The 221,805-nt window shown below is 46.5% G+C and overlaps 5 protein-coding genes and 3 long non-coding RNA genes across 19 annotated transcripts; 3 read left to right on the top strand and 5 right to left on the bottom strand.

Annotated features, from left to right (window-relative positions):
* The first annotated feature begins 1,536 nt into the window (after positions 1-1,536).
* On the top strand, positions 1,537-90,560 carry Znrf1 (zinc and ring finger 1). Of its 3 annotated transcripts, none has more exons than XM_048437226.3 (5): positions 1,537-2,578; positions 80,399-80,494; positions 86,668-86,773; positions 89,041-89,132; positions 90,259-90,560. In XM_048437226.3, exons 1-4 carry the CDS (start codon positions 2,155-2,157, stop codon positions 89,096-89,098), a joined length of 684 nt encoding a protein of 227 aa, XP_048293183.1. In that variant the 5' UTR covers positions 1,537-2,154; the 3' UTR covers positions 89,099-89,132; positions 90,259-90,560. The 3 variants fall into 3 exon arrangements, with proteins under 3 accessions (XP_048293183.1, XP_048293181.1, XP_048293182.1); XM_048437225.3 differs by having other exon boundaries at positions 1,538-2,578; positions 89,934-90,560; XM_048437224.3 differs by having other exon boundaries at positions 89,041-90,560.
* LOC125402452 (uncharacterized) lies at positions 40,740-44,206 on the bottom strand. The gene is made up of 3 exons (XR_007232623.3): positions 44,114-44,206; positions 43,955-43,995; positions 40,740-40,853 (listed from the first exon to the last, which is right to left on the bottom strand). It is a non-coding gene; the product is annotated as an uncharacterized LOC125402452 (long non-coding RNA).
* A 2,536-nt stretch (positions 90,561-93,096) lies between the features above and the next one.
* Positions 93,097-97,965, bottom strand: Ldhd (lactate dehydrogenase D). The gene is made up of 11 exons (XM_048437223.3): positions 97,807-97,965; positions 97,514-97,626; positions 97,159-97,300; positions 96,880-97,021; positions 96,587-96,746; positions 96,177-96,376; positions 95,953-96,081; positions 95,747-95,874; positions 95,070-95,160; positions 94,861-94,972; positions 93,097-94,773 (listed from the first exon to the last, which is right to left on the bottom strand). Exons 1-11 carry the CDS (start codon positions 97,876-97,878, stop codon positions 94,608-94,610), a joined length of 1,455 nt encoding a protein of 484 aa, XP_048293180.1. The 5' UTR covers positions 97,879-97,965; the 3' UTR covers positions 93,097-94,607.
* Positions 97,966-98,098: 133 nt separating this feature from the next.
* LOC146890150 (uncharacterized) lies at positions 98,099-101,330 on the top strand. Its single transcript, XR_014999027.2, has 3 exons — positions 98,099-98,259; positions 99,891-99,996; positions 100,801-101,330. It is a non-coding gene; the product is annotated as an uncharacterized LOC146890150 (long non-coding RNA).
* A 4,254-nt stretch (positions 101,331-105,584) lies between these two features.
* On the top strand, positions 105,585-138,704 carry Zfp1 (ZFP1 zinc finger protein). 8 transcript variants are annotated; one of them, XM_087900338.1, is made up of 5 exons: positions 105,585-105,850; positions 127,061-127,258; positions 127,913-127,967; positions 131,833-131,917; positions 134,946-138,704. In XM_087900338.1, exons 3-5 carry the CDS (start codon positions 127,953-127,955, stop codon positions 136,010-136,012), a joined length of 1,167 nt encoding a protein of 388 aa, XP_087756464.1. In that variant the 5' UTR covers positions 105,585-105,850; positions 127,061-127,258; positions 127,913-127,952; the 3' UTR covers positions 136,013-138,704. The 8 variants fall into 8 exon arrangements, with proteins under 8 accessions (XP_087756464.1, XP_085537838.1, XP_048293179.2 ...); XM_085681712.2 differs by having other exon boundaries at positions 131,791-131,917; XM_048437222.3 differs by lacking the exon at positions 127,061-127,258.
* A 14,890-nt stretch (positions 138,705-153,594) lies between these two features.
* LOC125402447 (chymotrypsinogen B) lies at positions 153,595-158,359 on the bottom strand. Its single transcript, XM_048437216.3, has 7 exons — positions 158,204-158,359; positions 155,746-155,849; positions 155,580-155,659; positions 155,408-155,486; positions 154,991-155,171; positions 154,158-154,291; positions 153,595-153,812 (listed from the first exon to the last, which is right to left on the bottom strand). The coding sequence occupies exons 1-7, from the start codon at positions 158,253-158,255 to the stop codon at positions 153,651-153,653; spliced, it is 792 nt and encodes a 263-aa protein (XP_048293173.1). The 5' UTR covers positions 158,256-158,359; the 3' UTR covers positions 153,595-153,650.
* Positions 158,360-177,262: 18,903 nt separating this feature from the next.
* Bcar1 (BCAR1 scaffold protein, Cas family member) lies at positions 177,263-214,259 on the bottom strand. Of its 3 annotated transcripts, none has more exons than XM_048437214.3 (7): positions 214,095-214,259; positions 188,918-189,550; positions 182,661-182,822; positions 182,363-182,476; positions 180,024-181,121; positions 179,246-179,335; positions 177,263-178,192 (listed from the first exon to the last, which is right to left on the bottom strand). In XM_048437214.3, the coding sequence occupies exons 1-7, from the start codon at positions 214,242-214,244 to the stop codon at positions 177,680-177,682; spliced, it is 2,760 nt and encodes a 919-aa protein (XP_048293171.3). In that variant the 5' UTR covers positions 214,245-214,259; the 3' UTR covers positions 177,263-177,679. The 3 variants fall into 3 exon arrangements, with proteins under 3 accessions (XP_048293171.3, XP_085537836.2, XP_048293172.2); XM_085681710.2 differs by lacking the exon at positions 214,095-214,259 and adding an exon at positions 211,573-211,727; XM_048437215.3 differs by lacking the exon at positions 214,095-214,259 and adding an exon at positions 199,826-199,942.
* A 2,007-nt stretch (positions 214,260-216,266) lies between these two features.
* LOC125402445 (uncharacterized) lies at positions 216,267-221,037 on the bottom strand. Its single transcript, XR_007232621.3, has 2 exons — positions 219,533-221,037; positions 216,267-216,610 (listed from the first exon to the last, which is right to left on the bottom strand). It is a non-coding gene; the product is annotated as an uncharacterized LOC125402445 (long non-coding RNA).
* Positions 221,038-221,805: the final 768 nt, after the last annotated feature.

The raw sequence follows: 221,805 nt of genomic DNA, 5'->3' as shown, positions 1-221,805 counted from the left end.
TTGTCCTATATTTACATTTTATGAAGTTTTAGATTTACCTGCTTTTTGTGTATGACTGCCTTGCCTGCATGCAGGTAGGTGCATCATGAGCATGCTTTTTGGGTACCCTGGATCTGGGGTTACGAATGGTTGTGAATCACCACATAGGTGCTAAGAATGAACCCGGGGCTTCTGCAAGAGCAACAAATGCTCTTAACCCCTAAGTCATCTCTCTAGCCCAGACACAGATACCCACATTGGTTTTTCAAAACAGGGTTTCCCTGTGTAGCCCTGGCTGTCCTGGAACTTGCTTTGTAGACCAGGCTGGCTTCAAATTCAGAGATCCCCCTGCCTCTGCCTCTTGAGTGCTGGCATTAAAGGTGTGTGGCACAGCCTCGGTATTTCTTGCATTAGTTTTTCTTACAAAACTCTCAAAATTCTTTGTTCAGGGCTTTTTGCTTATCCCCAGATAACGCTATGCTTGCAAATAGACATCTTCTTGTGGCCTTCCAGGCTAGCCACACCGGAAGAGACAGGTCTCTCCAACTCTACCCTCCACACTCCATTTCTGGAAGCACCTGGCACACTTGACAAAGACACAGAGAAGCTAGGGACTGGGTGATGCTCACATCCAGCGCTGAGCACTTGGAAAATTACTTGCCCAATAAATAAGGTAACGTGGATATATGAGAAAGACTGGGTCTGAATTGGGAAGGTGATTGTTGCAAAATGAAGTTTGGACAACAAATATTTATTGAGTGCTCACTGTGTCCTTGCCTTGTGGCTCTATTTCAAAATACATGGTAAACAAAAACAGGAGTCAGCCTTGGACAAGGAGTTTCAAAAACCACTTCTTAGCTGCATCGTTCTATTTCCATGCTTTTTATCCACCTATTGATTTTTGAGGATTACATTCTAGCCTAAGGAATTGACTGGTTTCCTTAGACCCAAAGAGTTGGTTCTGATTTGTCAGCAAAACCCTGATTCCTATATGTCCCCAGGGCACTGTTGTATCTCCTAACAGCTAACCCTAAATGTTAAGACTCCCGATGTTTGGTTCCAAGCTAACTGCCCCCCAAATGCTAAAACTTCCTAATGTTGGTTGGGGTCCTAGGATGGGAACCTCCAAACGTACGCACAGCATATCCACCAGAGGGTGCTGTGAGGGCAGATTTGTGGCGGAGGGGGCTCACCCAATGACCCTCAAATCCAGGTGTTAGTTGGTTTTCTTTTTTTCTTGTTTTCTTCCCACCCACTAGAACCGACACCGCCCCTCCCCCACGCAAGGATTCTTCTTGTACGTAGTGTCTCGACTTTCTCGGTGACTCTAGCCGTGCTTGGTTCCGGAAGAAGTCTGGGCTTCTGTCGCATACGCCCCGCGGCTGGAGCTTGCCGGTTCCCGGACCGCCAGGGGCGCAGGCGGCGGGTGGGTGGGGACCTCCAGGACCGCAGCGGTCCGCCGAGCCGCAGGGGCCGCGAAAGGGTTAACCCGGCGGGGGGGGGGGGGGGAGGAGGACGCGGGCCGCGCGTGCGCTCTGCCGCCCTCCATTGTCTCCACGGCGGCGAGGAGCGCCGGCGAGCGCAGCCCGGGACCGAGCGGGCGGTGCGGCTGGCTGGCGGGGCCGGCGGCGGCTGGAGCCGGAGCGCGACGCCACGCGACCGCGGCTTCCAGAGCTCCGCCTGGCTGCCCCACCGCCGCGAGCCCTCCCGAGGCCTGAAGGAGTCCGGGCCGTCAGCCCCGGTCGTCGAGTCCTGAGACCGGGGACGCGCGCGGCTCCCTGAGCCTCCGCCGCTTCCTGCTGCGGGCGGGCGGGCGGGCGGGCGGCCTCCTCCGGCGCCTCCCTCCCTTCGCTGCGGCTCCTCAGGCTCTCGAACCCGGGGGCGGCCTGTGGCGCGCGGCGCCCGCTCCGGACCGCGCGTCTTCGGACCTTAAGGAGAACATGCATTCGGCTTGGACTGTTTGAAATTCTTAGTTTGGGGTCCCCGCTCGCTTGCTTTTTCCGCCCCGCGGATCTTCTGAGGTTTTTTTTTTTTTCTCTTTTTCATTTTCTCCCTTCGGGGCTCTTTTGTAACCCCCCCCCCCTCCTTTATGTTCGCCCAGCCTTCCACCCGCTTCTGAGTAGTGGGGGAGGGTTTCGGCCTCGAGGTTCCCGCCCCACCGGGGCCCGGGCGAACATGGGGGGCAAGCAGAGCACGGCGGCTCGCTCTCGGGGCCCTTTCCCGGGGGTCTCTACCGATGACAGCGCCGTGCCGCCGCCGGGAGGAGCGCCCCACTTTGGGCACTACCGGACGGGCGGCGGGGCTATGGGGCTGCGCAGCCGCTCGGTCAGCTCGGTGGCGGGCATGGGCATGGACCCCAGCACGGCCGGAGGAGTGCCCTTTGGCCTCTACACCCCCGCTTCCCGCGGGACCGGCGACTCAGAGAGGGCGCCGGGCGGCGGAGGGTCCACGTCGGACTCCACCTATGCTCACGGCAATGGTTACCAGGAGACAGGCGGCGGTCACCATAGAGACGGGATGCTGTACCTGGGCTCCCGAGCCTCGCTGGCGGATGCTCTACCTCTGCACATCGCACCCAGGTGGTTCAGCTCGCACAGTGGTGAGTCCGCGGGTGACGGAGGCCTTTGAGGGTGGAGTGCCAAGGCAGGGCGCGCCGGGGCTCCCCAAACCTCTCAGTGTGCTAAGCTATGGGTATAAAGCTAACTCCTGCCTTTCCCTTGGTTCCTTCTCTACCAGAGGATAAATAGGATCAAGTGGGGTAACTACTACCTAGGGAAGACGCTGTCTACCAGGCTGCGGAGTCGGGTGTTGTAGGACTGCAGGCATGTGTTCACTTGTGGATGGCAGAGTGAAACCTGCCCATTGAAGTCTCTTTTATTAGCATCACGATCCTCAGAGAAGAGGTCTTCTTGGCTGGCTTGTATACTTCATTTCTGTCACTGCAGCATGGTGCCTACCTGTCTGGTTAGGGAGGTAGTGTCTTCTAAGCAAAGAGTGAGAAAAGAAATAAAACTAGGGACAAGTGGTTCCTTAGCCTTGCTAGCTTTTCCACCCAGCTGGGTAACTGTACAAATCGTTTAAAATGGAGCAGGAGGCCGGCTTAGACAGGTGTGGTCTGCAATATGGAAAGCCTCCCTCCCTGGGTTCTGGTCTCTGATGCTGCATTCAGCAGACTTGGCTCAGTGACTCTCACATCCCTCCATCTTTTTTCTCCTGCTCCTTACTAAGTGCTTGCTCTCCCAGTGAATCTGCATTTTCTTGGGGTTTTTTGTTTGTTTGTTTTGTTTTAGACAAAGCACCGACAAGGTGGGGCATTACTGCCTGGCAGTTGGTACATGACCGGGAAGAGGAAGGTTGAGAGACTCTGGATGGATTCATTCTGTGTGTGCATTTCTGGTGACAGGCCAGGAAAAGGCTGGAGGGGGATTTCCCAGGCTCTGGCTGGTAGGACAGAAAAGGCCTGGCAGGCACTTCTAGAGGAAAACAGGTCTGCCTGCATGGCTGTCCTGAGAAGGCAGGGCAGGCTTCTGGAAAATTGGTCTTAAGGGGTGTGGGACCGCTGTGTGCTTATTAGCAGTTGAAGTGAAGAAGTTACATATTCAGACTCCTTTGGGTGAAAATTTAGATACTGTGTAGGAGAAAGCTTTCTCAGTCCTTAGGGTCCATCATGGAAGATTCACCTGTGGGTTTACTCTTGTAGCTATTTCAAAACAGAATAGGGTTTTTGGGTCTCTCTTATTTTTCTCTTTCTTTTGGTCAATTCCATAATTTTAAATTTTTGAAGAAAACTTTGGTGGGGTATAGTGGCTGGTTTGGATCCCCTTAGACTGCCTTCGGCAACCTCTAAGCATTCAGCCTGCAATAGGCATCTTGGAGTTAATAATCTTCCTTAAGTAGTTGAGTTCAGAAGGAGTCGACTGTATTTGCAAGACTGTCGTGATTACGTTTGTAAATAAGCTGTCACCGGTCTGCTTTTAAAACTGAAAACAGTATAAATCAGCTCTCTAAAGTCACAGAATTTTATGAGGGCTTGTACGGAGGAGTGAGAAGAGGAATTACCTTTTGGGTGAGATTTCTTAAGTCTGTCTCTTGCTAGAAACTTCTTTATCCTTGTTCCACTGCCAGGTTCCCTGATAAAGTTAGGAGCTTACCACTGAATTCTAGATTTTCACATTCTTCAGCTGTGAAACCTTGTCCCCCCCCACCCCCATTCAGGCCTACGATTAGGGAGCACTACTGAACAAGGAAAGTTGGAGATGTTAACCTTTTCAGTGTCTCTAATGTATGGGAGGCTCTTATTAACGTTATAGGTAGTACATTTATTTATTTTTATTATATAGGACCATTCTGTCATTTTGCAAGACTTTGAACCTATTGAATACCCAGGGCTTCCTGCAGTTCACCTCAAACTGCCTCCACGAATTCCCAGATGCCTTTTCCTGGGGTGGGTGTCCCAGCCTGACTGAGAACTGCTGTTTAAAGGGATTTGTTCTTTTGTACAGATAGAGTAATTAGCTTTTCCTGTGCTGTTCACTTGAGGTGAGTGCTCATTTGCATCAGTGGGTCTGTCTCCTGGAGCAGGCCATGGGATTTTCTGGGGCATCCTTTGCTCTCTCATTCATGGCTGCAAGAAGAGAAGCCGTTTCCACTTTGGAGCTGTTGAGTTCAGTCTGAGCTGCTTTTGCTCTTGTGTGGTAAGATTCCAAAGGTGGGGCTTTCAGTGCTTGATTGACCGGATGCCTGGAAGCCGATGCACTGTTATTACTTGGGTTTTCAAGGTGTTTCAGGGACTCCTCACAACGCAGGAAGTAGAATACTGAGGGGTTCCAGCCTTAGGTCTTCTTCTGAGTAGCTTTGACCTTGGACAAGACACAGCACCTTTCTCTAGGCTCATCTTTGTAATTTTAAAAATAGATGTGGTAATCCTCAGTGGTTGCAGCTTGTAATGGTTGTTCTCCAAAACGCTGTGAGAGGGCATACTGCGATCGCGTTTGTCTTCCGTGTTCCTGGGCCTTCCTCATGCTGTGACCCTTGCACATCTTGCGTTCTTTATGACAGAAATGTTTGTTCGTCCATTCTTCACATAGATAGCTCCTATGGACCCCTTAGGGCTCAACAGAAATTTCTCCTCAGAGGCCACCCTTAACATCTGGCCCTTGCTGTGACTGTTTTCAATCATTTGTGGTAATCTTAAATTTTTTTAGCATGTTTTATAAGTATTTATTTATCTGTTTACTTATTTTTCTTGTAGTTTGACTAAAGTCTCAGCCCTGTGAGACCAGATCTGTCTCTTGATCACTGCTGTAAATCTTAAACTGTGCCTGGCAAATGAAGAAATGTGAATGGTTTATGTCCATCATCCCTTTCGTCATTGTAACTCTACTCCCCATTTGCAGGGGAGGTAAGGACCCCAGACAGCTAGCTGATAGGTAGCAGAGATGGGACCAGAGTGCTTGCCTGACAGTTCCAGAACCCTGACTCTTTTCATTTAGTATTTTGTTTATTTGATTATTTATTATTTGCTTGTTTTGAGACAGGGTCTTAATATGTGGACCCTGACTGGCCTCAAACTTGTATATAATACAGATTGGTTGGCTTTGAACTCTTAGTCCTTTTGCCTTCTTCTTCTGAGTTGTTTCAGTTGTAGTCATGTGGCCTTTGTCCAGCTGTCCCCTAAGACATCACTATGGCCTCTCTCATCTGTAACCTAAGGAAGTAGTATCCTGGAAACTTACTAGCCAGTCAGTGGGAAGGCTAGGCTCAGGGTAAAGCGCTGGACTTATAACCTTGAGCAGACGAGTCATATAAGTCCCTGGTTTATTATATGTTCATCTGTAGATGTCTGTCCTGCAGTCATTGAGGGTCATATGTGACAGTATACAAAAAAACAAAACCAAAGGAAATCCAAATGGAACGTGGTGGTGTCTTGGCGACAGTGCTATTGTCTGTGCCTTCTCTGTCTCCTTAGAACTTGATGGGCAGAGAGGGCTACAAGTGTGGGAACATAGATAGGCCCCAGATGGAGGCTGGTGCTGCCTGAGTCTGACCTACATCCACTTCCCCCATAACTACTGCTGAGGAAAACTAACTTCGAGAAGCAGTTGAATTACTGCTCAACTGCTGGTTTTGTTCTGAGGTGAGGCTGTAGCTTTGGTTTCCTGATGGCACTCTGGAGGTCATTCTTTTGTAGTAGTTCTGCTAACCTTGGAATAGGCATTCCAGATGTGGAGAGAAAATGTGAAGGACCCACCATGTTAGGAGATGTTGCTGTAAAATGGCTGGCTATTGAGGGCTTTGGTCTGGCTTCTTAGTCATGCATGTGTATATATGTGTATGTTAAAAAAAAATCCAATTTTTTTTTCTGTATTTTCACCAAACCATCAGCTGAGGTTGAGATGTAGTGACTTTGCTAAGTGTCTGAATATGCTAGCAGGGTATCTTCTGAGTTCTGTTTGCTGTCACACTAACATTTTCAAAAGGTTTGATTTTTTTTTTCCTGTTCTTAATAATGAGGGACAGTTACCAACTCTTTTGGAGTGGACCAGAAAGCCTCTTTGTGTCTCACTATAGGTATGCTGGAGGTAATGGGCCTTTGTGAGCTCTCTGAAGAAGGAAAAGCATTCAGTGGTCCCTAAAGAGCTAGATCTATTCCCTGCCTAGCTTTGCAAGAACGTTCTAGCCTTAGTGAAGATTTTGTTTTTATTGTAGGATTTTTTAGCTTTCTGTTACCATGAGGAGCTTATTTTCTATGCTTCCTTCCGGCAAAGATAATTTCCTAAGAATCTTAGTTAACTATTCCTCATGAGACCTGAAAGGCATTGCAAGCAAAAGTGGTTAAATTCTTAACATGGTTGCTTTATGGATGTGTGTATTTTTATATTAAACAGACTCATCGCCAACTATGTCACAAGGAATCTTGTGAGCCAGGGCATCTTTAACCAAAGTGCTAGCTCCATTCTTGGGAAGGAACATGCTGTGTTTTTTACAAATGTGATGATAATCCATCCAAGCTCAATGGGCACTGAACTCAAGTTTTAAAATAGCCAGTTATAGCCAGCAAGGTGGCTTAGCAGATAAGGGCACCTGCCACCAAGCTGATGATCTGAGTTCAGTCCCCAGGACCTACATGGTGGAAGGAAAGAATCAACTCCTTTAAGTTGCCCTCTGACATGTCCATATACTTGTCCATATACACATGCACACACTTACATTCACACAAATAAAGTAAAACTTGTGATACATCCAAATTTGACAGGGAACCAGTCAAATTTGATAGGGAACCAGTGTTGACTTAAATGGGATATTGGTTCTGCTCTTATTTAGCCTTAAGTTAGGTTAACCAACCATAATAGGTCTCTGAGATTGTGGTACTTGGATCTTGAAGTTAGTCCCAAACTTGAATCCTAACCTTAGTCTCTAGATTGATAGATTAATGTAGATTTTTATTCATCTTCCTGCACCACATCTTTGCTGTGGCCCAGTCTAAATCAAATGGTTGGTTCTTAGCAACCCCTTCCTGCCCTTTTGGTTTCTCAAAACAAGGTTTCACTGTGTAGCCCTGGCTGTCTTGGAACTCATTCTGTAGACCAGGCTGGCCTTGAATTTAGAGATCTTTCTTACTCTGCCTCTCCCGTGCTAGGATTAAAGTGTGCACCACCACCTGACTGGTTCTTAGCTTCTTAACATTATAGGTTTAAGTACTAGAAGGGGCTTATCAGAGACCTAGTAGTTTGTACTTCTCAATCTTATGTTCGCCTAGCACCAGGTGGCTGTGTGGACTCACACCTTTAATCCCAGCACTCAGGAGGCAGAGGCAGGTGGATCTGTGAGTTCGAGGGTAGCCTGGTTTACAAAGTGAGTTCCATGACAGCCAAGGCTGCACAGAGAAACCCTGTCTCAAACAACCAAGGAGGAAAAAAAAGAGAGAGAACCCGGTTTCTCTTTGCATTCAGAATTGAGTTCTTGTCTCTGGTGTGTTGTTTGGATAAGGAGTGAAGACCAGTGATGGAGTTAATAAGGAGTCAAGTTTCATCTTAAGTCAGCAGCCAGGACAGTTTCTGGACTGATGGCAGTTTACCTTGAGAGCTCCCTAGCTTTGTCAGTCTTGGAAGGCACGTGGGAGAGTGAAGGCGCAATAACCTGGTGAGGGGAGGCATGATAAGAATTTATAGTGCACTCTTGGACATATAACAGGAACAAAACGGATACAAACAAGAGCTCTCCTGGTAACTGTGAATGGCTCCAGAATAGTTTTATATTTGACTGCCTGGTATTCTCTCGGGAGCTGTCTAACAATGCAGATGACTGGACCCCAATCCCAGAATTTGGTAAAGTGAAGGAGAATTTGTAACAGATTCTGGGAGTGTAGTTAGTGTAGCATCTACTCAGCTCTGTCATGGATTTAATTTTTTCTTCTGAAACTGAAGGAACTTGGTGGTATTTTTGGTGCATTCATTAGCATTGTTTTCTGATACTTCTAAACTGGTTAGATATTTTCTTAGACAGGATCTGTACAAGTGTTTTTCACCAAGAGCATTCTTTTTTTTCACATGGAACTAAGCATTTGTCTCCTACATAAAGGCCTAGGCCAATCTGCCATGGTCTTGGGAACTGAGTGGCTCAGAACAGACAATAACTGTAGCAGTGTCCCCTTCTGTGCATGCCTTCCCCCGATTGTTCATATAAGGCCCAGCTGCCTGTAGTGTTGGTACCACTGAAGGGCCTACTGAGTTGTGGCCTCGCACATGCATGCCCAGCCAGGAGTCACAGAGGTCAAGATCTAGGATAAATCATGACACTAAAGTGGATACATTACCTAGCTTCCAGGTTTCCCTCACTGTCTCAAAGCAGGAGACTCCTGCCTGTGTAGAAACTGATTGCACTAAGACATTCATTTAGTCCATTGATATTTATTGAGTACCTGCTACATACCAGGAACTTTTGTAGGTGCCGGGAACATCTTAAAGATTAACATTCTTTTCAAGAATCTTTGCTCTTCTTAAGAATCTGGCTGTAGATTTTATCTTCTTTATCAGTTCTATGTTGCATAACCACACTCAGGTATGTGTGAGGCTGCTGCAAAGGTGTTTCTCTGAACTCTTCCGTGACTTCGTTTTTGACTAAGCCCTGTTTCTGGACTAGGCAGGTGATCTTTGTGTTTCTAGCAGACAAAGCAATGTCTCGTGTGACCTAGTATAAGGGGGCTCTCTGTCTTCCCAATGAGAATGTCTAAAGAAGGGCTACTTTACAAGATTGTGAAGTTTATCCTTGGACTTCAGTATCTTTGTTATCCCTTTGTTTTCTGGTCATTGAATATTGTTTTTCTAGAAGCATGATTCACCACTTTTTAAATCTGTCTTTGTTAAGGCAATTTCCCCCTTGGTTTGGTAAGTGTAAGTTTCTGAGCTCCGCAGTGTTGATACTTCAGTATGCCCCTCCCATTGCTTTTTACTGTGGTAAAATATGTGTAATAAAATTTACCAGTACCCTTTTTTGTTTTTCAAGACAGGGTTTTTCTGAGTAGCCCTAGTGTCCTGGAACTCACTGTGTAGACCAGACTGGTCTCTAATTTACAGAGAGCCACCTGCCTCTGTCTCCCAGTTCTGGGACTAAAGGTGTGTGCTACCACCGCCTGGCTCATCTCACCATTGTTTTGTTTTGTTTCGTTTTGTTTTTCAAGATAGGGTTTCTCTGTAGCTTTGGAGTCTGTCCTGGAACTAGCTCTTGTAGACCAGGCTGGCCTCGAACTCACAGAGATCTGCCTGCCTCTGCCTCCCTAGTGCTGGGATTAAAGGCATGGAATTGCCGTATCTGGCCTTGTTTGTTTGTTTGTTTGTTTTGTTTTTTTGATAATAGCTAACCTAATAAGTGTGATGTTGTAGTTTACATTTCTGTCATATGATAAATGTTTTTTTCCTAGCCATTTATTTTTTTTATTTTTTTTTAAATATTTATTTATTTATTACGTATACAATATTCTGTCTGTGTGTATGCCTGCAGGCCAGAAGAGGGCACCAGACCCCATTACAGATGGTTGTGAGCCACCATGTGGTTGCTGGGAATTGAACTCAGGACCTTGGGAAGAGCAGGCAATGCTCTTAACCTCTGAACCATCTCTCCAGCCCCTTCCTAGCCATTTATGTATCTTTGTAAAAATATGTGTTCATGTCATTTGCTTAGTTAACCTTTTTTTTTTTAATTATTATTTCATGTGTATGGGTGTTTTGTACCACATTTGTGCTTGCTACCCTTTTATTTCAGTCTCCCAGAACTGGAGTTACAGAAGGTTGTGAACCACTGTGTGGGTTCTGGGAATTGAATCTGGGTCCCCTGCAAGAGTAGCAAGTGCTCTTAACTGCTGAATCTTCTCTCCAGCCCCTCCTCTGTCTATTTTTGAATCAGGTTGGGCTTTTTTTGTTGTTGTTGTTGTTCCTTTTTATTTTATTCCTGGCTTTAATGCTGTTTTCAGTCATTTACTAAAGCCCTGTGTGATAACCAACACCAGTAACTATCATTCTCCAAGAATAACTAATAAACCTTTGTTACAAAGGGTACTTATTGCTCAAAATGAAGAATTTTAAAGGTTCGTGTTAAGACAGCTTTTTCTTTTTGTTTTATTGAGGAACTATGACAACTGACAGATAATGCCTTGATTTCTGAAAGGTGCTTGTGCAGTGTTGGTGTGTGCACACATGTGTGTTTGTTTGTGTGTGCGTGTACTTTGCCATCATGGTCTTGGGGAATTAGACTCATAACATGGCCCCAGACTACTTCTGTGTAGTACCCTTTCCTCTATAAAATACGTTTATTTTAAAAGTACTCACTTTCATATTGTGTGTTATACAATATCTTCTAAGGTCAAAGGTAACTTCTTAGCATGTGGGAGAAGCGGAGTTACTTAGATGACTTGGGACAGAACTAGAAAATCCCAAGACCCCAAGCCTGTGTGGTCATTTTGCCCACATTTCTGGGCTCTTTGGAGACACGTTCATTTGTTTCCATCTCCAGTAACCCTTTTTCCTTAGAGAAGAGCTGGTTAGGATTTGTTTATCTTAAGACTCCTTCATCGACTGGCAGTTCTACAGGAACTTAAAGGAACCCTTGGGATTCCACACTAACAAATTAGTTTTGTGAAATATTGTTTAATGTGTTTATCTGCACCCTCAAAAATATAATGCCATTTAAGCTAGATAGAAAGTTTTCTAAAACAGTCACTACTGTCAAACTGTCCCCAAATACCAGTGTAAACCATCGGTTATTGGGTGTACTCAACCCTGCTTAGATACTTTTGAAACTTCTTTTTTGAGACAAGGTTTCTCTGTGCCTTTAGAGCCTGTCCTGGAACCAGGCTGGCCTCGAACTCACAGAGATCCACCTGCTTCTGCCTCCCGAGTGCTAGGATTAAAGGCATGTGCCACCACTGCCCAGCTGAAACTACTTCTTTTTTTATTGATATTTATTGAGCTCTACATTTTTCTCTTCTCCCCTCTCCCCTTCAACCTTCCCCCAAGGTCCCCATGCTCCTAATTTACTCAGGAGATCTTGTCTTTTTATACTTTTTCCCATGTAGATTATATCTATGTAAGTCTCTCTTAGTGTCTGCATTGTTGTCTAAGTTCTCTGGGAAGCTTTCTTTGCTTTATGTTTAAAAACCACCTATGAGTACATGTGATAATTGTCCTTTTGTGTCTGGGTTACCTCACTCAAAATAATGTTTTCTAGTTCCATCCATTTTCCTGCAAAATTCAATTATTTTTTTCTGCTGTGTAGTACTCCATTGTGTAGATGTACCACATTGTCCTTATTCATTCTTCGGTCAAGGGGCATTTAGGTTGTTTCCAGGTTCTGGCTATGACAAACAAAGCTGCTATGAACATAGTTGAGTACATGTCCTTGTAGCATGATTGAGCATCCTTTGGATATATACCCAAAAGTGGTATTACTGGGTCTTGAGAAAGCTTGTTTCCTAATTTTCTGAGAAATCGCCACACTGACATCCAAAGGGATTGTACCAGCTTGCATTCCCACCAGCAATGCAGAAGTGTTCACTTTTCCCCCCAACCTCTCCAGCTTAAGTTGTCATCAGTGTTTTTGATTTTGACCTTTCTTTCAGGTGTAAGATGGAATCTCAGAGTTGTTTTGATTTGTGTTTCTCTGATGACTAAGGATATTGAACATTTCCTTAAGTGTCTTTCAGCCATTTTAGATTCCTCTGTTGAGAGTTCTCTGTTTAGGTCTGTACTTCATTTTTTTAATTGAATTATGTGATCTTTTGGTGTCTAATTTCTTGAGTTCTTTGTATATTTTGGAGATCAGACCTCTATCTGATGTGGGGTTAGTGAAGATCTTTTCCCATTCTATAGGCTGCCGTTTTGTCTGGTTGACCGTGTCCTTTGCTTTACAGAAGCTTTTCAGTTTCAGGAGGTCCCATTTATTAATTGTTTCTCTCAGTGTCTGTGCTGCTGGGGTTATGTTTAGGAAGTGGTTCCCTGTGCCAATGCGTTCAAGTGTACTTCTCACTTTCTCTTCTATAAGATTCAGTGTGACTGGCTTTATGTTGAGGTCTTTGATCCATCTGGACTTGAGTTTTGTGCATGATGATAGATATAGGTCTATTTTCATTCTTCTACATGCTGATATCCAGTTATGCCAGCACCACTTATTAAATAGGATTTAACAAGTTAAATATTTCTTTTTTTTTATTTGATATTTTTTGCTTCCTTGTCAAAGATCAGGTGTTCGAAGATGTGTGGATTGATACTCGGGTCTTCTATTCGGTTCCATTGGTTCTCCTGTCTGTTCTTATGCCAATCCCAGGCTGTTTTCAGTACTGTAGTTCTGTAGTAGAGTTTGAAGTCAGGGATTGTTATCCCAGAAGTTCTTTTATTGTTCATGATTGTTTTCATTATCCTGGGTTTTTTGCTTTTCCATATGAAATTGAGTACCGTTCTTTTGAGGTCTTTAAAGAATTTTGCGGGGATTTTGATGGACATTGCGTTGAATCTATCTGTTGAAACTCCTGTACCATTGTAACCAGATGCCCTGGAGAGCTGTAGGTAAGACCTGCGGTTACAAGCTCGCTGCCTCATAATCTCTGACAAATCCAGTTATTTTTGCTGAGTTTAATCACTCAGTTTCTTACCTCTTCTCTCAACCTGAAGGCCAAATGCAACACAAAAAGCTAAGTGAACATAAACATCTCCTGTGTTTGGTATGGGGATCTCTGGTGAAGCGGCGGACCTATGAACAATACTATTATGAGCTGTTCTATTTTACTGTGGCTTTGGAAAACCTTTGAATTTCTTTACTGAAATTTGTTTGGGGGAAAAATCTTTTTAATGAAACAGTGTGAGTCACAAAACAGCCACCCCTTCTTATAATAGCATTTCTCACCAGGGGAGTTTTTGGTAGCTGGTGGGGGAGGGATGTGAGTAGGTTGTGGATGATACATCCCTTGGTAGAACACAGCCAAAGGCTGCTGCATGACAGCTCTGGTGCTTTCCTTGCTGACACCAAGCTCTGAATTCAAAATGCAGGACAGAGGAACAGAGCAGAGAAACATGGGCTAGTGAATGGATAACAGCTGCATGAACGGTGAGATTGGAGCCTCAACACTTTAAATCCGTTCAAATCCCATTGCAGTGTAAAAGCATCATGAAAGGGGTTGAGGCCAGAGCACTGGAAGCCATATAGAGGCAGAATATCTGCTTTCTGGGTTATGAGATGGCAATGATGCCCTTTTGAGGATCACAAGTAGTGAGTGTCTTTGCTGTCTGCCTATCTCCAGATTGAATTTGTGATTCAAAGAGTGGATTTGTAGAGCTTCTTTGCCCTTAAAACTTTTGGTTCAAAATGGGTTCGTATTAAATTAAAATGCTTCTGCATAGTAAGAAAAGTGATTGCCAGACCAGCCTGCTCCTCAGAGTGAGTTCTGGGACAGCCAGGAGAACACAGAGAAGCCCTGTGTTGAAAAAAAAAAGATAGCTTGTAGAATGAGAGAAATCTGCCAGCTATTGATCCAACACGAGATTAATATCCATAATATATAGTCACAAAGCAAACAAACAAAAAACACTTAGCCAGGTGGTGGTGGTGGTGGTTGTCCATACCTTTAATCCCAGCACTCAGATGGCAAGGGGCAGAGGCAGGCAGATCTCTGAGTTGGGAACCTGCCTGGTCTACAAAGCAAGTTCTTGGACAGCCAGGAGTACACAGAAAAACCCTGTCTCAAAGAAAAAAAAAACCAAAAAAACCAACCAAACAAAACAGAAAAAAAATTAGAGTAGGGCTGGAAAGGTATCTCAATAGTCAGGAGCATTTTCTGCTCTTCTAGAGGACCCAGGTTCTGTTCTTAGCATTCACATTGTCACTGTTGTGTGTAAATCTGGCTCCATGGTGTTCCAGTGCCTCTTCTGGCCTCTGTGAGTGCTGCATGCATATGCTGCACAGACATACATAAAAGCAAAACTCACATTAAGAAGGAAATTAATTTAGAATAAGTCAAGATACTAGTATTCAAAAACATTTGCCCAAAACCTTTCTTCAAACCTAAGATTAAGTTTGAAAGTTTTGGGAGGTTATGTTTGCTTTGATCTAGGGTCTCATGTGTTCCAGTCTAGCCTGTATCTCCCTGTATATGTAGCTGCACTTGACTTTGAACTTCTGATCCTCCTGCCTCTGCCTGCCTACTGCTGGGATAGCAGGCATGAGTAACTTCCTGGTTATATGGCTCTGGGAATTGAATTTAAGGTTTCATGCATGCTGGCAAGCATTCTGTCAACTGAGCTTAACCCTCCCCCCCATCACTTTCTTAGAGACAATAAGGTCTTGCTTATATTGACCTATAACTTTGTAACCCATGCTGGCCTCAAACTAACAATCCTCCTGCCTCAGCTCCTTGTGTTGTGTTTATAGGTATGAACCACCACAGCCATCTCCCTCTGAGTTTTAATTGTCATCATCTTCAGTGATTCACAGTTCCACAGGACTCATTTCTGAACCACTGCCTTATGTAAGGTGTAGACACAAGAAAATCTGAGAAGTTTTACAACTGTTAAGATTCCAAAAGTTGGCTGGGCACTCAGGAAGCAGAGGTAGGCAGATCTCTGTGAGTTCATAGGACAGCCTGGTCTACAGAACAAGTGCCAGGACAGGCTCCACAGAGAAATCCTGTCTCAAAAGAAAAAGAAAGAAAAAAAAAGATTCGAAAAGTCATGGCTGACTCTTTTGTGTTTTCCTGACTTTGTACCTTTTTTTCCCCTCAAAGCCTCATACCAGTTCCAAGTTTCCAGTTTTCTAAAGGGAGAAACAGGAAGTCTGCTTTTGATGCATGAGAGCCAGCAACAACTAATAGAGAAAGGGGCACCAGTACTTGGAGGGAGAGTTCTGGGCCCTGGGGTGACCTATACCAATTCCTATACAACTTAGATTGTGTAGCAGAAGCTCAACTTTTCTATGATGGCATCGTTATATTATAAAGTGTCTTTTGTTTAAGGAGCAGAACACTCAAGGAAAACGTGTATTTTATTTAGCAGTAGGAGTCATTCTTCTTATTTTTCTTCCTTGGAGGTTGCTGGATGCTTATCTTAGGATCCCAGCTGCAGCCTGAAGCCCCTTCCTCTTTCCTTTCCTTTACTCTTAGTAATAAACTCGGAAGGTTATGCCTTGTGTTTAGTGAATGGGTAAGTCAAATGGTCAGTGCTGTTTCTTTTTTAAAGTTTGTTTGTTTCATGTGAACGTTTCAGGAAATCAGATAGTGGCCTGACTAGGAGCTCTTTGGTGCCTTATGATGTTTTCACACTAGGAGGTGATATACTTAATAGGTAAATGATAATTAAAATATGATAGACATAATTGTGTATGTCCTTTGCATTGTCATTTTCTCCATTTCCTCAACAATAACCACTTCACTGACTCTGCTGTTATTCCTGATATGTGTGTGTAATATATAATCTTGTACATATATGCCATATATTATTTTTGCTGCTTACATTTGTCCAGAACTGTATTTATTGTACCTGTTAATTTTCTATACTTTGCGTAGCCTGCATCCTAGTTTCTAAATACGTGTGTTTTGTATATATGCACAGATCTGCAATGTGTAAATTGGTTTCAGACTTGCTACCACAGCAATCCATTGTCATCTTTGCGTTAACATCTGTTGTTCCCTTTTTAATAAATATGCATGAAAGTTACTTCCACTTGCTTCAAGAATGTTTTCATGTTTCCTTATACACTTTTTTTTTTAAAAAAAAAACAACAGTTATGCAGCCCAGGCAGTCCTTGAACTCATTTTATATGGCTGGAGATGCTCTTGATCTCCTGATCCTTCTTGCTACCTCTCCCAAATGCTAGGATTAAAACATGCTGCCACCACACCTGGCCTCCTTACACCCTAATGAGTTTTTCTAGGGCACAACCTTAGACATGAATAGCTGGGTCATAGAGGTGTGTATGTGTATATCTTTAGCTCTTAGTTAAATTGTACTCAATACATAGCCAGTGTGCTTGTCACCCATTTGTGCTCTCAAGATAGCTTATTTTCCTTGCTTCTTGTTTTTGTCTAAAAGCATAATAGGATTGGACCTGTGGTGGGTGTGAATGGCATATCATTATTTGTTACTGTACTTGCTATTTATACATTTGATAAATGTATTTACATATCTGTTAATATTGTATATTTAAGCATCGTTTTTCAACTGTGAAGTACTTGCTCATTCACTCATGTTACTATTAGGTGGCTCATCCTTTAGCATCTTTCCCTCCTTTGTTTATAACATATATATGCTCATGTTTTTGTGCCATAGTTTTTGTATGGTTTTCAGAGGACAGCTAGGGTTTCTGGGATTGAACTCAGGTTGTCAGACTTCGCACCAAGCACTGTTATTCTTGAGCCATCTCTCTGGACTGTTTCTTCTTTGGTTTTGCTTTGCTGTCATTTGTAATATAGAAGTATCCTCTATTTGAGTTTATTTCTTTATTCTCTGATTTCATGTGGTTCACTCAATTTTAATATGACTGACTAGTCATATTTTCTTTCATGGTGTATGCATTTTGTGTGATAAATATTTTTCTTTCCCTGAAATTTTAAAAATACTATTTTATATTTTTGTCTAAAAGTTTAAAATTTTTGACTTTTTTATTTAAAAGATTAATATATGGAGAATTAATTTTTCTTGTTTTCTCAGAGTTGTTTTTTTTTTTTCTTTTCCCGAGACAGGGTTTTTTGGTAGCTTTGGAGCCTGCCCTGGAACTAGCTCTTGTAGACCAGGCTGGCCTTGAACTCCCAGAGATCTTCCTGCCTCTGCCTCCTGAGTGCTGGGATTAAAAGCATGTGCCACCACCACCCAGCGTTTTCTCAGAGTTTTATATAGTCCTGGCAATACTCAAAATTTGCTACATAGCCAAGAACTGGTACTATAGTGGTACACCACGACTCCCAGTTTTGAGAATTACATTTTTTTAAATAGGTTTTTCTTTTTTCATATGAATAACCAGCTCTCTCAACGTCCTGCTAGCAATAATCGAGTCTTTACCCTCTGGTTTGTAGAGCCATCTATCCTATCAAGTCTTTGCAGGCATATTTCTTACTGGCCTGTTTGTTCTGCTCCATGGGTCAATTTGTCTGTCATTGTGCTGATGCTGTCCTGATCACTGTGTTGTTTGTTTTTGAGACAGTCTCTCTCTGTTGTGTAGCTCTGGATATCGTGGGACTCGCTATGTAAACCAGGCTGATCTCAGACTCAACAGAGATCCCGAGTGCTGGGATTAGAGGTGTGTGCCCCCCCACTCCTAGCTATGTGGGAAGGGCAAATCCTTTCACCTTACTAAATTATTTTTCAGGAGGACTGTTGGTTAAGTGAAACTTTGTAAGGTTACAGTAAGAGATCAAGATCGGAGTAACAAAGCCAAGTACAGAGTTCCACGAATTGCTGTTTATAGCTGGGATTCTTAAAGACAGGATATCTGGTGTGCCGCCCTAGTGGGCAGTTTCACATTTTCCTCTGGTGTGTTGTACAAATAACAACATTCCCTGTGTCTTTGCATCATAAGGAGCAGTTTTGAGTGTTTCAGACAACAATAAAAACAAAAACTGTCTATTTTGGGCTCTTTTTGTTTCCAGATAAATTTTAGGATCTGCTTTGTTAATATCAAAGAGAAAAAAAGAACTGAGCTCTTGAGATTTTCATCCTGATCACAGACTCATTTGCCGTGTTTTTGTTTTTGTTGTTGTTAATTTTTCACTAACTTGTTTGTCTGTTTTTTGAGTTCCAGGTTTCCTGGACATTATAGCAATCCTTTTGCCTTAGCCTCCTAAGTACTGAGAATACATGTGTGTGCCCCATGTCCACCTCAGTTGCTATCTTTATAAATGGATGTGATGTGATTGGATTTACAGATGTAAGAACTGGTTGTTGTTTTTTTTTTTTTTTTTTTTTTTTTGTATGTGTGTGTGTGTTTAAAGAGTTACTTATTTTGCTGGACCACGGTGGCGCATACCTTTAATCCCAGCACTCAGGAAGCAGAGGCAAGTGGATCTCTGTGAGTTTGAGGCCAACCCAGTATACAGAACAAGTTCCAGGATAGGCTCCAAAGCTACAATAAAAAAAAAGAAAGAGAGAAAGGAAAAAAGAAAGGAAGAAAGAAAGAAAGAAAGAAAGGAAGAAAGGAAAAGAAAAGAAAAGAAAAGAAAAAAGATTTTCTTATTTTATTGTATGAGTATGGGTGTTTTATTTGCGTGTATGTTGGGTATGTCTGTATACTACATATATGCCTGGTGCCCATGTAGGCCAAAAGAGGGTGTTAGATTCCTTGGAACTGGAGTATACACGGTTGTTAGCCACCAATGGATGCTGGGAATTGAACCTAGGTCATCTGAAAGAGCAGACAATGTTCTTAACTGCTGAGCCATTTCTCCGGCCCCAAGAATATAATTTTTTATTTAAAAAAATCATCTATTTTTAACTTCTGAAATTATTTTCAGAACTTTTACAAATAGATATCATAAACTTACAGCTTTAAAACTCCTCAAATATTACCAGAAATACAAATAATTGACAAGCATTAAGTTCTTGGTTTTGTAAAGGAGCTTAACGTCTTAATAAACTAGAATTGGCAAATCTAAAAAGTCCACATTGGCCTGCTCCTGGGAGTGGGAGTACCATCTGATCTTAAAAGTGGCACAGGTCTGAAGGGGTGTTAGGCCTAATACCAAGACCTACTTTAATCAGAAATCCTTGTGTGAACCAAAATAGACATAGCCTCTGCTCCTCGTGGTGGGGCTTTCATCCAGGCTATGAAAAGGAGGCTTTAGGAAGCCTTTTATTGGACGGCGAGATGCTCAGCAGTGAAGAGTGCTTGGCTGCTCTTGCAGAGACTTGGGTCCCCATACCTACATGGTGGCTCACAAGTCTGTCGCTATAGTTGCAGGGGATCCAGTGTTCTCTTCTGGCCTCTGAGGGCAGCAGGCATGCGTGTGGTGCATAGACGTACACAGGCAAAACAGCTATACACAAAAGTAATTTTAAAACTTTTTAAAAAATGATTTATTTTTATTTTTCCCTGCACTGGTGTTTTGTCTGTATGTCTGTGTGAAAGTGCCACATCTCCTGGGGTTGGAATTACAGACAGTGGTGTCATAGCCCCATGTGGGTGCTGGGAATTGAACCTGAGCCCTCTGGAAGAGCAGCTGTGCTCTTAACCACTGAGCTGTCTCTCCAGCCCCTTTAATATTTTTTTAAATATAATTTACTTTATATGCGTTGGTGTTTTGCCTGCATTCATGTCTGTGTGTGAGTGTCAGATCTTAGTTACAGACAGCTGTGAGCTGCCTTGTGGGTGCTGGGAATTGAACCTGGGTTCTCTAGGAAATCAACACTCAATGCTCCTAACCATGAGTGCTCCTAACTGCTGAGACATCTCTCCTTAAATTTTTTCTCAAAAGACAACTTTTTATTATTACTTTGTTGTTGTTTAGATGGGATGTCACTTTGTAGCTCTGTCTAGGCCTTGAACTCAGATCCAACTGCCTCTGCCTCTTGAATGTAGGGGTTAAAGGTGCCCACCATCAAACCCAGCTTGGCCATATATTTTGTTTCATATCTTCCGTTAGATAAGTTTGGGTTGTCTTTATCCCATACTTCCATACCTTTCTCCATTCCCTACCATCTGGATGCTTTTGGTTCTTTTTAGTTGTTCCTCTTAAATTTTTGGTCTGCATATTTCAACGAAATCTAAAGTTAAATCGTTATTGTTATGCCCAAATCCACAATCGTGGCTGGCTCCTTCAATTATCTCTACTCTCTTCCTAAGTAAGAGCCCACAGTTTGTGTTACACATTGCTTTGGTTCCGTATTATAATCCACTTTGTTTTCATACCCTAGAATAAGTTATTGCTATTCTTATTTGATAACGTCTGCTCACTTGGATTCACCCACCTGCTCACCTTTCTCTGCCTCCTGTTCTTTCTTCCATCTTTCTTCATCCTGAGCTGTACTCCCTGCAGTCATAGGTGGACTATATAGGTTTGTCAATCTACTACTAAACTTTTTTGTTTTCTTTGTTTTTGTTTTTTGCTTGCTAAATACATTTTTATTTATTATGACCATTGGCTAATTAAACTGGATTAAAAAAAGCTCTCTGGGTTTGTAGGTTTGTGAGTTTTTTGTTTGTTTGTTTTCCCTCTCAGTAGTTAGTTTTACCGCTGTATTTTGTTTAGTTCTGAAGTTGCAGTGGCGAGGTCTGCTTCTAAACTCTTATTGCTAGTCTTTTGTCTGCTGCTCTGTTCTCTTTGTTCTGGTCTTAGTTTACTATAATGTGATCCTCTCTTCTTGATTTACTTTTTTTTTTTAAATATTTATTTATTTACTATGTATACAATATTCTGTCTGTATGTCTGCAGGCCAGAAGAGGGCACCAGACCTCATTACAGGTGGTTGTGAGCCACCATGTGGTTGCCGGGAATTGAACTCAGTACCTTTGGAAGAGCAGGCAATGCTCTTAACCACTGAGCCATCTCTCCAGCCCCTCTTCTTGATTTACTTATATGTCCTGCTCGTTGTTTGTACTTGACTGTAAGATTTCATGTCCTTCGAAACACTTAGAAAGTGCCTTGCATTTATACTTACATTTTTTTTTTTGAAAGCAGGTTTTCTCTGTATAGCCCTGATTGTCCTGAAACTCACTCTATAGACCAGGCTGGCCTTGAACTCAGAGACCCAGACGCCTCTACCTCCCAAGTGCTGGAATTAAAGGCATTTTGCTGCCACCATCACCCAGCTATATCTACAATTTTACTTTTTTCTTTTTTTTTTTTAAATCCTCTTGGAGTTCTCCTTTGAGAAATCCTTGGCATCATACACTGGTCCTTTTGTATTCTTAGACATTCCTTTTCTAATTCTTGTCCTGTACTTTGGTTAATTTTTTTGAGAGTGGGGGTTCTCAAAACAAGGTTTCTCTGTGTAGCCCTGGCTGTCCTGGAACTCACTCTGTAGACCAGGCTGGACTCAAATTTAGAGATCTGCCTGCCTCTGTATGCCACCACCACCCAGATGATTAACTTCTTATCTCTGCCTTCTGATAACACAGATTGTTCCTTCACCTACTTTTAATTTACAGCTTTGTATTTCATTGAACTACAGTTTAGGTTCCTTGCAGTAATAAAGTGGTATTACTTCTTGCCTTCAGTTGTATAAAAACAAACAAAAATGAGCAAGTCACCTTAGTTATGCTTTTCTTGTTTTTCCTCTTTGGGAAAGTAAATGGGGTTAGCTAGGTGCTTTCTTTTACATTTTCTTCCTGCTCAAGAATTCCAAATTCCATGAAGCCTTATCACTCTGGTATCATGCTGTTGAGCAAACAAGCACTATGAACATGGGGGCCGGCAGGAAGCTAGAGCCCAGCATGGCTTTGAGCTCCACTCCCAGAGGAAGAACAGCTCCTGAGTCATGTGGGGAAACCTTACTGCATTTGTACCTCTGGGGGCTCACAGCTGTGGCAGGAATCTGTTTCTATAGCAACAGAAGGCTTAACTCTTCCTCTGTTCTCAGAATATGCAGAGGTGACATGATAAACTTTGAGAGCGTTCTGTGCTCTAGGCAGGCTAGATTCATTTTCTTGCTTCTAGACCTATTGTCCAGCCTGGTAGCCACTAGCTATGGTTGGTTGTTTAAATTACTACTAATTAAATTTAAAATTCTCTTTCGTGATTTTTAGTTTGTTTTTATTTTTGAGATAATATCTTAAGAAAGTGCTTTATTAAGCCGGAAGATGGTGGTGCACACCTTTAATTCCAGCACTCAGGAGGCAGAGGCAGGCGAATCTCTGAGTTGGAGGCCAACCTGGTCTACAAGAGCTAGTTCCAGGACAGGTTCCAAAGCTACAGAAAAACCCTGTCTCGAAAAAAATCAAATTAATTAATTAATTAATTAAAGAAAGTGCTTTACTAGCCCAGACTGTGCTGTACTATACCACATCAGATAGTCTAGCTTGGCCTTGAACACAAGGCAGTCCCCTGCCATACCCTCCCAAGTGCTGGGATTATTGTACACCACTGTACCAGCTTAAAATCCCATCGCTGAGTCACATGAGCTACATTTCCAGGACGTTTAGCACCCACAGTTGGCTAGGGAGTGTCACAGTTGGGTGGCACACACAGAACAGTTCCGTAATTGTGGTAAGTTCTGTAGATGGTACTGTAATAAACTGCCACAGCAGTCTCACAGTCTACTCCTTTGTTAAATGTGCGATTTCCCTGGTCCTCCTGGTGTGCAGAGTCTGGAAAGCTCTCTTTTGAGTTACTAGCTTTTTGCACCATCTGTATTTTAAGACAGTTCAGAGAGAGAGGATATTGGGTTCTAATAATGGCTTGTGGGTCATTGGTGATCCCAAGCCTGCTTCTTGTAGTTTGGTATGATGTAAAGATGAGAAACCAGATAAATACAAAGGTCACATTAAGTAAGCTTTGGGGAGAGTGAAGACTAACTTCTGTATTGATTTATTGGTTTTATGCAACTGTGATTAAGCTGAGATGGAGAAGGCATAAATCATCTTAGTGAAAAGTTTATATATATATGAAGGTATAATGGAACAAATTATTGTACATGCTGCTAAAATACACTTTTTTTTGAGACAGAGTGTCTTACTCTGTAGCGTAGCTGGCACAGACTGCACTGTGTAAACTAAGCTGACCTTGAATTAATAGAAATATGGCTGCTTAAAGGTGTGAACTACCACACCTTGCCTAACAATTACAAGGGGCTGGAGGAATGGCTTAGAGGTTAAGAGCCTTGCACATTGCTCTTGCACAGGACCAGAGTCATTTCCCAGCACCACAACTACTCGAAACTCCAGCTCCAGGGAACCCCGTACCGTCTTCTCTCTTTGCCAGGCACTACAGTCATGTACATAGTACCCTTCCGCACACGTATATACGTAATTAAAATAAGATCTTAAAACACTTGGGAGATGGCTCAGTGTTTAAGGTACTTGCTGCATGTCATAGTTAGCTTTAGTTGTCAACTTGACACACTTGGGAAGAGGGAACCTCAATTGTTGAATTGCTTCTATCAGCTTAATCTGTGGACCTACCTGCCTATGGGCATTTTCTTAATTAATTACAGGCACAGAAGGGCCCAGCATATAATGGGCAGAGCCACCCTAGGTGGGTGGTCCTGGGCTATATAAGAAAACAAGCTGAACAAGCCAAAGAGCGAAAGTCAGTAGTAAGATCTTACTGAAATTTGACTCAGGTTGGAAGTTCCTTATAATGAAGTCATCTTTCTCTTCATCCTTTGGAGTTCTCCTTTGAGTTGCTATAGAATGGTTTAAAACCATTTAAAATGGTTTAAAATGGTTTATGCATAAGTGTGTGCAAGTGTGTGTGTGCACATGTGCACAGCACACACACAACACACACACACGCCAAATTTCATTCCCCATTCACATATAACAGCATTCTATTCGCTGAAGTTCAGGTTAGACCAAAGTTAAGAATAGTGTGGGGTACACTAGCTCTAGGCCAGACAGTGAACAAAGTGAAGAGCCATCCTCATTTTTGCTCATGACAGACAGTGCCAAAGTTTACTTCACTGTTATGGAGCTCTACTGGAGGAAGACTCAGAATCCTTCCTGACACAGTGTTCCAGGTGCTTGCCATCCATACCAACCCATGGCATTGCCATATCCTTTGTTGCTGTCCTTTGCTAGGAATTTGATTCTTGGGGTTTGTATCCAGAGATTGTGGATACTGGTAATGTAAGCCAGATACATTAGATAAGAGGTTTTTGTTGTTTTGTTTTGTTCTTCTAGACAGGGTTTCTCTGTGTAGCTCTGGTTGTCCTGGAACTTGCTTTGTAGACCAGGCTGTCCTCGAATTCAGATAGCCACCTACCTGCCTCTGCCTCTCCAGTGCTGGGCTTCACGGTGTATCCCACCATGCCCGGCTAGCTAAGAGTTTTAAGATCATGGCCCAAAGCACAGGATAGGTACCTAAGTGAAGACGAAGCTGAGAAGAGCATGATTTGTGATGTGCTTAGTCCATTCTGAAGGTTTTGTGGGCTTGGCAAAGGTGGTTTGGGGTTGACTTTTCTGGAAAAAAAATAATCTGGACAAAAAGACAGTTTGTAAACTGAAAGGGAGGAATCCAGAAAGAATTGAGGCAGCATTTGTAAAGAGAAGTCATAAAAGAAAAACAAAATATCCTTCAGATGATGAACTAATTACTGCTCTGTGGAAACAAAAGTTAATCGAACTTGCTAGATTCTAAACGAGGGATTTTTTTATTTCTTTGATAAATCTGGACCAAAAGTTCCTCCATTTTTTTATCACAAAAATCACTAGAATTTTCATTATAAAGTTTTCAAGCATTAGTATAGAAAGTTTAAGTCTTCCTTCCAAATCCCTTAAGTGTTCTCCAGATGTTTGCCTCTGCAAATGGATGCTTGTGTATAAAATACTTGATGCTTAGCTTTACCATGTCTGGATTTGTCTACTTCAGTGTCCTCTTCATCGTTCCATGTAATTCAATGCTTTTGTGAATTGTATTTTTTATTATTGTTTCTGTTATAGTGTATAGAAATTTTTCATCTCTGTAAGTTACACTATTTTTTTATATTCATTTATTTATTATGTATACAGTTTTCTGTCTGTGTGTATGTCTGCAGGCCAGAAAAGGGCACCAGACCTCATTACAGATGATTGTGAGCCACCATGTGGTTGCGGGAATTGAACTCAGGACCTTTGGAAGAGCAGGCAGAGCTCTTAACCACTGAGCCATCTCTCCAGACCCAAGTTACACTATTTATAGGGAATCTGTCTCTGACTGTCCAGCCATCGTGCCTGTTTGGGTAGAGTCATAATACAGTGACTTGTATTTGCTGGAGAGATCATATCTACTATCTCCATAAGTTGTCCAAAGAACCCACAGGGGAAGATTACATAGCATACCCTCTAAGCTTAGCTTGTTCTTAGGGCACATTGAGTTATAAACTAGAAAGTATTCAGTGCTGGGGCTAGAGAGATGGCTCAGTGGTTACTGCTCTTTCAAAAGACCTGAGTTCAGTGTCCAGTGTCCACAAAGTCATCCACAGCCTCCTGCGCTTCCTGCCTGGGGGGCTCTGAAACCTCTGACTTTGGAGTGCACATGCACTCAGCTGCTCATACCTCCTACCTCTCCACACTCATACACATAATTAAGAATAAAATAAATATAATTTTTTTTGAGACAGCATTTGTGTAGTTCTGGCTGTCCTGGAACTCACTCTGTAGACCAGGCTGGCCTCAAACTCACAGAGATCCACCTGCCTCTTCCTACTGAGTGCTGGGATTAGAGGTCTGTGTTGCCACCACCACCAGGTTTAAAACATTTCTTTTTAAAGTCTAGAGCTGGGCACCAACTGCAGGGAATATGTGGTAAATAAATAATGCCAGCTGTGGACTCAAAGAGCCTTTATCTCGCCGCACTCAGTTCTGGGCTTGACTTGCAATTGCTTCTTTCCATTTCTCTATCTAGTGGGATGATTGCTTCTGCCAGTGACTAGATTAGAATATGAAGTTTTTATTTGTTTGTTTATTTTTATTTGTTTTTTAAGCCTTGGATTCACAATCTGAACAACTCTAAAAGAAAACACTTTGCACTGGGGTGTGTTTCATGTTAGGCTGTGGAAGAGTGAGCTTCGCTAGGGACTTTTGCTTCCTTGGGGTGCTACACCCTGAAACTGTCAAATGAGCAGCATTCTAGTAGGGCCTGCAGTCATCTGCTGGGGCCAGGGTTGTGACTGAAACTGGTATTGGAGCACACAGGGGGTCTGAAGTGAGGTAGATCCACAGCCCCAAAGGCTGGGCAGCTGTTGGGTATCAGGCTGGCAAGTGTCCTGAGGAGTCCCAGTCTCCTAGTAACCTGTGGAATAGTGAAATACTGATAACTCAGCATTTTATTTGAATTATAAAAGACCTCTGATCTGTGTTGAGGTGGACATGGGAATTATTCCTAAGTAAAAAAAAGCTCCCTTTCTAAGTGTTAGGTTTTTATTCGGTGCTAGGGATTGACCCAGGGCCTTACACATATCAGGTAGATGTTCTGCCAGAGTCTATTTATGTATAGCTTAAACTGGCTTCAATTGCCCACCCTCCTGTCTCAGCCTACCAAGTACTGGAGTTATAGATATCTACTATTTGGTAATACATTAGGTTTATTTTTGTTGTTGTTTTTAATATTTTTTAAAAAATGAGAGGGGATTGAAGAGATGGTTAAGAGTATTGGCTGCTCTTCCAGAGGCCCCGGGCTCAGTTCCCAGCACTCACATGGCCGCTCACTCACAACTGTCTGTAACTTCTGTTCCAGGGGTTCTGATGCCCTTTTATACAGACGTACCTGAAGGCAAAACACCAGTGTACATAAAATAAAAATAAATAAAATTTAAAAAATAAAATAAAAATATAAAAATGAGAGCATATATGCATACATTTCACAAGTATGCAGAGGGTGATTTTTTTATATGTTACTGAGGCCAATCGTAGGACAAGAGTTAAGGTATTACACCCTAGAACCTGGAAATAGGGCTTAGAATGAAGCTGAACCCATTGCCCAACAGCAGGACTGTTGTTTACTGAATTCCAGTAGATGACACGTGTCATTTCCTCCCTGTCCCAGAGAAAGTCGGGAAGCGAGCAGATTAGGAAAAGTACTTGGGAAAATTCTGTAATGATTTGAGCTTGAGCCAGGTTTAACACTTGAATACGTGAACTTTTCCCTACTGTGACTCTTGCTTTTCTAACAGTCTGGGTTTTGTTAAGTAATGCATCTTTTTAAAGTAGACAAGTGGAATTGTAATAAATAGTAGCACGTGATAGCAATATTTCTGACAGCAGACGTTTATTTAATTAATGCTTACAAAGAGCCTGCCGCTGTTTAAATGTGTTCAGTATGTTCACTCTGTCTTTGCCCTGCAACATATTTGGCAGATGCAGGAACTAAGCTCCAGCACTTAGGAACTTGCCTAAATGTCACATAGCAGGAAAGTGGTGTGGCAGTAAGAGTGGCATCTCATACTGTTACTAAGTGGCCATTCAGAAATGCAGTTATCTGGATCCTTTTTTAGCCCTAGTGGTCTTTCCTTCTTTTTATAAACCTTTGTAGTTCTGTAAAATGATGGAGAAATAAAAGACATTTTCTTACTTGTATCTGCTATAAGGGTTGCATTCTTTTTTTCCTCGTTATGCCCTGAACCACCTTTGACTCCGCCGTGACCTACAATCCATTGACCCTGTTTTCTTCACCCTCTCCTACCTGTCTTTTCCCCTTTATAGCTTAAACTCCTCAGTCAATGATAGTAAGTCACTCTTAATGCCCTTCCCCCCTTTTCTGCCTTGTTTCAACTTGGCTAAGCCACAACCTTGGTTAAATCAAGTCTGCCTGCTGTGTGGGTGTAGTCCTGGGAGGGAAGAAATGCAGAACACCTCCCCTTCCCCACTTTCTGTTCCTGATCACATTTAAATGTGACCTGGGAATTCTGACTCATTTTTATAGTGCATTCATTCCAACTTCTTAGAGGTTTATCCCTTACCTTCTCAAAACTATTTCCCTTCTTAGCTGGCTGTGACAGCACACACCTGCAGACTCAATGCTTGAGAGGCAAAGGCAGAATTGCCAGTTCTGGCCAATCTAATGAGATTGTAATGAGATCCTTTGTAAGTCCCTCTCACCCATCTTAGCCTTTGGTGAAGACCTTACTTTCTTTTTCATCGAGAAAACAGTAAACCGCCCTATCTATCCTTCACCCTCTTGTAGACATCTCTGCTATTCTTGTCTTTCCTGTAACAGTATGAGCTATCCATGTTCTTTGCCAAGGCTGACCCCTCTCCTTGTAAATTAGACTTCAGCCGTTTTCCAGAAGTAAGTATGAAATCCTCAGCATTGATCTCCAGGCTTTCTCTGCTCTCCCCTAAACGTGACTTCTCTAGCACATTTCTATCAGCACTGGTACAAACTGCGGGCGTTTCTCCCACATGGAAATAGCAATGGCAGAGTATATCCTACTTTCTTTTCACTACTTCTGATGAAAGCAAAACTCCTTGAGACTTCGCATTCTGAAACTGGAGAGTTGTAGCAGTTAAGAGTATTTATTGCCTTTGTAGAAGACCATGGTTTCTAGCTTCTTGTTTTAGGACCCAGAGTGTATGGTAGATTAGTGAATGTTCCATACATGTTTGAAGAGAGAATATTTTCTGCTATCGGAGGATTGTTCTGTCATTGTTGTTGGGTCAGTTTGGTTGTTGAGTTTGTTTGTTTCTTTGGTTATTTTTGTTTTGTTTTGTTTTGTTTTTGTGTTTATTTCTTTGGGTTTTTTTTGTTTTGTTTTTGTTTATTTTTGTTTTTTTTGAAACAGGGTTTCTCTGTGTAGCCCTGGCTGTCCTGGAGCTTGCTCTGTAACCAGGCTGGCCTCCAGCTCACAGAGATCCACCTGTCACTGCCTCCCATGTGTTGGGATTAAAAGCTTGGACCACCATCGCCCTTGGTTGTTTTCAGTTCTTCCAGAATTATACTGATTTTCTGTTTACTTGCTTAAGTAATTGCACAGGGAAGTGTTAAAAAGCCACACCAGCTTCCATTAATGAGCATTTGTAAGGTTATTTTTTTATGTCTTTGTCTTCTGACTTTTGCCTTTGTCTTTTTTCGTTTTCTTTTTCCCTCCCTCCCTCCCTCCCTCCCTCCCTCCCTCCCTCCCTCCCTCCCTCTTTTCCTTTCCTTTCCTTTTCCCTTCCCTTGTCTTCCCTTCCCCTCCCCTCCCCTCCCTTCCCCTTCCCTTCCCTTTTTCCTTTCTTTTTTCCTTTCCTTTCCTTTCCTCTTTCCTTTCCTTTCCTTTCCTTTTTCCTTTTTCCTTTCCTTCCCTCCCCTCCCCTCCCATCCCCTCCCCTTCCCTCCCCTCCCCTTCTCTTCCCTTTTCCTTTCCTTTTTCCTTTCCTTTTTCCTTTCCTTTCCTTTTCCTTTCCTTTCCTTTTTCCTTTCCTTTCCTTTTTCCTTTCCTCCCCTCCCCTCCCCTCTCCTTCCCTTTCCTTCCCTTCCCTCCCCTTCTCTTCCCTTTTTCCTTTCCTTTTCTTTCCTTTTTCCTTCCCTTCCCTTCCCTTCCCTGCCCTGCCCTGCCCTCCCCTCCCCTTCCCTTTCCTTCTCTTCCCTCCCCTCCCCTCCCCTTCCCTTTTCTTCCCTTCCCTCCCCTTCTCTTCCCTTTTTCCTTTCCTTTTTCCTTTCCTTTCCTTTCCTTTTTCCTTCCCTTTCCTTCCCTTCCCTTCCCTGCCCTGCCCTCCCCTCCCCTCCCTTCCCCTTCTCTTCCCTTTTTCCTTTCCTTTCCTTTTTTCTTTCCTTCCCTTCTCTTCCCTTCCCTTCCCTTCCCTTCCCTTCCCTTTCCTTTCCTTTCCTTTTTCCTTTCCTTCCCTTCCCTTCCCTCCCCTCCCCTCCCCTCCCCTCCCCTTCTCTTCCCTTTTTCCTTTCCTTCCCTTTTTCCTTTCCTTTTCTGTGTGTATGTGGTGGCCTCATTATGCATCCCTGGTTGGCCTGAAACTCGGGCCTCTTTCTGCCTCCCAAGTTCTGGGAGCATGCTCAATGCTCCACCTCTATCTGTATCTATTTATAGAGATTTTCTCGTAGAAAATGTATGGTTTGGCATATTGCTTTTTTTAAAATTTAGACTAATATTTTTTTTTCTTTAAATGGGAGCCTCGTGTTCAGTGCAATTTTCTATCGTCTCTCTCATTTGTTTCTCCTTCTCTAGTCCTTATTTGAATTAAAAGTTTACTTCAGCTTATTAATTTTTTTTGTTAACTTTTAGAAGGAAGGCAATGCTCTAAGTTTTATAATATAGATTTATTTTTACTTGTTACAATGTATCTTTAGTTAGTGTTTTGTTTTTGAAACATGTAGACTAGGCTAGCCTCAAATTCACTTTGTAGCTAGAGATGACCTTGAATTTAAAAAAGGAAAGTTAATCTGTGAGAGTGTGGGTGTGTCGCTGGAGGGTGTGCAGAAGCCAAAGGAAGACACTGGATGTCCTGCTCCATCACTTTCTACCTTCTTTCTTCCTTTTACAAAGGGGTTTCATACTAAACCTGAAACCAGCGAGTGCCATCAGTCCTCTTGTCTCCTCCCACAGTGTTGGGGTTACAGCCCAGGTGCATATGCAGCCACAACCAGCTTTTTAGGTAGTTGCTGGAGATTTGAACTCAGGTCTTCAAAACGCTTGCCCACCGAGCTATATCCACAGCCCTGACCTTGAACTTCTGATCCTCTTTCCTGTACCTCCCCAGGGTTCCCTGCAGACTGAGGTAGCTCTCCATCAGCTGAGCTACATCCCTAACCCTTTCAGTTAGTATTTATACCACTTAAATGTAGGAACAATATGAGTCTCAAGATGATATTCTTCTGTTCGCTTCCTCCAGTGATCTCAGTGATTGTCATATATTTTACATGTGCGCGCGCACATACACACACTCACACCACCTCACAATACGTTGTTTGGTAGTTATTATTTTTGCTAGGTGGTTAATTACCTTTTAAAGAAATGTGATTTTTAAATGTATTCATAAATACACACTCATAAGCCTTAAGCAGGCCCCAAAATATTCACCCCATCTCAATTATGCCTGAGAGGAAGGTAAATGAGTAGGCACTAAGAGTAAAACCCAGAGTTTGCAGTTCACAAAACAGATATGTGAAGTAAGTGGGTAGTGAAACTCTAGCCAGGGGAAGAAAACATCTGTAAGGCACAAATAACCTCATTTTTCTGGTTCTCTGTTCAAGTGGCTTCAAGAGTGAGGGAAATTTTAACCTAACAGACAGATGAAGGCTGGGCTATAATTAGTAAGAGGCTGCTATTATCAGTTTAATGCAGTGCAGGTCCCACTTACGTAAGAATGCAGAGGGATCATAGCGAAGTTTGGGCTTCTAAATTCAGAAAAACTCAGCTCCTTGCTGCTAGCACTCCTGAGAGTGAGAACCAGCTACCCTATTTCACGGAAGCCTTCCTCTTGCCCTGGTGGGAAATCCAAGGACCTGTTGCTTCAGGGTCACTGTTGACTAGCCAGTCAGGAAAGGGATCACTAAAACTTGCTTAACTGCTATGAACTCCTGACTCATCTTAGGTTCTCCTTTTAAGGACCCAACTCTGGCAGCCAAGTTATCTGCTTCCTTGTCCTGAAAGCTTTGGGCAGCCTACCAAAAATGGAGAATCAACTTAATTTCTTGAGTTACCGAAATCTTTAACATTTACAGAGGATTGCTGGTACTTTAATGGTATTTGGGCAAGTAAGATTTGTGCAGTAATGATATATATTTATATGACTGCATATGTTTAATGAATAAAGCTATGCGTGATTCGGTTTCTTCAATGGGTTAGAGAAACCTTTGGACTGTGTGACACTTAGGAAGCACCAGCCTCACTGATAGAAGGTGGAAGAATGCAATCATGAACTTGACATTTTTGAGTGCCTAACCTGTGCCAGACACAGGGACAGGACATAGATTCTCTTTTCCTTTATAATGATCCCAAACATAGAAGGAAATTTCTCCCATCATATAATGGGAAATTACAGCATCAGAGTTTCTACCCGACATCCGCATTGTATTTTGCAACCTTTAGGATGGGCAGCATTTAAATGTGATTGTTTGTTCTCTTTCCTGTTGCACAACTGACAGGAAATATTGCTCTGCAGGGGAAGAGCAGTGACGATATTGCTGAGATCTACAGCTTTGGAGTCTTCTACTTGTCCTGTTTCAGCAAACTCTTAAGAATGGGACCCCCATGATAGGTTAATGTATGTGATGTCAGTTTCATTGTTCTTCATATTTTAATCCTAGTTTCCCTTTCCAATTCCTAAATTCCTCTTTTTTTTTTTTTTTTTTTTTTTTCTTGACAAGGACTAACTTTGTAGCTCAGGCTGGATCTGGAATTCATAATGCAGACAACCAAGCTGGTTTTGAAGAGACCCATCTGCCTCTGCCTCCTGACTACTGGGATAATTTTCTTTTTAATGTATAAATTGAGAAGCCACAAGACCTTTTGCTGATAGATATGGAAGAGTCTATGATAAGGAAATTAATTGGAATCGGCTCATGAACCCCTCTTTCTTTCCACTTGACAGTTGGGTTTCTGGCTCCAAGTCCCTAGGATTTTGAGAGCTGATTCAAAACCCATTTTTAAAAATAAGTAATTTTTTATTTTATGTTATGTCTGTGTGTATGACTGTGTAAGGGTGTTAGAAGCCTTGGAAATGGAGTTGTAGACAGGCGTAAGCTGTCATATGGGTGCTGAGAATTGAACCCCAGGTCCTCTGGAAGAGAAACTAGTGCTCTTAACCGCTGAACCGTTTCTCCAGCACCTCAAAACCTATTTTTGTTGTCTGTTGTTAGGCAATAAAATGTGTCTTATGACTTGTTGAATTGGGGTGATAACTCATTCAATAAAGTTATTGTTCTACAAACTTGAGGACCTGAGTTCAATCCCTAGAACCCCTGGAAAAATCTAGGCATGCTGTGTGCTTGTAGTCATAGTCTTGGAGAGGTAGAGACAAGTGGATCCCTTGGCCAGTCAGTCAGATTGACTTGCTGACCAATTAGTCAACCTAGTGGACTTGGCAAATTCCTTTCCTCTGAGAGACCCTGTCTCCAAAAGAAAAAAAATTGTTGAACAGCAGCTGAGTCAGGATACCCGAGGCCATCCTCGGCCTCTGCACACATGTGCACCTGCACCCACAGAAATACAAAGCTTCACATATGTGTACACACACAACTTAATGGCTTACATAGTAATTCTGTGACCCAGGAACTTGGGCAGGATTCATCTGGGTTGCTCTTTGTGTAGCAACAGCTGGGATAGTTGTATTCAGACAGCAGCTGGAGCTGAAATGTCTAAAATAACTGTTAGAGTCTCTGCAGCCTCGACTGGCATGATTAGGAGACAGGAGCCCCTCTCTCCATATGGCTCTGTTTTTGACTGGCTTGGATTTTATTAATGGCAGTTAGACTCCAGGGGAAAAGCATTCTAAGCGACTGCGGCAAAGATGTATTTTTTTTTATTTTTAAAAGTTATTTTAATTATTGTGTACATGTGAGCAGTATGTGCACGTGAATGCAAGTGCCCACAGAGGTCAGAGATCCCCCTGGAGCTGGGGTTGTAGGTAGTTGTAAGCCACCTGATGTGGGTGCTGAGAATTGAACTCAGGTCCTCAGGAAGAGCAGTATGTGCTCTTAACCACTGAGCCATCTCAAATCCCAAGAAGTTATAATTCCTGTAGGGCCTGGCTTCAGAAGCTTTATCTCTGTAGTCTGGTCCATTGACAAGGAGATGTCGGGAGAGGGGAACCTATGTGTGAGATAGAAACGTAATCTATCCTTCTGTGAAGGGCTTGAACCTCTCTTCAGGTCAGTTAAGTCAGAATTTCTAAAGAAACAGGAACTCGTAGGAAAATTGGCTGTATACACTTAGAAGCATACTCTACTGAGGTGTGGGAGTCAGATTCTGCATGTGACAATGAAAGCCCTCACTCCTTTAAGTTATGCTGATAAAATAAATTGAATATAATTTTAAGTGCTGCTAACATTTTTTAGCTAACATTTTTGTCACAATCCCATTTTTAACATCTATGAAAACTCCTCAACTAGGACTGGAGTAGTTCATTAGGAAAATGCTTAGTAGCATGATGAAGGCCAAGGTCTGCTCCCCAGCCCCAAACAAAGTAGCAAAGTAGAACCCCTTCACTCTGCTCCAGGACACACTGGTTCCCCTGCTCTGAGTGATGGGCAGTTTTGAGAGTGATTGCCTTATCAGGATTTTTTTGTCTGTTATTGCCTAAATGGCTACCACATTGTCACCCTGGGCAGATGTGCGAGGAAGCTCACACTGCACACTAGTGCTTCTTCCCTCAGGCTTACTTTGCAGAATGTTTCGTCGTATTCTAAGTTGACTGTCTTTTCATGCTCCAGATATATATGTCTTTAGACAGGCTGCCTTCCAAAACTGAGGCTTTTGTTTTGTTTTGTTTTGGGGTTTGTGTTTGTTTGAACTAGCTCTGTAGATGCAGACTGGCTTTGAACTCAGAGATTTGCCTGCCTCTGCCACCTGCCTCCTGCCTCCCTGGTGCTTTAGAATTAAAGGTGTGTGTGTACTACCACCTCCCTGCCAAAACTGAGTTTTTAATCTTTCTTCTTCACCAGGCCTTTCTATGTTCAATTCGTTTAACTAATATTTATTGAGAATTTAAACAGACAGGAACCGTTTTAGGTTTTACTAAATGTGTAGGAATGATTAATTACGGCTCTTGTTGGTATGGGACTTTACAGTTTAGTAAAAGTTACCAAGTTAAAGTACACAAGTGTAAAAGGCAGCATGTGGGAGTTGGGTGGAAACCGGCTTTCAGAGCCTGACGGGCTTGCAGGAGCTTCCCTTTGCACTTTCAAGCAGTAAGACCTTGGCTCTCAGTGTTAAACTCTGGATGTCTTGCAGTGGTGTAGCCATCACCTTTCAGCATCTGTGACTCACTTTCCTTAAGACTGTAGGCTAGAAATGTGGCAGTCTTCCTGTCTCAGCTTCTTGAGCCTTGTGATTATAGGCATGGACTTCGCCATGTATAACTTCCTGGGCTGCTGCTTCTCCTTTTTATTTTTCAAGACACAGTTTCTTTGTGTAGTCTTGGATGTCCAGCAACTCCCTCTGTAGACCAGGCCTGGCCTCCAATTCAGAGATGCAGCTGCTTCTGCCTCCCCAGTGCTAAGCCACTACACCTGGACTGATTGTTTGGCCGTGCCTTGCCTATACAGCCATGACTGTCCTGGAGCTCATTATGTAGCCCAGGCTGGTACTCACTATCCTGTTTCAAGAATTCTTTTCTCCATCATTGCCTAAAACTTTGACAGAAGATGGAGGTGGTAGAGTATCTAAAATAGTGATTATTTTAGCTGCTACCTCTTCCCTTTCCATTCTGTAAACAAAGAAGCTTCATTTCTTGCAAAATATCATGGCAGGTGCCTTAGTTGGATTAATAGGGTGGTGCTTGTCTGGTGGCCTCAAGAACCTGGCTTCGGTACATGTTTTTTAAGCATTCGGTGTGAGTGTGTTTTAATTTTGCCCACACTCGTGCAATCCACAATTCCTGTGCCAATACCAGAATAACCCTGGCCAGGGATCAAGAAAAGCCTGGTAACTGACCTAAAATTAAATGCTTAAACTCTGTTTGCCCTTTGTATTACATTTTGTTGTTGTTAGGAAGTCCTGAGTCTTTTTTCACCACTCGGGGCAAGGCTGGGAAGACACTTGGAGTCATTATCCTAGATGTAGTAAGGGACTGGGTAAGCAGGAAAGTCATTGTTAATAAGCGCAGTTAGAACCAGTGTAAATTTTCTGGGTTTAAGATAGTTTTAACCCAGCAATAGGATGCTATGACATTATCAGTCACTGGCTTGACTATGAGTGTGAACGATACGGAACCAGGCCTGTGCCTGTGCTCTTCCAGCTCAGCTATGCTGCTCTTCAGTGAGCTCACCAAGTAGACCCCAGTGAAGATTTGTTATATTTACCCATGACACCTCTCAGATTACAGGAAATCGTTCAAAACCCAAGAAAGAGGCTCTTTCCTAAGATTAGCTCATGTCCTGACTACAAAATAGTTTTTATTGCTGTTTTTATCTCCCTTTATGTACATTTGCTGCTGGTATAATAGAATAGTGGTAGTGAGCTTTGTGTCCCCTGAAGAAACCTTTGAGAATAGGTAGTGGGGAGCAGAGTGGAACATATTTAAGTATAACCCTTTAGAGTTAGTATTTAGGATTATGTAATGTTCAAGTCACTTTTTAAAAATGTAGCATTTCAGGCAGGTGAGGTGGCTCATTGGATAAAGGTGCTTGCCACCAATCTGATAGCCTGAGTTTTAACTACAACACACACACATATGTACATATGCACACTTATAACCAAGATAAAATATCTGTATATTTTTTATGGGACTTTATACTGTATTGGATTTTGTTTTGTTTTGTTTGAGACAGGATCTGACTCTGAAACCAGGCTAGCCTGGAACTCAGTATATAGTTTATGATTACTTCAAGCACATGGCAGTCCTTCTGCTCAGCTTTTCACATACTGAGATCAGAGATGTGAGCTGGTAGAACCAGCTTGGATTTCTCTATATTTATGCCATTTTAGTGACTCCGCATAGTTTTGTGTGTGTTAATATCAATAGGTCTAGGGATGTAGGTTCAATCCCTAGTACTGAAAGAAAAAAGGAAAAAAAGTTTGCTTCTTGAGATTTCCTTTTAAAATTCAGTACTGTGTTGTGTTTTTGAGATGTTCCATGCATATCCATCATGAAACTCTTCTTATTACTTTGTATGCACAGGGAGCAGTTAATTTGAACACATTTTAGCTGTTAGAGTCACAGTGAACACTTTTGTACCTATTTGATTCTAACCATTTGCATGGGTGGTGCTGTGGGCTTTGCATGTGCAGGTCTCCTGTTTTCCCCAGTGCAGATAGATGGTCCTATCATAGCTGGGTCCTTTATGCCGTTTCTCTCATGCTTAGGGCCGCTGTAAGGAAGTGTTCCAGGTGAGTGCTCTGTTCCAGGTGAGTGCTCTGTTCCAGGTGCTTACAGTCTATCATCAAGGTGGCAACATGGTGTTGTCTTTGGAGGCTTCTGTCCTTGGCTGGCAGACCTCCTTCTCCTTGTGATTCCACATGGTCTTCCATTTGTGTCTGTGTTCTAATCTCTTATAAGAATACCAGTCTTAGTCTATTAGGGCTCACTCTAAAATCTCCATTTTAAGATGCTGATTTGACTTCAATACACAATTGAATTAAAACAAGTAAAGTGAACCCCCTTGCTTTGCTCCTTTACAAGGAAAATGCTCTTGGAGCCTTGCCACTTGTGGTGACAGTTACAGTGAGCCTATGGACATTGTTCATTAGGTCAGAGAAGGTTCTTTGTGCCCTCTTTGCTTTTAAGAATGGAGAGCATAAGCCCTGCCTCAAGTTAGAGATCAGAAAACTTAGATGCCTTCCTCACAGAGGTTCAGAAAGATAGCATGAACTGTCTTCAAGGCTGATCTGGAAGACAGAAGCTTCAGACAGAGCACCTGTCAGCATAAAAGCAAATGGTGTTTGGCAGGCCAGTCACAGGCACTAGAGCCCTTATTAGTCCCATGGATGGTGTCCCTCTGTTGCTCTGCTGCCCCTCAGTGTTCCTGTCAGCAACCCAGCGTCTTTCAGCTGCCTTCTTTCTGCCCAGTCACTAGTGGTTTTCTTTGGTCTAGTCATTGTCTCCTCCTTGGTGTACTCTGGGCCTCCTCCTCGGCTTTGCGATGGATGCTCTGATTTCCCGTTGTTAGGTCCTAGCATATGCATTTTCCTAACTCGACTGCCATGCAGTTTCTATATAAACCGCCCACTGAAGGTACGCCCTAGCAGATGTTAGCATGCTCACAGGGTTGTGCCACCATCTCTTCAGTCAGCTTTAGGACATGACCATTATCTCCTAGTGTAAATTTCCCATACCTTTTAAAAAAAATACTTAGTTTTGAAAATTATATTTCTGTGCATGTGCATGTGAGCACGCTTGCCATGGCACAGTGAAGGTCAGGGGACAGCCTGCAGGTATCAGTTCTCTCTTTCCCCATGTTGGTCCGTGCCTTTATTTCTTGAGCCACCCAGTCGGAGTATCCCATTCCATTTTAAAAATTTTGTTGGGAAAGGGATTGTTTGTTTGAGACAAAATCTTGTCCTTGTCCCAGAGTGACCTGAAACTTGTTGTGTAACCCCTGCTGACTTTGAACTTGTTGTAGCCCTGCTACCTCAGCACCCACATCCTAAGAGTTTGTGCGTCCCTGTGTGTTCATCACTCATGCCCATTCTCCTCATACTCTTGTAGTCCAGTGCAGTTTACCTTCTGTCTGTATACATTTATATTTTTTCTTCTAGAATTTACTTTTAAATTTTTCCTGGGTTCTCCTTTAAATGTATCCTATAAACTTCTTTTTGTTGTTTTGAGACTGGTCCTGTGTAACCCAAGCTAGCCTCAAACTTAACATGTAAGTAAGTATAATTTGAATTCTTGATTCTTCTCCCTTCACCCTTCTCAAGTACCTGCGACTACAGGCTTAGCTTCCCACAGACTGTTTAATCATAAAATTTTTAGGAGGGGGTGAGGGTAGGGGCAAGATCACACAGTGTAGCCCAGGCTGGACTGGAAGCTATTTATGTAAACTAGGCTGGTCTCAAACTCAAAATATTCTTCCTGCCTCATCTTCTCCAGTGCTGGAATTATAGGTATGATGCCTGACTTGTGGAATAATTCTATCCTGTTTGTATTGTTTCTTTCTAAGAATTACTTTGATATTAACATAAGAAGTCTTATGCTAATTTAGTATTCAGGATTCATAGTTATAGAATATATAGTGAAATTATTCTTAGATCTTTTGATGAAGTTGGCAATTACATTTTCTTGGATGATCCAATACGAATGCATACTATTTGCTGTTTTAGGAATTATGGAATCCAGATTGCATGAATTAAACTAATTCTCAGATGAACTACATGGGGCTTCCATATATATCTGTAAGTTTCTTGGATGAAAACCACACTAAATCATTGATCCAGATATAGTGGTATATACAGTAATCTCAGACCAGTTCAAGGAAGATGAGCCTTGGCTACATAGTGAAGTTGAAGCCAGCCTGTGCTAAATGAACCTGTCTCAGATGACAACAATAAACATAAAGCAAAGCAAAAGTGGGCAAAAATGTTCAATCAAGGATCATGTTTTATATGTAGTTGTCATGTATTCTTAGTTCTATTTATTCTAAAACACTCTCTCCTCTCTTCATGGGATTGACATTTCTGAAGAACAAAGACCAGAAATGTTCTATATTTTGTGTTTGTCAAATTGTTTCTTTTAGATTTAGATTCAGGTTAAATTTTCTTGGCAGAAAAAGAACTGTGCAGATGATGGGTGTTCTTCTGTATCAGATTATTTTGTTCCATGAGTTAATTAAAGTAGTGTCTGGTAGGTAGTAGTAGAGATGATCTGTGGTTGCTAAGTCTGAAATGGTTTTAGGATCATTAATAATCACCTCTACTCCTGAACTACATTCCCAGCTCTTTTCTCTTCAAGAGTATTTCTTTTATTATTGCTATCATTATTTTATTTTATTTTATTTTATTTTTTGAGACAGAGTCTCACTATGCAGTCCAGGCTGGCCTGGAACTCTCTTAAGTAGACCAGACTGTCTGTCCTACAGAGTTCTACCTGCTTCTGCCTCCTCAGTGCCAACCCTGGCTTTCAGTGGCATTTTCGTCTCTAGGATTTTGAGTCTGTCTTTTCTGCCGTCAACCTTAAGCGTAGTTACTTGCTCTGTCAGATTGTACCGTTTTCTGTTCCTTGCCCTTGTTGGATTGCTTTGTAACTTTTGACTGTGAGTTCATCTTAGGCAGAAACTAGATCCTGGCTAGTGGCTGCAGATTGTAGGAAGGGAAGCCTTTTTGCACAGGCAGAAATGTCCTTTTCTTTTTCTGCCCATTTCAGTTGTCTCTTGGTTTCCATCAGTATAAGGTATTTGAATCCTTAGGGTTTTCTGGTTATCTAGGTGTGTGTTTGTATTACTGTAACTGGAAGTTCCCAGGGTTTTTATTTTCACAATTGAGATTGGATACTTCAAATGGTTTTTAAAAACTTTAATTTATTCCGTTCTATGATCTTTCAGAAGTAACTATAGTTGATATCTTTCTCATCATTTAGAAAGTTGTAGGATCTTGACTCTCAAATTATTATTAACCCTGATTACAGAGATCTGACTGGAAATTGTAGAAGGGACGGGATAGTGGCACGTAGTAAGGAGAGTGAAATTGTAAGTCGTAGCTTAGAGTGTCTCTTCCCGCTTAATCTTTAGTTCTCAAGGGCATCAGCATATCAGCATTTTAAATGTGAGATGCATGGCTTTCTTTTCAGTGTGATTAAACCTGAGAAAATTATTCCGTTTTAAAATGAAAGGCCTCATGTTTCACTCCTTTGAGGCTCTAGTGTCTAGAGTCTGTGATCTTTTAATACATGTATTATAGAAGCCAGTGTCTTATTCACAGCAACAGTGGAAAGAGCTGTGTGTTGAGCATGCTCCCTTGTCTAAGTTTACTAGCAAGTCATACCCAAGATTGACATGTTATTCTGCTTTCTGTTACTTTAACAAAATAACTTGAATAATACACTTAAAAAGAAGAAAAGTTTGCTTTTGGCTTAAGTTTTATTTTAGTTCATGGTTATTTTGCCCCCATTGCCTTTGGGCCTGTGGTAACACAGTGACTTATGGAAGAAGTGTGTAGTATAGAAAGCTGCTCCTTTCATGGAAGCTGGAACACAAAAACACACAAAAAAGAAGGGTAAGAGGAAACCAATGAACCGGTATTCCTTCCTTTAAAAAAATATTATTATTGTATATGTGTGTGGTGTGGGGAGAAGAGCACTTGCTCCACTGTGCATTTGGGGGTCAGAGGACAACTTTCAGAGCTGATCTCTCCTTCCACCTGTATTTCGGTCCTGGGATTAAACCTATGTCTTCAGACCTGCACAGCAGGTACTGTTACCCACTGGGGCATTTCTCTGGCCCCCAAAATCCCTTTCAAGGGTATGCCCTCATATAATTGGAAAATTTGTAACCAGACCCTGCCTCTTAAAGGTTCTACAACTTTCTTATTAGTCCCAAGTTTACTCGAAAGTTTACTTGGCTGGGATCATTTTTTTTTTTTTAACAGCACATGGACTTTTTAAAGGATGTTTATTCAAGCCATGGCAACTGGATATAATAGATGTGAAATACTCAGTTCAAAAAACAAAAAACCAATCTCTGTGAGTTTGAGGCCAACCTGGTCTACAAGAGCTAGTTACAGGACAGGCTCCAAAGCCACAGAGAAACCCTGTTTCCAAAAACAAAAACAAAAACAAACAAACAAAAAAACAGCCACATGGTAGTGGTACACACTTTAATCCCAGCATTTTTGAGGCAGAGGCAGGTAAATCTCTGTTAGGTTGAGGCTAACCTGGTCTACAGAGCAAGTTCTAGGGCTATTACACAGAGAAACCCTGTCTCAAAAAAACAAACAAAAGCAAAAAACAACAACAAACTGGGGTAGCGATGATTACCTATATCATCCTGGCACTTGGGAGGCTGAGCTAAAGGATTGTCTTAATTTGAAGCCAGCACGGGCTACATAGTGAATTCCAGGCCAGCCTGACTAGGAAACAAGACCCTGTCTCAAAACAAATGAAAATCTATCTTTGCTTTACAGTTCAAATTGCAGCCGCCTCAATATACTAGAAAAGGCCTGTATTTTTCTTTCGGCTCCTTCAGCTGCCTTTACACCATCATGAGTTTGACTTGTCGAGTGCTGATGTTTTGAGGGCACAAAGCTTTTGTGTTGCCAGTCTTACTGTCTAAAAGAAGGAAGAGATAATATTTATTCACAAATGGCTCAAAAGTAGCAGTGGACATTTCTGGCAATTAACTCCTTTGGTTTTAGAAATTGAATAGATAAATTTTTATGGTTGAGATCCGTTGATGGGCTTTGGACTTCTCTGCAGTAACTGATTAGGTAGAGGGGTGTGTGTGTGTGTGTGCACGCACAGGCTGTGTAAATCAGGCTAACCTCATTCACAGCCACCTGCCTCTACTTTTCAAATGCTGGCATTAAAGGTGTGTGCCACCATGCCTATCTACATTGGTACTTCTTAACCACAGGTGTTTTACAATTATTTAAGGAACATTTGTTCAATTCTTACTTTGAAATTATTATAGATGTATCCAAAGTTGTAAAAACAGTAGGTGAGTTCTTGACTGTTTTCCCATAAGGATTTATTTCATAAAATTATGGTTTCTCAAAATGAGAAAATGGACCTTGGAGCCACTGGTACAATTTACAGGTTCAGGTTTGTGGTTTTTTGAGGGTTTTTTGTTTGTTTGCTTGCTTTTTGATACAGGGTTTCTCTGTAGCTTTGGAGCCTGCCCTGGAACTAGCTCTTGTAGACCAGACTGGTCTCGAACTCACAGAGATTCACCTGCCTCTGCCTCCCAAGTTCTGGGATTAAAGGCATGTGCCACCGCCGCCCGGCCCAATTTACAGCTTTTATTCCAAGTTCCCAGTGTAATGGTCTATCTTGTCCCTTTAAGAAACAAACCCTGCCCACTCCCTCTGGAGGCAGGCAGATCTTCCTTCCTGTCTGCAGCCTGAGGCCTTTCTCTGGAGGAGGTAGCTGTTGCTATAGCTCCTCTTCCCCCTCTTTACCTCCCCCCATCTCTCAGTCTGCCTCTCTCTGCTCTTTCCTCTTCTCCCTTTCTCCCCTTCCCCTTCCATAACCCACTAAACAAATACCCATCTTGGTCTCTCATCTGCTGACCCTCATGACCCACGGGCCACTCACCACTCATAGACTTCCTGCCTGGGACCCGGCTGCCTTCATGTCAACAACAAAAACCCACTAATACAGGCATTGTGAGTGCATACCTGTAATCACATAGGAAGTAGAGGCTAGAGGATCATGATTTCTAGGTCAGCCTGGGCTACATGGTACATGGTAAGATCTTTTTTTTTTCTTTCCTTTTTTTTAATCTTTGTTTTTGTGAGATGGGGTTTCTCTGTGTAGCTCTGGCTTCCTGGAACACCCTCTGTAGACTAGGATGACCTCAAACTTACAGATATGCCTGCCTCTGCCTTCCAAGTGCTGGTATTAAATGCTTGTGCCACTACTGCTCAGTAGTATCTCAAAACAAAACAAACACTCAGTGCTACAGTGCTTTACCAACAGACGGAAGCCCTTCCTTCAACTCTAGCACCTAAAAAACAAAAAAGAAACAAAAAACACCTGTCTTGCAAGACTCAGCCATATTACTATACAGCTACCCACCCGCCCCATGTCTTTATTATGCTTGTTATTACACATTTATTTGTCCTATTCTTCTGTCCAACCATCAACCTATTTTGATTCATTTCAAAATAAACTGTATACTTCTCTGTGCATGTTTTGATGCGGTGTTCAATGTTGACTTTGGTACTTTTTTCTGTGTAACGTTTACGTATAATACACACACTAAGTATATGTTCACTGAGTTTTGCTATCAGCCCAACCTGAATCCCTCTCCAGACAGAGAATTTCACATTCCCCACCCATCTTTTCTTGTTTGTTTGTTTGTTTTTTTGAGACAGGGTTTCTCTGTAGCTTTTGGAGCCTGTCCTGGAACTAGCTCTTGTAGACCAGGCTGGCCTCAAACTCACAGAGATCCGCCTGCCTCTGCTCCCAAGTGCTGGGATTAAAGGCGTGCGCCACCACCGCCCAGCCTCCCCACCCATCTTATAGACCACAGGGAACCCTAGCATGCATTGTCTGTCCCGGGTGTCTGATTTTGATGTCTAGCCTGTCAGGAATGCTTGCTGCTTGTTTCTCAGACGCGAGGGCTGACCTTGTTCCTGCAGAGCAGCTTCCATCCTGTAGCAGACAGGCCTGCAGAAGAGTAAAAGTGAGAAGCAGCCACTCAGCGCCCTCCTCCCCGCCTGTGTTTTCCCACACCTGCTTCTTCACAAACTGCTCATCTGCGCCTCCCTTCCGTCCTCCATCTTACTCTTAATGATTTTGCCAAATGCAGACTTTATCTGTACACGCTGTCCTCAATGTTTCTGCTCCTGTGGAGTACAGACTTACACTGAAAGCAGAGCTGCTGGCCCCTGTGAAAAGGAGTCTCTGAGCCTGCAGACAATAGAAGCTTTCTCATTGGCTGTCACACGGATGACGTGTGTATACATCCTCTGGTTTAGCCCTGTGAGGTGCCTAGATTAGACCTGAGGGAGGAACCTCCTGAGGAAACGGACTCTGGAAGTCCTGCCTAAGGTGGGCTCATTGCCTTCCTGAGGCTCTATTTATAAATCTCAGGGAATCTAAGGGATTTTATATCACCTCCCACCCTACCTTATAAAATTAGTTCAGGTGGGTGGCTAGAACCATGAAGTTAAACACCAATTATCTAAATATACATACGAGGTGGGAACAGAGGGTCAGAAAAGAACCCGTGTTCTCTAACTTGAGGATTCCAACTGCAGAGATAAAAATGGCAGATGCCTCCTAATGTCTGCACTGCTAGGGGCTACTTGAGCCCAACAGCTCTCCTCTCTGTGATCCACAAATCCTGCTGTAAGTGTGCTTCATGCTGGAAAACAGCGCGAGGATTATTAGTGGTTTTTGTTGTTTGGTTTTGAGACAACGTTCTTTTTTGGTTTTTTGAGACAAGGTTTTTCTTTGTAACAGTACTGTCTGTTCTAGAACTCAGTTTGTAGACCAGGCTGGCCTCAAACTCACTTTAGATCCACCTGCCTCTGCCTCCCGAGTGCTGGGAGTTAAGCTGTGCGCCACCGTCCCGGCTTGAGACAAAGTCCTTATTATGTAGTGCAGCTGACCTCTAACTAGGATCCTCCTGCTTCACATCCCAGTGCTGGGATTGCAGGTGTGTGCCATTGAACCTGGCTACAATTCATATATTAAATAAGCAAAATTTACTCTCTCAACTAGAGTTTTCCTCATAAGCTTCCATCATATCTCAGCTTGTACTTTGGCATATCCTATCACATTTTAAAAGAAAATGTGGCTTTAGAGAGAAGCATTAGCATATTTCTGGGTTGTTTCTGGGCTCCTATTTGGGCGGTCCCTTTTGTTGTATCTGTAGGCTGGGTTCTGCTCATCCTGTCATAGCAATTCAAGGTCTTCTAGTGTATGTTTCTTTTGTTGGTCAGTCTTCCTGCACCCGGTCAGAACTTTGTTTTTATTGAATTCATTATCTACTCCTTCTGTTAATGTGGTGTTATATTTTAAATTATTTGTTTACTCCTTTTTGGCAGTTGGCTTTATGCTTTCACTTCCTCCAGCATGGCCCCTTAGTTTCCCATGATTTTCTCTTGGTAAAGGCAGAGGTCCTTGTGGAAATAATTAAGCTAGTGGTTTTATCTATGCATTGTCTTCAAGAGTGTAAGGAACCGTCAACATTTGATTCATAAATGTTGTTTCTGACTTTCGCAGTTTGGGTTTGAAGAAGAAAACTAAAATCCAATAACTGTTGTCAGGGGGGCTGGACTCTTCTCAGAGCTCTGATTCTGGAGATTAGGGTGAGAAGAGGGATGGCCTTGTGGGAGAAACTGACGTGGACTGGCTTTGCTGGAAGTCTGTCTGTTCTGTCTTCCTGATCTCTGTCTCTAGGAGCAAGCTAGGCCCCAGCTCTGAGATTCTGGGTATGTTCCCCATCAGGTCCATGGGACAAAAGGTAGAAATACTCATGTCATAGAGGAAATTGTGTAAGATTATTGGTCCTCTTGCTGGGTTTTTGGCATTTATTCTGATCTCTGAGTAAGATCTCTAGTTAAAAGTTGAAGAAGATTTTAATCACTTAGCAGTTGATAACAGTAGTTTCTTCTTGTCTTCAAGGGATAGTTTCTAAGATCCTCAGTGGGACTCTGGAATCACAAACTCCAAATTGTTTCTCTATATACCCTACAGTTAATTGGAGTCAGTCTAGCCTTCTGTGTCTTTTGCTCTGGTATTTCCTTTGCATTGTTGCATTTGAGATTTGAAACTATTAAGTAAAGCAGTCATTTTCTTAACACTGTTGATATGATAACTGACCCTTCACAATTGAGGAGTATATACAGCATGGCTATACTGGCAGGTGGTTGATAGCTCAAGCAGGATGAAGCATGGTGGAGCAAAACTTCCTCATACTACTCAGAAAAGTATGCTGATTAACGTTTCTGATTTAGAGCCTGGAGAGGTGGCTTAGAGGTTAAAAGCACTTGCTGCTCTTGCAGAAGACTGGAGTTCAGTGCCCAGTACCCACATCAAGCCGTTCACAATCGCCAGCTTCAAGATTTCCAACACTCTCTTCTGCCTCTGCAGGCACATCATTTAGACTGACTCTCTTTCTTCCCATCTCAGTGCTTTTTAAAAACTCATCTGGTTTAAATAGACTTACATAAAATAAATCTTAAGCTTACAATGCTCGCTTAGTGGAATTTAAAGTCCATAGTGTTGTAATCTGATGGCCTGCTCTGGCACCTGGGTACCCTGTTTCTTCAAGAGACAAGCTCCGCCCACTCCCAACCCAACACTTCCACTGATCCACCAAGGCTAGCGCAACCAAGGCAAGGCTAGCAAATCTCCCACCTCCTCTCCAGTCCTGTCTCAGCTTCTGCCTCCCTGCCTTCCCCTCCCTCCCTCCCTCCCTCCCTTCTTCCCTTCCTTTCCTTTCCTTCCTCTCCATAACCCACTTAATGAACTCTATATCCTTGCTCTCTCTGCATGGTGTATCTGTCTATTTCCCAGTGGAGGCCTCAGGTGACCTGCCACCTCTTTATAAATGATAACACTTAGTGCATGTCTCCTGTCTAGTTAGGATTTCTATTGCTGTGATAGAAACACCGTGACCAAAAGTTGTTTGGGGAGAAAAGGAGCTGTAAATTCCACATTCCAGTTCATCACTAAGGAAAGTTAGGGCAGGAACATGGAGGCATGAGCTGAAACAGAGACCATGGAGGGCCGGGAGGTGGTGGCACATGCCTTTAATCTCAGCACTCGGAGAGGTAGAGGCAGGCAGATCTCTGTGAGTTCAAGGCCAGCCTGGTCTACAAAGTGAGTTGCAGGACAGCCAGGGTTGTTATACAGAGAAACTCCATCTGAAAGAAAAAGGAAGGAAGGAGGGAGGGAAGAAGAAAGGAAGGAGGGAAGGAAGGAAGGAAACCCAGAGAGACCATGGAGGAGTCCTGCTTACTGCTTGTGCCTCATGACTTGCACAACCCACTTTCTTGGAGGCAGACAGGACTCTGAGGTCTCCTTCCACCTGCTTTCTTAAAGCACCCAGGACCACCAGCCCCAGGAGTAGTATCACCTACAATGGACCCTCCTATATCAATCATTAATTGAGACAATACTCTGTGGACTTGCCTGGCAAATCTTATGGAGGCATTTTCTCAATCGTAATTCCCTCTTCTCAGATAACTCTAGCTTGTATCAAGTTGTCATAAAACTAGCCAACACATATCCATTCTTATTTTCCTACCTGTTCCTTCATTACTATCACATACATGACTTAGGTGTTATCTTCTTGAAGTAGAGTTAGGGTCCTGTCTTGAGGACCTGGGTAGCCCTTCTGAAGAACTTGATGATCCAGTACTTTAAATGCTACTAATCTAGGCAGAAGTTCTCTCCTCAGACCATGAGGTCTTTCTTCTCTGATAGACTCTGGACTGGAAGCAGACACTGATTTTACCCTTGGGAGAGACTTTTCTTTGTTCTATAGGAACCCAGAAAACATATTTTCAAGTACAGTGCTTCCCCACCCCTCCACCCACCAACACTTCAAACTGAAAAGCTCAGAAAGAAACAAATTCAAGGAGGAACTTTGTCTAGGGTCGCCTGTCTGAAGATGTTCGCTGAGTAGACATGAGATTATCAAAGGCTCCCTCCTTGGAGTCTGAGTAAACAAAGATTAACTCACAGGAGAGGGAGCCCAGAGTCTGGCACCTCACCCTAAGAGGCTTTAGCACTGGCACCGGCTGTTCTGCTGAGTCTTTCCCTTGTTCACAGTGCATTTATTCTACCCGCCTTCCTGTGGCCTCTCTGTCCACTGCAGACATCCTAGGCTCTGTCCCTCACTGTTATCCCTTAGACACTCCAAACCCCTGCTTTTCTCTGTAGCTCAGAATGCTACATAAGCTCAACCATGTGGCTCTTTTTAGTTTCATGCTTTGTTTGATTCTGTGTACTTTTGTGTTAGTAAACTGTTCTTTTTCCCTGTTTGCCCACTTCCAGTTCATTCCTCAGAATTGAGCACCGCCCCTCTCTACAGAAAAGAGAAGCTCATAAAACAGAGGCATTGTGGGCACACAAGCTGCCCACCTAGATGAAGACATTCCCTCCAGGCCTTCCCAGTGGAGTGCAAAGACTCAGTTCTGCTGTAAGAGGGCTGTCTCTTGACCTCAGGACCTAAGTAGCAGCTCTCCAAGTGAGCTTACTCACGAAATGACTGATTTAATAGACTGCAAACACATGCATGCAGTCTTGTGAACTAATTATTGGTTTTCTGACTTAAAAATAGCTTCTGTCATTGAAGGAGTAAGGGTCTTCCCTCAGACTGTTAGCTTCAAAGAAAGCTGGCATGCTTTTGCTCTCCAGCTCCTGTGTGACAGTGCAGAGGCAGCCTCGGGGTGTTTAGAATTTACAATCAGTCTCTCTGCTGAGCAAGCAGGTTATATTTTTATGTATTAAGGTAAATTCTGGAGCTTGTCCTCATTTTAGCTGTGTATAGGTGAGGGTTAATTCTTCAGGTCTTTCTTCCCAGGTCTCCTTAGACCTCCTTTTTATGTATGTTTTAAACTGAATACCCATAAAGATAAATTGAGAACCTCCTTTAGAAGCAAGGTCTTAAGGAAGTTGATCTTATGAATGAATTCGCCCTATTTCCTAGAGCCCAACCTGCAAGCCAAATGGCTTTATGTCTGTCACACTTTCATCAGACATCTCTGTCCAAAGGTTCTGGAAGGGCTCAGGTTGAATCAAGATGCCATCATTTTTATGACAATACTCATAAAGCTTGGTTGACTCCAGGAGAGTTGTTTCACATGCTGTGGTCGCTTTCCTTCTCTCCTTTAAGTAAACTGGTCTCATTGATCACAATATGACTTTACCTTCTTTGGCACTTAGTTGAGAGGGTTCGGCCATGTTGGTTTTCCTCAGGCTGTTTCTGAACTGTACCAAGTTCTTCTGACAAGAGGCTGCACCTTTTAGGCTTTTCATGCAGAAAGGTGAAAGACCAGATTCTGCCCTTAATCCTGCCACTCTGTAAGCAGTAAAGGAAACATTCAAAGTGAGCTAGGTTAGGTTTGGGTCTAGAGAGCTGACTCAGTGGTTAAGAGTGCTGGATGCTCTTCTAGAGGATACATGTTCAAATCCCAGCACCCACGTAACACCTAGCAACTGTGATAATTCTAGTTTGAGAGGATCCAATGCCCTCTTCTGGCCTCGGTGAGCAATGTGTACACATGGAATACAGACATACATGCAGGCAAAATACTCATACACATATAATAAAAATAAAACTTTTTAAAATATGTTAACAGGTTTGCTAGTTATAGTAAGAGCCATAAGAATAGCCTGCTGTCAGAGCTGATTCAGAGTAAGCATTGGGACTCCTTAAAGATAATTGCTGCTACCCTTCCCTATTGTAGCCTTGGCACCGAGAGTCTGCAAGATTTCACAAAGAGCAGCATAATAAATCTCAAATATGGTGTTAGTATCAGAGAGGACTACGGCCTTTTTATTTTTGTTTGTGGTAAAGTGGCTCAGATCTCCTAGGAACCAGTTTTTTGCCATCAAAAGACTTCATTCTCTTGAAGTTTGTTTTTGGGTCTTATTTGATCCTTCCATTTCTAGATGTAAATAAAGAAATGTTTTGAACCAAAAGTCTGAGGGTTTTCTTCTACTAGAAGTAGTGCTTGGAAATTGCATAAATCGATTTCAAAGTGGACATAGATTTTAAACAGATAGATTTGGCTCCTCCTTGTTCTCTAGGCTGACTTTGTTTCCTTTGATCTCTGGATTTCATATTCTTTGTATTCCTTCATGCCATTTCTCCTTTCACTCCTTTGTGCTTATAGGGTGAAGGATTATATGCCCAGGCATCCTGGTGTGATTATTTGGTTCAGTCCAGCAATATGAGATGCCTTTCATCAATTGAAAAACAGAAACAAACAAAATAAAACAGCAGCAACCAAAAAACCACAGACACACTTGCATTTAACCCAAGTCAACCCAAGGTGAAATGGCAGTTCTCAGCACTGTGTCAGGGGTGGGGTTGTATCTGTCTGTACATAATAGCACCAGGACCGTGAAATCCACTCTGGTGTACTGAGCATTGGAAATCTTGAAGTTAGAGTGAGGGTTTAAGGTTTAAAAAAAAAATCTAAATTTTATTTTTGGCTAATATCCTTAATTTTGAGGTAAGACCTCTGAGGTCATCTCTCCATTTCTTCTCTGTGTTAAGAGGTTACTAGAATTCCTTCCTTGTATGGAGGGAGGTGCTAAGAAAAGAAGGGAAAGCCTACATGAGGCTGCCCATGATGATGTCATTTGAGGGATGCTGATGAAGTCAGACTTCGTAATGGAGATCTGACATTCTTGTCAGCCTTGTTGTGATTTGGTGTTTTGTATGTACAAGATGGCTTAGTCAGAAGTCACCAAAGGAAAAAAACCTTACAAGTATGAGACTCGACATGGCTATCTATATCCCAATGTAATTATCCTTCCACCTTTTCCCCCCATAGAATGATGTACTAAATTAAAGAGTTAATCTAGCTGGGCGTGATGGCACACAACCTTTAATCCCAGCACCTTGGAGGCAGAGACAGGTGGGTCTCTTGTGAGTTTGAGGCCAGCCAGGTTTACATAGTGAACCCCTGTTTCTTTTGGAGGGGAGTTGTTATTTTGTTTTGTTTAAATCTACTGCATGAGCCTGCTTCTGTGTGTTAGTTTCTGACCTGGCTAAGCCTGCTGCTGAGATGTGAGGAGCTGCTGACTTCTGTTGTACTTCTCTTCAATTAATCTGTAAGAGAAACATAAAATTGGGTTACACTCTTGACAAAAAGTGAGCGAGAAATGCCCTTGTTCTTGCTGTGACGATAGATATAAAACATCTTGCACACATAGCCGTTCAGTGACTTCAAAAGACTTGAAACAGTTTTAAAAACTGGCTTTGACAGACTGTTCCAGCTCATTTGTAATAACAAGCTTAGAACCTTACATGTTTAAAGGCATTTTACAAGGGCGATACCTTGAAGTATCTCACTGAAACAACACTAAGTCCATCCCTGGGAGGTTAGGCTGTCAGGCTGACACCTTACACAGCGCTGATCTCGAGGCATCTCTGAAGGCAGCCGAAGAATTTCTACCATCAGTGGCTCATGGTCAGTGCACTGACCTGCTAAAGTTGAGAGTTGCTGAAGGGAGCTTTATCAATTGAAAGGGTGAGTGAAACGGTGTGAACATGGATGTGTCTTTACCTTTCCATAGAAGCCTTTTCCTCATGCGCTTGAATTCTTTCTGTCATCTGTTCATAGAACAGTGGGCACAGGGCCAGAGTCACCATGAGAAGCTCTTGGTACCTCTGGCAACATGCTAGTCAGTCACTGTTGTCATCCTCAGACCATCCCCATGAGAAAGTCTGTGTTTCAGGAGACTGTAGGTGATAGAACTAGAAGGCATGGAACAGTTCATCCAGTAGAGCATTCTGGGAGAGAAGTCCCAGAGCCCTGGCTCTACAGGGGAGGAATGAGGAACAATCATTGAGGTTAATCATTCCCGTGTTGATAAAAAAGAATAATTCTATATTGTCCTAAATTTAATTACAAAGCTCAGAGAGGAATAGATAAGGGAAGCAAATCAGTTCAACTGTTACCTGCCAAACCAGTAGAACTGAATGTGTGTTGAAACCTTGCTTTAAACCCCCTGGTAAATGGTCCCAGTTACTACAGCATATAACTTTCCACACTGCTCACTTCAGCTGGCTCAGAAGCAACGAGTGCTTCTGCCCTCCGTGCCCAAGCTTTCCATGTTGCCCTGTCCTCTTCTCCGTAGCTAGTATAGTTTAATGTAAAAAACTTATGCTTTCTTTCCCCAAATTTTTACTGTAGATGTGCTTTTGATTCTCTATATCTCCAACTGTTTTCTATCCTTGCTGCTGGTGGTTACAGAAGTTTGTGTCAAGACCTTGGCCCATGGGGCTGGAGAGTTGGACTCTAGCTCAGCAGTAGCAGCACACGTTCCTAGTATGGGCAAGGTCTCAGCTATGTCAGGCTTCTCACACGCACCCCCAGTACTGTGCAAAATAATAATAATAGATGAAGGTCGAGAGCGCACTGGCAGTTCTGAGAGTGGATGATGCATTTTATGAAATCACTCAGAGAGCTGTGTGAATCTTGTGTGTCTAGTGACAGTTGGCACCTTGTGCCCACAGATATCAGGAGAAGTGAGCACTTGTGAGCACACTAAACCTGTCTTGCTTCTTGGTTAGCCTACTCCCTGAGAAGGAAAAAGTCCAGTAGAGAGGAAGGTGAGGTATCTTTTGTTCTAGGGGTGTATATGCCTTCTTCTTCTGAATGGGACCAAGGAAAGAAGTTGAGATTTTTTGTTAAAATATCATCTCTGTTCTTTGTTTCTTTTAGTTCTTCTTAAATATTTCTCTATCACACAAGTAATAGTATTCCTTTAAAGTTCTTTTACACATGTCTCCAAATAACCAACCTTTGAGATAAGAGCCTGATTTTTAAACAAAATTGTTGTATTGTCCATGTTTTAAAAAATAGTCTGAATTTTGTTTTGTTCTGTGCCCACCCTCCAGCACCACCACCAGGCTGTAGGCATTTTCTTCCATGTTACTTGGGGATCAGTCTGTATACTGGGGTCCGGTCATTCATAGCTAACCTGTCCTCACTTCCCTGTACCTTGATTCCCTAACTGTAAGATAGCAGTAACAGTGAGTCAGAGCGTGCCCAGAGCCTCAAGAGATTAAATGCAGTAGTGAAGGCGAACACTCAGAACTGGGCTGGCACGTGGGAACTGCACAGAGATGTGGCCGCTGCTCGTGTTTGTTTTCCCACTACTGTATTTCCCTCCTCCCACCCTTCTCCTGGGTAGATGGAAAGCTGAATGAGCAGCAGGCTCAGAGTGGCTGTGGAAAAGGAATGGAGATGTTTTCTGGCTACTCTTGGCTATTCTTGAAGTACTAGTACTTGGCACCCAGTGTGTCTTGTATTAGTGAGAGCCAACAGTCTTTTCCAAAGGACTGACTGCCCAGCCTGTCCAAGCTCGGTGTGTTCCTGGCTGTATTCCTGACAGGGCCCTGCAATATGTATGGGCACTAGATGGAAGATCAGGTTGTAGACAGGCAGCATTCACATAACTCAGGATTGTTGAAATACAGGTCTGAGATGGGGGACAGGGGTCTTAAACACTTGAACAGGTCATGTTCCTGTGGCTGCTGCTATGAGGCCCTGTGCTTTCATAAGGAAAGGGGGAGTAATATGTGTTCATTAAATGAGAAATTATACAAATCCTATTGCCTTAGAAATGTGATAATGCAGGAACCCAGAGATGAAAACAGAGAAAGAAGGTAAGAAAGGAAGGAAAAGAAAGAAAGAAAAAAATAGATATGCTGAGAGCCTAGGGGAAGCTGCTCAGTTCTCTTTCTAGTATAGTTTCTATAAGATAAGGCACTGGCTGCTCTTGCAGCCATGGAGTGGATGTGTTAACTTGTTTAGATATGGGGATGACTGCTCTGCCATACTACACCTGGGGTTCTTCTGCTAGAGCAATGGCCTGAGACCATTTATATATAAGTAACAGTCTACACCAGTCTGGCTTAGCTTAGACCTCAGTCATCCCATAGATAACTGGGGTGGGGAAATTTAATTTTTAAAAATTTTAATGATGTAATTGAGTTTCTTATCATAAAAAGCAATTAGTACATCTAAAATAAAAGGTTACATCCCTTCCACACCTCTACCTGCTCATGAGTGGCCAGGTAGTCAGTTGTGCAGCATGAGTTCAGAAACGTGTCCTTGCTTGTACCTTCTGGGTGATAAGTACATGCCTGTAATCTCAAAGAGGCAGGAGGATCAGTTTGAGGTTAGCCTGGGCTGCATAAGACCCTGTCTCAAAAACAACAAATCTCAACAGCAAAGTAGTGGTGATGCCACCAACAGCCCCCTTGAGCTGTGCTCACCCTTGCTCTTCCCTGTGGAAGTACGTGTGAGTTTGTTTTCTAAAGGAGTCACGTTCTTCATATTCTGCAATTTTTAAAAATTCATTTTGTGGTTAAATTGTGAGTAGAAGTTTCACTAGTTTTTGTTGATGTTGTTTATATAATTAGTTCTGAATTTATGTCACTGTGAAGATTATCATCTTTATAATAATCAGATCTTATACAAGAATATATAATGCCTCTCCATTTATTAGATGTCTCAGGAGTTCTGCGCATTCTTGTTTAAGGAACTTCCTACTAGAAACATGGTTTCTTCTGCTGTTAGTTGTTTATAGTTAATTATTGCTGATGTGGAAAAACATAATTTGATAAATATATCTTGTAGTTTGCATGAAACAAAAAAGCAAGTATTGTCTCTTCCTTTCTGATGCCTATATTTAGATTTCCCCTCCTTAACCTGTGGATCAGTACCTTCACTGTTAATGGTTTTTTTCATTGAATATAAGTTTGCTGTAATTTGTGGTAAAGATATTTATATTTTTTCAATTAAGTATTTTCTTTTCTGTTTTATTGAGAATTGTAAACATAATGTAGTAATAAACTCTTCCAATTTATTTTCTCTATCAACTGAAAGAATCATTTTCTCTTCCTCAGTCTATTGGCATGGTAAGGTTTCCTTGTGTACTGGCTAGTTTTAATGTCAATTGGACACAAGCTAAAGTCATTGAGAGGAGGGAACCTCAATTCAGAAAATGCTTCCATAAGATGAGCTGTAGGCAAGCCTGTATGGCATTTTCTGAATTAGTAATGACAGGGGAGAGCCAAGTCCATTGTAAGGTGGTGCCATTTGTGGGATGATGGTCCTGGGTTCAGTAAGAAAGCAGGCTGAGCAAGTAAGTCATATGGAGTAAGCAGCAACTATCCATGGCTTCTGCATCAGCTCCTGCTTCCAGGTTCTTACTCTGCATGAGCTCCTGTCCTGACTTCCTTCAATGATGAACAGTGATACAGAAGTCAAAGAAACCCTTTCCTTTCCACCTTGCTTTTTTTGGTCATAGCGTTTCATCACAGCAATAGAAGACACGTTTTATTTTGGGAAAAAATGCACTTTCTTTGGCTTATGTATCCTCAGTACTGCTGTCAATTACCTACTATTTATTTGGGTTTGTGTAATAGATGTGCCAGGAACTTTTCCATTTGTAATTAGATGTTAGTATCCACAAGTCTTTTCTCTGTAGTGTTTAGTTTCAAAGAAAATCCAAATTCTAGTCTCTACCCTGAGACAGCAGATAGGGATGCTCATGTGGCCATTCTGCCTCTGGTTCTGCACTTCCTTCTAACTCCGTACTTAGCCAAGTCTATAGAGTTGGTTCTCCTAAGATAAGACTTCCACAGGTAAAGGACAGTGTCACTAATAAATTATGGCATAGCTATTCCATAACAAAAGACTCAAAACTTAATGGTTTAAGCCAACAGCAATCATTATCTCTCAGTATTTATAAGCCAGAAACTTCGGAGTTGCCCAATGAGGCATGGGGGTTTAGAGCTTCTATGAGACTGCAGTTGGATAGTGACTGTCTGAAAGGGTTTTTTTTCTCACATGCCTAGATACCAGTCCAGAGAAACGCAGGAATGACTAGGGGTCTTAGCATCTCTGTTTCTGTGTAAGTGTTTCATGGGACCTGCCTTGCCTCAAAGTCCTCTCTGGGTAACTATATATATTGTATATTAACTTGGCTAGGACCACCATTATAAAAGACCCAGGTGGGAGCCAAATTATTTTTGATTAGTTAATTTATTTTGAGACAGGATCTCATTATGTCTCTGTGACTGGCTTGGAATTCACTATAGACTAGACGGACCTGGAATCCAGAGATCTGCTCAAATATCTGACTCTGGGTTTTTATTATTTGTGCTACACTCAGGAGTCCTAGTATCACATCTGTCTTAGAGAAACAGCAGCCTGCTACAAGGTACAGTCCTATTCAAATCCTGTTTTAAATTAAGCTTTTTAAAAAAATAATTTGTTTTAATTTTATTGTTGTTTGTCTGCATGTATATCTGTGTGAGGGTATCAGATCTTGGAGTTATAGATATGTTATAAGTGGCCATGTGCACAGGTGCTGGGAATTGAATCCTGTCCTCTAATGCTGAACCATTTCTCCAGATCCTTAATTTAAGCTTTTTGGTTTTTGTTTTTTTGGGACAGGGTTTCTCTGTAGCTTTGAAGCCTGTCCTGGAACTAGGTCTTGTAGACCAGGCTGGCCTCAAACTTACAAAGATCCGCCTGCCTCTGCCTCTTGAGTGCTGGGATTAAGGGTGTGAGCCACCACCGCCCAGCTAATTTAAGCTTGTATAATGTGTATTTCAGGCTGGCCTGGAGCACATAATTCTCCTACCTCAACCTGTCTAGTTGTTGGGAGTTACATATATCAGCGCACCAGCTTCAGAATTCTAATTGGACTGGTGTTTTTTTGTTGAGTGTATCTGGATAAGCTAACCTTTAGAGATAAAGGGCCATTTCATAGAGGTGTGTGCCTGTAATTCCATGTACTTGGGAGGCTAAAGCAGGGGGATAACAAATTTGAGGCGAGGCTGAGCAATTTAACAAAACCCTGTTTGGAGATAAAATTAAGGCCACAGATATGGTTCACTGACAGAGCATTCATCTGTCATGTATAAAACCTGAGATTAATCTCCATCACAAAAATATCAAAATTAAAAGGGAATAGGAAATAGATAACTCAGAAATTTAGAGCATGTCACACAGCATATATTAGGCCCTGGGCTCAGTTCTCAACCGTAGACAAAAGGGGAGATTCTTGCCCCAGTGTGTTGGAATTTATAAGCCGTTAAACCGTGTCCAAAGCAGTGTCTGCAAGAACAGGTGATGGAAAAGGAAATTGAATGCGGATCTCAGAGGCAGACGCATCTACAAGGAAGCTTAGCATGATATAAACGGGGCACCACAAATCTATGAAAAAGGGGTGTGTCGCTTAGTAGATAATGTTGAGAGAATTGACCAAGTAGATGGAGAAACATAAACTGGGTCCTCATAGAAAACCACACATGACGGTAGACTGTAGATGGGCTGAAAATCTAATGAAAATTGTTCATACTGTAAAACTAACTCACTCAGCCATTCCTCACGCACAAATCTGAAATCTGGACACTCTAAAATCAGACGCTTACTCTTAAATCACCTGGCTTGAAAACTTGAACTGAGGTGAGACTGTTTTTAGGCTTCTTCGTCTTGTTTGATAAGAATGTCTGTTCCACCGCAGCTTTTTTTATTATTTAATTTTAATTTTTTTTGTGATTTAGCTTTTTTTGAGATAGGGTCTTACGAAGAGCTTAGGCTGACCTCAAACTTGATGTATAGCTCAGGATGGTTTTGAACTTCTTTACCCCCTGCCTCCATATTATGCTGGCATTACAGACATGTGCCACCATACATGACATTACAGCAATGCTATAATACCATCTTAGATCCACACTACATTAAGATTCCCTCATTTATACTCAAAATGTTTTCCCCACTCAACACATATTTATTGAACATCATTATTACTCATTGAGCAGTAATACATAGTGAACATTATTAGACTTGTTACTATAATTCACACTGTTATAAATGTAATACAAGCAGAAACAAAGCTATGTGAGGATGTGAACAATGATGCTTTTGGAAGGAGATCTCCTATTACAGCATGTTGTGGGGATGAGATACTCCTAAGTCATAGGAACCCTGTATTCTAACCCTGTTCCCTCTATGTAGACCTTAGACCAGTGCTTCTCAGCCTTCCTGATGCTGTGATCACTGATACAGTTCTTCATATTGTGGTGACCCTCAGCCATAAAATTATTTTCTTTATAAGCATAATTTTGGTACTGTTAAAAACCCTAATGTAAATATTTTTGTAGATGGAGATCTGCCAAAGGGGTCACAACCCATAGCTTGAGAATTATTGCCTTAGATTCTAGTCTAAAGGGTATTCAACTTTGGAGGGAACAAAAGTTTCTCTCTTTTGACGGTTTTATTGAACCAAGATCTGGTCAGAGTTTATATATTTGGTTGTCATGTTTTTTCTTTTTCTTTCTTTTTTTAAAATCTAGAACATCCTACCGTGTGTGCATGCACTTGTATGGAGTGTGTGTGGTGTGTATTGTATGTGTGTAGTGTGGGTGGTGTAGAGGGTGTGTGTGTGGTGTGTATTGTGGGTATGTGTGGGTGGTGTGGATGGTGGGGTGGGTATTGTGGAAGTGAGTAGGGGTGTGTGCTGTGTATTGTGTGTTAACTAGGATTTGAAGCTAGGGCCTTATGTGTAATGGAAAGACTCTGCTGCTGAGCTACACCTCCACCCTGACAGTGGCTTTCTGCAAAGACAGAATCAGTTGATTTCTAGAATGGCCTTCATTCTCGATTATGTTAAGTCTCTTCGGGGTTGTTATTCAACCTATTCCTTTAGCCCTTTGATTTCTTTAATAGACTAGAAATTAAATACTTAGTTGCAGTTCAAGTACTTGAGAAAAACTAAAGTGTTGTTGACATGCACTTCATAGGTACCATGTGATGGAGCAGGTATCAAACTCCAGTTTTCCATCATTTGCTCTTGTGAACTGATCATTTGGTTAAGGTGCTGACTGTAAGCCAGTCACTTTTACAGACTGTTAATTGGTGGCTTGCAGACATCCTCTTCTGCCCCTGCCAAATGACTGGTGATGATCTAATGATAAAACTCCATGTTCTTCCGAGGCAGCAGTTTCCTTAGTAGCTCAGTCAGCAGTAAGTGTGGTGCTATCCAGGATGATACACGAATGCTGTGCAATAACACTGGTCCCAGGCCTATGGAGAAGAGACCATAAAGGAGGCAGCTTTGTTAGGTAAGCGATGAAAGGCTTGTAAAAGCACACACAGTCAGAAACACAGGTACCACTCAGAGCCTAGACAGAAAGAAAGAGAGAGAGAGAGAGAGAGAGAGAGAGAGAGAGAGAATAGAAAATAAAGCCAAGAAACCCTGACCAGTTTTAAGCGGTTAGAGGCTGTGAATATAGTTCAGTGGTGGAATGCTCTAAAGTGTCAGTTTCTTAACTAATTTTACTTTATGAAATTTACACAAGGGATGAAACAGAATTAAGTACCCAAAGTACCAAGTGACTATTGTTTCTATTACTAAAAAATGGGGAAGTTATATGTTTATAAAATAGAGTACTATATAGCTGTTTTTCTTTTTCTCTCCTCCCTGCCCCCAAACAAGATTTTTCTGTGTAGCCCTGACAGTTCTGGAACTTGCTGTGTAGACCAGGCTGGCATAGAACTCAGAGAACTAGCCTGTCTCTGCCTCCCAAGTACTGGGATTAAAGATGTGTACCACCTCTGGCAAACAATATGAATCTCCGTCTTAAGTTTGAGCCTTAGCAATGTTCAAACCACCTATAGTGGCACAAAACTGTAGGGGTAGAAGAGGAGATCCAAAATTGAAGGTGATTCTTGGCTACATAGCAAGTTTGAGAACAGTCTGGGCTGCCCGAGATCCTGTCAGGAGGAAGAGCAGGAGAGGAGGAGAGAGTCCTTTTCCAGGAGACTAAAGTGTGTTCTGTTCTACACCACTTCCTGTTCCTGTTATGTACGGATTAGTTTTGCCCATTGAAGCCACACTCAAATAATTGTTAACCCAAACACAGACCTCGTGGTCCTGTTGTCTTGTCATCTTTGGGTGTGTTTGCCACCAGCTGCTATAGGTCTGGGATGGTCTGTATCTGTGCAGCAGACTCTCACATTGCTTCTGTAGCTATAGCCTACATCCCACCAGGGTACAGAATGTAACACTCCAGTTTAACACGCAGGCTTGGCCTCTTGACTAAAGCCAAAGCTTTCCTTGTTATGCTATGCTCTCGCTCCCTGTTTACTAGGCCTTTTCCTCTTTGGAAAAGTGTGTGTACTGGGGCTCTTCTCTGGCCCTCTTCCTCCCCCTACCTTCATTCAGCAAATGGATGAAATCAAGCTGATACCTTGAAGAGAATCAGTGGACTCTGAGATATCCAGAAAAAAATGATGTTTGCTGCTCTCTTGACAGAGGTGTGAACAGTGTTATTTGAGCACCCTCTTCAAGATTTAACTTAAGTTGAATCAATGCTGGGGATGGAGGACAGGGAAAGACCACTCAGTACTGTGAATGGCTCCCTTGGCTGCTCAGACTGGGGTTCCTTGATCTATCCTGTTCTGCCCATCGCACTACCACTTCACTCCAGCTGTTTGGCTTCGTTACTTAGCCTAATTCATAACTGCAGCCCACATCTTCCCTCCCTGCTTCTTCCCCTTAACAATTACACCAGCTATGTTTTTTCCTTTGTCAGATTCCCCAAATTTGGCATGTCTAAAACAGAATCACCATCTTCTTTTGCCCTCTTTCCAGCAACCCATTCCTCTAGGATTCCATCTTCATGAAAACCACCAGATGTTTTTTTTTTCCTTGGCCTACTAATAAATGGGAATACACCTGCTAATTCTGTCTCAACGTCTCTTATGTCTGGCTGTATAGCCTTGGCTAGCCTCAAACTTGTGATCCTCCTGCCTCAATCTTCCAAGTGAGTAGTGTTGTTACAGGCTACCACACCTTGCAGTGTCTAAGCTAACCTGTGTACTTTGCTACTGTAGCCTAGCACAAGTTATTAGTGGATGCCAAAAAGCACAATAATCAGGATAAATAATTGTTCAGAGTCAAGTCAACCAGATGTCCCTTCTGGATTCTGAATCCACCAGATGGCCCATTGGGCACCGGGCCAAGTCCCAATAGCATAGGAGACCTTGATGTTTACCAAGGGTTGGCAGGGCAGTGAGGCCTGGTTCTCTCCATTCACACCACCAATAGCATAAATAGCAGCTACTCCTTAACTGTTCTATAAGCTTTCAGGGTCTCCCAGACTGCACTGATGCCAGAGTGGTTGATCTGTCTTCCGTCTGACAGTCTTTCTGTCTACCTGCACGTCCCACCCCTCATTCTCTCTCTCGGGGTGTGTCGGAGAGAGTCTTTCTCAATTGCTCTTCACTTTAATTTTTGAGACCTGGCCTCTTGCTGAACTTGGAGCTAGACTTGACAGACCAGCAAGCTCTGGACATTCTGCTGTTTTCCACTTCTCTGTCCCCTCCCAGTGCTGAGGTGACAGGTGCATGCCCCCACATATTACATGAGTGTTGGGGATCCCAACTCAGAATCATGTTTGTACACCTTTAATGCCAGCAGATGCAAGTGGATCTCTCTGAGTTCAAGGTCAACCTAATCTACATAGTAAGTTCTATGCCAACCAAAGCTACAGAACAAGTTTGTATCAAAACAAACCAACAAACTAAGTATTTAATAGTTTATTAGTACTTAATAGAACATCATAAGTATATGTCTTTCTATGTATAGTGTGGGTCTGTACATGTTAGTGTATGTGCACCTCTATGTATATGGAGATCATGTATTGTTATCAAGTGCCTTCCTTAATTCCTCTTATCTGATTATTGAGACAGAATCTCTCACTGAATTTGGAGTTCGCCAATTCTGCTGATTCGAGTGAGCTAGACAGTGTCTTCTAGGGTTCCTCCCGTCTTCACTTCTCCAGAATTTACTACTGCTCCAGCATTTTATATGGGTATTAGGAATCCAGTCTTGGGGCCACTTCATGGACTGAGCAGTCTCTCCAGCCTATACATGTGTATCTTGATAGCTTCACAAACTGAGCACTTCTGTATGAATATGACCCATGACCTAGGACACTGCCTCATGCCCTTTCTTCCCAGGGGGTATTGCCCTCCTGCCTTTGAACAGATTTGCCTGACTTATTTTTGTACTTAAATAAAAATCAAACAGCATGTGCTTATAAGTTTGCCTCCTTCCCTGAGCATTGTTTGAGAGTAGTGCCGAAGACCTTTAATTAGCCTTGCTGTAATAGTTTCCATTATGTGAATGAACATTTTATCCTTACACTGCAGCTGCACGACAAAATGCCCCAAACTTCATGGTGCACAACAGCTGTTCATTATGTGGACATGGTAGGAGCAGCTTGTCTCTGCTTCATGATACCTGAAGTCTCATGTGAAAATCTGGAGGCAGTAGCTTTGGATGGTGTGGTAGTTTGAATGACAGTGTCCCATTCCCCATAGATTCATAGATTTGAATACTTGGTCCCCAGTTTTTGGATCTGTTTGGATTGATTAGGAAGTGTAGCCTTGTTGAAGATGCACCTTCACTTCAACCTTGTTGAAGGTCCACTGCAGGTGGACTTTAAGGTGCAAAAACCCAAACGTTGCCATTTAGTTGCCTCTGCTTCTTGCTTATGGATCAAGTTGTAAGCCCTCAGCTACTGCCCCAGCACCATGCCTACCTGCCTCCTGCCATGTCCCCTGCCATTATGACCATGGGCTCCCATCCTCTGAAACTGTAAACCCAAAACAAATTCTTCTATAAGTTTCCTTGATCATGGTATCTATCACAGCAGCAGAAAAGTAATTAAGATGGACGGATGGTTCATTCACTCACACACCTGACTCCCAGCAGAGACCTCTGCAAGGGTTGTCAGCATGGTGGCTAGTTGTGAGGGCAGGGTCCTAAAACTGCTAAGCAACAGCCATACCCTGAGTATGTCCCCGCTTTTGCTATACTCTTGGCCTCAATAATTCCAAGTTTACTCGAGTAACGGAAATAGACTCCAGCACTAAATGAGAGGTGGCAGGAGTTCTTGGGTGGCACTGAGAGTGAAAACAGTACTGAGGGAATTACGCATAGTATTATATGATGACATCATTCCTTTTTGAGGAAGCCACATTAGAACTCATCTAGTTCACTGGTCACCTCAGGACCTGGCTGGCTTTCCTCATCCTTTAGTCACAGCTTGGACATCTCCTGACGTTACTGCCTCCTGGCCTCAAGCGTTTCAGTGTAGTTCCCACTCCGTGTTCTGGGGCCTGTCGTAGCCCTTACACAGTGTGCAGACTATGAGGCCTGCTCTTGCCTATTTAATTGTCCTTGTCCCCGGTCAGAGTTGAGGCCCCATAAAGCAGCTCTTCCTTCCGTGTGTGTTGTTCTTTCCCAGAGTGTGGCATGTAGTAAGCTACAGTGAAATAGAGAAAATGGATCCAGCCTTTAGTGTCTGCTTTTTAGAGACACAATGTAACACACATCGGAATTAGCCATATTTTAAGATATCAAACACAGGGGGCTGGAGAGAGGGCTCAGCGGTTAAGAGCATTGCCTGTTCTTCCAAAGGTCCTGAGTTCAGTTCCCAGCAACCACATGGTGGCTCACAACTATCTGAAATGAGGTCTGCTGCCCTCTTCTGGCCTGCAAGCATACACATAGACAGAATATTGTATACATAATAAATAAATTTAAAAAAAAAGATACCAAACACATACCACCCTTCTGCAGCCAATCAAGTGTTAGAACAGGAAGGCATTTTAGATAGTCTTTTCTCCTCTGTAGGTTAAAAATGTAAACATAATAGAATCCTTTAAGTAGAAGTAGATGACCCAGTTAGCAGCAATCCTAGGCCCCCATTGTAATAAGAGGTGTTCCCATGAAGAGGCTGAGGGGGTTGAAGGAACTCTATTTGAGCCCCTCTACCTTTGCTCTGAGATGCAGAAATTATGTACATTCAGTGATGGACACATAAGCTACTAGTCATACTATTCCCATGTGTGAACTATAAGAAGGCCACCTTTCTGTGACTTGTAGGAAGAGTTAAGGTGTCTTTTTTCAGCTCTTCTGCTCACCTCCCAGCCCTCAAGTCCTGGATAATTTTGCAAACCAGTTTTCTAGTTGGGTAAAAGAAAGCATTTTTAAAAGGGGAGGAAGCTGGGGAGATGGCTAAGTGGCCTATAAAAGCCAAAAGAAGCTATCGGGTTCCTGGAACTGGAGTTACAGATGGCTGTGAGATGCTGTGTGGGTGCTGGGAATCAAAATCAAACCCAGGTCCTCAGGGAGAGCAGCAGTGCTCTTAGCCCTGTGCCATCTCTCCAGTCCCCACCCCAGGACTTTAAATAGTTTTGTGTATGTATATCATGGTGCTGCCAGTTCTTTTTGTTTCCTCTGTGTGTGTGTGTGTGTGTGTGTGTGTGTGTGTAGTGCTTCTCTAAACCTTCTATGTTTTTAAGATCTGCCACTGTATGTGTTTAGTCCATTGCTTGTGCCTGCTTGTTGATGGATGTGGCTAATCTACTATACTCTCTCATGGTATATGTGTTCTCTGTTGGTCCTGCCCATCTCCCATGGGGCTGTTCTGGGCTGTCTGACACTATGATGTGGCAGATATCCTCTGTGACTGAGAAGTAGCCCAGAAGTGGGATTGCTAGGTCCTAGAGCAGTGAACTTCCTAGGATCTCATCTAAGGACCCTGATGTAACTGTGACCCATTCCCCGTTTGCCTGAGTGGAAAAGGTAGGTTGCTTCAGATGTCTCCCCTTCACCGGGTCTGGAATTTTGCAGTGATAGCCTCCAGAGAGTAGAGAAAAAGGTTGGGCTTTTATTCTCCTGTAGGTTGAACTGTTCAAATGTCCATTGTTCCCTCTGTCTTGAGTTTATGCCTGGTTTCTGGACCCTTTAGAGGCAGTAAGGGACAGTGGAACACGCTGACCTGAGCGCGTGTTTGACTTCTCTGTGTGTGCCCGGCCACCAGGCCGTAGGATGGATGTCAGGAGTCCACTTGCCAGCAATGAATTGAGTTTGCCCATCTCTATCCTTCCTGCTGGAAGACAAGAAAAGTCACAACACATTTATGGTGGACTTATGTCTGGAATTTCCTTCAAAATAATCTGGAGAAGGGGAACTGAGTACAATAAAGATCAAATGACTCTAAATTTTGTCATCCAAATGCAGACACATCTGAGATTAAAAGAGAGAGCTATTAATTACACTAGGATCACAAGCTAAGATCAGGATTGCTCTAGCAAACCAAGACATTGTACCCCAAGGAAAAAGGAGATGGAACTGACCCTGAGTTGACCATTGTTGCAACTGGGCAACTTGCACCTTGAAGCTCATTCTATTGTTTGTTCGTTTGAAAATTACCTTAATAAAAAAGATCTTTAGGAGGATGCTTATTAGACTGGCAAAGCATTCAGAAGTCTCCATTGTCAGTCAAGCTGGCAATTTAGCCCAGTGGAAGAGCGTTTGATACCCTTCTCCTCCCCCAACCCCCAATTTTCCTTAACTGTTTAGCCCTTTTTGCCCAGGAATTTGGGACCCTTGCCAGTCTGTTAAGAGTAGTAAGCTTAGGTTGTCTGCTGCCTGCATTCAGGGCACCCAGGTGGAGGTGAAGTTGAGCAGAGTTGATAGAAGAGCCCCACCTGCTCTTGTTGACAGGCAGAATGAGAAGCTGTAAGTTGTTCTAGTCTAATGGGACTTGACTCGGCTTGCCCAGGGACCAATCGCAGCAGGTCCTTCACGTACACACCACAGCCTGGTAGTAGTCTGTACATCAGCACATGCGATCACTATCTGTGGCAGGAAGCAGCCTACAGACAGTGGGTTTTTAACCGACATTCGGTGGCACACATACTTCCCTGTCCTACTTAACCTTCGCCCTAGTTTTAGCAGTTGCTGGAACTGAGGTGTAGAAGGTAGAAGTTTACTCCTCTGCTGGGAATAAACTCCAACCACAGGCTCATGTACCCACAATTGGTTATCTCTTTCCAGTAGTACGTGGTCCTTCTTGACACGGTTCCATGAAACATAATTCATTCAGTCAATGGATATTTATTTGTTCATTTATTTATTATGTACACACTGTTCTGTCTGCATTCCAGAAGAGGGCACCGGATCTCATTACAGATGATTGTGAGCCACCATGTGGTTGCTGGGAATTGAACTCAGGTCCTCTAGGAAGAGCAGCCAGTGCTCTTAATCTCTGAGCCATCTTTCCAGCCCCATTCAATGGATATTTTAAGAACCTCTCGTATGCCAGGCTTAGGGGATACAGTAGTAGAAGAAAGGCTACCTCCAAGGAACTTGCTGTCGAGGAGGTCACTGACATCAGATGCAACAGTAGTGACTGCTAAAAAAAAAAGTAAAGTTGGTGGGTGGAGTTTTGAGGCTGTCTAAGAGGGTGTCAGAGGGACTGAAAAGCAGGTCCAGCAAGGTGGGGTAGGAAAGGAGGGCCTCTCTCACATGCTGCTGAGTGGTCAAGATCACCTTTAGGATACTGTCATGTAGGGGCCATTGGTGACCTTAGTAAGTTTGGGATAGGTACAAAAAGGACGGGAAGGAGAGAGGTGAAGACACTCAGTGCAAGCAGCTCTTTCTCTGTGCCTGAGATCCGCCTGCCTCTGCTGGGGTTAAAGGGTGTGCCACCACAGACTCCTTAAATTATCAGAAGAGATAGAAACACCAGCGCTCTCTACCATGTGAGGACACAAGAAGGCTATTGCCTGCAAGCCAGGAAACAGGCTCTCACCACATACATCTACTTAGCACCTTGGATCTTGCAATTCTAAATCAATAGGACTGTGAGAAATAAATATTGGCTCTTTAAGCCACCCAGTCCACAGTATTTAGTTATAGCAACCCAAACTGACTAAAGACATCCCATATAATAGATTGTAGCAGGACCCACTGGGCAGTGGTGGCGCACACCTTGAATCTCAGCACTCGGGAGGCGGGGGCAGATGGACCTCTGGGAATTCAAGGCCACCCTGGTCTACAGAGAAAGTTCCAGGACAGGCCTCAAAGCTACAGAGAAACGCTGTCTCTAGAGGGAAAAAAAAAAAGGTAGCAGAACCAAGGAATCCCAATTACTGTTTTGCTTTCTTTTCTGAGACAGGATCTCACTATGTAACCCTGTTTGGCTTGAAATTCACGGAATTCCATCTGCCTCTGCCTCCAGAGTACTAGAATTATAGGTGTACACCACCATGTCCAGTAAATTCTTTTTTAGATGGGATCTCTCTGGCCCCTGGCTGTCAGGTACTCACCTCACAGACCAGGCTGACCTTGGACTCACTAAGACCCTCCTACCTCTCTGCCTCCTGAGATTACAGACATGCGCCACCACCCAGACTCTTAACTCTACTTTTAAAATATGGTATTCTGGGCCAGGTGTGGTGGTGCACACTTCGGATCCCAGAATTTGGAAGGCAAAGGCAAGCAGGTCTCTGTGAGTTCAAGGTTAGCCTGGTCTACATAGTGAGCTCTAGGACAGCCAGGGCTGTGTAGAGAGATCCTCTCTCAAACAAAACAAAACAAGAATGGGTTCCCCCTGGACACACCCTAGGAGAAAATCCATTCCCTGCTTTGCAGTTTCTGGTGCTCATCTACTTTTCCTATTGTGACCCCTTCTTCCATCTCTGATGCTTCAGTGTAAATAGTCTTCAGATACTTTCCCAACTGCTTCCCATCGTTGTATTTCTTCCTCTGGCTTTCTGCTGCCTCCATCCTTCCCTCCCTTCTTCATAAGGATGCATGGAATTCTGTAGGACACCCCCCACCAGCCAATCCCATCCTATTGTAAGACACTTCATTTATCACAACTCTGTAATCTGTTTTTCTATGTAAGGTAACATTCACAACATGTTTTGTGGATGTTTTTGTAGGGCCATTATTCTGCCCACCACACATTGTATAAATGTGTACACATATGTTATAATTTAATGGTTAGGTTAGTAAAAGGACCCTTGATTTATAGCTGAGGTAGTTCAGTCAGTAAAATGCTTGCCTAGCGGACCTAAATTGAGTCTCCAAAACATACATAAAAAAGATTGGGCTTAGTGGTGCATACTTTTAATACCAGGGCTGGGGAAGCAGTAAATAGACAGATCCCTGGGAATCACTGGCTAGCCAGCCTAGCACACTTGGCAAGTTTTAGGCCAGTGAGAGGCACTGTCTCAAAAAAATAAAAGGTTGTCAGTGCCTGAGAAATGATACCTGAGACTTCCCTCTGACCCTCACATGCACACACGGCACACACACACACACACACACACACACACACACACACACACACCTGAGACTTCCCTCTGGCCCCCGTGTGCACACAACACACACACATACCTGAGACTTCCCTCTGGCCCCCGTGTGCACACAACACACACACATACCTGAGACTTCCCTCTGGCTCCCATGTGCACACACCGCTTACACACACACCTGAGACTTTCCTCTGGCCCCCACGTGCACACATGGCACACACACATACGCACCACTGCAGACAGTTTGGGAGGTGAAGTGCCCTGATGTTGACTTCATTTCTCTTGAGTAGAAGAGAAAGCATAAGAATTCTAAAGTGCTGAATCTAGATCTCTTTTTTTCTGTTCTGTTTTCTGAATACTTGCTTTTTAATTCTTTCCACACATTTCAATAAAAGCAGTATTTGTCAATATTTATGTTCTTGAAGCCAATCTTCTGGGAAATTGATGTGCTGACTGGAAATGAGGAAATGTTAAAACCAATATAAAAATAGTCTTCAAGGCAAAATGTCAAAGTGAAGAAGGAATTTGCAGTTCTGTGGTCCTCTCATTTTGTAAGCATTTGTGAGTGAAAGGTCCGGTACACAGGCAGCATACTGACATAGTATTAATGTCCACTGACTTGTGCTGACTGTGACGTGACATTCTGCTACAGACCTTTTGCTTGCCAGACAGATTTGTTATCATTAGGAGGTCCTTAACTTTCTTAACCTTGGCTCTGTTGTCACAGTAAAGATTTATGAGATATCCTCCTGTTCCTGCTACCATGTTGGAGTCTTTTCTTCCAGCCTCTTTGTTCCCACCCTTGACTTCCTCATTCTTATTCACCAGAGTCAAGGAATCTGAGCCAGAGAAGAAAAAAAAAAAACAAAACAATAGAATACTATGCTTTGCACAGCTCAGTAGAGATACATACTATTTTAGGGATCTTAGAATTGGAGGTCCTTTTTATTTGTGCTGTGTCCAGAGACTCTCTAGGAAATTCCTTTGACCCTTTAGTCAGTACCTCATAGTACTCTAGGATCTTTCTTTCTAGCTGTGGTGGACAGAAAAGCAAAAAGACTTTTCAGACACTGACACTCCCTTTGGTAGAGCTGAATGCTGCCCCTCTGCCTTCAGAAAAACTCCATTCTACTCTTCTGGCATCTTTCTCTTTAGGCGCCATTTCAAAACACAGTGTGGCCCTTGGAACTATGTCCTAGTATCTGCCTCCATGTTCTCTAGTGTATAAATACAACTGAGAAGGGGCCGGGGCTAAATCCAAGCAAGACTCCAAATCTTCACTGTTACTGTGTGCCAGGGCCCAAGCTTGAGCTGATAGTTTTTGAGACATGAATGTAACCAACATATATTTTACAATCTGGGATTATAATAAGTACCTCAGAAGAACCTTCTAGTGGACTTCCAGTGATGTGAAGGCCAGGACCACTGATATTAGCAGACATCAAGTTGCACAATGCAAATAAATATTTTTATTCTATATGAGCGGTTACATAGCATGGCCATTTGCCAGTAAGTTATACTAATCATAATTGGTAATATATATAGTCAAGCATTTTTTTCTCTTGTCATTGAAAAATTCCAATCAGGTCATGGGCTGGGCAATGCCTTTAGAAATCCAGAAATAGGTGCAGTCTGGATTCTTGGTATCATTCTTCCCCTTTGTCCTTTTCTCTTTCTTCACTGATTTTTTTCTTCTCCAAATGCTGTCATACTCATTCTCTTCCTCCCTCCCACCCTCCCTCCCTCTTTACCCTCCTTTCCTTTTTTTTAAAAAAAAATTTACTTATTATGTATACAATATTCTCTCTGTATGCCTGCAGGCCAGAAGAGGGCACCAGACCCCATTATAGATGGTTGTGAGCCCCCATGTGGTTGCTGGGAATTGAACTCAGGACCTTTGGAAGAGCAGACAGTGCTCTTAACCTCTGAGCCATCTCTCCAGCCCCCTCCTTTCCTTTTTAAAAGAAAGGAAAACTGGGAGCGGGAGAGATGGTTCAGAGGTTAAGAGTACCAACTCCTCTTCTAGAAGACCTGAGTTTGATTCCCAGCACCCACATGGTAACCCATAACTGTCTGTAATTCCTACATGTGATACTCAGATATATATTCAGACAAAACGCCCATACACATATGATAAATGAGTCAAGAACCAAAACAAAATTTGGATCTCTGGGGGGGTGGAGTGGTGAGGAAAGTTAATTGAATATTAGGACTTTAGCTATATCAATAAAGAGCCTGAGGACTTAGAACCCAGTCTCTAGTTGGTGGAGAAGAAAGCCTGCCGCAGGGCAGTCCCAAGGCCAGCCCTATTTCCTTTGGAGGTTTTCTGAGGATTGTTGCTACAGTGAGGCTCAGTTTCCGCCACCAGTGCCTGGCCCTGCAGTGTCCCTGGACACTCCTTTCTGTTATGATATAGAGACGACCCACAAGTGTTTGGTACTGATAATTGCCCTGTTTACTTAGACACCAGTTTTTCTTCTTTCCTCATTTGGTTTTATTTTTGTTTGTAGATAGGGTATGCTAGTTTGAATGTAATTGGCCCCCATAAGCTCATAGGGAGTGGCACTGTTAGGAGGTGTGGCTTTGTTGGAGTAGGTGTGGCCTTGTTGGAGGAAGTGTGTCACTGTGGGGGTGGGCTTTGAAGTTTCCTATGTTCAGGAAGCACCATCACCACCACCACCACCCAACCCCATGAGTCAGTCCACTTCCTGTGCTTTTTTGACTGAACCGTTTTCCCAGCCCCTCTTGTTCTTTTGAAACATCCACATCTGCTCAGTTGTCACTTCTCTCCTGAAAGTCTGCTTCATCTAAATTCACCATTCATCTTCCTCTACATATCATATAGCCTGGCCCCTTATCTACTCTTTCATCATGAAAAACTGCTTACAGCAAATCTGAGAGATGTTTAGTCCATCAGCTACCATTGTGTACTTCATTTTCATGTAGCCACCTGAACTTCCAAGTGTCAGCAACATGTCGTCTACTGCAGTTTAGCCCTTTGGGGGGCGGGGCAGAGTCTCGTATAGCACAGACTGGCTTCAAACTTACTGTGTGTCTTAAGATGACCTTTAAATTTTTGATCCTTCTGCCTCCACTTCCTAAGTGCCATCACCACACGTAGTACAAGTTTTTGTAATTCAGGTAAAATTATGAAATAATGAAATCTCAAATCTAAAGTTTATATTTGATAAATTTGACAGATTCTACTCACAATCCATTAGCTTTGTTGTTCTAAAATTTATTCTAATTAGTCATACTGTGTGTCCTAATAACCTTCACTGAACATGTTTTTAATGTCCACTCACTTGCATGCATCATTCGCTGTTATTAGCTGTTACTGTGGAGTGATTTTCCCTTTGTGATCTGCACATGTATCTCAGTGTTTTTATCCATTCTGTTAACGGACAGTTAGGCTGTCTCCAGTTGTGTTGGTGGTGGTGGTGGTGGTGGGGTGGTGTTTGTGTTTTTTCAAGACAGGGTTTCTTTGTAGCTTTGGGAACCTGTCCTGGAACTAGCTCTTATAGACCAGGCTGACCTCGAACTCACAGAGATCCTCCTGCCTCTGCCTCTCAAGTGCTGGGATCATAGGCTGGGGGTGTGTTTTGTAAGAAACAAACCTACCTCTTTCCAAATAGCTGTCATCCAGTATTTCATGTTAGAGCTGTTCCAAATCCTCACTGACATTTGGTTGATGTCAGTTTTATTATTTGACATTTTTAATGGACACAAATTTATTATGGTTCTGCAAGGAAATAGAAACTGTGCACACACGTACATACATATGTGTGTATGTGGAGAGATTTTTTTTTAAAATAGGAATTGGTATAACTTGTGAAGCTGAGGGATCCTATAGTCAGTTGTCTGCAAAGTGGAAGTCAGGAAAGCCGGTCAGTGGTGTTTCTTTGTTTTGTTTTGTTTTGTTTTTTCTTTTCTGACCAGTGGTGTTTGCAGGAAGGGCAGTAGTGTCAGTCTTGGTCCAGGGCAGCAGTCCGTGTCCCATGGAGCGGTCAGACAGACTGAGAATGGAGATCTCACTTCTTCTTTCACCTTTGTATTGTGTTCAGGCCCTCAGCAGATTGTATGAGACTTACCTGCACTGGGAGGGCAGTCTGCTCTGCAGTCTGCCCAGCCTGGTGGCAGTGTTTCTGCAGACACACCACCAGAAACACCGATGATATCTTAGCCAAATATCTGGGAACCCCACCACCCAATTATGTACACACACACACACACACACACACACACACACACACACACACACACGTTGGGCTTCCCCTTGACTCTGGAAGAGAACTGCAGAGGCCATGTCCAGAAGAGAGTTAATGAAAGAGAAAGGAATTAGAACTTCTGGGCCTTTTTGTGCTCCGAATACTCTTCGGGAGGCATAACGCGTACTTCATTCATTCCATCAGTTGATATATTGTGCATTGGGTTTTTGAAGAGGAAAAGTATGGAGAGAAAATATATATCTATATGTCTTTGTACTTGAAGAATGTAGAGCCTATGGTATAGAAGTGTTTGGAGTGGCCGGGTGGTAGTGGTGCACATCTTTAATCCCACCACTCAGGAGGCAGAGAGACAGACAGATCTCTGAGTTCAAGGCCAGCTTGATCTACTGGGTGAGTTCCATCCAGGACAGCCAGAGCCACATAGACAAACCCTGTCTCAAAAAATCAAAAAAGAAAAAAAAAGAGAAATGTTTGGAGTGTCTCCCATATGGTATCTTTGTCACCTGTTTATAATACATCCCACTTAGTCAGCTTCTGTAGCCAAGTCCTATTTTATTGTCAGTAAGCATCACAGGATGTGGCATGACGATGGCATCTGGGACTGCCTGGTAGAACAGAATTGGGGTGGTACCCTCAGAACTCCCAGCTGAGCACTGCCACATCATTCTACTTTGTACAGATAGGAGGCCCCTCTCGGGTATGCAGCTCCCTTCACCCTGGTTGCTTCTTTTGATTACTCCACCTTTAGGTGATCCCAAAGACAGGCAGAACTGGGGCAGCCATTAAAATAGCGCATCGGCATCAGGAGGGTGGGGAGAGAAACTGGAGCAACAAGCAGCCAGCTCTTGGTCCTGCCTAGGAAATCAGGTCTTAAAGGAGAAGGTTACAGTTGGGAAAATAAGAAGTACATCTGTGCCCAGAGCATGTTTTTTGTTTTTGTTTTGTTTTGTTTTTCGAGACAGGGTTTCCCTATGTATCAGCCCTAACTGTCTAGCTGTCCTGGAACTTGCACTGGTAGATCAAGCTGGTCTTGAACTCACAGAGATCTGCCTACCTCTTCCTCCTAAGTGCTGGGATTAAAAGCGTGCACTACCCGGGCACTACTGCTGCCCGGCTAGCGTGGAGATTCTTCAAATTTACATTGTAGAATATTTGGGAAGTGGGTTGGGAATGCTCTGGAACCAGTTACTTAGTCTGATGCTGTTGTCAGACTGAAAAGCCAGGTTAGCCTGCCCCAGGAAGAAGCTTTTTAATTCACGTTACTCTGTGATCTTTCTTGTGGTCACTCTTGGATCACCTGCCAGTGGTACTAACCTGACATTGTGAGTGGGCTGACCTGGCACAGTACAGATTTACCTTCTCTTGGCTTGAGTCTCTGATAGGTTACTGATGGGGATTCCGCCTTAAACAGGGTACTCGTAGAAAGGAAGCAGCTGGGCTCTGGAGGATCAGTTCCCTTTGCTTTTCTGGCTGAGAAAGGAGAGAAATTGGATCTTCATTATGTCTTCTGTTGGTTACTCTTGATTGGATCTTGTAGCAATATTTGCATGATAGAGTCACCAAGCACAGAATCAGACCAGTGCACATTAATGTACTCCTTCCTCATCTGACACATTAGCGGAACAGGTCACAGCCTCTGCTCAGTGCACTGACAGGAGACAAGTTACTTAGTCAACAAGCTTAACTAGTGTTAGTAGCAAAGGTGGCACCCATGCATGTGGAAGACGGGGTGGCAGAAGCTCTAGGAGTGCTGCCCTTACCTCCAGGTGTGCTGCCCTTACCTCCAGGTGTGCTGCCCTTACCTCCAGGTGTGCTGCCCTTACCTCCAGGTGTGCGAGGTGACTGCTTCAGGAGCACTTGGGGAGCATCTTGAAGAGACCACCAGTGATTTTCTCTGGAAGGAAAGTAAAGCTTTTAGCCACTCTGACGCACTGCTGAGACCTCTGAGGAGTTCTGAGACAGTGGTGTGGCTTGGCCACCTCTGCAGACCTTTGATTTATCTTGGTTTGCCAGGCTGACTTTCATTCGGTGTGGACTTCCTTCCAAAATGGGGAAAAGATTTTCAAGAAATTCCACCCTTCAGATAGTTCATAAATATCAGTATTTGTCGTTCCATAGGACGTTGGTGCTGAACCAGGAGTGAACAGATACAAGAAAAGATTGGGGCAGTAAAGTGGTAGAATCCATCTTGATCATCGGATGACCTTTCAGGAAAGAAGGTGGGGACATTAGCTTTTCCCCCTTAGCTCCCCATTTTCTTCTTCCCACCCCCTTACCTTTTGCCCTTCATTTTTATTGGAAAGGTAATATGCAAACCCAGTGCTCTACAACTTATACTGCAGGCTCTGTGCCAAGTAGAGTGCTGGATTCTGGGATGCTAACCTACATTGACAGAATTCTAGAAACATTATTATCTATGTTTAGGGATCATCTAGAAACTTGGCTGTGGGGCATTGCAAAAAGTTTGATGTGATTTGAAGACCTATGTCTATGTTGGGTTCGCTGCTAAACCGTTTGGTACAGCAGGGTGCTGACTTGTGGCCAGACTTGCTGGCTGTCAGCTCTCCCTTTCTGGCTCTGTTAATGTAAGTTACTTGAGTCTTTGAACTTCCCTATGAAATAGAGTTAATATAGTACCTACCTGCTGGTAGTACTTACACTGTGTGATAAATAAGAAGCTGTGTAAAGCACAGTGGCCGTCCTTAGCAATGACTCGGTAAGTGCAGAATATCATTTACCTATTATATTGCATGGGGAGACTCGTTCCCATGTTGGAAGGATGGAAAGTACCAGTGGTGGAACCCAACAGAATCTGTGCGGCTGTGCCCTTCTTTTCTGTGAGTGCATCTACTTAGTCTTGGTCTGACTAGCCCTCTCTTCTTTCCTCATCATTTATTGCTCTAGGCCTGATGTTGATGTTACCTCGTTCAGTCTTTGCAAACATGAGATGAATTCCTCCATTTTTTCCCACTAATAAAACTGAGGGCCAGTGAGAGATATATTACTTGCTAAGGTCTTGAGTCTAGAAAACCTTTGTCATTTTGTCATTCTCTACTTGCATAAAAATAGTCCCTAATTACTTCATGGAGCTTATAAAATAAAATAAGAACCCTGAGAGGCACAGACTCTGCTTTAGTTAAGACACAATTCTCCCTTCCACACTACTCTTCATCTACCAGAGATAATGGTTCCCAGCTTACCTCTTTCTCAAAATCCCATGGTCAGTTTTTCTTCCCTCATGGAAAGAACTTTGGACCTAAGAAGATCCAGTGTAATCTCAGCTCTACTGTGAGCTCACACTGCTTGCTCCAAGGCCTTTCTGGGGCCTGCTCCCTCTTCAGTATAATGAAGAGATTGCTTTAAACCCAAGAGTCTCAGCCTTTCATCTGTTGCTGAGTGACATGCTTGCCAGTATCTCAGTGATAACTTTACCCCTTCTCCTTCACTCAGGTCTCACTCTCAAATACAGGACTGGTGTGATGCTGTTTCAGGCATCACCTGATTCTTCTCAGAAATGCTGGGGGAATACGGCATGAAAAGTGTAAACTTTTTCTAGTAACAGATCACTTGCATACCTCTGTGTCTGCACCCAGGCTGCAGTTGGGAAGCCGCTCTGGAGCACCTCCTTCATTGCCACTATAGCCCCATCCCTCAGCCTGCACACTGCACCCAGTAGTAACAGGGAGTGCAGCAAATAAGTATTCTCTGGACCATTTGAATTCTAAAGAAACCTTGCTCTTTTGAGTTGGAAGCATCAGAAAATCTTTTTTAAACACACAAGAACTTAGGTTGGCAATGAAGTGTCTTTCTTCTGAGTCTCAGGTTTATTCCTCATCTCTCCATTGCGTATGTGACACTGGATCTGCACATTTCTAATCCGGTTTGAAAAATAAGCAGCCTGATGCCGGGCGGTGGTGGCACATGTCCTAGCACCTGGAAGGCAGAGGCAGGCGGTTCTCATTGTGTTTGAGGCCAGCCTGGTCTACACAGCGAGTTCCAGGACAGCCAGGGCTGTTAGACAGAGAAACCCTGTCTCGGGGGGGTTGGGGGGGGAGCAGCCTACTTCTGCTAGAAAAACTAGGAGTAGCGCACTCCTGTCTCAAGCTTATAATGATCTTCTGGTTTTTGTTACTTATGGACTTATGACTATGCAGAGGTCAGATATTGTACTATTTCTAAGACCTCAGGTGAAGTGTTTAGATGCTGAGAATTTTTAGGGAAATAGGGCCTATGCCATGGAATCCACATCGGCTGTAGTTAGCTGAGTGCCTCGTCTTCTGTTTAGTCCTATAGCATTGTCACTACTGCCTGTGATGGCACATGGCTTTTTTTTTTCTTTTTTGGGGAAGGGGAGTAGAGACAGGGTTTCTCTCTAGTCCTGGAACTTGCTCTGTAGACCAGGCTGACTTCTTTGTTCAAAGAGATCCACCTGCCTCTGCCTCCTCAGTGTTGTGATTAAAGGTATGTGTGCCACCACTCCCTGACTTTTTGCATTATCACTGAGGAAAATATTTGAAGATTTTAAGTAAGTACCTATATGACTTGCTTCCTGTTTCCGTGCCACTTTACCCTTTCCATAGAGATTTAGCAAGGCATCATGTGAGGGACACTGGAGAAGGTGTGAACTCCTCTATCTTTGGATTCACGGCTGTGTATTTAAATGCTTTGCTTTTTAGCTGTTTCTTTAAAAATGTTTCAGGGGAGGCAGAGGCAGGCAGATCTGTGAGTTCAAGGCCAGCCTGGTCTACAAAGCAGGTTCCAGATGAGCCAGGACTACAGTGAGGCCCTGTCTCAAGAAAAAAAAAAACAAGATGTTGGGAGTAGGCTTAGTGGTTTAATAGCACTGGCTGCTCTTGCAGAAGACCATGTTTGATTCCCAGAACCCATATGGTAGCTCACAACCATCTGTAACTACAGTTCCAGGGAATCAGATGCCCTCTTCTGACCTCTGTGGACCAAGCATACATGTTCTGTGCATACATATATACAAGCAAAACACACACAAAATTTAAAAAGTAAATATTGTAGATGGTCTTTATCAACATCAAATCATGATAATTCTAACTGAAAACTAATGGAAGAATGAAATCTGCAACAAGTAATTAGATATATTATGTTGTGTTAGCAACTTCAGACCTGGTAAGAGTCATTGTTACAGCCAGGCAGAGGTAGGACACACTGTTAATCCCAGCACTGGGGGCACAGAGATGGGTGGATCTCTCTGAGTTCAAGGCCAGCCTGGTTTATAGAGCTACACAGAGAAACCATGGCTCGAAAAACAAAACAACAAAAAAAAAAAGTCATTGTTACCAAAGAAAGAAGCTTTAATAGTGTAAGATATTTGTGATATATACAAATGGATGCAGACAAATCAATAACTTTTCAAAGTTGGTGGTTCTGTGGTAGAATTTTGCATGCAAGAAAAAAAGATCTCTTTGAAATTGTTCAATAATAGAAAATAGAAAATATTGATATAATAACAGTTCATCTATCTTATTACTGGGCATGTTCATCAGTGCATTAACATGCTGGAGGCGGGGAATAAACCGTGGATGTGGGGGGGGGGGTGAGCTTTGCTTAATTGTCGTTTATCTCAGAAGATTCTCTTATATTTTTGGTTGTGAACCTAGCTTTTAGCGACTGGGCCATCCCTCCAGCCCACTGAGAAGATTCTCAACCAGAATTTACTGATACTTTTAGAGTGTTGAGGAAACCCTTTGGTGTATAACAGTGCAGATTGCCCTAGGGATAAAATAGCAGATTATAGTGCCCTGTGTTTATCTGGCATTGAAAGCAGCTGCTTTATTTAGTAGTGTTTAGGACCATGTTGAAGAGCTGTACCCCTCTTCCCCCCCCCCCCCCCGCTCAGATATTGGTAAAGGACATAGCTGCCTTCGTTTCAAGGGAGGCCAAGGACTCTTCAGTGAGGGGTGAAGATGCTCATCAAGGGTGGGTGACCGGAGGAATGGAGGTGCAGGCGGCAGCAGTGACAACGGCAGGGTGGGAAGCTCTCTTATTTAAGGATTATTCAGCGGCCTTCGTTGGCTGCCTGCCTGGCCTTGTCTGCTAGGCCCCATTGGAAAGAGTCTAAAGGAACATCAAACTCAAGTCAGCAAGCTCTGCTGAATGCTGTGTGGTAGAGAAAGAACCCTAGTGAAAGTTGAAGGCTATGAGGAAAGGTAAAATCTCAGGGACTACAGATTCAACACAACGCCCATCAAAATCCTAGCAAAATTCTTCAAAGACCTCGAAAGAATGGTACTCAGCTTCATATGGAAAAGCAAAAAACTCAGGATAGCCAAAACAGTCTTGTACAATAAAAGAACTTCTGGAGGCATCACAATCCTTGACTTCAAACTCTACTATAGAGCTACAGTACTGAAAACAGCCTGGTATTGGCATAAGAACAGACAGGACCAATGGAACCAAAGAGAAGACCCGGATATCAATCTATACATCTTCGAGCACCTGATCTTTGTTAAAGAAGCAAAAAATATCAAATGGAAAAAAGAAAGCATATTTAACAAGTGGTGCTGGCATAACTGGATATCAACATGTAGAAGAATGAAAATAGACCCATATCTATCACCATGCACAGAACTCAAGTCCAAATGGATCAAAGACCTCTCAGCATAAAGCCAGCTACACTGAATCTTATAGAAGAGAAAGTGGGAAGTACACTTGAACGCATTGGCACAGGGAACCACTTCCTAAATATAACCCCAGCAGCACAGACACTGAGAGAAACAATTAATAAATGGGACCTCCTGAAACTGAAAAGCTTCTGTAAAGCAAAGGACACGGTCAACAAGATAAAACGGCAGCCTACAGAATGGAAAAAGATCTTCACCAACCCCACATCAGGCAGAGGTCTGATCTCCAAAATATACAAAGAACTCAAGAAATTGGACACCAAAAGATCACATAATTCAATTAAAAATGGAGTACAGACCTAAACAGAGAACTCTCAACAGAGGAATCTAAAATGACTGAAAAACACTTAAGGAAATGTTCAACATCCTTAGTCATCAGAGAAATGCAAATCAAAACAACTCTGAGATTCCATCTTACACCTGTAAGAATGGCCAAGATCAAAGACACTGATGACAACTTATGCTGGAGATGTTATGGGGAAAAGGGAACACTTCTGCATTGCTGGTGGGAATGTAAGCTGTTACAACCCCTTTGGATGTCAGTGTGGCGATTTCTCAGAAAATTAGGAAACAACCTTCCTCAAGACCCAGTAATACCACGTTTGGGTATATATCCAAAGAATGCTCAATCATGCCACAAGGACATGTGCTCAACTATGTTCATAGCATCTTTGTTTGCCATAGCCAGAACCTGGAAACAACCTAAATACCCTTGACCAAAGAATGGATAAGGAAAATGTGGTACATTTATACAATGGAGTACTACATAGCAGAAAAATATAGCAACATCTTGAATTTTGCAGGCAAATGGATGGAACTAGAAAACATTATTTTGAGTGACACAAAAAGACAATTATCACAGGTACTCACTCATAGGTGGTTTTTAAACATAAAACAAAGAAAGCCAGCCTACAAACCACAATCCCAGAGAACTTAGACAACAATGTGGACACTAACAGAGACTTGCATAGATCTAATCTACATGGGAAGTAGAAAATATAAAAAGACAAGATCTCCTGAGTAAATTGGGAACATGGGGACCTTGGAGGAGGGTTGAAGGGGAGAGGAGAGGCAAAGAGGGGAGCAGAGAAAAATGTAGAGCTCATTAAATATCAATAAAATTTTAAAAAAGGAAAAATATCTCAGGAATTAGTGAAGGAAAAACTGGTTTGGCTCTGTCCACATTGTCTCTGTCCAACCCTACACAGTTGCTGAGGTTGAGCATGTCCACACGGACTGGATATCTGGATTTGGAGAAGATACTTCATATTGTTTTCCTCTCTTTCAGGTTTCAAGTGCCCCATTTGCTCCAAGTCTGTGGCTTCTGATGAGATGGAAATGCACTTTATAATGTGTCTGAGCAAGCCTCGCCTCTCCTACAATGGTAAGGGCTGTCTATCTAGTCTGCTTCCTGATGTCAAGATAAGTTGGACACTGTCGGGGGGCTTAGCCTCCAAGTGAGGGGACTCTATAGTTTTCTTTCAGCACGGATATCTATGTAGTAGTGGGGAACCTGCTATTTCAGGAGCCTTGGTTATAAGTTGGGGTGCTGAGGAGTTGCCCAGGAAGCCAGGTCCCTCGGGGCTATAGTGGTGAGAAGGTAGATGTAGCATGAATAATAAAAACCCAGAGACAGATATTGGGGTTCAAGCTAAAGAACAGGAAAGCAGAGCGGCCAGCCACTGGCTCTTACCTCTACCTCAGACTGAAATGGGCGATCCTGCCTCCATGAATCTTCAGAATGAGACTGAGTGTAAGAGCTGGTTCCTCCCATTTCATATTCCTCTCTTGTGCTGGGATTAAAGGCGTGCACCACCACCGCCCAGTTTCTGTGACTATCTATTGTGGCTGCTGGGATTAAAGGTGTGTGCCACTACTGCCAGGCCTGTATGACTGGCTAGTGTAGCTGCTTTGCATTCTGATCTTCAGGTAAGCTCTATTTATTAAAACACAAAAAATATGCTATATTATATATTATAATATATAATATAGAATGCTCTCAGCATTTTTTGAGGATTGTGTTTCTCCTCAAAAAATGTTAAGGACTGGAGCTATAGCTCAGTGGTAGAATGGTTGCCAGGCATGAACAAGGCCCTGGGTTCATGGGGTTTTAGCACTCCCACCCCATTATAGTTTGTCAATTTTAGATTTTTCAACAAGATTTTGTTCTTATAAGAACTTGCTGGCCAAAGGATGGCACGTTATATGTCTTGGTACATGCAGCCTGAAGACCTCTGGATATTCCAGAAGGTCAGCTCCAAGGCAGGCTGTGGCCCTGTGTTTCTCTGTGACAGCCCTGTTCCTGGGTCTGTTTCTTTAACCTTCCCCTGCTCAAGCTCAGCTTTGTCCCTGTTACCCATCTCCGCCTGGGACCATGGAGGGAGAGGACCTTCCCCCCATATCTCATAGTGTGCTGCAGTCATGGCCTCAAGGACTGTATTCACTTCTGTCCTACATGTGTCGAGACCTTATGAAGACTATTTTGTCCTGTGACAAAAAAAAAAAATGAGATCTCTCTGTAGACACTGCCTTTGCTGTCATAGGACAAAGAAGCTTCACAGGGGTGTTGGCCTGAGGGAACTTGGCTTTTAGAGTCATTGAGAACTTTGTAATAAAGTCTGTGGCAGACAAAGTGCTGTAAGGACTACATAAAACAAACTCACCTCACATACTCATGTGGTCTCCAGATTACTTCCCAGAGTACCCAGCTCTTTCTGTACCATCACTGAGTGACTGGTGCTGCTGGTCTGTCCTCACCAGCAGCCGAGGAAGCCCCTTAGAGCAGTGGTTTTCAACCTTCCTAGTGTTGCCATATTTTTGTTTCTACCTTATAACTGTGATTTTGATACTGTTAAGAATCATAATGTAAATGTCTGATATGTAGGATATCTGCTATGTGAAAGGGTCTTTGGGCCCATGTGTTGAAAACCATTGCCTTAGAGGAACGGAAGAATGGCCATCTGAGACAGAGCCACTGTGGTTCTCCCTCTGATCCTTGGTTTTCCTTTATCCTTTACATGAAAAGCCACGTCCCCCTGTCTGTAAGATACAGGCAGTTCAGGGTTGTCTCGTAGGAGCCAGTCTTTTCCCACCAGAGACAGGGCGGACGGACACTCCAGCCTGTGAGTAGAGTTTATCCTGTGCACAGGACGGATGGAGAAAGGAGGCTGTGGCAGCGTGAGCATGTCACGTTCAGTCATCATTTTTGTTCATTTTAGTCTTCATTTTGTTCATGTAAGAGAACAGTGTTTGGGGCTGGGTGTGGTGGCTCTCACCTTTAATCCCAGCACTCTGGAGGCAGATGCAGGCGGATCTCTGGGTTCCAGGACAGTCAAGGATACACAAATAAGCAGTTGGGCGCTTGGGGGGCAGTGTTTGCTACCTGGGTTTGTGTATGACTGGAACCCCTAGTAAATGTTTTGCATTCAGACAAAACATGAATTCTTGGGTCCTTAGACCAAAGCTTCCAAGGCAAGGACTCTGGATTGATTTTACTGGTAACATATTCTACCTAGTTTTTCATCACCCCGCTCTCACATACTTTACCTTATCTACTTTAACCAAAAAAAAAAAAAAAAAAAAAAAAAGTGGGTCCAAAAAGATGGTTCAGCAGTTAGGAGCTTGGCTGCTTTTCCAGGGGACCTGAATTCAATTCCCAGGACTCATGTGCCCACTCATAGACATCTGTAACTCCAGCTCCAGAGGATCTAATGGCTTCTCATTCCCACAAGCACCAGGAACACCTGTGGTACATAGATGTACATACAGGTAAAACACCTATATACTTGATTAAATCTTTAGGATACAAGTTCTAAGAAAAAAAAGGAGGGAATCTGTGGCTGTAAGCCATGAGCTTGTGCTCTCTCTGGAAAGGGGCAATGTGAAGCTTTCTTCAGTGCTGGTGAAGTTGTTTTCTCATCTGCAGTGACTGGAGGGACTGCAGAGCTAGCTTAGTGGTTAAGAGCACTTGTTCTTGGCAAAGGACCAGGCTTGCTTCTCAGCATTCACGTGGAGGTTCACCACTTCCTTGGACACCAGGCACACATGTGGTGCATAGACATACATGCTCGTAAAACACTTACACAAAATAATAAAATAAATATTTTTTAAAAAATGTTAGTAACTAGAGGGCTGAGAATGCAGCTCAGGGGTAGAGTGCATGCCTGTGGTGTGTGAGGCTCTGTGTTTCATTTTCAGAAGTAAGAAAGGCAGAGTGGGGAGACAGAGAGGGAGAGTAAGCACCGTGAACTGGAAAGCAAGCCCTGGAGTCTCCTGGTCACTGCCCTAGAGACCAAAAATACATAGACATTCACTCACACCTTCCACTGTTGCAGGCACAATTGAGGAAATTTCTATAAAATTTATGATAGTTATGGAAGATGAAATTTAGTTAACTACCAAAGAAAAAGAGTAGAGCCTCCTAAATGAGGCAGATAGAAAGTAGTATTTTTCTTATTATGAGGTTTGGCCCAAGTGGAGGGTTGGAAGGCCTCCAGTAGTTGCCTGACAGATTATTTTTTAAAATTTAGGGAAAGCAAGACCAGTTTTACTGGTCCAACCAGTGCTCAGAGAAAAAGAAAACTGGCACCTAGTGCTGCTAGGGCAAGGACTCAGCCGGGGAGTCCCTGCTGGGGGGACAAGGGGGCCAAATCGCAAGCAGCAACCATCAGTATTCTTACCCTTCCGGGTCTTCCTGGGGCAGCCCTGGAACCTAGGACTCCTAGAAGCTGAGGGAGTTACAGAGAAGAGAGGAAGGCGGTGAGGAGTCTCTAGGTAAACTTGATTGCCTTCAATACCTAGGTCTTTCCTTTCCTAAACTCTCTGGCCGTCATACTGCCCAGATAGCAATACAGAAGCTCCTGAGTTGGAGGTATGACTTTTCTTTAGCAGAAGATCATTGTGGTGGAGGCGCACACCTTTAATCCCAGCACTCAGGAGGCAGAGGCAGGCAGATCCTAAGTTTGAAGTCAGCCTGGTCTATAGAGTGAGTTCCAGAACAGCCAGGGCTGCACAGAGAAACCCTTGTCTTGACAAACCAAACAAACACAGATTAGAAAGAAAATGAAAGAAGGATGAAAAGGAAAGGAAGGAAGAACAAAGGAAGACAGAAGAAGGGATATTCTGGTGAGACAGGTGTTTTGCTACAGTGTCATGGTCATGACAACCAGTATGCTGCTTCGGTAGACCCCCGTAGTGCAGGCCCATGCTTGGCTTCTTGCTTTATGATGTTCTCCTCCTTCTTTACCAAGAGGTATTACCCTATCTTCAGAACTCTGAAAATGCTTTTGTGTGAGCTCACTTTCTTTCGGCCTTCCTCCTTTCCTTTCTGTGTCCTGTGTGTCCATGCTCACATGTGGGAGGATACTGTTGCATTCAAGTGGAGGCCAGAAGACAACATAGTGGGGACTTTTTTTAGATTACTTTTTTAATTTTATGTGTATGGATGTTTTACCTGCATGTGTGTATGTACACCATACATGCCTCTGTGCCTTTAGAGGTCAGAATAAGGTATCCTATCCCCTGGAACTGGAGTTATGGGTGTTGTGAACCTCTAGGTGGGTACTGGGAACTGAACCCAGGTCTTCTGCATTAGCAGCAAGTGCACTTAACTGCTGAGCCCTCTCTCCAGTCCTCTCTTCTTATTCTTTGAGATGAGGTCTCTTGCTGAACCTGGAGCTCACGGATTTGGCTAGGCTGACAGGCTAGTGAACTCTAGGGATCCTGTCTCTGCCTTTTCGGTGCTAGAATTAGAGACACATGCCAACATGTTAGGTTTTTAGATAGGTGCTGGTAATTTGAACACATATTGTGCCTGAGTGGAGGGTACTTTACCAACTGAGTCATCTCCCCAGCCCACGGAAGCTCTGAGAGGCTAGAGGAGAGGACACTGCATGGAGAAGCTGAAAACTGCTCTGTGACTATGAAACATCTTGGGCCTTTGCTTTATTTAGTTGGCTTTATCCCTCTGGGTATCCTCATTGCAGCCAAATTTGTCAAAACATTAGATTGCACCTCATAAAATCCAAGGGCATTGGGACAGGGCACTTCTGCTGTTAGGAGACACTCTGCTTAAGATCTGTGTCTGGAGAGTAGGACACTCCAGCGTTACTAGGAAAGGAGTCTGAGATACCGTGTCCTGTCTGCCAACCCACTGGGCCAGCGGCAGCTCTGTACTCGCCAAAGATGCTGTAAGACCAGACACTCATCTGTGCCTAAGCTACACCTTCTACTAGGAGTTTTCCCTTTGGCTTCCATCCTCCTGACTGACATGCCACAGGGGCACCTATAGATGCACGCCCTTGCAATTAGCCAACTCTGAGCTTCACCTCAGCCTTCTGTCCCAAGCCCCATGCCACCAAGAGTTCTGGAGCCCCTTGGTGAGTGCCTTGCCAGAATACTCCATGGGTCAGCTAAGTCCTGCCCTATCCATTGTGAATACCTGGGGACCCCCATACACCTCACAGAAAACTTTAGCTCCCTGTGAGATGGGTAGTGTTTTTAAGCCACAAGGGAATTTTCTTGTGTGGCCTGAATCTATCTATCTTTATCTATCTATCTATCTATCTATCTATCTATCTATCTATCTATCTATCTATTTATCTATGTGATTTTTTTTGTTTGTTTGATTGGTTTTTTGAGACAGGGTTTCTCTGTAGCTTTGGAGCCTGTTCTGGAACTAGCTTTGGTTCCAGGCTGGTCTATGTCGTGGGAAGTGATCTCAGCCCGTCTTCTTTAACAGCAGTAACCTGCTCACTTAGTCTTTTATTGTGGTCTGGGGGACTTCCACGTCACCTCTTCATTACCAGACCTGACTATGGGTTTATTAAACTTTCTCCTTGGACAGTCTCTTTAGTCTCTTCTCTGTATATTTTGCCCCACATCTATTCTGAACCCTGTATCTAGACAAAGCAAACTTCTGGGAATCTCCATTGGTATGTCCCTGTGGAGATACTCAGTAGACATCTTGATTCGACTCTCTCTAACCTTGTCTTTTTCCTGTGGCATCTCTTACAGACATGTGCATGCTATTGCCCTACCTTTGTTAACACGTGTGCTGTTGCTGCGTGTTCAGCGTTGGCTCCAGAATGCGATCCCTATCTCCACCTCTGCTGCCTCTTGGCTAAGCAAAGGAGACTGAGGTTCCACAGCACAGCACGACTCTGCCTTTGGGACTTGGTTTCACCCCTGCCTGTGACTCCCTGAGTCTCTTTGTAACCTGTCTTAGCAGACTTCCTGAAGTTCCCAGGTGTCTGACACTGTTTCCTTTTCCTGAAATCTAATCCCTCCCATCCCAGACCACGTGACTTCTCCAAAGCTGTCCTTGAACAGTCTGAGTAAGCACTTTTCTTCCCTGCTCCTACTGCCTGACTCAGAAGACTGGTCAGAAGGCTCTTACAGTTACTGCAAATTTCTCCCATTGCTGTGTCCCCTGCACACGAAGCATAGAGGTTCAGCTCATGCAAGTAGTTGCTGGAACTGTGTTTGCTCTGTGCCACCCTGTGCCACCCTCCTGCTGGTGACTAACCCTGTTGGTCTCCCTGTCTGTCTATCTTGCAGATGACGTGCTGACTAAAGATGCGGGTGAGTGTGTGATCTGCCTGGAGGAGCTGCTTCAGGGGGACACGATAGCCAGGCTGCCTTGCCTGTGCATCTATCACAAAAGGTACAAGGGCTTGGCAAGAACAACTCTGACAAATCCCACATCCAAGGGGTAGATCGCCTTCACCAGCCATCCAGTCCTCTTTGCTTATAGGATGGTTTGTACCCTTTGCTATCTGAAAGGGGTCAGGCATCTACTGTAGTGACGGAGGGCTCAGTCATTGCAAGGGCAGGGCAGAGGTGAATTGCTCAGGGTTCAGCTCTGCTTCAGCAGTTCAGATGGTAGGAGCTGTGGGCAGACCTGGCTTGGAGGTATACAGGATCCCACCTGGAGCTTGGCTCCCTTCCCTCTGAACCCTGCCCTGCAGAGAAAGATAGCAAGGGTAGAACAGCTGTCCTTGCTGGCCTGTGCGGCACCCTCCTCCTGCAGGGGAGGCAGGAAAAGGCACTACCTGTAAGTCCTGAGCCCTGCTATAATTAGCCAGGCCAAAGTTTGTCCTCTGCCTTCAGCAGTTGCCTTTGTTGCTGGTTTTTCCCTAACTGGAAAGGAGACACCTCCTTGCCCAGGACAGGACAGGAGCACACCCTGTGTTCCTGTGGCCACCACCTGCTCTCTGCTCCTCCGGCCCACACTGGCACTGGGGCTTTTCTAAGCCCAGCCCAGGACTACTGGTCTTCAGTTTCACGGCTGTGCCTGGTGTGTGATTGGCCTGAGAGAACTGTGGTTCTTTTTTTTTTTTTTAAATAAAATCTTTTTTTGGTTTTGGTTTTTCAAGATAAGGTTTATATATATACAGATTTTTTTATTTATTAAGTATACAGTGGTCTGCCTGCATATGTTCCTGCAGGCCAGAAGAGGGCAGCATATGTCATTACAGATGATTGTGAGCAACCATGTGGTTGCTGGGAATTGAACTCAGGACCTCTGGAAGAGCAGCCAAGGACCTCTGGAAGAGCAGCCAGTGCTCTTAACCTCTGAACCATCTCTCCAGCCCAGAACTGTGGTTCTTGATGTGGTTTCCACCACACACCCTCCAGAGAGGTGCTAATCAGAGCCAGTAAAGAAAACCCTTGGCCCTAAGCAAATTACCTGTTTGGTTACTCTCTTTGAAAATGCTGAGATGTGGGTTTACAAATCAGGACAGTGTCTTGGGGCACTTGTTTCTTCTTTGATGCAGACAGCCCTCTATAAACACTGGAAGTTGAGGCCTTACTTAACCCCTTCCCAGGCTCACTTAGCAATGTCAGAGAGCCCAAGGGTCTAGCTTCCCTTCCTACTGTTGTAGCCAAGCTCCTGAGAGGGCTGCCCTCATCATTCCCGGTCTGGTCATGCTTATCACTGGCCAGCCTCTCATATGGTCCCACTTCCTGCCCCGCCTTTGAGCCAGTTAACCTGCTGCTCTATGTAGTCCGCCTGCACTCACCTTAGTGTTAACTGTTGCTGTCCTGGGCTTCTTGTACTTTGACTTTGGGCCTCTCTTGCCCTTTCTGCAAAACCAGATGGACCAGAGTCTATACTTGCTCTGCTGCCTCTGCTGAGCCAGGAGCATTTTTTTTTCCCCAAAGATTTATTTGATTTATCGAGACAGGGTCTCACTGTGTAGCTTCAGCTATCCTGGAGCTTACTCTACACTAGACTGTCCTTGAACTTAGAGATCGCCTGCTTTTGCCTCCCAAATGCTAGGATTACAATTGTGCACCACCACCACACCCAGCTTATTTTATTATTTGATGTGCATGGATATTTTGCTTGCATGTATTTATATGATGTATGTGCCTGGTGCCCACTGAGATCAGAAGAGAATATTGAATCCCTATTAGCTGGAGTTAAAGATGTTTGTGAGCCACTATGTGAATGCTAGGAACCAAACCTGGCTCTTTTGAAAGAGCAGCAAGGTCTCTTACCCACTGAGCCATTTCCCCAACCTCCAGGATCGTGTGTGTGTGTGTGTGTGTGTGTGTGTGTTAACTTTAAATTGTGTATTGTCTGTGCATCTATGTGTATGTGCATCTGAGTGCAGGGGCCTACCAAGGCCAGAGGGATCAGATCCCCTGGGGCTGCACTTATGGGGCGAGTGTGAACCAAAGACAAGGGTGCTGTCTAGCAGAGCAGCGTGCACTCTCAGCTACTGCCCTCTGCCTCTGTGTCCTCAGATCATTCTTGATAGTCTTCCTGCTTCCGGGAGGTGGAGGGGGGCATAATCATTTCTCCCTGGGGTCCCTTCAGGAAAGATTTGGAAAGCCCTTCCCGAGAGTCCAGCCCCTTGACAGCCCCCTTGGCAGGAGCAGTGTTGCCAGCAGCTGACGTGTCTCCCTTTTTACCTGCTCCAGCTGCATAGACTCCTGGTTTGAAGTCAACAGATCTTGTCCAGAGCACCCTGCTGACTGACCCTGCTGGGCTGGCTTGCTGACTCCTCTCAAAGGTGAGCCCACACTCGGTGGGGGCTCTGGGCTTACAGAGTAAAGTTTCTGGGCACTGGGGAGAGGGGCCAGGCTGCCTGATATACACCCCTCCAAGAAGAACGCAGTGAGCAGTTCCCAGGATGTGGAGGGATTGATTTTCCTGGGGAAACATAAGAGAGGGATCGTAACCCGCTCATGAAGAACTCAGTGCAAAGGTAGAATCCACTCCTTTCCCTGAGGAAAGGCAGAAGGATCCCCTGCAGAGCGCGTGGGCTGAAGCAAGGGAGCCCAGTTGGGCTCTGCAGCTGTCTCCTTACAGCAGCTGTCTCCTCCTTGCTCGCCGCTTGCCTCTCGGAGGCTCCCGAGGCTCTGTTTCTTTAGAAATGGGAGAATCACTAAACAGAGGGGCTGTGGAACGTACACTGTCCACTGCCCAGTGCTTCTCTGAGATCTGTTCACTGCTGTTCTTCCACCTGAGGGCTCCAGGCCACTCTCAGCCCTTCCGTCCACTGCACAGTGTCACAGTAGCAGCGGCCAGCATGACAGCCCCTCCCACACATGCATATGTGTCTCCAACGCAACTGCTCATTTCCTCCCCAGGGAACCTTGTTTAACTGCTGACCCCTCTCCAGTCCCCCACCATGTGCTTTCTGAGGTCTATGCTGGCATATTGTCTCTCTCTCTTTCTCCCCCCGCCCTTGGCAATCAGAACATAAGTCCCAGAAAAACCAATAGCCCATTTCTACTTCATCTCACATCCAAAGATTTGGGGGGGATTGCCTTTCTTCTCTTTCTCTCCTTGTTCTGTTTTCTTTTGTTAGGTTTATTTTATTTATTCCAAGTAAATGCCCAGACCAGCTGACGGTGTCAGGCAAATCAGGGACATTTGCTCTTTTTACCTTCACCTCAAAATCTGATGACAAGGGGAGAAGACAAAGCAAGGGTGAGAGTGAGGCAGGGGACTGGACCCTGGCTTCAAAATGCAGGTCCAAATGGCCCGCATGATGTTTGGCTTCTGGGGCCTTCCTGGACTGAACCAGACGCCCCAGCCGACCAGCCTGCCCTCAGAGGGACACGCTGCTGCCACCGTGAGATGGAGCAGCCGCTCTGACGAGACGGAGCACGACTGGCTTCTTCCGACCACAGGACAGACGGCCCTGTTCCTGGGAGGAGCTCCTCGGACACTGGGCAGAGCTGAGCTTGGGACACCAGAGGGAACAGGGCATCCCTTCTGCACTGACTTCCTGAAAATGGTCCTCCCTCCTCCCTGAGGACACCAACTGGATGAGAGCGAGTCTGAGAGAAGAATGAATTGACCTCTATCCTTCCCCTCACCGTCAACCCAGGAGGGAAAGGGCATTTTCTTTTTCACCTTTGAAAGGCGTTGTGGGTCTGTCTTTAAAGTGTTTACAACAACAAAAAAATTATATAAAAAAAAGTCTAGTGTCGACTGGTGTTTTCCTCGTGATGTTTACAGATTGCTGTTTGCTGCCCAGCTAAAACCCGCTCAGTGACAGAACCAAGCATAGCCATGTCTTCACCACTAGCACTCTGAGAGCGGGCGGGCACTCGGTCACTTCCTTTGCCCAACACCCCACTTGACTCTCTGCGTCACCAACCTTTCTACTTTGGGGGATTTGTTTTGTTGTTTTTCTGTCCCATCTTTCTGGCTTCGTTTTGCACTTTTCTCCTCTTAGTACCCTGGTACCTTGATTTCCTTGCCAAAAAAAGAAAAGGAAGATGAAGAAGAGCCCATCAAGGACGCTTCCCCTTCCATCCCCATGTTTTTCCTGCCTTTCGTCCTGGATCTGGTCCAATCAGAGGATTTAACAATCACAAATACACTGAAAAAAAGCCTGGACATTTTTCTTAGGCCCTTGTGGTTTTGTTTTGTTTTCCCTTGAGAAAACATAAGACTTATTAAAGGAACATGTACTGCTCCCCGTTTTCAGGCACACTGAGAACATTTTAGCCATTGATATTCACACGTGGCATCAGCCCATGCAGGATAGGTTTCTGTGTTTATATATTAAAATACAAAAAAAAACTTATAAAATATTTTAAGAATGTTCAAAGCTCGGGAGAAAAGCTTTTCATCAGTCAAGGTGTTTTGATATGGTATTAAAATAATATCTATAAAAGATACACTGTGTGATCTTATTTTAATGAAGTGTTGTTACACAGTCAAGGAGTAGAGGTCAGAGACCAGTTCCCTCTGTCCACCTTCCCAGCCCAGCACTCCCTTAGCACCTGGAGTGGCTCTTAGCCGCACCTGGGCCGAGGCTGGGCGATGGAGGTTCAGGTATGGCTTTCAAGTTAATGAATTCTTAAGTAACTTTCAGTCTAATATCATTGCTGATTGTGAGGGGATGTTTCTGGAAAGATATTCAGGGGCCAAGGTCTTGCAGTCATCAGGTGCTGCAAGGATGTGGGCACCTCCAGGTGCCAACCCTGCCCACCCTTCACAGCCTCTGCTCCCCATCCTGTATTCTGCTTGCCTGATGCTCCATCCACAGCTCAGTGCTGACTCATGGGCATGCTTCACTGAGGCCCAGAAAGAGGCCTTGGTTTGGAGCTGTGCCAGCTCACAGTGTCTAAGCCAGAACCAGCCACTCAGCCTCATAAACGTTGGCAAATTGCAGGCTGGGCAGGGAACTCAGGGCAGAGGCAGCAGTGCAAAATACCTGCCCCGTCTCCTAGCCAGGTTCTAGGAGTTGCATTTCAGGGCCTCCTTCAGAGCCAGCTAAGGAAAGCTCTGGAGGGAGGTGGCTACTTATCTGTGCCATGGCCATTTTCAGACCTGCCCTTCGTACTGCTGCCTCAGGGCCCAGTTCCAACAGGCCCTCAAGTTTGGACTATGCTACCATTCTTGTTCTGAGGTCACCTTGCCTCAGATGCTTCCTGAAGTACCTACTCTGTGCGGACATTTGTCGGCCAGTGGGCATATGTGAGCCCGGCAGGCAGGCAGGCAGGCAGGCAGGCAGGCAGGCTCAGAGAACTGAATGCTTTAGAGTCTGAGTGTTGAGAGCTCGGGCCCTGAGCTGTGAGCACTGTTAATACTAGAAACTGCAGTGTCTGTGCTGGGGGCATTTTACTTCTTGGCAGAATGGTGAGGCAGTAACTTCATCTGAACTTGATTCCTTGCATGTGAAGTGGGGACACAGTGATGCAGCTCAGTCGAGTGAGGGTCAGGGATCTGCCCCAAAGGCCTGGCACATACGCAGCAGGCTTCCTTGTAGCTTTGTCACTGCAAAGGGCACTGTTCTATCCCCAGCACCTTCAGCTTCTGCCTGGCTACTGTGTCTCCCTGTTCTATATATAATCCTACCAGCAGAACTGGCAGGGCAGGGCCCAGCTCTGAAAGCGATCTCCTTGCCTGACCCCTGGGCCTGGAGACAGGCTTCATGTGCCCACCTTGGCTGTGTGAGCCCGGCTGCTTTGGCGGAGCTGTGGCTGAGTCCGGTGGTTGAGTTGGTTGGGGCAGCGCTGGGCCCCACTCCGGGTGCTATTCTAGGCTCTCTAGGCGGTGCTCATCTCATCCCCAGTGACTTCCGCCCCCACCCGGCACACCAAAGCCCTCTGTTGGCTGTCACGTCCTCTGGATTTGGACCCAGATTGCCGGTGCCTGGTGTGAGGGTGGAATAGGCTTGTCTGGGCTTCCCAGGTGGCACTTGTGTTTGTCACCTGCCATCCAGACCACTCTCTAGAATCCTATGTTGCTCCTGCTCTGCCTTTCTGAGAGGGAAGAAAATATGGAAGAGCCAAGAGATGGGTTCTTCCCCTTTGCGCCAGGAGCCCAGAAAGCTTTCTGAGAGCTCCGGGAACCCCTTTTGGAAACCACCCATCTAATAGCCATTTAATAGTATTGAAGCTCATAGGAGAATGTCCTTCTTAGGAGATAGATGCTGAGCTATATAGCTGAGTGATTTCAAGCAATGTATAATCTAACTCCAAATGGTTCCCCCCAAAAATACTCAAAGCAAATAAGGCAAAAATGTCCATTGTTGAATCTTCAACGACTGATATTTCAGTGAATAGTGTACTTGTTCTTTCAATTTTTCTGTATGTTTGGAATTTTCTTTAATAAAAGAAATTGTGGGGAAACGACTGTTTATTGAGTGTCTGCTAGTTGCTTGTTACTGGAGGGTGTGTCTAGAAGCTCTGCCCAACGGAACTCAATTTGGGAGGGCTTATGGGAGAGGCACACAATCTTTCTGGGGCAGCTTCACTAGAGCCTTCTCGTTCTCTGGTGATTGAGCAACTGATGTTTGGATTTCTACATCCTGAAGTGGTTTGGGAGAGAACCATGAGATGGACATCACAGAAAGGGGGTTCTTGTTACTGAAGTTGGACTGAAAAAGTAACAGGGTGGCGGCCTCTTCCCGGAGCATGGTGGGAGAAAAGTGGTTAGAGCGAGGGGTTGAGAGGCTGCTACTTCCCCTGTCCGTGGCTCCTTCCTGTTTTGTTTTTCCAACCCAAAAATCTAGGAGTAGGGGAGATGGTACTACAGTTGACTGGGACCCACAGGGGTAAAAGGTCTTGAGACTGGCCACCTGACCCTGGAAGGTAGGAACTACAAGATGCTATTTTTCAGATTTGTGGTGTCACCGCGCCCCCTTGTGGACTTTTGAGGAACAACTCCCACGTACCTCCAGACAGGCGCTCTGATCTGGGAATCTCAAAATTACCAGGCCCCCAAATAGGCAGTATGCTGATTTTGAAGGTAAAAGCTGGTGTTGCTGATTTTGAAGGTAAAAGTTGGTGGATGGTGCATTACACCATGGAGACGGGTGGTACATAGAGGATCAGCTCACCTCCATTTCTAACGGCCTACGTGGCAGCAGCTTGAAGAGAGTGTTCCAGTCTAAACCTGGTGGGGAAGCTGTCCTAAGTGACCTCCTGCACAGGTGGGTCTTCTGCCTCCGTATGCAAATGCAGGAGGGTTGGGACAGGCTTTCTTCCAGAGCCTGAACTTGAGCCACTTCCCCAGGCTACTATCGGTCCAAGAGGACAGGCCCAAGACAAATGGCTCATTAGTCCAAGGTCAGAGACCAAAGGGTACAGGATACAGCTGCAAATAGGGTTCACATTCATGGGCACTGGCAGACAAGGAGAAGGGCTAACAGTGTGGAATGAAGGCTCCTTCCCTATGTATAGGAGTGATCCTGTCCCTGTGTCGAGGATGAGCCGTGATGATGCTGGACACTAGCGGGAGAGGCCTCCACAGAGGGATCTGATCTTACTCTGGGAGGAGACCCACACCATCTCTGCCAGCCAGGAAGAAACTCCGCTGGAGCAAAAGGCTAAGGGCGGCAAGGAAAGTAGTTCCCTGTAAGTCCATCCTCTTGACCTTCACCTTGAGAGTCAGCTACACAGAGACACCTGGCAGGCACAGATAGCATCAGTCATTCTGTCTTGTAAAGCCAGCTGCATGAAGGGAAGGTCGCAAATGGGCTCTGCATTCTGGGGATTGTAGGCCGATGGTTTCAAGTTCCTCACAGCACTTTGCCTGGGTTCATGAGACCTCTGGGATCCAGTGTGTCTTTGAGCTGCCGCATAGTCGCCATGCCCACAGTGCCCACTTCCTCTTGCAGCAGCTGTCTCTTGCCCAGCCCGATGCCATGCTCTCCCGTGCATGTCCCATGGAGTGCCAGGGCACGCCTAGGAGGCCAAATGGAATCCTCAGCAATCCCTTCTCGGCTGCCCCTACCCTCCCCAACACCCACCCCTCCCTGACTCGGCCCTTACCTGCCCAGATTTTCTGCAAAGGCCTTGAGCCTGCTCTGCTCTTCCACATCATCTGGGTTGACCAGTATGATGCAGTGAAAATTGCCATCACCCACGTGCCCAACAATGGCTCCTGGGGACCCAGAGAACAAAGCTGTCACCTCTGACCTCCTTGCCCAGACACTAGCCAACCCCAATGCCTCCCAAACAGGAATTTCGTAGAACAGAACCTGTGAGTTTTGAGGCCTTAAGCTCCTCCTTGGTCTCTACCAAGATCTCCGGCAACCGGGAGATGGGCACACACACATCCGTAGAATAGGCCTGAATCAGAAGGCGAGCTTAAGTGGTTCTCCCTGTTGCCCACTGCCTACCTAAAGGTAAGGGACCACTGTGACTCGGGCTTTGGACCAGTCCAGGGAATCTTGATGCCATTGAATGAAACATCTGTCCTCCAGCCCACTAGCCTTGGTGTGTTTATTAGCTCAGGTCTCCACTACTCCCCTGGATTCAAGCCTGGACCACATGCAGGTTCCCAGCACCCCACACTATTGAACTTCTGTGTATTCTGCCCAGAGCCCAGCTTTCTCTTCTGGGTAGACTACCTCCTTGCTCTCCATTTTTTCCCGGAGGCTGTTCCTCCATGTTTAAAATTCCTAAGCACTCAGTCCTGCACCTGGAGCTGGCTCACATCAAGAATTCCCAAATTTTCGGCATGACATTATTCTCCCTCTCGGCTGGTCAGGGGTGCAAGGTGCAGTCCTAGGTGCGATGGTCTACAGTCCTAGTCCTCATGACCACCCAGCTAGCCCTTGGGGAGCCTCAGCCTTCTCTGTGCTGGATCATGGGTTGAGGAAAGGGGTTATGACCTGAACTATCGATCCCACCTCCACCCCGGCCCCCAGCTCACCTTCCGTCCAGGAGACAGGGCCAAGACTGCATACCAAGCATTGTGCCGTGCCGCCCAAAGCTCACTGCGCTTTTCAGCCTCCTTGGCCCAGGAGAAGTGAGAGCCCCCGTTATCCTGAGTGATGGCCTCTGTAGGAACAGAAAGGCTGACCCTTAGTCCTGCACTAGGACAGCCCAGGCCCCACTGCGCTCCCCTCCCCAGCGCACCTGTGCGTTGCACCTGTTCTGCTAATGCCTGCTGGGAGCCATGGAACTCCAAGAAGAGGGTGGGTGCCACAGGGCAGTTCAGTTTGCTGTGTCGGTTGCAGGCGTCCATCATGACGTCATCCAGGAACTCTGGAACCAGGGAGAGGGCTACTTCGGTGAGGCCTGACCTTCTCTGGGGGCCTTTTCTATAGAACCCACCCCAGCTGACTCAGTTTCTTGCTCACCAATGCGAGCCACAGGCACTGCAGACTGAAGGATCTGAACGGTGCTGTCCACAGCGGCTTGAACACTGGGGAATGCACAGGTGGCTGCCACTGTGGCCTCAGGAGCAGGATGCAGGCGCAGGGTGGCAGAAGTAATGATGCCCAGAGTCCCCTCTGAGCCCACGAAGAGTCCTGTGAGATTGTAGCCAGCCGAGCTCTTCCTGGACCCAGGGACACATAAGGTAGGTGAGTGCCCAGGACATGTGATTCTGTCTAGAAGCATAAAGCTATGAGACAGACTTGGACTGATCTCCTACAGCCCCAATTATCATCACAGTGCTTGTGATTTAATGACCTGGCTTGGCCTTGCACAGGGAGAGTCAGTGTCTCTGGCCCTCCAGGGTTCCAGGGCCCTCCTAAGTATCCCTCACCTGTAATGGCGTCCTCGGCCTGCAGTATGAAGCAGCCTGCCATCAGGCAGCACCACGTCCAGGTTGATCACGTTGTGCCGCATGGTTCCATAGCGCACAGCATTGGTGCCTGAGGCCCCAGTGGCTGCCATGCCACACAGAGAAGCATCTGCACCTGGGTCTAAAGGATAAAGTGCTGGAGAGGGCAACTTGGGAAGCTCTTTCCCTGTAGGAAAGATGGGGTCCTCTGAAATCCCCCAAACAGCCCCTCCAACACCTCAGGACCCTGAGGAACTGGTTAGTCCCGGGCCTACCAACAGGAAACCAAAGGCCGCTGTCACGCAGGTGGGTATTGAGAGCTTTTCGGGTGACACCAGGCTCCACCACCACGGAGAAATCTTCTGTATTCAGCTCAGTGATTCGGTTCATATGGGTCAGGTTAATGCACACTCCACCCTGGTAGCAGGGAAGCCAAGAAAGCTGCCCAACTCGGTCTCCAGGCCAGGAGCAGCCCCTAGGACCCCATTTTGTGGCTGAGGCCCCCAGCAGTCATGCCAGAGCTCTAGGATGACAGGTGGAGCACCCCATTATACCTGTACAGCACAGACTCCCCCCTCAACACCGGTGCCAGTGCCAAACGGGATGATGGGAACACCTTGGTTGTAGCACAGGGTTGCCAGGCGGCTGACTTGGTCCACATTCTGAGGCCACACCACAACATCGGGAGGTTGGCACCTAGAAGCAGGCAGGCCTCAGAAGTTTCGAAAGGCGTTCCAGCCCCTAGCCTCTCATTTCCAGGAACCTGGAGTTTTCCAAGGACCTGAGGACAGGGCCTCAGCGGATTGGAACAGAGAACCCCTCTCTAAAGAGAACGCCAGCACATTCCAAACAGGTGGCAAGAGACCAGGACAGCCCAGGACCCTCAGTCCCAGCAGAAGCTTCTGATACCTATGCATCGACTCGTCATGCCCGTGATGCTCTCTGACGGCAGAAGCAGTGGACACGTGGGGGCTCCCTACAACTGCCTTCAGAGTTTCCACAAAGTCCTGACTGAGTCCACCCTGCCAGGAAGAAGCAGTGTGCGAGTGTCATAGGAAAGATAACAGAAGTTACAGCCCTACCCTGTGGCAGGAGGGGAGAACAGGAGCCGGTCAGAGTGCAAGAGATGACGTCACAGACCCTCGAGCACTTCGCACCAGGCTCCCCACCCTCCAGGACCCCATCCACACATAGACATATACCTGTGACCCCCTGGAGCAGTAGCCCCTCCAGGGAGACAGCCTCTGGGTTGCCACCCGAAGAAACATGGCCATAACCAAACCGCAGCTAAGGTGAGAGTACTGGGAAGGGGAGGAGGCAGTGCCAACCAGCCGCTAGCTGGGTCCAATGGCCGCACTGGGTGGAGCCTGCTTAAGGTGGAGCCAGCTTAAGGTGGCTCCTGCAGATCTGGAAACAAGGACAGCAGCCACTTGCGTGCCCTAAAAGTCAGCTGCTTCCGGTAGCCCTTAACACAAACTCCGCACGGGTAGGCTTTGGAAGTTCCACTGACCCCTCGGACTCTCCCGTCTACACTTCCCACCTCCTCCTTGACCTCTAGGCTCTAGTTTCCCTTTTCTTTTCAGAGCTCAGGCCAGGCTCATGACCTTGGCACATTCACTAGGCCCTGAGGTATACTACACACGCCTGTGTCTGAGGTAAGTATCACAGACAGAATATCAGTCATTTCTCCGCTTGGTGCATGAGTTCAATCCTCGGGACCCACAAGGGGGAAAGAGAGAACGAGCTCCAGCAAGTTGTCCTCTGACCTTCATACAAGTGCTATATAGTACACGTGTGTGTGTGTGTGTGTGTGTGTGTGTGTATGTATGATGCACACATACACTCAAATTTTTTTGCCTCAGTTCCCAGAATTAACATTTTTAAATATTTTTTTTAAAAAATTATTTATTATGTATACAGTGTTCTAGGGGGTGTGAGTCATCATGTGGTTGCTGGGAATTGAACTCAGGGCCTCCTGAAGAACAATCAGTGCTTGATACCTCTGAGGCATGCCTCCAGTGCCAGAGCTAATGTTTGAAAGCACCAAGTTCCAACAGTCTACCAGGAAGCAAGCTCACTTTAACATTTCATTAAAACCATAGCTAGACCTGACTATGTAAAAGTTCTGTATGACTGTTTGTTTCCATTCTCAAATTCTCCTGTTGACTAGAAAAATTCCTACATTTTAACTAATCTTGTTTTCAAAGGAATAGAGGAAAAAGTATAGACAGGACAACAGCCACTATATATTGACACAATCCAAACATTGTCCCCCAAATACAGTCATACAAACGTACAGTTTAAATTAGACAAGATGAGACTAATAATTTTAGCACAGATAATTTGAAAACAGAAATGCAAAACTGAGTGCTGGGAAGCCAGCTCAGCAGGTAAGAGCGCCTGCTGTTCTTTCTCAAGACCCAAATTTATTTCCCAGCACCCATTTAATGGTTCACAAGCAGCTCCAACTCCAGTTCCGGAGGACACAGCACCCTCTTCTGGCCTCCACAGGCACAAACATACATGCAAGCAAAACATTCATACACAGAAAATAAAAATATATCTTAAAAAAAAAAAAGAAATGCAAGATGAAGTGGCCAGAGGTTTATCAGGAACAGCTTAAGTCATGGCTCCCATGCCTTAAAATCATCTGAGCCAGCCAAGCACATGGTGGTGCACACCTTTAATCCCAGCACTTCAGAGGCAGAGGCAGAGGCAGAGGCAGGCAGATCTCTGAGTTCGAGGCCAGCCTGCTCGACAGAGCGAGAGCTCCAGGACAGCCAGGACTACATGGACAAACCCTGTCCAGAAAACAAAACAAAACAAAACAACATGAACATACAAAACACTGACCAGAAATCTTCCTGAGGGCACCAAGATAGTAAAAAATGTAACATTCTTTATGGTTACATAAATCACAGGGACAATTTCTTTAATAGCCTCATTTCTCTGTCTCAAGTGATTGAACAGAACCCCAATTGGCTCAGCAGAGGCCCCCCCCCCCCCAATTTCCAGTTTGACAAGGCCTGTCATACAGTGGCAAAATATCCCAAATGGTCCAACAGAGCTCAAACAGTTGAGATTGCTAAAAGACAAAGCCAGTCACCAAATACTAGTTACCAGGATGGTTCAAAACAAACCTAACTATCTTAAAGGAGCCCCAAACCAACAAGAAGACAAACCCTGGGGTACACTGACTGGGAAGAAACTCACTAAGGGTCAATTTTTTTATTTTTTAGAAATCCAAAACAAACCCAAATACTTATTTCTCTGCTTTATCCGATAGAACTAAAAAGCAGCTGATGCCCCGGAAATGGGAAGAAAGGGAAAGTCCCTGGAATCAAGTGACTCCGGGAGCTGTGGGGCCCTTCCATTTTCCTTATTTATCTGAGGTCAGTTTGTTCCAGTGGCCACCACCGGGGGGGGGGGGGCGGGGGGGGCGGGGGGAGTATCTTCCTGGTTATGTCACTGAAATTGTGACTTGGCGTTGTTAGGGCCAATGCCAATGCCTGAGCCCTGGCAGCGCCTAACAAGCCAGGCTTAGCCGCCCACTGCCAACAGCCCTGCTTACAAAGAAATAATACTGAAAAGCAGGGTGAGATTTATTAGATGTGACCACACTAGGAAGAGAAGCCAGGAGGTTCGGCGGCTCACCCACCTCCAAGCCATCTTTGGCGTCCTAGCATGAGGTTTAAACAGGGGAAGAGAATCAATCAGCTAATCCATCCTAGCTGAGGGGTGTCATTGTCTTGGTCTCTCCTGCAAAGTGGGCTGACCAGTTGTCAGCATTGTATGAAATCTCTTTCTGGAAGACCAGCTCTGCCTCTGGTGGGCACTAAAAGCCCAGTTTTTTGCTCTTTCCGGCTTGAGGTCCATTGTCTCAATATCCTGATAGCCTGAGGGAGGAACACAGTATCTGTTTATAATAGCTTCATTCCTGTAAGGATGGTTACACAAGCACATCACTTTTAAATAATTAATTCCACTCTTCTGGTCCCTAAAGGTCCTTGTTCATCTCATAATGCAAAGTTCATTTAGCCCATCTTTAAAGTTCCCAAAGTCTTAACAGTTCCAACACTGTTCAAGAGCCCCAACAGCTTCGCTAAAGTCACGGCAGTCTCTTAACTGAGAGTTTGTATAAAATAAAACAAGCTACGTACTTCCAATAAACAATGACATGGAATAAACTTTTCCAGTCCAGAATGAAAGAACGGAATGGTAGTAAGAAAATGTTTATTGAAGCAAGATCAAAACCCAACAGGGGAAAACACCAAACCCTGCAACTCCACATCTGGCATCTGGGACTCAAATTGGGACCATCTGGACACGAACAGCTCTGGACAGCTCTGCCCATCCAGCTCCATTGCCTGAAGTTCACGTTCCCTCTGTCTTGGGCAGGCTCCACTCCCATGTCTGCAGATTTTTCTCATCAGATCTGGCGTATCCAACATCCTGGAGCCTCCGCTCCAGTGTTCGGCTTTACCTTCAGACCTTTGCGTGATGATCTGTATGGCCTTCCTACAAAGAGTCAGACTCTGCCACATATCGAATGGCTTAGACAGCTTTCTGGAACTTTGGCACAAACTCTATGACCCCCTCCCCCTTACTCTTGCATCTTTCTTATCTTCAAAACCAGTACTATACAGAAGACATAGTCAAGTTCTGTTTGCAAGCTGAGATGTATCTTGTGCCCTGACCCAATAAAAACACTTTCTTTTTTTTTAAACTTTATTTATTTATTATGTATACAGCATTGTGCCTGCATGTATGCCTGCACACCAGAAGAGGGCACCAGATTTCATCATAGATGGTTGTGAGCCACCATGTGGTTGCTGGGAATTGAACTCAGGACCTCTGGAAGAACAGGCAGTGCTCTTAACTTCTGAGCCATCTCTCCAGCCCTAAAAACACTTTCCTAGTCAGCCATTGTGGAGCAGAGAATCCCCCGGTGGTAGCATTCTCAATTTCGGCTCTCCATTTTCACAACTTGGAGCCTTAGATGGGTGGGTCTTGCCTTCTGGGCACCTTACCTGTTATCCCAGTGCAGAGCAAGAGGCTCACCTTGAATGGCATTAATGTCTTCAGCAATTCCAGATGCTTTGTCTACATCTTCCTTGTTTGTGCCTTTAAATTTGCTCTCACCCCTTCCTCACTAGACCAAACATTTCCCCCGTCTTTCTGTCTCTCGCTATGTATCTGAGTAAAAGCAGTGAGCAGTAACCATATCACAGTCTGAATGCTGCCATGCCTTAAATTTTCTCCACCAGGGCTGGAGAGATGGCTCAGCGGTTAAGAGAATTGTCTGCTCTTCCAAAGGTCCTGAGTTCAATTCCCAGCAAGCACATGGTGGCTCACAACCATCTCTAATGGAGTCTGGTGCCCTCTTCTGGCCTGCAGGCAGACAGACAGACAGAATATTGTATACATAATAAATAAATATATAAAAAAAATTTTAAAAAAATTTCTCTACCAAACAAATGAGTCCTTTACTGTAAAATTGTTTCACTCAAGTTCTCAGTACATGGACAGAATGCAGCCTTACTCTTTGTGAGAATAGAATCCAGAAGGCTTCAGTCCAGTTCTTGACAAGGTCTTTGTTTGCTATGAAAGCCCATGAGGTCTCCACTAGCCACATTTCCTTTGGGATTCTAGTCTTCTGAATTCCCATCAGAATGGCCTAAGTAAGTTCTGCTTACTGCATTCCAGTTGCTTTTCTATGCAACTTCCATATTCCTCCCGAAAACCAGTTCCAAAGGACCACATGGTCAGATTTATTACAGCAATAACCTCACTGCTGGGTACCAAGTTTCAGCATTACTTAATTTTCTTCTCCTTATGGCAAAGACAAACTTAAGGAAGGAAAGGTTTCTTTCTGCTCACAGTTTGAGGTCATCATGGCAGGGAAGGTGTGAAGGCAAGAGCACGAGACAGCTGATAACATTACATCTACATTCAGGAAGCAGAGAGATGGATGCTCTACTTTTCTTATAGAACGCAGTGTGTATGTACATTCATGTGTCTGTGTGGGTACATTTACGTGTGCATGTGTGTGCATCAAGTGTGTGTTTGAGTGTCTTAGGCACTGTTCTATTGATGTGAAGACACAACCAAGGCAACAACCGTAAGAAAAAGCATTTAGTTGGGGACTTGCTTACAGTTTCAGAGGTTTAGTCTGTTATCGGCATGGCAGGAAGAATGTAGGCATGCAAGCAGATGCTGGAGCACACACACACACACACACACACACACACAGAGAGAGAGAGAGAGAGAGAGAGAGAGAGAGAGAGAGAGTGAGAGAGTGAGAGAGAGAGAGAGAGAGAGAGAGACTGACAACTCTGGGCTTGGCTTGGGCTTTTCAAACTTCAAAGTCCACCCCCAGTGACATTCTTCCTCCATCAAAGGGTTCTACTGCCTGGTGACAAAGCATTCAAATAGATGAGTCTGTGGGGGGCCATTTCTACTCAAACCACCACAGTGAGCATTCATGTGTCTGCATTCACACATGTTAGCGTGGGCGTGTACTTGCTCTAGCAAGCATATACAGGTCGGAAGGACTGCTTGGGTGCTGGTCCTCAGCACTTGTTGAGGTAGGGTCTCTCCATATACCAGGCTTGCTATCCCAGAAGCTTTTGGGGTTCTTGTTTCTCCACCTCCCATCTCACTGTGGGAACCCTGGGGTTATAAATATGCCCAATGTCCAGGATTCCATGGGTTCTGGGGTTCAAACTCATCACCTCATGCTTACACAGTAAGTGCTTTTTACTCATTGAGCCATCCCCGTAACCCGGGAACACCATTCTGACTTGAAGAATGACCAGAGAGGAAACAATGGCTATGCTGTGCTTTTGATGACGTTGTTTTTTAATTAAATGAAGGGAACTGTCACTTCCAGGAAAACTGCTGATTATATTTGTTGCTCAATGATAAAATGAGCTTTTATGTTAAACAGAATTTGGACAAAAGCTCATCCTGTTGCCCCATGCTTAACCAGTGTTGATGAGAAAGCTGGTGGGATTAATACGGTGCTTGATACCGTGTAATAAAGTTTGTCCTCATAGCTGGGCGGTGGTGGCGCATGCTTTTAATCCCACACTCGGGAGGCAGAGGCAGGCAGATCTCTGTGAGTTTCAGGCCAGCCTGGTCTACAAGAGCTAGTTTTAGGTCAGCTAGGGCTACACAGAGAAATCTGTCTTGAGAAAAAAAAATCAGCATGTAGAAGTATGTGATTTAATGAGTCATTTTTCAAATGCTCAAGTAATGATGGCATAAATTCACAACTGGATAAAAGACTCAGTCAAAATGCAAGAGCAAGGACTTTAAATAAACATTTAATTTTAAAACATTTTATTAATGAATATTTAAGATGTGTGTGCGTGTGTTTTGCCTTAATGTATGTCTGTGCACCAAGTGCATGCAATGCCCAAGGATGCCAGGGGGCGGTGTCAGATCCTCTGGAACTGGAATTACAGATAGTTATTAGGGATCAAGTAGGAACTGGGAACTGAACTCAGGTCCTCTGGGTTCTCTGCAAAAATCAACAACTGCTCTTAACTGTTAAGCCATCTCTCCAGCACCAATAGATTTAATCATTTCTGTATCTGTATGTCTGTGTGTATGTGCACATGAATGCAGATACCCATGGGTGTCAGAAGTGGGCGCCAAATACCCTGGAGCTGGAGTTCCAGGTCAGTTAGTTGTAAGCCATCCAACGCTAGTGTGAGCTCCTCTGCAGGAGCAGCACATGAGCTCAACTGCCTAGAAATACAACTAGTCCAAAAACAAGGAGTCTAAGTACAGTGAGAAGGCTCATTGCTATGGTGCAGTTTTGTTTGGTTGTTTTGTTTTTGAGGCAGGGTCTCACTATGTAGCTCTGGATGGCTTGGAACTCACAGAGATCCACCTGCCTCTGCCTTCTGAGCACTGGGGTTAAAGGCATGCGCCAGCACACCTGGGGCTGTGATAGTCTTCAGAGATGTGATTGTGTCACAAGATGATGACACTTGAGCACGTAAATAGAAATTAGACTTTTGTCACTGTTCCATGAAAAACCCACAGTATTGTTGATGTCTTGGGATATATACTCCACTTTCAGCTGCCACTGTTATTACAATTAAAAAGTCCGCCCATGCAGTGCCCCCGTCACTATGTACATCCAAGCGCATTACAAAGTAGCAGGTGAGTGGATGTGTGGGTTTAAGTGGCATATTGCAGCATACTGAGAAGGAGACCAAGCAACCAACAGTGTCCAGGGGAGGTAATTGACAAAGGCGCGCCAAAAGTTTAATGGGAAGTAAATGAAGTTAAAAATGGTATTTCCGGCAGTGGATGTAGTTCAGTTGGTAGTGTGCTCACACAGAGTAATGTGCTCACACACAGCCCCATGTTCTACCCTCAGCACCACATAAATAGGCATGATGGTGCAGTCCTTCCAAGAGGTTAAGAAAAATGGTGGTTTTGTTTTGTTTGTTGCTGTGTGTGTGTAGTGGGGAGTTGGTTGGTTCTAAAACAAGGTCTCACTATGTAGCCCTAGCTGGCCTGAAACTCTCTGTTCTCAAACTCCCAAAGATCTGCCTGCTTCTACCTCCTGACTTGCTCGGATTAAAAGGTGCACTTCCACGCTCAAAAAGACGTGTATTCTTGGTTGAGATTAAAGTTGATATTTGCTTTAATGTATGTTTTGTAGTTGAAAAAGAGTTTTGAGTCGGGCGGTGGTGGTGCACACCTTTAATCCCAGCACTCAGCAGGCAGAGGCAGGAGGATCTCTGTGAGTTCGAGGCCAGCCTGGTCTACAAGAGGACGGGACAGGTTCCAAAGCTACAGAGATACCCTGCCACGAAAAACCAAAAAAGAAAAAGAAAGAAAAGAAAAAGAGTTTAAGCCGATTACTCGTGACATTTCTAAAACCCAGTTTTTTAATAGCACACAAGGAGGAAAGAGACAGTACTGTCTCTGAGAGCAGAACATAATCCGCAGTCAGTTAACTTGTAAAGCGGTCTCCACCCTACCATTCGCAGACTTCCCAGAGTGCCTAGCAGCGTGACTCGGAGGCTTACGGGAATTGTAGTCCTGAGACTCGCGTCACTACTCCGAGGACTCTGGGTACCGCCGCTCGCTCTACAGTCTGCGCGCCTGCGCGAACACACCGGCGGTCGCCCTTCCCCCACCTGCCGTCGCGAGTGGGTAACAGGGCCCCCTTTCCACGCGCTTCGTGACCCGGAACCGCGGGTGGAGACTAAACCCCTCTAGGTATGTCTGCAAGGTCTGGGATGCGCGGGCCCGAGAGATGGGTCGTGTCCGCGTCAGGGTGGAAACCTCGCGGGCCGTGGCGACCCCGGTGCATAGGTTCGGGCCTCGAGCCCCTCTCTGAGTTGATCCCTGTAGGCTGCTCCCGGCGGACGCGTGGAGGAGAACGAGCAGGTGCTGTGCTCCAGCCTTCCTTTGTCAGGAGACACGCCTCTGCCGAGCATCGCGGGTCTCAGGCCGCGCGGGAGTCCGGAAGCCCGGCGGGCGCGCGCGTGACCCTCCACTGGGGTGTGGAGGCGGGGCCCACCCCGCTGGCCACGCCCCCGTGCTACCTTAGTGGGCTCCGGGAGCCTCCAATTCCCTCGCGATGCCTGGTGTTTCCAGTTATATCGTCACGGAATTATCGCGTCTACTCCGTTACTTCCGGTTTGAGCCACAGAATGAACAGAATTTTCTTTTTTTTTCTGAAATTGACTTTTCTGGGTAGTTGGGTTAGCCTGCAGCTTGCCGTGTAAGCTGGTGCTGGCCTCGAACTCTGTAAGCCTGTACAAGCCCAGCTTCACCTCTATTTTCTTGATTAGAGTTATGCCTTTTACTTATTTTTTTATAAAGTTTTCACACAGGTATATATGGTATATTAAGCATACCCCCATATCTCTTATTGGCTTTTTAAATTCTTCCCACCTGTTCCCTTTTCCCCATAGTTTCATTTCTGTACATGATTTTATGCATCTCTATAAACATCTAGGAACCGCGAGTCAGAGAAAACGTGATGTTTCTCTGAGAGTAATTTGCTTCATATGATTATATCCAGTTGCTTCCATTTTCCTGCAAATGACATAAACTTCGTTCTTTATGGTTGGAAAAATTCTATTGTGGGGTTAGTGAGAGGGCTCGGTGGGTAAGGACAGCTCCTGCCAGTGCTGAAAATCTTGAGTTTGAGCCCTGGACCCCATATGGTAGGAGAGAACTGGAGAACTGAACGTTGGTCTCTGACCTCCCCATGCACATGTGTGCAGGAACACACGCTCAGGTGAAAAAGTGTAAGAGTCCCACTATGTATGCCTGTCATATCCACTCCTCTGGTGTTGACCACCTGTGCTGACTCATGATCACTGTTTGTAAATAATGCTGGAAAACCCACTGATGTGCAGCTGGCTCCGTGATACAGGAGTTTTTAGTAAAAACCTAGAAGTGGTATAGCTGAGCTATATGGAAGAGCTACCATTAGTTTCTGGAGAAACCTCTTTACTGGTTTCTATAGAGACTGGACATTCAGTCCGACGGGCAATGTATAAAGGTTCCGCTTGTCCACAGTCTTGCCAGCATTTCTTGGTTTTGTTTGTTTGTTTTTAATGACTGATATTTTGACTAGGATAAAATGGAATCTCATTGTAGTTTTGATTTGTGTATTATGGCTGGTGGGTTTGAACACTTTTCGTTGACTATTTGTATTTTACCTTATTTTTTTATGTTTGAGTGTTCTAGCTGCATGTAGAACTCTATGCCAGACGAGGTCATCAGGTTCCACTATGAATGATTGCTGGACCCCTGAAAGAGCAGCCAGTGCTCTTAACCACTGAGCCATCTCTCCAGCCCCATATTTTATATTTTAAGAATCACTTATGTTGATCAAAGTTGTGGGAGGTGGAGATCTTTTCTTCTCAAAGACTGGGCTATTGTGACCGCCAGTATTTTATCTGGTTCAGCTGTCCAGGTTTCCCACTTGGTGGCTTTCTCTGCCAAGTATTTCCTTTGCTTGTGAAAGAGTTGTCTTTTTAAGCCAGGTGGTGATGATGCACACCTTTAATCCCAGCATTTGGGAGGCAGAGGCAAGTGGATCTCTGTGAGTTCAAGGCCAGCCTGGTCTACAGAGGGAGTTCCAGGACAGGCTCCAAAGCTACAAAGAAACATTGTCTTGAAAAACAAAACAAAACGAAAAGAGTTGTCTTTTTAATCCTTACAAGTGAGTAATGGCTGCATTTGAGGTAGCATCAGTGCTGCTAGCAAGATGACGTCAGTTCCTTCGTTTCTTAGGGAGCTTTTGACCATTAATTAATCCTTTATTCCCAAATGGTCACATGGGCCTGTAGTACCAAAGACGCACACGTAGAGTCAGCCTAAATATTTACTGGCTGTCCTGGAACTCACTTTGTAGACCAGGCTGGCCTCGAATTACCTGCCTCTGCCTCCTGAAGGCTGGGTTTAAAGGTGTGTGCCACCACTGCCCAATACTTTGGCAGGTTTTTAAGGTGAGGTCAGGAGTGTCATAGCTGGGTGTGATGCTGTGTTAATCTTTAGTTGTTTAGCCAGTGGCGAATCTTTGTTTTCTTATTTTTGTTTGTTGGTTTTGGTTTTTTTGTAGTAGTTGTTTGTTTTACTTAAGACAGGATTTCTCTGTGTAGTCCCAACTGCCCTGTAACTCACTCTGTATACCAGTACCTTTATCTTTGGGGACTGTCCTTGTTGGGTCTGGGAGTCACACAGAAGCAAGCTTTATTCCAGAAAAAGAAAGAAAAAAATCACTGCGGGGCACACAAAGCTTCTCAGCTATAGCTCTGACCCCAGCAGAGATCGGGCTTCTGAACTGTGGCAGTGGGGGCTTGTCCCACGCTATCCTCGCCAGCAAGAACCATGCGGAACACTAGGATCCTTCTGCAGGAATGGCTTTAATACCCCTTGGGAGAGCGAGCATCAGCCAACATGGCCGGGGACCCAGAAATGAAGGAAGCCATCCCTTATATATGAAACAGACCCTGCTTCGGGATGTGTCACTCTTGGATTGGTCAATTGTCCATAATCCCAGGTGAATGCCTTGGGAGTAGGCGGGGACAGTAGTGGAAAATTACCAACACGTGTGCGTTCACCTGGCGGTGAAGCCGGATGTCAGCGCCATCTTGTGATGGAGAATGTGGCTGTGGCCCTCTACATCTCCCCCTAATTTTACTTCTTTGCAGAAAGGCAACTCCCTCAGAAGGTAAAGATAGAGGTCGCACTTCCCAAAATGGAAACATTAAAATGGGCTTACACGGAATCTGCCCCTAGGCTCATGACACCTGGAACTTATCCGGCCTGCCCTCTGCCATTTTTCTGGGAAAGGGAACATATGGCAGGAAACCCTTATGCAGGACGACTTATCTCTCAGAGAGGGCCATTCTCTGTGCGATGCTTTTCAGCTCCACAACCTTCAGGGCTAGCTAAGCCAAGCACTCCACCCTGTGCCATGGACCACAGTCCTAGGGGTGCAGGAGCTGGTTGGCTTAAACCTTACTGCTTTAACATAGATAGCCACATATCAGTAGAGGCCCCTGTTCCAGGGCAGCCAGCGCTTGTGCAATAACCACTTTGTCCCTAAGACTTTGGGATTTGAGTCAGCAGACCATCCAGAGGAGAAACACTATTCCATAGCAGGACCGTTCCAAAACATTTCCACCCCCACCCATTCTTTGTAGTAGGGGATGAAGGACACGACCCAGGACTGGAATCCTATGGCCAAGCTTGTAAATCATCTCTAGGACGGTAGGGGGGGCCCAGAGTCTTATTGGTTGTAAAAAATCGAGGAAACACCGCCATCCTATGGCTGACTGGTAACAGCTTCGGGAAAGCTGAGAGTGTCCTCCATCGGTGCTCTGTCATCCGTCCGCAAAATGGCAGGAGGAACAGCAGCCAGGTCCTCAGGCGAATCCGTGTGTTGTGGATCACTCTTCACTGTTCGGGTCAATCGCTCTGGCAGCCAGAATGGGCTTTCTTGATCCTGTGGGAAGACACAAACAGCTCCCCTGGATCTCAATAAAATGGGATCCGGGCCTTTCCATTCATTAGAAAGCACGTCCTTCCACTTAACCAAGTCTTTGGGCCGCTGCGGATCCGAACAATGTCGTGTTGCAGCATTTTGGCCATTATCATCCAGATTTAAAAAATTTATGGTGAACAGAGCCATGGCAATGGCCACCCTTGGCGTCAGGGGCAGCTCTGTCAATATTCCCCCTTTCTGTTTAAGTAGATAAGATTTGAGTGTGCGATGCGCCCGCTCTACGATACTTTGTCCCTGGGGGTTATAAGGCAGGCCTGTAATGTGGGTGACCTGCATCTGTGCACAGAATTGCTTAAACTTTTGAGAAGTATAGGCAGGCTCATTATCCGTTTTTAAAGATGTGGGCTTGCCCCAAGCACTCCATGCCTCAAGGCAATGTTGAATGACATAAGAGGTTTTTTCTCCTGTAAGTGGTGTGGCATGAATAATGCCAGAGCATGTGTCAATCGACACATGCACATACTGAAGTTTTCCAAAGGCAGTGATATGAGTTACATCCATCTGCCATATTTGCAAAGGCGTAATCCCTCTGGGGTTCACGCCAGTGTGTCTGATAGGAAGAAACTGGCAACAGCTGTGACATTGGGTTACAATATCGCGAGCCTCTTTTCTGGTAAGTGAAAAACGTTTGCGCAGGGTTTCAGCTGTAACATGAAAATTATCATGAAAAGTTTTAGCGGTCTGCAACGGGGAGGCAAGAGCTACCGCAGCAAGCTGCATAGCGCGATCAGCCAGGTCATTGCCCAAACTCATTGGGCCTAGAAGCCCCGAATGTGCTCTTATGTGTGTGATAAAAAATGGAGCTCTCCTATTTAGTAAGCAATCCTGTATCCTCTGGAAAAGAGCTGCCACTGTACTAGTAGGTTTTAACAGCGTTAACCACATAGGCAGAATCAGAAACAATATTAAGGGGACAAGGAAATCTTTGAAGAACCTCTAAAACCACCATACATTTCACCACCTGGGGCGAGGTGGCAGAAAAGTTCTTTGTATATATTTTAGAACCTACAACATAAGCTCCCACACCATTCTTGGAGCCATCTGTATAAACTGTCATCCCGTCTTTTAGCGGGGCAGAAGACGTAACTCGGGGAAACACAATGGGATGACATGCAGCAAACTGCAGCAGAGGGTGTTTAGGATAATGATTATCAATTTTCCCTGAAAAGGTGGTAACCAAAATGGCCCAATCGTCAGAGGCGGCGGCCAAGGTTTGTACCTGAGAGGAGGTATAGGGAATTATCATAACCTCTGGATGCTTACCAAAATGACTAACAGACATTTTAAGGCCTTTAAGGGCAATTTGAGCTATAGCGGTGGGATACCAATTAATACTTTTGTTAGGAGAAGCATGCGGATGGATCCACAGTAACGGTCCATCCTGCCATAACACAGCGGTGGGTAGCTTTCTTGTTTTAAACACACATAGAGCAAATGGTTGAGTTTCATCAATACGGCACAGCTGTGCCTCCTTAATGGATTCTTCCACGAGCAACAGGGCTGCTTCTGCTGCTGGCGTCAAGGCCTGAGGGGAGGTAATATGAGTATCCCCTTCCAAGATATCAAACAATGGCTTTAACTCCGCGGAGGGGATTTTTAAGAATGGTCGCAGCCAATTAATATCTCCTAACAACTTTTGGAAATCATTTAACGTTCGCAAATCATCCCTATAAATTTTTATTTTTTGAGGCAGAATCTTTTCAGGAAGAATAACAGAACCTAAAAATTGGCCAGTATCTGCAATCTGGACCTTCTCAGCGGCTATTTGAAGACCCCATAGCTGTAAGCTTTTAACGAGCAGCGGGTAGGCTTCCTTTAGGACCTGTAAGTCCTCATGACACATAAGTATATCATCCGTGTAATGAACCACGAGCAAACATGTAAACCGTTCACGAAGTGGTTTAAGAGCCTCCTGCACAAACATCTGACAAATGGTCGGACTGAGGCACATACCCTGAGGTAAGGTTTTTCCATTGAAAACGTTTATCAGGCTCTATATGATTAATTGAAGGAACAGTAAAAGCAAAGCGAGGCCTATCAGCAGGATTCAATGGAATAGAAAAAAACAATCCTTAATATCTATTATTACCAGACTCCAATTTTTGGGCAAAGCTGAAAGCACTGGGAGTCCTCGCTGCACAGGCCCAAAGAGGTGCATTTGTTCATTAACGGCTCTCAAATCATGCAGCAAGCGCCATCTTCCGGATTTCTTTCTAATGACAAAAATGGGTGTATTCCACGGAGAGGTGGATGGTTCTATGTGTCCCAGAGCCAACTGCTCATTAACTAGCTGATTTACTGCTTCCAGTTTTTCAGAAGTAAGTGGCCACTGGGGAACCCATACGGGGGTCTCTGTTTTCCACGGTGTGGGCCGTGCTGCCCCAGTGGCGCCTAGGAAAAACCCAGGCCCTGTTTGCTGATATTAGGTTTAGGATTTATTGGCTCCCGTATTCCCTGCTGGGAGCGACCCAAGCCCTTTCCTGGCCTATGACCCATTCTGATCATTATATCTTGGGCCTGAGATGAATATGCATTAGATAAGGTCAATCCCATGCCCTGCATCATGTCTCTTCCCTATAAGTTGATCGGCAGGGGGAGGACATACGGTGTAAAATATCCTGACTGCCCTTCATCTGTTTCCCAGGATAATCTGGTGGAGCTAATGGTGGGGTTTGCACTGTAGCCCAAGCCCTGTAGGGTGTGAGACGACTCAGTAACGGGCCAGGACTGTGGCCATCAGCGCAATGAGATAACACTTTTGTCCGCGCCAGTGTCCAAAATGCCTTCAAAGCATTTACCATTGACCCAAAGGGGCAGTTTGGGTCGATCTTGAAGGCTAACAACCAAGTAGGCTGAATCCTGTCCTGTTGACCCCATTAATTTATTCTCCGGCCTCTGGGGGATGTCTGCCGGGAGAAGCAGTAGTTGAGCTATCCTGTCTCCTTTACTGATGGAAAAAACTCCACTAGGGCAAGAGCATAGGGCTTGTATCTCAGCAGTGTGCTGACTATCAACGAGACCTGGGTGGACGATTAATCCCTGTAGGGTAAGCGAGCCACGTCCTAAAAGCAGGCCCATGCTTCCAGGGGGTAGGGGCTCAGGCAGCTGCACAGGGACGGGCTGTACCCCCATTTGAGGCATCAATAAGAAGTCGGTGGAGGCACACAAGTCCATTCTTGTTCTGCCTCCGAGGGTCCCTCGGTCGTTGCCCTGACGAACTTGTTCCCATATTTTTGGGGGCCCTGGGACCGAGGGCCCGTCATCCCGTTTTTTGGATCATCAGTCTGTGGGTTTCCTAATGGTGGGAGGATCTTACCATGGGCGTCCCTAACAGAGCGGCAGAGCTCCGCCCTATGATAACCTTTACCACAGCGTGAGCAAAGCGTAGGGGGCGCTCTCTCCTTTTCTGATGACCTACAGTCCCTTTTTAAGTGTCCTGGCTTCCCGCATTTAAAGCAAACTCTTGTGTCTGGCCCTTTAAAAGGGCGTTGTTGTGACCGCATGATGGCTGCAGCCAAACCTGCATTCGTCAGGGGTGGTCCTAGTTCTCTACAGACCCTGAGCCAGTCCTGTAGCCCTTTATTTTTCCTAGGGGCTATGGCGGCACGGCACTCCTGCGTGGCTTGCTCAAAGACGAGCTGCTCAATGAGGGGCGTGGCCATATCAGTATCTCCAAAAATGCGTCCTGCTGCCTCAGACATTCTTGCCACGAAATCTGAAAAAGGCTCCTGAGTCCCTTGTATAATCTTGGTGAGCGGAGTGCTCCCTTCTCCCTTTTTTGACAAGGCTTTCCATGCTCTTACAGCTGTATCGGCTATCTGGCGGTAGGCGCCGTAAGGGTAGTTTGTCTGGGCAGCGGCATAGTGCCCTCGCCCAGTCAGGAGGTCAAATGTCCATTGCTGTTGTTCTGGAGTTAAGGCCTGAGCATTAGCTCTGGCTTGTTCCTGGGCTGCCTCGTGCCACAGCGCTTTCCATTCCAAATATTGACCCATGCTGATAAGGGATGCTTTTGCAACTGCTTCCCAGTCCGCCGGAGTCATGGCAGACGAGGCCAATCTGTCCAACTGGGCTAAGGTAAAATTAGCAGTCACTCCATACTTTCTGACTGACTCTGCTAACTCTTTGATTTGGTTGTACTCCACAGGCGCATGCACCCGCCCGTTTTCCCCTTCATAAACGGGGAAGGCCAAGTGTAGCTTTCTCTTGACCTTGTCAGGGATAAATGAAAAGGTCTTTGGCCCAAGGCGTTCCTCATAAGGAGGCGCCGAAGGGGCAATTGGGGGAGGGCGTAACCTATAAGGAGGCGGATGGGCCGTTTGGGATGACCTCATGGCCCTGCCGCTGGCTAATTCTGCCTCCTCCTCTGTATCCAGTTCTCCTATCTCTTCTCCTGAACCAGAACTTTCGTGCTCACTTTCACGGTCACTTTCAATTTGCAGAGTTTCGAGCCCCTGCAGAGGATATAAACTACTGTTCTTTCCTTTTTTTTTATTATTGATATCAGAAAGCTTTTGGCCTTGTGGGCCAATGTTCTCTCCCATTTTTACTTTCTTAGAATCACTGGGGGGTCCTCTTTCCTTAATTTCTTTCCTCACGCGCGCGTCTAACCTCCCACTGCATTCAGTTTCTGATATTCTGTCCTGGATTTCCTCCGCTTTTGCAACAATCGCTTGGCAAGATTCATCTTTTAAGCAATTTCTGGCGGAAAATAAGAGAATTGCTAAGATAAGTATCAAGGCCTGTATGAAACCTTCCCAATGCGGAAACAAGTCAAGCTCAAAACCGAAAAATCCAGGAGCAGACATTACCTCTCTGATTATGCAGACCCACAGTTCTGAATCCTTCCTGAATCCAAGGTGAATCCAAGAGATCCCCATCGGTGCAGTGGTCAGGATTCCTCGGCGTCTCGGGTTTCGGCACCAGATGTCCCAGCTATCCTCGCCAGCAAGAACCACGCGGAATACTAGGATCCTTCTGCAGGAATGGCTTTAATACCCCTTGGGAGAGCGAGCATCAGCCAACATGGCCGGGGACCCAGAAATGAAGGAAGCCATCCCTTATATATGAAACAGACCCTGCTTCGGGACGTGTCACTCTTGGATTGGTCAATTGTCCATAATCCCAGGTGAATGCCTTGGGAGTAGGCGGGGACAGTAGTGGAAAATTACCAACACGTGTGCGTTCACCTGGCGGTGAAACCGGATGTCAGCGCCATCTTGTGATGGAGAATGTGGCTGTGGCCCTCTACAGGGGCTGGTTTTGAGCCTCTTCTTATAGGAAAATCAAGCACAGGTGTGGGTCAGAGAGCTTTTACAACTTGAGGTTAGGCTTAAAGCCACATTACATTTTGCACAACTTCTGGTTATAGGACATTAGAATGTGAAGTTAGCCTGTGGCTGACACAGCCGCTTTTCACCGTCCCTGAAGGAAGGCAAGGCAGAGAGTAGAGTCACATAGGGGACAGTTAAAACTGAAGGGGATACAAGCAGAGGGTCCCATAGAGGCAACAGTTAGAAGCTAACCTTTATCTGCTGGACCTGCCTAGCTGGGAAGCTGGGAGGCAGGATACAATTGTAAACTGTTTACCTCTGTACACTGTGGCTGCCAAGGTGTCTGCTCTTAAGGCAGAAAGTGTTAAAGGTTAATAGTGGCTGTCAGCTTTTTTTTTTTTTCACCCAAAATGTGTTTGAGCTGACAACTTTATATTTCTGTATTCCAGGACTGGACCCTTTATTTCTGTATGCTATTCCTGGGCTCTGACATAGGTTTTGATGCTTCACTCTTAAGCCACTGGACCAGGTGCTTCATAGACCTTTGGGATTGTTTTGGAGTAGAGTAGGAGAGTTTGGAACTTAGGGTTACGGAAGTCCTAAGATGGTGTAAGCAGAACAAAGTGCGCCATTCTAGTTCAGAGGACCAGAATGCCAAGAGAAAGGGGCTGGAGACATGACTCAGCAGTTTAGAGCGCTTCCTGCTTTTGCTGAGAACACAGCTTCAGTTTCTAGCAGCCATGTTGGGTGGTTCACAGCCACCTAGAGTTCCAGCTCCAGGGAATCCAACACCTGCTTCTGGCCTCTTCTGGTACCCACACTCAGAGCATGTACTCATAGACATACACACATATTCAAAAATAAAAATAAATCCTTAAGAAAGAGAGACAAAGACAGAGAAACATAGATAATGAAGGCCTCTGGCTAGTGAGGTTTCAGAGGGAGGCAAGGACTTCTCTGAAATGGGGCTAGAGGCCATTTATGTCATATTCCAAAAACTGGGCTGCCTGCTGTCTGTTTCCTGAGAATCTGAGTGAGGCTGAATTCAACAGTAATGGACTAATTTGTTTGGTGGAGGATGTCTGAAGACAGGATTGGGGCAGAAGAGGTGGCTTGGTGATTAAGACACTGGCTGCTCTTCCAGAGGATTTGGATTCAATTCCTAGTGTTGTCTTCTGGATGACATTCAGGCTATAGCAAGGTTACTGCTTGCTGCTCTTATCCCAGTGTGCTGTGAGTGAGAGCAGAAAGATAGCAAAACTGTGGTTTGCTGGGGAAAGGAGGGGGCTTAAAGTTGTAGGCTACAAAGCAAACGCTGAGATACAGTTGCAGTTGTTAGAAATAAGGGAGACCTGTTCTGCACTGAGATAATAGGAACAGTGCTCTAGGGGCAAAGTGCCCCGTAGCAAAGGTTCCAGCTTGTAACAAAAGAGAGCCTAAACTGGGGGTGCCACTGAAGGAGTCCTCTGTCTGAAAACCACTACCTGGGGAGGTGTTTCCTCCAGGTAAGCTTGGAAGGCAGGCAGGATGGCACAAGCATGGCTCAGGGGGGGCCAGGCTACGTCTCCAGCAGGAAGCAGGTTTTGGCATCATGGTATAGGTATGATAGACGCAACAGTAAGGGGTTCGTGGAGGCTGGTGACAAGTCTGGAAGACTTCTGAGGCCTAGCAGTGTGGCCATTGTGGGAAGTTAGGAAGGTTGTCAGGTCCACAGGAAACTCCCAATTCCTCAAACTCCAGAAGGTCCAAATAGCCAAAAATAAGCAGAGGGAACATAGAACTAGTCAGTGTAACAGCCCTGGCTGTTCTGGAATTCACTCTGTAGAGCAGGCTGGCCTCAAAATCTGCTTGCCTCTGCCTCCCTAGTGCTGGGATTAAAGGTGTGCGCCACCACTGCCTGGCACATTTACACTTTTGGACAGTGTTGGAACTGTTAAAGACAGCAGGTACTTCTGAGGTTGGACTGCATGAATGCATTGTGCATCATGAGATGGCCATGAGCCGATAAGGGCAAGAGGTAGAAGCTTTGGCTTAAAAGTAGTATGTTCTCGGTTTGACAAGTGGGAGACTTGTGATAGTTCTTCTTGTCAACTTGATAGGGTTTAGAATTGCCTGGAAGAACCTCTAGGCATGTCTGTGAGAAAGTTTCTGTATTGATGTAGTGGAGTGGAAAGACTCACCCATGGCCAGGGACCCAGGACTGAGTAAGAAGGAGAAAGAAGTCAGTCAGCATGTGCCACTGTTCTCTGACAGTGCGCCCAGTGTGACCAGTGACCTCATGCTGCGGCCGCTGTGACTCCTCTGTCATGATTCACTGTACTCAGAATATGAGCCCTGAGGAACCCCTTCCGCAAGCTGCTTTTGTCTGGGCCTTAGTCACAGCAATGAGAAGAGCGGCCAGTACACTTGCCTTTCCCAGAAAGTGTTGACGCTGTCTCTCAGCTTGAAGAAAGGATGGTGAGGTGCTGTCAACTCTGCCCAAACTCAGGTTTCTGGTGGTAGAGAAAACCAAGATTCTGTATCTATGAGAAGGCATCAGGGCCTGGAGGGAGGAGACCTTATAACTGGTCATGTGACCATCCCTCAACTTTGGGTCCTTTTGCTTAATTCCAGCTAGAAATTAGAAAGAGGCCAGTACCATTGTCCAAATTAGTCTTTGTAGGGCTTATGTTGGCGCTTCCAGAGATAGCACGTGGAAGGCTCTTTGGATTGTTCTCTCAGAAAGCAATGAGTCAAACCTCGGCTGTTTTGGACAGGACGGGGTTTCTGCACGAATATTATTTTGAGACAGCAAATATTGTTATTTGAGACAGCAAGCCCAGGCTAGCTCACACCAGCCTAGATGCAGAAAAATTCAGCATAAACCTTCCTCAGGTCTGGACAGGGCGACCTGTAGAAGGAAGAGGACCCACGAGCAGGCAAAGAGTCAGAGGCACCCCACCTCTACTGTTAAGAGTCCCATAAAAACCCCAAGCTAAAGAACTATACACAGCATGCATGCAGAGGATCTAGGCCCACCCAGGATCTGCGATTGCTGCTTCAGTCTCTGTGAGACCTATGAACCCTGCTTAGTTGATTCTATAGACCACGTTCTTCTGGGGGCTTTGACCCCTCTGACTCCTATAGTCCTTCCTCCCCCTCTTCTCTGGGGTTCCCAGAACTCAGCCTAGTGTTTGGCTGTTCTCTGCCTGTGCTCCCGTCAGCTGCTGGAGGAAGCCTCTCTGATGATTGATTAGTCTAGGCACCTGTATCAGTCAGGGTTCTCTAGAGTCACAGAACTTAAGAGAATGAGTCTCTCTCTTCCTCTGTCTCTCTCTCTAAGGGAATTTACTGAAATGATTTACAGATTGTGGTCCAACAATAGCTGTGAACAAAAAAATCCAAGAATCCAGGAGTTGCTCATCCCACAAGGCTGGATGTCTCAGCTGGTTTCTGTATGTGCTGGAATCCCGAAGAGTAGGCTCCAGTGCCAGTGAAGAGATGGGTGTGCTGATAGGCGAGGGCAAGGGCAGAAAAACGAACACACCTCTTTCCTTCTTCCAATGCAGATTAAAAGTCAGATTATTCAGCCATAAGTGGAGGAATGTTCCCCTGAAGTGTTGTTGTTGAAGTGTTCAAGAACCAGCTTGAGCTGGTTTTGTTTGTTTTGTTTTTGTTGTTTTTTTGTTTTGTTTTGTTTTCCGAGACAGGGTTTCTCTGGAGCTTTGAAGCCTGTCCTGGAACTAGCTCTTGTAGACCAAACTGGCCTCAAACTCACAGAGATCCACCTGCTTCTACCTCCTGAGTGCTGGGATTAAAGACATGCGCCACAACTGCCTGGCTCACTTGTGTTTTTGATCCTAGCCATTCTGACAGATGTAAAGGGAATTTCAAAGTAGTTTTGATTTACATTACCCTGATGACTAAGGATTTTGAATATTTCTTTAAGTGTTTCTCAGCCATTTGAGGTTCTGCTATTGAGAATTCTGTTTGGATCTGTACCACATCTTTTAATTGGATTGTTTGGTTTGTTGATATCTAGTTTCTTGAGTTTTTTATATATTTTGAATTTTAGTCCTCTGTTGGATGTAGAGTTGTTGAAAATCTTTTCCCATCTTGTAGGCTGCTATTTTGTTCTATTGACAGTGTCCTTTGCCTTACAGAAGCTTTTCAGTTTCATGAGGTCCCATTTATTGTCTGTCTTGGTGCCTATACTACCGGTGTTTTGTTTAGGAAGTTGTCTTGTATGCCGATGTATGCAAGGCTATTCCCTACTTTCTCTATTAATAATCGGGTTCAGTGTGTCTAGTTTTATGTTGAAGTCTTTGATCCACTTGGACTTGAGTTTTGTGCAGAGCAATAGATATGGATTTATTTGCATTCTTCTACAAGCTGACATCCAGTTAGATCAGCACCATTTGTTGAGATACTTTCTTTTTTCCGTTGTGTATTTCTGGTTTCTTTATCAAAAGTCAGGTGTCCATATAAGTGTGGATTTATGTCTGGGTCTTTGATTTAATTTCATTGATATGCCTGTCTGTTTTTATGCCAATGCAATATGGTTTTTATAACTATTGCTCTGTAGTGGAGCTTGAAACCAAGGATGCTGATAACCTCCAGAAGTTCCTTTATTGTTCAAGATTATTTTGGCTACCCTGGGTTTTTTGCTTTTCCATATGAAGTTGAGTATTGTCCTTTCAAGGTCTATAAAGAATTGTGTTAGAGTTCTGGTGGAATAGATTGCTTTTGGTAAGATGACCATTTTTACTTTAATTCTACTGATCCATGAGCATGGGAGATCTTTCCTATTTCTGATATTTTCAATTTCTTTTTTCAAAGACTCGAAGTTATTGTCATACAAGTCTTTTACTTGCTTGATTAGAATTACCCCAAGATATTTTATATTGTTTGTGGCATTTGTGAAGGGTGTTGTTTCCCTGATTTCTCAGTCCATTTGACATTGTGTATAGGAGGGCTACTGTTTGGTTTTGTTTTGTTTTTTTTTTTTTGAGTTAATCTTGTATCCAGCCAAATCACTCAAGATGTTTATCGGCTGTAGGAGTTCCCTGGTAGAATTTTGGGGTCACTTATGTATACTATCACATCAACTGCAAATAATGATACTTTGACTTCCTTTCTGATTTGTATTCCCTTCATCTCCTTCTTATTGTTCCAGCTAGAACTTCAAATACTATTTGAGTAGATAAGGAGAGAGTGGACAGTCTTGTCTTGTTCCTGATTTAAGTGGAATTGCTTTGAGTTTCCATTTAATTTGATGTTGGCTGTTGGCTTGCTGTATAATGCCTTTATTGTGTTTAAGTATGTCCCTTGTATCCCTGCTCGCTTCAAGACTTTTATCATGAAGGGATGTTGAATTTTTGTCAAAGACTTTTTCAGCATTTAATGAGATGATCATATGAGTTTTTTTTCTTTTAAATTTGTTTATACGCTGGATTACATTGATGGATTTTTATATGTTGAATCTCTGCATCTGTGGGATGTTGCCTATAAGTTTGGGTATACTATGTAATAATTTTCCTTGTACTCTAAAAAATCTCTCAGTTCTTTATTTCTGGCGTGACCCAGTAGAGTCACTAAGTAGAGTTCAGTTTCCATAAATTTGTAGGCTTTCCCTTGTTTCTGTCATCGTTGAAATAGAGTTTTAACCCATGGTGGTCTGATAGGATACAAGGGGTTATGTCCGTTTTCTTGTATCTGTTGAGATTTGCTTTGTAACAAAGTATGTGGTCAGCTTGTGAGAAAGTTCATGAGGTGCTGAGAAGGTGTATTCTTTTGTGTTTGGGTGGAATGTTCTATAGATACCCATTAGGTCCATCTCTTGTATTCTGTTGGTGATACCTGCATCTGTAGTTCCTGTTCCCTTACCCAGATTTTCCATTTCTGGGATTCCTTCCGTTTATATTTTCTTTATTGGTTCTTTGTCCATTTTCATATCTTGAACACTTTTTTTTGTTTTTTTGAGACAGAGTTTCCCTGTAAACCACCCTGGCTGTCCTGGAACTCACTTTGTAGACCAGACTGGCTTCAAACTCACAGAGATCCGCCTCCTGCCTCTGCCTCCCAAGTGCTGGGATTAAAGGCGTGGGCCACCACCTCCCGGCCACTTTCTTTTGTTTCCTTCAACTGTTTGTTTTCCCTGGCTTTCATTTCCTCCAGTTTTTTGTTTGTCTTTTTCTCGTTTCATTGAGAGATTCACTCACTTCTTAAGGACCTCTTTTCTTGTGCTTTGGCTGTGTTGGAATATTCAGGACCTGCTGTAGTAGAACAGCTGGGCTCTGGTGGCGCCATATTGCCTTGGCTCTTATGCTCCTATTCTGGCATCTAGGCATCTGATTGGTGGTAATTCTAGCTAGGTCTCAGTGCTGAATTCCGGGTTTGTCTTTGTTGGATATGTTTTGTTCCTTGGTTTCTGTTTCCTTTCTGGTCTTCTTGGCCTGTGTGGCCTGTGGTTGAGCAGGGGGTTTCTCCCTGAGTTGAGGGCTAAACTGCTGGTGGCTGGTGTGTGGTCTCTGTTGAGCAGAGGGTCTCTGCCTGAGTTGGGGGCAGGAGTTCTGGAAGCCTTTGTGGCCTCTGATCCAGCAGGGAGTGTCCACCTGAGTTGAGGGCGTGGATATGGTGTCGGGGAGGTGAGGGGGATAGGGTGGGCAGCCTACCTGGTCTTCTGGCAGGTGTAGTCTGTGGGTAGACAGGGCTGTGTGCCCAAGGGAACCAAGAGAGGGAGGAGATCCATGATCAGGCGGCCTCCTGATCTTCTGGCGGGCATGGCCTATAAGGTTGGGCAGTCCACCTCCTTTTTTTAAATATTAATTTTTGTTTTTATTTATGTTTATTTGTCCTGTATGTATTCCCCGTGTGTGCTGATGCCTGCAGAGGCCAAAGAGAGCATCAGATCTCTTGGAGTTGGTATTCCTGGTGGTTGTGAATGTCTGACATGGGTGATGGAAACTGAACTCTGGTCTTCTGGGAGAACAGGCAGTGCTCTTAACCACTGAGTGTCTCTCCACCCTCTATTTCTTTACAAATTAAATTTTTAAAAATTTATGTGATAGATGTTTTGCCTGTGTGTATGTCTGTGCATCACGTATGTGCCCGGTGCCTGAGGGACCTGGAAGAGGGTATGCAGTTCCCCTAGAACTGGGCTTATAGGCAGTTGTCATCTGCCAGGTGGGGGATGGGAATGGAGCCCTGTTCCTAGGGAAGAACAGTGTCCATTCTTTGCCATATCTCTAGCCCCCAAAGGAAAAAGATTAATATATGCAGCAACTATAATAATGTGCCCTGGGTCATTCTAGATATTGGTAATTTGTGTTCTTTGTTACTTTTGGATTTTTTTGTGTGGTTGGGCAAGGTCTCGCTATGTAGCCAGGCTGGCCTGGAAAACTTGTGGTCCTGCCTCAGCCTATCAAATGTTACCATCCCTCCACACCCAAGCTGTTTGTCCTTTTCCCGGCCAGTTTGGTTAGTTTTATTGGTGTACTGGTCTTTCCACATACCGGCTTTGGTTTCCTTGATTCTCCGTTGTTAGAGACGGATGGGTTTCTGCTCTCACCTCTGTCGTGTCCGTCCTCGTGCTGGCGTTGGGGTAATGCTCACGGTGTGGGTGGGAATAGGGTAGGAGGGACCTAAGCCCTAAGACATTTTAATGCACATTAGGTATTGTATCTCATTCCTGCCATCCCAGCACTTGGGAGCCTGAGGCAGGAGGATCATGAATTTGAGGTTAGCCTGGGCGAGATGATGAGACCTTATCTCAAAAAATAAAACAAGCAGTAACTGAAGCTGCTCTTTCTCAGATGTTTAAATGCTGTTTCTTCTCTATTTAATTCCTTTGCAAGGGACTGTTTTAAGGATCCATCCAAGACCTCATGCATGCTAAGAATTTCTACCTTTGTTCCAGTTAGTGTTTTGTTACAGGGGCAGATGCCCGAGAGAAGCAGCTCAAAAGACGAAGGGTATATTGTGGTTCCCGGTTTCAGTCAATGGTCCCTTGATTCCATCTCTTTAAATCTATGGTGACATTGGACATCATGGCAGAGGTTGCTCACCTCTGCTTACTTCCTGGCAACTAGGAAGACAGGAAGGGGCTGGAGACAGGTTTATCTCCCAGGGCATGCCCTGGCATGCTGCTTCATCTAAGCCCCACCTTCTGTTTCCTACTGATGCCACCATGAGAGTCCATGAGGATTAGTCCACAGATGAAGTGATTGAACCCGGCAGCCGGGGGCTCGCCTCATAGCAAACCCTAACAGCCACTGAGCTGTGCTCTGAAGTCCTTAGTATTTTCATTTTCACTGTTTTCGCAAGACAGTTTCTCCGTGTATTCTTGGCTGTTCTGGGACTCACAGACTGCCCGCCTCCAGAGTTCTGCAATTAAAGGCATATGCCGTATCACTTGGAATTTTCTTTTTTCGTTTTTTATTCTTCTAATTTCCATCTTTGCTGAGATTCCCTGTTTGTTCATTCATGTTTGCCTTTTACATTAAAGTCTGTGGTTTAGGAATCACACGTTGGGACCATTTGGAGTCCTGGCCTCCAGCTGCTCTTGCCTGCTAGAGATCTTTACTTTCCTTCTGATTTGAGTTACTGAAAGCTGTGTCAAAGTTGTTTACCAGCTCTGCTTCTCCAGCACGTGTTGCCTTGACCTTGAGGATCAGAGGATGAGGTTTTCACCTGTTGGCCCACCTGACTGTTGGATAGAATAGAATTCTATGGCACCTCCATGTTGCCATAGAATAAAGGGCTTCTTACCAGTGCCTAGAGGTCCGTGTCTCTGTGTGTTTCAACCTCCAGCCCCTTGCCCGCGAACTGGATGGTAGCGCATAGAGCGCAGACAGGCATGCGCTGCAATTGGGGTTCCACTGAGTTTGGGAACTAGGGAACGCTGAGAGGTCGCCCTCGGAAGGTGAGGGTGGATTGGAGTATGTGTTAATCCTGACGTCCTTCGCTCTGGTTTCGGTTTCAGGCCATGCAGTCAGCAAGTAGAAGTCCAACCGAGAAAGGGGTAAGGAGGACAGGGTCGTTCCCAGCCGGCGGGGACATATTGAGGAATTAAGATGGGAATTGTTAGCAATGTCTTCTCTAACTGACTGTTCAGAAAACAGTCAGTCGCTAGGGAGGAGTTTGGTGATTTCGAGTTTGTAGAGGATAGTGAGGAATCATCAGAAGTTGAGGAGGAAATAATACGTAGGGAAATAAGAAATCTGTGGAAAACTGAGAAAATGTAAAGTAAAAAACGATTCACGCCCAAGTCCCTCGGCCCCACCAGCTTATAATGATGAAGGGTGGTGGTCGCAGTTAAGCAGGGGCGGGCTCTAACATTGAACAAAACAAAGGAGTTTGCTTCCATCCTACACACATGGTTGCACCAGTAATGGAGATGCCAGACACCAACAACCTGGGGCAAATAATTCGCCAACATTTTGCAATACAATTTAAAGAAATGAAGCATTTGATGGAAGCTGTTGCTGCATAAGGGGCTCAAGCACCCTTCACATTAGCCATGGGAGAATCTTGCTCCACTCTGAATTTAACACCAAGTGATTGGCAGCAATTATGTCGTGCTGTCTTATCTGGGGGAGATTATCTCCTATGGCGAGGGGAATATCAGGAAAATTGTGTGCAAATGGCCCAGTTAAATGCTCTAGCGGTCAAGCTCAATGTAGTCTAGATATGCTAACTGGAGCTGGGGCTTATGCTAATTTGCAGCAACAAATTCTGTACCATCCAGGTGTATTCACCCAAATAGCTGCAGCTGCCACTAAAGCTTGGAAGGCCCTACCTAAGCATCTGGGAATCAATTATCAAAAGTTTTACAAGGACCATCTGAACAATTCCAAGATTATGTAGATAGACTGTTACAACAGCTATGCCTATAATAAAGCAACTTGCATTTGAAAATGCCAACAAATATTGTAAGGAAGCCTTACGCCCTCACAAAGCAGAGTTTAAATGAATATATCAGGATGTGTAGAGATAATAGATGAGCATTTCATTCAAGGCCAGGTTATGACAGCAGCTATTCAACCTTGGAGAAACATAGGACAGGAACTGGGGGCCGGAGGCCGTAATTGTTTTAACTATGGAACTCCTGTTCATTTTCGAAAGGAATGCCCACAGCTGATGATGAGGGGAAGGAGGAAACCTGGCTTGTGCCCTAGATGCAGAAGGGGAGCACACTGGGCTAATGATTGCCTCTCCAAAACAGAGATAGATGGGAAACCCCTGCCACCTACCATTAGTCAACAGCAGAGAAACTGGCAGAGGGCCCTGCTCCAGGACCCCAAAACCTCAGTGTATGGAGCAATGACCACGGGATTGCAGGGACGGTACCCGGGGTACCCGGCCAGTGGCCATACCCAGTTCCTTCCACAGAGCTCTCATTGCAGACCTTGTTGGAGCCACACCAGGGAACGCAGGATTGGACCTATGTGCCTCTGCCAGAGCAGTCTTAACTCCACAAATGGGAGTGCAAGCACTCCCTACAGGAGTATATGGGCTCTTACCGCCACGTACCATGGGATTAATATTAGGCAGAAGCAGTACCCTTTTAAAGGGGATCCAGATCCATCCTGGGATAGTAGATGTAGACTATCAAGAGATTAAGGTTATGACGTCTGTTCAACAGGAAGTGGTGGTCATTCCTCAAGGTGGGCGGATAGCACAATTAGTGTTGATTCCCTACAAGAACAGATAATGGTCCTGTATATGCTAGTGGAAAATTTCAAACTTTTTGTGTAAATAATATTAAACATGTTACAGGAGAATACATATGGTTTAAAAACAGTATTTCACAAAAATAAATAGGGGGAAGTATATTCTCTCTCCCAATACACAATTGGCTTAATGGATAAGCCCATTTGGGTACCAGAGCGATATGTTCAGGCTGTGGAAAATGATGGGAAAGGATCCTGTGATGAGCCTGAGAATGACACCTGTCATTCTCTTGATGAGTCTCCTGGTGAGTCTCAATCAAGCGGAAAGCACCGTGTGAAGCCTGGTAAGGAACCCCCTTGTATTGACCAGTGAGCCAAGCTAGTTCTTTGTATTCATCTTTCTATTCCTCAAGCTGTACAGCTGGAACTGCTTTAAGCAATATGGCGATAGAGCAGGCTTCTATTAATCAAACCTTTTCTTTTGTGAATGCTTTATGCTTTGTTACATTTTTGGGGCTATGAATATTACTTTAAGGAATCCTACACAAGTCCCCCCCGCCCGTTTTTGGGAATATTTCTCTGTGAGCACAGGCACTATTAAATCCCGTGTTTATGTTTTAGCTTTTTCCTTTTTTTTGTTTTTTAAAACTTTAACTTTATTTCATGCACATTGGTATAATGATGTCAGATTCTCTTGAATCTGGAGCTACAGGCAGTTGTGAGCTGCCATGTGGGTGCTGGGAATTGAACCCGGGTCCTCTGGAGGAGCAGTCAGTGCTCTTAACCACTGAGCCATCTCACCAGCCCCCTCTTTTTCCTTTTTGAAGTATGGAATAGCACCTTTCGGGGAAAAGATATTCTTGGTTGTTCTTTCAGTGGCCCTGAGTGACTGCTGGGATGACCACTCCAGTGCTGCCTTGTTGGTTCGGGTACCAGCCATCATACCACTGCCAATTACCGAAAAGGCTGAGCAGACTGAGATGACCCTGTATGGAGAGAAACGAGATTCTGGAGTGACAGCTGTGGTTGCTGTCATCGTGGTGTCTGCTGCTGCAGCCATGGTCGCAGGACTGGCAATGGCACAAACATCGTTGGTGTCGGATACCGTGGCTAAACTGGCGAGACAAATCAACTCTCCAGACTCAGAATGCCCTTAATGTCCACATTAAATTTAAATCAACAGACTGCCCTATTGTAGGAGCAGGTGGAGTTATGGCTTGTACAACAAATGTCTTGCTCACACTTATCATTCCGTTTGTGTGACACTTGTTAATATTGCAATGCCTCTTATGTAGTGAAACAGCTCAATGGTTACTTGAATAGCCCTTGGAATGTTACAATTAGCACACCAGATTGTCGATACCTGTGTGCCCCTGTTAACCAAAGGGTTGGTAGAATACCATAGTCCAAATGGGAGGCTGGGTCCAGTGGTGATTGGGGACCCTCTTGCTGGCAATCTTAACACCTGTTGTCATAGGCATTCGTCTCTGAATTCTGTGTAAGATCAGTCAATCCATGAGAATGCAGCATATGGTCACTTAGAAGTCCTTCTGACCCTGTTGGCCGGTAGGGTTTGGTTGCAAATACTGCACCAACAATGAAGACTCCTCCATAGACGGGCAACTTCTACAGAAGAGGGCCTGCCTAAGACAGGGAAGGAGCCTCCCAAAGACGGGTAAGGGTTTACTCTTCTCAGATGACCTAAGACAGGAGGGTCTTCTGTTTATAAAAAAATTAGGGGAGGAGATGTTGGGGCCATTTGGAGTCCTGGCCTCCAGCTGCTCTTGCCTGCTAGAGATCTTTACTTTGCTTCTGATTTGAGTTGTATCAAAGTTATTTACCAGCTCTGCTTCACGAGCACGTGTTACCTTGGCCTTGAGGATCAGAGGATGAGGTTTTCACCTGTTGGCCCACCTGACTGTTGGGTATATAAGCCTCCATGGTGCTATTGAATAAGGGGCTTCTTACCAGTGACTAGAGGTCCGTGTCTGTCTCTCTGTGTTTCAACCTCCAGCCCCTTGCCCGAATCTTGCGAACTGGATGGTAGCGCGTAGAGCACAGACAGGCGTTGTGCGCTGCAATCACAATTGCTTTAAATTCCTTATCTGATAGCCTCGGGGATTGAGGCTTTTTTGTCTCTTGATGGTGGGATTCTTATTCTTGCCCTATTGTGTATGTGTCTTAATTGTGTTTAGCTGAACAACATTGCCAGCATGCTTTTTCTGAAGGGTGTGGTACTTTCCATGTGGTGTATAGTGCTCTCTAAACAGAACATTCTGGTTACCAGGCAGGTCAGATCCTTAATAACAAGCTTCCTTTTTTCTTCCAGTTGTGCCTTTGTGCTTCAGTGCCTTTGCCAACCACAGAAAATGATGGGGTCCCAGGTGAGTCCACTGCTTATTGCTCACTTGGTGTTTCATTTCGCTTCTGGGGTGTTATGTTTATAGAAAATTAAGTAGAAAGGATAATGAGTTAGCTTTGGGACAGAAAGGGGGCTCAGTGGATGAGCCCTCCTTGCACAAGCAGGAGGACCTGAATTTGGATCGTAGTGGGCTCTGCCCCACAAGTGTCTCTAGCAGAGAAAGGATTGCTGGGGCTTTCTGGAAGCCTAGCTCCAAATTCAGTGAAACAACTCCATCCATCCTTGCCATTCTGGGGTAAGGGGTCCCCTTCTGTTTTGAGGGAGTGGAAGAAAGGGTGTCATGTAGCATAGTCAACCCTCAAATTTCCCTTTGTATTTAGAGTAGTGGTTCTCAATCTCCTGATAATTCGACCCTTCAGCACAGTTCCTTATGTTGTGATGACCCCAATCATAAATCTTCATTGCCACTTTTTTTTTAAAGGTTTATTTATTATGTATACGGTGTTCTGCCTGCATGTATGCCTGCGGGCCAGAAGAGGGCACCAGATCTCATTACAGATGGCTGTGAGCCATCATGTAATGTGGTTGCTGGGAATTGAACTCAGGTCCTCTGGAAGAGCAGTCAGTGCCCTTAACTGCTGAGCCATCTCTCCAGCCCTCATTGCCACTTCTTAGCCGAAGTTTTTGCTACTGTTATGAATTGTAATGTAAATATCTGTTTTCTGATAGTCTTAGGCAACAACCCTGTAAAAGGGCCCTTGGACTCCAAAGGGATCATTACTCACAGGTTGAGAACCTAATGGGAACCTTAAAAGTCCAGCTTCTAAGGATCCCTCTCAGGGTTCAAAAAAAAAAAAAACCAAAACAAAACAAAACAAAACTCCACAATAAGTGAAAGGAACTAAAATCTGAGGGTTAAGAAATCTACTTACAACACATTCTTTCTATCCCTGTCTCTTTATATTATTCTCTCTCCTTTGTACTTTATTCTAATTCTCCTGACTTGTCTATAATTTCTTAGCTCTAAGTCTGTCTCAATCCTAATTTCAATTTCAGTTCTCTGCTCTATTTTTCTTCATTTTCCTATCTCTACTAATTTCTGGGATGCTATTGCTCTTATGTTCCAGCTTCTGTCACCTCTCTTTGTTCTTACCCAGCTTATAAGGACCACAAAACCTTGCAGGCAGAGGCAGCCAGGCAGCTCACATAAACAGACAAGGGAAGTTTGTGGCCCTTGGTCCTTTAGCATTTTTGTCAAATGTTAGTAAACATCAATGTTAGCAAGCTCTTAAGCTTGATGCTTGTCAGAGCCGCCAGTGAAGATTTGTCTGCCTCTAGGCTGTGGTAGATTGTTAATTATGTTTCCTGCGAGTAAGACACAGGCAGTAAATCTCCTGAACTAAAGTCATCAGTAAGCGGAGGTGAAGGTGAGGTGAGGAGTTAGGAATCTTTTAATGCAAGGTTAGTTTTAGGTCATTGCTTTTCTTATCTATAAGTGAGGTAAAACCAAGGCATGCTTATTTCTTATATCTATGTGAGCGGTTATGAATTATTAGCTCTAAGTAGTAATTCTATGTCCTTGGATATCTGGGAATGCCTTGAACGGAATGCTTTTGCCTAAACCTTAAACACTGACCAAATGCCTGTCAATAAAGATAATTGCAGGAAGGCAGATCTGTGTTTACAGAGAGGAGCAGAGACCTGGTAGTGCAAAGCAGGTTTCTTGACTGTGTGACAGTCTTCACACAGTAGCTCAAATAGTGCTGAACTCTGGGAGATAAATCCCAAATTTGTAACAGAAAGGGAGTCAGCTACAGTGAAAAATCTATAGCAGAAAACAGCCACTTTATTCACAAAGCAATAATCCCAAAAAGCCTTGCATTGTGGTTTAAAACTTCACCAAAAGCCCCTGGCTCTGATGAATCACTTGTGAAATGAAAGTAGTCTGTCTAATTACTGCAAGACTCCTCAGTTCATAGCAAGAACCCTGGTTTAGATGACCTGATCCCAGGTGTCCCCAGCCCAGGAGAGAAAGTGTAGTGTGAGTGCACACCTGGGCTAAGAAATGTGTAGTGTGAGTGTGCACACCTGGGTTAAGGAATGCACTGTCTGCTCCTGTGGTGCCGTCTCAGCTGAACCCCTCTAGCAGGTATATTTAAAAATTTTTAATTACATTTTTAAATTTAATCACACTTTTGTGTGGATAGGGTGGGGGTTGGTGGATTGTGGTATAGTGTACACATGGGGGTTAGAGGACAACTTACAAGGTCAGTTTCTCCACCTTCTGGGGAGAACTCAGATCTTCAGGCTTGAGTAAGTGCCTTTACCCAAGAAACCATCTCTATCTCTTTGTGTTCAGATTACATTGGCTAACGTCGAGCAAGAAGAGCCAACTCTGGCATTGCTGGGGGCAGTAAAGGGCAGTGCTACTGTGAGCAGTGCTTAGCTAAGCCGTGTCCATCAAGTTAACTAGAAGACCCCTCATCTTATTCTAGCTGTAGCTTTCCTAAAAGTTCACAGCAGCCTCCCTCATTTGGGGAAGCCCTTGGCAAGGTCACGAGAAACATAAGAAAGCACTGGCCTCAGCACTGCTGGTGCATCTAGCAGAATGCTCAGTGTTTTCCGCTTTGTTTACTGCTTGACTGCCGGCTCTCAGGAATTAGTTTTTAAAAGCACAGATTTTTTTTAATATTTATTTATTTATTATGTATAGATAATTCTGTCCGTGTGTATGCCTGAAGGCCAGAAGAGGGCACCAGATCTCATTATAGATGGTTGTGAGCCACCATGTGGTTGCTGGGAATTGAACTCAGGACCTTTGGAAGAGCAGGCAATGCTCTTAACCACTGAGCCATCTCTCCAGCTCCCAGATTTGTGCTTTTAAATGTGCAGATCCAAGGCACACCTGATCCAAGGCAACATGGTGTAGGAGAGGGAGAGATGTCCTTAGTACATGTTCAAGACAAACCAGAGCAAGTGCATGTAAGACTCTGCATGTAGGCAGTCTGCCCTCACTTAACTAAAGTCTGGAACAGTGGCACAGGTATCCTGATGCTAGCCCTCAATGTCTACTTCTGAGTTAGTTCTGGTCTGTACTAGAAGCTGTCTGCTGTCACTAGAGAACTACTGCTGTTCTCTAGTTTGAATTACTGGGTTTTTTTGGTGCTTTTCTTTTTCTGAGACAGGATCTCTATGGAAGTGGTTCTCAACATGTGGGCTGGGACCCTCTTGGGGTAGCATTGGATATTTGCATTATGATTTCATATTAGTAACAATAAAATAATTTTATGATCAGGGTCACCATAGCCTGAGGAACTGTATTAAAGGGTCTCAGCATTAGGAGATGCTATGTGATGGCTGTGTCAGGTCCAGGCAGTCCTAGAAAATTACACAGCCCAGGATGGCCTCAAACTCAGATCAGCCTGCCTGTGCTCCACCTCCTGATGCTGGGTTTGAAGATGTGCCCCTGCCTGCAGTGCATTTCTTAATGGTGTCTTGAGAAAGGGTAAGAAATACTTTTCAGACCTTGTATTTTTGAAAGGTCTTTATTTCCCTCGTTGTTTGATGCAGACCTCTGCACCATTGTGGATTTGCCTCTTTCTAGCTTTTATTGAGACCGTTTCTCACTATGTAGCCCTGGCTGGCTTGAAACTAAGATCTACCTGCCTCTACCCCCCAAATGCTGAGGTTGCAGGTGTGCACCACTGCACCTGTCCTGAGCAAAGTGTTTCGAGCTGTGACACAGCCCCGGCCAGCAGCACAGTCGTGGTGAACTCTTACAACGTGGCAGGAGTAAATTCATATATCCTTCTCTGTCTCCCAAAGCGAATCACCTGTCATTTCAGGGATCGGTTTCATTCACTGATGTAACTGTGGACTTCACCCAGGAGGAGTGGGAGCAGCTGGACCCCTCTCAGAGGATTCTGTACATGGATGTGATGCTGGAGAACTACAGCAACTTGCTGTCAGTGGGTAAGGCCGGCCTGGGAAACAAATCTTTCACCTGGGGACAGGAGCTATAGTTAGAATGGTCAGTTCAGAACTCACCCACGGGGGCTCTGAGTAGAAAAATAAAAAGCTAGGAGAAATGATGTCGCAGCTTTTGAACAGTTTGAGCACCTTTGAGATTTTTTTTCTTAAGACAGGTTTTCACTTATGTGACCTTGGCTGGTCTTGAACTCAGAGATTACCTACCTCTAGCCCCTCCCACCCCACCCCAGTTCTGGGCAAAGGTGTGTGGCCTGAGATAGGGGTTTTTTGTTTTTGTTTTTTGAGTTATTCAAGACAGGGTTTCCCTGTGTAACAGCACTAGTTGTCCTGGAACTCAATTTGTAGATCAGTGGTCTCACATTCACAGAGATCTGCCTGCCTCTGCCTCCCATGTGCTGGGATTAAAGGTGTGCGCCACCATGCCCAGTTAACCCCAGGATCTTGCTGTCTACCTGAGAGGTGTCTTCAGAGACTTGCAGAGTGATTATATCTGCAGGCTGTGAGAAATGCTCACTTTAGAGTTACCTTGTGGGGCTGGAGAGCTAATAACTACCTGAAACACCAGCTCTGGGGGGGGAATCTGAAGCTCTGGCTCTAGTGGCACTTGTACCTGTACACACCTGTATGCAGACCCCACATACAGACATTTAAAGAAATTCTTCTAGGACCAGTCAGATGACTCAGGAGGTGAAGGTGCTTGCTTCCTTGCCAAGCCTGATGTCCTGTGTTTGATTCCTAGAACCTAGATTGGTGGAGGGAGGGAACCAGTTGGAGGTGGTTGTCCTTTGACCTCCACTCACATGCCATGGTAATGCATGCATGTATACTCACACATACCACATAAAAATAAAAGTAGAAATTAGGAACAGTTTGGCACACTTTTAATCCCAACACTGAGGAGGCAGAGGCAGGTAAATCTGAGTTCAAGGCCAGCCTGGTTTACACGGAGAGTTCCAGACTAGCCAGGGCTACATAAGGAAATACTATCTTCAAAAGAGGGGTAGTGGTGGGCTGCAGAGGTACTTCAGTGATTGGGAGTGTGGGCTGTCCTTCCACCCAGTATGTGATTATCCCTAGCATTTGTGTGGAGTCTGATGGCCTTCTGTAGCATGAGATCTCTTCTGACCTCTGTGGGCACTGCAAACATAGCATGCAAGTAAAACACCCGTATACATATCTTCTTAAAAAATATTTTATGTATGGCTGTTTTTGTCTGCCCATATGTCTGTGTACCATGTGTGTGCCTGGTGCCCTCAGAGGCTAGATAGAAGAGAGCCATGGAATCTCCTGGGACTGGAGTCAGATGGTTAAGCCACCATGTGGGTGCTGGGATTTAAACATGGGTCCTCTGGAAGAATAGTCAGTATTCTTAACCTCTGAACTATTGTCTAGTTCAATTAAAAAAAATTTTAGGAGGCTGGAGAGATGGCTCAGAGGTTAAGAACACTGGCTGCTCTTCCAGAGGTCCTGAGTTCAATTCCCAGCAACCACATGGTGGCTCACAACCATATGTAATGAGATCTGGTGCCCTCTTCTGGCCTGAGGCATACATGCAGGCAGAATACTGTATGTAATAAATCTTTAAAAAAAAAAATTTAGGCCAGGCTGTGGTGGTGCATGCCTTTAATCCTAGCACCTGTGAGTTCAAGGCCAGCCTGGTCTACAAGAGCTAGTTCCAGGACAGCTAGGACTGTTAAACGAGGAAACCCTGTCTTGAAAAGCCAAAAAAAAAAAAAAAAGAAAAAGTTATTTTTAGGGTTGGGGAGATTTTACAAGTGAATCCCCAGAGCCCACAGAAATGCTGGGTGGTAGCCTCCCTGTTCCATCCTTGGAATGGAGTGGAATATTAGCCACATCTGGGTTTGATTACCATCTATAACTTCACTTCCAGGGAATCTGACACCTTCCTAACCTCCATGGGTACTAAGCACACACATGGTGCACAGCCATACATACAAGCAAAATACCCACACATACTGGGGGGGGGAGTTATTTTGGGGCCAGTTGTTGCTGCCCATGCCTGTAATAAAGAGTGCCACAAATCCTAGGCAAGCCTGAACTACGTAATGAGGCCCAGTCTTGAAGGGTGAAAACCAGCAGCGGTGAGCAGAGACCAGGACTGGTGTCACTGTCATCTGGGGCTGAAGCGCCAGTCGCTGACTCTGCCCCCCATCTGATGGGTCTCTGCACCATCTGCGGATTTTCTTGGTCTCCAGGCTGACTGTCCATTGTCCTCGAGGATGCTATGAAATCCTTATCACAAATTACTATCTTTACCATGGCATTTTATGCCAACTTTTATTTTTGTTTGTGATCATGGAGCGGAGGAGATACTGTTGAGACGGACTCTTTCTGTGTGGTCCAGACTAGCCTTGGACTCAGGCTGGTCTTCTCAACTCACCGTCCTGGGTGTTAGGATTATGGACATGAGCCACAACATCCAGCTTTGACCTTTTTTTTTTTTTCTACCCACCTTTTTGTTTTGAGTTTCTATCCATAGTCCTGGCTATCCTGGAACTCACTTTGTAGACCAGGCTGGCCTCAGACTCAGAGATCCACCTGCCTCTGCCATCCGAGTGCTGGGATCAGAGACAGTGACACCACTGCCCGGCGTTTTCTACTCACTTAAAGGCCATTTTGTCATCAGGAAATACCACCCCTCCAACATATATATTTATTTCCCTTTCAAAGCTTAAGAGATGAAAAATGGTTGTGTTGGGGATTTTTTTTTTAATGCTGAAAGACTGGGTCTGAACCCAGAGTTAGCTCTGTGATGGGAGCCCTTGTGGGGACTTCACATTCTTAACAGAGAAGGCTTAAGAAAGTCCCTTTCAGCCGGCAGTGGTGGCGCACACTTTAATCCCAGCACTTGGGAGGCAGAGGCAGGCAGATCTCTGAATTCTAGGCCAGCCTGGTTTATGAGAGCTAGTTCCAGGACAGGCTCCAAGCTATACAGAGAAACTCTGTCTTGAAAAACAAACAAAATCCCTTTCACTGTGTTTTGTCCTAGAAGTGTGGAGGGCCGATGACCAGGTGGAGAACCCCAGGGACCCAGATGAACAGATGAAGCCACTTATAACCCTCAAGAACCAACCACCAATTGAAGAAAGAGGAAGTCTTTTTGGAAAGACATTAAATCTGAACACAGACTTTGTTTCGTTAACGCAAGTTCCCTATAAGTACGAGTTATATGAAAAGACTTTGAAATGCGATTCCGACTTACTCAGCAGCGGAAGCTGTGTGAGGAGGAGGGGCGAGGAGCGCAGTGGGTTTGGGAAGTCACTTCTGTACCTGAAGCAAGAAAGGCCCCGTGCCGGAGTGGAGTTCTCAGGATACAGCGGGCACGGGAAGGCGCTCAGCCATAAAGAAGTCGTCTTCAAGCATCAGAAAATGAAGAGCTTGGTTCAGCCTTTTGTCTGCAACTACTGCGACAAGGCCTTCTCCTTCAAGTCGCTCCTCATTAGCCACAAGAGGATACACACGGGAGAAAAACCCTATGAATGTAACGTGTGCAAGAAAACCTTCTCCCATAAGGCAAACCTCATCAAACATCAGAGAATTCATACCGGAGAGAAACCCTTTGAGTGTCCTGAGTGCGGAAAAGCGTTTACCCATCAGTCAAACCTTATTGTGCACCAGAGAGCACATATGGAGAAGAAGCCGTATGAGTGCAGCGAATGTGGAAAGACATTTGCTCAGAAGTTTGAACTCACCACACACCAGAGAATTCACACAGGAGAGCGACCCTATGAGTGCAACGAGTGTGCGAAAACCTTCTTTAAGAAATCAAACCTCATCATACATCAGAAGATTCACACGGGGGAGAAACGCTATGAGTGCAGCGAGTGCGGAAAGTCGTTTATCCAGAACTCGCAGCTCATCATCCACATGAGAACTCACACCGGGGAGAAGCCCTACGAGTGTACTGAATGCGGCAAAACCTTTAGCCAGAGGTCAACTCTTAGGCTGCATTTGAGAATCCACACGGGAGAAAAACCCTACGAATGTACTGAATGTGGGAAGGCCTTCAGCAGAAAGTCTCGACTCAGCGTCCATCAGAGGGTCCACACAGGCTAGGTCCTGCGGCTACAGTCAGGTTATACCGTGGACAGCCATCAAACCTTCACCGGGGGAGAAACCTTGATGAAGAAGAATACTGAAGGAACTTGGGAATTGTATTGAGATGCAAGCTAACTCAAAAAAATTTAAGAGGAAAGGATACCATAAGAATATTATATTGAAAATTAGTATCCATATGTATGTATTTCATACATGTATCTCCAGATCCATTGTGAAGATACACCCAGCTCTAATGAGCTTTCTCGATTTCTGTGCTGCTGGGAATCAGACCTAGGGTCTTGCCTGTGCTAGGCAAGTTTTTTTTTTTCACCACTGATCTACATCCTCAGTCCACAGTGATCTTTTTAAAATTTTGAATGACTTGAATATTCTAGGAGGAAAAATAAAGCTTATATAGAGAGTACCTTAGAAATTTGTATTTAAGGATATGCCACAAAACAAATTGTTTTAAATCTGTTTAATAGCTGCTGGGGATTTGAAATTCTCCTCTATGAAATTGCATCACAGTAAACAAGATTTTCCATACTCACCATCACATATGCACCACAGAACCTTTCCAGCCACTGTGCATCCAAAAGAAACATGTGGTGGACCTTCAAGTAGCGTGTAGCCTGTTTCCTCTGCAGCCAGCTCATACAAGTGGTTGTGGCCATGGTTAATGAGCTGCCTGGTCTTTAAAGAAAAAGCAGGATTGTAGGTGTTTTAACTTGGTTCTGGGTTTGAAGATGTTCCTAGAGCATTATTTATATAAATATGCAAAGGTGTGGAATGATTGAGATCTAGAGAGTGGAAGAGGCAGGTGTGAACTGACTTGGTACCCACTACAGAATAGAGTTGTGCTGGGCAGGCAATGTCCTCATCTGCCATGCTCTTGTTCTTTCTCCCTGAGATGTTTACATACCAGTGCATGTCTGGCTCCAAAATACTGTGTACCCCAGAAAACTATTTTTGTATGTTTGTCTTCCTCTTCATGCTTTATGAATTGTCCTACAAAAATAATGGGTAGGGTGCCTGTGTAGCTTACAAATGTTACATTTCAGAGACTTAAAAAAAAGAATCGTCAAGAGCTGTGTTTCATTGCTTTTTTTAGTTTCCATGTGCGTAATCCACTTTAGAGTTGTGTTCTTGCTGTGTCTTTTAAAGGAAGTATTTCTGCTTTCTCCCCATATGACACTGCCTTTGGGACCTGGCTTAGCCTTAGCTGTCACCCTACCTTTTGGTGTTCAAGCACTTTATAAGAGTATTTACTTTTTTATTGCAATGACAAAACATCATGACCATGGCAGCTTTCAAAGGTATTTGAGGCTCACAGTTCCATGGTTAGAGTCCCATGGCCATTGAGGGGGGTGGGGGTGGGAGCAGGCAGGCACGAGGGAGCATAGCTTAGAGCTCACCTCCAGGGACACACCTCAACTTTACCATATAGTTCCACCAACTGAGACCAATATTCAGACCTGTGAACCTACGGGGCCATTCTTATTCAAACCACTGAAATGTTTGACTTCACTGAGCATTTACAAAGTTAGGGGTTTTTCCAGCTGCGATGTTCCATGCCTTTAATCCCATGGGAGGCAGAAGCAGGTGATCTGAGCTGGAGACCAGTCTGGTCTACAGTGAGACCCTGTCTGCAAACAAACATTTTATATAACTGAAAGATGATCATTTGAACTTTGATTCCAAATCACAAGCCCAGCTTTCTCATTGTGCATTAGAATTATAAATGGAAACCACAACTGGATTTTTGTGTTTAATAACTTGCATGTATGGGTGTTTTACCTGTATGTATTGTCTGTGCACTGTGTGCATACAGTGCCTATGGAGGCCTGAACCTGGAGTTACAGTCGTTAGCCACCCTATGGGTTTCTGGGTCCTCTGAAAGAGCAGCCAGTGCTCTTAACTGCTAAGCCATCTCTCCAGCCCCTTGGATTTTTATTTTTGAAGATAGTTGATTCTGTCTTTTAACATTAAGAAAAGAAATACATGCTATGTGGTGGGGGCACATGCCCCAGCACTCGGGAGGCAGAGACAGGCGGATCTCTGAGTTCAGGGCCAGCCTGGTCTACAGAGCAAGTTCCAGGACAGGCTCCAAAGCTAGAAAGAAACCCTATCTCGAAAAACCAAAAAAGAGAAATACAGAGAATTTCTTCATCCCGGGAAATTTATTTCTGGCAATCTGAAAAGAGAAAAAAAGGTGCCAGTACTTAAGATTTTATGTTGACCAAGTTATATTAATTTTGGATTTTAAAAAAATCATTTAAAAATGAGTAAGGGCTGGAGAGATGACTCAGGTTAAGAGCACTGGCCTTCTATAATGAGATTTGGTGCCCTCTTCTGGCATGAAGGCAGACATGCCAAAACACTGTATACATAATCCTAAAAAAAAATAAAAATGAGTGAATAAACCAGGCATGGTGGCACACTCTTTTAATCCCAGCATTCGGGAGTCAGAGACAGGTGGATCTCTGTGAGTTTGAGGCCAGCCTGGTCTACAAGGAGTTCTGGGATAGCCAGGACTGTTACACAGAGAAACCATATCTTGAGAGAAAAGGTAAATAAATTACAGTAAAAATATGGTATGACTGAATGACTCTTCATTGAAAAGTGTGTAGGAGCAAACTTCCAGATCATATGAGAATATGACAGTTTGGTTTTGCTGTTTTCAAATAAAGATCCAGCGACCTTCCATCCATATGTTTGTGTGTGCCTCTCCCTCCCCACACTGGGATTACAGGAAGGTGCCAGGATTTTGATGTGGGTGCTGGCGATCAAACTCTGTCTTTGCTTTCATGGCTTGCCACACCTCTAGTCCCACATATTTTCTTTATGACCTGTCCCTTTGACTTGTTGATCTGGACACATTTTGGTGGCCCAGATGGAAGGCTCTCCTTGCCTGCCTTGGCTCTCCATTCTCATGCTTGGGTGACCAACTAAGAGTCACCAATAATGATGGATGTCCCATTAAGGGGGGCGGGTGGTAGGGGTCTAAGAACTTGATGTCATTTAACCAAAAGCAAGTCCAGATTTGCATTCTCTGTGTCACTTTGTGTGTCCTCTGGCGTGAGTCTGAATCTGTGCCTGCCCTGTAGGCTGTCTTGTGACTCTGTCCTTGTAGCTGTGTCTGTGTCCGTGTGTCCCCATCCCTTACACTTTTCTCTGTCTTTGTGACCATCACAGAAAGCATCACATGGGGAACGAGTGAGGGATACTTTACAGACACTGTTTAACCCTTTGCCAAGGGATTAAGTCACTCCAGCCAGCCCAGACAACAGTGTTTATAAGGCTGCGCTGAATATATGTAACGTTTATGGTGGATGTCCATCTCATAGGACTGTGTCCAACTCCTGTGTTGCTGCTTTCAGCCAATGATTGTTAGAACACATACCTATTCTTGGGGCATGGCCTACATAATTTAAGGTTTGCAACTGTGTATCAGCTTAGGTTGTAAAAGGGAATGTCAATGAGAAATCCAAAGTGAGTAGAATTGTTACATTGTTCTCAAAGGCAGAGTAGACAGATAGGCTGGTGCCCAGTAGGATAACAGTTTGATTTTCTTTCTTATGAGACAGGGCTCTCTGTGCAGCCCTGGCTGGCCTGAAACTCTGAAACTCACTCTGTAGACCAGGCTAGCCTCAAACTCCGAGATCCACCTAACCGCAGCCTCCTGAGCGCTAGGATTAAAGGTCGGCTCTATCACCACCCGGTTCAAGGTGTGTTATTAACTGAAGGTCCAGCAAAAGTTCTTGTCTCCTAGCACGTAAAAATAGAGATATTTTTTTATCACAGTCCATTGGCACACAACTGGAAGTCCTTTAAGACTATGAGTCTAGACCATTGTTCACCAGGGCACAGCTGAGGGTTTCTTTGTAGATAACCTTACTTCCTGTTTACAGTAAGAGAATGCTGTGCCCTATAAGGTTGGGGGCTGCTTTTCTTCTGGAAGTCTTTCATGCTTAGCGTGGAGCACAGCTGGCCTCAGATTTCCTGAGGTAATTGCGTTCCCTCCTCCCCTCTCCTTTTCCCCGCATCCCAGCTTTCCCTACCATCCTTCAGAGTTGCAGTGCCCGTGTCTATAGTGTCTGTGCTCTTCCCCTCCTGGCCAGACTTCCTACTCCAAGGGAGCCACAAGAAAAGTCTCCCCATCTCCCTCAGGGCCCGCTCCCTTACAGTTCCCTTTGTAAGTGGTTCCCTTGAGTTCGAGCCGGCGTGAGGAAACTAGATGGAGCTCTGTCTGTCTCCATGAGTAAAAAGAGTGCATTTTCCAAAACCAGCCCAGCTTAGAGCATGCCTCAGTCAAGTTAGCATGAGTCACCATGGGAGGTTTGCTGCCCTCCAGTGATGCTTTGGGGTGAAATGTCACTCTGATAGGGCCCATCTCTATTTCCGTCTGACTCATTCCTGGAATGTGTTCTCAAGAATTGACTTCAAACTGACCCCCAGATTCTGAAAAGGCGGGGACTGGGACTAATTTTCCCATATAACAAAGTTAGGCTCATGTTTGTTCCCAGATCAAGAAAGCTGGCCATGCTGTGGCATACTGCTATATAGCTGCATTCTGTGATAACAAATCTTTGGTCATAATCTAGGAAAGGACTCAAACCTCTTAACCCAAACCTTCATGACCTTGTCGATAGGACGTCAGCTGTGGGAAAGATGTCATGTGGATTCTCTCACACTAGCCCCTCTCCCCTGAACTCTGCCCCAGTGACATTCTTGATGACCCTTTGTGAATACTCAAGCCTCTGTCGAATCTGGTCTCTGCTATCAGCCTCCACCTCCACCTAACAATCCTGCTCCCTCCCCCCCACTTCCTTTGGTGACATTTTCTCCACCTGCAGAAGTCTCTCCAACTGCTCTTCCATACCCGGTGTCATGGTATCATAGTTCTGCTGCCAATTTGACACAAACCTAGAGTCCCCCAGGCAGAGGGAACCTTAGCTAAACAACTGACCAGATGGGCCTGTGACCAAGTCTGTGAGCATTTTCTTAGCTGCTAATCTATATAAGTGGCTCATTCCACTGTGGGTGGTACCATCCCTGTGCAGTGAGTCAGCCGTAGAAAGAAAGGTTACCAAGTAAGAGGGGGAACAGGCCACTAAGGCACCATCCCTCTGTAGTGTCTGCTTCTGTCCCTGCCTCCAGGTCTGGATGAAGTGAGCCTTGGGTCTGAGGACTCTTCCTAGTCATCCTTGGCAGGAGTACCCAAAGCCACTGGGCTTAAAGCCTCTCCTGGGGCCGTGTCCAGTCTACCGAGTAGAGATGCAGGAAGCGAGAATGTCTCTCTTACTGTGAGAACAGGCCAACCCCATCCAAGGATGTCACACTCAGGCCAAACCCAAAGCAGCACAAGTAGCCTGCCTTTGTTGCTCTCTGTAAGGAGCTGGCTGAGGAAAGAGGCCTACCTGGTCTGAAGACAGACAGGGCTATATGGCTCTCCTGTCCTACCTAAACTACAGCTGAGGCTTTCTGAAACTTCAGAGTCTCTCAAAATATTTCTGCCAGGTCTGGTCTGTAATGACCTGGAGCTGTCTAGGGCCTCAAAGGCCCTAACTGTCATAACATGAAAAGCGTGCGGCACTAGACACAGCTACTCATAAGTTCTTGCCCAAAGTCTGGGATGCCTCCATTCCTGGACACTGACTGAAACCAGCCCATCACATTCCCCTGAAGCACCCTAACACTTTCTTTAAAGGTCCCATTATTCTTTAAAACCTGAAGTACAAAAGCCTCCTATTGATAAAGTCATGCCTGCTGGGCTGTTTTGTACAACACAATAGTCCAGTGGATCTTTATAGGATGGTCCAGGGTCTGATGGCCCTGACCCTTCCCGTACCTTTACATCTCTATGTGCTGCCTTGTGCATTCCCATTCTTGCAAACTCTCAGTACCTATTTGCTCTTTAGGGCAGAACCCTCTACCCAGTTACTCAGCAGCTAACCTGGATCATCTTACTGCAGGGCTACCTGCATAGCCCCAACCTTTGCACAGCCTTGTCTTCCCGTTACAGTCCCCTGGGAGTAACCTCCTTCTACGCAGATAACTCCAGCCAAACCCACTTCAGACCAAAGCACTGTCTAAGCTTTAAAGACTTGCCTCATAAAGCTGGGTATGGTGGCGCACACCTTTAATCCCAACACTTGGGAGGCAGAGGCAGGCGGATCTCTGTGAGTTCAAGGCCAGCCTGGTCTACAAGAGCTAGTTCCAGGACAGGCTCCAACGCTACAGAGAAACTGTGTCTTAAAAACAAAAACAAGGTCTAGAGAGATGGCTCAGCGGTTAAGAGCATTGCCTGCTCTTCCAAAGGTCCTGAGTTCAATTCCCAGCAACCACATGGTGGCTCACAACCATCTGTAATGAGGTCTGGTGCCCTCTTCTGGCCTTCAGGCATACAGGCAGACAGAATATTATATACATAATAAATAAATATTTTTTTAAAAAGACAAACAATCAAAGCCAGTGCTCAAAAAATTAATATGTGTGTGTGTGTGTGTGTGTGTGTGTGTGTATTCTTGGGGTTTCTATTGCTTGTGAAGAGATATATCCATGGCAACTCTTATGAAGGAAAACATTTAATTGGGGGTGGCTTGCTTACAGTTTTAGAGGTTTAGTCCATTATCATCATGGTAGGACATGGTGGCGTGGTGCTAGGGAAGGAGCTGAGAGTTCTACATCTTGATCCACAGGCAACAGAAGGAGTCTGTCCCACTGGGCGTGGCTTAAGCATATATGAGACTTCAAAGCCCGCCTCCACAGTGACACACTTCCAACAAGACCACACCTACTCCAACAAGGTCACACCTCCTAATAGTGCCACTCTGCGAGGCCAGTCATTCAAACACATGAGTCTATAGGGACCATACCTATTCAAATCATCACACATATAAATATATAATTTATATATAATGTTTTTATACATTACATATCATTATATAACGATATATACTTATATGTGTTATATATAGTTAGTATTGTATATTACATAATATATGTATATATTATACACATACACATACATAGTAAAAATCCCTAATTAAACCATATTAAATCATCAAATGGGTTTAAAAAAAATTACCAAACTAAGCCAGACAGTGGTGGCACATGCCTTTAATTCCAGCACTCGGGAGGCAAAGGTAGGCGGATCTCTGTGAGTGGGGTCAACCTGGTCTACAAGAAATTGTTCCAGGACAGGCTTCAAAGCTACAGAGAAACCCTGTCTTGAAAAACCAACACCACCATCACCAACTAAAAACCAAACCATACACACAATAAGAGTCATTTTAAATATATAAGATAAATACCAGGTAAGTGGATGAGAATATTCTACACAGTCAGTGGCTGGCAAGGCATGGTTCATTTTAAAGTAAACTGGAAGACAGTGTTGTCCACCTAAAGGGAAACAGAATGCCAGACCGAGGGGAAAGCAGACTCACAGGCAGCAAAGACGATTGTGATTGTAACACTCTCGCAGAAATTGATACAACCATACAAAACTCATTGGAGAAAATATGAACACTGTGTTTACACAAGGACAGCAATTTCCAAACCTATGCACACGTCAGACACACCTAAAAGTCTTAGGACGGGGCTGGAGAGACGGCTCAGTGACTAAGAACATCCACTGATCTTCCAGAGGGTCTGGTTCTCAGCACCCATGTCAGGCCGCTCACAACCACACGGAACTCCATCTCCAAGGGATCTGATCCCCTCTCGCAGACTCTGGGTACCTGCACACGCATGTGCGTGCACACATACACACACGCATATATATACACATGCATACACACACGCACACATACACACACATACACACATCATACACATGCATACATACATGCGCACACACACACACACATACACATATACACACACTTGAGAAGTGACAACAAAAAAGACTGGAGGTGCAGGGCTCGGCCCCATCCCCAAGGCTTTCTCGTCTGTGGGCCTGGTGGTCTGCGGAGCTTTCTTTCCCTAAGGAGTCCCAGCTGCTTCCGTGGCGCTGGTTTTGCACAGCCCCTGCCCTAATTAAGCCCCTTACTTTACAGGACACACAAGAAGCAAGGCAGGGGACTGCAATGGAGTGGAGAAACCAGCTGCCCGTGCCACATACAGAAGGGAGCGCACAGGTCTGGTTGAAGAAGACTGAGGGCAAATGGGAGGGGCCACGAATTTCTACTGCTGCAGGGTTCACTGTTTTGTCGAGACTGAAGTCACCACACCTCTGCATCCATTTCCCAAGTGCATATTTTGTTGTTGTTTTATGCAGATTCAGGTTCTAGCTCTGCAGCCCTGGCCAGACAGAGCTCACTGTGTTAACCTGGCTGACCTCGCACTCACAGAGAGCCGCCTGTTGCTGCCTCCCAGGGTGCTGGGTGGGATAAAGGTATTTGTCACCTCCTGGGGAAAATAGGATCCTTGACTCTATACACACCCCAGAGACTGACGAAAGCAAAGCTATTTTTAATAAGCTATTGCTGGGATCTTTCTGGAATAAGCACACTGACATCAACGAGAGCGAAAGAGAGACGTCACCAGTGGACTAAAGCCATGATAGCTCCTGAAAGGCCTTGGTATCAGGTCCAGTCCACTTTATATTTTAAAACCATAAAGTGGGGCGAGCTATCAAGGGAGACTGGTCAGACTGTTAAGGGCAACGAACCTTTGCTTCAGCTATTTTCCCAAGTCAGTTCTGTCCCAGGTAGCAAGTGAGGTCATGATTGGCAATAAGGGCAAACAGTGCTTTCAGTAAATCTCTAGATAAATCAATATCTAATAACTGATCCTTTCTACCTTATTTTACTTTAAAAAATACCATCCTACAATGTGGAATGCCTGCCTGCTGACTTGGCACAAAATAGTTAAATCTCCTGACTTCTAGAAATTCTTCTCTCTCTTCCCATAGGCCTGGACTTCTTCCCCAAGTCCCCATCCTATTGGTTTAGAGTGCAAAGCCTTCCCTAGTGAGTAATTCGAAGTTTGTAACCACCCTGTTTCAGTTTTAGACACCGTCACCAGCAGAGAGCCTGTAACTTTCCAACTCTGAGTTCTGAGACTTGCAGGTGGCAGCCGCCAGCTCCCAAAGAGAGGGGCCCCCCTGCTTCTGACTCTGATGAATTCTTAAGGACACTTCACACTGAAAATGGACCATTAAAATCCTTTTTGAAGCCAGGCAATAGTGCCGCACACCTTTAATCCCAGCACTCGGGAGGCAGAGGCAGGCGGATCTCTGTGAGTTCAAGGCCAGCTTGGTCTACAGAGCAAGTTCCAGGACAGCCAGGACTATACACATATACACGCACACAAGCGTGTTTTGAAAACAACAACATCCATTTAAATTACATGTGAGGGTGAAAGAGGTGTGTGTGCATGCCACGGTGCACTTGTGAAGGTCAGAGGACAACCCTGTAGGGTCTGTTCCCTCGTCCCACTTTACATGGGCTCCTGGGATCAAAACCAGGTCACCAGGCTTGCATAGTACCTTGCTGGCCCAGCTTCGTTGTGACTTATTGATACCCATGTCTATTTTGCCATAGCATTGCCAGTTCTTCTAAGCATTGCCGCAACTCCACCTCTCGTGTTTATTACGGTGACTACATACATTGGTGCATTGGCTCAGGCTCCCTGTACCCTCAGTAGCAGGCACGTCCTGGACTGCAGCAGCTCCCACCGTCACCCTGGCCTCAAGGACGGCGATCAAGGAGCCTCTTAGCCATGCGGTACCTCTCAGGAGCATTCACCTTCATGGTGTTTCCCTAGGACACATACCCACCTCGGAGCCTCCAGCTCCTCTTCCATCATGGGCAGTAATTCTAATGCTTCTGCCTTGACAGTGTGTTCCAAGGCCTTTTCCATGCTTCAAGGAACCATCTGGAAGCATGTCTGCACCATCTTCTAGGGGCCTGACGAGAGTGTGAAATTGCACGGCCAGGAATAGCAGTCCCCAACAGACTAACTCGTGTGGTGTCGGGCTCGGCCGGTCCCAGCCAGCTGCTCCTGGCTCCTCCTGACACTTGCCAGAGCCTGCAGCTCCCTTGGGACATAGTCTCTCTTTCTTTCCAGTCCTAAACCCTACGACAGCTTGGAACTAGGTGCTCACAGATGCCAAGCCAGTGTGTATGTCCTTTTGTGTCTGAGGAAGGAGTGAGTGTGGTCTCTGATAGGGAAAGGGGGACCACATCCAACCTCTCAAGGACTCTGAAGGTTTGAGGCTTCAGGCTGCATCAACCTAGAGGTTTGCATCACCTGTGTCTTCGGCGTGGTCGGCCGTCCAAGCCTGCAGAGAGAAGGCAAGCCAGGAACTGGCTCGTCCCTGTGACGAAGAGAAATCCTGAGATCAAATTCAGGTCCTCAAGCCCATGCAAGCACCTCCGCCCTCGCAACTGCCCTCACACTTGATTCTCAGTTGTTAAAGATCTTACGTGTATGTGTGTTTTGACTCCATAAAAGTCTGAAAAGTCTGTGCCCCAAATGCATGGAGTACTCTTGGGGGTCAGAAGAGGATGCTGGGTCCCCTGGAACTTTAGTTACAAATGGGTGCCTGGGTCCTCCAACAGAGCAGCCAAACATCTTTTTGATTTTTTTTTTTTTTATGACAGGGTTTCTTGGTAGCTTTGGAGCCTGTCCTGAAACTAGCTCTTGTAGACCAGGCTGGTCTTGAACTCACAGAGATTCACCTGCCTATGCCTCCCAAGTGCTGGAAGTAAAGGTGTGCACCACCACAGACAGGCTACAGCCAATCATTTAAAACCACTGAGCCTCACACATCATTTTGTTATTTTAAATTGTCTGGTTTTTGTTGTTGTTTTTGTTTGTTTTTTATTTATTTTTTTAGGTTTTTTTTTTTGTTTGTTTTTTGAGACACTGTTTCTCTGTGTAGCTTTGGTTTGGTGCCTGTACTGGAACTAGCTCTTGTAGACCAGGCTGGCCTCGAACTCACAGAGATCCGCCTGCCTCTGCCTCCCAAGTGCTGGGATTAAAGGCATGCGCCACCGCCTGGCTTAAATTGTCTGTTAATTCCGTTCAGCTTGTTGCCTTTTTCCAAACCCTCTTCGTGTCTTTAACAACAGCCACACAAACTCACCGCCCTCACAGTTTTTACACACACACACACACACACACACACACACACACACACACTGGGGGTTGAGGCAGGAAGCCATTCTGAGTCCTATGGCGGAGGCCCTATCTCAAAAAACAAAGCAAACAAAATAAAACCCATCATGGTTCAGCAATGGAAGATCTGGTGAGCTGGTTGCTACCTTCTGCTTGGGCTACCAACACTTCCCCCACAAACAAGGGTTCCTGGAAACAGCCAAGGTCAGAATCCCAGAATCCCATTTTACCGTTTTTTGTGTCGCTTGGCACCAGAGACTCACGGTCACGGGTGAGTTTCAGAAGGAAGCAGCCTGAGAGACACAAGAAGCATACAGACGCGGGTGGGGGTGGGGTGGGGGGTGGGGCCTGAAGCTCCAAGCTGGAATAGGGCGGGAGGGAAAGAGTGGGAGCAGTAGTCGAGATAGCCAAAGAGAAACCAGACAGATTTCAGCATTGCCGGTGGTTGAGTCTGAGACACTCAAACTCTCCACAGACCAATCCCTGGAAGCGGGTACGTTCCCAAATACAATGAGCGACTGAAAGCTGTCTGCCACAAAAATGCAGCTAGGTCTGTACCCTGCAGGCCTGGAGGGAGCAACTGTGTGAAGTTATCCACCGAGCAGGGTTGCAGGTGCGTGGGACGGCTGAGCGTTGCCTGCTGCCGTTGTATGTATTTCAGCGGGTAAAAAGCAAAATCACCCGTAAGAGTGAAACCAGGGGCAGGGCCTGTCTAACAGGGTCGACTGACGTGGGCAGGTCAATCTGAGCAGCCCCTAATCGGTTGGTTTGGTTTCTGTTTTGTTTTCTGAGACAGGGGCTCTCTCTTTAGCCCTGGCTGTCCCAGAACTTACTATTTAGACCAGGCTGGCCTCAAGCACATAGAAATCCACCTGCCTCTGCTTCCCAAATGTTGGGATTAAAGGTGTGGGCCACCACCCTAGTAGTTCAGTATATTAATTTGGTTTTATGAATTTGGTTTTTCTTTGCTTTTTTTTTTTTTTGTCTGTTTTGAGACGGTTTCACATTGTAGCTCAAGCTAGGTTAGGATCTACTGCGTAGCCCAGGCTGGTTGTGAGTTAAGAGGGCATCACATCTCCTGGAACCAGAATTACAGCCGGTCAGGAGCCTTCATGGGTGCACTCAAGGGAAGTGAACCAGGTGTGGAGGAGCAACAAGCTCTTGACTCCTGAGCTGTCTCCAGCCCCAGGCTACCCCTGAGCTCGCACAATCTCCTCTGCCTCAGCCTCTCTAGTGCTGGGACTGCGTACATGAGACAGCACACCCAGCTTGAGTCTGCTTTTTGATTGTAATTTTTGTAACGGTTAAATACATAGCAAGTGTGTTTGATGAAAACTTAGCATGTAAAGCCAGGCGGTGGTGGTGCATGTGTGCACGTAGGCACGCCTTTAATCCCAGCGCTTGGGAGGCAGATACAGGCAGGTCTCTGTGAGTTTGAGGCTGTCCTGAGTGTGTCATGGGATAGCCCGAACAGAGAAACCCCATCTCGAAAAATCAAAAGAAGAAAAAGGAAAGAAAGAAAATTTAGCATGTAAATAGAGATGTAAATTCTCATGAGGAAAATACATTAGTCATAATTTTAAAATAAAATGCAAATTGCTTAGTATTAAATGTTAATATTTGAATATATTGGAGTAAATACATTATTAAAATGAATTCACCTATTTTGGGTAAGGCCCGGAGCTGGGTTAGAAAATGGTTATGCAATTTTCATACTGACCACCAGGTGGCAACCTCACCTCAGAACTGTTTCATTTGGGCTTCCCTAGGGCTCGGCAGGAGCAAAAATAGACCTAGGTTTGTGTTTGCTGTTCTGTTTTATATTAATTACACTTCGCATTTATTTGTATGTAAAAAGCTATCGAAATAACAAGATATGTTTCCTTAACCCTCAGATCCAAGAGCTCTCTCTCGCCTTGGAGCTGCGGGGACGGTTTAGCTGCGCTGTTGTTAGAGATGGCAGTGTGGGGGTCCGAGAGAAAGAGGAACATCATGAAAGGGCATTGTATGAAATTATCAAAGAATAAATACAGATTTTTTTAAAAGATTGAACTCCTTTCTGGTTTGGGGGCTTTTGTTTTTTGTTTTGTTGAGACAGGGTTTTTCTGTGTATCCCTGACTATCCTGGAACTCACTCTGTAGATCAGGTTGGCCAAGAACTCAGAGATCCACCTGATTCTGCCTCCTGAGTGCTGAGATTAAAGGTGTACACCACCACACCAGTCAAATTCCTTTTTTAAAAGTGTATGTGTAGGGCTGGAGAGATGGCTCATGGGTTTAAAAAAAAAAAAAAAAGTGTGTGGAGTGTAGGTGCTTGAGAGAACCACAAGAGGGCGCCGTATTCCTTGGCGCTAAAGTTACAGGCAGTTGGGAGCCATTCATTAATTCATTATGAGAGCTGGGATCTGGACTCAGGTCCTCTGCCAAAACAGTAAATCTCTTAACTGTTGAGCAATCTTCCCAGCCCCAGTCTGAGGATCTAGGCTATTGAATTTCTCTCTGTTTCTGTAAGGAATGGAACCCAGAGCCTCACACGTGCTAGGCAGGTACTCCACTGATGAGCTACACTCCAATTCCTGAGTCTTAATTAATCATAGTTTTGAGATAGGACCTCACTATAATAGCTCCTGATTAGTCTGGAACTCTGTATATAGAGCAGACCCTGAACTCACAGAGAGCCGTTTGCTTCCCGAATGCCGGGATGGAAGGGCTCTGGTTTAAGTTTTGCTCCTTGGCTTTGGCTTTCTCCTTTTGTTTTACTTCCCTGCATAAATTCAAGGCTCTTTTCATAATTTTATAATTCAGTTGTCCAGGCAGCCCAAGATTCAACACCATATCATCAGAACGTCTAATATTCTACAAGGCAGAGAAAAATACTATGAAGAACCCTTAGAAATACAGAGAGAAGCCCAGCTCCATGCCTACCAAGAGGCCAGGCTAGTGTGGCTATGGCTGTCTCACCCAGAATGACCAGGGGAGACACAGAGAAAACCCGAGAGGAAGCAGATGTGAGCCAGGAGCAGTGGCCACAACCTGGCAGAGGCTGACGACAAGGCTGAAATAGGAAAGAAAGGGCCAGGACCTGCTGTCACTCCCCACTCTGACACCTTGGACAAAAGAGGTGCCTGCTCAGGCCTGCCTGCAACAGCTTCTCCATTCCTCAGGTTTCAGGGGTCACGTGCACGTGAAGACCCAAGGACAACAGGAAGATCTCCTCCTTGTTCCCATCCTGTCCCTCCAGTCCCCTCTGGATGCCACTCAGAGATCCTTGGGGGAGGGGAAGCGTTTCCCTGGCATTCTGGAGCGTGGGCCTTTTCATAAGGGCTGGCTCAGATGCTACCTCTCTCTGCTCGATCTTAGGACTTTGATTTCTCTCTCTACTCTAGTAGAATTTAATAATGAGAACAGAAAATACTTGAAAAGGAAACCCACTTGTTGGCATTACAGAAACAGGAACATCAGGGCATGTGGCAAACAAGCAGCATAAACAGTGAATGAAAGAAGATCTTAGCAGGGGCAAGTAAGAAAGCCCATTAAAGAATCCAGCAGGAATGATATCTAAACTAGAGGTATTGACAAGGGTAGGTCACTGAAGCAGGAGGATTGCCATGACTGAGTATAGAAGGGATTCCACAGTGAGTTTCAGGGCAGCCTAAGTTACAAAGTGAAACTCTGTCATAAAATAAACAACGAAACTCTGTGCTGTGAGTGCAGACAGCAGTAAAATGATCTCAGTAATCAGACCAAGGCATCTGAGAAATTAGTAAATTAGGTTAGCTTAAGGGACGCTCAGAAGCAGGAGGGGGAAACAAAAGACATGTGACCTGAAGACACAGGGACAAATGCCAGTGTCTGGAAAACAGGAGTCCAGGACGCACAAACAAAATCAAAAGGGATATAAATACCCATCTGAAGAAATAATGGCGGTAAATTCCTCAGATTTCAGAAAAGATTCCGCTTACCCAGAGGAGAAGCCGGTGGCCGGCGTCCTATAAACCTGCAGTTCCAGTGTTGGGGCCGAGGCAGAAGGACAAGCGAGCAGCCTGGGCAGCATAGTGAGATCCCGTCTCAAAAACAAAACCACAGATCTGAGCTGGCGACCCTCTGGTGCTACCCTGGGGTGCAGTGCCAGCTCGGAGGGTCGAAGCTGTGGTGTGACCGCCACAGGCCTGGAGGGGCGAGCTGGTCGACAGGACAGCTCTGGGCTTCTGATAGCACAAATGAGCCCGTGCAACGAGAACTCGTCAAACCGTGTTGGGAGCTGTGAAACCCCCAGATCTTAAATTTCTGGTAAATAACTTGTAATGCTTGCAGCTGCTCTGAGCACGAGACCCTCCGGAGTTCCTGATGGCAGGAGAGTGGTTTCTGGTGGGTTTGGCTGGGGCATGACTATCAGTTAAGGATCCCTATATAAGCTGCCCCTGGTCACAATAAAGGGGCATTCTTGGGGAATTCAAGGATGATCTCTGTGTCATTGTGTGTTTTAATCTCCAGCCCCTTGCCTGGTTCACAAACTGTACGGTAGCACCAGACGGGCGTGGTGCCCTACAAAACTGCACATTTCCGAGTTGTGCACTTTGTTCTCCAGTGAAAAGTGCACAGGAGGGGTTGGGGGAAGATTGCTAGGTAAGAGGGCTTGGTGCTAAAGCGAGAGGACAAGGGTTCACATCCTCAGGACCCAAACAGAAGTCAGGAACAGCTGTACATGCATGTAATCCCAGCTTTGGGGGACAGGGGGCTCCCAGGAGCTTGCTGGCCAGTCAACCTATTTAACACAGCATGCTTCAGTTCAATGAGAGGTCCTGTCTCAGACAAGATACAGTGGAGGGTGACACAGGCTGACACCAGAAAGCTTCCTTGTCCTCCGTATTCAGGAAGGAGCATGCATGCACTTGTACACACACACACACACACATTCATACACCCACGGACACACACAGACATGCATACATACATATACACAGACACACACACACACACATACACAGACAGATACACACACACACAAATCCAGAAATGAAGCTCAGTTGATAGACTGTGAGGTTTAATCCTCCCCATTCCATAAACTGGGCATTCATAAATGAATTGGAAAAACAATATTACCTCACAAGGAAGGGCAATTACAGACCAAATATAGATAAATATATATAATTATTTATATATATGAAATATAGAAGAAATATATATCATATAAATACAAATATTTCATAACATAGATGAAAACACTACCTGAGTGAATCCAATAGCATGTTAAAAAGAACATATGCCATGACCAAGTGGGATTTTTCCCAAGTGTGCAAAGAGTGATTTGACATGAGAAAATCAAACAGTGTAAGGTGCATGTCAACAGAATGAAGGGAGAGGATCACATCACCACCATGGTTGATGCAGAAAGGGCCTTGAACAAAATCCAGCTTCATTTCATTACCAAAGGCTCTCAGAAAAGTGAAACTAGGAGAAACCTTCCTTAGCATGGCAAAGAGGCCTCATAAAGAATGTCATAGATTATGTCATATTCAGAGCCAGGTGTCGTAGCTCACACCTGTAATCACAGCACTGGGGACGTGGAGGCAGGAGGATCAGAAGGTGGAGGACATCCTCAGCAGTTCGAGACCAGCCTGGGACACATGGGAATGTGTCTCAAGGAAGAACGCAATGGATGAGCTTAGGTTGAAAAGGTAAAGAAAAATACAGTGAAGGGGGCTGGGGATGAGAGGGGGGATTCTCTCTCCATTCTGGAGGCTGGACATTCCTCCCAGATCTCAGTGCTCTGAGATGACAGGCGGTGATCGTGTATACCTTTAATCCCAGTACTCGGGAGACAGAAGCAGGTAGGTCTCTGAGTTTGAGGCCAGCCTGGTCTACAAAGTGAGTTCCAGGACAGCCAAGGCTGTTAAGCAGAGAAATCCTGTCTTGAAAAACAAAACAAAAATAAAAAAACGAGAGAGAGAGAAGAAGAAGAAGAAGAAGGAGAAGGAGAAGGAGAAGGAGAAGGAGAAGGAGAAGGAGAAGGAGAAGGAGAAGAAGAAGAAGAAGAAGAAGAAGAAGAAGAAGAAGAAGAAGAAGAAGAAGAAGAAGAAGAAAAGAAGGAAGAAAGGAAGGAAGGAAGGTGACTGTTAGGTTGTGCTTTCTTGGGCAGTGGGGAGCAGGAACCCAAAGGCAGAGAAATGTCTCCAGCACAAGGTTCACCATCTGGCTGTTACAGCCCTGAAGACTGTGGATATCCAGGACTGTGGATAATATAGTCTGGTCGAGGGCTACTGCCTTCCAGAAAACACTGTGGGTCTAGCTGGTTCTAATAGAAATAGCTAGAGTTCTGACCAGGGTGGAGTTCTAAGAACGGAGGAGGTAGGAAGAAGGGCCATCAGGGTATATGTAATCTAGAAAGGGACCTGTAATGTGACTCCTCAGTGGGAAACAGAGGTAACTTCTGTCTCATGTCCCCTGGACCACAAAGACACACAGAGGCAGTGTTCTAATTAGATGATTTTATTGCAGATGTTTAAAGGGGGAGGCAAGAACCGCGGACTCAGTTGGCTTCCAAGATCTCCTGAACCCAGGGCATGAGGGCTGTGACTCGGGAGTACACAGCGGGAGTGGAGGTGGAGCAGACACCACTGCCCCAGGACACGATGCCTGCCAGGGTCCAGGCTCCATCCTTCTGGCAGACAAGAGGACCACCAGAGTCACCCTGCAGAGAAAGACAAAGGACTTGTCTTCAAACCTGATACCTGGACCTGGTCGGGAGCCAAGGAAAGTGTAGGGAAGTTCCTTGGGGTTCGCTGTCGGCCCCAGCTGTGCTCATGGAGTCCTGAAGGGACCCACACAGCTTCCCTCTGATAGTAGGAGACACACACAGCTCACAGAGCTGGTGGCAAGAGTGGGTTCGCTGTGGGCAGTGTCTGTTGGCATCTGCCCATCTTTTTGTGGGCAACAGAGAAGGGCAGAGGTCCGTGTGAACACTGTGGGCCTGTGCTCTCCGCTAGCCTGACCAGGGCTAGGCAGGTCTGTGTGTGGGTGGGGAGGGAGGCCGTACCATGCAGGAGGAGACACCGCTGGCGCCGGCACAGATCATCACGTCGGTGATCTTGGATCCCCAGAACTCCTTGCATTCAGCAGTGGACACAATGGGCAAGGTTGCCTGCTGCAGCTTGTCAGGGGTCTTTTGGGCTACAGAGACAGAGGGAACGGACGGAGTCAGGGTCCCTAGGCCCACCAGCCTACTGGATAGATAGAACCATGAGTCCTTTTGGACGTCTGTGAGGCTGCAGCTTTCAGGTCCCACCACAGGCAGGGCTGGGCCTCAGGCATGGCTGCCACATTTTCCTTGTCCTGCCCAGGCCAGCCCTACCTTGTCGCCAGGGGAAGTGGGTGTGTAAGACTTCAAGACAGCATGACCCCACCCTGCTAGAGTCTCAGAGACCCATGAAGAGGCTTACAGTCCGCCTACTACCAGAGAGGACAATACCTCCTGCTGAGCTGAGGGCTTCCTTCTCCATCTTATCAGCAATCCTTTGTTTGTGCTGAGTAAGTTTTAAATATGAAGTCTTAACTGATACGTACTAATTGTTAACTTTCTATAGATGGCTAGTTAATAATTTTTTTTTCAGGCAGTGTCTCATTATGTAGGCTCTGGTTGGCCTGGAACTCACAATATCTGCCTGTCTCTGCCTCCCAAGTGCTGAGACTAAAGTGTGCCACCATGCCCGGCTTTAATTAACAAATTTCAAATTAAGAACTGGAAAGATGTATTAATGTTGACATTTAGACAAAGCAAGCAAGCATGGGGGGTGGTCACACCTGGCCTAGGCAGCCTGACCCCTGACCCTCGGGACAGCCTCAGTGGTAGGAAGCCCACAGCACGCTCACCGTTGTACTTAGTCTTGCCCCAGCCAGTGGTGACACACACTTGCCCAACAGGGAAGTCATCATCAGCAGTGGGCAGACACACAGCAGACACAGTCTCAGAGAACTGGGCAGGAGTGGCCAGCTTCAGCAAGGTGATGTCATTGCGCACAGTGAATATGTTGAACTTGGGGTTCTTGAAAACCTGTGGGGACCAGAAACTCAGCTGAGACTTAGGAGGAGATGGGCTCTGCTGAGTTCCAGGGGACAAGCTCCTTTCCTTTCCTGTTAGCCCCATCAGAGCAGACCCAGGAAGAGAATTCTAAGGCTAGCCCCGGTTTTACTGTGCTCCTGTCCTTCGAGCAGCCAGGGACTTTCCCTGCTGGGCTTGCTCCGTCTGCTTGCAGACTGAGCTCCTCACCCATGCAGCAGCCTGTTTACCTTTGCGATCTTCAGGACCTGGATATTTTCCTCATCAGAGCCCTGGTCAAACTCTCCGGCCACCACCACATCAGATGTCCTAGGATTGACACACATGGGGTGAAGGTGAAGATGGGTCTCATCTCCTCCCCAACCCCAAAGAAAGATGGAAGCAAGATAGTCTGGGACTCACGAGACTCCGCAGTGGGCAGCAGTGACTACCCAGTCTTCACTGATGAGAGAACCCCCGCAGAAGTGAAAGCCAGTCTTGTCCTGGGGAAGATAAAGAGGAAGGTCAATGGCTCCCCCTGGACGGCACCCCAGAATGTGCCCTCATGTGCCCCAAATTCCCCTCTAACCTGCAGGGACACCTGCCAGGGCCAGGAGCCAGGGACAGCATCTTCTCCATTGACGATCCTGGACAGACCCGTCAGCACAGGTTGGATGGCAGGTACCCCACAGCCTGGGGGATAGTGACAGTTGTGGTGTAGAACTCAGCAACTCAGGACCCACTGAGACCATGCCACCTCCCCTGGAAACATCTGGCTCCCCTCTAACCTCTTGGCTCAGGGGTCCCCCTCACACACAGCCTCCCGACCCACTTATCTTCCCAGGAATGAAAAGAGGCGTGGCTGCCCCTGTCCAAGCATATCACAGCAGAAGGAGCAGGAAGCAGACTGGATCATTAGACTGTCTGGCTCAACTTCTGAGCTGGTCATTACTATGGTACTGACTATTTTGGTAACTATGTCCTATGAAATTTGGTTCCTTAATTTTTGGTTTTGTTTTGGGATTTTTTTTTTTTTGAGACAGGGTTTCTCTGTGTACCCCTGACTGTCCTGGAACTCACTCTGAAGAATCTGAAGAACAGGCTGGCTTCAAACTCAGAGATCCACCTGCCTCTGCTTCCCCAGTACGAGGGTTAAAGAAGTATGCCATCCTCGCCCACCTTGGTTCCTTAATTTTTTTAAGAAAATCCGACTTTGTGCCAGGTGTGCCGGCACACTCTTTTAATATCACTCAATTAACTCAGGGAAGATCTCTGAGTTCAAGGCCAGTCAGGGCTACATAGTAAAACTCTGTTGAGAGAGAGAGAGAGGAGAAAAGGGGGACTCTGATTCTACACCACGAAAGAACACACGGCAGAAGACCAGGAGAAGCAGAGGGAGTGGTCAGGCATCTTGAGCATGCCGGGACACACTTGCTACAGTGGCCAGCAGAGCTTCACAGGGGCTTCAGCTTGTCTCTGTGTTGGAGCAGTGTGACCCTGTGACCAGTCTCGGCACTTCTGGAGTCCTCTGACCTGCTCAAGGGCCAGCACAGAAACAAGGAAGCGGACAAGGCCCTTCAGGGATGACTGACATTCCCCCCAAAGTCACAATAATCCATTTTTATAATAGCCAAAAAAATGAGAACTAAGAATGATGTATTCTCACAGCAGAGTATATTTAAGTGAATGAGTTGGGTCTCCATGGCAACATGGTTTGATCTACATTGAGTGGAAAGAGCATGTTGTAAAACTGACAGTCAAGTAAGTACTATTTATGTAATTTTAAGGCTATTTGCTTATGAATTTATAAATACGTAGTGTATTTGTATAAACCTGAAGAGGAATGACTCAGTATAGGGTTGGGGAGGGAGCAAAGGAAAACTTGGTTGAATCTGAGTTATCATTTAAAAAGAAGCATTTGGCCGGGCAGTGGTGGCAGACACCTTTAACACTCGGGAGGCAGAGGCAAGAGGATCTCTGTGAGTTCGAGGCCAGCCTGGTCTACAGAGTAAGTTTCAGGACAGCTGGGGCTACTGAGGCTGAGGAGATGGCTCAGAGGGTAGTAACTTTTGTGTTTGCATGATGACCTCAGTTCAGATCCCTGACACCCATGCAAAGGAAAAGAGTAGGCTGGTATAGTAACAACTGCCTCTAGTCACGGTCGCTCTGAAGGTTGAGGCAGGAGAATTGCTTGAGCCCAAGAGTTGCTAGGCTGAGCAACAGGGTGAGATGGTGGTTTCAGAACAAAATAAGCAACAGCAATTTGAACCAAAATGGGAGGGGTAGAGAGTCTTCTGAAATTGAGTGTGATCGTGTATGCCTGTAATCCTGGCGCTCGGGAGATGAAGGCAGGAGGGTCAGGATGGACTACGTAAGACCATCTCTCCAGGAAGCATTATTTCCCAAGTGCTAAGACTACAGGCCCGCACCACCATGTCTGGCCAATCTCTCCCCTTTTGTTTTTACTAGTTATTTTCTTTGTTTTATAAATGAAAATCTTAAATTTCATAAATTTAAGATTTTAAATTAAGATTATAAATTTTAAATTTTATAAAGCAAAATCTTAAGGTGGTGGCTGGCATTAAGTCTTTAACCTAAGTACTTGGGGAGGCTGAGGCAAAAGGATTGCTCTAAGTTTGAACCTGCCTAGGCTGCACAATAAACTCTAGGCTAACCTGGGCTACAGAGCGAGACCCTATCTCAAACAAAACAAAAAAAGCAAACAACAGAAAGAAAACAAAATGCTTGGCATTTGCCAGCATGGTCACTAAGCCCCGCCCCCCAGAGACGGGCAGCTGACTCCTATGTGCCACAGCACCCCCTCCTCAACCACATCAGGATCTACAGGCCACTGCTGGGCCCTGCTTTGTCTTTTTGTTCCTGAAGCAGGGCGTAAGAGCCCTGAAAGTCCCAGAAGGATCCCCGTCCTCCCTGAGGTTTCAGGGTGCTGGTCCTGACTCAAACAGGAAGGGTAGGGGACCAACTCTTCCAGGATAAACCCCCTCAGTCTCCTCTCCCTCTGATGGAGCCTGAGCCCCAACACTTACCAAAGGTGGCCCCCACGAGGGCAAAGCAGGACAAGAGCCAAAGGAATGCCATGGTGTTGGTGAGGAAAGTGAGGCTTGCCTACTCTGAGACTCTTTTATATCCCCCTAGAGTCCTCAAGCCCCGCCCAGTCCCTGTGACCCTCGCCAGCTTGGTCCAAGAACTACCCTCCTTGTTATCCAGAGACCTTGGACAGAAGTGGTGGCCAAGCCCCTTATCACAGTCTAGATTGGCTCTTAGCCTGTAATGCCCAACCCATGGGAAAAGGACAGCCGTCCTGATAGAACAATGCCCATGAGCCTTGGTGGTGCCCAACATCCCCAAGGCACTGTGGACAAGATTCTGCTGGACCAGGAGCACATGCCCTGCAGAGCCTTGCGCGTGCGTTCTTCCTGGGAGGGGGGCTAGGAGACTTAGTGACCATCCTGATGACACAGAGAGGCTTCCATCTTTTAAATGAAGGCCGTCCCAGTATGGATTCAAACTGGTGATTGGGAGGCCTCAGAGTGGATGGCTGACCCATGACCACAAATGCTGGTTACAGGGCCAGTCAGGATTACCCAGGAATCACCTTGTCCCCAGTCCCACCAACCAGTCTGAGGGTGGAGAGGAGGAACAGGAATGGTCCCAGACAACAGGACAGTAACCCTGGTGTGTCTACCGGTGATCAATGGATTCTTTCCTGTGATAATTCACAACCTATGGAATTAGCCTTGGGGCTGGGAGTGCCTACCTAACACCAGGAAGTGCTGGCTTCAACCCCCACCATGTCCATACCCTGGTAATGGAGACTATAATCTAAGCATTCCAGGAGTGAAGGCAAGAGAATCAGAAGTTCAAGGTCACTCTCAGCCACAAACATAGCAAGTAGCCTGGGCTACTTGAGAGCCTGTCAAGAAGGAGGAGGAGAGTCTGTATTTGGGTAAAGTTTTAGTTTCTTTTCAAGAAGACATATTTATTGTACTGGGATAATGGTCCTCTTCCAGAGGACCCAGGTTTGAGTCCCAGCACCCACATAGCAGCTCACAATTGTCTGAAATCCTAGCTCCAGGTGATCCAGTGCCTTCTTCTGGCCTCTTTGAGCACTGCATGCCTGTGGGGCATAGGCAGACATGCAGGCAAAACACCAACATACATTTTTAAAAATGACAATTATTCACTTATGGGGTCAGCACACATATGTGGCATGGTGTACATGTGGAGGTCAAAGGGCAACTTATAAGCGTCAGTTCTCTCTTCCCACCACGTGGGTCCCAGGAACTGAATTCAGATTGTCAGGGTGGGTGGCAAGCACTTTTACCCACGGAGCCCAGAGCTTTGTTTCTGTAAAATGAGTCATTATTTCTGCACAGAATTACACTGAGAACAAACTCTTCTATTGCCACAGCTGGGGAACTGAGACAGGTGTGAAGGACAGGCTGAATGTGTTCTCAACAGTCGGCAAGCAAGTCCCTTCTCTCCCGCGGCCAGGCACTGTTCCAGGCTGAGGTTCCAGAGCAGATGGAGCAGCCAGAGATGGACGGGGCTACTAAAGCAGTGAGACTTTGAAGCCATGATAAGGGGGACAAAGGAAGGATCTTGGTGGGGGGGCTGCAGCTGCCATAGAGGGTGCTGACCAGGCTCACTATCCAGGCTGTTGACAGAGAGCCAGCAGGGCGGCTATCACAACACTCACCTATAATCCCAGCACCACAGAGGCAGAGGCCTGCACATCATAAGGATAGCCTAGGGGCTGGAGAGCCCTAGCTATGACCTTTTTAAAAAGAATTTTTATTTTGGGCTGGAGAGATGGCTCAGAGGTTAAGAGCACTGGCTGTTCTTCCAGAGGGCCTGAGTTCAAGTCCCAGCACCCACATGGTGGCTCACAGCCTTCTATAATGAGATCTGATGCCCTCTTCTGATGGGTTATATGCAGGTAGAATGCTGTATACATAACAAATAGATCAATCTTTTTTTAAATATTTATTTATTTATTATGTGTACAATATTCTGTCTGTGTGTATGTCTGCAGGCTAGAAGAGAGCATCAGACGTCATTACAGATGGTTGTGAGCCACCATGTGGTTGCTGGGAATTGAACTCAAGATCTTTGGAAGAACAGGCAATGCTCTTAATCACTGAGCCATCTCTCCAGCCCCAAATAGATCAATCTTTAAAAAATAAAGAATTTTTATTTCATGTGCACGCATGTTTTGCCTGCATGTGTATCTGTGTGAAGGTGTACAATCCCCTTGGAATTGAAGTTACATGCAGTTATGAGCTGTCATGTGGGTGTTGGGAATTGAACTCGGGTCTGGAAGAGCAGCCAGTGCTCTGAACTGCTGAGCCATCAGCTATCCAGCCCCCCTAGCTAGGATTTTAAAAATATTATATAAGGTATTGGAGAGATGACTCAGCAGTTAAGAGCATGTGCTGTTCTCCCAGACAACCAGAGTTTGCTTCCCAGTATTTGTGTCTGGTGGCTCACACCCACCTGCACACCCAATGCTAGGGGATCTGATGCCCTCTTCTGCCCTCTGAGTTCACACATATGTGTTCATACTTGGACACAGCCACATAGAAACACACACACACACAGAGAGAGAGAGAGAGAGAGAGAGAGAGAGAGAGAGAGAGAGAGAGAGAGAGAGAGAAATAAAAATAAAATAGAAATAAATAAAGTATTTAAAGACTAACCTGGACTACACAGCAAATTTGTAGCTAGCCTGATAGCCTGAGTTGGAGACCGCATCTAAAAAACCAATGTTGAAAGGAAGGAAGGAAAGCAGGCCAGTTCTTCATCTAAGGCCTCCGGGGCCCTTTGGTCTTCAAGGCCAAATGACAGTAGCCGACTTGAGTCTGAGTCAAGAGGACGCGCGTGTGTGTCATTAGGGCTGCTGAAGGAAAATTGTCCATTTGAATTTCTTTTGGTCTTTAACTCATGGGCTCAGTGTAAGCAGATGTCCCTCCAGGACAGCCAGAGCTCCGGCAGCCAGAGCAACATCCAGGCCACTCCGACAGCGGCCTGCGGATCCCGAGCCCTGGGCCAGCAGCTCTCTAGCTCTTAGCTGTGGCTACGTCTTTTCCCCACTGCAGCAGCTGTGCAGCTGTCCAGGGCTGTGACCCTTGGCCACTTTGATGTGAGGAATCCATGCTCTTGCTGCAGGCCAGGCTGGCGTACGGAATCTACATCCCTAGCAGGAACTACATCCCTCTCATCAGCCTTTCCACGCAGGTGGCCAAGCCTTTTGGACTTTCCTTGCCTAGGGGAATTTTCCAGAGCAGAAGACAAAAGCAACTCCAGATTATTGGTTGTTCCAGCTTCTGTGAAAGCCAAACTCATCCCAGACTTGAGGACAAGGGTTGTCTGGCTCCAGACAGGGGAAGAAGAGTTTGTGTGGCCCAGTTGGCGCCGAGTTACAACCTAAAGCGCTGCCAGGGAGCCTCTCTTCTCTCCATCTCTATCTTTTTCCTTCTTTCTTGGACAGGACTGCAATCTTGGACAGGACTTGGGATGTCAGTGGGTTTTTCTTTTCCTTATTCTCCTTTTCTTCATTTATTTTCGAGATTTCTAGAAAAAGACAGGTTTGCTGCTGGGAAGGGAGATCAATGCAGGTGCATTTATGCACGGCCTTCCGCACAATTCACTGCTATTTTAACATCCTCATTTGAAATATCCCATGTAAAAGGAATATTGTCTCTGTAGGCAACTTCTACGGAGTTCGGTATGCTGGGATTCTTGCATCTCAGCTGGTAAAGTGCTTCCACCAGATACTGGAAGAGTCTTTCTGGTTTGCCTCAGGAGAAGCACAGATTTCTTGTTGTGGCTCCTACCTGAAGGTCTGTAGGTGGCTGCCCCTCTCCTTAGGAGGCCCTCTCTACCATCTCTCTGTGTTCTGTGACCACTACCTCCCTTGTCCCCTTGGGATGAGGTGTGTATCTACTGTGGGTACTTACTGGGCATCTCACAAGCCTTTGCTGGCTTTCCTAAGCTCCACTCAGTCACCTACCTCTGTAAAAAGCTTTGTTACAGCTCCCCTCCCTCTCTCCTGCTGTGAGTCTCAATAATGTTTCCTTGGGGCTGGAGAGACAGCCCAGCAGTTAAGAGCACTGTTGCTCTTTCCGATGTCCTAGGTTCAGCTCCCAACACCCACATGGAGGCTTAAAATTGTAACTTCAGTTCCAGGGGATCCAATGCCCATTTCTAGCCCCTGCAGGTACCAGGCACACACATGGTACACGTATACACATGCAAACCCTCATATACATATAATAAAATAAATTCAAAGTAATATCTTCACATCTGACGGGGGGCTCACATCTGTGATTCCAACATGCTAGAAACTGAGGCAGGAGTGCTGCTGTGAGTTTGAGACCTTAACCAAACAGAAATCCTTCTCCGATTATTTGGAGGATTTTGGTTTTGCTTGTGGAGACCAGGTCTGGAACTTCAGATTGGTCTGGAACTCCTGCTGTAGCCCAGGGTAGCCTGATAAATACCTGAAAAGATGACAACAAACAAGATAACAAAATGCAAAGTAAAACCACGGTGCGGTACCACTTCCCGATTACTGGGGTGCCCACTGGGTCTTCCCCTGTAGCCCAGGCTGACCTAGGACTTCTCCTACCAGCCTTAAATTCCCTGCTAGAATTAGAGGCACGAGCCACCATGACTAGCCTATAATTTAAAGCACAAAAATGTGTCTGGGAATGTAGTTACGTTGGTAAAGTGTCTCAAAAAAACAAGCAAACAAAAAAAAAAACGCAGAAAGGAATAAATGTTGGTGAGAACACGAAGAAGCCTGGGAGAGAAGCTGCTGGGGAAGGGTTCCCGAGCTCCAGAAAGCTAAAGTAGCATCATTTTATGTCCTAGAAATTTCACAAGAAAATACACAAAAGCAAGGACTTGAGCAAACAGTCACCCACCAGTGTCCACAGCAGCCATGTTCACACACAAGAGCCAGTAGCAGCAGCCACCCCTCGTGTCTGTTAGCCAGTGAATGACTGGACACATAGAATATGGAATATGTCCACAACTGAATATCAGTCAGCTTAAAAAGGACGCAGTACAGCCACTTGCCGAGCTGTGAAGACACAAAGCTAGCAGAAGTAAGACAGACAAATGACATTATATGAGTCCCTTACAGAAATACGGCAAGCGTGAAATTCCTGTAAGCAATTGGGTTAGATGGACGTTAACGGGGACTAGAGAGAAAAGACTAGAATTGGACACGAAAGTTCAGTGGGCAGAGTTTCTGTGTAGAGTCATTAAAAGGTGTTTTGGGCTGCAGAGATGGCTCAGCTGTTAAAGGATTGGCTCACAACCGAAGATTAAAAAGGTTTTGAGGATTGGTGATGGTGGTGCAGGCCTTTGATTCCCGCACTCGGGAGGCAGAGGGCAGGCAGATCTCTGTGAGTTTGAGGCCAACCTGGTCTATGTAGCAAGTTCCAAGACAGCCAGGACTATATAATGGGCCCTGTCTAAACCAACCAACCAACCAAATCCAAAAAAACAAACAACTCCCCCCAACCACCACCGCCAAATCTGGTGTTTAGCTTGAGTGGTACTCTTTAGGAACTGGAGAGATGGCTTAGCAGTTAAGAGCACTGGCTTCTCTTCCAGAAGCCCTGGGTTGGATTCTCAGCAGCCACATGGTAACTCATAACCATCTGTAACTCCAGTTCCAGGGGGTCCAGAGCCCTCTGCTGACTTCCGAGGATACCAGGCACACATATATACACATAAGCAAAGCACTCACACACATTCAATGAATCTGAAAATAGTTCAGATTCTTTCCCGCAGGGTTAAGGCACTCACTGCCTGACCTGGTGACCTGAATCTCCCTTGTCATCACCGGCTTCCTTCTCCTATGAGGGAGTCAACCTTCCTCTGTACAGGACCTTCCAAGGACAACCTGACTGGTGGCCTCACAGAAAGATGTCAAGCCTTCTCAGAATTGGCCCCCATGAGTCCCCACCTCTCATGCTCTTAACAAGAGCAGCTCCTGCAGGAGACTGGCCCATGGGTCCCAGCTCTTCCTCCCCCCCCATTCCCATGCCCATAGTTTTGCCAAGAAACTTTGTGTAGAAGGTGGAAGCCTAAAACACAAAGAAACAATGTATAAAAACAGAACTCTGACCCTGCTCAGAGCAGCTGGCCCAGGAAGTGGAACAGTAACAGAATCCAAACGGTGATGCTCAGGCCAAAATGGCTGGCACTTCATACCTAGACAAGACTCTGTCTTAGTCAGTGTTCTATTGCTGTGAAGAGACACCATGACCACAGCAACTCCTAGGAAAGGAAAGCATTTAACTGGGGCTTGCTTACAGCTCAGAGGTTCAGTCTGTTGTCAGCATGGCAGGAAGCATGGCCGCACACAGGCAGACATAAGGCTGGAGAGTAGCTGAGAGTTCTACATCGGGATCCATAGTGGCAGGAAGAGGGAGAAGCATCTGGGCCTGGCTTGGATTTTTTGAAACCTCAAAGCTGTCCCTCAGTGACACACTTCTTCCAACAATGCCATACCCCCTAATCCCTCCCAAGTAGTGCCACTCTCCGATGACTGAGCCCTCCAATATACGAGCCTCTGGGGCCCTTCCTATCCAGACCACTACAGCTTCCCTGGGTGTCTCCTCACTTCTGATTTAGGAGGGAGAAAACCAGCCAGACGCTTCATCTGTGTTAGCCTGTGTCTGCACCCGCCTGTGCCGCTACGACAGAATACCCAAGTCAGGGCAATTTATAACAAACAGAAATTGAGTCCTGCCCTGCTCTGCATACTGCCAAGTCCAAGATCAAGAGGCAGTCACGGTGGTGAATCTGAGTCCAGAGGGCCCTGTGAAGGCTGCTGCCTTCTGGTCTCCCCCTGAAGAAAGGACCTAGAGAGGCCAAATGGGCTAAGCTTGCTGTTTCCTAAGAATTTTAACCCCCTTTGTATACTTTAAATGGGTACTTTAGAGTCCTTAAAAGGTGTTTTCAAGGAGTTATCTGTTCTGTAGATAAAGTTTCTAATATTTGGACTAGGGTATAGCTCAGCAGTACAGCTTTTGTTTACTGTGCAAGAAAACCTGGGTTTGATCTCCAGGGCCACCCCGCTCCCCCAAACTTAAGGGAGTGATGAAGGTGTAAAGCTTTGAAAGTGTGCTTGATTGACATGCACCAGACCCTACTTTGATTCCCAAGAATGACCAAAACAAAATAACAAAACAAAACAAACCTGTAAGACTTAAGGCATAAGGTACGTTTTAAGCCAATGAAATGGCTCAGTGGGTAGAGATACCCACCACCAAGCCCGACAACCTGAGTTCAATCCCCAGAACCCACATGGTAGAAAGAGAACCGATTCTAACAAGTTATCCTCTGACATCCAAACTTGTACTGTCCCATGAACACACACCCCTATCCCCAGCCTATGAAATAAAAATGATTCATGAAGTCAGACACGGTGGCTTCTGTCTGTAAATCCCAGGAGGCCAAGGCTGCGTGGTGAGACCCTGCCAATGTGTGAGTATCGACGTGTGTCAAAACGTGTTAGCTGCTAAATCTAGGTGAACAGTTTCTGGGGTAATGATAGGTCTGACTTAACAGACTTTCTGAAGATTGAATTCAAAATTTCCTAAAGAAAAGTTGGGGGACTGGAGAGATGGCTCAGCGGTTAAGAGCATTGCCTGCTCTTCCAAAGGTCCTGAGTTCAATTCCCAGCAACCACATGGTGGCTCACAACCATCTGTAATGAGGTCTGATGCCCTCTTCTGGCCTGCAGACATACACACAGACAGAATATTATATACATAATAAATAAATAAATATTTAAAAAAAAAAAGAAAAAAGAAAAGTTGGGAGAAAAAAATAAGCTTTTTAAAGTATCTTGAATGAAAAGGAGATAAATGCTGGCGAGATGTTTTCAGTGGTTAAAAGCATGGGTTGCTCTTGCAGAGGAACCAGGTCCAATTCCCAGCACCCACATGGCGTCTCACAACTGCCCGTAGCTCAAGCTCCAAAGGATCCTCCGCCATCTGTTGGCACCAGACATACATGGAGTACACGAACAGACATGCAGGAAAAACACCCACACACTTAAAATAAAAATAAATAAATCTTAAACAAATAAATAGCAACGGAGATGGGCATCTCGAGCGCCTGTTTGGCTCACAGCACGGACAGCACCATCAATAGAAAACTGCACTGTGATATTCCAGGGCAGGCTGTGAAGTGGGCTCCAGAGGCTGCCGTTCTGCCATCGCGGGCATGTCTGCTTCCCTTGGCACCAAGAGTCAGCTGGGAAGAAGAAAGAGCATGGGTGTACCACATGGGGAGACTTCCCTGGGCAAAACTTAGTGGAGGACATCAGACACTCCATTGTCTAACCTGGATCACATGACTGTGACCCCTGCTGAAAAGTAGGAGGTAATCTAGTTGGGGCCCAGAGTATCTAGGGACAGGTGGGAGCCAATTCATTTGGTAAACTTTTGGCTCTCTGAGTTTAAGTGGGAAGCATTCGTGAGGAAAACAGCTGAGGACAAGGGAGAAACTGATGTAGAATGTCAGGTATAATCAATCATGCCCCAGAGGGGATGTTTTACACAGTGGGATCTCTAGTTAGTTAGGGATCAAACTATACTGTCATTGAAAAGGGCATTTTCGTGACCTCACTTAGCTAGGGCTCAAACTGGGGGGTGGTGGGGGATGAGATTAGGTAAAGAAGCAGGTGGCTGAACTGTTCTTGGAATTGCTCACACACTATGACAAGAGTCTCAAGTCCTGTGGAAGCCCAGCCCCTGAGTTTTTCTGTCCTTCGGAAGCCGGGAAATCACAAAGGTGATTCTCGGAATTGGCAGGGCTTGGATCTTTCTGTTCTGCTATTAAAGCAAACAGATAATCCGCATGGAAAACTGCTAATAGTTTCCACAGGCATCTGCCCACCCTACCGCCCAGTCCTTCTGTCTGTACACAGATGTACACTCAAGAGAATGACTCAGCAGGCCTGGGGCCCAGCTACTCTACGGCGGTCAGACAGGAGGGTCCCAAGTTCAGGGCCAACATGAGCAACTTAGCAAGGTTCTTCTCAAAAGTAAGTAAATATAAACTGTTTTAAAAGAGCCAGTTAGAATACAGGTTTTGGGATCTGGAGTGCAAGGCCATCTTCCACCACTCAGTAAGCTGAAGACCAGCTACATAAGACCCTGTCTCAGTGAACAAATCAAAAAGGCTAGGGTATATGTAGTTCAGGGGTAGAGTGATTACCTAACATACTAAAGTGCTAAGGTCCAGAATTCAATCCCAATATCAAAAGTACTCAATGTTCCCTTCCTTTCTGTGTCCTGGGCCTCGGTTTCCCCAGGCAGCTCCCTATCTGAGGACATTTGGAACAATGTCTTTGGGCCTCTCTAATGGGGGTCGGGATTAAAAACCGGGGAGCTGCACCCCCGTGTATAGGTCGCTCGCACGCACATTTCCACAGCTGTTACTGTTGTGAGTCCTGAACCAGCCCTGTCACCATCCCCACCTCCACCCCCAACCCCTGCCGCCCCCAGCCCTGTCACAGCTGCCCAGGTTCCCACAGGCCCACACCTGAGCAGTGAGGCCAGCTGCAGGTTCCCATGGACCGCAACACGTCAGCATAGCCTGCTGCTAACAGCCTGGCCACTGCAGTCATCCCCTGTAGGGAGCCCGTGCTGGCCAGGCCCTGGAGAGCACGGTGCCGCCTCTACAGCAGGGTGGAAGGTGACTCTAGATCACTCACCCCTTCCCAGGCCTGAAATCACCCCGGAACCTGGCAGCTGGGGGGTCCCACCCCCTTCCCCATACCCAGCCAGTCCCATTGTTGCTTAGCTCAACCACTCAGCTCAGAGTCTCAGCTTCCCCATCGACATTGCCAGCTCACAGGACTGGTGTGAGGATGCAGGGCAGACCGAGGTTCCTGCTCTGTTCTTGATGTGCAGAAAGTTCTCAAAGCATAGACTCTTTTTTTTTTTTTAGACAGAGTTTCTATGTGTAACAGTCCTGGCTGCCCTGGAACTCACTTCATAGACCAGGCTGGTCTCAAACTCACAGAGGTCGGCCTACCTCTGCCTCTCAAATGCTGGGATTGAAGGAGTGTGCCACCACTGTCCAGTGCATAGACAATTTTAAAGATTTATATATATGTGTGTGTGTGTGTGTGTGTGTGTGTGTGTGTGTGTGTGTGTATTCCATCTTCCTGTATGTCTACATGACAGAAGAGGGCAAACCGCTAGAGGTGGGTGTGAGCCACCATGTGGGAATTGAACTCAGGACCTCTGGAAGAGCAACCAGTGCTCTTAACAACTGAGCCATCTCTCCAGCCCGAGGAGACATTTAAAGGGTCAAATATCAAGGTTCCGAAGGTTCTAAGTCACCAGTGCACATATGCTTATCCTCAAATGTTAAGAGAAGCTTTGACTCTCCAAACTTGTCTTCCCTGTGCCACAGGAGGTAAAGTCTGGGGTCAGCCTAGGGGCATCAGCCTCCTTCCCTGGGGACCTCAGAATAGCTGGGCATGAGAAAGGGGGTGATTCTGGGCCTCAGAGGGGGCTTGTGACCTAGAGTCACCTTCCAACATCACTGCTGTAGAGGTGGCGGCACTGTGGAAACTCAAGGCGTTCGGACTCCACTGGGAGAACCCAAGACAAAGGGGATCAGCTTTTCGGTTCCCAGCTATTGGGAGAGGTCAGGGGTGAGAAGGAACAAGATTTAAGGGGGCCACAGAGACAGCTTTGAGTTCTCCCCTAATGGCCAGGCTGTGGAGGGTTGTCACTGGGGAGGGTGCTGTCCCAGGTTCTTGGCCCTGGTAGGTGTTTCTCCTGCAGGTGAGAGGGGGATTCTGGGTAGATGAGTGCACAGTCTGGGTTGTTTACCTGGGGTTGCTGCCCAGGTAGGAGTTGGCTCCCTCTTTTCCCCTCCCATTCTGTGGTGGTTCCTATGCCAGGCTGTTTTTTTTTTAACCACCACCAACCAGCTCCCAAATCATGACACAGAGACATACGAGTTTTGAATGCCTGGCCTAGTTTAGGCTCATTTCTGGTTAGGTTCGCTCTTTTAACTGAAATTAGCCTGCTTCTCTTTATCTGCCTTTGCCTCGGGTTTTTTGCTTTTCTTCTGTATATCTGTCTTAGGTTCACCGCGTCTTTTGTCCAGCTGGTCCCTGTGTCTCCTTTTATTCTCTCCTCCTTCCTTTTCTCTCAAGCATTGATTCCTTCTCCTACTCTTTTTGCCTGCCTGTTTTTTTAAAAGATTTAATTATTTATTATGTATACAACATTCTGCCTCCATGTATGCCCTCACACCAGAGGAGGGCACCAGATCTCATTACAGATGGTTATGAGCCACCATGTGGGTGCTGGGAATTGAACTCAGGACCTCTGGAAGAGCAGCCAGTGCTCTTAACCACTGAGCCATCTCTCCAGCCCTCTGCCTGCCAGTTTTGGCTAGCCCTCTTCTGCCTAGTTGTTGGCCATTCAGCTTTTTTATTAGACCAATCGGGTGCTTTAGGTAGGCAAGGTGAAGCAGATGCAACACATCTTTATATAATTAAACAAATGCAGCATCAACAAAAGTGACACATCTTTGCCTAGTTAAAATAATACTCCACAACAGGTTCTCTCACCAGGGAAGACTGGGTGGGTCACTGATGCCCATTGAAGGGTCAAGCGAGGCCTGGGTTATTGCCTTGGGGCTCTAGTTTTAGTCCCGTTCAGAATGGAGGAGGGGAGATGAATTTTTCCTCCTCATCTCCCATGTACCTCAATGCCTAAGACGTTTGTATGACAGCAGCTGGGGATTGGCCAGGACTCCAGTGTTGAGAACATCCAGGCTCTGAAGATGGCAATGGACTGCCGGACAGCTTGGGGCTTACCAGGGGCTAGGAGAGCAGGCCTAGGAAGAAGCCCCTCCCTGCTTGAGTCACAGAGGGGCTGAGACTGCCCTTAGATTCTCTTTCCAGCCTCATAAGTTTGTCTCCCATTTCTTTAACATTCTTTGGAGGGGGGTGGGGTTGAGACAAAGACAGGTTTCTCTGTGTGATCATGCTGGCTGTCCTGGAACTCGCTCTGTAGACCAGGCAGCGTTACCTTTCTGGGAGCCCCACTTCTCCCAGGGTCTTAGCTGGAGATCTGGTTCTTATTGGCAGGTTTTTCAGAAGCCCACAGTCAACATGATCACTCTCCACAAAGACATTACCCTGCTTGAAGCTGTCCACTCCTGCGCATGTCCCTGAGATGGTGTCTTTGGTGTGCCGGCTCAATGATGGAGGCCATTTCCCCGCAGGGGCACTGTGCGCCTCTACAGTCTAGGTAAGACAGATGATACCAGAGAATAGCTGACATGGTGGTCCATGGGAGGTGGGTACTGCCATGCTGAATGTGGCTACAAGCACTGACTCCTCGTTAGCCCTTCCACACAGATACCCGGGCCAGGCTGCTACAGGCTGCCCCGCCCCTCCTGTCTACTGCTTACTATGAGAAGTTCTAGGGCAGCATGACCACAGATGAGATGGTCTGCGCTAGGACCAGTGTTACCTACTGCACAGTAGAGCCTCCTGGGCTTTCCTGATACCCTCTCCCCTCCCACCCTGTAGGAAATTCAGGCAAAAGCCTAAGGCCAGGTGTTGGGCAGAGAAAGTAACGGAAATACTAAGTAGGCTTTTTATAGGGTCTTCAGCTTTCTCCTGCTATACCTGCCCAGTATGGTCAAAGAGCCTGGGCTCCAGTTTCATCACTTTTATACTTTAAAATCCACTCGTCCTGGGAGAGTGGCTTGCTATCTGCCCGTCCGAGACTGGCTATGGGTCCCTGCAAGATCCCGGCAAGCGGGCCATGTAGTGGCAGACAGACACATGACAGGTGGACAGGAGGCAGAGACACGGATAGACCCAACATGTAGAGTGAGATTGAAATATTTATTCAGGGGGTTATGGAGGGGAAGGGAAAAGGGGGGCAGAGAGAGAGGGGGAGAGAGAAAGAGAGAGAGGGGGGGAGGGAGAGAGAGAGGAAAACTGGGAGATGCACACAACCCCAAGAGTGGACAGTAAGTGTGCAATCCAAGATGGCGGGGGAGGTCGGGGGGGGGGGGGGGGTCGCCGGGAGTGGGCGTGGCTTGCCCCTTAAAGGGCCAAAAGCATAACAATCACTGATAACCTTAGTGGGAGTCAAGACAGGGACTCCGTTTTCAGAGCCATCGTGTTAGAGAATTTCATCGAAGTCGATGAGAATGAGATCGCCTGAGTTACACAGTGCACAGCTTAGATGGTAGAACAGGGTAGGCCGGAGGGTTGCAGAAGATGCTTAGGTCTTCCCTTTTGCCAGTGGCCCCACAACCAGTACCACCTCCCCTTGTCAAGAAGTTCTATTGACCTTCTGTTAGACGGTGTTTCCCTGGACGTAGACCTGACTTCCAGGGCATAAACTTTGATAATTATCTCTGTTAATTCACCCAGCAGGCGGGAGCACAGTGTCTCCTGGTGTTAGGCCGAGCCCCGGGCTTCACAGCCATGTCCAGAGGTGAGGCCACCTGGATGGCCAGACCAATGCCCCTTCTCTTTCTCCTGCTGCCACGCATGCCCATGTCAAAGCGTCCACGCCCTGAGTGGAGCAGATGCCAGCAGCCAACTAGCCCACTGCCTTTGCTCCCATGAAGCCTCACTAATTCGTGCAGTGTGGGCCAATGCTGTCTGCCTCCTGTTTGGGTCTCGAAGGCTGCACTCTGCTCCTGAACTTGAAGCTTCACTGGCTTGGATCACAATGGGCAAGGTCAGATTAGGTTGTGGAAGTTTCTGGAAGGGTCCCTCCTTGGTCCTTGTCCCCACCACTAAGACTCCACCTCCCCAAAGAGTAGTAAGGGAGGACACAGGCAGATGAAATGAGAATGTCACAGGGAGAGTGGAGTCTTGGTTAGTGGAGTACAGGTCAGTCTGGTTTGTCCACCCTCAAGGCCTGTTGGTGTGCTCAGGGGCCCTACCTTGGGAAGAGGGTGTGGGGGAACCAGGCCATCCTGACCTCATACATTTGTGGCTCTGTCACTCTTTCCCACAATGGCCTCTCCAGGCCTTCTCTTTCCCAAGTCATGTTGAAGTCACTGACTTTATCAGACCAAGGACTCGTGATAAGGGGGAATGTGGAGGCAGGCTGGGACTAGAAGGTTCAAGGAGGCCCATCAGATGGGACTCTCTCAGCTACACACGTGGTGGCCTTGTTCTAGGTGGTTCTCAAATATCAGTTTTGGTGAGTAGAGGCCCAGACAGCTGGTAAGCCCAGGTAACACCTACCTACTGTGGTCCAAATGCCCACAAACAGGGAACAGAGGGGACAAGGGGACGGGGTAAGGGCTTGCTGCTCTAAGAACCTACCTCATCCTGGTGGGGTCCCAGATGGCTAGGTGGGCCATTCCATACAGGGTCTCTCTCCATAGCCCTGGCTGTCCTGGAAATTGCTTTGTAGACCAGGATGGCCTCAAACTCAGAGATCCACCTGCCTCTACCTTAGAGTGCTTGAGATTGAGGGTATGCGCCTACCACGCCTGGCTTATAGGAGTGGTTGAAGTGAGCACACCCTGGCACCTCTCTTGCCTTGATTGTGGTCATTCACTCAGCCACCCACAAAGCTCTTCCCTGCTTTCAGCCCCTCCTCCGTCTCCTCATGCTTACTCAGCCCTGCCAGCTGGGGGATGTGGGCAGCCTCCTGCGTTCGTCTCACTCAAAGTCCCAATCCTGTTCTGACACATGACCTAAGGAGCAGCATGTTCTGGGACTCAGCTCTACGGGGACAGACATTCCCCTTGGGTGCACAGCTGGGCAGAGGCTGCCAACTGCAGAGCCCCAACTTTAGATGGTCTGAGCCTCTGCCCCCTCCCCACCACAGGGGCTTTCTGAAGACAGCTTCTGGGCTGAGTGGAGCTAAGGATCTTGGAGGGATCAAAGATCTGAATTTCAGGGGCCTACACAGGCCTGAAATCCACAAGTCTTTGCTCTGGCCTGCTCTGGCCACATTCATGAGCAGTCCTGTCCGTGGCTGTCAGGCTGTATGGTCACCTCTATCCACTTGCAGGACCGGCCTTTCAGTATTGTCGATGGGGAGGATGCTGATGCTGGCTCCTGGCCTTGGCAGGTGTCTCTGAACATGAGAGGGGAATTCTTGGCAGACATGTATGACTACTCTGGAGCTAACAGTGCTGTCCAGCTGGGACTTGTGATTTCCCCTGCTTTCTTACAGGGTGAGTCTCCCTTTTTGCTGGGGAACCCGTACCATCAAGGACTAGCTGGTCACTATCATTCACTGGGGATGAATGAAGCCTGCCTCGGGCAGCTGGAATCCCCTGGAAGTCAGGGAATGATGTCTCTAACTCCAGTCAACAGTGTCCAAAAGGAAAAGAGGCCCCAAGAGACCACAGGCTGTGGACAAGCTACTCCCATCCTCAGTGGCAAGCAGAATGACAATCTGTCATAGATGCCTGCTGACCCAGTGGTGTCATATAGACACTGAGACCCAGGGTAAAGGTGGTTTGCCTAAAGTCCCTCTGAGATCCAGAGGTCAAGCTGTGGCTCACTCCGGCGGCACAGGTCAGTAGGAAGAGCCATCTTATGGCAGCCAGAGCAGCTGACCTTAGCTCTGTTCAGGGGGTATCTGGGTGTGGGAGGGTAGATGAGGGCTTGTGTGACCGAGACAGGGCAGCAGGGGTTTTGGGGGACAGGGGCTACACAAGTGCCTATCGCTTGCACTGTCTTCCCCAAGGGAGGCCTATTTACACATACACAGTTGCTCCTGATTAGAAGATAATGGGGAGGGAGTAGTGGAGCACCAGCATTTGCTCCTCAGAGAACCTCAGTTCAGTTCCCAGCACTCAGCTAAAAACCAGCTGCAACTCCTGCTCCAGGGGGTCACACGCTCTCTTTTAACCTCTACAGGCACTGGAATACACTCACTCACACAGAAGTAAAAATAAACCTTATATAAGAAAAGAAAATAACTGGTTTGGGCTGGGGCTCAGTATGTGAAGCCCTGGGCTCAATCTCCAACACTAGACTGATAAATAAGTCTGACTTAGTACTGAAAAGCATGATGCATCTATTCAAACTGAATGTTATTCTATGACGCCAGCATCAAAGCCACTTCATCCCTGTGTCGTCTCCCTGGATCTATGGTGTCCTCCAGCCTGGTCCCAAAAGGCTTGTTTGCACGCTGTGTCCACAGAACTGTCCATCATGGTATCTCCTTGCTGAGCCTGGCCACATCTGCTCCCCTCTGTCCTTCTTGTCTGCCTGAACGGCTAAGTGCTAAGTGCCACAGCAGGCTGAAGCAATACTACCCACAATGCCAATATCCTTGCAGGAGCTTGTAAAGAGTATGAGATTTATCTTGTTTGGGGGTCAAAATTCCAAGTAAACTCATAAAATTGTAATTTCCCGTTTCTTTAAAATTTTTTCAATGAAAACCCCACCAAACCTGGGCTCTGTGGAGATGGCTTAGAGGTTAAGTGCATTTGTTACTCTTGTAGAGGACCAGGTTCAGTTCCCAGCACCCACATGGCGGCTCACAACCATCCTTAACTCCAGTTCCAGGGGATCCAATGCTCTTTTGACCTCAGTGAATACCAGGCACAACGTGGTGCAGACATACACCCAGGCAAAAGACTCATATACATAAAATAGAAACAAATAAAAAGCCAATTCCACCAAACAGGGAGATGGTTCAGCAGCTGAGAGCTCTTGCTGCTCTTCTTGAAGACCCAAGTTCAGTTCCCAGCTCACAACATTCTGTTGACTGCAGCTCCGAAGTCTCTGGCCTCTTCAGGCATCTGCACTCAGGTGCACACAAACACACTGGCACACACACCCACACAAAATAAAAAAAAAATCTTTTGTTTTTAAAGGTTTATTTATTATGTATACGGTGTTCTGCCTGCATGTATGCCTGCAGGCCAGAAGAGGGCACCAGATCTCATTATAGATGGTTGGGAGCCACCATGTGGTTGCTGGGAATTGAACTCATGACCTGTGGAAAAATAGGCAGTGCTCATCATCTCTGAGCCATCTCTCCAGCCCGCCCCCCCCCAAATCAATCTTAAAAGACATCCATCAAAATCTGGACATGGTGGTGTACAGCTTCAAACCTGTGCACCTGTAATCCCAGCACTCAAGAGCTAGAGGCTGGAGCTCAGGGCCACGGTGAGCTACCCCACCTCTCCACCCTACAAATAAATAAAAATTACAAAATCTATCAAATACCAATGGAGAGAGCTAAAAACAGGGCCCTGAAGAAAAGCTTTGCACAGGTGGCAACCACACAGGAAGCCTGCAGTATGACCTGTGGGTCCCTAGGGGCATGTCTTTAGCTCTTGAAGGGTGGAACTGTGCTGTTCTATGGTCTCAGCTGGTCTCTGTTTTGTTGAGACAAGGTTTTTCTGTATAGCACCCTGGCTGACTTGGATCTCACTCTGTAGACCAGGCTGGCCTTGAATTCAAATTGCTCTGATTGAAGAAGTGGATCAGCGCCACCTAGCCCTTAGTCGGGAGGTCCTGGAGTCTGGTCCCTGTACACCTTCCTGTTAGCACAAGCAAGCCGGACTCTGTTCCAGAATCTGAAGTTGTGCCATCCAGGCTTCAACTCACCATGGGTCCTGCCTCACAACACTGACAGGAGCTTTCAGAAAGTTCCTTTTAGGAACATCCAGAGGGCCAGGGAGCGCAGGACCAGTGACAGCCCTGCTTGAGACCAGCCCTTGCCTAGGATAGAACCTGATGGCAGCTGTTCTGCAGATGTTTTTAAGGACCTACAGCTGTTTTGGGTGAGCCGGGAGGATGAGTCTGTGACCCCAAACTTCCCTGCCTCTGAGGTCAAGACCTCACACAGGAGCATCAGCTGGCTCTGCCCTTTGTGTCCAACACCTGCCTGCAAGTTTTACGGAATAAGATCACCAGCTGAGTCTCTACAAACACTGATAGGGTGTTCTCTCCACTCCATTCATGGCCCTGCTGAGACCTTGGCTGCTCCCCAGCTCCCAGCTATGCTGGCTTCCTCTACTGAACCTCAGTCCTTATCAGTGCACAGAATGGGCTGCTGCGGACAGGCCTGGGAGCCTCTGCTCAGGGTGCTGGTGGCAGGGGGGAGCTGGGTGTGCCCTGATCACAGAGGGAAACTGGATGCCCAGGTCCCTCAGGTTAAAAGCTAGAGATGGAGTTACCACTGAACCCAGACCTCAGTAATGAGTAATGAGGAATACCAAGCTGTACCCACTCCCAACTCCTCTACACCCCTCCTAAGTTAAGGCATACACAAGCTTTGGAAACAAGTCCTGTACCCTCTATGCATGCTACTCGGTAGGCCCCTAGTGGGCAGCATGCTCTGAGGCAGCACCCTACTGCCTTTTTGGCCTGTTAGGTCCAGGTTTGGAAGGTTCTAGGAGCTGAACCCCCTCCCATCCCTGCATCCAAGTAAAATCCAAATAAAAATAGCAAGTTCCCACCCTTGCTCTCCTGGGTGACCATGGCGTAGCAGGCTAGGTACCCTCAATGGGGTTCCTTGGTGGCAGATCAATTAGTACTAACCCTTCTTTATATATAGGCAGGGAAACCGAGGCCCACATTCACAATGGTCAAAGTTGAGACCACCACCAGAGTGCCAAACACATGCTCTCGTCTTCCCTCTGGGCCAGAAGCTGCTCAAACTCCACAGAGCAGACACCTGGGACAAGGCCTGTTCTGGGCCTTTGTTTTCTTAGCTTCAAGGCCAAGTCCTTGTTTAATTCAAGGAAGACACTTTGGGTGCCCAAGACTGTGAGGCTGTTCTGTGCAGTGCCTCTGCTTGTGAGCTTTCTCCTTGGGGTACAAAAGACCCAGCAGGTACCTTACTGCTCTGGGCATCAAGCCCTGAATCTAGAACACATTCCACTTAACATGAAAGACACTGCCACCTTATCTACCCCAAGCCCTCCTGCCTCCCCCCAGGTTCCTGGGCCCACCATTATTTTAACCCTCCCAGAATCTTCTTCACCATGTCTGGTCAGTCACTTTGGGGGAGTCAAGGGTACGTCCACCTTCCCACACAGAGGCGGTCTCAAGCATCTTTGCAGGCGGCTTCTTATTTTTAAGATTTTATTAAATGTAGACTATTAGTCAATGATTTGAAAAACCAATAGCGAAAAATAGTTCTTTAGGGTTTTTTGTTGGTGCAGAGGTGCACACCACACTGTACTTGCCTGTCACGGGGACCCCTGTGGGTGGGGGCCATGTGCCTCCCCCCTGGCCCCAGCCTGGTGATCAGCAGTCCACAGTGCACTCTCATCCAGCTCCTCAGCTCCTCTGAGGAGGCATCCCACATCCTGCCTTGTTATAAATATGTACAAATCCCTGGACAGTTGAGGGCACCAGGCCCAAGGCAGAGCTGGGGTTACCTGTCCCCAAACCTGCAGGATATCCATTTTCAAGACAGGTGCTTGGAGAGCTCAGACCATGGCTGCCCACTCCCCAGCCCCCATACCCTAGTCCTCGGCTCTCAGGCAGCAGCCAGCTGTCCCAGGACCCGGCGGAACTGCTGTGTGCTGTGGCCCAGCTCCTTGACCCTGTCTACCATGTCCTGGGCAGCAGAGGGTGATGGATACTGCAAGGCAGCGGCCTTGGTGGTGGCCACAATGCCACGCAGGAGGTCACACAGCAGGTTGCTGTAGTGGGTCACCTGACTGCGCACATCAGCTGCCTTTGCCTGCCGTGACAGCGTGTCCCCAATGAACACCAGCTTATGTGCACTGAGGATGACAAACTTGCTGTGTGCCACAAAGATCTTGGGGGGCTGATTGGTGGCCACTGCAGTGAAGAAGGCGTCCACCGCGTCTGTCAGTGTGGTCAGGTTGGCCTCACACTGCTCCAAGTAGAAGAGCAGCAGCTGTCGGTCCGACGGCCCCAGGCCCCCCGTCCGCCCTGGCACCAGGGGCTGGGCTGGTGTCCAGTTGGCCAGGTCATGGTCTATGGGACGAGACACCTCCTGCTCCAGTCGCTCAAACTGTTTCAGCTGTGGGAGGCAGGACAAGGTTAGGCTCTCGGCTGACAGACGTGTGCAAACATCTGTACCCCTCAGGGCACCGCTCACCACCCGTGTCAGTAACAGCACGAGTGGCTGGGGATACGCTGGGAAGTACACAGGAAAGAAAGCATGCACACCAGCTTCTTCAAACAATGGCAGCCCATGGCCACACATGTATTTTTATCTTAACTACTATTATTGGGGAGGGGTATTTTGCCACATATCCTGGCTGGTCTCAAACTTATGATCCTTCTGCCTCTGCCTCCTGAGTGCTAGAACTACAGGAGTACATCTGGCATATTTTAATTATCAATATGTATTTCTTTTAACTTTTTATGTGCCACACACTTCCTACGCAGCTCATACACTACTCATTTACTGCCAACTATAAGTCCCACTTGGTACCAAGGTAACCAGTGAGTAGCCCAGCTCAGGGTGGGGTAAGCTGTCCCCTGCCTTCCTTCTCTACACCCAGAGAAAGGATAATGAGAGAACTTTTCATATTTACTTTATGTTATTATCTTCACAATCAAATTTCAATGACTTTAATGTTTTTCAAATATACTTTCTTACCCTGAGAAATAACTTAAAATCTGAAGAAAACTGGCCGAACTGTTATTTACAAGAAAAATTGGATACAATGTAAACACTCAACAATGACATTCCAGGCCTATGAGAAGGGGTTGTGGACAGTGTTTAAGGCTGGACAGTGTTTAAGGCTGAGGAGCGCTGCAGACAGGCACAGGGAGCAGCTTGTGGAGAGGAGCCGCCTGGGGGCTTCTGGGACGCCTCTGGCTGCCAGGCTTTCTCCTACACTCTTCTGGGCTGGCTACGATGTACCCATGACTCTGACAGTCACTTCATGTCTGTGATGTCTCAAGCATGCCAGACAACTGCTGCAGTCCCAGCTACTCAGGAGGCTGCAATGGGGGGAATCAGCTGAGCTCAGGCAGAGTTCAAGACAAGGCTGGGCAACACAGCGAGACTGCCATCTCAGATGAACTGGCTGCATGCTGGACGCTGACTCTACCCCGGCCTCACCTGCTGCAGCTCCAGCTGGCCTTTTCCCTGCCGCATTATGTTGCCCTTTTCTAGCAGTTCCTTCTGGGTCTTCTCAAACTCCTCCTTGCCCTGAGGAAAGACAAGACCTGGACTGAGAAGTGTCTTCTGGGACAGAAGCACCAGCAGGTTCATGGGTGTAAGGACCAGGGAACCACCAGGTGGCAGTGTAGGTACACCAGGCCCAGGAAGCCTTAGTTCCTTTAAAAAAAAAGACAAAAACAAAAACAAAAAAAACAAACAGGAAGGGGCTTCCTTACAGGAAGGGGCTTGGTCCAGAAGGGAAGCCTTGCAGAGAGGGCACTCACCTCACATGGCCGTGGCCCTCTTGGAATGGCTCCCATACCAAGAATCAAATACAAATGAAATAGCACACAGGTGTCTTCTCAGAGACCCACTCCCCTCCCATCTCCACATTCCCTTGTCCTAAGCCCTCTGCCACCAGCATCTGCCTCCCCAGAATGTCTCTACAAAGAATGGAGCCATATCCATGCCCACTAGGGAAACCCATCCCCAAGATGTTCTGGAGTCATCTTGATTGGTACTTCAAGCCCCAAGGACACAGTGAGGTTGATCATCAATCTAATAGGACAAAATACAGTGAGGGCACTAGGAAACACCAGTGACCATTCTTGGAACCTGAATCTCCTTTGACCACAAGATCTATGTGTGGGATGAGAGGGCAAGGGGGGGCATCAGGGTCCCTGCAACAACAGTGGCAGGGTCAGAATTCTTGGGCCTGAGCAGGATGTGCACCCACCTGCAGATGGACATAGTCATAATCTTCCATCCAGCCCCCTTCACTGTTCTCATACTGCCCATCTGGAGAGTCCTGGGAGGTGAACTTGGGGGGTGAAGGTAGAGGGCGTGACTGGATGCTGCTGGCTTTATCAGTGGGGTTGGGGTGCAGGGAGCTGCCCCCCTCAGGCCCTGGGCCAGGGGCTTTGGTCCGTCTGAAGAGCAGTGAGGCATTGCCATGCAAAAAGGAGGCCAGCTGCTTGGCATCCTCGGGCACGGCCCGTGAGCAGGCCACCAGGCGGTCCAGGTCTTCAAGGGTGAATCCTGGGCTTCCCCGGCCACTGTCAAGCACCTGACCATGGACCACCAGTGTCTGGTATACATCCTCCATCTTCTGTAGCTGCCGGCTAAGCTTGGCATGCAAGGTGCGGTCAGAAGTGTGAGTGGCATTGCTTACAGCACTGCGGGCAAATTCCAGGAGCTCAAGTACTGCCCCATGAACTGCAGCCACTGCAGCTTTCAGGTCCTGCACGGGAGGTTCCTGAGGCTCAGAGGTGCTACGCCAGCCCCCAGGCCCATTGGCACTGCCCACCAGGTCCAGAAGGTGGGCTACAGTGGTGCTCACACCCTGCTGCAGGCGAGCCAGGGACTCCACAGCAACCTCCAGCTCCAGGGGCTCTCGGCCTGGCACTATTACCTCCAAGGAAGATGCCGACTGGCTGCTGCGTGTGCTGCCTGTGCTAGAGGCCGACAGACGCTTGCCATCTGTTGGGGCCTCTCGCTCCGTTGGTGGGGGCACAGCATACACTCCATCATCAATTACACTGCCATCAGCCACCTCAGGAGGGAGCACCCGCTCACGAGGCACATCGTATAACGTTCCAGGGCCAGGCCGCCTCAAACCAGGGGGCACATCATAGAGGTCAGGAGCAGGGGGTGGCACGTCATACACATCCTCAGCTGGTGGGGAGTCTGGAGGAGGTGCAGCGAGGATCAGCGGGTGCCGAGTTGGGTCAAAGGGCTTGGGCTTGGCGAAGGCAGGAGGTACATCATAAGTCTCCTCTCGCTGCAGTGGCCCATCAGGCACATCCTTGCTCACGGAAGGAGGAACATCATACACCTAGGGGACAAGTGGTGGTTAAGGCTTTTGTCCAGATTATCTGACCTGTCCTGGAGCTCAAGGCAGGACCCAGCCACAAACACCCAGCTGGTGTCACACCCAGCATGATTCTTAACTGTGATGACTATGCCAAGAGCCTAGCCCTGGGGCTAGCTGACTAATTCTCTGTGCCTGGCTAGTCATCTATCAGATGGAATCTGCTGAGGGATATATTTTTCAGGTGTGTGACTTTACTTTACTCTGCATTTGTTTAACTCTGTGAAGCTGCGTTACTGTGCCTGTCTAAAACACTTGATGGTCCTAATAAAGAGAGGACAGCCAATAATGAGACGGAGAAAGGACAGACGTGGCTGGCAGACATAGTATAAGTACAAGAGAAATGAGGCAGGGGAGGACATCAGGGGACCAGCCACCCAGCTACACAGCAAACCACAGAGAAAGAAGTAAGGAAAGGGGGGCTGGAGAGATGGCTCAGTGGTTAAGAGCATTGCAAAATGTATACATATTACATTCTGTAATATGTATACATTTTATACATAAAATAATGTGTGGTGTGCGTGCATGCCTGAGTGTGTGTGTATATCAGGGAAATCTAACTGCGGACAAGTGGAAGAGACTAGCTACCATATTGCCAGTGCTGCCTGTCTCATCCCTACCACAATCACACTATGTTGCTATCATTGGTAGACTTTCTACTCTGGGCTTTGTATGTTAGATTCCTGTTGGCTCTCAAAAAAAGTCTATATAATCATCAGTCCCCTTTTACATTCCCAAGTGTCCTGTTTAGAAGACGGATTTTGTGGTCTCCTTGCTGATACATCTCAGAGCATACGTAATGAGAAGACCTGGCAATGGACCATTTCTGAGGCTCAGAAGGGCATTTAGTCTTTTTTAAATAACTTATTTTTTTATGTGTATGGATATTTTGTCTGCATAAATGTCTATGCACCACATGCATGCTTTGTGCCAAGAGGTCAGAAAGAGATGCTGGGCCACCTGGAACTGCCAAACACTGTATGGATGCTAAGAATGGACCCTGGGTCCTCAGGAAGAGCAGTCAGTGCTTTGACCGCAGAAGCATCTCTACAGCCTGGGCATTCAGTTTCTATATCTGTCCCTAGAGCAAGTAATGACAGAGCCAGGGTCTGCAGAGAGCAGTCCCAAGCCCAATGCACACACTCGTCCATGCCTTTCAACACCTTCAGAAGCCTCTAAGACCCCAGCATTTGCTGACTCCTTACCGAATGATTGGATGGTGGCAGGCTTTTCTCCACACTCGGAGGCACATCATACACATCCAACAATGGGTCTCTGCCATTGGGGCCCTTTACTGCCATGGGAGGTGTGTCATACACCTGAAGGGCACAAAAAAAGGTGCAATGATACAACTGTCAGGGATATCTGGTCTAATGGGAAGAGTGGAAGTCCCCAGAAGCCTACCTTGGGCACCTGGGCTACCCTAGGTAGGCTGAGAAAATGCAGTACCCACAGCAAGGCTCAGCTCCTGTCTCTTCCATGCCTCTGATCCCCAACACTTACCTCCTGGCCATACTGGCTGGGAAGCAGTCCTCGAACAGGAGGCACATCATAGATGTCCTGAGGACCTGGAGCTAGCAGGTGGCGGGGGGTGTCATACTCGTCCTGCTCTGTCTGGGAAGCCTCATATACGTAGCCCTGTCCCACTCGAGTAGGTACCACCACCTGGGAACAAACAGCTGATTATACCACTGGCCCTTGATCCACCCTCAGGCCCACCGGACTATACCCTAAGAGGCAAGCAAGATACACAAAGGTAGTGGTGGGCTCTGTAAGGTTGGGCTTGGAACCATTGCTTCTCATTCCCTATGGACTCCCTCTGGGAGTGAAATACAATGTTTGGGAGAGAATTACCAGACCCCTAGAGGTTTTGTTTAGAGCTGTCTGGTTCTGGGCCTTGAAAAACCAAAATAAATAAATAAATGAAAGAAAAGAAAGAAAGAAAGAAAGAAAGAAAGAAGGAAAGGAAGAAGGAAAGAAAGAAAGAAGACAGCTGAGTGACCCAGTCGATTCCACAGAGTAGGGTATGTGTATGGTTACACACAGATGACAAGAAGGGACAGGCAGGGTAAAAGGCCTGGCTCCAGAGGCAATGCCAGTGAGCGAGGGGCCAGCCTGCACTGGAGTCCCGGGCACAGCAGGACCAGAGGCCCCATGTTAGGTCTCCTGTGTCGTTCCTGTGGACACCTCTGAGCCGCTCTGCTCCACAAAGTTCTGTTCAGCAAGAAAGCAACCTGATCGTAGGATCCCCATCATTTCAGGCTCTGGAGGCAGAGAATGTAGCCTGGAAAGGCAGCGGGCAATCCTCCCTGAGTAGGACTAGGTAACTTAGTCTGACTACTGAGCTAACTCTTGAGCAGACACACAGGGCTAGGATGTAAGGTCAGCTCCATGGCAAAGGAATTCTAACTGGAACCACTCAAACCTCACCCATAAGCTGCCTTGCCCACCTAAAAGGGTAAGGCCTTAGTGGGAGTCACTGGTCAGAGACAGCTGGCCCTTCTTTCCCAGGGCTCTGACCATGAATTCATGGCAGTGGCCACAGCATCAAAGCTATGGCTCTGTATCAACTGCAGGCGGGGTCGGGGGCAGACTCTGGGATGCTTGTGTACCACCCCCAGGGCCATGCTGTCCCCTCACAGCAGTACACAGCCTGGGAGGGATGGGAGTGTCCAGACAGCCTCCTCTCTAAGATTCTCCAGCCAGGCTCAGGGTAACCTCCCCCATGGGGCTCCCTGTTCAGTCTTCTCCACAGAAAGGCCTTTTGTTTTCTAATCAAAGGGGATGTCTGGGACAGGGTTAACTCGGGGCCTCCACACACATATCTTGCTTCCTTCAGGCTCAACACTCTAGAACCCAACCCAGGCTTCAGCAGGCACAAGCTGGCTTTACCCCCAACTCCCCTGCAGGACATAGGGGCACCCAGCAGACCAGACCTGACAACCTCCCAGGCAGAACATTTGAGCACTTGATCTTTAACACAGCTGGGCTTCTGGGCTGCCTCTAGCAGTCAGACAGGCAGGCTGGTGTGTGCCACTGTAGGGACAGTGGAGGTCTCCTCTGTGGGGTGTCTCCACCGACCAATAACAGGGCCTGGGGGCGGAGTTGTAGCTGCCTCTCTCAGACTCATCTCCCTACTCAGGCCCCAGACTTGAGTCTCCTCCAGGGCTATTTTTAGATGTTGGAACCTGCCCATGGCAGAGCAGACTGGGGCTGGAGGGACGTGGCAGGTTAGACAGGCCTATGGCAAGGCCTGAGGCTTCTCGGGGGCAAGGCCTCCCAGGTGGGAATTCAAACCCAAAAGGAGCAGACAATACACCCTTAAGACAGAGGCAGGCCAGGTCTCACTACAGAGAGCATTTCCACCTTGGCGGCACCCATCTGGGCCTCATGTAGACAGGGCTGTAAGCCCAGGCCAGAGAGTCTCAGTACCAGAACCACAGAGGTTGGTCCTAGGGTTAAGGGCAGGGCAATTCCTATTCCTACACCTGAGTCAGGTTGACAGTAAGCAGCCATATTGCCTAGTGAATGTTTTTCTTTTAGGAAAACATAATAGAGAAAGCAGGGGAAAGAAGCTCATTAGGGAAATAGCCTCGTCAGAGAGCGGCTGAGCTGAACAGCTAATCACAGCTAACTGCTCTGCACCTGATGCCCCATTAGCAGGTCCTGGAGGGAGAGGGAGGGACGGACACACATCCAGGCTGGGCTGCAGAGGGTTGTTGTTTTCTCTCTGTCCCGTATCTCAGCACAGGTTTCAAGGAGAAGGGAGACTGATCCCAGCAGCACACCCCAGTGTGTCAGTCCTAGATGGGGAAGAAACCTCTGGAGTAGCTCTGGCTCTACAGGAACCAAGGCAGGAATCCAAGCAGCAGGAGTCAAGTAGGAGGAACAAAGACAAGAGGAGTCTCTCTTGGCTGTTCATTCTGTTGGGGCCCCACCTCTCCAGACAGTTTGGCTGCTGATCTTCCCCCCTGCAAAATGGACAACATCCCACCAGCATAGGGCAGCTGCTGGTTTGGGTGCTCACAATTTAGCCCTCCTCCCATAGAGAAGTTGTTTTCCTTTCTTGGAATGGAGGACCACAGGAATACCATGGGGCCAGACAGGTGCCTATCTTACCCAGCACACCATCCCCTTTTGCTGGCCAAGGAGTGCTGCTTCCCAGACAAATATGACTTAGTTCACATGTGTTCCCCACTCCTCGCAAGCTGTAATTCCTGACCCAGGAATGTGCCTTCAAAAGTGGCCTTGCATCTCTGTGAGTTCGAGGCCAGCCTGGTCTACAAGAGCTAGTTCCAGGACAGGCACCAAAGCTACAGAGAAACCCTGTCTCAAAAAACAAACAAACAACCAAACAGATAAAAGTGGCCTTGCATAGACAAATGCCTTCCCTGCTGGGGTATTTCCTGCACATTTACAACCTCTGTGCCCATGTCTAGCCAGAGGACCCTGGATACTCCTGACCTGATTTTCTCCAGCCACACAGCAGAGCGCCATTGTTCCAGGGGTCCACGGCTCTGCTGGCCCCATCCTTATCACTTACTCCCACAGATACCGCAAACTATGGAACAACTATGCAACAAGGACAGACACCAAAGGAGGAGTCCCAGAGATCTCTGAAAGCAAGACCTGGAAATGTGCACCCTAGGAGTTTCCCACCATGTTCTTTGTAATAAAATCAAATCACATGGCATACACAGACAGACATATAAACTAAAAAATATATTTTTAAAAAGTGGTGGGAGTGGGGGCCCTGGAAAGATGGTTCAGAGGTTAAAAGTGCTTGCTGCTCTTGCAAGCAAGTTTGTTCCCAGCACCGTACCAGGCAGCTCACAATTCCTGTAACTTCAGTTTTCTTCCAGCCTCTATAGGCACCCAGACACATGGCACACACTCACTCAGAAACAAGCAGGCAGGCAGGCAGGCAGACAGACAGACAGACACAAAATAAAAATCTTCAGGTGAGGCTACAGCACAGCAGCAGAACTCAGGTTTGGAAGATTTAATAACTAAGAAAATGCTTTTGGTATGTTGTGATGGATTTACAACTTTGAAATGCAAAAATAACAAGCATATAACCACAGACGTAGGGGGCTGAAGCAGGAGGATTGTGGGTCCAAGGCCAGTGGAGGATATAGGATACAACTAGATCCAAGTCAACCTAAAGACAGAGTAAGACTGCCTTCAAAACAAAAGTACATACACAGATTTATAAAAGACAAAAGAGAAGACACTAGACAAAATACATCAACCTTTCTTAGGGATTATCCCTTGACTGAGGGATATTTAGACTTTCTCATACACTGTGCATTTTCTATGGCAAACAAGCATTTCTTTCATGTTAAAAATATAAGCAGAGGCAATGACTGCATAGCTCAGGAATGATAAAGCCTCTTAGGAATGGGCACAGGGCTTCTCTTCCTAGCTATCAGTTAGGTTTGAGTCTTGGGAACACTGGACAGTTCCACTAAAGGCTGGGTGGCACAGAAAAGGACACAGCAGTGAGCCTCTAGGTGGGTGAGGGAACGCCCCTTGGTTAGCCCCTTTGGGCTTCCTCCTCCAGCCTAGATGAACAGTTGTCCCAGGATAAGCTTTACTGCAAGGACAAGAGATGAAGATCTGACTGGGGGGCAAGTATGACCTGTGTGCATGTACATGTATGTGTTCTAAGTGCATGTGGAAGGGACCGACCTCGGCCGTCTCAAGGCTCACTAAACAGGTACTATTGCCATCTCTCCACAGGATAGCCACCCACGCAAGCACATACCCATGCACCCACACACGGACATGCACACAAGCTGGTGGCAAGGCCTTGATGGTAGGTTTCCATTACCTGACTAAAAGACACAGGTAGTGCAAGAAGTGGGGTCCGGTGACTCAGGGACCCCTGGTGGTCAAACTGTGGGCCAATGTTCATGAAATCTCATCTTATGCAACTAAGCTTATGCAACTACTGGTCAGGCATCCTGGATGCCAAGCTCCTCTGTGGGCAGTGATGGGGTGACACTTCCTGCTTTCTAGGTGGTATCAATTAGGTTCTTGGCACTGGGGGGCTTTGAAGACAAAGGCTCAGTGCCACGGCTGAGCATGAACCTGGCCAATGTCTCTCCAGACATAAATGGTGCTCGACCAGACATGATCAGACTGACTGAAACTGACTTAGCTAGGCTTATGCTGTTCGTGTTATCTCTCTGTCTCTTGGTTTTTTCAAGACAAAGGTTTCTCTATGTATCCCTGGCTGTCCTAGAACTCAATCTATAGACCAGGCTGGCCTGGAACTCAGAGATCTGTCTGCCTCTGCTAGGATTAAAGGTGTGCGTCACCACCACCAGGTTTATGCTGTTCTCTTAAATACTGCTGTGCCCACCACAGTTGGCTGTTTCCGCCAGGACCTCTGGAGCCCCTGCCTAGCTATTAAGGACTTCTAGTGCACAGCAGATGAAGGCATGCAGAAGATGCGGGGTGCTGGTCATAGCAACTCTATCTTCAACAAATTCCATTCCCTAGTGTTTTTTTTTGTTTTGTTTTGTTTTGTGTCTCAAGACAGGGTCTCACTATGTAGCTCTCTGGCTATCCTGGAATTCACTGTATAAACCAGGCTAGCCTCAAACTCAGACACCCATCTGTTTCTGCCTCCCGCATGGTGTGATTAAAGGTGTACACCACTAAATTTGGTTCCATTTCCCAGTTCTTAAAGGACTTTGGCATAGAAAAACAGGCTAAAATGAATGCAAGGAAAAATGGCTCCTTCTACTTCAGCCCTGCCTATTTCATGGGCAGGGGGCAGAAGGTGGCATGGAGGAACTGAGGGCCCAGACACAGCCTAGAGCCCAGAGGTCCTGCCTCATAGAGATGGAATGTCTGTGGAGCCAAGGACAACTAAATGAGATAGGTCTCAACCAAGAGAATGACTTCTGAAGGATTGGTCCAAGCCCCTGAGCACAGGCAGCTTCCTGTACCCACAGGGGGTCCAGAAGGCCACAGGTGCCAGTGGACTGAGAGTTCTTCAGGAGCTCAGTTTGTTCTTCCCTAGGAAAATCCCTTTAAGGGACACTCAGCTACCTGATAAGGCTCACTGCCTAGCCTCCCAGGCAGCTGGGTGGGTAAAGGTCAACAAGCAACATAAGTAACCTCCAAGAAAGCTCCCAAGGAAATGTGTAGTCTATTTTGTCCCCTCCCTGTCTTCCTGTTGGCCAAAGGGCAGACCCAATGGTTGGATCTCAAGTAGACCCACGTCAGTCCTGGCGTGTTCACCAATAGATGCAACTTCTAGGAGGAAACATGCCGCTCTTCTCATTTTCCCCGTGTTGTCACCCTAAGTCCCACAACCTCACTGTCCTGGCCCACAGTACTGTACTTTCTACTTGGGCCAGAATACACTGACCGACACAAGCTGGGCAGGTATATATCAGGCCTCAAGAGTGTCCCTGGCCTACTGCTCACTCGGAACACAGGGTACTTCTACACACCTCTAGACCTGTCACAGGCTGTAACCTGTGGTTAACATTCTCCAATTCAGGGCAGCCTGCTGTAGACTTCCTCATCCTTCATGGCCAGCTCAATGTCCCTTATTTAGATAAGTAAATGCACCATCAGATAAATGTATACATTTATCCAGTTACCTCCCTCCTTGACTTTAGACCAAACACATAATGATACTGGAGTGTGGGTACTCTGTGGTGACCAAGCCTTACTAGGCCCAGAAACCAGGGTCTATGCTAACCCAATGGGGCTTCACAACTGTGCCAAATTGGTCTTACCTTTGCCGGGGGCTTCGTTCCCTCCCAGCTGCGGTTGTCCATAGATGGAGGGACTTGGTAGATATCATGCCCTATGCCAGCAGAAGGTGGCACCTGGTAGATGTCCTGGGCTGGACTTCCAGGCCCTGGAGGCACCTGGTAAAGGTCTGTGGCTGGGCTGGGAAATGAGTGATGAGGTGTCTGCTTTGAGAATGTGGATGTCTGTTTGGCTGGGGGTGACTGGAACTGTGGGTTCGGCCCAGGAGCTTGGTAGAGACCTTGCTGAGTCTTGCTGGGAGTGGGTACCAGGTACACACTGTCAGGCTGGGGTTGGTATGCATTGGGGAGCATGGGACTGTACTGGGAAGCTGGGGGTACAGAGGTATGGACACCCTGAGGGAGGTTGGGCTGCGGCTGGGGTGGAGTGGCAGGTGGGCCTTGTCCAGGCCCCGCTGGCTTCTTGTCATACATGCCGACCAGGATCTTGAGGCGGTTACCAGGGACAATGCCCTGGCGTCCATGCAGTGAGCAGAGCCACCAGCCATCCAGGCCCTGTGTGTCCCGCTCCAGCACCGTCATGATGTCACCCTTTCGGAAGGAGAGCTCATCCGGGGATTCAGCTACGTTGTCATAGAGGGCTTTGGCCAGCACATTCTGAGGAGAGAAGACATAGGTAGACATGAGACAGGAGGACAGGCACAGGCCTCACCCAGCTCCCACTTATTCCAGAATCAGCAAGCACCCAGCTTTAACTTTCAAAGAGACTCAATTATATTTGAAAATAACAGGGTCTTTACCTGCACTGTCTCTATCTGCCTCCCAGAAGCAAAGCAGAGCTGACCACAGGGTATCTTTAGCTGCGCGAGGGTCTCAGACCCTCAATGGCAGAAGCTGCTATCAGCTGCCGTCAACACTTCAGAGATGGCTCCCAATATGTGATTATTGGGTAGCTCACAACCTAGATTCAGGGGATCCAATGCTCTTTTCTAGATTCTGTAGGTACCTGTACTCACTTGTGCATGTATGCAGACACAGACATACCACATATATAATCAAAAATAATAAAAATCTTTTAAAAGTTCCTAAAGCCAGGTGAACAGTTTATTAAGATAAAAACACTGGGGGGGGGGGTCATTTTCCTAAGTTCATCTACCAAAAAGTCAGTAATTAATGGAGAAACTTAAGAACTGCCCCTTAAGCTGAGAAGAAAGTAAGACTCCCCGTTCTAGCTCCAAGGTTCAGGTCCTTGTGTTTGTGTCCAGGGGCACTGCAATTCTCCAAGAGGGAGAGAATGATGGGGTGAGGGAGGATTATGCACAGGATGGGGGACGAAACGGTCATCCTCTGCAGACCCCATGGTCATCTTTGAAAAGGTGTTCCAAGAAGAATCATCAATCGATGAAAGCGGCACAGCAGAGACAGAAGAAGAGAAGTCTTCTGTGAACTCTCCACACCTTGTACAAGACTGGAGAGGACGAAATGTTTTACTCAAGTAAAAGTTGAGCAGAAGGAGAATGTGCCAAGTTCCTGGTGGGTAGACCTTAACACTGTACAATGTTCATTTACCCACATTTTCTTGGTACAGCAGCCTGCCCATCATCCATGGTTTCTCTTTCTGTGGTTTTAGTTAGTTACCTATGGTCAACCATGGCCCAAAAATATTAAATGAAAAATTCCAGAAATAAATAATCCATAAACTTTCAATTGTAGGCTACTCTAAGAAGCATGATGAAATCTCTTGCTATTCTACTTCACTATCCTGGGACCAGAGCATGCAACCTGTCTGTATGTAGCTTGGTAGCTATCTGGGCTAGCAGTCTACTCAGCTACTGCAGGGTTTACTGTGTATGATGAGTAAGCCCTACTGGCCCCAAAGCACGCACAAACAAACACACATGTACACACATGCAGTAATTCTTACATAATTCAAATTTTCACTGTTTAAGTGAAAAGGTCAAAAGTACTCACTTATGGTTTTGGAGAGACCAATCACATTATCTTTCATTACAATATTACTAATTGTTCTATTGTTGTTACTCTCTTACCATAATCACATTTGTAAATTAAACTATTATAGATGAAAGCCAAGCATGGCAAGAACATGCCTTTAATCCCAGCTTGGGAGGCAGAGGCAGGAGGATCTCTATGAGTCTGAGGCCAACCTGGTCTACAGAATGAGTGCCAGGACAACTAGGGATACATGGTGAGACCCTGTCTCAGGAAAACAAAAACAAAAAATTTACTATAGATAAACATGTATTGGAAAAATAGAGTATACAGAGGGTTTAATACTAATCTGAGATTTGGGGCATTCTTTGGGAGTCTTGAAACGCACCCCATAGACTGAGGGGAAAATAATGTGAACTCTATATATAATTTAATTGCATCATCATAATTCATCATGATGAAAGTGCCATAGGATTTTTTTTTTAAAGGGGAATTCTTTTATAATAAAATGGAGGCATAGAGGTCAATAAATAAACAAGCCACTTCTAAAAGGCACAGGCACTCTTTTCCAGATATGAGAGCAACTCTAGGACAGGATGGGACAGGACAAGGGCTGGGAACAATGGGAAAAGGCTAAGGCCCCACAGAAGGGAAGGCAGGAAACTCACTGTAAGAAGACAGTCATGGACTGTACCACTCAGAACTCAAATACAAAAGGTCTCATGCTAGGGCAAGCAAAGTTCATAGGAATCTGGAGTTCATACAATCAAAAAGGACAGGACGCTGGGCAGTGGGGGTGCACTGGGTAGGCAGAGGCCGATGAATCTCTGAGTAAGGCCAGCCTGGTCTACAGAGCAAGATCCAGGACAGTGTCACACAGAGAAACCCTATCTGGGGAACCTCCCACTCATCCCCCCAAAAAGGGGGACAAGACCAACAGAAAGCCTACAACATATAAAAAGGTCACCCAAAGGAAATGAAATGGTCAAGACCTGCTGATGAATGCTTAGAGTTATAGTAGAAAGAAACACAGAGGGATCATGTCACACGGTCTTTCCGGTGTCCTGGTATTTAAGGAAGTGGTGTGGGCGGAAGTATTCACAGGCTTTACTGATCTTAGGAGCATTCAGCACCAGGGTGCCTGCCTATGACCCATGGGGCCTACCTGTATTGATCATGGAGCAATGAGAAGGCAAAGGTGAGGTGAGTCAGCCCTGCCCTCCTGAATTAGAGTAAGAAACAAATGTGCTGATGTTCAGAACTTTAAAGCTATAAGCACCTACAAAACAATACCCACCATATGTCAAAGACATATTACCTAATGTCCCTTAATTAGCAGGTATCTAATATCCCAGGCATAATACTAATGTGGGTGCTTCCGGGGCTTGAGGGAGAAGTAACAGGGAAAACAGGAGCATTAAGCAAAGGGAGAGAGCAGCATTTCCCACTTTTATTGCAGCTCTGTCAACTGTCCCAGCAGTACTACTATGTCCTTCTATATCACAGACACTCCCAGAACAGGCCAACAAGCCTGTGCTGGAGCCATGTGACTTCCAGCAGGACAACAGTATAGGAAAGAGAAGAAGGCACAAGAACCCAGTGGTGGTAGAGGGCACTGGAGAAAGGGCAGAGGTCCTGAGTTCAATTCCCAGCAACCACATGGTGGCTCACAAGCACCCTTCATGAAATCTGGTGCCCTCTTCTGGCCTGCAAATAGGCAGAACACTGTATACATAATAAAAAAAAATCTTGAAAAAAGAAGAAGCCAGTGGGGTGGCTTCAAGACAATCACTATACCTTATGCAGTTCTGTCATTGCCTCCTTGCCCAGGAGCAAGGGGAGTCTGGGCTAGGTGTGGCTGGGACGTCTTCTGAACAGAAGAAGCAGAAGACTGCCTGCCTCAGCAGGGCTGGTGGTAGAGGCTGATTGAGACCCCACTGGGCACTCAAGAAGGTCAGACGCACCCTTCTGACCTTCAACTGAACATCAGTTCTGGGTGGCTTCAGACCCAGGAGTCTTAGGAGGAACATCATAAATCACAAGAAAGATCTAGACTTGGAAATGGAACCTGGGCTCTGGCTACTTGCTGTGTGACCCCGCCTACTTAGACCCTACAAGTAGAACCATCTTCTGGCCAGGCTGCTGGCACACAACCTGCAATCCTAGCACTTGAGAGGAAGAAGCAGAGAATCAGGAGTTCGAGGCCTGGACTAGTGAAACCCTATCTATCTCAAGAAACCAAAGCTAAATCAACTAAACAACAAAAAGCATCCCCACCCTCTGGACCTCACCTCCTTCATGGAATCAATTAGGAGCTGGAATTCAGGTGGCAGGAAGGGCCATGCCCCAGGGACATAACTCCCGAGTGGGAGCCCAGGCTCTGAGGAGAGGAGTCCCAGGGAGCTACCTCTGAAATGTCTCTCAGGCCTGCCACACTTAGAGGTATGAAGCGTGCCCCGGGAGTCACCAGCTGGCATCTGCTTCTCCAGGACAGCTTGAAGGATCTAGCCCCAGAAAAGACAGGGGCAAGGAAGCTAGGAACCAAAAGAAGCAAGCTCCAGGGAAAGGCTGAACAGGCAGGCAGTCTAAGGAGGGCACAGCCCCTGAAACTGGCACAATTCCTGAACTCTGTCCGCACCAGTTCCAGAAGATTTAAAGTGTACCGGGTACACCAGCACCTCAGCGTTCAGGAGGAGGAGGCAGGACTTTGAGTATCTACTCCAAAAACTCCTCCACAATAAATCATCATTTGAAATTTTTAAATGAGGTATCAATGTCTCTAAAAATATTCAGAACAATAGGAATATTCTCTCATTTTCAGAATTTTTCAACTTGTATTTAATAAGTTATTCTTATTTTGAAGTTGAAAAAACTGAAGGGAATCAACCAATACTAAATATATGTGAAAACATCATTTTAAAAAATACCCTGTTACTCTGAATGCTAGGTTTTTGTTTTTTGTCTTTTAGGAGAGGGGAACGTATCTAGGAAAAGAAAATAGTGGGTCACATGCCAGCTCTGTGTCAGGGTGGAACAAAGGCAGGCAGACAGCTATAGTGGGTCCGTCCAGAGCCAGAGTCCTTGGAGGATCAGGCCAGGGTGGGAACTACCTTACAGCCCACCAGGCTCATAGTCCCTACCCCCAAGCTGCAAACAAGAGAAGCCAATTTCCCAAATATGGTCTGTAGCCTGCCTCCGGGAATCACCAGGCCCACCCTCCCTCGGTGACCCCAGAACATCAAGACGCCTGGCTGGGTCCCCTAGCCCCTGCCCTGGTGACCACAGGAAGTGCCAGCAGAATGAGTCACAGGGAAATTCCCTCCAGCCCGTTAAAGGCAGTGGAAGTGCAAACAGAAGGGCCTGCTCCTGAGTCCCTCACCTCCAAGATTGCTGTGCAGGGAAGGCTGAGAGAGGCCACACTGGGTGGGTCTGGGGATGCCAGGATAGAGCACAGTCATGAAGGCTAGAAGGGTCTGTTGAAGGGAAGATTCAGTGAACAAATCAACCCAGAGACGAACTGCCCAGACCAGGTGAGTCATTTGGGGCTTCTGGCCTCCCAGAGGTGCTAGCTCTACCTAAAGTACATGCTCACTGAGTGCCTGCCAAGTACGCCTTGGCCAAGTAGGGCTGTAACTGTATAGTCAAGGGCAGCTGGAGCCAGGCTGGGAAACACCTCATGGACTGGGCACGTGGCATCAAGAGCCTGGCACCAGGAGTTCCTTTGCCTGTGTCAGCTGGTGTGCTCTGGCCCAGAGCCCCTGCAGCAGCCTCTCTCCTGCCCAACCCAAGTCCTAAGCACTGCCAGTGCCCGACCTATCAACTTTTTCAGCTGGCCAAGCAAAGGTCCTCCCAGTCTCTCTGCCCCCCTAGTTATTACTCAAGGCCACATTGCTCCTTCTCTTGAGTCACTAGGCAACAGTTTAGCCCCAGGCCAGGGTCTGGCTCTCCCTCCCACTGCTATACAATCTTAGGTAAGGTCCTTCTCCCCAGAACAACCATACAGTTGGCTGGCTTCAAAAGATACTACTTTTGTTTAACAAGATCACCCTGGTTCCTGTTCTTACTAAAGCAGTGGCTCTCAACATGTATGTAATAATCTCTTAGGGGGTCACATATCAGATATCCTGCATAATAGTAGCAAAATTACAGTTATGAAGTAGCAACAAAATAATTTTATGGTTGGGGGTCACCAGAATACAAGGAATTGTATTCAAGGGTTAGTCGCAGAATTAGGAAGGCTGAGTGAGAACCACTGTCCTAAAGATAGTATACACCTACACTCTTGAGGCCTGGTCAGCACAAATCTTACATCTACAGTAGGCAGAAGAACATCCAGCAATAATTTGCCATGTCTAGGAGTGTAGCTCAGTGGCACACTTTCCTGGCTTATATGAGGCTCATGAAAGCAATAATTTGCCAAGAAGGGGGAAAGTAGGGTGCCAGAAGTAATGAAGGACAAGACTTTTGCAAACACGCAGCTTTCCCAAGGAAGCAGCACTCTAGCTGACTTACTAGCTAAGCACATAGGGCAGAACTAGGGTAGAATCCAAGATGCTGAAGCAAGAATGAAAGAAGACGTCTGTGACCCAGTGTGGCAGGTAGGCAGGGGCTGACTGCTGTAGGATTCCACTGATTTTCCCTCTATTTATTTCCCAAGGCCAAAAAATGCCACCCAAACAATGGGCTCCTACAGCCAAATAAGCCCAGATGGTAATGGTCCACAGCAGCTTAGACATTCCTGCTGTGGTCATGCTTTCATCCCCAGCAGTCTCCCATGGGACTCTGTGCCATGACAGAAGTTGGAGAAGCAGTCGGCTTCCCAGTCTCCCCTCAGCTGCAGAGCATGGCTCATGCTATGCTATGTGTGTTGTCTCATGCTCACATGGGATAAGTGAGGGATGCAGAGCCAGCTTAAATCGTCTGTCTAGACCAGTAGTTCTCAACATGTGGGTCACAACCCCTTTATCACAGCATTAGGAAGGCTGAGAATCACTGGTCTAGATGACGTTGATGGTCACATCCAAGACACCACAAAGGCTGCTGCCTGGCTTGCCAATGCATCCTACATCTATAGAACCAAATCAGACATCACCCACTGCCATCCTTCAGGAAGACCCAATGACTATCTGAAGATAATCACTTCCCTTTTGCCCACCTTACATACTGCATTTCTTGTTACTGCCCAATTCTTGTTGCTAACCCAAACACAGGAGGCACAAGTCTGTCTTCAGCAGAACCTTGGGTGCTAGAGCACCCACCAGGCTTCTTGTAAGAGGTGCCACAGCAAGTGCCTGCCGAGTCAGTAGAGCCAAGAAATCCCCTAGCCCGATGTCAATGCTCCCCATTCCACACAACATCCTTCTGCAAGAGAGCCAAGAGGGCTGCCCCACAAGTGCTGCTTGGTTGAGAATGGCCCCCATTGGGTCCTGGACTGTGAAGGCTTCCGACCCACAGCACAGCAGAGGGAGAACTGCTGATGTGCAGGTTATTCTCCTCAGCTCCAGCTGCCTTGGGATCCCAGAAAACCCTGACAATAGGACAGCATGCAAGCTGGTGGCTTGGCGTGCTAAGAAGATACTACAGTTTTCCCTCCACAGAGCCGTCAGTCAGTGCCAGTCTGGGCCCACTAACCAAAGGACCCCGCATGCAGGCCCGGCTCCACATCTGGTTCATATTCATTTATACAGCAAACCAAGTTCTCAGCAGCCCATAGCCAGCTCAAGATGGGAACCAGGCGAATCAGAAATGGAACTGGACACAGGACACAACTAGCAGGTTCCGAATGACAGTAACAGTGACTTTTACCCTAGGCCATAGGCCAAGCTCCTTCCCACATCTTCAAATGACCCCAGGACACCAAGAATTACGTCTATCTTATCTGAAGGGAAGCGGAGGTTCAGAATGGTACACTTGTCTGACCCAGGTTTACAGAGACAAGAAACAGCAGAGGTAGGTCTAGGGCTGAGATAAAAGTAGAGTCGGGGATTCACCAGAAATGCTGCCCTCACAGAATCCAGGAGTGTTGTTAACTGCACAAGCCTTTCCTACCCTGCCTAGTCCCAGCCTAGGCGTACACACTGGCACCCACCCCAGCACAGAGCTTCACACACAGCAGGCACTAAGGAAACACTGGCTCCCTTCATACTCACAACCACTGCAAATGTGAGCCAAGTTTATTTCTGGGATATTCTGTTTGCTTGTCCCAAAGCCACCCCCTCCCCGCCAGTGGCCAATGGATATAGGCCCAGTGAATGGGTGCCCAGCTGGCAGTCATACTCACCATTCCTCCTCACTCATGCCTCGGCATCCACTTGGAGGGGCACGTAGTCATAGACCCACTGACTAGGGACCTGGCAGACCTCCTTGCCCCAATTCAGGATCCAATGGAGCCCCGAGAGATGGCACTTCTTCCCTCCCTTCCCTAGCCTGACACGCTAGCTTTGGCAGCATCCTGTCCTAGCATTCCCATGAACAACTAGGCAGCCGGTTCGTGTCCCTGATACACTCACATGGAGCCAGAGTGTGAGAACCATGCTCAAAATGGCCTGTGCATGAGCCCCACATTCCAGAGTCATCCCAAGGGAGCCACAGCTCCAGTCCTGCCTTCCTCAGGAGTATGTGACAGTACAAAGCCAGGGAGAGCACAGTGGTAGCTACCAGCTCCATGACTGACACTCTGCAGCCAGGGCAAAGGTCTGGAAGAGAAAGGAGTGAAAAACCACCTGCAGAGACTGGAGAGATGGCTCAGCGGTTAAGAGCACTGCCTGCTCTTCCAAAGGTCCTGAGTTCAATTCCCAGCAACCACATGGTGGCTCACAACCATCTGTAATGAGGTCTGTTGCCCCTTCTGGCCTGCAGGCAGAATATTGTATACATAATAAACAAATATTTAAAAAAAAAAAAAAGGAAAAACCACCTGCAGAGTGTGGTCACTGACAGGGATTCTCCTACATATGCTGTCCTTGGCTCTAGTAGCAACAGCAAATGACTTTGTATCCAGGTTCAGCTGTGGATGGGAAGCAGCTCCCTGCTCCAACTCCTGCCAAAGTGTCACAGGTACTATCTCTGGGAGTCTGGGTAGAGGTGTAGAGGCATAAAGAATCCTCCTGCTGTAGAATACGGCATCTCTAAGCCCTCATCACACCACAGAGGGTAGGGATACCTACTGCTTTCTTCCTTGGCCCTGGGATTCTAATAGAGGATTTGTGAACCTATCAGTGGGCTAGCTCTAGTTCACCTTTGTGATTTGGTGCCTCAACAGAGCTTAGCTTAAGGCTGACCCTTCACTTCAGGGACAAAATGGGGCCTAGAATAGAGCTGATCCCCATCCCTGACTCTGCCATCACAGAAGGATCCACAGATCAGAGCAAAGGAACAGCAGGATCTTAGTACAAGGTCTCAGTTTATTCGTTTTCAGCTCTCACGCCTCCTGGAACTCTGACACTCTGCAGCCCTACAATACTAGCCTTCAGCAGCTCGCAATGTAGTCCATCTTCCTGAGCAGGGACAGGGGGATGGCATTACAGAAAGTGTGGTTCTCCAGCATGCAAAACACATCCCCCTCCACTCTCTATCCCTCCCACAAAGGCCTAACTTTGTACCTCAGCTAGAGATGGGAGGGTTACACCAAAACAAACATGGAGCCTCGACTTTTCCTAGAGTTTGAGCGACCAGACAAGAGAGCCCAGCCCCGTCCTCTGGGTCTGAGGCCACATTGTAACCCCTCCATGCTGGGAAGAAAGGCTACTGCTGGAGAGTGATCCTCATCACCCACCTCCCACTCCCCATAGCAAGCCTGACTAACACCACCTCTTTCCAAAGGCCTCCCAGCCTGAGCAGGTTGGGTTGGGGAGGGAAGAAGAGGATAAAGCTGTTCAGGCCTGGGGGAATATTGTGGTGGGGTCTCCTGAAAGAATGGACACTAGCAGAGGGCCACAGTAGAGCCTGGCAGCTTCTCAAGGCCTAGTTCCCTCATCCCAGACAGAGTGGGAAAAACAAATGGTCCAGTGCATAGGTACCAGGTTCTGAGCCCGAGCCCGAAGGACAAATCCACCTCCCCCTACACTCTCTGCCTCAGTCTCTACACTTAACAACCTTACAGCCAGGGTGGGGAGTGACAACTGACTCAGGGGCCTTTCCTGTGCAAACAGATTCCCTTGAGACACTGCCCTAACTTCATGCCTTGGCCAGACATTAGGGAGAGCACACAGCACTCACTCAAGGCCAGAAGCTCCAGTCTTCCTCCCCTGACCAAAGGTGACTTTGCTCAGACAACCGGGACAGTCTTACCCTGCCCTGCCTCCACCCAGCTTCCAATGGATTCCTTCCTTGCTCAGGGCAAAGGGGAGATGACTGCTAGTGCCAGGAGGGTGTGCCGGCAGTTCCTCCCCAACGGCTCCCTTCCCTAAGGCACCACCTGGCTCCTGGTTCCTGATCCTCTAGGCACCCACACCTGCTATTCTGGCCCATCAGCCCTGGCCAGTCACTCTCCATTCAGAGAAAGGAGGGCGTGTCCCCTGGCGCAAGACAATTGGAAACTTTCTCACTTAACAAGCAATGGACGCGTGGTCGTTATGTGAAGGTGGCCAAACCATAGCAAACCCTAGATCGGGAGCGTCTCTCAGCCTAGACCTTTCAACATCGCAGAGTCCTCAATGGGATTCTCCCTGCGGCCCTCAATGGGATTCTCCCCAAATCCCCCCAGGTCCTAACCTGTCGCTGCTTGCTTGCAACCCTCAGCAAATCTCGGCTACTTAGAGCCCCTCAGTACACCGCCTAGAATTCAGCCTCAGGCAGCCTGGCATACTGCGAAGGCCGAATGCGACACGAAAGCTCCGTGGGCTGCAGGGGGTCGAAAGGCTGACCGGGGGAGGAGCGACTCGCTAACGCGCCGAGCTGACCGGTAACCGCGGCCGGAGGGACTCACTGGGCCCGCAGGAAACGTCCTCCTCCCCACCTGCCCGGTCCCAAGCCCACACTCACCAAGTACTTCATGGTGCCGCCGGCCAGAGGCCGCGCCGCCCGCGTAGCACCGCCGCCCGCGCCGCACGTCTCAGCAGCCGCCTCGGCCGCCCGAAGCCGGTCCACTTCGCTCCGCCCGCCCGCCGCCGCCCGCTCCCGGCATGCCCAGCCGCGCTACCATTGGCCGCCGTGGGCCCCCATGCAAATGAGCCGCTGAGCGGGCCGAGCCGGCTACAGCCCGGTGTGGACGTCCCCGCCTCCCGCGGCGGCCGGCCGAGCTCGTGAAGGTCCTCGGAGGACGCCGCCTGGCCCCAACGCTCTCCTCCTGGGCAGCCCCTGCTACCCCTCCAGATGCCGGCCTTCTGCCTTCCTCACCTACCAGCCCTGAAGTATTCCCACGTGTGTTCGCCGCATCCGATTCAGACCTGAATTCCAAGGCAAAGTGGAGGGAGTATGCCCCAAGGAACAATTACTGAAAACAATACGACTGTAGACAGGCCTTACTATGTAAGGATACCAGGAACCCCGCGTCATGGTTCATGCCTAAGGATTCCAGCAATCGGGAAGTGGAGGCAGGAAACCAGCCTGGGCGACAGAAAGACCCCAGGGTTGGCCAGAGACAGCCTAAACTACTTACTGCTTTTCATAGGTAGCAACAAGCCCTGCCCCTCGGTATTCCTCAACCATGTAGTAGGATTTCAGCTGGTCCCCTGAAGCCCGGTGTGTGTGTGTGTGTGTGTGTGTGTGTGTGTGCGCGCGCGCGCGCGCGCAAAAACCACGGTTAACTAAGTACACTCCACAAATGCCTCTAAGCAAGGAACTAGAGGTTTGCCAATCCGTAAGCCAGTTCGTCACTAAACTGAATGCAGGTTCCAGAAGCTGGGTCTCCACGATCATCAGGTCGCAGTCATGCCCAAGGAGACTCCCTTCCCCTCCATTCCTGAGTCAATCCTGTCCAGACACAAAACTCGTGCCCAGTGTTTGGGTGGCAGCAGCAACCTTCTTGAAACCTGCTCCAACTTGCCTATTTCAGGAACGTCCAAATGTGCACTTTAAGAATGAGAAAGAAGGAAAAGTTACCTGGGGAAAGCAGTGGGCAGAGCCTCACCTCACCTCAAAGCTCCTTGCTAGGTTTCAGGTCAGTAATTGTCACCCAAGCAGCAAAATCTGGATGCTGCAAAGTCTCTGAGCACAGATTGCTGGAAAAACTGGAATGAAACTTGTTTCAGATCTCACAGGATTGTGAGCAGCCAGCAGTCCCTAGCCCCTCAGTGCACCCTGTATCAGGCAGCTGCTGATGCCAGGAAGCAGTAAGACGAACTTAAACTCAGCAGAGTTCTGAAGAATGGCGGTACCAATCATACATGCTCAAGGCCAACTTCCACAGCTTCTGGGCAGACTTTCTCCAGAGCTCCTGCATCAGGGGCTGGGCTACAGCAGCCCAGAGAGTGCTCACGAGTCCTCTCAACACTTGGTTAAACTAGACTCCTGGATTGTAACCCTCCTGAAAAGCTAAGATGCCTGCATTTCCCCAGGACTTCTGACTTAGAAATCACTGGCCAGAGCTCACAGCATGGCAGAAGGGCAAGGAGAATTGACCCAGTGTCCTGGAACATCACCTGGAACATTCCCTCCTGCGGGTCACCATGCCCTACTCAGGTCTCTCTCCTACATCCTCAGCCTCCATCCAGCTACTCAGTGTGTCAAGGCCAGTGGGAACATGCCATGCCTAAACATTTGTCGCACTGTGTTGGGGTTGAAGGGTCCTCAACATGTCACTGGGTCTGTACTTTGGAGGGGAGGAGCAGGACCCAGAAGTCATTGCCAGGTCTGAAAGGCAGGCTTTCAGGTAAGAAGGTCAGGAACACAAAAGGCCTGGTCCTCAAAGGGGACAGATAGCCTCTATCCACCCCTGGCCAAGGGAAGGCACCACAGGGAGGCAGTGACTAGCTAGGTCCTTGGGAAAGGGAGACCAGAAACCACTGGGGGTGGGGCTGTGCCTGTGAGTGTGGAAGTGGGGGAAGGGAGTTGGGCTCAGGCTCAGGCATTTCAAAAATTTGCTCCTTTTCCACTTAAACACGCCCCCCCCCCCCCCAGCCTGTGAGCCTTGGAATGGCATTTCCGCTTCGGAAGCAAGACCCCAGGATTGACACCCCACTGTGCTGGGGGCGGGGTGCCACTTCCCAAGCTACTGGGGAAGGAGCACCCATTAGGCTGGTTACATGGGGCACGTGGAAAAGTGGTGACAGGGATATTGCCTACACACATCTGTGGCCTCTGTGCTGGCTTGAACACATATGCTCAGTGGTACAAGCAGCCCCTCCCCGGCACTGACACAGCCTCCGTGCTGGCTGGGACATGTGCTCGGTTCATGCCCACAGCCGTTTTGTAACACAAGCCTTCCTGCTGGTCCCACTTTACAGGTGAGACGGACACACAGTGTAGGGGTCTTTGTCTCATTCCACACAACCGTGCACAGGAAGGACAGAGCTGACATCCTACACTGACTACTCAGCAGCAGAAAGGGAACTTAGGGACAAGGACACTCCAGACTAAATCTAAAGACCCCAGTCACATTCAGGTCTCCAAACAGACAGGTGTCTGAGACTCAAGTAATCTCTTCTCTCCCATCCCCCCCCCCAAAACAAAACAAAACAAAAAAACAATGGTCCTGCATTCAGCACTGGGGCCAGCACTTCTCTGAAGTTCAGCTTCATTGATGAGCAATGTGTGTAATGAATGAGGTGGAGCCTTGTGGGAAAAGCTAGCCTGAGAGGACACCACATACAGACACAGGCACAGGCTGCAGGCACAGGCACACACAGGAACAAGCACACAAAAGCACAGCTACATACAAGGGCAACATATACAGGATCAGGCACACACAGGTGCATACGCAAAGGAGCAGCTGCAAGAGGGTGCTGCTGGAGAAGGATTGCACAGGCGTGGCCAGACAACAGCTCCAACCCTGAAGGACAGCTGTCAGTCATCCCAGGAGTGGCCTGGAGTCTCTTTACCAGGTTGAAGATAAGCTCACAGGATGCAGGGGGATATCACTAACCTCTGGGGCATAGAATGGGCATTTCCACAGTAAACACAGTAGGCCACTCAACTGCCTATATTACTGCTTTTCCTGGACCCCTACTGAGGAGAAAAGCCTGGGATAAGGTTAGAGCCTTCTGGCCATCTGAGCCTCAGAAGCAGTACAGCACACAGAAGAGCTATCACCGTGTAACACCCTGTAATGCCCACTTACATCGGCAAAGAAGAGCATAATGGAAAACGGCCAACTCTATGGGAATAGCTGAACAAACCAGCCCCTCCAGGAAGACCACGTAGCCACACGAAAACCACTTATGAATGGCTAAGACTGAACAGAGCAGGCATAAAATGACTTGCATGAGATAAGGCACAGTCTCCCCTCCTGAAGCTTGGACTGGACAGACAGGTCAGCTGATGGCCAGCTCTGGGAGCGGCAGTAGGAAAGGATTTCCTGAGGCCGGAGGTAAGCACTGCAAGCCCCAGGGACAGGAAGACATGTTGTCCCTAAAGGGCCACAGGAGCGATTGCTTTCCTTCTGAGGAATACTCAGTGTCAAGCTCAAAACCAGGGCAAGGCTACAGGCGCCCTTAAGCCTGTCACTTCAGTCTGGAGACCAGGAGGTGGAATGCCACCTTCCAGGGGCTCAGAGGGCAGTGCCTCTGCCAGCTTACACAGCCAGGAAGTAGTAGCAGAGCTTATAGCTCTAACTGCCCATTCGGCAACCTAAGCATGTCCCCAGACAGTGGTGTGGGTGTGAGGTGTTGGAGCTGCTTAGAGTTCCTGTGCTCCCACGCTGGAGTGACCAGTGAGAGCCTTCTCTCCCCCTGACAGGGCCCTGCCGCCTGGAGCCAGATTCTTCTGGTCAGCTAGAGCCCTGGGCGCAGAGGTCGGATTGAAGAGGCCGTGCTACCTGCTCTGTAGGGATAGCCCAGGGGTGAGGAAGGTACAAACTGACTTAGGCCCCTAACAAACTCCAAGGTATATAAAAGCAGCACTCCCTCCCCACTCCCCTTTCTGCATTCATGTGTGGTCCTGGGACAAACCGGGAATATGGGTAACCCCCTTTTCACGTTTTTCTGCAGCAGTGGCAACTTCAGAGAAGTGCTTGCTTCACACAGGACCTCCCTCCAGCAGAGGCCTCTTTGGGTGCTGGCAGACAAGAGTGGGCTAGGCCTGAGTACTGCTACTCCCTGTGTGGAACAGAGGCTGGGCCTAGTGTGGCTGCCCTGTGGCTGCCCCTGGGATCTGACTCCTGTCTCCTCATCCCCTCAATATTAGGGAAGAGTCAGACTAGTAGAGGAAACCTGTCAAGGAACAGAGGAGCAAGGGATAAGGAAGAACATGGGACAGGTCCCTATCCCTGGAGAGAATGCTCAGCTGCTGGTGGCTGCCCGGGTTCTTTCTGTCAGCTAGCCTGGGTGGGCAGGGACAGGGTGTGGTCAAGAGGCCTCACCAGCTGAGCCATCTGCTCTCACTCTCCCATAGCAACCAGAGTTCAGACAGAGGGGGTGACTTCACGTGCCATCTGCTACAAGCCTTCAGCAGCTTCTCCTGAGCACCAGTGCCCACACCCACAGATACCCACAGATGGGCAGAGAACAGGGTTGTCAGCCACAGCGGCCGGAGTCAGTGAGCTAGAGGTCAGCAGGGTCACAAGCAGCAGTCCAGGGTATATAAGAGCAGCTCCCTCCTTGCAAAGAAACATGGTGATCTCACATGAGCCTATTTCAGCCTACACAGTGGGCCCCATTTGCCTCAGGAGACCCAGACCAAGGCCGTATCTCAACAAAGCCTCCACACACAGGAGCCTACACAAATGACCCCAGCTGTCTGTGGCATCCTCAGCTGGTCACCGCACCTCTCAGAGCTCACTATACATATTGTTAAAGGCAACCCTTACCAGCAGCTGGGCCCACACTCAGGCACTGACAAGGATGCACAGGGCACTCTGGTGTGTCTCAGCAGCACAAACACATCCCATATCACTAGACATTAAGTTCCACCCACCCTTTCTTGGACCCCCCCCCCACAAACACAAGTGCACACCTCTAAGCCCCACTCCCCAAGCAAGCCTTCCCTGTTCTCCCTCCTCCCTCTTCAGATGTTCTAAGATTGCCCATGTTCCCTCAAAACCTCATTTGAGATCTGAGTGCAACTCCTCCTTGGAGTGAAGTCACACCAGATCCATAGCCAGTGCTGGGGTGGGCAGGTCTTCCCTCCAACTGCACTGGGGTGCCTTCATTTGCACCACGGTCTGAGCATCAGATGCATGCCAACTGCTGTGTTGTATCAGGACACTGCCAGGGAAAGAGTCCCACTCTCAGAGAACTTACACTTGGGCTATGGGAGGTGGGCATGGACAGAGAATCACACTTGTCTGCGGTGACAAGAGTCAGAAAGGGCGAAGTAGGTGGCAGGGACGAGAGGGCTGTCCCATGCAATTTGGGAGCTTCTCTGTGGAGGTAACATGTGAGTAAATGTGTGAACCTTTGCAGAAAAAAGCAGAGTGAAAATTGATTTTAAAAGCACAGTCAAGTGCGCTGCTTGGAGAAGAGGAGCAGATTCAGGCCTGAGGGGCTGCAGGAGGGGCTCTTGGCCAGCTGGTCCCCGCTCTGGCTTCTGGCTTTCTGAAGGGTAAAGTATAGCCTGGACTTGACTCTCAAATTGCAGCAGGAGTGGCTTGGTAGGATGTCTGGGTCAATCCCAGTGGGGAGGGCCCAAAGGATCAATCAGCTTGTGTCCAGGATTTGTCTTCTCTGACCCGCTCTCCTTTAGGCCCTCCAGCCAGGACCTTCTGGGACAGAATGAGGCCCTGGGAAAATCACAGGTGATTCCAAAGCCTAAAGTTAACCTTGGATGAAGGGGTGGAAGGAATGCAGACTCTTAAGGCCCTGCTTGGAAGGCTGTGAACAGGGAGGTCTGTGGTTTCACCACATTCTGAGCAAACAGATCATTTGGGTAGATAGTGTTTAGGGCATAGACAAATCTCTAGGCATGACCTAAGGCTGCATGATTAGATGTCATGTTTCATTTTTTTTTTTTTTTTGGTTTTTCAAGACAGGATTTCTCTGTATAATAATTCCCTGTCCTGGAATTAGCTCTGTAGACCAGGCTGGCCTTGAACTCACAGAGATCTGCCTGCCTCTGTGGCCCGAGTGCTGGGATTAAAGGCATGCGCCACCACCACCCGGCTATAAAGTTTTCTAATACAAACAATATGCCAGTGTTCTGACAGTTAAAAATCCACATTAAACAAAAGCAGGAGGACGGGCTAAATGAACTGTGGCATATTCATCAACAGAATAGTACTCAGCAGCCAAGAAGGAACAAATACTCCCCAAGTGGATGGCGATTTCTATTTTGCCACAACTAACACAGAATGTAGAGGCAAATCTAAGACAGTGAGAGAAAGCACAGTGCTGACTGCCTGACGGGGCCCTGAGAACTTTCCGAGGTGACAGTGACATTCCTTATCCTGATGAAGTTCTTCATAGGCCCAAACCTACCCCTGTGTACACTTAACGCCTGCACATTTCATGACATGTAAAAATCTACCTCAGCAGAAACGTCTCAATGGCTAAATGACAGGAAGCACAGAAGAACAGGATGACATTGCATAGTATTCTGAAAGATTCCAAAGCAGGAATTATGATTCTAAACCTACTACTGGGTGCCAGGGAACTTACAGTTAAATTTCTATGCCCCCTTAACCTAAGTTTTCTGGAATAATGTTCCTCTTTCCTCATATATTACACAGTTCTGAAGGCTTTGATGATGGCAGACTAGTTGTGTCTTCTACTATAATCTGTTTCAAATCCTTCATGGAATTTGGCAGGGTTTAATAATAAAATTACTGAAAAGCCCCCTTAGCCTCTAATCTCCCCCAGAAAAGAGATTAACTTTAGAGCCACAACTTGTGACCATCTCTCCTGCCAGATTGGGCGTCCCTCATCACTGCTGAGGTCCTGGCTCTCTTTCTTGGATCAAGGAAGACAATGCCTCAGCAAACAGTTACTAAGAGCACACAAAAGCAGTGCAGGCCAGTGGGAATCAGTGGCACTTGCTGGGCAAGTCTGACAACCCAAGTCCCATCTCTGGAGCAACATAAAGGCAGGAGAGAGAAATGACTCCACAAGTTATCCTTTGACCTCCACTCCAGCACATGTGCCCCCACACATGATGGCAATGATGACAACAAGGACAATGATCCAGAAAAGAAAATAAATAATGAGGTTTGGCCAAGAAACAAGGAGAGCAAGCAGCGATGAAGAGGCTAAGTCTGAGGCTGGGAGATGGAAAAGATCCTTGACGGCAGGAGGTGGGAGCGGGCGAGCGGGCATAGCTGACTACAAGGCGAATCCCAGAGTTGCCCAGGGCCACTCGCCCTTCCACTGCCATCATTAGCACCTTAGGCACTGAGGTCCACAGATGGCATTGAAGCCCTGCCTGGCTACTTCTATCACTAGGTCACGCTGCTGCAGATCAGGCCTGAGGACAAGCTTTACGTGTATGCAACCCTGTCCACTCCAGACAGCAAGGCTGCAGAGCACCCAGCTGGCCTGAGATGTGGCGTACTAGCCAATGGTGCCACCAGAGGCCACTCTGTTTGCAAAGCAGGGGAGAGGCCAGGGTCATCTCACCACTAAGGCCTTGGCAGGAATGAAACTGAAATGAACCACAAAGAAAATGCCACTGGAGGGAGAGAGGGGTCAGGAGTGGGTCCTTGGCTACCATACACGCCACCAGAGGCTGGGAACGGTGACTGCCTCACAGCAGCGCCACTATACAGTTTCTTATAAAGAGCTGCATGCATCCCTTGCTGACCTCCTCCCTCCCAAATGCAGTCCTGTCACATCCCCAAGGCCTTAGTCCTGGCCTACCAAAGCATTGTACCCATCCTGAAGTAGCAGCTTCTTTGATCCCCACTTGGTCTTCAATAAAGTTCCCTGGAAAGGTTTATGTAGGGCCATCATTACCTGCGCTGGCATGGTAGCAGATGCCACCATCTACACCCTCCGAAAGTGGCTCAGCTGGGGCCCGGTGGTCATAGGTCCTGCACCTTCAGTCTTGTGACAGAATCTGCTAGGAACCTTATGATCCCATCTTTAAATACAGAGTAACAAATGAGGCCAGGAGGTGTCCAGGGGCAGTGCTGCATGGGTGAGCAGGGGTAACCTACCTGGTAAAGTGGGTACAAGGTTTAAGATCAGTTCCTGCAAAGGGAAGGGCAGGAAGGACCAAAGTCCAGTAACAGGAGAGGGTATGGCATGCGCTTTGGGGATTGAGCTGAGGTTTGGGATTCCAACTCAGTTTCTCCCCACCTATTGTGCCCTTCCTACAGGGTTGGCGACCGGGCCAGCTATTAGCCCTAGTTCAGACCTCTGGCTCGCTGGCCAAATCTCTCAAGCACAGAGGGGCCCCAGGTTCAACCAAGTGCTCACTAATTTCCACTGGCTGCTGCTAGATTAGTCAAAACTAGTCTGCCTGATCTCTGTGAGCCCAAGATGGCTGTCTACAAGGACAACAAAGAGACTCTGGGTTTGTCTTTCGCTTAAAAAAAAAAAAAAAAAAAAAAGTTGGGTCACACTTGGAAAGCCACAGAAAGTTGTCAAGAGCTCTCTGGGTTGCAGCCCTGAAATTAGAGTGGCCATGCAGGATGGTGGTCATTTTACCACTATAAACGTTGTCACTCTGATTCCCATCCCACTGGCCATGTGACTGTGGCCACATATGGGTCCTCCCTGAGGACCCTGTCTATGCTCATGCCCATGCACAACACACAGTACATGCTTACATAGGGCAGCACCTGTGTTCCTTGTAAGGGCCTGTTCTGGGGCTGGAGAGATGGCTCAGAGGTTAAGAGCACTGGCTACCCTTCTAGAGGACCTGAGTTCAATTCCCACCAATCACATGGTGGCTTACAACCATCTACAATGAGATCTGGTATCCTCTTCTGCCTTGTAGGCATATATGCTGGCAGAACACTGTATACACAATAAATAAATCAAGAAAGAGAGAGAGAGAGAGAGAGAGAGAGAGAGAGAAAGAGAAAGCCCATCCTCCAAGAAAGGGCCCAGTAGAGACTAGATGAGCTGCCCAGTTTCACAGACAAGAAACAAGAGGCAGAAACAGACAGCAGTGGGACTGTGCTCTGCACAGGACTTGCTCTTCACCTTACTGTGACAGGGCAGCCAGCCTCTTGTCACTCATGTCCATGGGTCTGAGACACAATACAGTCATTTTCTAGTGTGACCAGCAAGCTAGGACAGACTACCAGATAGGCCTATGGCACTGGCCAGCCATGCACTGAAGGAAGGCAGATGTCAGAGGACAGTCAGGAAATGAGTGGCCAAACACTGCTGAAGTACCTTTGCTTGCTTTTGCTCTCAGCAGAAGAAAGAGCATGCGTTGGGAGCCAGGGCCACCATGGTGCCTTCTTCCCTGTGGATCCCATATCCCATAGGGGTCAAATAACAGAGGCCCTAGCACAGCAAGGAGTAATGATGGCATACACCTTTAAGACCAGCACTTGGAAGGAGACAGAGGCAGAAGATCTCTGTGGGAGTTCAAGGCCAGCCTGGTCTACATAGTGAATTCCAAACTATTCAGGGTTACACAATGAGATCTCATCTCAAAAACCAAAACAAAGCAAAGCAAAAACAAAACCCCGTACAGGCCCTGCTTGGATACCCGGGAAACCACATCAACTCAACCTAGTCCATCCCAAGTTTTCTCTCTGCTATTTCTCTCTGCTATTATCTCCCATTTCCATCTGTAGCATCTTGTAATTTCTGTGGGCCAAAGTGCCCGCGTCAGCTTTATCCAGGAAAAGACTGCCCAAATGAATGGGTGTGCTTAAAACTCAAACGTGTCCCTGAGCACCGCATGGCCAGTCACCAGTCTGGGCTCCCTGAGCAAGGACAGAGCAGGCAGCTCTTCCTAGAAGCCTCCACTAGTGTACCAAGGTCCCAGGAGAGAGGACAGTGGTCTGACAGCCTAGCAACACGCCATGCAGAATCACTGAGGGCTGTAGCTACAAGTCAGAGGGCGAGAGGTGACTTTTGGAGTGGAGCTGGTGGGGACAGAACTTAACTTTAGTTCTTCATAGTGATTCTTAGCTATACGAGTCCTACCAGACCCCTTCGCCTCTCCAGTTACAGATGGTGCCACGGTGACACAGAGCCGAGCTGACCACCTGAAATCTTGCGAGGTTAAAGGGTCTCTGAACTGACTCTACACAGCCAAACCAATCCTGAACCTCCCCACCAGAGACCTGTCCCGAGGGGCACTGGCTGCTCACTACTGCCCTCCGGCATGCTCACTCATCTGCCTTGTTTCCCTGACCAGTGTCCACAGGGGTGGAGCTGGCTGGTGCCCTATGCCCCAAGCCAGAGAAAAACCTGAGCTTTGCAGAAGCAGAACAGAACAGGAGAGGGGCTTGGCTTGGCAGGCTTTCTCTGTCTCTTCCTAGAGATGAGGCAATTATGCTATGAACCAGAAGCGATGGGGGTGGGGGCTCCCATCAGCACAGCCTGGAAGCCCTAATTTTTTCATCTGTAACTCAGAATTACCACTTCTGGGGGCGGGCGGGAGCTGGGATCTTTAATTCTGTAATAACAATGCTTTGCACTTACACAAGCCTCTCTCCTCCAGGAGTCTCCATACCCTATGGAAGTTAATTAAGCGGCCACTTGCCCTGCCAGGAAGCCTCGACAATGTGCATCATGGAACCCGGCCCCAAGTGGATGAAGAGCAGTCCCAGAATAAGGCCGGGCTGGACAAAGTTCTGGACCATTGCCCCTTCCTGTCATTGGGAAAAAACTCTGACTCAGCAGAGAAATCGTGGCCTCAGGCCATTACTACAGTGCAGACAGGATGAAGGTGTGGCCTCACACCTCTGTCTGTCTATCTGTAAAGTGGAGCCTGTACCTGGGTCAGTCCGTCACCCCAGTAGCCATAATCACTGGCCACCTCAGGAAGAGCGATCCATGGCCCATTTGTTAAGCCCTAGAGTAAGGGCTGCTCAGGTCTATCTGATGGGTTAGGAAGAGGGGGTGTCAAGCAAGGGGAAGCCCCTACAGAAAGGAGACACTGGTCGAAAGAAAGGCCCTGAGGTTCAAAGATCCAACAAACTTCCCACAAAGTGAGTGTACAAAGCAGAGGTAGGGGGAGGTATGCTCTTTCCATTAGCCGGCCAAGCTAACCATTCTGGGGTAAGGGTGTCTCGGGGACAGCACAGACCCCGCCCCCACGCCTGGCCATCCGGGTGGGGATCCGGGAGCACAATAGGGTAGCTCTCCCTGGGAGTTTTCTGGGAGAACAGAACAGACCTTCCCACACGTCAGCCGGCCTAACTGACCTGGACATGGGTTTCCAGGGAGTGTCAGAGCCCTCTCCTCGGTAGGCCTGGCCACTCTGGGAAGAGGTCGTGGGTGGGGGGAGCGCGGACCCCCGCCGGGCCCACTAGTCCCAGGGGCTCTTAGAGGCAGGCCCACAAACACCCTCTTCCCAGCCCAGCCGTCCCGGGGAGCTCCCCGTGGGGCCAGCATGACCCCTGGTTCCACTCGGCTCTCCAGGAAGAGGTTGGAAAAGCAGGATCAGAGAAGTCGGCTAGGGGGCGGCGTCCCCATCCTGTTCCCCACCACGACCTGAGAAGGACCTCCGGCGACCCCCGGTGGCCCAGGCCTGCCGCGGGGGGCGCGGGGTCTCCGGCGGTCAGCACTCACCGGCACGGTCATCTTGGCCGTCCCCCCCGGGTCTCTGCGGCAGCGGCGCGGGCTGGCTCGGGGCTCGGTGGGCCCGCGCCGCTCACAGCCCCCGGCGCCGGATCCCGGCGCTCTTCGCTGCCTTCAATCTGCTCTCCGCCACCGGACAGTCCGGCCGCTCCCCCTGCGCCGCGCATGCGCCGCCCGAGCCTACCCCTCCCCCTCCCGCCTGCTCCGCCGCCGCCCGCGTTAAAGGCGAGGACCCGGGACCCCAGCATTTTTCTGTCGGCACAACAGGGAAAGGAGGCCGTGTTCCCACACCTTGCCTGTCCTTCCTAAGGCCACCTCCAGACGCGCTATTAGAAAAAAATCCCATCCGGCCCGCCCACCCGGTTCTGGAGCCCAGAATCCCCACCCCCACGCAGTACGTTCCTTGGTGCGGGTCCCAAGGTTCCTACTCCCCAGGTCTGAGCAGATAGATACGGTGGTAGAGACTGGTCGGGATGAAGGCGATCTTAGATTAGCTAGCAGAATTCCTCTGCACCCACTCCCCCGCCCCGGCTGAGAGGGCTCCTCCAGGGCCCACTCGTTTCCCAAGGGAGCTCCAGATCTGGGCAAACAGTCTGACTTAACCTTGGGTCCTCCTGAAAGAGAAATTTGGAGTGACTTTTATGGAGGGTCGCATAGTGGGCCCCCCTGCCCAAGACTGGAAGGCAGGCAGTCCTTCGGAGAGCTGAGCTTTCCTTTCCCCCATGTTAATCACCCCTAATTTCTTCAGCTGTTTCACAGCTGACACGGTGCCCAAACATGCACCTGCAAGCAGTGGGCACGTGAACACTGATCTTCAAACTGCCTGCCACACCCTTGCTGTTTTCACCTTTCTCTCAGTGCACTGAGACTCAGATCCATCAGCTACCCAAAGGTTAAGAACCAGTGGTCCGTTCCGCTGCCCAGCCACGTACAGCCCATCACTGCTCCACGGGAATCTCTTCCTGGGCAAACCAAACCCTGGGTAGTTAGTGGCTACTGTTCCCTGGGTAGGTGGGTTGGTGAGCGCATACCTACACCAAGTGGGAGATGAACTCCGTGGGCATTGTCTAGGAGGTCAACCTACCGCCTTCCCGAGGGAGCAGGTATACAGCCTGTTCCAAAAAGCAGATTGGCAGCCAAGTTCGCTTTTGAGAGGACCTAGGGGACGAGAGCTTCAGCTAACCCGCTAGGAAATTTGTAGTTTTTGTACCTAGAGACAAGAAGGCTGTGGCTGTTCCTCCTCCTTCTTTCCCACCTCCTCCTCCTCCTTTTCTCTTTTTCCTCTTCCTTCCTCCACGTCTTTCTCCTCCTCTTTATCTGGTTTATCTTTTTTTATCTGAGTGTGTGTTTGTGCATCCATGTATGTACACCATGTGTTTGCCTGGTGCCCGCAGAGGTCTGAAAAGGGCATGGGATCCCCTGGAACTGGAGTTACAGAAAATGTCAGTAGCCATGAGGGTGCCGGGAACCAAACCTGGGCTCTCTGCAAGAAAGGACCTTTAACCACCGAATCATCTCTGCAGTCCCAGGGACAAGCGCCATTGTCTTCCAAGTGTACAGTGGTTGGAGGCCCGAGTGATTGGGGGAAGACGCGAGGGTCGGTATCTGACTTCCCTAGAGACTTAGGGGTGGATCCCCTAACTTCCCCCCCCCCCCGCCCCGTAAAGTGGAGGCAACCTTAGTTCCCTTAACCCCTAAGTAGATTCTGAGGACGGACCCAACAATGAGGAGAAATATTCGGGAAAGGGGCCATCAGGACAGCCACCAGACCCAGGTCCTAGTTCTAGGTCTGATGAGGTCCTTCTCTGCTTTGAATAGGGTTCCCCTGTACCTGTTGGGTAGCTGTTCCCAGTGCTGTGTAAGGTATTGCTAAGAGAGGGCAGACAAGGCCACAGCAACCAGAGGGGTGCCTGGGCCGACAGCTGCCATCTCCTCAAAGGGCATTCTGTGTGTGTCTGGCACATGGCCCTACCCGTGCCCACCCGCCCGCGCCCAGCTGGCACCCGGGCTTCTGAGCCGAGAACAGCAGCTCAGCCTGGCGCCTGGGCTCCAGGCCACACGCGCCCGAGGTCTCGGAGCCCCGCCCCTCCAACCCAGGCTCCGCCTCACCTCCTTCCTTTTCTTTTTCTTTGGCTGGGGAATTGCGCAGACTTCTGGCTCCTCTCCCTTCTGTCTATTCTAGGTGTCTAGGCCAGAAGTCGGGTAGCAATGGGTAAAATACCCCTTTCACACTAAGGGTGCAGGGAAATGGGTACTTGGGATAGCAGCACCCGTCGGGTCGGGCTTTGAAAGACAGCTAGTCCCTGCCTCCAGCGTGGCGCACAGCAAACTCGCAGGGGAAAGGCTCTCTGGCAGATCCCTCGTTTGTTCTGGCAGAGATCAGGGACTTGGATATGGGGTGTGAAGAACTAGAGGGGGCTCCCTCGGGGATCCGACTATCCTGGATCCCTAGAGGCCATGGCTGTTCTTCCCTCGCTCAAGCCTTGCAGACAAATGATTCCAGAATGACTCACCAAGTTCTTCAGAGAACAGCCTGTGGGGATGTCCAGACCAGAAACAGCTGGACTGCCTGACGAAGGCGCCACGACAGAGAGGGTCCTTGAGGGCTGACCAGGACCCTCAGAGGAGGGCACTCCCTCCGGATCACAGGGAGGAGGTAACATACTCAGCTGTCCAGACACTTTTGTTCCCTGGGCCTTGCCACATCTCTAGGGACAGAGACCCGGGCGGTGGCTTCTTTATTCCCCTCCCACTCTTATCCGAGGACTTCCGGGGTCCAGAAGTCTCTGGCCCCAGAGAATGCAGCGAGTCTTGGAAGGCCCTTTTTAGGCACGGTGGCAGTTTTACCTCAGCATGGTACTTTGCCAGCATCAGTAAGCCTGTGTTGCTTATTGTAATGTTATTAACCAAAGTTCACACTTTCTTCAGATCTTAGTCTGAAGAAAAGATTGTTCTTTTCTGTTCTAGGACTCCATCCAGGACCCCACATCATACTTGTCAGGCTTTCTGAGTCCTCCAGGCTGTGACTTTTGTGTCTGTGTGTGTGTGTGTGTGTGTGTGTGTGTGTGTGTGTGTATGTGACATTTGTTTTGATGACCTTGACATTTTTGAGGTGGATTGGTCAGGGAGTTTATTAAATGCCCCTCATTCTGTATTCATTTGACGATTTTTCTCAGGATTACTTTGGGGTTTTTGGTGAGGAAACCACACAGGTAAAATGCCAGTCTTATTACATCATCTCAAGGGCACATACCATCAGCATGGCTCACGGCTGTTGATAGTGGACTTTGTCCTCTTGACTGAGGCCGTCCTTGTGGGTTCCGCCACTATGAAACTCTCCCTGCCACCACGGCTTTTCAGAAGGAAGTCAGTGCACACAGACCTTGCTTGGAGACGGCGAGTGGCGCTCTGCCTCCCTTAGGAGTCCCTATTTAAAGTACGCGGAATTTACTTTCCATATGAGAGAATTTGCCTCCACATACATTTCAAGCATTCATTTTATCATGTGGGCCCATGAATGTTGCTTGAGACAGGGTTTCTTGTATCCGAGGCTGGCCCTGAACTTGCTACATAGCTAAGGATGACCCTGAACTCCTGATCTTCCTGCTCCTGCCTCCTGAGTGCTGGGATCACAGCCAGCACTATAACTGCTGGTACAGCCACACCGCTCTATTCCTTGTGTCTGTTCTCGCAACTCCGTATTATTAGAGCTGGGAATTCAGGCTCTCTGGAAGAACAGCAAGCGCTCTAAACCCTGAGCCATCTCTCTAGCTCCTAGTTTATAACTTTCTTGAGTTCATTTATTATTTATGCTGGGTTTTTTTTTTTAACAGTAAACACTTTTTTCTTGTATGTATGTCTGTGTGAGGGTGTCAGATCTTGGAGTTACAGACAGTTGTGAGCTGCCATGTGGATGCTGGGAATTGAACCCGAGTCCTCTGGAAGAACAGTCAGTGCTCTTAACCACTGAGCCATCTCACCAGCCCCAGTAAACACATTTTAAATTATGGCAAAATACAAATAACCAAAAACTAGCCATTTTCATCAGTGGTTGGCTTTCACTGAACTCACCTAATAACTCAGGAAATTCTCTTCACCTCAAACTCCTTAGTCACATATACAAAGTGCCTTTTGCCTTCTTAGGTAAGAGATTCCAGATTAGGGAGAGGATGAATCTAGGGTCACAGTCAACTGACCACAGAGAGGCTCAGACACTGTCTTTGCTGTTCTCGGAGGTAAAGACAATCCTCAGTAGTCACCCATGTACACCCAGAAAACCTGTCCGAGATACAGACCATTCCCTGACTAAGGGGCTTGAATGGCTCCGTGGAGCTCTTTCCCCCTCACTAGGCAGCATGCCTGAACTCCTTCCAGTGCAGAAACCCTTCGCTCGGGGTGACATCGCTCACTGCTAACGCAAACAGCTACAAAAGAAAGGGCTGGAGTCATCTGACAGGAGGCCCAAGTTCCTGTAGCAACAGATTCTCCTTTGACACCCAAATTCTAGGAATATTTACATTTGAAAAATTCTCACAAGTAGTCAAGGAAATGCAGGCTATGTATAAACATGGAAATCTTAGGACTTACATCTTCAATAACGGACATCCGTTAAATAGCTCGTGGGTGGTTACTGCTCCCACTGGCGGCCTGGGAGAGCGGGGGCCTGAAAATAAGGTAGACTGAAGTCTCATGCAATAGCCAGCTTTATTCAGAGCATCGGACAGTTTATACTCTGAAGACTCACCCGAGTTTCAGTCACAAGACAAGTCGCACAAGGCAGAAACATGTTTTCTTCACAGAGGCATATAAACAAACAATGGCCAGCGCATTGAATAATCTGAAGTTAACTCACTCCCATCCGCCACCCCTGGGAGGGGCATGAACGCACATCCAAAAAACAACCCATGTGATGAAGGAGCAGAGGTCATAAGATTCTTGTTTACTTAGAGTTTTCTCGCAGGCTCAGAAATCTCACACAGCGTCGATCATGGACCCTGTTCCAACAATGGGAACCCTCAGAGGGCAGAATCTGAGAACAGAATAAGGCACAGTGGGAATAGATGCTGACACTTTTCTGTAACAACAACAAAAAAAAGGAAATGGGCTCCCATAGCTGCATAAAATTGACATTGATGTCATGCTTCGGTGCTGGGAAAATGGTGGGAAGAGAGAGGAGAAAATACCGACTGTGGTTTTATGTTGAAGGTGGGGATGGGCGGTTGGCACATGTTAGCTCAGAGAGGTGGTCTCTTTTGTCTTTTCTCAGTTTTCACAGGCAAGATTATTTTATTTCTGAGGCAGGGTTTTTCTGTGTAAACCTGACTGTCCTAGAGTTGCTCTGGAAACCACACTGGCCTTGAACTTGGATACCTCCAGCTTCTTTCCTCCCAGATGCTGGGATTAAGTGCACATGACATCGTGCTTGTATTTTGTGTGTTTGGTTTTGTTTGTTTTATTTAATTTTTATTGGGATGGAAAATAGTTTGGGTAACTATAACTACTTTTTTTTCCAAGACAGGGTTTCTCTGTGTAACAGTCCTAACTGTGTTGAAACTCACTCTGTAGACCAGCCTGGCCTCAAATACACAGAGATCCTCCTGCCTCTGCCTCCTGAGTGCTGGCATTAAAGGTATGCGCCACCACTACCTGACTCTGTAACTATTTTTTAAGTTTCTTTAAGTTCTTAAAAATTTTTTTATGTTGGTGAGTGTTTTGCCTGTATGTATATGTGCACCAAATGTGTCCCTGGTACCCACGGAATTCAGCAGAAGGTATTGAGTCTCCTGGAACTGGAATTAGGGGTGACTGTAAATATTATGTGGGTGCTGGGAACTGAATCCTGCTACTCTACAAGAGCAATAAATGCCTCTAACCACTGAGCCACCTCTCCAGGTCCTAATGATAACTTTTTTATTTTCTAATTCTTAATTTTTTATTTATGAAAAAGAATACTTGGAGCTGATGCTGAGAGACACCTGATGTGGGTGCTGGGAACTCGGGTCCTCTGGAAGAAAAGCAAGTGCCCTTAACAAATGAGCCATCTCTCCTGCTCCTATTTTCTAACTATTCTTGAGTTTGCTTATTATTTATGCTTTTTTTGCAGTAAACACTTTAAATTATGGCAAGATATAAATAATTCAAAATTAATCATTTTCATCAGTATTATACATACATTTTAGTGACATTAAACACATTCAAGCCAGGCGGTGGTGGCGCACGCCTTTAATCCCAGCACTCGGGAGGCAGAGGCAGGCGGATCTCTGAGTTCAAGACCAGCCTGGTCTACAAGAGCTAGTTCCAGGACAGGCTCCAAAGCTACGGAGAAACCCTGTCTCAAAAAACAAACAAACAAACAAACAAAAACAAAAACAACCCCCCCCCAAAAAAACAAAAAAGAACCACATTTAAAATCTGTGTGGCCGAGCGGTGGGCACACACCTTAAAACCCAATACTCTGGAGGCAGAGGTAGTTGGATCTCTGAGAGTTCCTGTGAGTTTGAGGCCAGCCTGGTATATAGAGCTAGTTCCAGGACGGGCTCCAAAGCTACAGAGAAACCCTGTCTCGAAAAAGACCAATAAATAAATAAATAAGAAAGAAGTGACCAAGTGACCTTAAAAGCTGGAGAGCGGCTCATTTAGTAAGCTACCTGCTAGGAAAACCTGAGGAACTGTGTGCAGTCCCCAGAGCCCACACCAGCTGCTCACAGCCATTCAGCCTCAGAGGACCCAGCACCTCTGCAGAGCCCTGCACTCACACACACGTTACTAAAACTTTTGTTGCTGCTTTTGTTTTGTTTTGTTTTCTGTTTTTTCAAGAATGTGTTTCTCTATGTAGCTCTGGCTGTCCCGGAACTCTGTAAACCAGGATGTCCTCGAACTCAGAGATTTACCTACTTCTGCCTCTTGAGTGCTGAGATTTAAGGTATGTGCCACCACTGCCCAGCAAAAAAACTAAATCTTTTAAAAATTACACCAGAAAACATGATGCTAAGTGAAACAGGCAAAGCACAACCAAAGACAAATAGGGTATGATGTCATTCTCGCAGGGAGACAGAGATTCAGAAAGCGCACAGTGGGTACCAGGAGCTGAAGGGAGGAGGCGGTTACTGTTCAGTGAGCTCAGGGCTTCTGATCAGGATGATGAAGATATCTGGAAATGGGCAGTGGTGATGGTTGCGAGCGTGTGTGTGTGTGTGTGTGTGTGTGTGTGTGTGTGTGTGTCTTATGTTTGTTTGAACACATACACAACTCAGGTCCTCTGCAAGAGCAGTATGTACTCTTACTTGCTGAGCTAGCTCTCCAGCCTCTCCAAGTGTGACTGGTTTGGAAAAAAAAATAACAAAGCAGAAAAGCTCTTTTACACATGCAAGTGTTTTGTCTGCATGTATGTGTGCACACCATGTGTGAGGCTGGTACCCATGAAGGTCAGAAGATGATGTCTGATCCTCTGGAACTGGCTTCACACTTGCAATGTAGTTGAGGATTATCTTAAACCAAACCCCTAATGGGTCTCATCTCCATCTCCTGAGTTCTGGAATCACAGAGGTGTACCATCACGCCCAGCTAATTTTGAACATGCTTTAAGAGGAATACAATTACTGATTTATAAGAACTGCAAGCTTGAGGCTGGAGAGATGGCTCAGTGGTTAAGAACACTGACTGCTCTTCCAGAGGACCTGGGTTCAATTCCCAGCACCCACATGGCCACTCACAACTGTTTATAATTCCAGTTCCAGGGACCCGACATCCATGGCAAAACACAGGTGCACATAAAATAAAAACAAGTAAATAAAAAAGTCTGCAATTTAAAAAAAAAAAGAATCACAAGCGGCCTTGGGAATCCTCACCAATCATCTGGAGCCTCTGCTAAGGGTCTCCCCCAGGGCCGACACTAAGAGAGGGTGCAGCTGAACCATGAGTCACAATGGACTCACACGCCAACCTTCCTTACCTCTAAGAAGGCAAGAGAAGCGCTTTCCCGGGACAGCTGAGCGGGGACCGACCCCCAGAGCAGTCTGCTGGCCTCCTACTCTTCTAGAATGTTTGCAAACGCCTCGTGACCGCAGTCCCTTCCAGGACCAAGCTCTCATCTTTAGTCTCTGTGACAAGTGGAATCTCGTTCTTCACTGGAAACAATCCCCAGGGCATTTCACTTCTGAACTCAAAACAGAGCCAATGGGCTGAATAATATGCATTCTCTAAATAATTAAGGCTCCCAAATCAGCAGCTGCCACATCGGGGTCATCAGTGCCAGGCCTCAAAGCCAGGGGCATGTTCTCAGTGAGGGCAGATCGTCAAGCACCTCCTTCAGAGGCTCTGTGATGTTGCTCAAGGCCAAGAGTCTTCTCCAGGAAGGGGACAGGGCACTGGGAAAGTCTTGATACTCCCAATGAGTGAGACCTCTTGGTGAAAACAGGAAGGAGCTGGATGTAGGGAGCAAGGTTTGTGTTTTGGCAAGAACCCAGGGTACTTGTCAGTCTTGACCTCCAGTATCAGGATGGGGTGGGGCTGGCTGGGGTTTTGGTCCCTGTGTGAACTTCTGCATGGTATCTTACTTTCAAAGGCTATTTTCTTCTCCATCTGTCAAATGAGCTCTGCATAAGTCACTCAGGTCTCTTGCCACTGCAGGGGGTACCATTCCTATCGTACTCTGTGATGACAGGAGACATAGTGGCCCAGGTCCAAATAAATACAGTATTTGCTTCACTAGGAAGCACTAGGCCATAGGACAGGCTATGTGTGGCAATAGGAAGCACTCAGTTGAATGCCAACGCTATCAGAATCATATTTGACTCAGTTTCTCTGTTTTCACACTGCCTGGTGGGGCTCAGAGCATTCTACTTCTTCTGTGCTGGAAGGATGCCCATGTCTACTGATGGGCTGACTGGAGGGGAGATTAATGTGGACATCAGAGGCACCCTTGATGCCTAGCAAGTTCTTTTTGTTGTTGTTTCTGTTTTTCAAGACAGGGCTTCTTTGTGTATCTTTGGCTGTTCTGGAACTCACTCTGTAGATTTCAAATTCATAGAGATCTGCCTGTTTCTTCCTCCTGAGTGCTGGGATTAAAGGCGTGCATCATCACCACGTCTGGTATCTAGCAAGTTCCTAAAGTAACACCCAATGTTTGATTAAAGGAATGTCTGGTAGCAGATTCTACAGAGTGGCAGCTCTGTGAATATGAGGTCTAGGTACAAGGAGATAGACCCTTCTGGAGGAACCAGAGATACTCATTCTTTTCCATTGGTCTGCTAGGAACACCAGGGCCTTCCTGAGGAGGCAGCCTTGTAAAAGGAGCTCAGAGAGTGTACAGGAGTTCAGGGGTCCTCTCTGGTCTGCCATAGGAAATAACTATCTTTCCAGAGTCCAGGGACCTGAGCCCCACTGTGTGTGTGTGTGTGTGTGTGTGTGTGTGTGTGTGTGTGTGTGTGTGTAAAAGAAAAATGAGGTTCAGAAAAGCTGAGCCGTATAGGAAAGGTTGGATCAGCTATTCTTCTACCTGCTCTGTCGAGGATCAGCCTCAACACACGTTCTAGTGTAGGAGTGTGAGCATTAGAATTATTAAGAAAAACAAAAAAAAACAAAAAAAAAACAACAAAAACAGATAAGAGAGTGTTGTCTAGGTTTCTGTCCTCCCATCAGGTCCCACAGCTGTTTAGCCCCAAAGAAATCACACAGAGGTCTATATTAATGATAAACTGATTGGCCCATTAGCTCAGGCTTCTTATTAACTCTTATAACTTATATTAACCCATTATTCTTATCTATGTTAGCCACATGGCTCAGTACCTTTTTCAGCGAGGCAATCACATCCTGCTTCTTCAGTGGATGGGTCAGGACTGGAAAGGAATGGGCTTCCTCCTTCCCAGAATTCTCCTGTTCTCATTGACCTGCCTCTACTTCGTGTCTGGTTGCCCCACCTATACTTCCTGCCTGGCTACTGGCCAATCAGCATTTATTTAAAACATAATTGACAGAATATAGACAATTGTCCCGCACCAAGAGAGAAATAAGAGACAAAACACAGAATAGAATCAGGAGGGAAATTCAGTGAATACTGAACCACCCCATTAATTTTCTACGTTTTTATACCCCAATCCAAAAGGGGAGGGTAAGACAAGTGACTTCATTAATATGATAAAAGGAATAAACAGAGCATCTCTGACCTTTGATCAAGGCGGAGCTGATACACCTCTATACTCAAAATACTAATTAACCACTCTAGGT

This window comes from Myodes glareolus, chromosome 22, assembly GCF_982192425.1.
Source record: "Myodes glareolus chromosome 22, mMyoGla1.1, whole genome shotgun sequence".
Taxonomy (NCBI): Eukaryota; Metazoa; Chordata; class Mammalia; order Rodentia; family Cricetidae; genus Myodes; species Myodes glareolus.
This window is presented reverse-complemented; position numbering and strand designations above follow the sequence as displayed.

Excerpts from the sequence above, each read along its gene's own strand:
- Zfp1 (XM_087900334.1), top strand. The coding sequence starts at position 114,725 with ATGAAACAGACCCTGCTTCGGGACGTGTCACTCTTGGATTGGTCAATT. Across the intron at positions 114,787-127,912 it reads TCAATTGTCCATAATCCCAG|TTGTGCCTTTGTGCTTCAGT; the intron begins GTGAATGCCTTG and ends TTTTTCTTCCAG. Across the intron at positions 131,918-134,945 it reads CAGCAACTTGCTGTCAGTGG|AAGTGTGGAGGGCCGATGAC; the intron begins GTAAGGCCGGCC and ends GTTTTGTCCTAG.
- LOC125402447 (XM_048437216.3), bottom strand. The coding sequence starts at position 158,255 with ATGGCATTCCTTTGGCTCTTGTCCTGCTTTGCCCTCGTGGGGGCCACC. Across the intron at positions 155,487-155,579 it reads GCTGCCCACTGCGGAGTCTC|GACATCTGATGTGGTGGTGG; the intron begins GTGAGTCCCAGA and ends TGTCAATCCTAG. Across the intron at positions 155,172-155,407 it reads AGGTCCTGAAGATCGCAAAG|GTTTTCAAGAACCCCAAGTT; the intron begins GTAAACAGGCTG and ends TGGTCCCCACAG.
- Ldhd (XM_048437223.3), bottom strand. The coding sequence starts at position 97,878 with ATGGCCATGTTTCTTCGGGTGGCAACCCAGAGGCTGTCTCCCTGGAGG. Across the intron at positions 96,377-96,586 it reads GGCCGAGGACGCCATTACAG|GAAGAGCTCGGCTGGCTACA; the intron begins GTGAGGGATACT and ends CCCTGGGTCCAG. Across the intron at positions 95,875-95,952 it reads AGAACAGGTGCAACGCACAG|AGGCCATCACTCAGGATAAC; the intron begins GTGCGCTGGGGA and ends CTGTTCCTACAG.
- Bcar1 (XM_048437214.3), bottom strand. The coding sequence starts at position 214,244 with ATGTTACCTCCTCCCTGTGATCCGGAGGGAGTGCCCTCCTCTGAGGGT. Across the intron at positions 179,336-180,023 it reads ATGACTATGTCCATCTGCAG|GGCAAGGAGGAGTTTGAGAA; the intron begins GTGGGTGCACAT and ends GTCTTTCCTCAG. Across the intron at positions 178,193-179,245 it reads GCCAGCTGGAGCTGCAGCAG|CTGAAACAGTTTGAGCGACT; the intron begins GTGAGGCCGGGG and ends TGCCTCCCACAG.
- Znrf1 (XM_048437226.3), top strand. The coding sequence starts at position 2,155 with ATGGGGGGCAAGCAGAGCACGGCGGCTCGCTCTCGGGGCCCTTTCCCG. Across the intron at positions 2,579-80,398 it reads GTGGTTCAGCTCGCACAGTG|GTTTCAAGTGCCCCATTTGC; the intron begins GTGAGTCCGCGG and ends CCTCTCTTTCAG. Across the intron at positions 80,495-86,667 it reads GCCTCGCCTCTCCTACAATG|ATGACGTGCTGACTAAAGAT; the intron begins GTAAGGGCTGTC and ends TCTATCTTGCAG.